Source organism: Drosophila arizonae, chromosome 4 (assembly GCF_054131065.1).
Source record: "Drosophila arizonae isolate 15081-1271.41 chromosome 4, UAZ_ARI_1.0, whole genome shotgun sequence".
In the NCBI taxonomy this organism is placed as follows: Eukaryota; Metazoa; Arthropoda; class Insecta; order Diptera; family Drosophilidae; genus Drosophila; species Drosophila arizonae.
In genome coordinates, this window is record NC_142924.1 from 26,252,412 (window position 1) to 26,458,902 (window position 206,491).

Below are 206,491 nucleotides of genomic sequence, written 5' to 3' on the forward strand. Positions count from 1 at the left end.
AGGGCAATCCTGTGCGCCAGACGGCCGAAACTCTGGCACACAAAACCGCGTGGTCTGGAGTGAACGCCGGCGTCAACGCTGGGCGTTCCTCGATCTGCGGTCCACCATTTGTAGTAGAATAGCCCCACTAACATCCCGCGATACGCCTTTGTAGCCCCGACCCCAGCAATCTGGAGTGCGTTTAGCTGCGCCACTCGATCGCTGCAGCCATCCCACGTGCAAGCGTGTGCGGGCGTGGTCGGCGAGTTCGGGCTGCGTGGCCATTTAATACGTAATAACTCCCCCATCCTCTCCCATTTCTCTAACTCGTAGTCCCGTAGTAATTTACAAATGTCTTGTAAGTTGTGGCCCTGGGCAGACTGAAGCTCTGACCCCGGCTGGAAAATTCTAACTTTACAGCCTAAAAAGGCACAGACGTGCCACTGAAAATAAATGTTTTATAAAATAACAAATGAAATCGACTATTTAATATCCAACGACAATTCATACCAACAAACTCTCAACTTGTGTTCAATAAGATTCAACACTATAAGTGTCCGTCCGTAGGGTACCGCGTAATCGGAGTGCGTCGCAGAATCTTCAGTAACGGATAAACCACTAGCACTGGAATCTGAGGAAAGAGAGAAATCCGGACCACCATCGCGGGAGTCAACAATGCTGAAAATTATTTTGTAAGCATAGTGAATAAGATTTGAAAACAAAAGTAAAGAAACTAGAAAAGAAAAGAATTAAAACAAAACAAGAAATATTAGTAATTAAGAAAAGAAAACAAGAATTAAACAACAAATATTAACACCTAGTAATTAAGAAAAACAAGAAATAACAAGAAATATTAAACATTAACACTTAATAATTAAGAAAAACTCTGAAATTTTACTACTGAGCGATAATTGCGTTGCCCGGTATAGCGTATAGCCCGTAAAGCTATACAATAATAGCCAGGATGATCATTGCGTTGATCGCTTAGGAATTTACCATTTACTAACACAAAATCAAAATCCTGAGAACATTTTCTGAAAACAAACCACCATCATTTTCCGCTTCGATAAAAATTCTTTAAATCTGTCCGTGACCATTGACGAACTAACGACCGCATTCTCTAAGATAAACATGCCACCACCAGAAAATACACTCCCGTCCACCAGCACAGGTGCCACAAGGCAAACCTTTCTGACTGAACCAATTGAGAATACGATAGAGAGATACCTTAGGAAGATATTGTCCGAGAAAGGCGATGAGTTACTTAAAACAGGTACAACCGTTTCAGTTGAGCAAGATCAGACGATTCTACCAGAACATATGGGACGAATCAACGAGTTAGACAAGTTGCCAGACGTTGTAAGGGTTTTAAAAGACTTTTCCGGGAATAGAGCAGAATTCGCTTCATGGCGCAAAAGCGTAGACAGGATATTCGAGGCATACTCTACAGGGAACACCAAAGCACTATGGTATCTTAATGGTAGTAAGAAGCAAAGTAGTTGGCGAAGCCGATGCTGTATTAGAAGCATATAACACACCACTAAATTGGAAGGCCATATCTCAATGTCTCACTGATCATTTTGCAGACCGTAGAGATCTTAAGACATTAGAGTACCAACTCTATACTCTTAAGCAAAATGGACGATCAATAGACGAATTTTATCAAGCCGTTTATTATCATCTGTCTTTAATCTTGAATCAGATAAACAACCATGATTCATCTGCAGAAACAGTAAGGGCCATTACCGAGATATATAGAGACAAAGCTTTAGATACATTTATCAGAGGTCTCAACGGAGACTTATCAAGGTTATTAGCCATCAAAGAGCCAACCGATCTTAAACATGCCCTTCACTTGTGCCGACTGATTGAGAACCAGTCGATTAGAAATTCTGTTAGTCCCATTAGAGCCCCTAAGCTTCCTCCGAAGAACAGTTATCAAAACAAAACTACTCAATCCCCGTTTCGATACAACAATCCACATGTCTTAAATCAAACCAACTTCAATCCGAACCTGTACTATCCACCAAAGCCTAAGTTTAACCCCCAGAATTCAGTTTTTCCACCAACACCCATATACCAACAACAATTCCTTAACGCACCGCCAAGACCAATAGCCCCAAAGCCACAACCGGCTCCACAACCAATGGAAGTCGACTCTTCTATCAGAACTAGGAACGTGAATTATATGAATAGGCCAAATTATAACCAATTTGCTGGGAAAAGACCCTTATCTTCTAGGGCAGAAAACCCATCCAAACAACAGCGACAATTTCACATAAATACTGGGGAAACCCAAGTGCAGAACGTAGATGATGAGGCTAACGCTTACGCAAATGCATATGCAAACGCATACGCCGTCGAAGCTTATGCCGAGGCATACGAGCAGTGTATGAGTGAACAGGCCTACTATGCTGCTGCAGAGGAGCAAGGTATCGTCGAAACACCATACGAGAACGAAGCAACCACAGACAACCAGATTCAAGTAGAAATTTCTGACATGTCTGACGTCAATTTTTTAGCTTAAATCGTTCCTCGTTACCTTACTTCCAATGCAAAACGAGGGACGGACAGGTTTTAAACTTCCTCATTGATACTGGTTCCAACCAGAATTACATACAGTCTTCCCTAGTAAACAACGCAAAACAGAACAAAGAAGCTTTTTTCGCTAATTCTATAGGTGGAACAAGTAAGAAAGCTCCAGTCGAGACTGCTCGACTAGGAGATACCCTGAACCCTCTAATCTGATATTCTAATCATTCTACACTTCTTTTATGCACACATACATACATATGTATCCACACGCACGCATAAGCCTGCGCTCTGCTAACTGCGCAGTAAGCAGCGACTGCGCTTGGGCTGCGCTGCAGTGTGGGCAATATTATGAGAATTTATTTTTTTAATAATTTCTTTTGTAGACATACGATGTTAATGAAACTTTCAGAGCGTAATCATATGGTGAATATGTGTGTAAGTTAACTGTGAGCGCCCAGCGACCCCAAAATGGAAAGAGCATTCTCACGGTGTTGGGGTCGCAGCGACTGAATCAGCAGTTACGCCAGTCAGCAAGAATGTCCAAAACTCGGGTGTCAAGTGCGGCTACGCCAGCGATCAGCGCAGTAAAGTCAGTGCCCCGCAACATTCTTGCATAACATCCGCCGAGTAACATAACACTCTGCACGAGGCGCTAACGCTGCACCTTGCCGGTGCGGCTGCCAACAACAGCGGCGGCAGCGACACCGCGGCCAGCGACAATGTGGCTAACGACAGCGACAGCGCTGCCGACGGCAGCGGCGGCGTCGCCAATGACCATAGCTTAGTTATTAAGAATTTATGCTTGGTAGATTTAGTTTGTAATCAGTCATATTGAACGGCGGACGCCTTTAATAAATGTACTTGGCAAATCTCACCGGTACTCGTGGTTTTAATCAATTCGAAACGAGTGACTACATCTAAGATAATTGGCGCCCAACTACGGATGTCCGATCACCCAAGTGGCAAACGGTTCTCGCGTCGCGAAACCGGGAGTTATAAAAAATAAAACGAACAAAACTAAAAGAAATTGCAAGTGAAGTGCAAAGAAACAGCGGCTGGCTGTCCAAAACTACCAAAAGATAACAAATCCAAGTTCACCAGATCCGCAGGAGCTCTCTGGGCAGCGGTGACGAAAAACATAAGGAGGATCCCAAGGAAAGCAACAAATCCGAGGACAACTACCAGGACGGACAAAAATAGTATCATGTAAGTGAGTTTCTTCTAGGGAAAGACCAAAAGATCAGATTAAAACAAAAAAAAAGAGAGAAAAATAGATAAAATTAAACGAATTGCGTGTGTAAAGTTTGTTTTGTTGTCTCCGCTCGCGTTGCATGTTTAATTGTGTCTCTACTCGCGCTATGCCCCGTGGCGACTAACAGTGTGTCAACCTATGAGTTATAGAAGAAATAGTAACGACAGTGACGACAGTGTACTTTCCGCTCTGATCCAAAAATTCGGTCGAGCGCAGGCTATTAGTACAGAAATGGACGAGGACCAGTTACACGCAATTATCCAGACTGCTTTGTCAGTCCAGGCAGCAGAATATGTTAGGAGAGAGGCGGACCTTAAAGCCGAATTCAAACGGCAAATTGACGAACTGTCAGGGCGTATAAGTAGAGCAACTATTTCTGTACCAGTGATAAAGGTGTACGAGGACGCACAAATCATTCCGGGTATTCGCTGTGATGAGCCTTTAGACGCGATGAAAAGTTTGCCGGAATTCACCGGCTCCCTAGACGCCTATGTCGCTTGGCGACAAGCAGCGCACAATTCATACAAGATATTCAAAAACTATGACGGGAGCTCACGACACTACCAAGCCATGGTCATTCTAAAGAATAAGATAAGGGGCTCGGCCGATGCCGTTCTCGCGTCATTCAATACAGCACTCAATTTCGAGGCTATCATCGCACGACTTGATTTTACCTACGCTGATAAGAAACCCATCCACATTATAGAGCAGGAAATGGGTACCCTTAGACAGGGCAGCATGTCCACTCTAGAGTACTATGATGAGGTAGAGAAAAAACTCACCTTACTAACTAACAAAACGAACATGACGTACGACCATAATCTGGCCAAGGGGATGTGCGAGAAGTTTAGAGGCGATGCCTTAAGAGTCTTTATCTCCGGACTAAGACGCAACTTGACGGACGTGTTGTTTGCAGCGCACCCGCCTGATTTGCCATCCGCTTTAGCTTTGGCTCAGGAGGTGGAGGCAAACCACGATCGGTACAACTTTGCCACAAACTTCGCCAGAGGATTAGAAGAAAGGTCTAATAGAGGCGAAATGAGGAATCAAAGTCGTCAGAATCCCAACCAGCAAGAGCAGAGACCTAACGCTCAAGCTGGACAAGGGAGGAGCCCCGCCTTTAAGAAGCAAAGGGGTCAGAGAAATGCTGAGGCTGCTCAGGTTGCGGCCACTACTAATAATAACAGATCAGAACCAATGGACGTTGATCCATCAATGTCAAAATATAGGCAGCAGACCGCCTATCAGAAATCTCAGGAGTCCGCAAGAGTTAACCCACAACAGGGACAGACGAACAAGCGATCGAATACGTCCGATCGTATGACGGGCCAGAGACGCCAGAGGATAGATCACATCTCTACCAATGGTGCAGACAAGGAAGGGTCATATAACGTGGTGGCTAGCAAAGAAGTCGAGGAAATAGATACTGACAGCGAGTGTGAGGGCGACAGCCTCAACTTTCTAGATAGCGGCCTGAATTTTTTAGGGCGAAGTCCCTGCTGCCGTACTTACGGCGACGAATAGCAGGGAGAAACGTTAGGTTGTTAATTGACACGGGTGCATCAAAAAATTACATCAAGCCGCTAACGCAGCTGGATGGTGTAGTCGAGACGAAGTTTGTCGTGCAGTCTATTCACGGCTCCAACAACATTTCCAAAAAGTGCGCGTTGCCAATGTTTGGACAGACAGCGACCTTTTTTATACTGGACAACCTTTCTACATTTGACGGGATAATAGGCCTTGACCTATTAAAGCAGGTCAACGCCGCCATAAGCCTGAAGGAAAACAAGCTTTTAATCCAGGGTGGATCGGAAACGATACATTACCAGGAATGCTTGAATGTAAACCACACCAAGGTTATCGACCTTGATGTACCCTTTGCAGTGAGGACCGAGTTCCTTCAAATGCTCAAAAGGAACGGTAAGGCATTTGCTGACCCTAACGAGTCACTGCCGTACAATACTTCCGTCGTTGCTAAAATACGAACAACTGACGAGAAGGAAATCTATTCAAAGCTATACCCATACCCGCGAGGTGTAGAAGATTTTGTTGCCACAGAAATAAATGAACTGTTGAAAAACGGTATCATAAGAAAGTCGCGGTCCCCATACAATAACCCGATTTGGGTGGTGGACAAAAAGGGCACCGACAGTAATGGCAACAAGAAAAAACGTTTAGTGATCGATTTTAGGAAACTAAACCAGAAAACTATTGCTGACAGATATCCGATGCCAAGCATAACAATGATTCTGGCAAATCTGGGTAAAGCAAAGTTTTTCACAACGCTCGACCTTAAGTCTGGATACCACCAAATAACTTTGGCGGAGGAGGACAGGGAGAAGACGGCGTTTTCGGTGAACGGGGGAAAATACGAGTTCTGTCGACTCCCCTTTGGCCTGAAGAATGCGGGCAGCATTTTTCAAAGAACCATTGACGATGTCCTCCGTGAACAGATTGGCAAAACTTGCTATGTTTATGTGGACGACGTCATCATATTCTCCGTAAGCGAAAAGGACCACGTCAAACACGTTGAGTGGGTCCTCAAGAGTCTGCGCGACGCAAACATGAAAGTGGCCAAAGAAAAGTCCCAGTTTTTTAAACACAGCGTAGAGTATCTGGGGTTTATTGTGACTAGCAACGGCGCAAGGACTGACCCTGAAAAGGTGAAAGCCATTCAGAACTACGTCGAGCCAGAGTCATTGTTTGCAGTAAGGTCGTTTCTGGGTTTAGCCAGCTACTACCGCTGCTTCATCAAAGATTTCGCCGCAATAGCGAAACCTCTCTCCGACATCCTGAAAGGGGAGAACGGTTCGGTGAGCAAGTACAGGTCAAAAAGAGTGCAAGTCAAACTGAATGAAAATCAGAGGCATGCATTCGAGAGGTTGAGGAACATTTTAGCATCAGAAAACGTCATGCTAATGTATCCAGACTACAAAAAGCCTTTTGATCTGACTACAGACGCATCGGCATATGGAATCGGGGCAGTTTTATCTCAGAACGGGAGACCAATTTCCATGATTTCTCGAACGCTGAAAGATAGTGAGGCGAATTACGCTACCAACGAGCGTGAGTTACTAGCTATCGTGTGGGCCTTGGCCAAGTTTCGGCACTATCTTTATGGGGTCAAAGACATAAAAATTTTCACAGATCACCAGCCACTTACGTTCGCGGTGTCTGAGGGAAACCCAAACGCAAAAATCAAACGTTGGAAAGCACGCATTGATGAGACAGGGGCGAACATGTTCTACAAACCCGGTAAGGAGAATCACGTAGCTGACGCCTTATCGCGGCAAAACGTGAACGCACTCGAGAGTGCTGAACCAGAATCAGATGCCGCTACAATGCATAGCGAGACTTCACTGACCTACACCATCGAGACTACTGAAAAGCCGGTGAATTGCTTCAGAAACCAGATCATATTGGAAGAGTCTCAGTTCCCTCTGAACAGAAATTACGTCATGTTTAGCGAAAAAACACGCCATGTGATAAATTTCACTGATAGGACCACCTTGATTGATGTAGTTAAACCGATAGTTAACCCAAATGTGGTGAACGCAATCCATTGCGAGCTTCCAATCCTAGCAAGATTGCAAGACGAACTTGTTAGAAGCTTCCCAACCACAAAATTTTGGCATTGCAAGCACCTCGTCACAGATGTTCTGGATAGCGGAGAGAGAAGGGAAATCCTCACCGCCGAACACAATCGTGCCCACAGGGCTGCACAAGAAAACATAAAACAGGTCATGACCGACTATTATTTTCCCAAAATGACAAAGTTAGCAAAAGAAATAGTCCTAAACTGCAAGGTTTGCTCAAAAGCAAAATATGACAGACACCCGAAGAAGCAGGAGCTCGGACGAACGCCGATCCCTTCACGAGCCGGAGAAATGCTTCACGTCGACATATTCTCCACAGACCGCAAACTGTTTCTGACTTGCATCGACAAATACTCTAAGTTTGCTATAGTTCACCATATAGTGTCACGTACTATAGAGGACGTGATACCCCCGTTACTATCGATATTGAACGTTTTTCCCCAGACCAAACAGATATACTGTGACAATGAGCCATCGCTTAAGTCGGAAACGATTACGTCCCTGCTGCTAAACAACTTTGGCGTGAACTTAGCAAATGCCCCGCCCCTACACAGCACGTCGAACGGGCAAGTCGAGCGTTTTCACAGTACACTTATAGAGATAGCAAGATGTCTGAAGCTACAAAGAGGGATAAACAGTACAGTCGAACTCATACTACAGGCCGCAATTGAGTATAACAGGTCAATACATTCCGTTACTCAGAAGAGACCAATAGACGCCTTGTACGATGCCTCGAAAGAGACCCAACATAAGGTTACGAAGAGGATAGAGGGAGCACAGCAAGTACAGAATGCCAGACTTAACCAAGACAGGCAGAATAGGGTATTTGACGTGGGCGAAGAGGTTCTGGTCAAAACAAACCGGAGACTAGGCAACAAACTCACGCCCTTATGTATCGAAGAAAAGATTGAAGCGGACTTGGGGACCACAGTCCTCATTAAGGGGAGGGTAGTCCACAAGGACAACCTCCGCTGAGTTAATAGGTTTAGCTCGTAGGATTAAGGAATATTTGACAAGTGAGAACTAACGATTTGCTTTACGTTTCAGGTTGTACGGGACGATATTAACATTACTAGTGACTGTGACGGCACGAATGACAGACTACTCACACTCTGACTACATTCCTATCTCGGACGGAACTGTACTAGTTTGGGACGGTAACGACTTTTTAAGACATACGACTAACCTTTCCGAATTCACGCGAATGATTGACGAGACCACTAAATTAACGGACATGTTTCCGCAATCCCACATGCGGAAGCTTTTGGAGGTAGACACCGAGCACGTACGAGACTTGTTGTCCGCTCTTGAGGTGCATCACCGCCATGCTAGAAGCCTTGACTTCCTGGGGACGGCGCTTAAAGTCGTTGCGGGCACCCCCGACGCAAATGACCTAGAGAACATTAGAATGACGGAGGCACAGCTGGTTAGTTCCAACAATAGGCAGATAGAAATTAATTCTAAAACGCAGATACAAATAAACATGCTAACCGACACAGTAAATAAAATTCTAAAGATTGCTAAAAATAAACAAACAGACACCTTGCATTTATACATGACTTTGCTCACAAGAAACAGAATTCTCATTAATGAAATCGGTAATCTCATGTTAACGATTACCCTAGCAAAATCCAATATCATTAATCCGAACATTTTAGACCACGCTGATCTTAAGTCTATTCTTATGAATGAACTCACAGGGACGACCATAACTGATTTGTTAGAAGTATCTAGTATTAAGGTTTTTCAATCAACGAATGTACTTAAGATTATTATAAAATACCCTAGAATAAGTCAGCTATGCAAAAAAATCACTATATTCCCCGTCGTACACAATAACACGATCCTTCAGCTGTCAGATAACGTAGTAGCGGAATGCGGAAAGCAGATTCTGGCACTCACAAACTGCAAGCCAACGACCACGACAGTATTCTGCGAGCGGGCACTCAGCGAAACTTGCGCCCAAGGTTTGCACTCTGGAGGCACGGCGCATTGTGTGACTCAGCCCAGCCATCTGGACCCCATCACCGTGGTCGACGATGGAGTCATCATCATAAACAACCGTCCAGCTATTGTGGCGTTCGATGATAAAGCCGAGATCATCTCATCTGGAACTCAACTTGTTACGTTCGACACCTACGCGCTGATCAACGGAACCCGATACGTGAACCGCAACAACGTCCAAGAAAGATTCCCGGGAGTTGCAGCGTCACCCTTATTGAATATCACAGGTCATAGTGACATACTAAGCCTTCCATACCTCCACCGTCTAAATGAGGAAAATCTAGGCTACATCAGAGAGATGAGAGACGATGCTATGTCCGGCACTAGGTCCATGTTGGTGTTTGGCATGGGCGTCATAACCTGCTCTATGATTTGCGGGAGCATTGCCCTCTATCAGTACGTCAAGAAAAGGCGATCTTCCCGACGCTTTGGACAAATGATCGAGCAGGTGCAGAAGGCTTACAACGTGACCAGGGACGGTCAGTCTTTGGAGGGGGGAGTAGTTAACTGTGAGCGCCCAGCGACCCCAAAATGGAAAGAGCATTCTCACGGTGTTGGGGTCGCAGCGACTGAATCAGCAGTTACGCCAGTCAGCAAGAATGTCCAAAACTCGGGTGTCAAGTGCGGCTACGCCAGCGATCAGCGCAGTAAAGTCAGTGCCCCGCAACATTCTTGCATAACATCCGCCGAGTAACATAACACTCTGCACGAGGCGCTAACGCTGCACCTTGCCGGTGCGGCTGCCAACAACAGCGGCGGCAGCGACACCGCGGCCAGCGACAATGTGGCTAACGACAGCGACAGCGCTGCCGACGGCAGCGGCGGCGTCGCCAATGACCATAGCTTAGTTATTAAGAATTTATGCTTGGTAGATTTAGTTTGTAATCAGTCATATTGAACGGCGGACGCCTTTAATAAATGTACTTGGCAAATCTCACCGGTACTCGTGGTTTTAATCAATTCGAAACGAGTGACTACATCTAAGATAATTCGTACATTCCAAAGCCCAAGTCTCTAGTACTTGAAATGCGTTTTTTCAAATTGGGGGAGAAGGGGGCATGGTATCCAAAATCTGTAAATTACAAAATCTTTGTATCGATTAACTTTATATACAACACAAATTTGAAGACTCCAGGTCTAAAAATGTTCAAATTAGGCTGAAAAAACAAAATCAATTTTTCGATTATTCTCGATAAAAAAGTTATCGGACAATTTATCGAAAAAATAAAACAACCTCGTACTGCGTATGGTACTCACGAGTATGCATGCTAAATTTCAGCTCTCTAGCTCTTATAACTTCTGATATCGACGCACTCATACGGACGGACGGACGGACGGACAGACGGACAGGGCTATATCGACTCAGCTCGTCGCGCTGATCAAGAATATATATACTTTGTGGGGTCTGCCACGCCTCCTTCTGCCCGTTACATACTTTTTCACAAAACCATTATACCCTGATTTCCCATTTTCAATGGGTTCAGGGTATAAAAATAGCCATAACCCATCATATCCTTTTGAATCTATTTAACCTCAAAACCCCAATCAGATTTTTCGTATTGCCCACTCTAAAAACTTTTCATGGCATTCTAGGCAACGATACAATGAAACAACTCAATGTTGTTATTAATGTCAGGAATGATATCCTGATAGTAAATGGCAGTAATAAATTCCGTATTAAGCAATTACCCGCACAAGCAATTAACAATATAAAGGTCCGAACAAGTCATATGTCCGATAACCAGAAGAAGATAATAGATCGACTTATTTATGAAACTAAACCGTTATTTGCAGACCCAGAGCACTGACCAAAGAACACATAGATGAGACATGTAGAACAAACTTTTTCACCACCGAAAAAATGTGCATTAGGGACTACTCACCTTCGTAGTTGCTCGGCCCCGTCTCTTACGGCTCGAGCAGTGAAAATACAACACTACAAAGTCAGTTCGTTGCGAGCGCTGAAACGAAATGGTCTCATTCTTATATGATGCAAGGCTATGCGCTATTTGTCCTACTCTCTCTCTCACTCTATCTCTCTCTTTGGTCTCTCAAATCACCGAACTCAGCAGCGCACAAAAATTGAATGTTGTTCGCGACGATCCCAGCTCTTTCCTCTTGAGTGAAGGGTATACCGAAATCATAAAAGCATTTGTCACGCTCATGCAAACAAAATGTAAGCGTTTCGATGGTTATTCGTGGCAAGGGTATGAAAGCGTTGATACGCATAAAGAATATGATTTCGCGACGGGCAAGTACACACACACTTGTAGTCCCTTGCTACATGTATGAGCATTTGTGACCTGCGTGCGTTACTCTTGCTGCTTGTAGCAATTTTAAAGTCCAGCATTTGCATTTGGTCGGTCTTACGGACTGTCATAACCACTTTAAACAGATGTACTATGTATGAACATACATACATATGTACATAAGTACATTTATATATTATTATTGCTAATCATGTTTATAAATGTGTTTATATCCGTAAATAATTATATATAATTAAAATTATTTTATACACATTTTTAACCGAAAAAATTATCGTAAAACACTACTAACTTTATTAAATGCTTTGCAATATATGAAATACACATGTCATATTATACTCAAGCTTTACTCATTATTGTCAAAAATTTCTAATTAAGTCATAATGGCCCATTTGATAGTTACCCTACGATTCAAATCATACAAAATTTACAAACTACTAAATCCAGAGACAATTAGCTTGCCATCCCATACAAGCATACACATACACAAATGTATGTATGCATGTGCTCACTTCACAAGGCAGACCAACGGCAAATTTTGGGCTGATGATAGACGAAAATACTGAGAAAGAATTGAGTTTCGCGACGCACGCACACAAAAGAACATACACGTAGCAAGGATGTAAGTGTGTGTGTGCATGCTCGTCGCGAAAATGTATTCTTTCTGTGCACAACAGCCTGTGCAAATTGTAAAGCAAGGGACTACAAGTGTGTGTGTACTTGCCCGTCGCGAAATCATATTCTTTATGCGTATCAACGCTTTCATACCCTTGCCACGAATAACCATCGAAACGCTTACATTTTGTTTGCATGAGCGTGACAAATGCTTTTATGATTTCGGTATACCCTTCACTCAAGAGGAAAGAGCTGGGATCGTCGCGAACAACATTCAATTTTTGTGCGCTGCTGAGTTCGGTGATTTGAGAGACCAAAGAGAGAGATAGAGTGAGAGAGAGAGTAGGACAAATAGCGCATAGCCTTGCATCATATAAGAATGAGACCATTTCGTTTCAGCGCTCGCAACGAACTGACTTTGTAGTGTTGTATTTTCACTGCTCGAGCCGTAAGAGACGGGGCCGAGCAACTACGAAGGTGAGTAGTCCCTAATGCACATTTTTTCGGTGGTGAAAAAGTTTGTTCTACATGTCTCATCTATGTGTTCTTTGGTCAGTGCCCAGAGCAAAAATTAACTTACACGACTAAAGTAGTAGGAGAGATCCGAACCAATACCGACACCCCAGCTTATAGCAGGCATTACCCATATTCTATTGCTCTAAAGCAAGAAGTCGAAAAGCAGATATCAGAAATGCTTGACGACGGAGTCATTAGACCGTCTAGATCACCGTATAACGCTCCACTATGGATCGTACCAAAGAAATCCGATGCCTCAGGGGAAAAGAAATACCGACTAGTAATCGATTATCGCAATCTAAATTTGGTCACAATCTCCGACCGATACCCTATGCCAGAAATAGGGGACATCATAGCCCACTTAGGGGACAATAAATTCTTCACAGTCCTCGACCTCAAAAGTGGTTTCCACCAAATTCCTTTGAAGGAGACAGACATAGAAAAGACAGCATTTTCTGTCAACGGAGGGAAGTACGAATTTACAAGACTACCTTTTGGTCTCAAGAATTCCCCTTCAATATTCCAAAGAGCTTTAGATGATATTCTAAGGGATCATGTTAAAAAAATATGCTATGTCTACATTGATGACATCATTGTTTTCAGCAAAACTGAAATCGAACATGCTCATCACCTTAAACAAGTCTTCACGACTTTACTTAACGCTAATATGAAAGTCCAAATGGACAAATGTGAATTTTTCAAAAAGGAAGTGAATTTCCTAGGATTCACCATTTCAGACAGTGGCGTTAAGACAAGCTTCTCTAAAGAATTCCATCTAGCAACCGATGCTTCAAACTAGGCGATCGGTGCAGTCCTTGAACAGGAAGGTAGACCCATTACTTTTATATCACGAACATTGTCAAAAACAGAGGAGAACTATGCAACTAATGAAAAGGAAATGCTAGCCATAGTTTGGGCATTGCAAAACCTTCGAATTTACTTGTATGGAACTGCAAAAGTTATTATATTCACAGACCACCAACCAATAACCTTTGCTCTGAGTAATAAAAATCACAACAGAAAATTAAAACGTTGGAAGAGTTACTTAAAAGAGTTCAATTACGAGTTAAAGTACAAGCCAGGAACCACTAACATAGTAGCAGACGCTTTATCAAGAAACCCAATGAACGAAATCAATAGTACAGAAACCACAGTTATGAGTGATGAAAGTTCGTCACACAATCTCATCCCTACAATAGAAACACCTATTAACGTTTTCAAGAATCAGTTATTTATAATAATCGGCGAAAAGCATGATTATAAATTCGAAATTCCCTTTCCTACATACCATAGGCATACAGTAACACAACCCCACTTTACCGAAGACGAATTAATCGATATTTTCAAGAAACGATTTGACCCAAGACTTATTAACGGCTTATTTACTCCAGAACATATTATGGACAAAATACAGGAATTCTATCCACTTCACTTTTCAAATTATAAAATACGATATACCCAAAGAAAGGTAGAAGACATTACAAGCGTCGATGAACAGAATAAAATTATAACGCAAGAACATAGACGAGCACACAGAAATGCATCCGAAAATAAAGCCCAAATTCTAGAAAAATTTTTCTTCCCACAACTACACAAAAAAGTTAAGGAAATTACAAAAGCATGCTTAACATGCAGAGAGTCAAAATATGATAGACACCCTCCACATCCCGCAATTCAAGCAACACCAATTCCCAAATTTCCAGGTGAAATCATTCATATAGATATTTATATAACAGAAAATAAAACTATTTTAACTAGCATTGATAAATTCTCAAAATACGTTCAAGTCAAGATTCTAAACTCAAGAGCAGCAGAAGATATAAAAATCCCGTTAAGAGAAATACTAATTGCATTCGGTATGCCCAAAACTGTAGTAATCGATAACGACCGAGCTTTAAATTCAGCCTCCATAAAGTTTTTGCTGCAAGACCAGCTAGGTATCGAAGTTTATACAACCCCTCCATATAACTCAACAAGTAACGGACAAATAGAGAGATTCCACTCCACTCTTTCAGAAATAATGACTTGCCTAAGAAAAGACAATAAAGATATGAGTTTCACAGATACACTCTTTAAAGCAGTACAAGAATATAACGCCTCCTACCATTCAGTTACTAAAAGAAAACCAATAGAGGTATTTTTCGGCACAACAGTTCAGGATAACCCAGAAAAAACAGAAGAGAAAAGGAAAATAATATCCAACAAACTACTAGACAAACAAAAATATGACTTAAATTACCACAATAAAGAGAGACAGGAAACCAAAACTTACGAACCAGGGGAGATAGTCTATGTAAAAATAAACAAGCGCCTATGTTCAAAACTCACACCCAAATACAAACAAGTAAGAAAGCTCTAGTCGAGACTGCTCGACTACAAGATCCCCTGAACCCTTGGAGTAATAGCTGTTTCAATAATTTTTCGCGTCTTTCAGCTTACACAAGAAACACGCACACACACACACACGCACGCACGCACACACACACACACACAGGCATACATACACACACATACATACACACACACACATACACACATACACACACACACACACACACATACACACATACACACACACACACACACACATACACAAACATTTACATACATATATGTAAACACGGCAGTGAGCGCTTACTATGAGAACTTAATTGCTTAATAACTTTTTTTGTGGACGTACGATCTTCATGAAACATTCAGATTATGAACATGGATATGCAAGTAATTGCTAAAGCACGTAAGCAGTAATTGCTAAGTCTCTAGTATTTGAAATACGCTTTTTACAAAAGTGAGGGTGAGGGGGTGAATTTAAGGGTGGGGGGTAAATTTTAACAAAAACCGAAATTGTATAAATTTCATATAAGCATACACTACAAATTTGGAGACTCTAGCAATAAAGGTGTAGAAGATATAGTTTTATAACTGGTTTTCGATAATGTTTTTATCGATAAAAAAGATCGGGATGAGTTATCGATTTTTAATGATAAACATTTTTAAAAAAATTTGAAGTCTCTAGCTCTCATATCTTCTGAAATCGACGCGTTCATACATACGGACAGACGGACAGACGGACGGACGGACAGACGGACAGACAGACGGACAGGGCTCAACTCAGCTCGTCGCCCTGATCAAGCATATATATACTTTGTGGGGTCTGCCACGCCTCCTTCTGCCTGTTACATACATTTCAACAAAACCATTATACCCTGATTTCCCATTGAAAATGGGTTCAGGGTATAAAAAGAAACTGTAGCAGAAAACAGAAATTCAACCATTAGAACAGCTTCAGGGAAAATTATCCACAAAAATAACATTCGAACGTAACTTACAGGATATTCGCACCGCTATGTCTGGGTATAACCACAATCCTCGACTACTCACACTCTCAGTTAATTCCGATAAAGACAGGAACTTCGGCAATGCAGAACGGAACTTTCAAAATTATCCACGTATTTGATATTTCAGAATATGAAAAAATCTTCGGAACTTTCGAAGAAACTCTTAATAATACAAGCACCTCACACCAGATGTACCCACTGCTAAATTACGAACTAAATAGCGTCAGAAATGACTTGCGCAGACTCAAACCCTCCATAAGAGTGGCAAGAGCAATTAATGCATTGGGAACAGCATGGAAATGGCTGGCCGGTACACCGGACCATAGTGACCACGAAGTTTTAATTACAAAAATTAATGAGCAATTAGAAAATAATAATAAACAAGTAGTTATCAATAGAGTATTGCAAGATAGAATCAATGAAATAACACAAACCTCAAATAACATAATGAAAATTGTAAAAGATCATTCTAATATTCAAGAGGAAAAAATCACGTTTTTTAAATACAAGCTCCAAATCTTTAAAGACGATTTAACTAATTTAATTCATGCCATAGACTGGGCAAAAACAAATACAATAAACTCAATAATATTGTCAGAATCCGAAGTCAAAATAATAGAGCAGATACTAGAAAGAGAAAAAATCATGTTCTTAAATGCAGAAGAATTGTTAGAATTTAGCCAAAAAAAATTTGAAGTAATGGAAAAAACATACTCTATATAATAAACATACCTTTAATCTCGAAAGAAGTTTGTACAACCATGTTAATTAAGCCAATTAAAAAAAAAAAATTATATCAATGAAATAAAATTTGAAAATATTGTAAAATGTAAAAATTCAATCTATGCTATAAGAGACTCATGTGAGTCACATAATGAAAAAACAATTTGTAATAAGAATAAGTTAATCGATTTAAGAAATTATACTTGTACTCTACCATTATTGAAAAGCGAACCTCCAAACTGCCGTGCTATCAACAATCAACACGTACCCAATCACGAACAGCTGTTTGTCGGAACAATATTGCTCAATGACTTCAATGGATCGATCAAGATCGTCGAAGAAGTAAAACTCCATGGTACCTTCCTGGTACAATTCGAAAACTCTACGATACGCATCGAAGATGACATATACGAATCAAAAGTGATGTCCTTCGCAGAAGCCATCCCACCGTTATTCCAAATCATGGCGGAAACAAACAAAATCGATTAAGTCCTCTCACTGCAAATGCTCAAGGAAATAAATGTAAACAACACAAGAAAATTAGGAACCTTGAAGAGCAGCAACAATATAAGAGCAACAATCAGCATAACACTCTCTGGAACTCTACTGATAATTATGGTAGTAGTTGGATACTTACTAAAACGAAAAACACCAGCCACCACAGGCCAAGTCACTACATCCGAAGCAGAAAAGAGAGAAAATGCTCAAGTTTTCTATATTGCGACCGAGGACGTCCGCATCTAAGAGGGGAAGAGTTAACGACAGACCCTACAAAAGGGCATTGCACCGGCCCAATTATATCACGGCTCCAGTGCATGCACTTTTGACACGTGCGCTTTGTCAGCAGAATACAACAGCAACGCAACCGCAACCGTGGGAGCCTATCGTCAGCAATATTAATAAGATCAATGCACTTGGCCAAAACGTGGTCAACGTGCGCATTTCCGCCACGAGCGCCGAGTCAGCGCACCGATCAGCAACCACCGTGAGAGCCATCGTGTCACAAGACACCTATCAGCAGCAACAGCAGTGACCACGGCGGCAGCGACGCCAATAGCAGCAGCGGCAGCTTTCATATCAATATTACTTGTATAATTATTCTTAAGTTAGATCTAATCCAACTCCGAAAGTGAATAAATGTTTTTTTTAATTTAAAAACCGCTTTCGAATATTTAATTTACATAATAACAAACAAACTAAGTCTAGAAAATAGTGTAGCCAGTACACTTTTATACACAAACGCAATGAAAAATACCATCAAAGAAGTAATAACTAGAAAGTTACCAGATAGGCTTTTCATGACACTAGCTAGACATAACAACTTAAATCTTAAGCAAGTAGCTCAAAGAGAGGGTCTATACGAAAATAATACAGAAATAAAGAAATCAAATCAAAGCCAACAAAGTGGAAAATATTTCCCCCAATCTATAGGTTCATCACCAAGTACTTCCCAAACTAATCAAGCTGGTCAACAGCCAAAATCGGATAATAATCCGTACCTTTTATTTTAAATACGAAGATGAAACAGATCACGAAAAAGGAATCGAACAAAAACAATTTGACCCAATAATAACTAATGACTCAGATATCAATTTTGCAATTAATAATGAAATAAGCGAAAAAAAATGAATATCGATTAGATCACTTAAACCCAGAAAAAACCGAAAAATTAAAAAAGGTGTTATTTGAGTTCAGTGATATCCAGTACCAGTACTCGATCCATACAAAACATGAAGGCGTTATTTATAGAAAACCTTATAAATACCCTCAAACCTTCGACCGAGAGGTCAATAAACAAATCCAAGAAATGATAGAACAAGGTATTATTCGAAAATCGAAATCACCTTATTGTTCTCCAATCTGGATCGTGCCGAAGAAACCGGACGCTTCCAATAAACAAAAATATCGTTTAGTCATTGACTACAGGGATCTAAATGAGATCACCATCGACGATAAATTTCCCATCCCACTCATGGATGAAATACTTGACAAATTAGGAAAATGTCAGTATTTCACAACAATTGAGTTAGCAAAAGGATTTCATCAAATCCAGATGGATCCCGAATCAATACCAAAAACAGCTTTTTCAACAAAACATGGTCATTACGAATACACACGTATGCCATTCGGTTTGAAAAACGCACCAGCAACGTTTCAAAGATGTATGAATAATCTCCTTGAAGATTTGATATACAAAGATTGCCTAATATACCTTGATGACATTATAGTTTATTCCACTTCATTGGATGAGCATATGATGTCACTCAAAAAAGTATTCACTAAGTTAAGAGAAGCAAATCTAAAACTGCAGCTCGACAAGTGCGAGTTCATGAAAAAAGAAACAGAGTTTTTTGGACATATAATAACAAAAAAAGGTATTAAACCTAACCCTAATAAAGTAAAAGCCATAATTCAGTTTCCAATTCCAAAATCGCAAAAGGAAATAAAATCATTCTTGGGTTTGTGTGGATTTTACAGAAAGTTCATACCAAACTTTGCCAAAATTGTCAAACCAATGACACTCAACCTTAAAAAAGGTGCAACAATTAATATTAACGATCAAAATTACATCTCAGCTTTCGAAAAACTTAAGCTCTTAATCACATCAGATCCTATACTGATCTACCCGAATTTTGATAAACAGTTCTCCCTCACAACAGACGCAAGTAACATAGCCATAGGAGCAGCTCTATCACAAGAACATAAACCAATTTGCTACGCAAGTAGAACACTTAACGAACACGAAGTTAATTACTCCACAATTGAAAAAGAATTACTAGCTATCGTCTGGGCAACAAAATATTTCCGATCATACCTTTTCGGTAGAAGATTTGAAATCCTAAGCGATCATAAACCTTTAGTATGGTTAAATAATATAAAAGAACCTAACATGAAACTCCAAAGATGGAAAATAAAATTAAACGAATTTGATTATAAAATAAAATATTTACTTGGCAAAGAAAATCACATAGCCGATGCACTTTCAAGAGTAAAATTAAATGAGAACTTTTTAGGAAAAACAAATAGTAATAACGCAGCAACAATACACAGTGCACATGAAGATAATGAGAACTACATATCTATAACAGAAAGACCATTAAACTATTATAATAGACAATTAGAATTTATAAAAGGAATAGAAGAGAAAGTAGATATAACAAAATATTTTCACAAAACAAACATTAAAATCACTTACAAAGAAATGTCAAACGCATATGCCAAAGATATAATAAAACAATATCTTTGTAGCAAAAATAACGTAATTTACTTTCATAACGAACAAGATTTCCCCATTTTCCAACAAGCATACATGGAATTAATACATCCCAATAATATCACTAAAACTATGAAAAGTAATATCATATTATCAAACTTATTAACTTACGCAGAATTTAAAGAAATAATTTTAAAAAATCATAAAGAACTTCTACACCCAGGAATAGAGAAAACAATTAATTGGTTCACAGAAAAATTCTATTTCCCCGACTATCAACACTTAATACAAAACATAATAAATGAATGTGTAACTTGTAGCTTAGCCAAAACCGAAAATAGAAATACTAAATTAACATTTGAAATCACTCTAGAAATATATAACACTAGCTGGCCCGGCAAACGTTGCATTGCCCTCTATATTATTTCTAGGTAAAAAATTGTTGAAAGCTATGTTGTTCAGGCTGGGATACTGATAAATTTATTAATCGGATTTTCATTCAAGCACCTTGTTGTAAACGACATTCTTCGTTTTTTGGTCGGGTGCAAGAACAAATAATGCGGATCGTTTGCCAACACGTGAGCATGCCACGTACAATTGACCATGAGAAAAACACGCATTTTCTAGATTGAGGCCACAAATAGTCAAAGATTGGCCCTGTGACTTGTTGATCGTCATGGCGAAGGCAAGACGAAGCGGGAATTGAATTCGTTTAAATTCAAAGGGCATATCTGTTGAGCTCATCGGAATCCTAGGAATAAGAACTTCCTCATCTTTAAATTTTCCTTTGAGTATCAACGCGTGAATCACATTGCTCATCAGTTTTCTTATCACCAAACGCGTTCCATTGCACAGTTTTGGTTGGTTTAAATTTCTAAGCATGCAAATCATGGAGAATTGCTCTTTTCATAGCTGTGTTCATTTCTTGACGCCGGTCAAGTTGTTCTTCCATATTGCCCATGAAGTATATTTGCAAGAATTTTTGCTGTGCATCTTCAATAGGTTGCAATGATCCAATGCGATGGCAAATCTGGCCTTGAATCTTTAAATTCAAAGCCATAGTTATAGTTATATTTACAAACACTATTTACAGAAATCTAACAAACTACATTATTCAAAATTTTTTTTTGGCAGTCATAGAAAATAAAATTTTTAACGTAAATTACCTTAAATATCCGTCTCCAATATTTTCCGCCCCAAATTATGTCATTTGGAAACAGGCATTGTATTTTTGAGTGTTCGCTAGAAAATGTCGTGATTCTAGTGTTTCGCCATAAAGCAGGGAACGCAATGGCTATGGTGACCGCTAATGGCAATGTCACTTTACCACTAAGGCAGCACAAACCGGGCGTTTCACCAGCAAACTTCAATGCGCCACAATGCTAGCAAACAACGTCCATTGGACCAATGCAAACTAAACGATTCAAGCTGTAATCAATGGTGCAATCATATCGAAACGCTGCTCGATTCAAATCAATCCTTGAACCATTTCTTATTGCCATTTCACGGGCTGCCTCTCTTTGAGAAGCACGAATTAAGGCCCTTCTTCCCTGGGTACTAACGCGGAGCCTTTCTCGGGCGATTTCTCGCTCTTCGTCAGATAATTGACTCGCGCTATTCCGTTGCCTAATTGCATTATGGGTCCGCCGGGAAAGATTAGATCTTCTAGGACGCGGCATTTTTATACCCTGAACCCATTGAAAATGGGAAATCAGGGTATAATGGTTTTGTTGAAATGTATGTAACAGGCAGAAGGAGGCGTGGCAGACCCCACAAAGTATATATATTCTTGATCAGGGCGACGAGCTGAGTCGATTTGGCCCTGTCCGTCTGTCTGTCTGTCCGTCTGTCCGTCTGTCCGTCTGTCCGTCCGTCCGTCTGTCCGTCTGTCCGTCTGTCCGTCTGTCCGTATGTTTGAACGCGTCGATTTCCGAAGATATAAGAGCTAGAGACTTGAATTTTTTTTTAAATAACCGTATATACAGCGCGGACGTCGAGTTTGCTTTTAAAATTCGATAAATCATCCCGTTATATTTTTATCGAGTAAAAACATTCAAGTTCAAATCAGATGCCTCTATAGCTAATTTTGAATGATTTTTCTTTTTTTCAAATTTCTCAAATATTCAATATAATATGTAGATCAAATGCTGAAAGTTTCATTAAATTCCGTTCAGTCAAAAATTAATAAAAAATAATCAAATATTTGGCCAATTAACAAACGCACGTGCAGCAGCTACAACAAAAACATCAGCTGTTAGTTTCGTTTAGTTTTGGTAGATGGCGCAGCAGCAGTGAATCTATTTGAGTTTTGCCAGCGCCACCAGCAGGAGTGGGGTGGCCTAGTGTGTTAGCTGCATGACGCTCGATCAAGAAGTCGCGGTTCGAATCCCGATCGGTGCAGCACTGATGTTAATTTTTTTTAATTGTTTCAAAATATTTTTATATTTTCATAAATGCGTTTTCTATTTAATTTATATTTTTAAATACACCGAAATTGAAATTTTAACTATACTTTATGTGCGTTTTTAATAGTTTGGTTATTCTAGCAGATTCTTAGAATCACATCAGCAGTTAGTTTCGTTTAGTTTTGGTAGATGGCGCTGCAGCAGTGAATCTATTTGAGTTTTGCCAGCGCCACTAGCAGGAGTGAGGTGGCCTAGTGTGTTAGCAGCATGACGCCCGATCGAGGAGTCGCGGTTCGAATCCCGATCGATGCAACTGATTTTAAATTTTTTTTTAATTGTTTCAAAATATTTTTATATTTTATTAAATAAGTTTGGTATTTTATTTATATTTTTAAATACATCGAAATTGAAATTTCAGCCATACTAAATGAGCATTTTTATTTGTTGGGTTCAGGGTAGTATCTAGTCGAGCACTCTCGACTAGAATTTTCTTACTTGTTATTAATAGTAATACTGCCCTCGCACAAAACCATATAAAACAATCGAGAAATATAAATATAAATAATTTACACAAATTTATGTTTGAGACAAACAAATACCTGAACTTTCGAGATATTTAGCTTTTGTAAAAGTCCAAAAATACAATTTTTAATAATTAACTTTTTTTTTTTTTTAATTTCGAATTTTGAATTTTGAATTTTTTATTTATTTTTGATTGTTAGGTTTTAATCTTTTGATTTTTTTTTTAATTTTTGCAGATTTTTGATTTGAAATATTTATAAAGTTTAAAAGTCCGAAAATATAAAAAGCCAAAAATACACTTTTTAATAATTACCTTTTTTTTTTTTAATTTCGAATTTTTAATTTTTTATTTATTTTTTGAACAGTCAGGTTTTAATCTTTTGATTTTTTGCAGATTTTTGATTTGAAATATTTTTCCTTTTGATTTGAAAAATTATTTTTTTTTTTTTTTTTTTTTTTTTTTTTTTTTTTTTTTTTTTTTTTTTGAATAGTCAGGTCTGCTCGAGGTCAGGAGACCGTAGACTGACTGACTACATTTGTTTATTTACTTCTACACTATTGTCAAAACTGTCACTGTTACCAAGCCTACTGGGTATAAAAAAAATTTGAACATTTGGGGAAAAAACCGCGTTTTTCAAGTATTCGGCAAATTTTTTCAGTATTTTTAAGACCCTATACTAAACTCGTTGCGGAGACAAATCCAACAAATCAAAAACCATGAAAATTGGTTCAGCCCAAATCAAGTTATAAGCAGTCTTCACTTTTACACAACTTTCTTTTATATATATAGATTAGAGAAAAATACATAATGGACTTTTATATGATCGACAATTTACAATTCCTTTCATGCATTGACATATATTCAAAATTTGCAGCATTAATTAAAGTAAAATCTAGAGATTGGTTGGAAGCAAAGCGAGCTATAATGAGAATATTTAACGATCTAGGCAAGCCAATAGAAATCAAAGCAGATAAAGCTTCAGCATTCATATGCGCAGCATTAAAGAACTGGTTAAAAGAAGAGAATGTTAAAATTGATATAACAACAAGTAAAAATGGAATTGCAGACGTGGAAAGATTTCATAGAACAGTAAATGAGAAACTTAGAATCATTAACAACGAAAATAATATTGAAGATAAATTAACTAAATTCGAAAAAATACTTTATACATACAACCATAAAACTAAACATAAAACAACGAATAGAACGCCGGCAGACATTTTCATATATGCAGGAACACCCGAATATAATACCCAGTTAAATAAAATCAGCCAGATAGCAGATCTTAATAAAAACAGACACGAGTACGAAATAAACACTAAATATAGACAAGCACCGTTAGTTAAATCAAAAACAACAAATCCCTTTAAAAAGACAGGTATAAAAAATCAACTTGATGAAAAACACTATGAAGAAATAAATAGAGGACGTAAAGTCACTTGCCATAAATCCAAATATAACAAGTAAGAAAGCTCTAGTCGAGACTGCTCGACTACGAGATCCCCTGAACCCTTGGAGTGTTAGCTATTTCAATCATTTTTCGCGTCTTTCAGCTTACACAAGAAACACGCACACACACACACACGCACGTACGCACACACAGGCATACATACACACACACGCATACAGACACAAACGCATACACACACTCACATACACACACACATACACAAACACATACACACACATACACAAACACATACCCACACAAGCACCCACGCATAAACACGCATGGGCTGCAGTGTGCGCTTCCTATGAGAAATTAATTGATTAATAACTTTTTTTGTGGACGTACAATCTTCATGAAACTTTCAGATTATGATTATAACATGGATATGCATGTAATTGCCAAAGCACAAGTCTCTAGTATTTGAAATACGCTTTTTACAAAAGTGAGGGTGAGGCGGTGAATTTAGAGGTGGGGGGTAAATTTTAACAAAAACCGAAATAGTATAAATTGCATATAAGCATATATAAACAAGTAAGAAAATTCTAGTCAAGAGTGCTCGACTAGATACTACCCTGAACCCAACAAATAAAAATGCTCATTTAGTATGGCTGAAATTTCAATTTCGGTGTATTTAAAAATATAAATTAAATAGAAAACGCATTTATGAAAATATAAAAATATTTTGAAACAATTAAAAAAAATTAACATCAGTGTTGCACCGATCGGGATTCGAACCGCGACTTCTTGATCGAGCGTCATGCAGCTAACACACTAGGCCACCCCACTTCTGCTGGTGGCGCTGGCAAAACTCAAATAGATTCACTGCTGCTGCGCCATCTACCAAAACTAAACGAAACTAACAGCTGATGCGATGTTTTTGTTGTAGCTGCTGCACGTGCGTTTGTTAATTGGCCAAATATTTGATTATTTTTTATTAATTTTTGACTGAACGGAATTTAATGAAACTTTCAGCATATGATATACATATTATATTGAATATTTGAGAAATTAAAAAAAAAAAGAAAAATCATTCACAATTAGCTATAGAGGCATCTGATTTGAACTTGAATGTTTTTACTCGATAAAAACATAACGGAATGATTTATCGAATTTTAAAAGCAAACTCGACGTCCGCGCTGTATATACGGTCATTTAAAAAAAAAATTCAAGTCTCTAGCTCTTATATCTTCGGAAATCGACGCGTTCAAACATACGGACAGACGGACAGACGGACGGACGGACAGACGGACAGACGGACAGACGGACAGGGCCAAATCGACTCAGCTCGTCGCCCTGATCAAGAATATATATACTTTGTGGGGTCTGCCACGCCTCCTTCTGCCTGCTACATACATTTCAACAAAACCATTATACCCTGATTTCCCATTTTCAATGGGTTCAGGGTATAAAAATTTGGAGACTCTAGCAACAAAGGTGTAGAAGATATAATTTTATAACTGGTTTTCGATAAGGTGTTTTATCGATTAAAAAAGATCGGGAGGAGTTATCGATTTTTAATGATAAACTCGATATCCGCGCTGTAATTACGAACATTTTACAAAAAATTTGAAGTCTCTAGTTCTTATATCTTCGGAAATCGACGCGTTCAAACATACGGACAGACGGACAGACAGACAGACGGACAGGGCCAAATCAACTCAGCTCGTCACCCTGATCAAGAATATATATACTTTGTGGGGTCTGCCACGCCTCCCTCTGCCTGTTACATACATTTCAACAAAACCATTATACCCTGATTTCCCATTTTCAATGGGTTCAGGGTATAAAAATTAAAAAAAAAACAAGTAAGAAAACTCTAGTCGAGAGTGCTCGACTAGATACTACCCTGAACCCAACAAATAAAAATGCTCATTTAGTATGGCTGAAATTTCAATTTCGATGTATTTAAAAATATAAATCAAATACCAAACTCATTTAATAAAATATAAAAATATTTTGAAACAATTAAAAAAAATTAACGTCAGTTGCATCGATCGGGATTCGAACCGCGACTCCTCGATCGAGCGTCATGCTGCTAACACACTAGGCCACCTCACTCCTGCTAGTGGCGCTGGCAAAACTCAAATAGATTCACTGCTGCAGCGCCATCTACCAAAACTAAACGAAACTAACTGCTGATGTTATTCTAAGAATCTGCTAGAATAACCAAACTATTAAAAACGCACATAAAGTATAGTTAAAATTTCAATTTCGGTGTATTTAAAAATATAAATTAAATAGAAAACGCATTTATGAAAATATAAAAATATTTTGAAACAATTAAAAAAAATTAACATCAGTGTTGCACCGATCGGGATTCGAACCGCGACTTCTTGATCGAGCGTCATGCATCTAACACACTAGGCCACCCCACTCCTTCTGGTGGCGGTGGCAAAACTCAAATAGATTCACTGTTGCTGCGCCATCTACCAAAACTAAACAAAACTAACAGCTGATGTGATTCAACGAATGTTTTTGTTGTAGCTGCTGCACGTGCGTTTGTTAATTGGCCAAATATTTGATTATTTTTTATTAATTTTTGACTGAACGGAATTTAATGAAACTTTCAGCATATGATCCACATATTATATTGAATATTTGAGAAATTTAAAAAAAAGAAAAATCATTCACAATTAGCTATAGAGGCATCTGATTTGAACTTGAATGTTTTTACTCGATAAAAACATAACGGGATGATTTATCGAATTTTAAAAGCAAACTCGACGTCCGCGCTGTATATACGGTCATTTAAAAAAAAAATTCAAGTCTCTAGCTCTTATATCTTCGGAAATCGACGCGTTCAAACATACGGACAGACGGACAGACGGACAGACGGACAGACGGACGGACGGACAGACGGACAGACGGACAGACAGACAGACGGACAGGGCCAAATCGACTCAGCTCGTCGCCCTGATCAAGAATATATATACTTTGTGGGGTCTGCCACGCCTCCTTCTGCCTGTTACATACATTTCAACAAAACCATTATACCCTGATTTCCCATTTTCAATGGGTTCAGGGTATAATTAACAAAAGTAAATACGATAACTAATTACAGATCAACTAATAAAGACGACTCTCATACTCATCATTATAATGTCTAATATCAACTCAACATTCTGCCAAAGCATCGAGATAAACCCTGTAAAAGCACCCAATGGTTACCTAATATTCAAAACAGGCACAATGGATTTACCCACTAACTTCGAGTACCATTATCTTACAGTAAATTTAACGAAAATCGACATAACATATAACAATCTATTAAAACAGGCTCAAGAATTCAATGATGTCGTTCATATCCAATATTTAGCAGAAAAACTAAGTAGAGAAATAAATGGAATTCAAATCGTAAGACGTAGTAAGCGAGGTCTAGTAAATGCAATGGGAACAGTTTACAAATACCTTTTCGGAACCCTAGATAACGATGACAAAGAAGAATTAGAAGATAAAATAAAAAACTTAGCAGAAAACAGCATTCAAGCAAATTAACTTAATTATATAATAGACGCTATTAATAAAGGATTAGAAGCAGTAAATTCAATCGTCTCCGAAAAAGAAAAATCTATCAAATTAGAACTATTAATTTTTAATCTTGAACATTTCACAGAATATATCGAAGATATAGAAATGGGAATGCAACTCACCAGATTAGGTATATTCAATCCAAAATTACTCAAACACAATTATTTAAAACATGTAGATTCGGAAAAATTATTGAACACTAAAACTTCTACTTGGCTTAAAACAGATACAAATGAAATTTTAATAATATCACATATCCCAAGAGAAATTATCAAAACCCCAATCTTTGAGATACTTCCGTATCCAGATCCCGAAAAGAACATCTTAACAGAGAACTCACATGATAAATATTATTTTGAAAACGAAAATGTATACAATAAAAATACCAAGCAATTAGAAACAAATGAATGCATAATAGGCATTTTAAAACAAGTAACGACCTCATGCAAATACACAAAAACTTTCAAAAATTATCAAATCACATACATAGAACCAAATATTATTGTAACTTGGAATTTACCAAAAACTAAACTAAATCAAGATTGCGTAAACAATGAATTAACAATAGAAGGAAATAATATAATAAAAATTTACGATTGTTCATTACAGTTAAATGAAATATCTATTAAGAATTCATACTTTGAAGATTTCATGCTTTGTGAAAAGCATCTATGTAACAAACAATATTACAAAATTAGAACCCATATCTTACCTACAAACAAAAGAAATTATTAACCAACATACAAAATATAACAGTGTATTCCAAACTATTACTATAATTACTTTTGTCATTATTATTTTAAGCATAACATTGTACTTAATCTATAAGCTTAAAATTGTACCACAAAAATTAATTATTAATGTTAATAACCCAAAAAATCCCGATTTAGAAATCCCAAATCCAGTGATCGAGCAAAGCCCTTCACTATACCCAAAAATATCCGCCTGAGGACAGGCTATTTTCTTAAGGATGGGGGAGTAATATATCGGCCTCCTCACATAACGTAATAAATAAGCGACAAGCGCTTCACTTAGTAACAAACACTTGCCCCCTTTCTCATAAACTCATATTTCACATTCTCATTCACTCTCATGCTCATTCACCCTATATCCGCAAGTAACATAACACCTGCATAAGCACTGCACGTGTAACCAACAGCCACTAGCCCCAAGCGTGAGAACGCCTGATCAGCAATTTTATCCTTAGCTGCCGAAAAGCGTGAGATCGCCTATTCAGCATATTGTCAATAACCAATCAGATTTACTTATACATATCGTCCGATCAAAAGCTCACCACTAAAAGCTCAAAAGCTCTCCAACGCCCCACATATAATAAGCCAACAAACAATTGTAATTTTAGTTCTAATCGAGTTATAAGCCACGGCTCTAACATTGCCGTAATACTTTTAATAAGATAAACTCCAACTGTTCGAATAAAAATAAAGTTATATTATTATTTTTTTTTAAATAGTTGTCAAACTCATTATTATATACATTTATCGGCCGACGGAAAATCATTTTTTTTTTAAATCAGTGCAGTGCAAACCCAACTACAAATGAGTGGGCAAGTGTTACTGTGAATAACTCCAAATCAGTGCCAACCCAACTACAAATAAATGGGCAAGTGTTACTGTGAACTAAAAATCAGTGCAGCTACACAAAAATCCAACTACAAATAAGTTGGCAGTGCCATTATAAACAATTTCCAACCTGGCATTGAGGAAACTACAGAGGGCTCAGAGATACGACGAGGCAAGAATGGCAACGAACAACGCCCAAACTCCTCAGGCAGAGTTATTGGAACAACTGGCCATCAGGGAACGCCAACTGGAGCAGTTACAACAGGCATATGTACAGCTCCAGGTTAACAATGGAAACACAGCGCAGAAAGAAAGGCTGTTCAAAAGCATCAACCATCTTGCGACGTCTACCGGCACTGGGGAAATAACTATTAACTTCCCTTGCTAGGGAGTATAGTTGACCCTGAACTTAAAAAAGAAGCGACCAGATCGATATATTACAAGACAATACAAGGACAAGCGAAGGATGTCGTCATCAACATACCAGCCCCGGACGATTGGGAAATGATAAAATCAACGCTAAAGCTACGCTACAGACCAGACCAGATCTACCAACGGATCTGTCATTTGAAAGTGAATACGGTGAGCGAGCTGGTCGAGCTACAAAATATTAAATATAAGACAGATGAATTAATTGTATATCATAAGCATGATAATTTTATAGATTTGAGCAATGCACTATGGTCAGAAAGTCGGATTTTTTGGCATAAAGTCCAATTTTAAAGTTAGAGCCTTGAAATTTGGTACATATTTTTGCTAAATTTTTATAGAATTTCGGATTTTGTTTTTTTTTTTTAATACATTTTTTTATTCTTCCTTGTTGTCTAAAATAATGTTATATTGCTCTTCACAGTCAGATTCGTGATATAAATCAGAGTCCGAATCTGAATTTTCCGGATCGAAATTAATAGTTTTCTGGGTCGGCGGAGATACTGCCTTTAGAAGATATATGACATCTTGTGGAAGATTTTTCTTTTTGATTTGATTTTGTCTTTTATTCAGACATATGCTTTATATAAGCGGATCTGATGAATCCATTGCACTATAAAACACACTAGGCATGGTGTTTAGTCGGCTATTTTTTCTTGCTTGTGATTTTCTGTCACTTTTGTAATATTTGTTTCGAGCTTCTCAAGCATTTTCGCCTAAACATCCAACCGGAACTAAGGATGAGTTCATAATTTGCCAGCCGTGAACTAATATTTTGTGGACGCGCTCAGAACAAGTAATACACCACGAAACACGGCTCTATTTGTTAAATTTCACCTGTAAAAAGACACCAACAACAATTGCACATACACAGCTAAACATTCACAATCTTAACAAACTAACACTGAACATTAATTTTAAATACCTGTGCTTTTACTTTCCATGATTACAATATTCTTTTTCTTTAAACAATCACGCTCAAAACAATGACAAAGCTTAATAAATTTTAAGGTTGCATACCAATAATTTAAGCTTGCATTGAAACCGCTGACTTTAGTTGCGCGCCAAATTTAAATGACTAATTTGAAAATTTTGTTAAAAACGTTTTTTTCTTATCTAATGTGTCTATAATCAAAAAATAAGTTACATTTTCAGTTATGAATACATAAAAAAAATGACTTTATGCCAAAATATCAGGCTTTTTGACCATAGTGCAATGGGTGAAATTTTCAAGAAATATATAGGCAAAGGGAAAATTGGCATTTACTCAGAGCTACCGTACCATGACTACAACATAGTACAAGAAAAATTAATAGAAATGTTTTCAAACGACGAACAAATAGAATTCATAAGATGCACACTTAGGGCTCAGGACATTGAATACGAGACAGAAGCAGTTAAACAAATAGCACTCTACCACGTAAGAGAAAGCATGCATTCAGGTATTCAGGAGACTTACAATCAATTAAAAAACATAATTTACTATCCAAAACTATTAGAATTAGTGCAAATGGTGGTTAACCAATGTGACTTATGCAAAGAAGTTAAATATGATAGGAAAACCATAAAAAATAAATTCATGAAAACAGAAACCCCATCTGAAAAGAATCAAGTTGTCCACATTGACACATATGTAATTTTTTATTTTTATACACATTTTTTAACAACAGTAGACAAATTTTCCAAGTTCGCAGCAGCATACACATTAACTGACAGAAATCATTTGACATTAGTAGAACAACTGGAAGAACATTTCACAAAAATAGGAAAGCCTAACAAAATCATAGCGGATAATGAGTTTAATTCATTCAGAATCAAAGAATTATTAATTCAGGAAGGAATAGAATTACATCTAACTAAACCAAACAGTCACACAGGAAATTCAGACATAGAAAGACTACATAACTCACTAGCTGAAAAATTTAGGGTAGTTTTTAAAACAGAAAGATCAAGTAGGACAATAAATCAAATAATGCAGCAAGCTATTAGAAACTATAATGACAGATACCACTCAACAATTAAATGTACCCCTAGCGAAGCCCAAAACAGTAAGGTAGACCCGAAGAAAATCAAAGAAAATATAGAAAACGCCAAGAAAAAAATGTTAGAGAAAAACAACAGCAACAGGGAAAACTATGAGGAAAAACGAGAAGAAGGATTTATAAAGAACTATAGGGCAGTCAGGCACAAAGAAGCCCCAATGTTTAAGAAAGCTAAACTAAAAAACGTCGATCCAAAAGTATTAAAAGAGCATACAAATTTACAGAGGATGTTACTAATGACAATACTAATACTGACGACGATGACAACAATTACAGGAACACTGATAACGTAACAAATACTTGACCAGGACGGTTATGCACTCATAGATACAAGAACAGAAAAAATAGGGACAACGACAGATATAGTAGTACACATAATAAACCTAAAAGACATCGAAGACATACTAAATGACTTAGAGAGCAACATAAAATTATTAAACAACAACAACAAGCACATATTACAGACACAGCTAGCAGAGACAAAACATAAACTATACACACTTTACACAAACCATAGACGTGACAAAAGAGGACTTATTAACGTAGTAGGTAGCGGTGCCAAATGGTTGTTCGGCACAATGGACAAAGAAGACAGAAAAGCAATAGAGGACCATTTAGAAAAATTTTAAGACGACATGAGAAACACGGACGAATTATTAAGTAAACAGATTTACATAAACACGTATTTTAATAACACAATCAATTATATAAAACATCTAATCAGAGAAGATAGAAAAGTAATAGAAAACCAAGTAAATAAAATGAATCAAGATAAAAATCAAGAGAGCTGGTACTATGACCAACAAATCAAAATTCAACTCATAAAAAATAAAATAGAGCATTTGCAAGACAATATTGCATCCGCCAGGTATAACATAATACACCCTAGCATTTTGACAAGTAATGAAATTCAAAAATATAACATAGACTTCAGCAAGCTCAACCATCTCAAATTAGCAGCAGCAGTATGTAGAGACAACTATTTAATATTCACAATTGAAATTCCTACGAATTTTATTTCAGTTAAGATCAGGCAAATAATTCCCATTCCCAATCCAGAAAAGTTCGAAATAGATCAGAAAACTGAGGTAGTATTTAAGTAATATTTAATACACTTTTCGAATTGTACAATAGGCATCGATAATAATTATTTCACTAATACTTATGAGACAAATAACGAAAAAATATTATACGAAAAAAGACAAATACAAAATTTTACAAAGCAAATAACCTTCGAAAGTATATTAGAAACTAACAAAATAAACTGGATGAGCATAAAAAACTTAAAGACACATAAAGATATAATCTATGTATCCAATGCAGTTATAATTATACTAATACTTTTATAAATAATCTTGATTACGCTAAAACACAAAAAAATTAAAATCCAACTCAATAATAGAATTCAGGAGAATTCTTGTCCAAAGGAGGGAGAAGTTACGTACAAACCCACTCCACTTCCAGAACAGAACGCAAACTCAATCATTCAACTAAATTCAATAAGTCAGCAGGTACAAGAGTTATTAAACTCTATAAATGTTAAAGTAAACTATGTTGCGACAGAGTTTATTAATCTCTTTATTTTGCACACTAGGTATCCGGTGTCGCAACCAAAACTGCAATGCCCCAATTTCATGTAATGCCGACACAACATATATTGTAAGACACATTTATGTAGACTAAGCACTTTATGTAACATTTATTGTTGTAGTGTGGAGTCGTGATAAGTGAGGACACGTGGGTTTGATTTTAAAAATTATTTATTTTGTGCCTTGAAAGATGGCGATGTAATTTGTACTTGTACACATGTCAAAAGGGCGTTGAAAAAGTCAGAGATAAAAGCCAGGAGAGGCAAGTGACGAGAGCCAACGGTTGTACCATTAACAGAACGCTGTTAATTTACATCAACAGAGTGCTGTTAATAACACAGCCGGGCTATGTGGGGGAGGAGCAATCCTGTTAATGGGATCTGGCATTAACATACTCCCCCCCTTGCAAGGGTTGCAAACATGGCTGGTGGACCTCACGAGTAGGAACCCGAAAGGACCCGCCAGTATTCTGGGCCATTGGATGACCGTCAGTGCTGAGGACGACTCCCGGAAAGATGACGTGAGGATACACGTCAGCCCCCAACACAACGAACACCAGACTGGGTCGAGCCCAATTGCTGTCGGCGAACGTGATCCCAGCCGGATTGGCTGCGTGCTCGATCGGCTGAATTGGGGTCCGGCAATTGACCTGAGGGTCCATCTGGAGGAGGGCATCGTGAGAGAGCTCCGATGTTTTGGAGCGGAAGATTGCCGTGCACACTTTTCCCGGACCCACGCTGGTGACGGATAGACCCATGGTCCTTGCCAATGAAGCGTGGATTATTCTGCACGCGCGGCACCCGAAAGAATTGGTGCCGGCTGGTTTCACAGATTGAGCGGACAGCGTCGGTGGCTGGAAAAGAGAGATGTGCAGGGCGGTGAATGAATGAACAAACTAAACAAAAATTTAATTAACCTAATTAGGATAAATTAAGTTTGAATTAAATTTGCTTGGATAAGCAGACACAGTAAAGGAATAATTTAATTAACTTAATTAGGATAAATTAAGTTTGAATTAAATTTGCTTGGATAAGCAGACACAGTAAAGGAATAATTTAATTAACTTAATTAGGATAAATTAAGTTTAAATTAAATTTGTTTATTTTAAATAAATACCCAAAGAAAGGAAAGCAAACGAAAACAGTAGTAATAATGACGTCACAAAGTAGGTCACCGAATATTCGTGCAATATATTGATCAAGAACTATCGGCTCGAAAGTGTGGCGGTCGGCGATAGTGATCGGGGAGGCTGTGATTGTTATCGGTGACAACCACAGCTGTTTGAATTCCACGCGGAAGAAGTGCACATATTTTGTTTATAAAATATAAAATTTTTGTGATTGCGGAAAGAAAACAATAAATTTGTGAACAAGAAAAACAACAAGTGTTTTTTTTAATATTATTTTTTTTTTATTTTATTTTATAAATTTTATCATATTGCATATGCGCACATACAAAAAAAATTATAGCAATAAATGTGCATAATAAAAAACCCAAAGGATATTGTTGGTTATTTTATTGTTCTTTATTGAAATCTGCCAAGTGTTGTCTTTATGTGAAGGTGAAGTCGGACGAACGAAGATCTTTTTTATGTACATACATACATGCAAATGCAAGTAAATCACCGGGGAAGTAACGTACATATGTAATTATGAATACAAAGGATATTGTACGGATGTTATGTACATATGTAGTTAAGAACACAAAGAATATTGTGTTATATATTAGTGACTTGCAAATGAATGAAGGAAATGTGTCGCCACAGGGAACTTGAAATTTAATAAGCTTTAAGTAATGGTACATGTGGGACCAATAGTGGACTATATGTATGTATGTATGAATGTGCGTACATATGGATTTAAACACGAAGGTGATAGTGTAAATATATATAATAAAAAACTCTAAAGGATATTGTTGGTTATTTTACTGTTCTTTATTTAAATATACCAAGTGTTGACTTTATGTGAAGGTGGTCTGTATGTATGTGAGTAGAAATTGCAGTGGAATAGCAATTAAATTTGCATAATCGGATTACAATAAAAGCGGACGTGAGTTTACTACAAAACACAAAGGATATTGTGTATTATATTTTAGTAAAACGTAAAAGAGTTGCTCGTGCAAGGAAAGTAATTGAACAGCTTATTAAGTGTCTAAATATATAAGGATATATATATATGTATAGGCATGTAATCGGTGAATAAGTCGCAAAATTAGTACATACATATATATGTATGTATATACAAGGGAATATGGCGGATCAGAAGTGCCAGTGAGATATTAATGTACTATTTTACGGAAGTATGGGATACTTATCTCGACGGCCGTTGGAATGCTGATTTGATGGATGTGGATGAATATCCGGCTCGAAGGACCAAATGTTGTAGTGTGGAGTCGTGATAAGTGAGGACACGTGGGTTTGATTTTAAAAATTATTTATTTTGTGCCTTGAAAGATGGCGATGTAATTTGTACTTGTACACATGTCAAAAGGGCGTTGAAAAAGTCAGAGATAAAAGCCAGGAGAGGCAAGTGACGAGAGCCAACGGTTGTACCATTAACAGAACGCTGTTAATTTACATCAACAGAGTGCTGTTAATAACACAGCCGGGCTATGTGGGGGAGGAGCAATCCTGTTAATGGGATCTGGCATTAACATTTATATTGAGTACATTTCGAATAAACGAGTGAGTTGATTCTGACCACTGAAGAATACACGTCGTGCCGTGAAGTTATTATTTTTTTTAGCAAACCACTTTGCAGTTTACTTAATTGGCGCAACAATAATTTTAGTTTTTTATACACTAATAACAATGCACTGCGATGCATAACACACACAAATAACTTTGTAAAATTGAGCGAAATTAAAGATGCCCGATTAGAGTAGGCCCGTAAAGCCATACGCAAATAATAGGTAGGAAATATGTAAAAACACATACACTCATGTACAGTGGCTCCAACGCCAAATCGGACAAGACTATTTATTTATTTCAATAAGTATTTTCTTTAGCAGTAAGTTAAATTTTTACCGTTTTCACATTTTTTCTCAACTCTATTATGTATTAGCCCCCTAAAACAAAAAAAAAAATTTTTAATTTCAAATGGCAACATTTTTTTTATTTTAAAAAACTAACAACAAGTCCGATTTTGAGCTTCAACGCCAAATCGGACAAAAGAAAACTTTAATAAAAAATAAGAGAAAAACTTAATATTTAATATTTTGTTGCAAAACCTTTGTTTGCGACAACAGCCTGCAAGCGATTGGGAACTGATTTGACCAACTTTTTGCAGATCTCTGGCTCTATGGAGTCCCAAGCTGCAAGTAATCCCATTTTCAATTGGTCCAGATTGTTATACCGGTTTTGGTAAACTTTCCTCGCCAAAATTTCCCACAGATTTTCTATTACGTTTATATCCGGGCTCTGGGCAGGCGTTTGGATCAATTTGGGACAATTATGGATTAGCCAGAGCCTAGCTAGCATTGAAGTGTGCTTGGGGTCGTTGTCTTGATAGAAAGCAAAGTCTTCAAGTATCCCCAATTTCTCCGCACTCTGCTTAACATTTTTTTTCAAAATATCAAGGTAGCCAAATTTATCGAGTATGCCATCGATAAAGTGCAAATGGCCAACTCCCGCACTCGACATACAGCCCCAAACCATGACTGAACCTCCTCCATGCTTAACAGTGCCTATTGTGTTCTTGGGCTCAAACTCAGTATTTGGTTTACGCCACACATACACCTTACCATCGGACCCATGCAAATTAAATTTACTTTCATCAGTAAACAACACCTTTAAATAAGATAATTAGCAAAAAAAGAAAGGTATTTAATATGATATACAACCAACTAACATGATTCCAAAAGTCATCCGTTTTTAGCAAGTACTCTTTCGCGAATTTTACCCTAAACGCTTTGTTCTTAGGGCTAATATAAGGCTTTTTTTGGGCAACTCGGCCATGCAAATCATACCGATGCAAAGTATTGCGCACTGTGTTATCACACACATCCTTTCCAAAGTTTGTTTTTAATGACATCCTTAGTTCCTTTGCGGTTTTAAAGGGATCAACCTTAATTTCCCTTATAATCGACCGCTCCTCCCTTGAGTTTAATCGCTTTCTTTTTCCCTCCTGGCTTTTGTTAATCAATCTTCCATCTTCCCGAAACCTTTTTATGATATCATGGACGGTAGATTTGCTTCTTCCGACCAGCTCTGCTATTTCTCTAACAGTTTTGCCATCAAAATGCAGTTTTAATATTATTTGGCGTGCCTCAACACCAGTTTGCTTCCCACGTGGAGCCATTTCGCAAAAATAATTTGTGTTACTGTACGCCTATGAGCTTGAGAACATAACGAAACGCAATAAGCAAAACAAAAACGAAAATCTCCGCCAAATAACGGATATTTTTCTTGCAGTTTTCTTTTGTCCGATTTGGCGTTGAAGCTCAAAATCGGACTTGTTGTTAGTTTTTTAAAATAAAAAAAATGTTGCCATTTGAAATTAAAAAATTTTTTTTTTGTTTTAGGGGGCTAATACATAATAGATTTGAGAAAAAATGTGAAAACGGTAAAAAGTTAACTTACTGCTAAAGAAAATACTTATTGAAATAAATAAATAGTCTTGTCCGATTTGGCGTTGGAACCACTGTACGAATGTATACAATATAATAACATCAACAAATCAGTAGAAACGAATTTAGAATCATTTAAAACCACAAAAATTACGAAATATAAAACTCCAATGATGGGTTTAATAGATACAAAGACAGTGGACTCCACTGCGAATGTTATTAATAAAGTTGAAGTAGAGACTCAAGATCAGTTTTACGATAACTGTACTGTTAAGCATAATTGTTGCAATAATGACAGCTACTTTGCTATTTAAAGTTTATAAAATACACAGTAAATGTTTAAAAAAGAGATATTTAAGTAAGGCAAATGATCTTGATAAGGTCTAAATAGAACAAATAATTATAATCATAACAAAAAAAATGTTTCAATAAAGATGTAGATAAAAGCTATTTTTAATAAATTTTCAAATTTTTGGTATCAACTTAAAATAACTGAAGCATAATGAAAACAGAATTGAAAATTACAGAATTAGATAACAGATATGAAATGGCAACAAATATATGCCACATTACAAGAAATTAAGACGAAATTTTCTAGATCATATAAATGTATCACCCAAAATAGAAGTACGCAAGTTGAAATAATCAACAAACATGCAAAGATATTAGTAGATTCTTATATCTTCTGAAATCGACGCGTTCATACATACGGACAGACGGACAGACAGACGGACAGGGCCAAATCAACTCAGCTCGTCGCCCTGATCAAGAATATATATACTTTGTGGGGTCTGCCACGCCTCCTTCTGCCTGTTACATACATTTCAACAAAACCATTATACCCTGATTTCCCATTGAAAATGGGTTCAGGGTATAAAAATTATACTTTTTCAGTGTGCCATATACTTTATGGGGTCTGCCACGCCTCCTTCTGCCTGTTACATACTTTTAACAAAACCATTATACCCTGATTTCCCATTTTAAATGGGTTCAGGGTATAAAAATAGACTACTCGCAGTATAACTCTATGGACAGCTCGCACGACTACAAAGTTTCAGTTTGCATATGCTGTCTGGCGGGGGCAACGGCCAGCAGTTTGATCGTGCCACAAGAGTTAAGCTAGAATAAGGAATATAATGAATAGGCTCGCCGACCCTGGTCTCTTGCATGTCTCTAATTAAATTCATTTATATGCTTCATATTCGATATTTTGCTTTAGATTCATATTCCTTATATTCATCAAATCAGTTTTGTGTGAAACATTGAAAGTAATAGCTTAAGAATTAAATTCGTTGATCCGGTTAAGCCGTTAATCAAACTGTATTTCAGAAGGTGCGCGACATTTTGTCGTGGATGTAGGATGTAATGCTCAGGTACCCCGATTTTAAGAAGCCATTCGATCTAACGACCGATGCTTCGGCTTACGGCATAGGTGCACTCTTGTCTCAAGAGGGTCGTCCTATAACAATGATTTCAAGACTATTGAAGGACAGCGAGGTGAACTATGCGACAAATAAGAGAGAGTTATTGGCCATCGTATGGTCACTTGCCAAGTTAAGGCATTATTTGTATGGGATGAAAGACATTAATATCTTCACTGACAATCAACCCTTGACCTTCGCAGTTTCGGAATCCAATCCAAATGCGAAGATCAAAAGGTGGAAAGCGCTCATTGACGAGTCTAATGCACGTATCTTCTATAAACCCGGTAAGGACAATCTGGTTGCGGATGCCTTGTCAAGACAGCAGCTCAACGCTGTGAATGAACAAGAAATTGAGTCCTGCGCAGCAACGATCCACAGTGAGGTATCTCTCACCAACACCATTGAGACAACAGACAAACCCTTGAATTGTTTTCAAAACCAAATAGTGCTAGAAGAGGCGCGTTTACCCTTAAAACGAAGTTTTATTCTTTGTGGAAATAAGAAACGCTACTTGATCAGCTATACTTCCATCGAATCGCTGCTAGACGAGCTCGAATATGTAATTTCACCCAAATGCGTAAATGTAATTTACACACGCTTGCAATGATACAAGATTTATTGGTTCGTAGATACCCGGCCACAAAGTTCTGGCATTGCAAAAATCGCGTAGTGGATGTAATTGCGGTGGGAGATAGAAAGGGAAATCCCCACAGCCGAGCATAATAGGGCCCATAGGTCTGCACAGGAAAATATTAAGCAGGTACTCTCGGAGTACTACTTTCCAAAGATGGCAAGAATGGCCAATGAAATAGTAAAAAATTGCAAAAAATGTGCTAGGGCTAAATATGATAGACACCCCAAAAAACAAGAGCTTGGAGAGACATCGATCCCCTCTTATGTAGGAGAGATATTACACATAGACATTTTCTCCACTGACAGGAAATACTTTCTAACTTGCATCGACAAGTTCTCTAAGTTTGCTATTATCCAACCGATCCCCTCAAGGACCATTGTGGATCTGCACCACCATTGCATAGCATCTCGAATGGACAGGTTGAGCGCATTCACAGCACTCTGTTAGAGCTAGCCAGATGCCTAAAGATCGATAAAGGCGTAAATGACACTGCAGAAGTCATTTTACTGGCTACAACTGAGTACAATAAGTCGATCCATTCGGTCACCGACCAGAGACCAGTTGATGTGGTTCAGGCACACCCAGATGAGCCACAAGGAAAAATACAAGAAAAGAAACGCTCAGACGCAGGGAGAACGCAAATCGGCAGAATAGGGTCTTCGAGGTTGGTGACAAAGTTTTGGTCAAGTCCAACCGACGGCTCGGAAACAAACTCACACCTTTATGTGATGAGAAGGCAGTGGAAGCAGACCTGGGGACCGAGGTCCTCATAAGAGGGAGGGTGGTCCATAAGGACAACCTAAGGTGACTCCCTTGTTTTTTTTGTACACCTTTTTTTAAGCCACTAGGCAAACTCGTATAAGTTAGATATAGTTGTTCAACTTACTTTTAGCCACTTGGCATAATTTTTATAAACTTCATAGTGCGATTGCTTGACAACGTCATAGCCGAATGCGATGGAGAAACCCACACACTGCAGAGTTGCGCAGCTTCACCTGGAGCCACATTTTGTCGTCTGGCTTTGGAAGGTTCATGTGCCAAAGAGCTCCATGCAGGTGTCACGGCACACTGCGAGATCCAGCCGAGCAACCTGGAAATAATCACCCATGTAGATGACGGAATCATCATCCTCGACAGGTCCGCAAGGACAACGGCACTGAGATCCAGGTACAAGGCACGCATCTCATCACGTTCGGAGACCGAGTCGCAATCAACGAGACTTTGTTTTACAATCACAACAACGTGCGCAATAGAGTCCCAGGTATTGCCAATTCATCCTTGATGAAAATCACTGCCACCCAAGATGTCCTCAGCCTTCCTTACCTTCATCGTTTGAATGAACGTAATCTGGAGGTGATACAGCGCGCTATAGCTGCAATGGTCAGCGACGGTAACCGGACACTTTTGTTTTGCTGCAAGAGTTTCCGTAATCGCCAAAGATTTGCTGAGTCGGCTTGCCGACCATGACATTGTGGCGTGATGCGAGTTTTGGCTTAGTTTAAGTGAAATATTCTGTGTTTTAAGAAATCAGTTTTGAATACAGCGCTCTTCCAATAAGTCGCTTAAATAAATATTCACTCCGGCACTTAGCCGTTAAATAATTTGTTTTATTGTCTGAGCCCGAGGCCAGCAATAAGAGGTACAGTCGCCTCTCAGCTTAATCTTCACCTACAACAGGAACGAAGGATCATAATTGGCGCCCAACTAGTGGTCGGACTCCACAACCAATATCAACTAAAACAGCAGCACAGGAGCTGCAACAACCAACAGCAATTAAGACAACAGCGCGGGAGCTGCGTGTGACCAAGCTTATAAAGACATTTTTTTTTTGTGTTAGTTGAATCATGTAAGTGGATAAGTTAACGAGTGCCCCTCGCACGTAGCAACTTAAGACTTTATATATCATTGGGTAAACAGTTGCGCGCATGGTGCTGACGCGGCGAATGCCTCAGTTCAGTGCCCTGATCGCAGCGGCCAGCGACGGTAACCTGATCCCTTGCGCATGTCGTAAGAGCAGCGTTATCGCTTATGCTGAAGTCGGCTCGCCGACTATGACGTTGTAGCTTATGCTGTGTCAGCTATAATGGGTAGCTTAAGCTTGACAATTGTATGTTTAGAATAGCCTCATTCCGACTCGCTTTGGAGCGGAAAATCAGTTCTGTTTGAGAATCCAAAGCTAACGCCAGCTTTCAATAAATATCAATCCGAATAAACTATTTGTATTTCAATTGTGTCGGAGACATTGTATCAGCTGAGCCAAGGAACATAGAGCCCTTATCGAGTTAGAAGTACCGATGACGCCTCATATCAGCCACCTAGCAGCATAAAGCATCGTGGGACTGACTATCATCTCAACAACTCATCGTTGGACAGACTCATCAAATTAATTGGCGCCCAACAGCGGATGAAACCCGCGACCCCAAAACCAACAGTAGTTAGGATAAGCCCTGCAAATAACATGTAAGTGGTTTATTCAACTAAACGATTTTAAGTGATAATAAAAATATAAATAAAAGTGAAAGGAATTGAGCTAAGCAAGTTGTTGAAATCATCTCGAAAAATCCCAGCTTATCACATTCTACCCATACCGATTAACATCGACCATAGGAAACTCTGTGAATAAAGTGTCAATTACATAGGTTAAGGGTACAAGCTGATGAGCTTCCCAGGACCCTATAGGGAAATTAAGAGAGAATATTTCAGCGACGAAGACTGGGACTCAAATTCAGAGGCCAGTTTAGAAAACACAGCAGATATGAACCCAGAACAGATTCAAACGCTCATAAGTCAGGCGTTGGCACAGCAGGAGGTTAGGTTGAGGGAAGAATTTGACGCTAGGCTAAATTCTGTAAACCAAAGGGTGAATAGCTTACGCCTTGAAGCACCTCAGGTTGAAGCATACCAAAGAATCTCGATCGACCCCGATGTGGGATGTAGTATATCCCTGGACTGTGTAAAATCTATTCCCGAGTTCAATGGTACGCAGGACGAATATGTCCACTGGAGACAGTCCGCCATAGATGCGTACGAGCTTTTCAGACCCTACATAGGCAGCAACGCTCACTACCAAGCAGTTAATATAATAAGAAACAGAATTAAGGGTACTGCAAGAGCTTTGCTTTCTTCATACAACACAGTTCTAAATTTTGATGCTATAATACCAAGATTAGACTGTACGTATGCTGATAGAACATCGCTTAGAATCCTACGTCAACAGCTAGAGATGGTCCGACAGGGCGACTCTACCTTAATGCAATATTATGACGAGGTCGAGCGCAAGCTAACTCTGGTCACGAACAAGGTAGTAATGACCCATGATCAGGAGAGAGCAGTAATGCTAAATGAGGAGGTTAGGAACGATGCGCTGCACTCATTCATCTCAGGCCTGAAGAAGACCTTGAGATCAGTCGTGTTCCCCGCGCAGCCGAAAGACCTGCCCTCTGCTCTGGCTTTGGCCAGAGAGGCAGAGGCTAGCATCGAGCGAAGCAATTTCGCAGCCACATATGCAAAAGCGTTGGAAGATAAAACCCACGCAACTGAGGGTAATAGAAATCAAAGACGCTCATATGAGAAGCAGATAAAAAATAACGATGCCGAACGTGGCCAAGGAAGAAACCCCCACTATACCAAAAAACAGGGCAAGCAACAGCAGCAGAAAAGCTATGCGAATAGTAGCAACAAAGTAGACCAGGGTCAACAACAACAAGAACCTATGGACGTCGATGCGTCAACAGCAAAATTTAGACAACAAACGCAATACAGTAAGGATCATGCCGAAAATTCGCAAGTAGAAAGTGCACGAGGCCAAAAAAGACCAAATCCATCTGAACGCGTGTCAGGCCAAAGGCGTCAGCGGGTGCACACTTCTGTGCAACATAACCACGACAATGACGACCATAGCTATAATAAAACAGCCTCCAGAGAGGTTGCTGAGGTCGACAACGACTCCGATTCGGCGACAGGGGACGACTCGATTAATTTTTTAGGGAACGCTCCAGGCTACCGTTCGTCGAACGGCAGCTGGCAGGGAAAAATGTAAGAATTTTAATCGACACGGGGGCGGCCAAAAACTATATTAGACCCTTAACAGGGCTAAAAAATATAAGGCCAGTTAAAACCCCATTCAATGTTAGTTCCATTCATAGTTCTAACAAGGTTCACCAGAAATGTTTAATTAACATTTTCGGCGTAACAACATCATTCTTTCTATTAGACTCCCTGGCTCCATTCGACGGCATCATAGGCTTCGACTTGCTAACGCAGATAGGAGCAACTTTGAATGCCGAAGATGGCACAATCAACTATGGGACTGAGTCCGAAAAACTGCAGCACATGCGACAATGTAAACTTTACAAATGCCGATGATATTGCCGTACCAGAAGCCATAAGGGCCGAGTTTAACAACATGATCCTAAACAAAGTAAAGGCATTTTCAGCTTCTAACGAAGCATTGCCGTTTAATAATTCTGTAGTGGCCACAATACGCACAATAGACAATGAGCCAGTCTATTCTAAACTTTACCCACACCCTATGGGTGTCGCTGATTTCGTAAAAAACGAAATCAAAGAATTAATGCGAAATGGCATTATCAGACCATCAAAGTCACCCTACAACAACCCGACATGGGTTGTCGATAAAAAAGGTCGTGACGAAAATGGTAACAAAAATAAACGCCTAGTTATCGACTTTAGGAAACTAAACGAACGTACTATTGCCGACAAATACCCAATGCCAAGCATTCCCATGATTTTGGCCAATCTAGGAAGGGCTAGATACTTTAGAACTCTGGACCTTAAATCCTGCTATCACCAGATTTTTCTCGCGGAACAAGACCGTGAAAAAACATCTTTCTCTGTAAATGGAGGAAAGTATGAATTTTGTCGATTGCCGTTCGGGTTGAAGAATGCTGGAAGCATCTTCCAAAGAGCGATTGATGACGTACTGCGTGAACAAATCGGCAAAACATGCTATGTGTACGTAGACGACGTCATAATCTTTTCAGAAAACGAAAGAGACCATGTCAAACACATCGACTGGGTCTTAACAAGGCTATGTGAAGCTAACATGAAAGTTTCTAGGGAAAAAACCCATTTCTTTAAAAAGGAAGTAGAGTACCTAGGGTTTATAGTAACTGAAGGCGGGGCGAAAACCGACCCGGAAAAGGTTAAGGCTATTCAGGAATATCCGGAACCAAAGAACTTATTTGAGCTTAGATCATTTCTGGGCATGGCCAGTTACTATAGGTGTTTTGTTAAAGACTTTGCTGCAATCGCGAAGCCATTAACAAGCATGCTGAAAGGCGAAAATGGTTCCATTAGCAAGCACATGTCAAAGAAAACGATTATCAGCTTCGACATCAACCAGAGGGATGCCTTCGAGAGACTAAGAAATATCCTAGCTTCAGAAGACGTTATTCTTAGATATCCAGACTTCAAGAAGCCATTCGATCTAACGACGGATGCTTCTGCATATGGTATTGGTGCGGTACTATCACAAGATGGTAGGCCCATTACCATGATATCAAGAACTCTGAAAGACAGGGAGACCCATTACGCCACCAATGAAAGAGAGCTATTAGCTATCGTATGGGCGTTAGGCAAGCTACAGCAATACCTGTATGGTACGAGAGACATTAATATCTACACAGATCATCAACCTCTCACCTTTGCTGTGTCAGATAGAAACCCTAACGCAAAAATTAAAAGATGGAAAGCGTATATAGATGAACATAACGCAAAAATCCATTACAAACCTGGAAAAGAGAACCACGTCTCCCAATGTTGGCATTCATCCAACACGAATTAGTAAAAAGCTTCCCCTCCACTAAATTTCGTTATTGCAAAAATGTAGTAACTGACATAACAAGCAAGGACGAACAAAGAGAGATAGTCATGACAGAACATAATCGTGCGCATAGAGCCGCACAAGAAAACGTCAAACAAGTCTTGGAGGAGTACTACTTCCCGAAAATGACTAAACTAGCGACAGAAATAGTGGCAAACTGCAAAACTTGCACTAGGGCGAAGTATGACAGACATCCAAAAAAACATGTTCTGGGAGAAACACCAATCCCATCATACCCTGGCGAGATATTACACATTGACATTTTTTCAACTGACAAAAAGCTGTTTTTAACATGTATTGACAAATTTTCAAAGTTTGCAATGGTACAACCAATAATGTCACGAACGATAACAGATGTAAAAAATCCTATCGTCCAAGCCATCAATTTCTTCCCAAAAACGAAAGTAATATACTGCGATAATGAGGCGTCTTTTAATTCAGAGACAATAACCTCATTATTAAAGGACAGATATGGAATAGACATTGTGAATGCACCACCACTTCACAGTACCTCCAACGGCCAGGTAGAGCGCTTTCACAGTACTCTGTTGGAAATAGCGAGGTGCCTAAAAATCGAGAGGAAAATAGACGACACAGTCGAGCTAATCATACATGCCACATTGGAGTATAATCGATCGCTACATTCTGTAACAGGCAAAAAACCGATTGAGGTGATACATGCGTCTACCAATGAGTTTAAAAAAGCAATTAAAAGCAAAGTGGAAAAAACGCAACAGGTGCAGCTAGATAGAAACAATCCAAACAGGCAGAATAAAGTGTTTGAGGTGGGAGAAAAGGTATTCGTTAAGACCAACAGAAGGTTAGGTAACAAGCTCACCCCCTTATGTGAGGAAAAAACTGTTCAGGCAGACCTAGGAACGTCTGTTCTTATCAAGGGGAGGGTGGTCCACAAGGACAATTTAAAATAGGAATTTAATAGATTAGTGATAAAACTAAGGAATTCATAGATTTAAATTTCTTTACTCTCACAGGATCATTACGCCAGTCTTAATCTTGCTGGCGACGGTAAATGCTCGGATCACCGATTATTCGCATTCCAGGTACTTTCCTGTTGTAGACGGGGACGTACTGGTATGGAAACAGCGTGACTATGTTAGGCACACTAGCAACCTGACAGAGTTCTCCGTAATGTTAAAAGAAACAGAAAAGTTGTCCGAGTTGTATCCTCAGTCTCATATGAGGAAACCTTTTGTCCGTATTGAAAGTACACCACAGGATTGCCAGAAGCTTAGATTTTTTAGGGACAGTGCTAAAAGTTGTGGCTGGCACACCCGACGCATCAGATTTGGAAAGAATTAAGATAACAGAGTCAAAGTTAATCGAATCAAACAACAGACAGGTAGAGATAAATACAGAAACCCAAAAACAAATAAACCAGTTAACCGATACAGTAAATCAACTAATCAAGACAAAAAAGAAAGAGCAAATCGACACTTCGCATTTATATGAGATACTTTTGGCTAGGAATAGAATGTTGATAACTGAAGTTCAAAATTTAATGCTTACAATCCCACTTGCTAAACCAAATACAATTAATCCTACAATATTTGATCACGACGACTTAAAATCCGTATTAGTTGAGCATCCCACAGATGTCCCTATAGTAAGTCTATTGGAAGCATCCAATATTAAAGTCCTTCAGTCCGAGAACATAATCCATGTACTAATAGATTACCCTAGAATTAAATTTGTATGTAAAAAGGTCATCATTCTTCCGGTCTCACATGAGCACACCGTTCTTCAACTCCAAGACGATACCGTAGCGGAATGCGAAAACGACGTCCTGGCGGTCTCCAGCTGCACTACAACAACACACACATCGTTTTGCAAGATAGCATCTCGAGATACCTGCGCACAGGCTCTGCATGCGGGTGGCAAAGCGCAATGCTATACGCAACCCAGCCACCTGGCACCCATCACCTATGTGGACGACGGCATCATGGTAATAAACGAAAGCCCAGCACGAGTTAGCACCGATGACGGTCCAGAGATACAGGTCAATGGCACTTATCTCATCACTTATGAACACATGGCCATCATAAACGGTACCAAGTTTGCAAATCGTCGCGAAGCTCTGGACAAGTTACCGGGCATAGCGGCTTCCCCATTAATCAACATCATCAGCCATGAGCCGGTACTCAGCATGCCATTGCTCCATAGAATGAACAACAACAATCTTCACGTCATTCAGGAGTTAGAAGAAAAAGTAAGATCTGCAGGGTCGCCAAAGGTGTGGTTCAGCATTGGAGTAGTGATCAGCCTCGTATGCTGCGGTTCCATTCTACTCTACCTAGGACTGAGAAGAAGGCAGACTTCAAGGAAAATGCAAAGGATTGTCAACAGCTTCAAGATGAACGAGGACGCCCATAGTTTTAAGGGGGGAGTAGTTAACGAGTGCCCCTCGCACGTAGCAACTTAAGACTTTATATATCATTGGGTAAACAGTTGCGCGCATGGTGCTGACGCGGCGAATGCCTCAGTTCAGTGCCCTGATCGCAGCGGCCAGCGACGGTAACCTGATCCCTTGCGCATGTCGTAAGAGCAGCGTTATCGCTTATGCTGAAGTCGGCTCGCCGACTATGACGTTGTAGCTTATGCTGTGTCAGCTATAATGGGTAGCTTAAGCTTGACAATTGTATGTTTAGAATAGCCTCATTCCGACTCGCTTTGGAGCGGAAAATCAGTTCTGTTTGAGAATCCAAAGCTAACGCCAGCTTTCAATAAATATCAATCCGAATAAACTATTTGTATTTCAATTGTGTCGGAGACATTGTATCAGCTGAGCCAAGGAACATAGAGCCCTTATCGAGTTAGAAGTACCGATGACGCCTCATATCAGCCACCTAGCAGCATAAAGCATCGTGGGACTGACTATCATCTCAACAACTCATCGTTGGACAGACTCATCAAATTAATTGATACTCTAGCCAAAATTTTGTCTTCAAATACAAAAGTTTTAATTTTTTATAAAAATTAGTTAGTACTTGTGAGTATTTTATATTGCAACAGATCATAATTAATAACAATAATCTGAACCAGGTTTCTGAAACACGTGAGAGTGACTGCCTTGAGGATTCTAGTTAAAACAATTTATCATCCAGATCGTAAATAAAATTACCTTGTGTTACTCTCTATGTGTCTAAAATTGTGCTATATCAATACATACAATCTCGTGGCTCAGAGCTACGACGTAATTTGACCCCGTTTTGCTTTTCGCGGCCACTGGCCTGCGCATGTTTCAGTTCAGCCAATATAAAACACCTCGCAAGCAGCTTAGCGACTCAGATTCCGACTGTGACATTCGCATCGGAGCCTCGGCTACAAGACCTCTCCCTGCAGTTTCCCCCCATTAGGTAAAATGGATCCAGATCAGCTTAGGGAAATAATAAGGTCGGCTGTCAGCAATGCTTTACCTGAACAGGCTTTATCATTATAAGAAGCAAGATCAGGGGGCCCGCCGACGCGGTGCTGGCCTCATTTGGTACTGTATTGAATTTTGATGCGATAATAAATCGCCTAGATTTCACATACAGTGACAAGAGACCAATTCATGTCATTGAACAGGAATTAGGTACCTTGAGGCAAGGTGGCCTGTCCCTGCTCCAGTATTACGACGAGGTAGAGAAGAAACTCACTCTTCTCACTAACAAAGTTAACATGTCATATGAGCTGGCTTTAGCAAAGGGCCTATGTGAATAATTCCGTGACGATGCGTTGCGTGTGTTCATATCGGGTCTCAAGCGCAGTCTTACAGATGTGCTCTTTGCAGCAAAGCCCAGAGACTTGCCTTCAGCGCTAGCTCTCGCGCAAGAAGTTGAGTCAAATCATGAAAGGTACACATTCGCGGTTAATTTCGCAAGAAGTCTAGAGGACAAAGAGCGCAGGCCGCATGCAAAAGCGCGGGGTCACCAACAGGAGAGGCATTTGCAACAAGCCGAAACACAAGCTAGCGGTACCAATAATCCACACTTCAGCAAGCAGAGCAAGGCCCCAGTGCAGACTGACCAACGAAGCAGCAGGCAGCACAATAGTAATGGCGCACCGGTGCCCATGGAGGTCGATCCTTCCTTCTCAAGGGTATTGCAGCCCAGGAAGAACCCCGCATCCAACTCTGATGCCCCCAATTTTTTAGGAGTAAATCCCTGCTACCCGTCATCAGACGAAGAATAGCAGGGACTCACATGCGATTCCTCATAGACACGGGCGCGGCCAAGAATTTCATTCGGCCACATGAAGGGTTAAAAGGCGTTCACTCTGTAGAGTCCCCCTTCAAAATTCATTCAATTCACGGCGAGACACAAATTACACACAAATGCTTCGTTGCAATGTTTGAGTTAAAGGCAACCTTTTTTATTCTGTCGGACTTGTCAACTTTTGATGGGATTATAGGCCTTGACCTGCTAAAGCAGGCAGCTGCTTCGCTTTGTCTAGCTTCAGGACAGCTTAAATGGGGCACGGAGGTCGAACAAATCACCTTCCACACCTGCAAAAATGTAAATTTCACAAATGTAGACTGTGCAGAGGCATCCCCATTAGCCAGAAGTTCCTTTTTGAATATGCTAAAGACCAGACAAAAGGCCTTTGCAGACCCAGACGAAGCGTTGTCAATCAAAGAGCTGCTAAAAAATGATATAATTCAAAAGTCAGTCTCTCCCTACAATAACCCAATATGGGTAGTAGACAAGAAGGGCACTGATGAAGCGGGCAATAGAAAAATGAGGTTGGTAATGGACTTTTGTAAACTTAACGAAAGACCGTGCATGACAAATACCTATGCCAAATATATCAATGATATTGGGGAATTTGGGAAGAGCCAAATTCTTTTCAACATTAGACCTCAAGTCCGGTTATCACCAGATCATACTCGCTGAACGCGACCGCGAAAAAACCTCTTTCTCTGTAAACGGGGGGAAATACGAGTTCCCCTTTGGATTAAAGAATGCAGCAAGCATCTTCCAAAGAACCATCGACGACATACTGCGAGAGCAGATTGGCAAATTTTGCTATGTTTATGTCGATGACGTAATCATCTTTTCAGAAGATGTGGACTCCCACATTAAACACGTGGATTGGGTCCTAAAAAGCTTACACGAAGCAAACATGAGGGTCTCCATCGAAAAGTCACGATTTTTTAAGAAAAGCGTAAACTTTCTTGGTTTCATAGTCACCAGCACTGGCACCACGATGGACCCTGAAAATGTTAAAGCAATACAGGAGTATCCAGAACCTAAAACACTGTTCGAGGTCAGATCATTTCTAGGCCTCGCAAGTTGTTTCAGATGTTTCATAAGGAACTTCGCCGCAATAGCAAGACCCATCTCCGATATTTTGAAGGGTGAAAATGGAACAGTCAGTAAGCATAGATCCAGAAATATAAAGGTTCAATTCTCTGAAGTGCAGCAAAGGGCATTTCAGAAGTTGCGCGACATTTTGTCGTGGATGTAGGATGTAATGCTCAGGTACCCCGATTTTAAGAAGCCATTCGATCTAACGACCGATGCTTCGGCTTACGGCATAGGTGCACTCTTGTCTCAAGAGGGTCGTCCTATTACAATGATTTCAAGACTATTGAAGGACAGCGAGGTGAACTATGCGACAAATAAGAGAGAGTTATTGGCCATCGTATGGTCACTTGCCAAGTTAAGGCATTATTTGTATGGGATGAAAGACATTAATATCTTCACTGACAATCAACCCTTGACCTTCGCAGTTTCGGAATCCAATCCAAATGCGAAGATCAAAAGGTGGAAAGCGCTCATTGACGAGTCTAATGCACGTATCTTCTATAAACCCGGTAAGGACAATCTGGTTGCGGATGCCTTGTCAAGACAGCAGCTCAACGCTGTGAATGAACAAGAAATTGAGTCCTGCGCAGCAACGATCCACAGTGAGGTATCTCTCACCAACACCATTGAGACAACAGACAAACCCTTGAATTGTTTTCAAAACCAAATAGTGCTAGAAGAGGCGCATTTACCCTTAAAACTATCTTACCCTTAAAACTTTTTTATTCTTTGTGGAAATAAGAAACACTACTTGATCAGCTATACTTCCATCGAATCGCTGCTAGACGAGCTCGAATATGTAATTTCACCCAAATGCGTAAATGTAATTTACACACGCTTGCAATGATACAAGATTTATTGGTTCGTAGATACCCGGCCACAAAGTTCTGGCATTGCAAAAATCGCGTAGTGGATGTAATTGCGGTGGGAGATAGAAAGGGAAATCCCCACAGCCGAGCATAATAGGGCCCATAGGTCTGCACAGGAAAATATTAAGCAGGTACTCTCGGAGTACTACTTTCCAAAGATGGCAAGAATGGCCAATGAAATAGTAAAAAATTGCAAAAAATGTGCTAGGGCTAAATATGATAGACACCCCAAAAAACAAGAGCTTGGAGAGACATCGATCCCCTCTTACGTAGGAGAGATATTACACATAGACATTTTCTCCACTGACAGGAAATACTTTCTAACTTGCATCGACAAGTTCTCTAAGTTTGCTATTATCCAACCGATCCCCTCAAGGACCATTGTGGATCTGCACCACCATTGCATAGCATCTCGAATGGACAGGTTGAGCGCATTCACAGCACTCTGTTAGAGCTAGCCAGATGCCTAAAGATCGATAAAGGCGTAAATGACACTGCAGAAGTCATTTTACTGGCTACAACTGAGTACAATAAGTCGATCCATTCGGTCACCGACCAGAAACCAGTTGATGTGGTTCAGGCACACCCAGATGAGCCACAAGGAAAAATACAAGAAAAGAAACGCTCAGACGCAGGGAGAACGCAAATCGGCAGAATAGGGTCTTCGAGGTTGGTGACAAAGTTTTGGTCAAGTCCAACCGACGGCTCGGAAACAAACTCACACCTTTATGTGATGAGAAGGCAGTGGAAACAGACCTGGGGACCGAGGTCCTCATTAGAGGGAGGGTGGTCCATAAGGACAACCTAAGGTGACTCCCTTGTTTTTATACTCATTCACGAAAGTGAATCAGTATATTGGTTTTGTGCAATGTCCGTCTTGCTGTCCGTCCGTCTGTCCGTCTGTCCGTCCGTCCGTCTGTCCGTCTGTCCGTCTGTCCGTCTGTCCGTATGAACGCAATCTATTTCGGCGCTATTGAAGCTAGAGACTTGAAATTTGGAACACATACTCGTGTATATCTCCGATTTATAAAGTGTTAAAATTTTCCCGATCCGCCTACTAGGGGCGTGGCAAATCGGAAAATGCATTTTCCGATATACCAGAAATCATGTTTGTTGAAGAGCTAGAAAGCTGAAACTTGGTATGTACGTCCGCGTTGACCACCCAAGATCACGAGCTATGGCGGATATATCTACGCCCATTGGGGGCGTGGCAAATCGGATAAAACTGTATCTCCTAAAGTTGTAAACCTAGAATGCTGAAATTTTGCACGTCAGCTAATGGTATGATTCTATAAAGTCTGAAGATAAATTATAAGTCTACGCCCGTTGGGGGCGTGGCAAATCGGACCTGAAGATATAGTGATTTTTTAAATTCTCCTATATTTTGGACACTATTGATGGCAGACCTCAAATTTTGTATATATACTCGGACTGATCACCCAAGACCAAAAAGTTTTGTCGGATATATGTCCGCCCACAGGGGGCGTGGCAAACCGCAAAAGTTTATATCTCCTAAAGTATAATAGCTAGAAGCTTCAAATTTGGATAGTTGAGTTACTGGTAGCCTCCTCTATCGATTCCCCAAAAATAATTTTTACGCCTCTTTAGGGGCGTGGCATATCGAAAAATACCCTGTAATTTTCACATTTTTTTAGGGTAAGCATTCAAACTTTGCAGTTAGGGTAACGTTATCTCTTTCTAAAAACTGACCAAAAATGAGGTGTCTACGCCCAGTTGGGGCGTGGCAAATCGGAAAAACCTGTATATTCTACAGTATTAGAACGAAACTTAACTACTAAATTGTTGATGGGATGTGAAGGAGTATTCCGCAGTCGGTAACGCCCGACTGCAACGTTCTTACTTGTTTTTGTACACCTTTTTTTAAGCCACTAGGCAAACTCGTATAAGTTAGATATAGTTGTTCAACTTACTTTTAGCCACTTGGCATAATTTTTATAAACTTCATAGTGCGATTGCTTGACAACGTCATAGCCGAATGCGATGGAGAAACCCACACACTGCAGAGTTGCGCAGCTTCACCTGGAGCCACATTTTGTCGTCTGGCTTTGGAAGGTTCATGTGCCAAAGAGCTCCATGCAGGTGTCACGGCACACTGCGAGATCCAGCCGAGCAACCTGGAAATAATCACCCATGTAGATGACGGAATCATCATCCTCAACGACAGGTCCGCAAGGACAACGGCACTGAGATCCAGGTGCAAGGCACGCATCTCATCACGTTCGGAGACCGAGTCGCAATTAACGAGACTTTGTTTTACAATCACAACAACGTGCGCAATAGAGTCCCAGGTATTGCCAATTCTCCCTTGATGAAAATCACTGCCACCCAAGATGTCCTCAGCCTCCCTTACCTTCATCGTTTGAATGAACGTAATCTGGAGGTGATACAGCGCGCTATAGCTGCAATGGTCAGCGACGGTAACCGGACACTTTTGTTTTGCTGCAAGAGTTTCCGTAATCGCCAAAGATTTGCTGAGTCGGCTTGCCGACCATGACATTGTGGCGTGATGCGAGTTTTGGCTTAGTTTAAGTGAAATATTCTGTGTTTTAAGAAATCAGTTTTGAATACAGCGCTCTTCCAATAAGTCGCTTAAATAAATATTCACTCCGGCACTTAGCCGTTAAATAATTTGTTTTATTGTCTGAGCCCGAGGCCAGCAATAAGAGGTACAGTTCGCCTCTCAACATAATCTTCACCTACAACAGGAACGAAGGATCATAATTTACACATACGAGACGCGATCAAGTAAGCATAAATATTATCGGCCACACAAGTGGACCGCTTATATATAAGACGCGTGGGCATAGCCGCGTCAACATTTGACCGCTTGGCAAGCCAACGGTTCATATAGAAAACTAATGTACATGCCCTTTGCATATACAGTCGAATATCGATAATTCGTAATGGCAAGGGAACTGAATTTTTTGCCAATTATAGAGGTTTTCGATTTACCGAGGTTTCCATTTAACGGGGTGTAAGGAATCAAAATACGTATTGAAGGGGTTTTTACACAGTCGACTCTTGTTATTTCAAACCTGCGTTATTTCGAACCTCTCATTAATTCAAAGTTATCACCCAGTAATTCGAACTAAAAATCATTGCTCAGACGCGGTAATTCGTACTCATATGGTTTAACACTCGACAGTTCGAAATATTTTAAGAGTCCCTTGAATTTCGAAATAACGAGAGTCGACTGTATTTAACTTTATTTCACCAATTTTAACTTATTAAAAACTAGCTGGCCCGGCAAACGTTGCATTGCCCTCTATATTATTTCTAGGTAAAAAATTGTTGAAAGCTATGTTGTTCAGGTTGGGATACACTCTGATTAATTTATTAATCGGATTTTCATTCAAGCGCCTTGTAAAGGACATTCTTCGTTTTTTGGTCAGGTGCAAGAACAAATAATGCGGATGGTTTGCCAACACGTGAGCTTGCCACGTTCAATTGACCATGAGAAAAACACACATTTTCTAGATTGAGGCCACAAATAGTCAAAGATTGGCCCTGTGACTTGTTGATCGTCATGGCGAAGGCAAGACGAAGCGAGAATTCAAATAAATTCAAAGGGCATATCTTTTGAGATCATCGGAATCCTAGGAATAAGAACTTCCTCATCTTTAAATTTTCCTTTGAGTATCGACGCGTGAATCACATTGCTCATCAGTTTTCTTATCACCAAACGCGTTCCATTGCACAGTTTTGGTTGGTTTAAATTTCTAAGCATGCAAATCTTGGAGAATTGCTCTTTTCATAGCTGTGTTCATTTCTTGACGCCGGTCAAGTTGTTCTTCCATATTCCCCATGAAGTATATTTGCAAGAATTTTTGCTGTGCATCTTCAATAGGTTGCAATGACCCAATGCGATGGCAAATCTGGCCTTGAATCTTTAAATTCAAAGCCATAGTTATAGTTAGATTTACAAACACTTTTTACATAAATCTAACAAACTACATTATTCCAAAATTTTTTTTTTTTATTTTTTTATTTTGACAGTCATAGAAAATAACATTTTTAACGTAAATTACCTTAAATGTCGGATTATATCCGTTACCAATAATTTCCGCCCCAAATGAAGTCATTTGAAAACAGGCATTGTATTTTTGAGTGCTCGTTAGAAAATGTCGTGATTCTAGTGTTTCGCCGTAAAGCAGGGAACGCAATGCTCTGGTGGCGAGACCACTAATGGCAATCTCACTTTACCACTAAGGCAGCACAAACCGGGCGTTTCACCAGCAAACTTCAATGCGCCACAATGCTGGCAAACAACGTCCATTGGACCAATGCAAACTAAACGATTCAAGCTGTAATCAATGGTGCAATCATATCGAAACGCTGCTCGATTCAAATCAATCCTTGAACCATTTCTTATTGCCATTTCACGGGCTGCCTCTCTTTGAGAAGCACGAATTAAGGCCCTTCTTTGCTGGGTACTAACGCGGAGCCTTTCTCGGGCGATTTCTCGCTCTTCGTCAGATAATTGACTCGCGATATTCCGATGCCTAATTGCATTATGGGTCCGCCGGGAAAGATTAGATCTTCTAGGACGCGGCATTTTTATTAATAGTAATACTGCCCTCGCACAAAACCATATAAATCAATCGAGAAATATAAATATAAATAATTTACACAAATTTATGTTTGAGACAAACAAATACCTGAACTTTCGAGATATTTAGCTTTTGTAAAAGTCCAAAAATATAAAAAGCCAAAAATACACTTTTTAATAATTAACTTTTTTTTTTTTAATTTCGAATTTTTAATTTTTTATTTATTTTTGATTAGTCAGGTTTTAATCTTTTGATTTTTTTTTTTTAATTTTTTCAGATTTTTGATTTGAAATATTTAGAATGTTTAAAAGTCCAAAAATATAAAAAGCCAAAAATACACTTTTTAATAATTAACTTTTTTTTTTTTTTTGAATTTCGAATTTTAAATTTTTTATTTATTTTTTGAACAGTCAGGTTTTAATCTTTTGATTTTTTTTTTTTGAATTTTTGCAGATTTTTGATTTGAAATATTTTTCTTTTTGATTAGGAAAAAAATTTTTTTTTGTTGAATAGTCTTTTTTTTTTTTGTTGAATAGTCTGGCCTGCTCGAGGCTGTGCAGTAGACTGACTGACTACATTTGTTTATTTACTTCTACACTATTGTCAAAACTGTCACTGTTACCAAGCCTACTGGGTATAAAAAAATTTTGAACATTTGGGGAAAAAACCGCGTTTTTCAAGTATTCGGCAAATTTTTTCAGTATTTTTAAGACCCTATACTAAACTCGTTGCGGAGACAAATCCAACAAATCAAAAACCATGAAAATTGGTCCAGCAGATCTCGAGTTATAAGTGCTTGGACACTTTTACACAACTCTCTTTTATATATATAGATAAAAATAAATAAAATACACATTCATTTCAATAAACAAAATTATATTAACGAAAAATTTATAAAGATTTAAAAAAGCTTGTAATTTTTGATTGTTTCATAATCGTCATACATATTTTTATACCCTGAACTCATTTTCAATGGGAAATCAGGGTATAATGGTTTTTTTACATGTATGTAACAGGCAGAAGGAGGCGTGGCAAACCCCATAAAGTATATACATTCTTGATCAGGGCGACGAGCTGAGTTGATTTGGCCCTGTACGTCTGTCTGTCCGTCTGTCCGTATGTATGAACGCGTCGATTTCAGAAGATATAAGAGCTAGAGACTTCAATTTTTTTGTCAAATGTCCGTAATTACAGCGCGCATATCAAGTTTATCATTAAAAATCGATAACTCATCCCGATCTTTTTTTATCGATAAAACCCTTATCTAAAAACAGTTATAAAATTATATCTTCTACACCTTTATTGCTAGAGTCTCCAAATTTTTATTATAAAATTATATCTTCTACACCTTTATTGCTAGAGTCTCCAAATTTTTAATGTATGCTTATATGCAATTTATACAATTTCGGTTTTTGTCAAAATTAACCCCCCACCCTTAAATTCACCCCCTCACCCTCACTTTTGTAAAAAGCGTATTTCAAATACTAGAGACTTGTGCTTTGGCAATTACATGCATATCCATGTTATTATCATAATCTAAAAGTTTCATGAAGATCGTACGTCCACAAAAAAAGGTTTTAAACAATTAAGTTCTCATAGTAAGCGCACACCGCAGCCCATGCGTGTTTATGCGTGGGTGCTTGTGTGTGTATGTGTTTGTGTATGTGTGTGTGTATGTGTGTGTGTGTGTGTATGCGTTTGTGTGTGTATGCGTGTGTGTGTGTATATGTGTCTGTATGCGTGTGTGTATGTGTGCCTGTGTGTGCGTACGTGCCTGTGTGTGTGTGTGTGTGCGTGTTTCTTCTGGAAGCTGAAAGACGCGAAAAATTATTGAAATATCTATTGCTCCAAGGGTTCAGGGGATCTCGTAGTCGAGCAGTCTCGACTAGAGCTTTCTTACTTGTTTTAACATAACAATTGTACCCTGATCCCCATTCTCAATAGGAGCTTAAAAATAAAATACAATAGAAATTCACGTTCTCACGGATCCGCCTCATTACTCAAGGACGTTTATCTCAAGCTCAATGCAAAATGTATTTCAACAGTGTACGTGAGTGTTAATTTGGGCATGTGTAGATTTTTCTTGCAAATTAAGACTACTTGCAAACGAGTTTTGATTGTTCTTGCACACAGCTCGTAAGCAAAGTGAAAATGAAAGGAATTAATTGATATTTACATGCTGTGGTTTTAAATATTAGTAATTTTCTGTTTATAAATATAGTTCGTACTAAAGAAAACTTACTTCATTTTCAATCTATAATTACCGATAGTACATAGAATCTTACTTACCCCTTCAATTAATGGTGGACAGCATGCGGGGTCCTTTAGCAATAAAAGCAACATCACATAATTCATTTTTGTACTGCTAAAAATATCCAAATTTTTATAGCTTTGTCAGATACTCCCATTTTAATAATCCACTTGTATTATTAAATCTTTCAGCTGCAACGGTGATGTATTTAGCTCAAAGGCGATGATTTGGAACCGTCTTAATTTGACAAGTATTGGCTATTTTTACTGTCGAGTTTGCATTAGCAATATTATAAATATTTTGTAAACAAATTTGTAAATGGAGTAATGACGAATGAAGATAGATACCAATTGCTTTATCACAACGGTTCGGTGGAAGCTGTCGCAGATGGGCCCACTGGCCGTCTTTACTGCGAAATTCAGCTTAACATAGATGCCAATGGCTTAATAAATGGTTCTCTTGAAGAAAACTTTGCAAATGGGCCCAGCCGCCGTCTGTACTGCTAAATTTAATTTGAAACAGTGGGCGATTTCCTTATAAATGTTGCTTCGATGAAAGCTTTTTGTAGATGGACATAATCACCGTTTTTAAAATCGGCTCGACCTCTTAAAGACTCCAATCAAAAATCAAATGAAATTCAATAGGATATTTTGCATTATGGGATAGGGTAAAACAAAGTAATTATGGGCAGCTGGTATTATCTCTGACCTCTAGAATGTAGGAGTAGATGGGCCCAGTTGCCGTTTTACCTATCGACTTAACCTTTTAAAAAATTAAGCGTGATAGGGGAAAACCAAGTTTTCATTTATAGATAGGTCTATCGCGCATCATCTATGACTTTTTGAATGTCAGAGTAGATGGACCCAGTAGCCGTCATTCCTACTGACTCGTGCAAGCATCAAATAAATTAAATTTTTCAGGAGATTCTGCGAATGAAAAACTAATTTGCATTCGATCTTGAAAGGCGGAGGAGTTTTCTTAAAGATCTTTGCACAACTTAAGTAAATCCAAATTTTGAAGATAATAGTTACCAGTCTTGAGGACAATTTGACCGAAATTTATGATGAATAGGTAGCTTGTTGGAGGAATACAATGTAATAACAAATTATGCTTATTACAATCAGTTAAGTTTAAAATTTAATATTCATACATTACACATGTATCGAACTTTATTAAATTATAATATGAAGCCCTTATCTTGTTGAAATCTATATATTAGGCTCCTTTGTTCATTTGTAAGTATTATTCTAAGTCATCAACGGTTGCAGATCCGGAAGTTTCTAAAATATTTGAAGAGCTCTCATTTTGGCTAGAGCGAGTTCCAGCAACCAATCCTTCGCTGGATTCTGCAGGCCTATTACCGAATTCTTGCATTTTGATAATTAACATAGCAAACACTTGAGCCGGTAGAGAGGATTGAAGCACTTGTAGTAATCGAGCGGGCTGACCACACACCACGATTGCATTAGCTAAATGCTCGACACCGCTTTCGAAATCACCACGAGCTATCAAGGTTTCACCTAGCTGAATTTCTTGAAGGAAATATCTGAAAATTATAATAATATTTTAGTCTTACAGTTTAATATGTGTAAAATGTATATAGTTTATATTAAAACCAAATTAACAGGCATTAAAGTAATATAATAAATATCTAAATATTTTAATATCCAAATAATAAATCAATATTAACAGATATGACTCGACAGATATGACAAAAAGAATATAATATGATTTAGCCCTTATACATTTTCTGATGGATATAGATCTAATATTGATCTCGATAGGCTCAGCCCGGCACCTTGTTTAATTCATTGTCTGGGGTATGCGACGGATCCTTTTGCCTGATAAACACACTATATTTTTATTATAAATAGATTATTTTTCAAAAAGTTACGCAAACAGCAAATTTTTTACAGCCCGACACAAACAATTTTAAATTTGTTAGAATCCTAAAATACTTTTAATTTTAAAAGTTTCAGCCTTTTTTCCCATACTTGATTCTTTGCAATTATTTTAAGTTATGAGAATTTGATTTATACAGTGCCGCTCAACTCTCTCTCCCTATAATTTATATTTAATCAATTATCATAGCTCTAGTTGAGGCTGCTCGAGTACGAGAGCTTCACAACCCATCGAGAAACTGATATTTTAAAAGTACTTTGCTGCTTTTCTGCATACACAAGAAAATCATCATGGGTTTATTGATATGTTTACTTTATATTAACATAAAATCACTAAAGACACCTCCAGCTACATTCTCAGCTAGGTTCAATTGGAAAAGTTTTTGGAATACCCGAAATTTGATTAAATTAAACAGTTGTACGATTTTCTGTGACACTAGATTTTCGTACAGTTTGAGGTGTTGCCCTATTTTAAGAAAAATGGTAGTTTTATGAACATTATATTAAACCTTTTTGTACAACCTAACTTTTAAAAAATATTTTGTACAAAAATGTTGCTTACTTCAGAAGTTAAGAGCTAAATTTTAAATTAATATTAGCTGTACGATTTTCAATGACGCACACAAATAATGTATACACAACAAAATGTATATTCCTAATTTGGCTAAGGATATAGGATAGAAATTTTTATAATTGAACCCATTTTCAATGGGAAATCAGGGTATAATGGTTTTGTTAAATGTATGTAACAGGCAGAAGGAGGCGTGGCAGACCCCACAAAATATATATATTCTTGATCAGGGCGACGAGCTGAGTTGATTTGGCCCTGTCCGTCTGTCTGTCCGACCGTCCGTCTGACCATATGTTTGAACGCGTCAATCTCAAAAGAGCTGGAGACTTGACTTTTTTTTCCTAGGTCCGTGTATAGCACGCGCATATCGAGCTTTGCTTTAAATATCGATAACTTGCCCCGTTACTTTGTTATCGATTAAAAACATTATTGAAAACCAGTAATAAATTTATATCTCCTACACCTTTAAAGTTAGATTCTCCAAATTTATGTATTTTATATTTTTAGGTATACTTATATTGCATTTTATACAATTTCGGTTTTTGTTAAAATTTACTCCCCACCCCTAATTCACCACCACACCCACAAATTTGTACTTGTGCTTTGGCAAATACATGCATATCTATGTTATATTCATAATTTGAAAGTTTCATGAAGATAGTCCATCCACAAGAAAAGTTATTAAACAATAGTAGTAAACCATAGTAAACCAACACTGCCGTTAATGCATGTTTATGCGTGCGTACGTATGTCTTATTGAAATATTAGTTGTTCGAAGGGTTGAGGGGATCTCGTAGTCGGACAGTCTCGACTAGAGCTTTCTTACTTGTTATCTTATCAATTCTGTTAATAATTTTTCCATTATTTATTTCACGAAGATGTAACAATACAGACTTAAATATGTAAATAATAGTTTGTTTATTAACATATTTTAAGTCTGTTCCAAAAAACAAATTCGAGTGCGGCCACGAAAACATCCATATGGGAAAAGCTTAAAAATGTAGTTTTGCGTAGACTGCACTTTTAGGTGGGAAATGATGAGTAATCAAAACAATTTTTCTAAAGTTGCATATGAAAACAAGTAAGAACGTTGCAGTCGGGCGATAGCGATTGCAGAAGACTCATTCACAGCCCGAACGCTGCCAACCAGAGAGTATATAGTGCAATTGTCAAGTCTAGTGCGCAACAAAAAACAGGGCATGATCCCATTAAAATTGAAAAATCATCGATAGCTATTGCTATGATCATTGCATCATTGCATTCAAATTACATACATATATAATTTATACAATTTTGACTTTTAATAATATATTTATATCCATATATTGGATACCGGCTTCAAGCTAGCAGCAGATCAGCGCGATTTTCCTATACATGTGCACACACTCATCGTCTGTTCTATGCGTACAGAAGCGCGCCTTTTCTCACATTCTTAGAATTTCGATTGATTTCTGGACTTTCTAGCCGTTACTGTAGTTTTGTCTGATGACGCTGTCTTATTAAGCTCTTCTATTTTAGCAACTAGCTGGTCAAGCAAAGCAGTAGCGAGGATGCTAAAGGCGACGCAAGTAATGTTAGGGTAGGAGGTTCGAAACTTTTCGGTGTTTTTTTTTTTTTTTTCATACATATTTCGTTTTTTATAAAATAGATATTTTATTGGCAAGGTGCGAGCTTGAATGAATGGCACTTAATACTTTTCTTAGTCGAATAATTTTATAAGTTTAAATTTGTTTCTTCTTAAATAGCCCTCAAATATATATACGCAAATACATACATATGTATATGTGTAAGTCTGCACGCATATCATCAAGCATTCCAGCCTTATACACGCGCTCATTTGTATGTGTGTATGTATGCACACATGAATGCGTGCTCTAGCATATTCTAAGAATCTCGCTGCGATTGATTTGTCTTTGCATTGTTTTTGAATTTTCAGCCTATGTGGCGTCATAACAATAATGTGATTTCGTTTTAACTACTGTTGTTCTTGTGCTGCTGTAGGCAGAAGCGCCGGCAATCTTTATTTTAGATATTTTGACATGAACATGCTTTTCGGCTTGGGTGCGAGTTCAAATCCCGCGGAAAACACTTTTTTGTAAATTGCAAATTTTTGTTTTTTATATTTTATTAATTTTATAAAAATGTTTCCTTCCGTGCTATCAATTCCGATTAAGCCTATTTATGTGTAAAAATACATAAATAGATAGCTGACGCATATAAATGCCGCGATTCGGTCACTATAAATGACGATTGCCACGCCCCTAGTGGCCGTAGACTCGTCACTTTTGGCCAGTTCTTAGAACGAGCAACCGGTAACCTAAATGCATAATTTGAATTCTTACGCTCAAAAAATGTGAAAATTACAGGGTATTTTTCGATATGCCACGCCCCTAAAGTGGCGTAAAAATTTATTTTGGCGCATCGATAGAGGAGGCTACCAGTAACTCAACTATCCAAATTTGAAGCTTCTAGCTCTTAAACTGTAGGATATATAAACTTTTGCGGTTTGCCACGCCCCCTATGGGCGGACATACATACATATATCTACCATAGCTCGTTGGCCTTGGGTGGTCAACCCGCGTATATATACCAAATTTCAGGTCTCTGGCGTCAATAGTGTCCAAAATATAGCCGAATTCGATAAATCACTATATCTTTAGGTCCGATTTGCCACGCCCCTAGTGGGCGTAGATATATAATTTTTTCACCCATCTTTATAGAATTAAAGCATCAGCTTACGTGCAAAATTTCAGCATTCTAGGTTTATAACTTTAGAAAATATAGTTTTATTCGATTTGCCACGCCTCCAATGGGCGGAGATATATCCGCCATAGCTCGTGATCTTGGGTGGTCGACGCGGACCTACATACCAAATTTCAGCTTTCTAGCTCTTCAACAAACATGATTTCTGGTATATCGGAAAATGCATTTTCCGATTTGCCACGCCCCTAGAGGGCGGATCGGGAAAATTTTAACACTTTATAAATCGGAGATATACACGAGTATGTGTTCCGAATTTCAAGTCTCTAGCTTCAATAGCGCCAAAATAGATTGCGTTCATACGGACAGACAGACGGACAGCAAGACGGACATTGCACAAAACCAATATACTCTTTTAGTCTAAAAATTAGTTTAAGCGTAAGACCAAATTTTATGCTCTGAAGAACTTTACAGAGCCATACAAATACCTTAATATACATGACTAATCCTTTTGAACTTGCCGTTATAGGAATTGTATGTGTATACGAAGCGTACACACGTGCATCCTGTATTATGTAATATAGAAATTCAATAGTTCATTACCTTTCTATAGATTCATGGTCATTCAAATTTGGCATTCCCTGCTTTGCAGATCCCACCTTACGGTTACGCCGGCGACCTGTTTTAATGTTATTCATATATATGTATGTATATAATATATATTATACATAAGACATTGCGTGTTTCAGAATTTACTTACGATCGCGCACTTTTTTTTTGTAGTCTGGTTCACTACGGCGTTTGTTGTCAAAATAAATGCAATATCCAATGAACAACGTTCCAGCCAAACCTGCTGCAATTCCAATTGCAGTTTTGTTTATTTCAATCATAATTCCGTAGCTTTTTTACTCCATGAACCACACTATAGCTGCCAAGTAATCGATGTACGAGTCGATAGTATCGATTGCTTTAAAAATCGATGAGACGTTTAAGGTGAAATGTGACTCACGATATTTTCCAATAAATTTAGCGTTGTGTTAATAACAATTCAAAATGCAAACAAATCAAATTAATGGAATTGGAACAAATTTTTGTTATATACACTATGACAAGATTTTCTCAACACAAATGTGGGAGATGTAATGATAAACAAAAAATAGTAACTTTATATATTAAATTTTTAATCTATCTATATATATAAAAGAAAGTTGTGTAAAAGTGAAGACTGCTTATAACTTGATTTGGGCTGAACCAATTTTCATGGTTTTTGATTTGTTGGATTTGTCTCCGCAACGAGCTTAGTATAGGGTCTTAAAAATACTGAAAAAATTTGCCGAATACTTGAAAAACGCGGTTTTTTCCCCAAATGTTCAAATTTTTTTTATACCCAGTAGGCTTGGTAACAGTTTTGACAATAGTGTAGAAGTAAATAAACAAATGTAGTCAGTCAGTCTACGGTCTCCTGACCTCGAGCAGACCTGACTCAAAAAAAAAAAAAAAAAAAAAAAAAAAAAAAAAAAAAATTTCAAATCAAAAGGAAAAATATTTCAAATCAAAAATCTGCAAAAAATCAAAAGATTAAAACCTGACTGTTCAAAAAATAAATAAAAAATTAAAAATTCGAAATTAAAAAAAAAAAAAGGTAATTATTAAAAAGTGTATTTTTGGCTTTTTATATTTTCGGACTTTTAAACTTTATAAATATTTCAAATCAAAAATCTGCAAAAATTAAAAAAAAAATCAAAAGATTAAAACCTAACAATCAAAAATAAATAAAAAATTCAAAATTCAAAATTCGAAATTAAAAAAAAAAAAGTTAATTATTAAAAATTGTATTTTTGGACTTTTACAAAAGCTAAATATCTCGAAAGTTCAGGTATTTGTTTGTCTCAAACATAAATTTGTGTAAATTATTTATATTTATATTTCTCGATTGTTTTATATGGTTTTGTGCGAGGGCAGTATTACTATTAATAAAAATGCCGCGTCCTAGAAGATCTAATCTTTCCCGGCGGACCCATAATGCAATTAGGCAACGGAATAGCGCGAGTCAATTATCTGACGAAGAGCGAGAAATCGCCCGAGAAAGGCTCCGCGTTAGTACCCAGGGAAGAAGGGCCTTAATTCGTGCTTCTCAAAGAGAGGCAGCCCGTGAAATGGCAATAAGAAATGGTTCAAGGATTGATTTGAATCGAGCAGCGTTTCGATATGATTGCACCATTGATTACAGCTTGAATCGTTTAGTTTGCATTGGTCCAATGGACGTTGTTTGCTAGCATTGTGGCGCATTGAAGTTTGCTGGTGAAACGCCCGGTTTGTGCTGCCTTAGTGGTAAAGTGACATTGCCATTAGCGGTCACCATAGCCATTGCGTTCCCTGCTTTATGGCGAAACACTAGAATCACGACATTTTCTAGCGAGCACTCAAAAATACAATGCCTGTTTCCAAATGACATAATTTGGGGCGGAAAATATTGGAGACGGATATTTAAGGTAATTTACGTTAAAAATTTTATTTTCTATGACTGCCAAAAAAAAATTTTGAATAATGTAGTTTGTTAGATTTCTGTAAATAGTGTTTGTAAATATAACTATAACTATGGCTTTGAATTTAAAGATTCAAGGCCAGATTTGCCATCGCATTGGATCATTGCAACCTATTGAAGATGCACAGCAAAAATTCTTGCAAATATACTTCATGGGCAATATGGAAGAACAACTTGACCGGCGTCAAGAAATGAACACAGCTATGAAAAGAGCAATTCTCCATGATTTGCATGCTTAGAAATTTAAACCAACCAAAACTGTGCAATGGAACGCGTTTGGTGATAAGAAAACTGATGAGCAATGTGATTCACGCGTTGATACTCAAAGGAAAATTTAAAGATGAGGAAGTTCTTATTCCTAGGATTCCGATGAGCTCAACAGATATGCCCTTTGAATTTAAACGAATTCAATTCCCGCTTCGTCTTGCCTTCGCCATGACGATCAACAAGTCACAGGGCCAATCTTTGACTATTTGTGGCCTCAATCTAGAAAATGCGTGTTTTTCTCATGGTCAATTGTACGTGGCATGCTCACGTGTTGGCAAACGATCCGCATTATTTGTTCTTGCACCCGACCAAAAAACGAAGAATGTCGTTTACAACAAGGTGCTTGAATGAAAATCCGATTAATAAATTTATCAGTGTATCCCAGCCTGAACAACATAGCTTTCAACAATTTTTTACCTAGAAATAATATAGAGGGCAATGCAACGTTTGCCGGGCCAGCTAGTCTATATATATAAAAGAAAGTTGTGTAAAAGTGAAGACTGCTTATAACTTGATTTGGGCTGAACCAATTTTCATGGTTTTTGATTTGTTGGATTTGTCTCCGCAACGAGTTTAGTATAGGGTCTTAAAAATACTGAAAAAATTTGCCGAATACTTGAAAAACGCGGTTTTTTCCCCAAATGTTCAAATTTTTTTTATACCCAGTAGGCTTGGTAGCAGTGACAGTTTTGACAATAGTGTAGAAGTAAACAAGTAAGAAAACTCTAGTCGAGAGTGCTCGACTAGATACTACCCTGAACCCAACAAATAAAAATGCTCATTTAGTATGGCTGAAATTTCAATTTCGATGTATTTAAAAATATAAATAAAATACCAAACTCATTTAATAAAATATAAAAATATTTTGAAATAATTAAAAAAAAATTAACATCAGTTGCATCGACCGGGATTCGAACCGCGACTCTTCGGTCGAGCGTCATGCTGCTAACACACTAGGCCACCTCACTCCTGCTAGTGGCGCTGGCAAAACTCAAATAGATTTACTGCTGCAGCGCCATCTACCAAAACTAAATGAAACTAACTGCTGATGTGATTCTAAGAATCTGCTAGAATAACCAAACTATTAAAAACGCACATAAAGTATAGTTAAAATTTCAATTTCGGTGTATTTAAAAATATAAATTAAATAGAAAACGTATTTATGAAAATATAAAAATATTTTGAAACAATTAAAAAAAAAAAACATCAGTGTTGCACCGATCGGGATTCGAACCGCGACTTCTTGATCGAGCGTCATGCACCTAACACACTAGGCCACCCCACTCCTGCTGGTGGCGCTGGCAAAACTCAAATAGATTCACTGCTGCAGCGCCATCTACCAAAACTAAACGAAACTAACAGCTGATGTGATTCAACGAATGTTTTTGTTGTAGCTGCTGCACGTGCGTTTGTTAATTGGCCAAATATTTGATTATTTTTTATAAATTTTTGACTGAACGGAATTTAATGAAACTTTCAGCATATGATCTACATATTATATTGAATATTTGAGAAATTTGAAAAAAGAAAAATCATTCACAATTAGCTATAGAGGCACCTGATTTGAACTTGAATGTTTTTACTCGATAAAAACATAACGGGATGATTTATCGAATTTTAAAAGCAAACTCGACGTCCGCGCTGTATATACGGTCATTTAAAAAAAAAATTCAAGTCTCTAGCTCTTATATCTTCGGAAATCGACGCGTTCAAACATACGGACAGACGGACAGACGGACAGACGGACAGACGGACGGACGGACAGACGGACAGACGGACAGACAGACAGACGGACAGGGCTAAATCGACTCAGCTCGTCGCCCTGATCAAGAATATATATACTTTGTGGGGTCTGCCACGCCTCCTTCTGCCTGTTACATACATTTCAACAAAACCATTATACCCTGATTTCCCATTTTCAATGGGTTCAGGGTATAAAAAACAAATGTAGTCAGTCAGTCTACGGTCTCCTGACCTCGAGCAGACCTGACTATTCAAAAAAAAAAAAAAAAAAAAAAAAAAAAAAATTTTCAAATCAAAAGGAAAAATATTTCAAATCAAAAATCTGCAAAAAATCAAAAGATTAAAACCTGACTGTTCAAAAAATAAATAAAAAATTAAAAATTCGAAATTAAAAAAAAAAAAGGTAATTATTAAAAAGTGTATTTTTGGCTTTTTATATTTTCGGACTTTTAAACTTTATAAATATTTCAAATCAAAAATCTGCAAAAATTAAAAAAAAAAATCAAAAGATTAAAACCTAACAATCAAAAATAAATAAAAAATTCAAAATTCAAAATTCGAAATTAAAAAAAAAAAAAAGTTAATTATTAAAAATTGTATTTTTGGACTTTTACAAAAGCTAAATATCTCGAAAGTTCAGGTATTTGTTTGTCTCAAACATAAATTTGTGTAAATTATTTATATTTATATTTCTCGATTGTTTTATATGGTTTTGTGTGAGGGCAGTATTACTATTAATAAAAATGCCGCGTCCTAGAAGATCTAATCTTTCCCGGCGGACCCATAATGCAATTAGGCAACGGAATAGCGCGAGTCAATTATCTGACGAAGAGCGAGAAATCGCCCGAGAAAGGCTCCGCGTTAGTACCCAGGGAAGAAGGGCCTTAATTCGTGCTTCTCAAAGAGAGGCAGCCCGTGAAATGGCAATAAGAAATGGTTCAAGGATTGATTTGAATCGAGCAGCGTTTCGATATGATTGCACCATTGATTACAGCTTGAATCGTTTAGTTTGCATTGGTCCAATGGACGTTGTTTGCTAGCATTGTGGCGCATTGAAGTTTGCTGGTGAAACGCCCGGTTTGTGCTGCCTTAGTGGTAAAGTGACATTGCCATTAGCGGTCACCATAGCCATTGCGTTCCCTGCTTTATGGCGAAACACTAGAATCACGACATTTTCTAGCGAACACTCAAAAATACAATGCCTGTTTCCAAATGACATAATTTGGGGCGGAAAATATTGGAGACGGATATTTAAGGTAATTTACGTTAAAAATTTTATTTTCTATGACTGCCAAAAAAAAATTTTGAATAATGTAGTTTGTTAGATTTCTGTAAATAGTGTTTGTAAATATAACTATAATAACTATGGCTTTGAATTTAAAGATTCAAGGCCAGATTTGCCATCGCATTGGATCATTGCAACCTATTGAAGATGCACAGCAAAAATTCTTGCAAATATACTTCATGGGCAATATGGAAGAACAACTTGACCGGCGTCAAGAAATGAACACAGCTATGAAAAGAGCAATTCTCCATGATTTGCATGCTTAGAAATTTAAACCAACCAAAACTGTGCAATGGAACGCGTTTGGTGATAAGAAAACTGATGAGCAATGTGATTCACGCGTTGATACTCAAAGGAAAATTTAAAGATGAGGAAGTTCTTATTCCTAGGATTCCGATGAGCTCAACAGATATGCCCTTTGAATTTAAACGAATTCAATTCCCGCTTCGTCTTGCCTTCGCCATGACGATCAACAAGTCACAGGGCCAATCTTTGACTATTTGTGGCCTCAATCTAGAAAATGCGTGTTTTTCTCATGGTCAATTGTACGTGGCATGCTCACGTGTTGGCAAACGATCCGCATTATTTGTTCTTGCACCCGACCAAAAAACGAAGAATGTCGTTTACAACAAGGTGCTTGAATGAAAATCCGATTAATAAATTTATCAGTGTATCCCAGCCTGAACAACATAGCTTTCAACAATTTTTTACCTAGAAATAATATAGAGGGCAATGCAACGTTTGCCGGGCCAGCTAGTATAAAAATAAAGTAAAAATGTGCCTTCAACAAAATTATAAAATAAAACGAGAATGTTACCGATACTCATGTCCCAAATATTGCTGATCCATTTTCCGATTTGCCATACCTTTAATACATACATATATATAAAAATTAAAATATACTTATTAAATTTTGAGATTCTATACAGTACAACATTTTACAGTAGACTTAAACATGTCTCTTTTTGGGTCATGACGCCCAGTGCTATAAGGCCCATGGGCATTAAGACTCATATTTTTGCGTCATAAAGCCCACGGGCGTAATGACACTTTTAAAGTAAAAATCAATAAAAATAAAGATCTTCTCAAAGATTTAGAGAGCAAAAACATTTCCGTACTATCATTTTTTAGTTATTTCCTAAATGAAAATTATGACTTAAAGACCAGCTTTGAATATAAAGAGTTATCTTCAGATTCTGAAGAGGCGGAAATTGACAGCAATTTCCACCTCAGTTAAATGACTGACTTTCAGAGTGTCATGCGTTATGTCACATTTAAAAGGGTCATTACACCCGTGGTCTTTATGACGCAATGCTTATCTATATAAATCGAATCCGAATACAAAATGTAGCAACTAAATTGCTGTTGCATTACTAATATACAGATATACATTTATATATATAACAATTGGAGCGTTGAAAATTGTAAAATAGGCCGTGAATAAGTATTCTTCAGTCGGTAATGACCGGTAATGGCCGGTTGAAAATGTGAATTTGTGAATATATACACATGTGCACATATATCAGCTAGAAGAAGGAGAAGAGTCCATATCTGTATTCTTGAGTGGAGGATCTTAGTTCATCTAGGATTTAGTCAAAAAGAATAAAGCATAAAAGAAATGTAAAGTTAAACAGCATAAATTCACAAAAAAATTAAGTATTCATTTGAATTATTAAAGCGCAAAATGGCATTGAAACTATGTACATAAGTCGAAAACGGTTTGAGTGAAAGAGTATGCTTGTAAATATATGATCGGAAAATTCAGCCGGCGAAAGGAGAATTGAGGGAGTTAATAAATTGAGTTGCTAAGTTTAAAAAAGCCACAAAAGTCTTCATACATGCAGCAAATAAAAAAAAAATGAAAAGGCTCTGGTCAAGACCGCTCGACTAGGAGATACCCTGAACCCTCTAAGCTGATATTCTAACCATTCTGCACTTCTTTTATTTAGACATACATACACATGCACCGCTTGGGATGCGCTGCAGTTTGGGCAATATTATGACAATTTACAGTGCTTATCATAATTATAGCCCACTGTTAATCCACTTTTACGAATCGGCTGAAAATTTTTCCCAAATGGCATATTTCCTCAAAATCTTCAAAAATGAGTAATTCAATATTTCAATTATGAATGGCAAAAAACTTTTTCTTTTAAAATTACCGATTTAATAACAATTTAATTAATAATAAAAATAAGAAATCTTAAAAAGGAGTAAAAAACAAAGAAAAACAGCACCATTTGCTGTATCAAAATTTTAGCCCATATTCATATTTTGGTAAAAAAAATCCGAATTCGTTGGGGATTGATGGAAAAACTAATGTCAATACTTAGTCCGGCCTCCATTTGTCTTAGTTAACTCAAAAATTCTCTTACTCATTGAAACCACTAAATTTAACAAAAGGTCCTTTTCGAAACTTTGCGTTTTAAGATATCCAACAGTCTCCAATTGGCGATTTTTGGCATACACACGTCTTGTTAGATTACCCCAGACATTTTCTATCGGGTTGAGATCTGAAAAACATGCTGGCCAGTTAAGGACATCAACATATCATTCCTCCAAACAATCCTTTGTACGTTTGCTCACACGGATTCTGGCATTATCCTATTGGAAAACCATTGGTTTCTCACGTAATTCCCTTAAATATGGAATGAGACTACTATCCAGAGTCTGAATATACTCTTCACGGTTCATTCGGCTCGATACAAACTTATTTTCCAAGGTACCAAATGAACAAAATGTACCCCAAATCATGACGGAGCCACCTCCAAAGTCTGTCCTTGAAAAAACATAGAATCCTTCCTCAAATCATGCTAATAAGTATCAAACCCATCAGGACCATCCAGGTTAAACTTCTTCCCATCAGAAAATATGACCTGTTAGGGTAAAAATAAATAAATATACTGTAAGCCAAGAGACGATGACTCAAACGCGCGTATGTCAAATCGGTCGCAGTAATCGCTGTTTTTAAAATATCCGCGTGGTATACGCGGACCTAGAAAAAAATTTTTAAGTCTCTAGCTCTTATATCTATGGTTTCTAAAATCACCGACCCAGCAGCGCACAAAAATTGAAATTTGTTTGCGACGGGAGTGTTTTCTTTTGAGTGAAGGGCGTACCTAAATCATAAAAGCGTTTGTCAGGCTCATGCAAATAACCTCCAACGACCGAGCCGAGCAAATACGAAGTACAGAGGTCAACCAACTTAACCCTTTCTGCTGTAGTAAAGTTTGTCCTACATGTACAGTGACGAACTAAATTATTGGCTTTAAAGGCTTTAAACTTTTATAGCAATTTTTCAAATATTTTGAAACGTTTTTTAATGAAACAAAAAATTAACCAAATAGAATAGAGGATCTTTCAAGTTACACAACAAAAATATTCCGAAAAACTTCATCGTACATTTTTTTAAAATTAAATAACCAAAAAAAAAACCTAAATTTTGCTGAACAAAATTATTGGAACACTTAGTATTTTTTGGGTTTTTTTTTTTTTTAACAATTTGACCGCAAATTTGAATTTAAATATAAAAAGTTTGGTAAGAATTTAGCATATTTTTTTACTTTTCTTAATAATGGCACCTAAGCTAAAAGAGACATCGATAGCTCAGAGAAAAATGATCCTGCATTTGGATGATCAAGGCAAATTTTATGCATAAACCAGAGAGATAATAGAAAGAAACCGATTTTCTATTCGAAGCTACGTGCAGCGCTCCAAGGAAGCCCGCAATCTGCAAAATTCATAAACATACAGGTCGCCTTTAGTTGTTGAACAGCCATGAATGCAGGAAAATCGTTCGAAAGGTGCATGTGAATCCCAAAATAACATCTGCACAGATTTCTGCTGAAGTTACAAAAGAAACGGGGAACGATATGCACCCGATTACGATACGAAGAGTACTGCACATGGCCAAATACAAAGTGCGTATGGCTAGACGAAAACCGTGCATCAAAGGTGCTTATAAAAAAGCGTTTGGAGTACGCTAAGGAAAATTTTAGCAAGCCATCTGATTATTGAAGTCAAGGCTTCTTCTGTGATGAGTGGAAATTCAATATATTTCGATCGGATGGGCGTTAAACTGCTTAGAAAATGCCGAATACTTCGTTTCACAAAATCAAAATTACGCCAAGCCTTAAGCATAGTGGTTGTGGGGCGATGGTCTGGGGTTACATATCTGCTGCAGGTGTGCCCGAATTGGTATTTGTAGACGGTATAATAGACAAACATTTGTATCTAAATATTTTGAGTGATAACTTTAAAAAAAAAATTCTGAAAAGCTACAACTACCAAGCTCGTTCACATTTCAACATGACAATGACAACAAGCATTCTGCCCATATCGTCAAAATATGGCTACCACCCATGTGTTACCGCACTCACCACAATCTCCAGACCTAAATAGAATTGAACGCTTGTGGAAAGAATTGGATAGGCGCATCTCAAATCGGGTAATAACAAAACAAGTCGACCTAAAACAAGCTCTTATTGAGGAATGGCAAAAAATTAGTGGAGACGTCACTCAAAAATAATTTTTTTCGATGCCAAACCTATTATTAGCCATTATTAAGGTTTAAAAGATACATACCCAATGTTAATTATAGTTATTATCAAATTTTTTCATAACATTTTTATGTTTTTTTATTTTTTGTTTTTAGTGTGCCAATAATTTTGTTCAGCAAAATCGAGGTTTATTTTTGGTTATTGAATTTTTTAAAAAAGTGCGTTAAAGTTTTTCGCAATAATTTTACTGTATAATTTAATAAATACCCAATTCTATTTAGTAAATTTTTTGTTTCACTAAAAAAACGTTAAATAAAAACAATTACAAAATTGCTTTAAAATTTAAAAACCTTGCTGTGCCAATAATTTAGTTTGTCACTGTATAGTGTATGTGTTCTCTGATTAGTGTTACCATTTTCCTGCTATTTGCAGTTGAAAAAGGTCAGATCTGGCCAGTAAAAAGCTAAGTTGGCAGCCCTGTTATTTCGCCGTCTGTCTCACTTTGGGAAAATTAATTTTAATAGTGTGAACATTTTTTTCGCCTTTGTGCAAAAAATAAATAAAAATTATAAAACTCAGACGAAGTATGAGTGTCAATAATTTCTGCAATTGGTTGTTGCCTTTTGTCAAGGACTTTGAAAATAAAAATCTATTTGCAGTTTTTAATAACTTTGAAAATATGGGGAATGTAACTTAGTTGGTTTTGGTTTGATTTTTCTTCTGGTATTATTTTATGAACTTTTGCTTTATTTCAGCTATTGGTACTTTTTCAAGGAAATCTATTGGGGTTCATGTCAAAATAACATCGAAAACATGTACAATATAAGACTTTATCGGCCGTGTTTAGCTCGTATACAAATAACTTCGAAAATCCGGGCAGTATAAGACTTTACTGGATGTGTCTCCTTATTTATACCCCTGCTTCACCAGGCATTGGGAATTGAAATTCATTTTTCATATCTGGAGTGTTCTAGGGAAATTTAAATAAAAGAAAAGATTTGTATTTATATTTTAGCAACCATCTACATTCAGTTTGGCACTTGGAAATTTGCATTTTTTATTAGACTCATTCACGAAAGTGAAATGAGTATACTGGTTTTGTGCAATGTCCGTCTTGCTGTCCGTCCGTCTGTTCGTATGAACGCAATCTATTTTGGCGCCATTGAAGCTAGAGACTTGAAATTCGGAACATATACTCGTGTATATCTCCGATTTATAAAGTGTTAAAATTTTCCCGATCCACCCACTAGGGGCGTGGCAAATCGGAAAATGCATTTTCCGATATACCAGAAATCATGTTTGTTGAAGAGCTAGAAAGCTGAAATTTGGTATGTAGGTCCGCGTCGACCACCCAAGATCACGAGCTATGGCGGATATATCTCCGCCCATTGGAGGCGTGGCAAATCGGATAAAACTATATTTTCTAAAGTTATAAACCTAGAATGCTGAAATTTTGCACGTAAGCTGATGCTTCAATTCTATAAAGATGGGTGAGAAAATTATATATCTACGCCCACTAGGGGCGTGGCAAATCGGACCTAAAGATATAGTGATTTATCGAATTCGGCTATATTTTGGACACTATTGACGCCAGAGACCTGAAATTTGGTATATATACACGGGTTCACCACCCAAGGCCAACGAGCTATGGTAGATATATGTATGTCCGCCCATAGGGGGCGTGGCAAACCGCAAAAGTTTATATATCCTACAGTTTAAGAGCTAGAAGCTTCAAATTTGGATAGTTGAGTTACTGGTAGCCTCCTCTATCGATGCCCCAAAATAAATTTTTACGCCACTTTAGGGGCGTGGCATATCGAAAAATACCCTGTAATTTTCACATTTTTTGAGCGTAAGAATTCAAATTATGCATTTAGGTTGCCGGTTGCTCGTTCTAAGAACTGGCCAAAAGTGACGAGTCTACGGCCACTAGGGGCGTGGCAATCGTCATTTATAGTGACCGAATCGCGGCATTTATATGCGTCAGCTATCTATTTATGTATTTTTACACATAAATAGGCTTAATCGGAATTGATAGCACGGAAGGAAACATTTTTATAAAATTAATAAAATATAAAAAACAAAAATTTGCAATTTACAAAAAAATGTTTTCCGCGGGATTTGAACTCGCACCCAAGCCGAAAAGCATGTTCATGTCAAAATATCAAAAATAAAGATTGCCGGCGCTTCTGCCTACAGCAGCACAAGAACAACAGTAGTTAAAACGAAATCACATTATTGTTATGACGCCACATAGGCTGAAAATTCAAAAACAATGCAAAGACAAATCAATCGCAGCGAGATTCTTAGAATATGCTAGAGTACGCATTTATGTGTACATACATACACACATACAAATGAGCGCGTGTATAAGGCTGGAATGCTTGATGCTATGCGTGCAGACTTACATATATACATATGTATCTATTTGAGGGCTATTTAAGAAGAAACAAATTTAAACTTATAAAATTATTCGACTAAGAAAAGTATTAAGTGCAAAATATGTTTGAAAAAAAAAAAAAAAAAAAAAAAATTTCGATGAGGTTCGAGCCTCCTACTCTAACAATACTTGCGTCGCCCTTAGCACCCTCGCCACTGCTTTGCTTGACCAGCTAGTTGCTAAAATAGAATAGCTTAATAAGAGAGCGTCATCAGAAAAATCTACAGTAACGGCTAGGAAGTCCAGAAATCAATCGAAATTCAAAGGATGTGAGAAAAGGCGCGCTTCTGTCTGTACGCATAGAATAGACGATGAGTCGCGCTGATCTGCTGCTAGCTCGAAGCCGGTATTCAAGATATGGATATATATATATATATATATGTAACAGGCAACACTCATTCAACAAATGCAATATTATTTTAATTAAAACTTATAAAATAAAACCTTTCACATCAAGTAAGAAAGCTCTAGCCGAGATTGCTTGACTACGAGATCCCCTGATACGATAATTTCTGTTGAGTTTTTTAGTCTTTTGCTGAGAGTCTTTGTGTGACCGAAAATCGTATTAGTCTTTACTCGACTGTTATTTGAGAGCGTCACACTAATGAGTCATTGCAATGCGTTTACCGAAACCGATTCTAAACAAAACAAAGAGTGCCGCTCAGAGCGAGATCGTGTCTGCACAATTTTTTCGGTTATGATACGAAGCAGAGCATATACATACAAAGAAACGATCAACTCTTATTTGCGAGCTCTGTAAAATTGATATTCATGCATTTGCCAAAGCACAAGTCTCTAGTATTTGAAATACGCCTTTTAAAAATATGTGGGTTAGGTGTTGAATAATGGGGTTGGGGGTAAAATTTGACAAAAACCGAAACATATACATATAAATCTACATTAAATTTGGCGACTCTAGCCATCCAGATGTAGCAGATAAAAATTTATTACTGGTTTTCGATAATGTTTTTAATCGATAACAAATTAACGGGACAATTTATCGATATTTAAAACAGAACTCGATATGTGCGTGCTATACACGGACCTAGGAAAAAAAATTTCAAGTCTCTAGCTCTTATATCTTCTGAGATCGACGGACAAAAAAGCTGATGGTTTTTGCTTGGATTTGATTGATATATTAATATATTTTTAGTAACTAGATGAATTTCTTCAACCGTGGCAAGCCGTATCTGTAAAGTTTTACGCTATATAGGTTTTACCTGACGCTCGAAATTGAGTAAGCATATCAATATTAATTTTATTGCGTAGTTATGTGTTTACAGTATTGACCTGAATTAAACTTCTTACCACTTGCGCGTTCGACCATGGCAGGGAAAGCAATGCCATTGCAAAAGTGGCCAAGCCCTACATTTTTTATTTCCTCCCGAATACAACAATTTTCACTATTTGAAAATTTACCGGCAACCTATTAATTAAAACATGAATTTAGTTAACATATAAATTTTTGTACTAAATGCTATCAAATGAGTTTCATACATTCTATCTTGTTTTATCGAAACACTAGAAAACCGGGACAATTTCGTGTCAGGTCGGGACACCGGAACATTACCTCCAAAAGCGGGACATATCCCGGAATTCCAGGACGGATGGTCACCTTAATGGCCCATATCCCTTGGAATGAGAATGCACTATATTTTATTTTCGGCATTATTGACTATTATGTTACTTGTATTCTTGGAAATATAAACTTACATCTAAAGAAGTACACCAAACAAACGGAGAAACAAGTAATATTGCCTTTTAAAAGAAGCTCGAGTACAGATGTTCGATGTTACACGCTGTAATGTTAGCTTGCAGACAAATGTTAATGCACCCGTTTTGTTAACATTGAGAACCACACACACAGATGCTATCATCACTGTTAAAAGACAATCCTGGCTAACATGTTATAAACTGCTCTCTTTGGTATGGTCTGTTAATGTTGGCTTGGTGGGCAAACGAGATTGATAGTGTTCGTTTATGTATGAGCATCGAGTGAGAAACCCACAGTTAGTTACATACTCTGACGCGGCTCGTACGTGTGATTTTCTGCGGCGGACGATATTTAATAAACGGTGTCTACGTTACATATAGATATACAATAGTTTTGGTTTTAATAATCACAAATGCAATATGTTTGATGTGGTTTCTGTGACCTAGTGAATATTTGAAAAGTATGAAAGTGATTTTAAAAAATACGCATGTGACATATCTTATCACCAATGCTTACACGCAAAGCAAATACATAGGTACAAAGCCATGTTCTTATGCATATAAATACATGTACATGTATGCATTTATATGTATGTATGTATATTTAGAATTTGTGAATTTGTAAAACCATTTTGAATGGGCTCAGCTTGTTTAAATGTTTTGAATTCAATTAATAGGCTAATAAATTATTGGGTTTTTTTTTGTTTAGAAATAAACAGAAAGTAAATGTTTAAGATTTTGTAAGCTACTTTCAAATCTTAAGTCATTGAAAATACTTAAATTTGTTTGTTTTATTTTCTTTACTTTACATGTGTATGTATGCTTGATTTTTTTGTACATTGTATACATATACATCCATACAGACTTCGATTATGTGAACCTAGTTAAGCTTGTGAAATTATGGTAACACGGCTAAGCATTCGTATATATGTATGTATATATGTACATATGTATTACTTAGTCTTTTCGTCCCGTTTTCTTGATTTATTACTTGAATTGAAGTTATGTTATTTCAATTACATGTACATGTAATGTGAACTCAGAAAATCTGGCAACGCTGTGATCGTCAAGTTAGTGGAAAATACTCGATAACTACCGATCTACCTCCGTTAACTCCATTGACGATAACAGTAATATGTTTGCTATACGTCGCGTACGGGAGAGAGAATATGCCTTTAAACCATTTTGGATCATAACAAATAAATAATAATAATGCATTACATTTCAATGTATACAAGAAATAGAAAATTTGTTTAATTTTTAAAAAGTCTAATATATGTATGTATATAAATTGTATTAAAACTATGTCCTGTTCATTTGACCCTACCATAACTTATTTTATGAAATATATCATTTTATGCATTCAAACACGCCAATACTAATTCAAGTAAAATAAATGTACTGTGGTTACCTGTCGAAACGTAACGCAACAGAAAACTTAGCTCTCAAACTTAACTCTCAAGAATCGACGTCACACAGTTTAATTCGTTTCTACATATGTACATATGTATATGTACATATTTATGAATGTATGTACATGTCAAAAGTGAGCCCAAAAGCGAATCCATATAAATATGAATGATATGTATGTACATATGTGTGAGTGTTCAATATTTGTACACACTTATGATATAAAATGAAAAAATATTAGGGTCAATAAGGTGAAGTACAGAACGTCTTAGTAATTAGGTGCAATATATACATATTATAATACCTATGGGACAAATAAAAGTGACGTTACTTTGAATGCTATTGTGATTTATGCCAATATACAGTTATAAATCATATGTATATAAAAAAAAAAAAAAAAAAAAAAAAAAAAAAAAAAATTATTAAAATTTCCAATACAAAAGTATATAAATTAATTAAAAATAGTGGATTTATTAACAATTAAATAAAGAAATGATCAAATAAAACAAAATATATACATAATACAATCTTTTTATTAATAAAACGACTAAAGTAAAATATAGTGAATTCAAAATATAAATACTGTTGTGCGATTATATCTTTAGTACAGGCACATACATATATGAAGTGTTTGGACTTTAAAACTTAAAATATGAAGTTTGTTAAAATATAAATAATATTGGAAGTGAATCAAAAACAAATGACCAAGAAATGTACTATTTTTTGTTTGTTTTAAGTGTATTGCTAAATCAGAATCTAAAATGTTTGCCATTTTAGTCAGAAAATATTCGTTTATTTATCCTAGATATATTACAATATATACATATAATTATGCCTTTCTGACAGATTGGGTTAACCAATTTCTTCGTAATTGTCGCAATTTGGAATTATGTTATAAAAATTTTATGTGTTTTAGAAGTCCATTCATATACACTTTTACGTATGTTAATGTATATGTATAGGTATGAATAGGTTTTAGACCTAATTAAGCAACTTGTTGCATCGCGGAATTTCATACTTTCAACAATTTGTTTGTTTTCCATTAATATGAGAAAGTTTTATTAATATTAAAGTAATGTTAATGTACTGTGAGAAATAAAAGTAAAATATTTTTGTGAAATACTAAATGGAACTCGAATATACCATTTGTATTGTACTCGTTCACGAAAGTGAAATAAGAATATTGGTTTGCAATGTCCTTCTTTCTATTCGTCCGTCCGTATGAACAATTTTTCAGCAGTATTGAAGCAAGACACTTGAGATTTGGAACACATACTCGTGTATATCTCCGATTTAAAGTGTTAAAATTCTCCCGATCCGATCATTTTCCGATATGCCAGAAATCATATTAGTTTAAGAGCTAGAATGTAGATTCGCGTCAACTACCCAAGATCAAAAGTATTTCCGCCTACAGAGGGTGTGGCAAACCGCAAAAGTTTATATCGCCTACAGTTTAAGAGCTAGAAGCTTCAAATTTGAGTTGAGTTAGTTGTAGTCTCCTCTATCGATGACCCAAAAATAGGGTCGTGGCATATTGAAAGAAACCCTGTAATTTTCACATTTTTGGAGCGTTAATATCCAATTTTTTTTGCAGTAGCAAAGACTAATCCGTAAAATCAGCTCATTGAGGTGAATTGGCTGGCTCACTCGCTCTTTTTTGTGAAGTGAGCCACTCATTTGGCTCACTAGCTCACTTGCTGATAGCTCATGAGCTGATAGTGATAAAAAGAGCGAGTGAGCAAAAACGAGCTAGTGAACCAAAACGAGCTAATGAGCCATATTGAACACGATTGAGTGATACTGTGTCTTTTAACAGTGATATTGAAGGAACAAGCTCAGTGGCTCAGTTTAGTGAGCCATTCATTTTGGCTCACCAAAGTCTAATCCGTAGTGCACACAGGGTTAATGAAGCAGACGATAGTGTCTAGGTGTTCGGGACCAAACTGAAAAATTAAGACGCATCAACAAAGAGGACGAATCAATATTACCTTCGGTGCTCCCAAATAGGCAGAATTAATAGCTAAAAATCTCACAAATGGGTTATTAGGTTACCCCGTACGGCTTTAAAAATAAAATTTAAAGAAAAAAAAAGAAAAAAAAAAAAAAAACAAGTAAGAACGTTGCAGTCGGGCGTTACCGACTGCGGAATACTCATTCACATCCCATCAACAATTTAGTAGTTAAGTTTCGTTTTAATACTGTAGAATATACAGGGTTTTCCGATTTGCCACGCCCCAACTGGGCGTAGACACCTCATTTTTGGTCAGTTTTTAGAAAGAGATAACGTTACCCTAACTGCAAAGTTTGAATGCTTACCCTAAAAAAATGTGAAAATTACAGGGTATTTTTCTATATGCCACGCCCCTAAAGAGGCGTAAAAATTATTTTTGGGGAATCGATAGAGGAGGCTACCAGTAACTCAACTATCCAAATTTGAAGCTTCTAGCTATTATACTTTAGGAGATATAAACTTTTGCGGTTTGCCACGCCCCCTGTGGGCGGACATATATCCGACAAAACTTTTTGGTCTTGGGTGATCAGTCCGAGTATATATACAAAATTTGAGGTCTCTGCCATCAAGTGTCCAAAATATAGGAGAATTTTAAAAATCACTATATCTTCAGGTCCGATTTGCCACGCCCCTAACGGGCGTAGACTTATAATTTATCTTTAGACTTTATAGAATCATACCATTAGCTGACGTGCAAAATTTCAGCATTCTAGGTTTACAACTTTAGGAGATATAGTTTTATCCGATTTGCCACGCCCCCAATGGGCGTAGATATATCCGCCATAGCTCGTGATCTTGGGTGGTCAACGCGGACCTACATACCAAGTTTCAGCTTTCTAGCTCTTCAACAAACATGATTTCTGGTATATGGGAAAATGCATTTTCCGATTTGCCACGCCCCTAGTGGGCGGATCGGGAAAATTTTAACACTTTATAAATCGGAGATATACACGAGTATGTGTTCCAAATTTCAAGTCTCTAGCTTCAATAGCGCCGAAATAGATTGCGTTCATACGGACACACGGACAGACGGACAGACGGACGGACGGACAGACGGACAGACGGACGGACAGCAAGACGGACATTGCACAAAACCAATATACTGATTCACTTTCGTGAATGAGTATAAAAATTACCCATAATCATTTTATGCAGAAAAACAAACACGATGAAAGATCAATGAGCTGAAAGCTACTATGGTAAAACGACAAAAGGCAAAAAGAAGAACAAGTTTTTGGACCTATTCAGTACGATCCTGGTACAGTTTATGTTGCGGGGACCATACAACTGAGTAATACTCTAAGATAGGATGCACAATCAAAATAAATAATTGCTTGGTAATAAAATGATCTGTAAATTCCTTAGACCAAAGTTCAATAAAGCCAAGCAAACTTTTGGCCTCCTTGATGGTGGTAGAAATATGAAGATTAAAATTAAGTTTACAGTCAAAGAGAACACTAAGATCATTGACTGTAAAGATGTGGTTTAGGGAAATGTTATTAATTTCATAGTCATTTCATACGAGGAATGGTACGACTGAAGGTCATGCTATCGACTTTGAGCAAATTAGGTGCAGCTGGTTTATCACACACCACAGTTGAAATGCATTAAGGTCCTCTTCATGGTGTAGATTCCCATTTGCACTGGAGTATGAAAGGCAAAGTTTTACATCATCTGCATTCATAAATATCGTAGAATGAGATATAAAGATAGGAAGGTCACAGTAATGGAAAAGAGTAATGAACCCAAATGGCTACTCTGAGGTACACCAGACGACACAATAATAAGTTTCGAAATAGCTATTCTCAGCAGGACTCTTTGGGGTCTACGCTTCAAATAGGATGAAATCCAGAACACATGTTTGGGGGAAAACCCAAAGCGTTCAAGTTTTAGAATGCCTTACTGAAGTCAGTATAAATAACATCAGTTTGAATTTTTTTAAGAAACGCTGTCATTGACAAGGGAAGTGAATTCAAGTAAATTAGAGGAAGATTTTCACAAAACCATGTTGAGATGGTTGGAATTCGATTTTGCAAAAAATTTGCAAGGCCGATGTATAACTTCGGAATAACAGATAATTTCGCAATACTTCTATAAATAGAAATATCAGGCCCTCCACCTTTTTATACTAATTCAGGAAAGTGAAATGAGTATATTGGATATGTGCAATGTCCGTCTTGTCCGTCCGTATGAACGCAATTTATTTCGGCGCCATTGAAACTAGAGACTTGAAATTTGGAACACATACTCGTGTATATTTCCGATCTATAGTGTTAAAATTTTCCCAATCCGCCCACTATGGGCGTGGCAAATCGGAGAAGGCATTTTCCGATATGCCAGAAATCATCAGTTGAAGAGCTGGAAAGCTGAAATTTGGTATGTAAATTCGTGTTGACCACCCAAGACCAACAATCTATGGTGGATATATCTACGTCCATTGGGGGCGTGGCAAAACAGTTAAAACTGTAGCTTGTTGAGTTGAAAGCTAGAATGTGGAAATAAGGATAAGAAATAATTTACCATTATTAATTCGGACGCTACGTAAACTTACATTAATCTTAAAAAAAAAGGCAACCAATGTAACAGACTCACTATCTAGTTATAGTCTGTGAATAATATAGCAATACAGTATGCAAAAATTTTAAAATTGCTGAAGATCAATTTCAACGAAATCAGAGTATTGATTAGAGATTATTAATCTGGGAAGACTTACGGAAATCAGCAAGTAATCAAATGTGTCTAGATCGTCTGTGCATGAGGTGATACAAATAAAAAAAAAAAATTGAAACTTTAGTCGAGACTGCTCGATTACGAAATCCCCTGAACCCTTCTAAGAATTGATATTTCAATTATTTCAATTATTCGCGTCATCATGCATACACAAGAAACACACACTCAGGCACACTTAGTCATGCACGAATAAACACGCAAGGACTGCAAATACTACTACTAGTATTATCATTATACCCTGATGATGTCCTATTTTCAATGGGTTCCGGGTATAAAAATGGGAATATTGAAAATAACATTGCAAATAGGGAGCGACCATCAGCAATAGCACCCCGCGACGAAAGATTGGAAAAACTGTCCAGCGAAAATGGACGCGAATTCATTTTAAAAATACTGGATATGGTTTTTATAAAGTATGTTTGCTTATTACCAATGCATCTTACTCGTAGGCTAAGGAAAAGGAAAAACCTTTGCCTAAACTTCTTGGACTCAAAAGCAATATGATACCATTATATTTAGCGATGAGCCTAAATTTGATGTTAGTGTCGGTGATACGAGAAAACGTGTCATTCGTAAGAGTGCAGAAAAATTCCATAACTACTGCCTTAAAACAGTTAAGTTTAAGGATGTATGCCTGCCAAAGGATTAGGAAAACAGCGTTTAATTGAAGGGACGGTTAATGCTGAAAAATACATTAAAATTTTAGAAGGTTGTTGCTGGCATGAATACCAGAACTGAAACTTTTCAGCAGGACGGAGCATCATCGCCCACAGCCAAACGAACAAAAATTTGGCTGGAATTAAATGGAGGCTTTAGATTGGCTATCAAATAGTCTAGATTAGGTCCAATTACAAATATTTGGTGGAATTAGCCACCATTAAAAAGTAAGCTTCGAAATGAGCCACAAAGGAACATATATGTACGTATAAGCATGTGCTCTGAGAACTGCGCAGTAAGCAGTGCTTGAACTGCGCTGCAGTGTGGGCAATATTATGAGAATTTATTTGTTGAATAATTTCTTTTGTAGACATACAATCTTAATAAAATTTTCAGAGCGTGATCATATAGTAACAATATGTGTACATTCCAAAGCACAAGTCTCTAGTACTTGAAATTTGTTTACAAATTGTGGGCGAGGGGGGTGTGGTATCCAAAATCTGTAAACGACAAGATCAATTGTATATACATAGTAAATCTGAAGTCCTCGATAAAAAGTTATTGGATGAGTAATCGAAAAAATATGATAAACTTGGACTGCGTATGGTACACACGAGTATGCATGCCAAATTTCAGCTCTCTAGCTCTTCTAACTTCTGAAATCGACGCACTCATACGGGCGGACGGACAGACGGACTCAGCTCGTCACGCTGATCAAGAATATATATACTTTATGGGGTCTGCGATGATTCCTTCTGCCCGTTACATACTTTTTCACAAAACCATTATACCCTGATTTCCCATTTTTAATGGGTTCAGGGTATAAAAAGTGGTATGCGTTATCTTTAGTAGTATTGACAATATAATGTGTCGAACATTGCGCTCTATTAAGTCCAGACTTCCATACAATCTACAGCTATTGGTTGTATTATCTTAGAGCTCAGCTTTTTATAGACATAGACAAAGTAATCATAAGTCTGAAGAATTTAGGATACTCCACACTGCACGTAGATCTACAGCTTAAAATGTTTTATGTAAAAAAGAGCTGTATTATGGGACATAGATTTCTGAATTACTTTTATATTATATAAAGTAAATGGAAGATTTTCATAATGTAATGAGATTGAATTAATTTTAGGCCGCAGGCTTCTAACATCATTTTTGTTAAAGTCATGCGTAAAAATTAAAAAATAATGGATAAATTTAGGTCGTAGTGCTAAACAAGAATATATGTATTTAATCATTCTCCATCTAGCTCTGCGTGAATACGCACTGAGGTCAGCAAAGTCATGAAAACTTTGAATATTCTCAAGCGTAGGTAGGTCATAATATATTTTCTAAAATATTTCGGTCACAAGGGGAACGAGTATATGTAACCAAATATATTAAAAATATTGTTTTAATTATTTTTATTTTATCCTTGTTTATTTGTAGGACTGAATACCATGCGGAGGACAATAGCTAATGTCTAATATGCATTTAAAAAATTATGCCCACACTGCTACGAAAAAAAAAAGATTTTTACTTCAGTGGATATCATTAATTAGTTTCGTTTTACTACTTCAACCTGCATTTTCATCAGACAATGCGGTCCGAGCTAACCTCTCTCATGGAAAATCACTTTTGGCTACAAAACCAGACTTTAGCCACCAAACATATAATGTTACAATACCAGAAAACAGTATTGGCAAAACCTACGCTAAAGGAGTATTGCATGAGGACTTGGCCGGAATAACAATCGATTCAAAATACGATATAAAGTATAGGATAATAAGTGGCGATAAGGAGAAGCTGTTTAAGGCCGAAGAAAGACTTGTTGGGAACTTTGCCTTCTTAAGTATTCGAACGCGGACGAGTAATGTCGTTTTAAATAGAGAAAAAACTGAGGAATACAATCTAAAGGTTCGGGCGCATATTACGTATGCCAATGGTAAAAACAACTCTATCTATGAAACTGACACGACGATTCATGTAAAAGTACTAGATCGAAATGACTTAAGTCCATTATTTTATCCAACTGAGTATGCGGTAACCGTTCCTGAGGACACTCCAAAACACGATAGTATTTTAAAAGTTATTGCTGACGATGCTGATCTAGGGATCAATGGTGAAATCTATTATAGCTTTTTAATAGAGAGCGAGAGTTTCGCTATTCACCCAACTACTGGGGATATAACCATCCTGAAACAGCTCAACTACGCTGAGAATTCACACTACGAGCTTATTGTTTTAGCCAACGACAGGGGTGCTGCTATTAACCAACAGTCTTATCAATCCAGCAAAGCGAAGGTGTCAATAACTGTAAAGCAGGTAAGTAAAACGACGCTATTTAAGTTTAATTTTTATATTCTGAACCCATTGAAAATGGGAAGTAAGGCTATAATGGTTTTCTTGAAATGTATGTAACAGGCAGAAGGAGGCGAGGCAGACCTCATAAAGTATATATATTCTTGATCAGGGTGACGAGCTGAGTCGATTTAGCCCGTCTGTCCGTTTGAGCGTTGATCTCAGGAGATATAAGAGCTAGACACTTCAAATTTTTTAAATGCCCGTATTATAGCGCGCATATCGAGTTTATCTTCCACAATCGATAACTCATCCCGTTATTTTTATCGATTAAAAACCTTATCGAAAATTAATTAAATTATATCTCTTTTAAAACTAGAGTCTCCAAATTAAATATATATTCAGATGCATTTTATAAAATTTCAATTTTCGTTACATTTTGGATATCGGCTCCAAATTCACCAGAAAAGCGGAAAGCTTCAATAAATTCCGTTAAGTCAATCGACGTTAATAAAAATAACAAAATATTTGGCCAATCAACAAACGCACGTGCAGCCGCTACAATAGTTTGCCTATATATGCACACATACACTCAAATTTTTTTAAAAACATATTCTTAGAATCACATTGCGATTGAAGTGCTACAATTCTCAGCAGTTAGATTAGTTTAGATTTGTTAGATTGCGCTGCATCAGAGAACTTATTAGACTCATTCACGAAAGTGAAATGAGTATATTTGTTTTGTGTAATGTCCGTCTTGCTGTCCGTCCGTCTGTCCGTCTGTCCGTATGAACGCAATCTATTTCGGCGCTATTGAAGCTAGAGACTTGAAATTTGGAACACATACTCGTGTATATCTCTGATTTATAAAGTGTTAAAATCCCGATCCGCCCACTAGGGGCGTGGCAAATCGGAAAATGCATTTTCCGATATACCAGAAATCATGTTTGTTGAAGAGCTAGAAAGCTGAAATTTGGTATGTAGGTCCGCGCCGATCACCCAAGATCACAAGCTATGGCGGATATATCTCCGCCCATTAGGGGCGTGGCAAATCGGATAAAACTGTATCTCCTAAAGTTATAAACCTAGAATGCTGAAATTTTGCATGTTTTAATTCTATGAAAATATGTGAAAAAATTATATATCTACGCCCACTAGGGGCGTGGCAAATCGGACCTGAAGATATAGTGATTTTTCGAATTCTGCTATATTTTAGGCACTATTGATGCTAGAGACCTGATATTTTGTATATATACGCGGGTTGACCACCCACGTCCAACGAGCTATGGTAGATATATGTCCGCCTATAGGGGGCGTGGCAAACCGCAAAAGTTTATATCTCCTACAGTTTAAGAGCTAGAAGCTTCAAATTTGGATAGTTAAGTTACTGGCGGCCTCCTCTATAGATGCCCCAAAAATAATGTTTAAGCCTCTTTAGGGGCGTGGCATATCGAAAAATACCCTGTAATTTTCACATTTTTTGAGCGTAAGAATTCAAAATGCATTTAGGTAACCGGTTGCTCGTTCTAAAAACTGGCTAAAATTGAGGAGTCTACGGCCACTAGGGGCGTGCCAATCGGCATTTACAGTGCCCGAATTGCGACATTTATATGCGTCAGCCATCTATTTATGTATATGTACACATAAGTAGGCTTAATAGGCATTGATAGCACGGAAGGAAACATTTTTATAAAATTAATAAAATATAAAAAAGCTAAAATAACAAAAATTTGCAATTTTCAAAAAAAGTGTTTTCAGCGGGATTTGAACTCGCACCCAACCCAAACAGCATGTTTGTCAAAATAGCTAAAATAAAGATCGTCGGCGCTTCAGCCTACAGCACCACCGCGTCGTTTCGTTTAAGAGTAGTTAAAACGAAATCACATTATTGTTATGACGCCGCATAGCAAAGAAAAGCCAGTGTAGCTGGAAATTCAAAAACAATGCAAAGACAAATCAATCGCAACGGGATTCTTAGAATATGCTAGAGCACGCATTCATGTGTGCATACATACACACATACAAATGAGCGCGTGTATAAGGCTGGAATGCTTGATGCTATGCGTGCAGGCTTACATATATAATTATATATACATATGTATGTATTTGCGTATATGTATTTGAGGGCTATTTAAGAAGAAATAAATTTAAACTTATAAAATTATTCGACTAAGAAAATGAAAAGTATTAAGTGCCATTCAGTCAAGCTCGCACTTTCCCAATAAAATATCTATTTTATAAAAAACGAAATATGTATGAAAAAATAAAAAAAATAACACAGTAAAGGTTCGAACCTCCCCTACTCTAACATTACTTGCGTCGCCCTTAGCACCCGCGCCACTGCTTTGCTCGAGCTATCAGTTGCTAAAATAGAATAGCTTAATAAGAGAGCGTCATCAGACAAAACTACAGTAACGGCTAGAAAGTCCAGAAATCAATCGAAATTCTAAGAATGTGAGAAAAGTCGCGCTTCTGTCTGTACGCATAGAATAGACGATGAGTGTGTGCACAAGCATAGGAAAATCGCGCTGATCTGCTGTTAGCTTGAAGCCGGTATCCAATGTATGGATATAAATATATGTATAATAAAAATCAAAATTGTATAAATTATATATGTATGTAATTTGAATGCAATAGCTATCGATGATTTTCCAATTTTAATGGCATCATGCCGTGTTTTTTGCTGCGCACTAGACTTGAAAATTGCACTATATACTCTGGTTGACAGCGTTTGGGCTGTGAATGAGTCTTCTGCTATCGGTATCGCCCTATTGCAACGTTCTTACTTGTTTTTTATTTGAGGGTGATGGCGTTTGACTGTGTAATGCGCTGCAGAGCCTAGGCGTCTGGCCAAGTTATTTGGATGGCAGTCCAGCTTTTTGAGAGACTTTTGGCTACCTCTTAAATTTTGTCATCAATTTTGGTAACTTTGAGATCGCGTTCAATATTTCTGGTTCTTATGTACCACGGAGCCCCAGTAATCTTCCTCAAAGTTTTAGTTTGTAGTACGCGCAAATTATTCAAGTGTGTTTTGGCTGCGATACCATATTTTTGAATAGCGTAGAAAAAGCTAAGGGCTAATATGGTTTTGTAAATTTTGACTTTGTTGTCCAGCAACAGTTTATTTCGTGCTGTTGGTAACCAAGACAGCTTACCCAGTTTAGTTTCGAACGTGTGTTGCACCGATGTAACATGTCTTTTGAATCAGCCGTCTGTCAAGGATCACCCCGAAATATTTGTGTGCTGGTTTGTGATTCAGCGTTATTCTATTTAACGTGACTCCAGGGCAGCTATCGTAACATTTGCGCATTCGGCAGCATTGATGCACACGTTCCATTTTTGTGCCCATTCCTAGAATGCATCGAGATACTACTGAAGTGCATTCGTGGCCTGTACGATGCAGTATCCTTTTGTGAGCACCGCAGAGAGGTAACGGTACCCATTCAATTTTTTATATAGATCAAACATAATAGGCTTTAAGTGACCAAAATAAAAAATACATAACTCATTATTTTTCTATAATTCTTTGCATGGCAGACTATCATTATTTGGTTGGACAAAAGTATTTTGACATTCCATTTGATATTCATTTTTGGTATTTCGCTTGCGTTACAAAATATGTATTTTAATTTTACTAGTTATTCTTCGTGCCTTCGCAATTTACTACCAAATTATCAAAAAATAGAAAAGGTTCATATTATAACTGAATTTTCGGGGAATATTGAATTCAATACATTAAATTGGCCACCTAGAGTCCAGGCCAATATTATAGACAATGTGTGGGCTTATGCAAAAGTAAAACGTAGCTTAGACTTATTAAGAACGCCCAAGGATTGCTGAGGTTTGAGGACTTTAGCTTTAGCTTTAGATGTTTCAATAGAAACATTACAAAATTTTGTTAGATCGATCTCTAGCCGCTTGCAGATGTTAAAGGAGGGTTTAATTCTAAATATTTTTGTTACTATCGCCATTGGATGAAAGTCAGGCGCTCCGTTTCGATTTTCACGTACATGTCAACGCAGTATTGTTGAAACAGTCGACGAAATCGCAATACATAATTGTCAGAATTTTCACGAATCATCAAACGATATGCGTAATAATTCATCTAACTAACCTTCTTGGCAGTTTCCTCACCTGAAACAAATACACTAAAAATTGTATTTTAGAACCCCTAATAGGTTTACGACTCTTACAGCTACTCTCTCTACTAAATTAAGAGTGACAACTTTTTTTGTGTACCAAAAGCAAACAGAATGAAATGTATATAAAGTTAAAATGAAAACAATGATTTTACCATTCAATGGATTAATCATTTTGATATTAAAGTGATATCCATCGTCTCCTTGCCAAAACATCAGCGGGTATTGTAAAGCGTCATATGAACGGTGCATTTCAGATATTCTTTGTAGTTGCCCAGTACTGCGTCGTGTAAGCACAATATCGCGTGCTTCCAAGCTTTCAGCATCTGCCACTTCATCGATTGTTGGAGCATTAAATGTGCATTCATGTGTTCCAGCTGGTCTTGTATCTGGCCTTGAGTCTTTAAATTCAAAGCCATAGTTATAGTTAGATTTACAAACACTTTTTACAGAAATCTAACTAACTACATTATTCAAAAAAATTTGAAATTTGAAATGTATTTTTGAGTGTTCGCTAGAAAATGTCGTGATTCTAGTGTTTCGCCATAAAGCAGGGGACGCAATGGCTTTGGTGGCGGGACCACTAATGGCAATGTCACTTTACCACTAAGGCAGCACAAACCGGGCGTTTCACCAGCAAACTTCAATGCGCCACAATGCTGGCAAACAACGTCTATTGGACCAATGCAAACTAAACGATTCAAGCTGTAGTCAATGCAATCATATCGAAACGCTGCTCGATTGAAATCAATCCTTGAACCATTTCTTATTGCCGTTTCACGGGCTGCCTGACTTTGAGAAGCACGAATTAGGGCCCTTCTTTGCTGGGTACTAGCGCGGCGCCTTTCTCGGGCGATTTCTCGCTCTTCGTCAGATAATTGACTCGCGATATTTCGTTGCCTAATTGCATCATGGGTCCGCCGGGAAAGATTAGATCTTCTAGGACGCGACATTTTTATCAATAATAACACTAAATATTCCCTCGCACAAAATCACATAAAACAATCGAGAAATATAAATATAAATATTTTACGCACGCGTATTATTTTTATCAAATTTTCTTTTTTTATGAATAGTCAGGTTCGCCTGAGGCTGTGCCGTAGACTGACTGACTACATTTGTTTATTTACTTCTATACTATTGTATAATATGAGAGCAGGACCGAAAACTGTCACTGTTATCAAGCATACTGAGTATCAATGGAAATTTGAATCTGTAGGGAAAAAACCGCGTTTTTCGTCAAATTTTTTCAGTATTTTTAAGATCTACTATTCTATTCGTAGCGGAGACAAATCCAACAAATCAAAAACCATGAAAATTGGTCCAGCAGATCTCGAGTTATAAGTAGAGGAGCACTTTTACACATCTCTTTTGTATATATATAGATATCTCAAGAGTTAACATAAGAATACTTTGCATATGCAAGTCATTGCTAAACAAGTAACTACGAAATCCCCTGAACCCTTCAAAGAATGGGTATTCCAATCATTCTCCCCGTCATTCTGCTTACACAAAAAGCAGACATATACGCACGCAGTGTAGGCTAACTACAGGAACTTAATTGTTTAATAAATTTTCTTGTGGATGGACTATCTTCATGAAACTTGCAGATCGTGATTATTACATTAATTTGCATGCATTAGCCGTAGGTCAAGTTGCTTGTAATTGAAATTTAAGGGTGGGGTGAATTATAACAAAAATAAAAATTCTATAAAGTACATTTGAACATACATTTTAAATTGGCGACTCTAGCTGCAAAGATGTAGTAGGCATAAATATATTACTGATTTTGGAAAAGGTTCTTAATCGACAAAAAATAACGGGATAAGTTATAGATTTTTGGAGGTAAATGATATGCGCGTTATATATACGGATTTTTTTTAAAATTTCATTTCAAGTCTAGTCATATCTTCTGAGATCGACTCGTACAAGCATACGGACAGACGGACAGACAGACATACGGGCAGGGCTAAATCGATTCAGCTCGTCACCCTAATCAGGAATATATATACCTTGTGGGATCTACCACGCCTCCTTCTGCCTGTTACGTACATTTCAACAAAATCATTATGACCTGATTTCCCATTTCATGGTATAAACATAAAAATAAAACATAACAATAAAATAAAAACAAATAAAATTAAACAAAAAAAGGTAAACTTAATAAATAAGATCCCAAAACGATTTTCTATATATACATGTACATTCGTACATGTAATTCGAAAAAGTAATAGTAAAAATAAAAGAAATAAATAAAAAGATTAGAATAATATATCGTTTTTTAAAGGTCAATCTAAACGCTCCCGAAATTTATGCAAAAACGTTTTCGAGTGTGATACCTAACTCGGATTCTCTTATTTATGGGATAATAAAAGTAAATGATAAGGATATTGGAAAAAATGGAGAAATAAAAAAGTTGGAAATACTAGATGGAAATCCAGATGGCATATTTAAATTAATTCCCGCAGAGACCAGAGACGAATATTATATAGAACTAAATAAATTCGCAAAGTTACATGATGAAATTTTCACCTATAACTTGACATTTCGAGCGGAAGATTGTGGAAGACCATCTAAATTTACTTTTAAAACAGTTACGATACAAATCATTCCGCAGATAAAAAATGTTCCGATATTTACACAAGAAATTTATGAAGTGTCCATTCCAGAAACGGCTCCGATTAACATGCCAGTTATTAGACTAAAAGTTAGCGACCCCAATTTAGGGAAATTTGCGTTGGTGTACTTGGAAGTGGTTGGTGGAAACGAAGGTGGAGAGTTCAGAATAAATCCGGATTCGGGAATGTTATATACACAAAAGCACCTTGATGCCGAGAAAAAATCGAGTTACACATTAACCGTATCTGCCATTGATCAAGCGGATGTTGGGTCTCGAAAACAATCATCTGCTAAAGTAAAAATTACTATTGATGATATGAATGATAATGATCCAATATTTGAAAACATTAATAGCACCATTGAAATAAGTGAAAATGAATTAGCCGGCCTTTTTGTGGTAAAGCTCATAGCGAAAGACAAGGATTCTGGTGAAAATGCATACATATCTTATAGTATAGCAAATCTAAATGAAGTTCCATTTGAAATTGACCACTTTTCTGGAGTTATCAAGACAACAAATCTAATTGATTATGAAACAATGCAAAGAAACTATACACTGCTTGTGCGTGCGTCAGATTGGGGACTACCGTACAGAAGGCAAACCGAAATTGCCTTAGATATTATTGTAAGAAATATCAATGATAATAGGCCCCAATTCGAGCGTGTTAATTGTCACGGAAAAGTATTTAAATCGGCACCGATTGGCTCTGAAGTATTTACCATTTCTGCAGTTGATCTCGATGTGGGCGATGTAATATCATATCGGTCCATATCTGGAAATGAAGATGGTTGCTTTAACTTAGATTCAAATACTGGAACAATATCTATTGGTTGCAATTTGATGGATGTTGCTGTAAATGAAAGAGTGCTTAAAGTATCTGCCACAGATGGCACTCATTTTTCCGATGAGCTGACTATCAATGTAAATCTTGATGATGATTTCGCCAGAGATCTTAGCAATAGTTTACATGGCTACGGAACGTTTGAGTGTCGAGAAACTGGTGTAGCTAGAAGACTGGCAGAAACATTAGCATTGGCCGAGAAAAACAATGTTAAGAATGTATCATCTTTTGAAGTTAACGATTTGGCACTAACGCCTAGTCGGTATGGTCAAAACATCCATAGACCTGAATTTGTAAATTTTCCTCAAGAGCTCACCTTAAATGAAAGTATACAATTGGGGACAACGGTAGCTGTAATCGAGGCAAGAGACCGAGACTTGGGCTATAATGGAAAGCTCGTATTTGCAATTGCAGATGGTGACTACGATTCAGTGTTTCGCATCGATCCTGATAGTGGAGAACTACAAATTATTGGATATCTGGATAGGGAAAGGTTAAGTGAATATATTTTAAACCTGACAGTCTATGATTTGGGTCAGCCGACGAAATCAGATTCAAAAATTCTTCCTATAACAATAACAGATGCAAACGATAATCCTCCGATTTTACAAAAATCGTTAGCTACACTTCGTCTTGCGGAAAATGCGCCAATAGGTACTATAGTATATTGTCTACATGCAACAGACGCAGACTTGGGTATCAATGCAGAAATCATTTATACCCTATTTATCGAGTTCAAAGAATTTATTATTAACAAAACAAGTGGATGCATTGTTCTTAATGAATTCTTAGATAGAGAGCAGAACGATAAATATGAGTTACATATTATTGCAAAAGATTTAGGATATCCTACATTATCATCAGAAGCCGTGGTATATGTCTTAGTTGATGATGTTAATGACAATGCACCAATTTTCGGAGTACAAGATTATATTTTCAAAGTTCGCGAAGATGTACCCAGAGGAACTGTCGTTGCTGTTATTGAAGCCTTTGACAAAGATATGGGAAAAAGTGCAGAAATTCTTTTCTCACTTAAAGATGATGCACAAGAGCAAAATCTTTTTAAAATTGATAAACACACTGGCGCTATACGCACAGAAGGTTATTTAAATTATGAAAATCGTCAGGTACACAACCTTGTTGTAAGCGCAATAGACTGTGGAGTCCCATCATTAACAGTTGATATGCCCGTCATATTTGAAATAATTGATGTAAATGAAAATCGATATGCCCCGGAATTTGACGATTTCATTTATGAGGGAAAAATACAAGAGAATATGCCAAAGGGCACTTTAGTCATGAATGTTACCGCGCGGGACATGGACTCAATGGATATTAATTCTAAAATATCATATTCTATCACTGGTGGTGACGGGCTAGGTATTTTTTCTGTTAATAAACAAGGTAAGAAGTAACAAATCTTATTATTATCAATTAATTAAATTAATTTCTGCCTTAGGATCTATTCAGTCTCTAACCCAACTGGATGCAGAAACCAAGAGTTTTTACTGGTTGACACTATGCGCTCAGGATAATGCTATCGTGCCTTTAACAAATTGTGTTATGGTAAGCATTGGCACGTAATGTAAAATATGTATATGTTGCTAATAACAAATACCCTACAGGTTTATATCGATGTTAAAAATGAAAATGATAACATTCCATTGACAACCAAACCAGTCTATTACGTAAATGTCACAGAAGGTAGCTCTGGAAAACATGAAATTATTCATCTCAAAGCAACAGATCCCGACATTGATCCTTCACAAACAATTACCTACAGTATTACATCTGGAAATCTGATTGGGTATTTCTCCATAGAACCACACACAGGTAAGTAAAATAGGCAATGATATACTTAATATAATTATAAGTAATATTAAATTTAAAAATATTTAGGAATTCTAAGAACTACAGAACGTAAACTTGACAGAGAGAATCAAGCAGAACATATTTTAGAGGTAAGTTAACCCGTGAATCAATGAGAACAGAAAATCCGAGATGGATTGTTCCCATGAGTATACATTCTTGATCAGGGAGTACGTCGATGTAGCCAAAAGCATATATGCCACCGTATACATCGGCTTCACAATCTTTATATAGTAGACTAACAAACATATGTATGTAAAGTGGTTCACAGCTTATTTCAACCAACACCACAAAAGAAGTTTGTTGGTCTATAAAATCTAAACTATTGAAAATATCCAAAAAATTTAAACGCATTATGGGCAAAAATACCGATAGTCTGGCATAAACCTAATCTTGTTTTGTTTTCGAATCCACTAATTTTTTCGGTTATCGCCATAGCTCGCAAATAACTGTTAACACTTTTTCGTTGTCTGCAAAAAAGTGTCTTTCACTGACAGTCAAAAAAACTCAGACAGAAACTGTTTTTGTCGCGTCTGGCTTAGCTCGCTCGCGCTCTGAGGGAGACAGTTATTTCTGTTTTCGTTTCCTCAAGTCAAACACTGCTCATTTGCTTGAGTTAAATGAAGCAAACGGTAAGTTGCGTTTGTATGGGTAATCATGCGCGATTGCTGCGTTCTTTTTGTATGTATGTATGCGTGTATTTACATGCACACGAAGGCAAAAACAATTTCTGCTGAGTTTTTTAGTCAAAGTGTTTTTTGCTGAGAGTCTTTGTGTGAGAGAAAATCGTGTTAGTTTTACGCGACACTCATGTGAGAGCGTCACACGAATGAGTCATTGCATTGCGTCTGAGCGAAACAGATGCTAAAGAAAACAGAGAGTCACGCTCAGAGCGAGACGTGTCTGCACAATTTTTTTGGTTATGATGCGAAGAAGAGCATAAACGAAAAAACGATCAACTCTCATTTTTATGCTCTGGTTATCGCATTAAGGAGATTCCAATAGGGGTAAAAACAATTCTTATAAAATTTTGGGGACTGCCTGTAATGTTTTCAGCTTTGTCGAAGTCATCTGATTCAGGATTGCATTGTGAATTGTAAAAAGTGTGAGAAATAATTCCCATCATTTGGCGTAAAAAAAGACCATTGCAATTGAAATGTACGAAAAAGTTGAATTACGGAAAGTTTGTCCAAAGGTATGCTAAATAATATGTTTCAAAATATTTACTGTGCCTAGTGATTTAGTGTGAAAGATCACTTATAATGTTAGAGTCCATTGTGAAATGTTTAAGTGGCAAGGTATTCATTAAACGTTCCTTAATCAAATGCTATAAAGGGTTTTTGCTCCTTTTTGCTCCATTTGGCCAAATATCGTATGTTGCAGATACATACGTGATTTTGCTAGAAGTTTGGAACAGCAACAATAGGTAAGAAAGCCTTGTCAGAAATTGTATATTTGAAAATAGAAACAGCGAAAATATATCTTATGTGCAACTGGACATTATTATGCAGAAAGTCTAAAATTTTAGATCATTTATTAAATATAATTTGCGCTAATGTAATCATAATCTGAATTGATTCAAGCAAAAACATACGCCTTGGCTAGCGTCTAGTGTTAAGCTTACGATACACTGCCACGGCAACAATGTGAATATGGGGGGTCGGAAGACCTTAAGCTATAACGAATTAGGATCCAAACGGTCTTCACATTATTTTTCCTTGTAGATTAAAAGAAATACAATTTTTTCAAGCAACAATTTAGGTTTATTTGCAAATATTTTTGCAGTTTTATTTTTATGTAGTATTATTCACATTATATATATAAATACATTATATATAAAATAAGGAAGAAAGTTCTAGTTGAGACTTGTTTAATAACTTTTCTTGTGGATGGACGACTATATTCATGAAAGTTTCAGATGAATATAACATAAATATGCAGGCATAATACGTTTACTCTCATACATACACAAAACACTTTTATTTTTATTTCACTCAATCAAACGGTCGGGGAACAACATGAGCAAAATGGAAAAAATGTAAACGGTTGTTCTCCGAACGAGAACGAGCTCGACGAGCAATCATTTAATCGGTTGCTCTCTGAGTTTTTTTCAAAGTGTTAAACGGTTAACAGTTATTTGCAAGCTATGCTCAGTACCCATAACTGTTGAAGGTGCCATTAGTGTTTTTAATTGAAAACGGGCTATCTAAGCAACAATATCTCATCATAAAAGCATTAAATAAAAAGCATGGATGTGACATTTATGCTCCATACTCAGAAATAAGCCAACTAAAATGCAAATGTAATAAATCACATGTATGGGGACAAGGGTGAGAGCGTGGCCCAAATAATAAAAAAAAAAAAATTCGAAATTGTATGAATATTACTAACGTGTGCGCGAAATTTCAATGCTCTATCTTTAAATTTACAGTTAATACCGCACTATCGGTAACTTTTAAATTAATTTATTTATTTTATATTTAAAATATTTTTTCAATTAAAAAAAAAAAACTAATTTTTATTTCAACCACAAACAAAATTTTTTTTTGTAATAAATAAATTAATTTTGTATTAGTTATAGCATCACACTAAGAACATACGTTTAAATTTTATATATCTCCCATATTTTAGATTTTATAGACCAACAGACTTTTTTCTGTGGTGCGGGTTGAAATATGTTGTGAAATATGTTGTGAACACTGTATATATATTTATTGTGCCAAGCAATCCATTATTTCCCCATATCCATGACACCGATTAAAAGAGTATATCTCGCACCATATTGTAAAAACTTAGAAAATCCTTCAAATGCAACTATAAGTTGTCTTCTATAAAAAAAAACGAGGTAGTATGATTATTTAATAAATGACGATAATATAGGAAAGTTTTTCAGAAAAATATAGGAGAGGAATTGTTTTGAAATTGAAAATATAGACCTGAGAGCTTAAATCATTTTACAGCTTTAATTGTTTTGCATATGTTGTGTGTATGAACAGGTGGGTAATAAAAATAAATATAAACTAGTAAGAAAGCTCTAGTCGAGACTGCTCGACTACGAGATCCCCTGAACCCTTGCAGCAATAGCTATTTCAATAATTTTTCGCGTCTTTCAGCTTACACAAGAAACACGCACACACGCACACACGCACGCACACACGCACACACGCACACACGCACGCACGCACGCAAACACACGCATACATACACGCACACGCATACACACACATACACACACACACATACACACACACACATACACACACACATACACACATACACACACAAGCACCCACGCATAAACACGCATGGGCTGCAGTGTCCGCTTACTATGAGCACTTAATTGTTTAACAACTGGACATTCGATCTTCATGAAACTTTCAGATTATGATTATAACATGGATATGCATGTATTTGCCAAAACAAAGTCTCTAGTATTTGAAATACGCCTTTTACAAATATCTGGGTGAGGGGGTGGATATAGGGGTGGGGGTAAATTTGAGCGAAAACCGGCCTTGTATAAATTGCATTTAAGCATACATTAAAAATTTGGAGACTCTAGCAATAAAGGTGTAGAAGATATAATTTTATAACTGGTTTTCGATAATGTTTTTTATCGATAAAAAAGATCAGGATGAGTTATCGATTTTTAATGATAAACTTGATATTCGCGCTGTAAATACGGACATCTAAAAAAAATTGAAGTCTACTGAAATCGACACGTTCATACTTACGGACAGACGGACGGACAAGGCCAAATCGACTCAGCTCGTCGCCCTGATACAGAAAATATATACTTTATGGGGTCTGCCCCGCCTCCTTCTGCCTGTTTCATACTAGTGCTGCAAAAGAATCGATATTCCGTAATATCGATATTCACGATATTTTCAGAGAAAAAGATCGATAAAAACGATATATCGAACACTTCTTTTAAATGTTAATTTTCTTGCTTAGAATCTATTATAATATTTATATTAATTATGACTTCTTAATGGATAAAATGGCAACCATTTCAAGATTAAAATAAAAGCAACAGCATCAAACAAAAACAAATTTATTCAACCGAACAAAGTCGTATAACAAATTATTTTTCATTAACTTAAACCTAAAACAGCAATTCATTAAAGCTCAAATTCACTATGCTCCTTAAAATTATATTATAATAATAACAAAAACAATTGCCTCCATGGCAGTTTGAAAAAGAAAAGAAATTAAGACAAAACCCATTGGTTTTTATTTAAAAGAAAAATAGTTTGTTTACTGTTTCCGGTTTTAATGACGCCCTTCTGGAATTAGCAATCATTCCAGCTTTGTTAAACATCCTCTCGCTCTCAGAGGACGTTGCCTCATATTTTTTATTTACGAAGTGCAAAATGCTACCGGACTTGGGTGCCAATTCACTCTCTTGCAGCGATGGATGCATGCGTGTTAAGTGATTTTTAAGGCTTGTGGTATTTCCATTTGTTTTGCAGACCTTAAAGCAATTTCTGCACACCGCACAACCATCCTTTCCTTTTTCAAAATATTTCCACACTTCGGATTTTTTGGGGCTCCCACGGTCTTATTTTCTTCATCGGAGTCCACCCTCGCCGCGCCTAAAACACACAAGCTATGATTCCAAGCTTTTCCAATAGGATATATCAATTGTACTTACGTTTTCTTCCCAAAAACTGATCAATTTTTTTTTCTTTCTATTGCAATTAAATTAAATCAATCAATTTGTATACAATTTAGCAAAATTAAATAAATGCGCTTCTTACACAGTTAAAAACAACGCCAAGAATAACCATTTTTCGATATATCGATACTAAGAAAACCATATCGATCTTTTGCCAAAATTCGAAAATATCGATTATAACGATTCCGATCCGATATTTTTGCAGCACTATTTCATACACCATTATACACTGATTTCCCATTGAAAATGGGTTCAGGGTATAAAAATAGCTTTAAATTATGAATATATATTTTGTGATATATTAGTTGGAAATAGTTAATTATTACTTAATATATATCAATGTATTTTAGATCTCTATATCAGACAATGGTTCACCTATATTGACATCAACTACTCGTGTGGTAGTATCGGTTTTAGATATTAACGATAATAGCCCAGTGTTTGATCAACGTGTGTATAAAGTACAAGTTCCTTCGACGACACATATAAATGAATCTATATTTCAAGTACGTATAAATTACTAAATGGTATTAATAGTTTGCCTACGGAATAATTTGTTTCTCTACTACCTTACATATATCTATATCTGTATCGGATCTCAATTATATGATTTAGGTTCACGCAATTGACAACGATGACGGGGAAAACAGTCGAATAACGTATTCAATCAAATCTGGAAAGAAGAAAAATAAGTTCCGTATTGATAGTTTTAGTGGGCATATATTTTTTACAAAGAGCTTCGAGGCTGACTCAGAATATGAAATTAATGTTAAAGCTGAAGACAATGGAATCCCTAAAAAAAGTCAAACTGCATTAGTGAATATACTGGTTCTTCCTATATCGCCAAATTCACCGAATTCTCCTTCAATCGCTAAAAAGTCAATAAATAATATTGTAGATCTGACGGAAAATGATAAGCCTGGTTTCTTAGTGACGCAAATTCAGGCAATCGACGAGGATAACGATCAGCTTTGGTATAATATCAGTGGTATGCTCTATAAATTATACATATCTATATAGAATATAGATTTTATAATAATAATTTGAATATTATTTTTAATAGGAGGAAATGAAGGAAATTGCTTCTACATTGGAAGAGATACTGGAAATGTACTGTTGTCAAAGTACTTGGATTACGAAACACAAACCTCTTACAATCTATCAATTAGTGTAACTGATGGCTCAAATATAGCACACACTTGGCTATATATACAAGTTGTTGATACAAACGACAATGCACCTCAATTTACTAAAGAGATATATCATGTTAATATATCTGAAAATATTGAGGAAGAATCTGTCATTATGCAGCTCCATGCAACTGATAGAGATGAGGATAAAAAATTATTTTACCAACTACATGCTACACAAGATCCATCATCCCTAACATTATTTCGAATAGATTCCATAAGCGGCAATGTAATAGTCACCCAGAAACTTGACTTTGAAAAGACATCGCAACACATATTAATTGCGTTTGTTAAGGACCAAGGGACACCAGGGAAGAGGAATTACGCGAAATTAATAATAAATGTACATGATCATAATGATCATCCTCCTGAGTTCACAGCTAAAATTATTCAAAGTAAAGTTCCGGAGAGTGCCGCAATAGGCTCAAAAATTGTTCAAGTTATGGCTATCGATCGAGATAGTGGAAAAAATGCTGAAATTCGTTACTCAATAATTTCCGGCAACGTGGGAAGTATGTTTGAAATTGATTCAACGTTTGGTATTATATATTTGACCGCATCCTTGGACATCAATAAAATGCAGGAATATATGCTGCAGGTTAAGGCTGTAGACCTTGGGCAGCCTCCATTATCCTCTCAAGTCCCCGTGCATATAATTGTTACCATGTCTGATAACGATCCCCCAAAGTTTTTCACCGATATGATTTCATTGGAAATGTTTGAAAACTTAAATGTGGGGTCATTTGTAACACAAGTTGAAGCTCGATCGTCTTCATCTGTTTTCTTTAATATAATATCTGGAAACGTCAATGACAGCTTTCGAATTAACCCCTCCACAGGTGTTATTGTTATCAACACTAATGTCGATTATGAAATAATCAAGTAAATATTCAGTACAGTTATAATAATTTTAAAATCATTTATATATTCTCACATTCTTTGGACCGTTTTTATTTCCAGGATTTATAATCTAACTGTAAAAGCGACGAATATGGCCTCCCAGTCTTCTTGTCAAAATGTAATAATTCATGTTTTAGATATGAACGATAATATTCCGAAATTTTTGCAAAGTGAATATATAGGAAGCGTTTCGGAATCCGCTGCTTTGGGTTCATATGTATATATAATTGACGATAAGAAAAAACGGTAAGCAAATTTTTTTAGCTTTAATTCTGTTTACGTCTATAAAGTATAGAAAACTAGAAAAACACATATTCCTTACAAATTTTTTGTGTATTTTTTTTTACGTTTACGTTAACATTCAATTGAAAGGGTTTCTTAAAGTTTTATCTAATAAACCCAAAAGCGTATATTTCAAAAATACATATGATTCGGAGTTACTTGTCGGCCACCCCGACTAGATCTTTTCTATCCTTATACTCATGCTCAAACAAATATTATTGACCATACATACTATCAGTCATTTAAAACTAAATGTATCTGATGCTGATGTTGGACCTAACGCAATGTTGCAATACAATATACTTGACGACTTGGCAAGCCAAATGTTTAAGATTGATTCCACTACCGGAGCTATCGAAATTTTACATAGTCTGGATTATGAAACGAAGACAAATTATTCTTTTTTTGTAACGGTAAGTTTCCTTTAATAACTCAGTAATTACCTTTTTTGTAGATATTATTACAAGCAAGCTGAATGCAAACTATGTTAAATTTAAAAATTGTTAATTTGCAGGTCAGTGACAGTGGTAAACCAAAATTACATTCCATTACAACAGCTCACGTAATGATAATTGTGAGTAATGTTAATGATTGTCCTCCAGTATTCAAAGATCGAGACCTGAATGTTACATTGTTTGTACCAACTTTTGAAAATGTATTTGTGGATCGAGTTTGTGCATTTGACGCCGATAACGATATCATTCGTTATGACATTGTTGATGGAAACAACCAAGAATGTTTTCAAATACATCCCGTTACAGGATTAATAACAACAAGGTAAATGATTATATATATTACTATATTTTATTAAATTAAAAATCAACAATTGTTAAATCTTAATTGTATCGGGAGAAAATATATAAACATTAGAATATAAATTCCTGAACCCATCTCAGTCCGTCTGTCCGTATGTTTGAACACATCGATCTTAGAAGATATAATAGGCAAGAGGTTGCAATTAATGTCCGTACTTTATCCAAAACAAAAAAGTATATATATAGAAGATATACTTTTTTGTTTTATATAGAAGATATACTATAGAAGATATACTTTTTTGTTTTAGATGAAAGTCAGTATCTGTATGTACGGACATTAATTGCAACCTCTTGCCTATATATATGTATTTGAGAAATATATTTTATAAGTATTCATCATTAATTGTTTCTTTGTTTGTCGTAAAAAAATATAGTTCGCAATTGAGATTTAGCTCACAGAATTAAGTAACTTAAGCCTGTAATAAATTCATAATTTACATATATGTTTTTGGTGTAGAAAACTTGAAATTTTTATATTTTTAATTTTCTTCCTCTTAGAAATGACGAATTTAAAAGTCAAGAATACATTTTACACGTCCGTGCCTCTGATGGATTGTATTCCACTATTCTGCTCGTAAATATTAAAATTGAGACAATAGCTGATTCCAACTTCGTGTTTAAAAAAAATATATACGAGTTTTCAACATTTGAAAATACAACGAAAGTTGCGACAATAGGAATAATTAATGTCATTGGAAATACATTGTCCGAAAATGTTGAATACATTATACTTAATCCAACTGAAATGTTCGAAATCGGAATTACTTCTGGAGCTATAAAGACAACCGGAGTAATGTTCGACCGAGAAGTGCAGGACATGTATAAGATATTTGTTGAAGCAAAATCATCGATCTCTGATAAGGACAATACGAATATTCGCAGAGCAATCACTTCAGTTCATATCTCTGTATTAGATATAAACGATAATTGTCCCATGTTTGTTAACATGCCATATTATGCTTCAGTATCTGTTGGCTTTACAAAAGGAACGATCATAATGAAAGTAAAAGCTATCGATCTAGACAGTGCTGAAAATGGAGAAGTTCGGTATGAATTGAAAAAAGGAAACGGGGAACTTTTTAAAATGGATCGAAAAACAGGAGAATTGTCAATTAAACAAATTATTGAAGGACATAATCAAAAATATGACTTGATAGTCGCAGCGTGCGATGGGGCTGTAATTTCATGCTGCACAGAAGTACCAGTTCAAATAAAGGTACACTTAATCATATGCTGTATATTAAATATTGTAAGCTAATACCAAATTTATTATTAAATTATTTTGTCTTTTAAAAAGGTTATTGACCGTTCTATGCCAATATTTGAAAAACAATTTTATTCTGTGAGCGTGAAAGAAGATGTTGAAATGTACACTACGCTATTTGTATCTATCCAAGCTGAGAGTCCTTTAAAACGGAAACTGATTTACACAATATCAGCCGATAATTCAGAACAATTCTTTGAAATCGATTATAGAACAGGTAAATTAACAAACATTTTTGTAGCGGTACATATAAACTCTTGATTTGTGAACTTTAAATATTTCAAATTTTTCTTAGGGTCTTTGTATGTGGTTAACGAGCTTGATTATGAGAAGAAAAATATACATGAGATATCTATTCGAGCTACTGATAGTATTTCCGGAATTTATGCAGATGTCTTAGTATCGATAACAGTAATTGATGTAAATGATTGTTATCCCGATATTAAAAATGACTACTATAATATTACATTACCGGAAAATATTCCATTTGGATCACAAATATTAAAAATAAACGCAACTGATAGGGATTCTGGCGTTAATGGAAAACTATCATATTTCATCGAATCAATCGATGGTCGAAATAATTCCGATACTTTTTACATTGACGTTAATGAAGGATATTTATATTTAAAAGCATCTTTGGATTTTGAACTAAAAGATCACCATCACGTGGTTGTGCACGTTAAAGATCACGGCTCTCCTCAATTATCATCAAAATGCAATGTTTTTATTGCAGGTAAAGCAATATTTATATTCTACCCACTAAGAACAGAATAATATATAAACATCCCAAAATTGTACCTAAATCAAGTATTAATATATATATATATATTTTGTTGATTTCAGTTAAAGATCTTAATGATAACTCTCCGAAATTTATCGAGCCCTCTTTTAATACGAAGCTGTCAGTAGCTGCGACACGCGGTCAATTTGTTGCATTGCCAAGAGCGTTTGATAATGACATGTCTGACATTAATTTTCTGCAATACAAAATCGTTGATGGAAATGAATTACAAACATATAACATAGATAAGCGAAGCGGAATTATTTACCTTCAAAATATGTTAAATTTTACAGATAAACCAGTCACGATTTTAAATATTTCTATTTCCGATGGAGTTCACACAAGTTTTGCTAGATTAAAAATTACTTTAGTCCCTGAAAATGTCCACAGTCCAGTGTTTGATGAAGTGACATATGAAGCAAAAATTTCGGAAAACCTTCCGAATGGACATAAAATAATCACGGTTTGTATATTTTTATGCCAGTTTGTTTTCCGTATTACTCTTGATTTAATTTTGATTTTAGGTAAAAGCTGTTGATAATGATTTTGGCCAATACGCCAATGTTTATTATGAAATCACGTCGGAAGAAATGAAAAAGTATTTTAATATAGACCGAAATAGTGGTATAATAACATCGAAAGTTTCATTTGACCGAGAAATTAAAGATGAGTACGTCGTCCAGTTAAAAGCAATTGATGGTGGATGTAAATTTGGGTTTGCTACACTAAGAGTATACATTAAGGACGTTAATGACAATGCCCCACAATTCTCTTTGAAGGAATATAAGCTTGTAATAAGTTCTTTAATAAATCCAATTGATACCATATTGGCAGTAAGTATAAATAATGCAAATATTTAAATGTAATCAAATGAAAGTAAAAAAATCTTGAGTACATCACTACAGTTTAATTTCTCCAGATCTCTAAGTTTCTAATATTAAATTTCTATGTTTCAGGTAAAGGCTATGGATAAAGATATAGGCGTCAATGGCGTTGTTAAATATACAATTTTCCCCAACTCAATAAAAACCATGTTGGAAAAGAAAATTCATTTGAATGAAAGTACTGGAAACATAGTTATTATTAGGAAACCAGAAAAGCTTGAAAAGGGCGTTTTACAATTTTTTATTCGAGCTTTTGACTGTGGTGAGCCATCATTGCATAGCGACATTCCGGTTTCTCTTGAAATAGTTGATTCGGACGTAAAGGTTCCAGCGTTTGAAAAATCTCAATACAATCTTAAAATAATCGAATCTACATCACCGGGAACTGTCTTGACTAAATTTAATGTTTATGGAAATTATTCATTAAAATTTTCTACTTCAGACAAGAGCTCAATTTTTACAGTATCTGAAAATGGGGAATTAATTTTAATGCAAACATTGGATCGGGAGCAACAGGAAACACATTATATTGTAATAGTTGCCGAAACAGCAACGTTACCTGTTCTATATGCATATGCAGATGTTAATATTCATGTTAATGATGAAAACGACAATTATCCTAAATTTGACAATATAATTTATAGTGCTGATGTTGCGGAAAATACTGATAAAGTAGCGTCAATACTAAAAATAACGGCAACTGATGCAGATAGTGGATCGAATGGTGATGTTCGTTACTATATTGACGATGAATCAAATGGTATTCGAAACGTTTTTGATATCGACATTTATACCGGAATGATCACTCTCTTGTCTTCTTTGGATAGAGAAGTACAATCAGAGTTTAACTTTAAAGTGATTGCCACAGATAACGGTCACCCAAAACATGATTCAAAGATACCAGTGTCTATTAAAGTTATTGATTATAATGACAACGGACCCCAATTCAAGATGTCCAAGGACCAGATATTTGTTTTAGAAAGCGCCCTTCCAGGAACAGTTCTCAAAAATTTGCTGCTTATAGATCCAGATAGCGAAAAGCAAGTAATGGAGTATTATATTATTTCTGGAGATAATCAAGCGCAATTTCAAATTGGAAAAACAGGAGAGTTGTTTATATCAAGACCTCTTGATAGAGAACAAATATCATTCTACAACTTAAGCATATTAGCCACAGACGGCAAGTTTACCGCCAAGTCTAATGTTCAAGTGCACATAAAAGATGTTAACGATAATATGCCATACTGCTTGAAACCTCGTTACCACATTACAATAAATGAATCGATAGCGGTCGGATCAACCATTGGTGAAGTGAACGCATTAGATTTAGACTCAAGTAATGATTTTAAGTTACGTTATTACTTATCTGGGAGGAGTTCCGACGATTTTGCTATATCCAAAGATAGTGGAATTTTAAGAGTAGCAAAACTTCTTGACCGCGAGCGAATTTCAAAATATAACATTTTTACGCACGTTCAGGATGGGAAAGAATTCTTAAGAGAATGTGTGTCTGAAATAATAATTACTGTGAATGACATCAACGATAATGCCCCCATTTTCACTATGCCAAATTATAGAGTAAGCATACATGAAGATGCTCAATTACAAACGTTGATTACAAAAGTACATGCTACTGATAAGGACTTTGGTATAAACCGCAAGATAAGCTATTCATTAATAGGAACAAATAGTGATTATTTTACAATTTCAAAGTCAACAGGAATAATAAAATTAGAAAAAAGCTTGGACCGTGAAACTATATCATTGTATAATTTAACACTTATCGCCGAGGATTTCGGGAGACCAAAGCTGTCTTCAACTGCAAAAATTGTTATAAATATTTTGGATATAAACGACAATCCTCCAGAATTTACATTGCGACACTATTCATATCATTTATATGAAAATGTCACCCATGGGCATGAAGTTTGCACAGTGTTTGCTACATCAAAAGATATTGGTGTTAATGCTGAAATATCATATTTTATAATAAGTGGCAATGAACAGCGCAAATTTAACATTAATTCAAGAACAGGTGTGCTATTGGTCAATGGATCATTGGATTTTGAAAAAACCAAATTTTATTTTCTTACTGTTCAAGCAATTGATGGAGGCAGCCCGCCGCTTAGCAGCATCGCATATGTTAATATCTCCATAGATGATGTTAATGATAACATGCCAACGTTTACGCAAAACATATTTCGAAGCAGTGTGAAGGAGGATAGTTTACTGCATACTCCTATAATAGATATTAAAGCCACTGATGAGGATTCCAACTTGAATGGCATCATAAAATATGATATTGTGAAAGGCGATAGCTTAAGACAATTTCAAATAAACAATAGCAACGGAACAATAAATCTGGCAAGGACACTCGATCGAGAAACTATTTCAGATTATTTACTGGATGTGCAAGCCTGTGATTTAGGGACTCCGGTGCAATGCAATACTGTACAAGTCAATATAATTGTTTTGGACGCAAACGACAATGCCCCAGTATTTTCGAAAGCGAATTATAGCATAGTTTTACAAGAAAATAGACCGCTGGGATATGTTTTACTTACCTTTGAAGTATCTGATGCTGACGAGCCACCTAATTCTATACCTTATACATACGATATACGCTCTGGAAATGAAGGTGGACTCTTTCGATTGGAGCAAGATGGATCGTTGAGTACAGCTTCACGGTTTAATCACAAGTTGCGAGATACATTTACTATACAAATTCGCGTTTTTGATAATGGCACGCCTCCACTCTATGCGGACACTTGGGTGACAATAAAAATAATTGAGGAGAGCCAATATCCTCCAATTTTAACTCCTTTAGAGATTAATGTAAATTCCTTTGAAGATGAATTTACAACTGCATTTTTAGGCAAAGTTTATGCCACTGATCAAGATCAATATGATGAACTAACCTTTTCTATTGCTTCAACAATTGACGAAACATATCAATCTTCTCATCTCTTTAGAGTTACTGAAAAAACTGGTGAAATATTTTCAGCATTAAACTTGGATATTGGTCTTTATAAACTAAATGTATCTGTCACTGATGGAAAATTTACGGTATACACCACTGTTAAAATTAACGTTGAGCTGATAACGATGGAAATGATTAAAGAAGCCACAGTGATTAGATTTAGGAAGATTTCTGCATCAGATTTCCTATTAAGTCATAGAAAAGGCTTTATACGATCCATACGGAACGTGATGAGATGTCGCCCAAAAGACGTGATTTTAATATCAGTTCAGGAGCAAGCTCGAAATTCTTTGGGTAACAGTGAACAATATTTTACAGATTTAAACGTTGTTTTTGCAGTTCACAAACAACAAATTAATCCAAATTCTGACCCATTCTTCAGCAGTGATGAAATTCGCTTATCTGTAATCAGCAAACAAATTGAAATTGAGCACGACTCAAACTTAATCATTGAGGAAATATTACCAAGCTATTGCAAAAGTAAAGAAAACAGTTGTATTAATGGAATCTGTAAACAATTGATCAATATGGAAACCAACAATATTACAACTGTTTACACTGATGTTATTAGTTTTGCAGCGCCTTCCTATAATTTAATAAATAAATGTGTTTGCAAACCTGGATTTGATGGAAAGTACTGTAATGAGACAGTAAATGCATGCTCTTCAGAACCGTGCCCTCCGCAGAGGAACTGTTTGCCATCAGAATCTTTAACTAAGTATCAATGCGTATGTCCAAAAGGATACTCAGGTTCATTCTGTGAAATCAAATCTTCTAGATGCAACAATGGTACATGCGATGATTTTTCATCAACAGCAGTATCATTTGGCGGTAAAAGCTATGCTCAGTACAAAATTAATAAAGCGAAGGCCAAAAACATATTGGAAAATCAATTTGCCTACTCGCTACAAATCAGAACGGTGCAACAAAGTGGAACTCTCTTATATGCCAGCGGAAAAGTTGATTATAATGTATTAGAACTTGTAAATGGAGCTGTAAGATACAAATTCGATTTAGGATCAGGAGAAGGTGTTGTTAGTGTATCAAGCATTTATATTTCCGATGGCGCATGGCACACAATAACATTGGAGCGTACTCTCAGCAGTGCCAAACTAATTGTTGATAATAAACATGTTTCCCAGGGTAGTGCTCCTGGAGTAAATGGCATATTAAATATTCAGTCAAATGATATATTCGTTGGAGCTGAAGTTCGGCCACATCCATCAATTATTGGCTATGAAGATATTCAACGGGGTTTTATCGGATGTATGGCAAATATAAAAATTGCTATGGAGCCTTTACCTTTATACATTTCAGGAGGTAGTACGATTGCTGCTCTTAAGAGATTCACAAATGTTGAGTTTAAGTGTGATCCTGCAAACGTTCTGGTCAGTTTAGGAGTGTGTGGTACCCAACCATGTCTAAATAGTGGAGTTTGCAAGGATGTTGGGAATGACAATTTCAAATGTATTTGTCATGCGCGATTTTCCGGAGAATTATGTGAAATTGATTTGGATCCTTGCTCTTCAGCACCGTGTTTATTTGGAGGGCGCTGTGAAAACCAAGCAGCTAATAATTTCACATGTATTTGTCCAATTCACTTATCTGGAAGAAGATGTGAATATGGAAAGTTTTGTACTCCAAATCCTTGCAAAAATGGCGGAATATGTGAAGAAGGTGATGGTGTGTCACATTGCATGTGCCGTGGATTTACGGGGCCAAATTGTGAAATGGATGTTAATGAGTGTGAAAATCAACCATGCGGGAATGGAGCTACTTGTATTAATGAAGCTGGTAGCTTTCGTTGCATATGCCCGTCATTTCTTACTGGTGCAAGCTGCGGAGATCCCCTTTATTCTAATTCTATTTCTACAAAATTAAAGAACTTTTCAATGGAGCATATAAGTGGAATAATATCGGGCATAACTATTGTATTTGTTATCATCATCATATTACTGGTCTGTCTAGCTTTTAAGAAAAACACATCTACAAAAATCAGAAATCGAAACGAAAAAAATAAAAATAAACACTCTATGAAGCAACCGAATCTTAACTCACTACTCGACAAGGAAAATCTGTGCAAGTCGAATGCTAAAATAAGCAATTTAGAAATCAGTCAACGCCCAATAAGCTATTCGCCTCCCATAAATGATAGCCTATTTGTTAGTAACACAACATTTGTGAATAATTTAGATATTTTACGAAGCTATGGCTCCGCTGGTGATGAACTTGAAAATATACCTTTCGAATATCAAAAAGTTAATCGAACTAATCAACATGTTAATATAAATCCAAGCAATTTAATCGACGGAGACACCAGTCATAAGCAAGAGTGGTGTGAACAAATACATCTAAAAACTTTTAACGAGAATAAGCTGAATAACGGTAAGTATACATGCATAGATTATTGAAAATGACTTTTATACAAATCAAATCAATTTACAGAACGGAGATTAGACTATGGCTTTCCAGTAAACCGCCTTTCAACCGGAAAGCTAATTCAGGTTGCAATGCCCAAAGTGTGTCATTCTACATCAAATGGAAACTTCCTTGATTCCTCTGGAAACGGTCAATATCACTGGGATTGTTCCGATTGGGTTCGGAAAAGCCATAATCCTTTACCGGACATAACTGAAGTTCCTGGCGCAGAAGTCGCGGACTCCTCAAGTTTCCACAGTAATGACAGTAACGAGTCTAAATCAAAACGGAAATATTTAGTTCATGGTAAGTTGGCAAAATAAACTGAATAGGTAATAACTAGTAAAAAATAAAATATACAATAAATGTTTGACATTTCCAGTAGAAGGCATCGATCCAATTAGAGATATAGATGCTCTAAATGAAGATATGGTGTTTGAATATGTGGGTTCAGAAATGGAAAGCTGTGTTCAACCATTTTTATTGCCGAATTTAAATAATGAATCCCGTTCAAGGCTCAGTTCATTTAATAAAAGCGAGAATGAAGACTACAAACTAAATACAGGTATGAATAATATTAGATAATTGAAATCGATTTTTAATAATTATGGAGCAATTTTATTTCCATGCATTCAGTGCCTTTCCAATCTAAATCAAATCATTTGCGTAAGTTAAATTGCGTACACATGTTACAAAATACATAGTTTCCTGTTATGTGATTCTTTATTAGTTTCATGACTTTTTCGTTGTTTATTTATTTAAATAAGCTTTGATAAGAAATAATTAAATAGCTTTAGTCGAGAATTATTGCCTAGGAGATTCCCTGAACCTTCTAAAGAGCTGATATTCCATAAGTTCTAAGCTTTTTTTTATGCATTTTAGTATAAATTTTCCTGTAGGGGCACTATTTCCATGAAACTTTCAGATTTTGATAATAACGTTATTTGAAATACATATATTACATTGGCGAACTACTGAATCCGTAAGGCACTCCACAACTTTGAGCATAGCCTTTTATACACATGTATGTGAGCACTTCACAAAATCGGCCAACTTCCCCATAACAAGAGTTTTGTATCCATTCTCTTCCCACAAATATTTATGAAAAGCAAGGCAAAGACGAACCTCTGGGAACTAGAGTTGTCAAAATATATCTTTGCAGATTTGCAGATCGCTGCGACAATTATCGCTTATAACATCGCGTCGCTTATAGCACTATCCAGAGAACACATAGACCGGACAAGTAGTGTAAAGCGTTTTGCACACTTTTTTTCGGGAGTTATCTCCCAGACACTTCGTATTTGCTCGGCTCCTCACTTTTTGGGTTCGGGCTACGAAAAAATACGAAAGCACAATCATTTCGCTTCATGCGCTCGACCGAGATGGTCGACTGTTGAACAAAAGATCCTTCTGCGCTGAATGTTTCCCTTGCTATCTCTCTCTCTCACGATTCTCTTTGCTCTCTCAAATATGTATATGTATGTATGCATGTGAGCACAAGCAGCAGCTCACGAAAATTGAAATTTCTTCGCTGCGAGAACCCATGCCTTCCCTTCTGTGTGAAGAGTATACCGAAATTTTCAAACCGTTTGTCATGCGTTTTCCTTATTATTTGTGGGAAGGGTATGAAAGCGTTGGTGCGCATAATGAAAATGTTTTTGCGACGAGCATGCACACACACACTTACAGTATGCTACATGTACTATGAGCATTTGTATGCCTGTGTGTGAAGCTCTGGCTGCCTGTAGCAATTTTGAAGCCCCGCATTTGCATTTGTCGATCTTGTGAAGTGCTCACATACATATGTATGTATGTATATACATTTGATTGTGTGTACGCATGGGAGGCGCTGCTCACAATTCTGGGATATAACTTGTAGAAGCACTCTCCAAAACCATTGTATGGCCAGACATTACTTTCCACCTCCAAATCAGATAAGAGGCTTCACTGCATTTTTCCTTTTTTTTTTTGGCACTAATGCAGGAAGATGTTTCCAAATGAGCCGTGAAACTGAAATTCAGCCTCATCTGTCCTCAAAACGTTGTGCAAAAGATCTAAAGGCTTTTCAATGTACTCTTAAGCAAAACGCTTTACTTTGGTGCCAATAGAAGGCACTGTAAATCAATCAGGATATCAGCCAATATTAAGTCACAATGATTTTACATCGGGAACAGACTATCTCTAGCCATTGACTGGCTGCTGCAGCAAAATAATGCTCCTTGCCATAAAGGATCAATACCCACAAAGCTTTTGAGGGACTTAAACTAAGCCATTCTGCCCTGGTTTTCGCAAAGTCCGGGCCTTATCAAATGAAAATGTTTGAGTAATGATGAAATCTAACAGATTATTCAACAAGGACCGAAACTGGACGATATCATCAAGGAAATTACTGAAATTTGGTCGAAATTAACAATTGACTTTGCCCGATCCTTGGTGGCATCAATTCCAGCAGGGCATCGGGCTGTAATTGAAGTAAAAGCAGGAATAACTAGACACAAACTTAAATAAATAAGCGCTTTGTTATATAAAACAAAAATCCAAAAGAAATAACATTAAACAATAGCAATAAACATTGATTAAGTTTTGTGTAAATACTTAAGACGCAAAAAAAATGTGTGTAAATACTTTTGACAACCTCTAAGTAATTCTTCTTTTCGCTCTATTTATTAGCATGTAACGTTATTTTAGCAATTTCTTTAGCCGATCGCTTCTACATAGAATAGGCTTTATGTCACAAAAGATTTTTTTCAAAAACGGCGAACGAAAACAACAAAAAACAAGTAAGAAAGCTCTAGTCGAGACTGCTCGACTACGAGATCCCCTGAACCCTTGGAGCAATAGATATTTCAATAATTTTTCGCGTCTTTCAGCTTACACAAGAAACACGCACACTCACACGCACGTACGCACACACAGGCATAATTACACACACACGCATACAGACACACATACACACACACACACGCATACACACACACACATACACACACACATACACAGACATTTACATACATATACACACACAAGCATAAACACGCATGGGCGGCAGTGAGCGCTTACTATGAGAACTTAATTGCTTAACTTTTTTTGTGGACGTACGATCTTCATGAAACTTTCAGATTATGATTATAACATGCATATGCATGTAATTTCCAAAGCCCAAGTCTCTAGTATTTGAAATACGCTTTTTACAAAAGTGAGGGTGAGGGGGTGAATTTAAGGGTGGGGGGTAAATTTTCACAAAAACCGAAATTGTATAAATTGCATGTAAGCATACATTAAAAATTTGGAGACTCTAGCAATAAAGGTGTAAAAGATATAATTTTATAACTGGTTTTCGATAAGGTTTTTTATCGATAAGAAAAGATCGGGATGAGTTATCGATTTTTAATGATAAACTTGATATGCGCGCTGTAATTACAGACATTTAAAAAAAAATTTGAAGTCTCTAGCTCTTATATCTTCTGAAATCGACGCGTTCATACATACGGACAGACAGACGGACAGGGCCAAATCAACTCAGCTCGTCACCCTGATCAAGAATATATATACTTTGTGGGGTCTGCCACGCCTCCTTCTCCCTGTTACATACATTTCAACAAAACCATTATACCCTGATTTCCCATTGAAAATGGGTTCAGGGTATAAAAACTCTTTAAGCAGAGCATGTAGAAAAATGCTCGCTGTGTAAATACTTTTGACCCCCTCTGTATATATATATAAGTATGTGTTACGAGTCAAATATATGACGCGACATACATACATTAACAGCAGCCAGAGTTCGATTATGACAACTTGCTTTATTGAATGATAGCTTAAGAAAATTTTTGTTAAAGGTTATTTTATAGGCTGCTGAAATTACGCAGCAGATAAAGAATGTCGGTGTCAGTTAGACGCGTCGTTCTCACAACGTGCAATGGAATTTTGTCAATCCGGCGGCAGTATTTATGATCTGTTAGACGCGTCGTTCTAAGGATATCGGCTCGCAACATTATTGCTATGCAATAGTAAGAATGCAACGGCATTCTGTCAGGCCGGCGCCAATATTTATGATTTGGCTATTTTTGAATCGCTTTATTTTGGATTTTCGTGATCTAAGAAAATCCAGTATGAACTAGTTTTGAATATTCTGTGTGTTGGGGACATTGTCAGTATGCATATGTTACTTCCCTCTCCTTAAGAGGTAAGCCTGCGACTCAAGAAGACACTTAAGGTAGTTTTGGTAATTTTGATATGATTTTGTTTCTAACTACTTATTAATTGTGAATGTTTTATACACTGCGCGTCATCAGGTTAGCGCCCCCCTTTACACTCAACCTCAAAGCTAAATAAAATCTAAACTATCAGAGCTCCATCTTTGAAATTTTTTTACATTATACTCCATTTATTTATCTTTAAAATACAAAAAGAATGGCTATTGTAACAATAAGGATTATTTTTAAATAATTCTTTTTGTAAAATGTACAAAAAAACATGTAACAAAAATTTGGTCATCAGATTAGCGCCCCCTGCGCTAAATTCAATTTATTTAAGTTAATGACCAAAAATAACACCTGTATTTTAAGCTATTATTATTTTTAAGTAATATTAGTAGTGCGTAGTGCCGTTTTTTGTTTGAAATTACTTCAAAAATTCGATTAGGAATGGAATTATAAAGTTGTTCAATATTATTCAAGGATATGGTTGACCAAGCGTGTTCAGCACCTTCGATTAACTCTGTCTTTATACTATAATGCTTTCCGGACTCATATACTTTCCTGACCAACCATCCCCAGACGTTTCCAATGATATTAAGGTCGAGTGAGTATGGTGGCCACTCCATGAGATCAATTTTTTGGCCCTGAATCTAGGACTTCAGGCATCGGGCGGTCTGAATTGGGGCATTATCATGCTGGAAAATCTAATGCCGGTTTTCAGACAGGTTATAGAAATGCGGAACAGCAGTTTTAAACACGATATTATGGTCCTATGCGTTCATGCGCGATGTCAAAAATTGAAGCTTACAAGCGCTGTATTAAGATATTGCACCTTACATCAATGCCTCACCACCCCCCCGCCGCAACGGCTTGGAAACCGTTCCAAATAATGTTCTTCTATGAGTAGGTCATGGATATAATAATTATAGCCATCAGTTCCTTCCAAATTCAATTTTTCTCATCAGAAAAGACAACATGCTGCCATTGGGTAGACCACGTCATGTTCGCCCGGACAAAATTAATGCGTATTTCTTTTCTCAGCATATCGACTGGTGTCTTTTTTTTTACATTCTGTTTCTTTAAGTAATTAACTTTCTTAATTGCTCTTTGGACCGTTGATAAGCTCGTCTTAACACCGATTTTATCCCTAATCTTGGTGGTCGATTCATGGGAATTCGAAGCTTCCCGAACTAATGCTCTTCTATTTCCTTTTGAAATCGCTTGATTATTGCCGCTTATATAGTTTTTTCCATAGTTTTCCCTATTTGTAAGAAAATTGCCACTTAGTTTTCTGTTTTTTCCTGTTTTTTCAGCAATTTTATGGTTGCATAGTCTAGATTCAAAGTATGCCTCAATCTTTGATTTTCAACCAAAGATAAAACTGTTTCTTTACCCATACTATAAATATATTGAATGCTTTGAGCTTCACAAAAAATTTGGTGAGTGTAATTGCCAAAATAGGCAAGATAATTACAATTGCATTTGCGGGCGCTAATCTGATGACGCAAAATAAGTGCACACATTTTTTGCGAAAATAGAAAAGAATAAAAAATAAAACATAACGGGTTTTCACTCGCGCTTTTTTTTGGTATGAGTTACATCTCATATGATGATAATGAAATATAAAAAAAACCAAGAAGTTTCGTGCAATAGGCAAAGAGAAAAACGTAAAAGAAAATGAGTGTAAGGGGGGGCGCTAACCTGATGACGCGAAGTGTATATGAGCTTATTAACATTTTTAAGACAATATTGTTCAATTCATTCATTGTTCAATTCCGTTTATGTGTTTGTAGCCATTATTATCGAGGGTACGTCATAGTTTAAATAATATTAGTGGCTTAAAATCGATTGGGATATAGGATGTTAATGTCATTATTATTATGTAATTATTTGGACTTGATTTATTTTCTTTCGTTTTTAAAATTGTGTTTTATAGTAACGTGTAATTCTATTTTTGTTATTAATTTGGTAATGATCTGGAACTAATTTTTTAACATTTTTATTGACTTTAAAGGGATTTTCTAGTTTGCCATTTTGTAACGGTCCTTTTCGATATCTGATATCGACTTCGTATTCTTGTCGGTTACTGTTTTATTTATTACTTTTTCTTTTTTTTTCTTGAATGTCTAATTTAGGTTGTCCAGCATATAGAAATATGTGTGCAGGAGTTTGTCCAGTTGTGTCATGATTTGTTTTGTGATTGTAGGATGTAGAGAATAGTTTCTATTTTACTGAGTTTATTTTCTTCGTCATTTAAAGTATTGATTATTCTAATTTTTTCGTTTGTTGTTTTATGTAGTCGTTTTTGTTGTATTTTATTGTAATTTTACTCCTTCATTTTCGAGCCATTTTTTTTAGTAATATTGGCTTTCCCAACTGATTAAATATACGCATTAATGCATTCTTGCATTCTATCCAATCTTTTGTTTTGAATTTGAATAAGTATCTATGCAACTAAGATAATGCTTGCCTTCAGAGGAATAAATGTCTACTACAAACTTATCGCGACAATGTTCGGGTTTGGGAATAATTTGCATTGGCATATTTGTGTTTTTGTGTTCGGTTTTTACTAAGTTGCAAAGGTTGCTTTCGTTTATTATATTTTGTATTAGTAATTGGCTGTTAGGGAAATAGTAAGTTTCACAAACGAGTTTGTTTATTTTGATACCAGGGTGTAAGAGTTTTTCATGGGTTTTTGAAATAAGTTCTTTAAAATCGGCTATATATCTATAAACATTACGCTAGTTTTTGAACAAAAGAAGTCAATTAAATATTTTTCAACTTTGTCTTTAGTCATGTTATCGTATGTAATGTGAATTGTTGATTTTTGAAATAATTCTGTATTTAATATTTGGAATGCCTTTAGAAAATATAATTTGTCTTTTAAATGTGTTTACAGGTTTTTCTGTGACGCCAATTAAATTACTCTTGTCTTCGTCAGCGCTATGTTGTGTTTCTTCTCCGAAATAAGTTAGTTCTATTTTTAATCGCGATAAAGCGTCAGCTATGTCGTATTCTGATAATTTTACTCTCCATCGGGTTAGTTTTTAATTTGGTTCTTTCATTTTATACAACCAACATAATGGTTGGTGATCACTATTGATTTCGAAATGTCGACCTAGAAGGTAATGTCGAAAAGTTTTTGTTGCCCGTACAATAGCTAAATGTTCTTTTTCTATGGCGCTATAGTTGGTTGCGTGGTCATTAAGGGTTCTGCTTATAAAACTGATGGGATGTCCGTCTTGAGAAAGTACAGCTCCAAGAGCTACATTACTTGCGTCAGTTGTTAAAACGAATTTTTTTTTCGAAATCTGGAATTTTTTAAATTGTCCGTTGGCAATAAGTTGTTTTAGTTTTTCAAAAGCGTTAATATATTCTGGATTGTACTGTTGTCATTGGTTTGGCTATGTCTGCAAAATTTTGAATAAATTTTCTATAGTAACCAGTTAATCCCAAAAAACCTTTTACTTTTTTAGTTTTTGTTAAAATTGGATATTTCAGAATTGCTTTGATTTTATCAGGATTCAGTTCTATTCCATCCTTTCTTGTTTTAGAAAGTCGCATTTGTCAAGTTGTAATTTGAGATTGGCTTCAGAAAGCTTCTCGAAAATGAATTGTAATGAGTGTAGGTGTTTTTTAAGGATGTTGAATACAGGTGCATTCTATAACCCAAATGGCATACCATGTTTAGTGGAGAAAGCTGTTTTTTATGGAATCTGGATGCATTTCAAGTTGATAAAATCCTTTTGCAAGTTCTATTGTTGTGAAATAATTGCATCTACCTAGTTTTCCTAAAATCTCGTCCATATTTGGTATTGGGTGTCTGTCATTTATGGTAACGTCATTTAATTTTCTGTTAATAACATGTTTTTCTTGATTACTGAAACTAAGTTGAATTGAATCTGTTGATATTGTTTCAACAACCTTATTAAATTAAATTTTTCTTCTTCATTTAAATGGTCTAGTCGGTAAGGGTTTGAATTCTTAGGTTCTTGTTTTTTAGAATTGTCTCTGAATGAATTGTTGATGTGTTGATTAGTTTCCAAAATTGGTTGAGTTACGAAATGATTTTGAATTGTAATCAGAATATCGTTGATTAATTTATACTTTCTATTGTATAAATTTACAGATTGGGATTTATAATCTATAACGGCTTGTACTTCTGACAGCAGTCTTCTACCAATTAGTAGATCATAATCTGGTGAAAATTGATGTAAAAGAAATTCGTTATTGTATTTGAACAAGTTGTTGGAAAGGACATTAATTTTGATTGTGATAGTTAAATTAACCATTCATTACTAGTTTGAAGACAATCGGTATCATGAATTGGTAAATTAAAAACATTGTATGTCATCATATTGACAGTAGATCTTGTCTCTATTAAACATTAAAAATTTTTGCCTTTATAAGTGTTGATTATGTATTGTTGGTCTCCGAGGCTGACAGATGAAAATTTTCGGCTTGCTCGATTTTTATTTCATTTGGTTGTTCTGTCTCTTGTTCGGCTGTGGCTGTTTGTGTGTATGTGTAGTCTGAGTCTGGGTGACTTTGTTCTAATATTGAGGATAGTATTCGTAGTAAGAAGCTAATTGATTATAATATTCTTTCTGCATATAATCGCGATAATTTATTTCTTCTTGATTTCTAGTTTCTTCATTTATGCTCATTTTACTTTGTCCACTTTCTGCAGGTCTAAAACGCTTTGTTGTTGGCTACGCCAGAACTATTAAAAGGGGTCTGTTGTGGAGTTACTTGCATCGTTGTCTGAAACGATTATCAAATTGGGTTTGTCTAAAATTTGGTCTGGGTGTAGCTGGGTGTAGCGCAGCTTCCAAAAGTGAGGTAGCGTAGTGTGTTAACGGCATGACGCTCAATCGAGAAGTCGCGGTTCGAATCCCGATCGGTGCAACTGATGTTATATTTTGATAAATGATGTTTCTATTTAATTTATATTTTTAAATACACCGAAATTGAAATTTTAACCATACTAAATGTGCGTTATTCTAGCAGATTCTTAGAATCACATCAGCAGTTAGTTTGGTTTAATTTTGCTAGATGGCGCTGCAGCAGTGAATCTATTTCAGTTTTGCCAAAGCGGCTTCCGAAAGTGAAGTAGCGTAGTGAGTAGCTGCGTGACACTCGATCGAGAAGTCGCGGGTTCGAATCCCGAGCGGTGCAGCCTATGCCAATTTTTTTAATTGGCTCAAAATATTTTTATATTTTATTAAGTGAGTTTTGTATTTCATTTATATTTTTAAATACATCGAAATTTAAATTTTAGCCATACTAAATGGGCATTTTTATTAGTTGGGTTCAGGGTAGTAACTAGTCGAGCACTCTCGACTAGAGATTTTGCTTACCTTGATTCGTCTAAATTATGTTTTAATTCTAGTTTACTCATTAATTCCTACAGAAAGGCTCGTACGTTGCCCTTAAATGGTGTGTTCCTGAATTCCTCCAGTAATATGGGGTTCTTTGTTTGCGTATTGTAGTTTAGGATGAGTTGTATACGAAGATCCGTCCATGTAGTTATGTTGGTCATACCAAGAGATAGCATGACTTCACTGCTGATGCAGCTTTCTATAACTCCAAAAAGTATTGACCTCTGCCTCGCATCATTAGTGGTATAGAGGGCCAATATATAGTCGACCCGGTTGATGAACGTATATAAAGCGTTCTTAATTTCAGTGAACTTTTCAACGTTTTTAAGTTGATTGTCACTTGCGTCATGCTGGCATCCATTCACCTTCCATTTTGATTATAAAAATTTTATTTATTATTAAAAGTTTTTTTAATTTTATTTATTTACTTTTTATTCATTTTTTTTTTATTTTAATTTTTATTTTAATTCACTTAATTTTAAGTTCACTTTCTTTTTATTCTTTAATCCAATTATGGTTTTAATGGGTTTCACTTAGCTGATTTACTTTAATACTTTATTTAACTTTTTTTTTAGTTCACTTAATTGTAATAACTTATTATTTAGTTTGTTTTGTTTGTTTGCACAAATAGCACTTTCGAATTATCTTGAGATAACCAGGTATTTCTGAAATTATGTTCTCTCCGAATTCTATCGCGTCTTCTTGAATTATTTTCAAGTTTTTTTTTTATACCCTGAACCCATTGAAAATGGGAAATCAGGGTATAATGGTTTTGTTGAAATGTATGTAACAGGCAGAAGGAGGCGTGGCAGACCCCAAAAAGTATATATATTCTTGATCAGGGCGACGAGCTGAGTCGATTTGGCACTGTCCGTCTGTCTGTCCGTCCGTCCGTACGTACGTATGTATGAACGCGCATATTAAGTTTTTCTCTAAATATCGATAAATACTCTCGATATTTTATTATCGATTAAAACCCTTATCGAAAGCTAGCTATTTAATCATATCTCCTACACCTTCAGAGTTAGAGCTTCCAAATTTTAAATGTAGACTCATATATATTTTATACAATTTCGATTTTTGTTAAAATTTACCCCCCACTCCTATTTCTACCCCCTCACCCTCACCTTTATAAAAAGCGTATTTCAAATACTAGAGACTTGTGCTTTGGAGTTTACATTTTCACCATATGATTATGTTCTGAAAGTTTCATTAAGATTGTTCATCTAGAAATTAAATTATTCAACAAATAAATTCTTATAATGTTGCTCACACTGCAGCGCAGCCCAAGCGCAGTCGCTGCTTATTGCACAGTTAGCACAGCGCGTTCTAATACGTGCGTGTGTATGTAAGAGTGCCGAAAAAAGGGCACAGTGATTAGAATATCAGATTGGAGGGCTCAGGGTATCTCCTAGTCGAGCAGTCTCGACTAGAGTCTTTTTACTTGTTTCTTTTATTTCTTGCATAATCTGCGGCCTTGGCAATTTTGGTTTACGCGTCACTGTCGATGTTTTATTTAAAAACTTGAAGCGATATTGACCCGTCGCGTGAGTCGCCTTCGCGTTAGTTGTTTAGCGGATAGCAGTAAACGAGGCAGAAGAATTAATAACTTAGTTATTGCATCAAGATCCACAATTTATTGCTATCCTACCGGCTGCGCCAATTAAGTATGTGTTACGAGTCGAATAAATGCCGCGACACACGCTAACAGCAACGCTAATTTAAAAGACGAAGTCAGAGATCGATTATGACAACTTGCTTTATGCATTGCCGTCTGTCAAACCGGCGCCAGTATTTATGATCTGTTAGACGCGTCGTTCTAAGGATATCGGCTTGCAACATTATTGCTATGCAATAGCAAGAATGCAACGGCATTCTGTCAGGCCATTTTTGAATCGCTTTATACTGGATTTTCGTGATCTAAGAAAATCCAGTATGAACTAGTTTTGAATATTCTGTGTGTTGTGGTCATTGTCAGTATGAATATGTCACTATGTATATGTCATATACCCTACAGAAAACAAACTTTTCAATAATAACCATCAGCCCGGAGGGGCTATGCCGCAATTCATAGCCTTGTGTGGTCAGTGGTATCATTGAATCTAAGAATATAGAGATTTTTAAGGAAACTTATAAATAATTATAGAATATTAAAAAATAAATTGAAAAGGGAAATCACTACACAATGTGGGAGCTATGGCCGAATATCCAGTTTATGCAGCAGCTCACCTTTGGGAACTGTGTGTGATTTTCCTAAGATGATCTGAAAGCAAAGCTTCAATTACTGGGGGAGTGAGTTCAAGAAGAAAAACATGATCAAATTTTATTATATGTAATTATTGCATAAAACTTGTAACGGTAAAAAAACGGACGAAAGATTCTGGCGATTATTCTGGTTAGCGCGATTGTATTATTAATAAGAAATATTGCCCACTACTTGTACTAGTTTATATTTTAAATGATTTTTTTAGAATATCTATTGTTTTTCATCATTACCAGGCAAAGTATATTTGCGACACCCTGATTCGTATTTACCTACATTACATACTCCAAGTGACACTGAGGCGGAAAGCTCCAATAATGAGACAGCTATGCTAAAAAAGGAGTTACCAAGAAGAGCAATCAGTGGTAATGTATATTATATTTATTTACAATTCGTATGCATTTGATGCAAAAACTGGCGACATGTATATTATATATTATAAAAACGAAATAAACTATTATTATGAACTTATTAGAATAACCAATCTGAACCCATTGAAAATGGGAAATCAGGGTATAATGGTTTTCTTGAAACGTAACAGACAGAAGGAGGCATGGCAGATCCCACAAAGTATTTATATTCTTGATCAGGGCGACGAGCTGAGTTGATTTAGCCCTGTCTGTCTGTCCTTCTGTCCGTATGTTTGAATTTTTTCCTAGGTTCGAGTGGTATACGCGCACATCGAGTTTTGCTTCGAGAATCGAGAACTTGCCCCGTTATTTTATTATCGATTAAAAGCGTTATCGAAAACTAGTAATAAATTTATATCTGCTATATCTTTAAGGCTAGAGTCGCAAAATTTTAAATGTAAATTTATATGTACTTTATAGAATTTCGATTTTTGTCAAAATTTACGATCATTTTTATTTTCAAATTTTATAATAAAAGTTAAGCCATAACTCTTATTTTTAATTTTTATTATAAAAATTGAAAAATTGTGATTTGATTTTTATATAAACATTTATCTGAAATTATTTGATTTTTATAAAATTTATAATAGTTAAAAATATTTTTTTTTTTTTTTTTTTTTCAAAAAATTGCAAATAAAAGTTTTTTTTTTTTTAATTTACCGTAAAAATTATCTTATATGTAATTTACTCTTTTTTTTGGGGCTTCTTTTGAGCCTTTATTTTTTAAAATTCATAACTCTTATTTGCGGTCCCTGATTAATAGTTTTCATCTTCTCAAGTATAAAGTTTAACAATTGGCACCTTTATTTTCGTTTTCAGGTAATTCAGAAGAAATATATCTTTTTCCAAATGCGACTGGAAAGTCTGGGTCAGACAGCAATCTCTCCGTTCGACTTTGCGAAATTGAAGACTCGGAATTAGAAGACTTTCAACCGCTACAAGGAAGATATAGTAGTGAATGACATATTAAATGTATAAAACAATAGATTTTAACTTCGGCCATGACTCCGTTTCTTTTTCTACTGATTTTATATAAAATTAAACTATACAACTATAATTATATTTTTAGCTATACTGCGTTTTTTTAGTAATATATTTAAATAGTTGAAGAGTGAGTATAAAATTATATATGTATATATAGAAATCAACATTTTCATAGCCTAAACCAATTAAAAAAAAGTAAGGATATAATGATTCCATTTAAATATAGGCAGAAAAAGGGTTATGACGGTACTCGTCGATCTCAGAATAGTAGACTTAATATTTGGTTCTAATTCCCTACATATCGCCTATATTGCATAAAATTCAATCATAAAATCATATATTGCATAGCTTTTGCGCTAAAATATCTAAATCTTGCATTTACATTCCAGTATATTTTATACAATTTCATCTAACTCATTTTGAGTTTCAGTTCGAAATATAGCCAATAAGTGAGCGAGTGTGTATTTTTCGTTAATTGACAAATATTCATCAAAGTCGAACGTTTGGGCAATTCACAGAAGGACGAGCATGTAGTCTCGAGTCCACTTTGAATGGGATCTCAGGGTATAATTGTAATGTGAAGTGTATGTAACAGGCAGGAGTATATATAGTTGCATTCCCGTTGCATGATCGTATGTTGATTTATTATTATTTTTATACCGTTATTCCTTAAGATTCTTTGACTAAGAAGCGATGCTGCGAAAGCTCGAATTAGGGTTATGTTGAGTTTTAGTGAGTAAGTGAGTAAGGAAGCATAATTGCGAAATTATCTTTTTGCCAAAAATGTATTTAATAATCAAATTGACTTACATTATGAATATATCGAAAACACGAAAAAAAAAATTAATTAAATATCAAACTTGAATCAAAATATTAAAAGTTTATATAGGAGCAAGTTAGGTATTTCAAAAAAGAAGTTTTTAGATTTAAAAAGTCTATTCAATGAAAATAGTATACTCCTAAATATCATAGTGAATATATAAATCTTCCAAATTGTATAACAGCCTCAGATTGCTCAGATGAAACCGATTAAGAAACTGAAAACTGAAGATGTTTGTCTCATCATTAACCATTGAACACATAGACCGGACACGTAGTGTAGTAAGCATTTTGCACTCTTTTTCGAGCGTTGCGTTCCACACAACTTCGTATTTGCTCGGCTCCTCACTTTTAGGTTCGGGCTGCGAAAATATACGAAAGCACAATCATTTCGCTTCATACGCTCGACCGAGATAGTCGGCTGTTGAACAAAAGATCTGTTTATGCGCAATGTTCCCTGCTCTCTCTCTCTCTCTCGGCTCTCAGCTCTCTCAAATGTGTATATGTATGCATGAATGTGAGCACAACAAAATTGAAATTTCTTCGCAGCAAGAACCCATGTCTTCCCTTCTGAGTGAAGAGTATTCCGAACTTTTCAAACTGTTTGCCATTATTTGTGGGCGTATACGAAGCTCTTGCTGCCTATAGCATTTTTAAAGCCCAGCATTTGGTAGATCTTGTGAACTGCACACAGTTTACATACATAGATACGTTTGATTGTTTGTACGCAGGGGACGCGATGCCTACAATTATGGGATATCACTTGTCGAAGCATTTATATGCCTATATGCATGTGTGTATGTGCGTGTTTGTATGCATGGGACATGAACGTTGGCGTGTGCCTACCACAACTTAGAATTGTGTGAAGGATTTTGGGCTCGAATTGCGAAATCGCGAATTATAGGTAAGTAGCGAATTATAGGTAAGTAGTAATTCAATGATCGCTTGACTATCAGAATGAATTAAAAAATAATATAGTACCTGATTGGGCCCGTGTGGAAATTGGAATGCGATCGTTGATCTTTTGCACCTGTGCATACACAGGTGTAATTTAACATTACTTTTATAGGTATTTTTATACTCTGAACCCATTGAAAATAGGAAATCAGGGTATAATGGTTTTGTTGAAATGTATGTAACAGGGAGAAGGAGGCGTGGCAGACCCCACAAAGTATATATATTCTTGATCAGGGTGACGAGCTGAGTTGATTTGGCCCTGTCCGTCTGTCTGTCTGTACGTATGTTTGAACGCGTCGATTTCAGAAGATATAAGAGTTAGAGACTTGAAATTGTTTTCCTAGGTCCGTGTATACCACGCGGATATCGAGTTTTGCCTCAAAAATCGATAGCTTGCCACGTTATTTTGCTAACGATTAAACACAATATCGAAAACCAGTAATAAAATATTTGCTGCATCTTTAAGGCTAAAGTCGAAAATTTTTAATTTAGATTCATATGTACTTGATAGAATTCCGATTTTTTTTAATTTACCAGAAAAGTTATTAAACAATTAATTTCCAATACCAAGACACCACTGCACTATAGGAAAAGAGTCCGAAATTTTGGCATCAATTCTAAAAATAGAGCTAAGAGGTTGAAATACATACAGCTAAATAGAATAATTGAGAATTTCGATTTTTTTTCTCTACGATTAAACCACGCCTTCTTGTCACCACTAACTCTGGTTAGTTTTTATATCTTTTACATCTTTAAAGCTAGAGTGCAAATTTTATATGTATACTTATGTATATGCACTTTATACAATTCCCCTAATTTACTCCCTCACCATCACATTTGTAAAAGGCTTATTTCAAATACTAGAGACTTGTGCTTTGACAAATACACGCATATCTATGTTATATTCCTAATCTGAAAGTTTCATGAAGATAGTCTATCGAATCGAAAAGTTATTAGGCAATTAAGTTCCCATAGTAAGCCACAACTGCAGCCAATGCGTGTTTATGCGTGCGTGCGTATGGCTTTATGTGTGTATATGCGAATAATTATTGAAATATCAGTTGCACGAAGGGTTCAGGGGATCTCGTAGAGTCGAGCCACTAACCAGAGAACACATAGACCGGACAAGTAGTGTAAAGCGTTTTGCACACTTTTTTCGGGAGTTATCTCCCAGACACTTCGTATTTGCTCGGCTCCTTACTTTTAGGTTTGAGCTACAAAAAAATACGAACGCACAATCATTTCGCTTCATGCGCTCGACCGAGATGGTCGACTGTTGAACAAAAGATCCTTCTGCGCTGAATGTTTCCCTTGCTATCTCTCTCTCTCACGATTCTCTTTGCTCTCTCAAATATGTATATGTATGTATGCATGTGAGCACAAGCAGCAGCTCACGAAAATTGAAATTTCTTCGCTGCGAGAACCCATGCCTTCCCTTCTGTGTGAAGAGTATACCGAAATTTTCAAACCGTTTGCCATGCGTTTTCCTTATTATTTGTGGAAAGGGTATGAAAGCGTTGGTGCGCATAATGAAAATGTTTTTGCGACGAGCATGCACACACACACTTATTTATTACTAGCTGGCCCGGCAAACGTTGCATTGCCCTCTATATTATTTCTAGGTAAAAAATTGTTGAAAGCTATATTGTTCAGGTCGGGATACACTCTGATTAATTTATTAATCGGATTTTCATTCAAGCACCTTGTGGTAAACGACATTCTTCGTTTTTTGGTCAGGTGCAAGAACAAATAATGCGGATGGTTTTTCCAATACGTGAGCTTGCCACGTTCAATTGACCATGAGAAAAACACACATTTTCTAGATTGAGGCCACAAATAGTCAAAGATTGGCCCTGTGACTTGTTGATCGTCATGGCGAAGGCAAGACGAAGCGGGAATTGAATTCGTTTAAATTCAAAGGGCATATCTGTTGAGATCATCGGAATCCTAGGAATAAGAACTCATCTTTAAATTTTCCTTTGAGTATCGACACGTGAATCACATTGCTCATCAGTTTTCTTATCACCAAACGCGTTCCATTGCACAGTTTTGGTTGGTTTAAATTTCTAAGCATGCCAATCTTGGAGAATTGCTCTTTTCATAGCTGTGTTCATTTCTTGACGCCGGTCAAGTTGTTCTTCCATATTGCCCATGAAGTATATTTGCAAGAATTTGTGGTGTGCATCTTCAATAGGTTGCAATGATCCAATGCGATGGCAAATCTGGCCTTGAATCTTTAAATTCAAAGCCATAGTTATAGTTAGATTTACAAACACTATTTACAGAAATCTAACAAACTACATTATTCCAAATTTTTTTTTTTTTTTTTTTTTTTTTGACAGTCATAGAAAATAAAATTTTTAACGTAAATTACCTTAAATGTCGGATTATATCCGTCTCCAATAATTTCCGCCCCAAATGAAGTCATTTGGAAACAGGCATTGTATTTTTGAGTGCTCGCTAGAAAATGTCGTGATTCTAGTGTTTCGCCATAAAGCAGGGAACGCAATGGCTCTGGTGGCGGGACCACTAATGGCAATGTCACTTTACCACTAAGGCAGCACAAACCGGGCGTTTCACCAGCAAACTTCAATGCGCCACAATGCTGGCAAACAACGTCCATTGGACCAATGCAAACTAAACGATTCAAGCTGTAGTCAATGCAATCATATCGAAACGCTGCTCGATTGAAATCAATCCTTGAACCATTTCTTATTGCCATTTCACGGGCTGCCTCTCTTTAAGAAGCACGAATTAAGGCCCTTCTTTGCTGGGTACTAACGCGGAGCCTTTCTCGGGCGATTTCTCGCTCTTCGTCAGATAATTGACTCGCGCTATTCCGTTGCCTAATTGCATCATGGGTCCGCCGGGAAAGATTAGATCTTCTAGGACGCGGCATTTTTATCAATAGTAACACTGAATATGCCCTCGCACAAAATCTCATAAAACAATCGAGAAATATAAATATAAATAATTTACACAAATTTATGTTTGAGACAAACAAATATCTGAACTTTCGAGATATTTAGCTTTTGTAAAAGTCCAAAAATATAAAAAGCCAAAAACTTTTTTTTTTTTAATTTCGAATTTTGAATTTTTTATTTATTTTTTGAACAGTCAGGCTTTAATCTTTTGATTTTTTTGAATTTTTGCAGATTTTTGATTTGAAATATTTTTCTTTTTGATTTGGAAAAATTTTTTTTTTCGTTGATTTTTTTTTTTTTTTTTTTTTGAATTCTCTTTTGTTTTTTTTTTTTTGTTGAATAGTCTTTTTTTTTTTTTTTGTTGAATAGTCAGGTCTGCTCGAGGCTGTGCCGTAGACTGACTGACTACATTTGTTTATTTACTTCTATACAGGACCGAAACTGTCACTGTTGTCAAGGCTACTGAGTATAAATGGAAATTTGAATCTTTAGGGAAAAAACCGCGTTTTTCAAGTATTCGTCAAAATTTTTCAGTATTTTAAAGATCTACTGACCTACTCGTGGAGGAGACAAATCCAACAAATCAAAAACCATGAAAATTGGTCCAGCAGATCTCGAGTTATAAGTGCTTGGACACTTTTACACAACTCTCTTTTATATATAGATTATCGATACAAATGCTGATCGAAAATCAGATATAAAATTACTAGTTGTCCCGGCGAACTTCGTACCGCCACTAACCAGTGGTTAGTGGTACCGCCTAACAGTCACTATATATATAAAACAAAGTCGAGTTTCTTACAAAACTTATAATTCGAGATCTGCTGCACCAATTTTCATGGTTTTTGATTTGTTGGATTTGTCTCCGCCCCGAATAGCAGAATATATCTTAAAAATACTGAAGTTAGGAATACTTGAAAAATCCGTTATTTTCACTAAAAGTTCTTTAATTTCGGAGCTGTCACATTTTTGTATCAAAATTAGTAAGTAATGTCGCGATACCTTTTAGCTGAATATAATACAATAATACAAAAAAAAACAAGTAAGAAAGCTCTAGTCGAGACTGCTCGACTACGAGATCCCCTGAACCCTTGGAGTGTTAGCTATTTCAATAATTTTTCGCGTCTTTCAGCTTACACAAGAAGCACGCACACACACACACACGCACGCGCGCACACACACACACACACACACACACACACACACACACACACGCACAAGCATAAACATGCATGGGCGGCAGTGAGCGCTTACTATGAGAACTTAATTGTTTAATAACTTTTTTTGTGGACGTACGATCTTCATGAAACTTTCAGATTATGATTATAACATGGATATGCATGTGATTGCCAAAGCACTCTAGTATTTGAAATACGCTTTTTACAAAAGTGAGGGTGAGGGGGTGAATTTAAGGGAGGGGGGTAAATTTTAACAAAAACCGAAATTGTATAAATTGCATATAAGCATACATAAAAAATTTGGAGAATCTAGCAATAAAGGTGTAGAAGATATAATTTTATAACTGGTTTTCGATAAGGTTTTTTATCGATAAAAAAGATCGGGATGAGTTATCGGTTTTTAATGATAAACTCGATATCCGCGCTGTAATTACAAACATTTTACTTTTAAAAAATTTGAAGTCTCTAGCTCTTATATCTTCGGAAATCGACGCGTTCAAACATACGGACAGACGGACAGACAGACGGACAGGGCCAAATCAACTCAGCTCGTCGCCCTGATCAAGAATATATATACTTTGTGGGGTCTGCCACGCCTCCTTCTGCCTGTTACCTACATTTCAACAAGACCATTATACCCTGACTTCCCATTTTCAATGGGTTCAGGGTATAAAAAATATTAATATAGATAAATGTCAGAATTTTCACGAATCATCAAGCAATATGCGTAATAATTCATCGAACTAACCTTCTTGGTAGTTTCCCCACCTGAAACAAATACAGTAAAAATTGTATTTTAGAACCCCTAATAAGCTGCTCTCTACTAACTTAAGAGTGACAACTTTTTTTGTGTTCCAAAAGCAAACAGAATGAAATTTATATCAAGTTAAAATGAAAACAATGATATTGATCTTACCATTTAATGGATTAATCATTTTGATATTAAAGTGCTATCCATCGTCTCCTTGCCAGCTTGTATTGTAAAGCGTCATATGAACGGTGCGTTTCAAATATTCTTTGTAGTTGCCCAGTACTGCGTCGTGTAAGCACAATATCGCGTGCTTCCAAGCTTTCAGCATCTGCCACTTCATCGATTGTTGGAGCATTAAGTGTGCATTCATGTGTTCCAGCTGGTCTTGTATCTGCTCTGATTACTACTTTATAGTCATCTCTTGGCATGCGCTCTAAAGCAGTCTTGAACAGCTTGACCATCTTGGAGAATTGCTCTTTTCATAGCTGTGTTCATTTCTTGACGCCGGTCAAGTTGTTCTTCCATATTGCCCATGAAGTATATTTGCAAAAATTCGTGCTGTGCATCTTCAATAGGTTGCAATGATCCAATGCGATGGCCACTCTGGCCTTGAATCTTTAAATTCAAAGCCATAGTTATAGTTAGATTTACAAACACTTTTTACAGAAATCTAACTAACTACATTATTCCAATTTTTTTAATTTTTTTTTTCTACAATCAGAAAATAAAATTTTTAACGTAAATTAACTTAAATGTCGGATTATATTCGTCTCCAATAATTTCCGCCCCAAATGAAGTCATTTGGAAACAGGCATTATATTTTTAGTGTTTGCTAGAAAATGTCGTGATCCTAGTGTTTCGCCATAAAGCAGGGAACGCAATGACTCTGGTGGCGGGACCACTAATGGCAATGTCACTTTACCACTAAGGCAGCACAAACCGGGCGTTTCACCAGCAAACTTCAATGCGCCACAATGCTGGCAAACAACGTCTATTGGACCAATGCAAACTAAACGATTCAAGCTGTAGTCAATGCAATCATATCGAAATGCTGCTCGATTGAAATCAATCCTTGAACCATTTCTTATTGCCGTTTCACGGGCTGCCTGACTTTGAGAAGCACGAATTAGGGCCCTTCTTTGCTGGGTACTAGCGCGGCGCCTTTCTCGGGCGATTTCTCGCTCTTCGTCAGATAATTGACTCGCGATATTTCGTTGCCTAATTGCATCATGGGTCCGCCGGGAAAGATTAGATCTTCTAGGACGCGGCATTTTTATCAATAGTAACACTGAATATGCCCTCGCACAAAATCTCATAAAACAATCGAGAAATATAAATATAAATAATTTACACAAATTTATATTTGAGACAAACAAATACCTGAACTTTCGAGATATTTAGCTTCTGTACGCACGCGTATCATTTTTATCAAATGTGCTTTTTTTTATGAATAGTCAGGTTCGCTTGAGGCTGTGCCGTAGACTGACTGACTGAGTTTGTTTATTTACTTCTATACTATTGTATAATATGAGAGCAGGACCGAAAACTGTCTTGTTATCAAGCCTACTGAGTATCAATGGAAATTTTAATCTGTAGGGAAAAAACCGCGTTTTTCGTCAAATTTTTCAGTGTTTTTAAGATCCTACTCGTGGCGGAGACAAATCCAACAAATCAAAAACCATCAAAATTGGTCCAGCACATATCAAGTTATAAGTCTCGGAACACTTTTACACAACTCTATTTTATATATATAGATATCTCTTACATCGTTAGAGCTAGAGTCTCCAAATATTAAATGTAGATTTATATGTACTTTATATAATTCCGATTTTTGTTATAATTCACCCCCAACCCTTATATCCTCCCCCTCACAACTAAATTTGTAAAAAGCGTATTTCAGGTACTAGAGACTTGTGCCTTGCACGCATTTCCTTATTATAATCGTGATTATCTTCATTTCATGAAGATAGTATATTCACAAGAATATTTAAATATTATTTTATAAGAATTTCAAACACGAAATAAATAATGTACTTGTACTCACAGTACTCCTTCAAGAAGTATAAAGAGTATATTCATATTTTATTAATATATTTTATTTAAAAGAACTAAATCCTATTTTTCCTTTTAAGAATAATATAAAAACAATAATAACAGTTAAGCTGAGTGTTATCATAAATAAAACGGATATCTTAATATTATTGTCGATTTGGTCCGAAACGTATTTATCATTATTCCAAGTTATTTTGGCAAGCTCAGTATTCAAGTTAGCAATAATATTATTATTTTGATTTCCTGAAATGGAGTAAATTGTTAGTTTTATATGATGAAATAATTCAATAGCTTATCAGATACCTTCGATTCTATCGACATCCAGTTCTAACGTTGGGCTAATGGCTAACGTTGTTGCCACTATCCAATCCAGTTTTTCGCATTGCAATATAAACTTCTTCTTATGTCTGACCACCAATGAAAACTTTTTTAAATTACTACCTGGCATTCTGATAGGTAAAGCCGTTTCCTTCATTTCCCTAAACTCTGAAATTCGATTCAAATTGTCTAATAACATTGATTTATGAGAATTCATCGCAAAATCCAATATGGTTGTCAAAAGCCAGAAGCATGCTTTCTCCATGTGCGAGGAATCTAAGCAATTGGAATCGCCAAAGACTGCAATACGACCTGTGACGGTCGCACTGAACAAATTTCGATTTTCTAAAATTGAATGATTAAATGGAACATCCCAGTCCTTAATGCTTTCGTTAGCTGGAGGGTCCCTTCGATTCTTCGTTTTATTAAGGAACCGACCATTGGAATTAGTTTGAAATAATCCCATTATAGGTAAAAATTGTTTCGCATAAATATTTTGCGATTTTCCGTTTGTAATAATCTTAAATAGAGGTGGAAATGTTAAAATTAATATTTATGTTTATTAAAATTAAAGCTATTACCGATGCGCCTTGATCATTTAAATTGGTTCCAATAACTACATCATCTCGATTATTTGGAAATGTTTTAAGCGTTGCTCCACTTGCATAATACATTGAATGGTCTCCCAATTTGAAGTGCCCTTCACCAACAAAGTCACCGAAAGATATATCAAAAGGTCTCAAAAGATCGTTTAGGGCTGGAATATTAGCCCCACCAGTATCAGGTATCCACCATTGTCTACTGTTCTCATCAAAAAATTTAATGTGTCTCATTACCGTTGTATTATACCAATCCGCAAATATAATAACACTTAAGCCATTTTCGTAAACATAATTTTCGAGACAGGATATCTCTTCGTCATAGAATTCTTCTTCAGGGTCTACGATTAATAAAACTCCATATTCATTGGGGTTAAAGCAAGTATACGGTTCTCTTAACACGTCGATATAATAACCAGAGTTTCTCAAATGAATATATGTGTCACGGAAATTTGTATGAATGTGATCTGCCCTCCAATCGAGCGGATCAGTTTTAATCTTTAAATTGTCTCTTGGTATATAGCCTGGTGGATATCTTAGACTATGAAATTGATCCCACAGAATTCTTTTGTGCCGGGGTGGCTTTGGTGTAATTTTTATTGTCAGTTGCAACTCTACTTCCCTTCGTAGAGTCGTATTTGTGCCAATTGGGAAACTATCTATCAATAATATTATACGTCCCTTGGCTATACCTTCATAGTTCTGTGCTTCACTATTAACAACTGAAATTAGAAAATACTTCATTTTATAAAACACACCATTGGCTACGATAATAACTAATTATTGATTACAAGCAAGTAAGAAAGCTCTAGTCGAGACTGCTCGACTTCGAAATCCCCTGAACCCTTCGAAGAATTGAACTTTCACAAGAAAAACACACTCAGAAAAACATAGGGATGCAAGCATAAATACGCATTGGATGCAGTGTAGGCTTACTATGGAAACTTACTTGCTTAATAACTTTTTGATGGACTATGTTCATAAAACTTTCAGATCGTAATTATAACATTAAAGTGTGTGCCAAAGCAAATACGCCTTTCCAAATATATGGGTTAGGGTATATATATATGGGTTATATAAGGGTAGGGGTAAATTACAACAAAAATCTAAATGGCATAAAATACATACATACGTGAATACATTTAAAATTTGCAGACTCTACCTCAAAAGGAAAAAAATTTCATACATACGGACGGACAGGACTTCCGTCCAGGACATCCGTCCTGGAATTCCGGGACATGTCCCGCTTCTGGACGTAATGTCCCGGTGTCCCGACCTAACAAAAAAATCGTCATTTTGACAAAATGCGACCCAAATTGTAAACTTGAAGAACTCTTTGTCGAGACAAATGAAGATTTTTTTGAGAAAAGCAGCGCAGATAAGGTAGTACAGTTTTTGCAACAAACGTGACTCAGAAGTATTAAAGATAGCTCAAATCCTGAATCCGATTCGTGAGCACAATACAAATACAAATTTTTTGCCTTATTAAATATGCAGTGGTCAGACGAAAGAGAATGTTAAGCACATACATATTGTTTAATATAATTTGGTATTGATGGATGAAAGAAATGTCTGTACAGTGTGGAGGAGTATAAGTCAGGCTATCATGAATATAACAAAAATTATATATGTATAAGGATATATTCACATGTATGATGCTAAATATAAAAACAGAAAAACTTAATTTACGTTTCATTTATTTATAGTGAGTGTGGGCCTCTGGCCCAGATGGTAACCCTAGTCCATGGTATAAAAATAATATGATGAGGGCAATGTTACTTGTCTTACGCAATGGAAATGTGTGGGAATGTGTGTGTGTGCATGTAAATGTGTTGTTCAGGGTATATCTGGGTATATCCAGGAGTTTCGACTAAAGAAGTCTTTTTACTCTCTTACCAATGTAAACTGACATCCATCCAGTCCAAGGCCAAAGCGTCATTGAAAAAGATGTAGAAATGTTAAGGTACCGACCAAAATTATGAGGATCTGGTACCCATCTCGGTTGACCAATAATTTTACCAGTTACAGATATGCCATTAAGAATTGTAACGTTTACAATCGCAGCAGCGCTTCCATAAAACAGTGGTTGGCTACTATAAGGCCACATATAACTTGATGTGAAATCGATCGAAGATGGGATAAGACTAATTTTTGGCTTGTAGGATAGTAACAACTGCATACTTTTTAACAAATTTAGTTTCCCTTGACCTTGCTCAAAAATATTATAATTCGCCAGCCTTTCAGCACCTTCAACAAGCACTTGTTTCAAGGATGACGGATTGACTAATTCTATTTTATGTGAAACGCCACTCCTGAGCAAAGCTGCGACTCCTGCAACAACTGGCGATGAGACTGAAGTTCCTGATAACCTTCTGCATCCCTTGAGTACGTCACTTCCCTCAACTTGACTGCCATAGGTGACAATGTCTAAACCTATTCTACCATAACCAACAGGAAGTTCCCAGGTTGTCATTCCTCGAGAACTAAATCTGGCGATTTGATTGTCAAAATTAATACTTCCAACGCCGATAACATCGCTTTGGTCACCCGGGTTATTCAGAGTTCCGTATATGGGACCATCATTTCCAGCGGCCGATATCATTATTATATTATTTGCTGATAGTTCTAGAACTTTATCGACGAATGGGGAGTCCATAAAATCTGGCCCTCCAATGCTTAAATTGATAATATTCACTTTTTTGTAAATGGCATAATTGAAAGCATCTAAAAACCACGAAGTATAAGATACCTTTAATTAAAAAAAAAATGGATATTATGGTATAAATAGGTAGGGAAACTGAATTAGGTAACTAAGAATCAGATTATAATTTTTCAATATTTTTTGGCGTTCTAAATCCAATGGTAAATTCTTTAGATTCCAATCTTAGTCTGATTTCAAGTAATAGCTTCTGCCAAATTTTCGGCTTGTGTAATTCGATGTTTACCTGAGAATTCGTGAAAACTTTATATATATGCAACTCTGCATCTGGAGCTAATCCAAGGCACTCCTTTGAAGAAGCTATTACACCTGCAACGAACGTCCCATGGCTCACGCCATCTTCAGAAGATTTCTCATTTGTCCAATTCGTTCGCTCCTTGACGTTTCGAAAGTGTGGATGATTTTGAGTTAAGCCGGTATCAAAAATTGCAACTTTAACACCCTTCCCCGTAATTCCAAGTTTCCAAAGAACGTCCGCATATAAGGAGGCAGCCACATGCTGCTGCTGCCCGGACTTCGCGTACTTATCCCGCGCAACTCCTTGCGGATGGCGAATATTGTATGCGGTGCTGTCTGTGTTATTGTATGATAAAAGTCTTTGAACATAATGATGACGAGAAACTCGTTTAACAGCGGGATGGGCTCTGATAAAGCTGAGTGTTTGTTCAATTAAAGTGTAATTTGTATCCGATATATGCAAAATGTCGAAATCACTTGGGTAATGACTAGCTAAGTTATAGCGGGATATAATTGACCAATTTAACACCTAAAAATATATAGTGTCATTTATTTGTAAGCCATTGATTTATAAATGCATATTACACACATTTCCTCTTAGCCTCTTTGAAATAAATGAATTTCTAACTTGCGTATAGTATTTTGAATGATAGGTCACAATATATTCGTTGGGAACGTTCTTCTCCTGAAATTGTGATAATTTAGAGAGATTCTTTTCTTGTATGTTGGATTCAGCTATAAAAGAGGCAAGAACCGCATTTATGACAAATACATATGTTAATGCACTCATTTATGAGAAATACTACAGCCAATCCAAACAATATTTTTGTAACCCCACCGTTTGACATATGGTCGTCAAGGTAGCGCCCAAAATTTTAATGTTGCGCGCCGAATGGCAATGGAGCACATTTTAATAAAATTATTAGTAATAGCACTGACCAGAGAACACATAGACTAGACATGTAGAACAAACTTTTTCAACACCGAAAAAATGCGCTGAACGGACCGGACAACTTCGTATTTGGTCGGCTCGGTCTTCTGAGGCTCAAGCAGTGAAAATAAGGCAAGACAAAATCAGTGTGCTGCGACTGCTGCCACGAAATGCACGCATTACTAAATGAAGCACGGCTATGCGCTCTTTTTCCCTTACTCACTCTCTCCCTCTCTTTATGCTCTCTCTCTCTCTCTCTTTCTCTCTATATGGTCTCTCAAATAGCAGCAGCGCACAGAAATTGAATATTGTTCGCGACGATCCCAGCTCTTTCCTCTTGAGTGAAGGGTATACCGAAATCATAAAAGCATTTGTCATGCTCATGCAAACAAAATGTAAGCGTTTCGATGGTTATTCGTGGGAAGGGTATGAAGGCGTTGATACGCATAAACAATATTATTTTGCGACGGGCAAGTACACACACACTTGTAGTCCCTTGCTACATGTATGAGCATTTGTGACCTGCGTGCGTTACTCTTGCTGCTTGTAGCAATTTTAAAGCCCAGCATTTGCATTTGGTCGGTCTTACGGGCTGTCATAACCACTTTAAACAGATGTACTATGTATGAACATACATACATATTTACATAAGTACATTTATATATTATTATTGCTAATCATGTTTATAAATGTGTTTATATCCGTAAATAATTATATATAATTAAAATTATTTTATATACATTTTTAACCAAAAAATTATCGTAAAACACTACTAACTTTATTAAATGCTTTGCAATATATGAAATACACATGTCATATTATATTCAAGCTTTACTCATTATTGTCAAAAATTTCTAATCAAGTCATCATTTATGATTTCGGTATACCCTTCACTCAAGAGGAAAGAGCTGGGATCGTCGCGAACAATATTCAATTTCTGTGCGCTGCTGCTATTTGAGAGACCATATAGAGAGAAAGAGAGAGAGAGAGAGAGCATAAAGAGAGGGAGAGAGTGAGTAAGGGAAAAAGAGCGCATAGCCGTGCTTCATTTAGTAATGCGTGCATTTCGTGGCAGCAGTCGCAGCACACTGATTTTGTCTTGCCTTATTTTTACTGCTTGAGCCTCAGAAGACCGAGCCGACCAAATACGAAGTTGTCCGGTCCGTTCAGCGCATTTTTTCGGTGTTGAAAAAGTTTGTTCTACATGTCTAGTCTATGTGTTCTCTGGTCAGTGGCTCGACCGAGATAGTCGGCTGTTGAACAATAGATCCGTTTATGCTCAATGTACCCTGCTCTCTCAAATGTGTATATGTATGTATGCATGTGAGCACAAGCAGCAGCTCACGAAAATTGAAATTTCGTCGCGTTAGACTCCCGTTTCCTCCCTTCTGTGTGAAGAGTATACCTAACTTTTCAAACTGTTTGCCATGCTCGTGCAAAAAGTTTGCGTTTTTGTCATTATTTGTGGACGTATACGAAGCTCTTGCTACCTATAGCATTTTTAAAGCCCAGCATTTGGTAGATCTTGTGAACTGTACACAGTTTACATACATAGATACGTTTGATTGTTTGTACGCAGGGGACGCGATGCCTACAATTATGGGATATCACTTGTCGAAGCATTTATATGCCTATATGCATGTGTGTATGTGCGTGTTTGTATGCATGGGACATGAACGTTGGCGTGTGCCTACCACAACTTAGAATTGTGTGAAGGATTTTGGGCTCGAATTACAGAATCGCGAATTATAGGTAAGTAGCTGCTTTTAATTCAATGATCGCTTGACTATCAGAATGAATTAAAAAATAATGTAGTACCTGATTGGGCCCGTGTGGAAATTGGAATGCGATCGTTGATCTTTTGCACCTGTGCATATACAGGTGTAATTTAACATTACTTTTATAGGTATTTTTATACCCTGAACCCATTGAAAATGGAAAATAAGGTATAATGGTTTTGTTCAAATGTATGTAACAGACAGAAGAAGGCGGGGCAGACCCCATAAAGTATATATATTCTTGATCAGGGCGACGAGCTGAGTTGATTTAGCCCTGTCCGTCTGTCTGTCTGTACGTATGTTTGAACGCGTCGATTTCAGAAGATATAAGAGTTAGAGACTTGAAATTGTTTTCCTAGGTCCGTGTATACCACGCGGATATCGAGTTTTGCCTCAAAAATCGATAGCTTGCCACGTTATTTTGCTAACGATTAAACACATCGAAAACCAGTAATAAAATATTTGCTGCATCTTTAAGGCTAAAGTCGAAAATTTTTAATTTAGATTCATATGTACTTGATAGAATTCCGATTTTTTTTAATTTACCAGAAAAGTTATTAAACAATTAATTTCCAATACCAAGACACCACTGCACTATAGGAAAAGAGTCCGAAATTTTGGCATCAATTCTAAAAATAGAGCTAAGAGGTTGAAATACATACAGCTAAATAGAATAATTGAGAATTTCGATTTTTTTTCTCTACGATTAAACCACGCCTTCTTGTCACCACTAACTCTGGTTAGTGTTTATATCTTTTACATCTTTAAAGCTAGAGTGCAAATTTTATATGTATACTTATGTATATGCATTTTATACAATTCCCCTAATTTACTCCCTCACCATCACATTTGTAAAAGGCTTATTTCAAATACTAGAGACTTGTGCTTTGACAAATACACGCATATCTATGTTATATTCCTAATCTGAAAGTTTCATGAAGATAGTCTATCGAATCGAAAAGTTATTAGGCAATTAAGTTCCCATAGTAAGCCACAACTGCAGCCAATGCGTGTTTATTAGTGCTGCAAAAATATCGGATCGGAATCGTTATAATCGATATTTTCGAATTTTGGCAAAAGATCGATATGGTTTTCTTAGTATCGATATATCGAAAAATGGTTATTCTTGGCGTTGGTTTTAACTGTGTAAGAAGCGCATTTATTTAATTTTGCTAAATTGTATACAAATTGATTGATTTAATTTAATTGCAATAGAAAGAAAAAAAATTGATCAGTTTTTGGGAAGAAAACGTAAGTACAATTGATATATCCTATTGGAAAAGCTTGGAATCATAGCTTGTGTGTTTTAGGCGCGGCGAGGGTGGACTCCGATGAAGAAAATAAGACCGTGGGAGCCCCAAAAAATCCGAAGTGTGGAAATATTTTGAAAAAGGAAAGGATGGTTGTGCGGTGTGCAGAAATTGCTTTAAGGTCTGCAAAACAAATGGAAATACCACAAGCCTTAAAAATCACTTAACACGCATGCATCCATCGCTGCAAGAGAGTGAATTGGCACCCAAGTCCGGTAGCATTTTGCACTTCGTAAATAAAAAATATGAGGCAACGTCCTCTGAGAGCGAGAGGATGTTTAGCAAAGCTGGAATGATTGCTAATTCCAGAAGGGCGTCATTAAAACCGGAAACAGTAAACAAACTATTTTTTTTAAATAAAAACCAATGGGTTTTGTCTTAATTTCTTTTCTTTTTCAAACTGCCATGGAGGCAATTGTTTTTGTTATTATTATAATATAATTTTAAGGAGCATAGTGAATTTGAGCTTTAATGAATTGCTGTTTTAGGTTTAAGTTAATGAAAAATAATTTGTTATACGACTTTGTTCGGTTGAATAAATTTGTTTTTGTTTGATGCTGTTGCTTTTATTTTAATCTTGAAATGGTTGCCATTTTATCCATTAAGAAGTCATAATTAATATAAATATTATAATAGATTCTAAGCAAGAAAATTAACATTTAAAAGAAGTGTTCGATATATCGTTTTTATCGATCTTTTTCTCTGAAAATATCGTGAATATCGATATTACGGAATATCGATTCTTTTGCAGCACTAGTGTTTATGCGTGCGTGCGTATGGCTGTATGTGTGTATATGCGAATAATTATTGAAATATCAGTTGCTGGAAGGGTTCAGGGTAGACGTCTGCATGAATACATCCAAAACAAAGCCACATTGAGTACATTCGAATTGAGTAGAATATGAGCACTGACCAAAGAACAGTGTTCTTTGTAGAGCTAGAAAATACATCGATTGTACTATCGATACATCGATGTTTTTGTATTTTTGAAATACATCGATGTTCGCTTGCTACTATCGATATTTTTCATTCACACATTAAGGATCAGCCAGAGGCTAAAAGTGCTATACAGTTTTTGAAAGAACGTTTCCCTGCACGCCTTTTCTCGTATGAGTCTCGCACCATACCGAGAATTGCAACAATGATAGATCCTCGTTTCCAAAAAGAAGGGTTTTTGTCTGTCTCAAATGCTGAACAGGCTTCAAAAGCCCTTGAAGATGAGCTGTCGCTGGAAATGTCCAAAGCAACGCGAATTTCTCAACCAACTCCAACAACACCAGAGCCGGTACGGTTTTCGTTTATGAAGAATAAGCTACAAAGCAAAGTGTCGACCTCAAAGAGTATTGCCATAATCATCTTGGAAGGTAAGATGAAATTTGTTGATAAACTACTAAAATTCAAAATTAAAAAAAATAATTTTAAGGGCTGTCCCACCGATTCAAACGCCATGAAAAATATGGCTAGGAAATTTTTGTGTGTTCCGGCGTCATCGTGCGAGTCGGAACGGACTTTTAGTAAAGCTGGGCAAATTATATCCGATCGCCGCTGTTCTTTGAAGTCCAGCATAGTAAATAAATTATTGTTCCTTAATAAAAACATGAAACTTATGGATCTCAAATAGACTTAATTATTATGTATTATCACTAACCAGAGAACACATAGACCGGACAAGTAGTGTAAAGCGTTTTGCACACTTTTTTTCGGGAGTTATCTCCCAGACACTTCGTATTTGCTCGGCTCTTCACTTTTTGGGTTCGAGCTACGAAAACATACGAAAGCACAATCATTTCGCTTCATGCGCTCGACCGAGATGGTCGACTGTTGAACAAAGGATCCATCTGCGCTGAATGTTTCCCTTGCTCTCTCTCTCTCACGATGCTCTCTGCTCTCTGCTCTCTCAAATATGTATATGTATGTATGCATGTGAGCACAAGCAGCGCTCACAAATTGAAATTTCTTCGCAGCGAGAGCCCATGCCTACCCTTATGTGTGAAGAGTATACCAAACTTTTCAAACCGTTTGCCATGCGTTTTCGTTATTATTTGTGGGAAGGGTATGAAGGCGTTGGTGCGCATAATGAAAATGTTTTCGCGACGAGCATGCACACACACACTGTCCCTTGCTACATGTACTATGTACTGCATGTGAGCACAAGTAGGCTAACGAAAATTGAAATTTCTTCGCAGCGAGAACCCATGCCTTCCCTTCTGTGTGAAGAGTATACCGAACTTTTCAAACCGTTTGCCATGCGTTTTCGATATTATTTGTGGGAAGGGTATGAAAGCGTTGGTGCGCATAATGAAAATGTTTTCGCGACGAGCATGCACACACACACTTACAGTATGCTACATGTACTATGAGCATTTGTATGCCTGTGTGCGAAGCTCTTGCTGCTGTAGCAATTTTAAATCCCAGCATTTGCATTTGGTCGATTTTGTGAAGTGCTCACATACATATGTATGTATGTATGTATATACATTTGATTGTGTGTACGCATGGGAGGCGCTGCTCACAATTTTGGGATATAACTTGTAGAAGCACTTGTATGCCTGTGTGCCTTTACATGTGCGTGTGTGTATGTGTTTGTATGTATGCATGGGAGATGAACATTGGCGTGTGCCTCCCTCAACTTAGAATGGTGTGAACGATTTTGGGCTTTGATTGAAGAGGCGCGCTTATGTTTAAGTACCTGTTTTGATTCAATGATCGTGGGTTTACCTATCAGAATGAATGTTTTTTAAAAATGTGGTACCTGATTAATCCAAATTTTTGTAAAAATTATCAATTTGACCTATTTACGTATTCATCTTTTTAAAAAGGTGTCAAATTGACCTACATATGTATGCACAAGTGCAAGGGTTAAAAAAACACATCCCATTTTGCCCATTGGAATTAATCAGGTACCACATTTTTAAAAAACATTCATTCTGATAGGTAAACCCACGATCATTGAATCAAAACAGGTACTTAAACATAAGCGCGCCTCTTCAATCAAAGCCCAAAATCGTTCACACCATTCTAAGTTGAGGGAGGCACACGCCAATGTTCATCTCCCATGCATACATACAAACACATACACACACGCACATGTAAAGGCACACAGGCATACAAGTGCTTCTACAAGTTATATCCCAAAATTGTGAGCAGCGCCTCCCATGCGTACACACAATCAAATGTATATACATACATACATACATATGTATGTGAGCACTTCACAAAATCGACCAAATGCAAATGCTGGGATTTAAAATTGCTACAGCAGCAAGAGCTTCGCACACAGGCATACAAATGCTCATAGTACATGTAGCATACTGTAAGTGTGTGTGTGCATGCTCGTCGCGAAAACATTTTCATTATGCGCACCAACGCTTTCATACCCTTCCCACAAATAATATCGAAAACGCATGGCAAACGGTTTGAAAAGTTCGGTATACTCTTCACACAGAAGGGAAGGCATGGGTTCTCGCTGCGAAGAAATTTCAATTTTCGTTAGCCTACTTGTGCTCACATGCAGTACATAGTACATGTAGCAAGGGACAGTGTGTGTGTGCATGCTCGTCGCGAAAACATTTTCATTATGCGCACCAACGCCTTCATACCCTTCCCACAAATAATAACGAAAACGCATGGCAAACGGTTTGAAAAGTTTGGTATACTCTTCACACATAAGGGTAGGCATGGGCTCTCGCTGCGAAGAAATTTCAATTTGTGAGCGCTGCTTGTGCTCACATGCATACATACATATACATATTTGAGAGAGCAGAGAGCAGAGAGCATCGTGAGAGAGAGAGAGCAAGGGAAACATTCAGCGCAGATGGATCCTTTGTTCAACAGTCGACCATCTCGGTCGAGCGCATGAAGCGAAATGATTGTGCTTTCGTATGTTTTCGTAGCTCGAACCCAAAAAGTGAAGAGCCGAGCAAATACGAAGTGTCTGGGAGATAACTCCCGAAAAAAAGTGTGCAAAACGCTTTACACTACTTGTCCGGTCTATGTGTTCTCTGGTTAGTGGTATTATGTATCCTAAATGCTTTAACATCGATGTTTTATTCAAAAAACATCGGAAACATCGATGGCGACAAACATCGATGATTTTCCAGCTCTAGTTCTTTGGTCAGTGATATGAGTGAGTGAAAAGGACAGAATGAGACGAATGTGTATACTACTGTTTCGCAAGACGAACATGTTGTGTCTCATGCTAGTGATGTGAAAAAATATCGATGCATCGACAATCGATGTTCTTTTGGCTATGTTTTCCGATGTTTTTATTGATACAGATGTTAAGCGATGCATCGATGTTTTCCAAAACATCGCTAGTTTGATTTTATATTTTGCGTATATTGTCGTTTGTTGCCTGAAAGTGCACTTATACAAACTTAAGCAGCAAATATTGCAATGCCTAAGTAAGTAAATATATTAACATTGCTTAAATGTATTTATTTATGTATGTACATATGTACATATATTTATACTACAAAATCAAAAACTTCGAAAACATTCGAACTACTCAAGTAGTTCGAAGAATACTTTTTGTATTCATTTTGTGCTTTGAGAAATTGTGAGCAGACGTGCGAAATGGAAGCCAACAAATAAGCTAAAACAATTTTCCCAAAATGAAAAGGAAACAGCAATAAATGACTGTAAAACTATTATGAAGCATTTTTTAGTAGACTCAAGTTGTGAAACTTTTGAAACTCAAACAGCTAGCGATGAATTTGATGAGTTCATAGATGCTGTTGACTCCAATAAAGATCAGATTGAACCATTTCAAAATAGCAGGCTATACAAATATAAATGTTCCATACTCAACCAATTTTGACGTTTTGGCATGGTAGAAAATGCACAAACATTTTTTCCCAATACTGCATAAAACAAGTTGCCAAATATTTTGTATTCCCGCCAGCAGCTCAGCTTCAGAGAGAACGTTTTCAATTGCAAGAAATTTAATTACAGAAAAGCGATGTTCAATAGCATCCAACCCTGACAGCATTAATAAAATTATGTTTTTAAATTCTAATATTATTAATTAATTATTTGTAAAAAATATATAAGTTAAAAATTCCACAACAAAAAATACATTGCACACATATTTTTTTATTTTTTCCTCTTTCTTTTAACAGATAACACACACAGCAGAAAACAGGTGTCAATATTCGAATGTATTCAATATACAACATTTAATAGCGTCTGCTGCTCACTCACTCACTTCGTTTCTTTTCGGGTATATTTTTGTGCAGCCGAGAGAAACACGACTTCAGTCACTTGTCTTTGTGTAATTTAATAAATACCCTTTTCTATGTGGTTAGCTTTTCGTTTCATTAAAAAAACGTTTCAAAATACTTTAAAAATTGCTATAAATTTTAAAAACCTTGCCGTGTCAATAATTTAGTTTGTCACTGTATATATACGTGCTGAGTCGATTTAGCCCTGCCCGTCCGTCTGTCCGTATGTATGAACGCGTCGATCTCAGAAGAGACTAGAGACTTGACATTCTTTTATCTAGGTCCGTGTGTACCACGCCACGATTGAGTGATAGTGTACTGTGTCTTTTAACAGTGTACCACGCGCATATCAAGTCTTGCTTTAAAAATCGATACCTTGTTCCGATTAAAAACATTATCGAAAACCAGTAATAATTTTATATCTGCTACATCTTTAAAGCTAGAGTCGCAATGTATATGTACTTTATAGAATTTCGATTTTGTTTTTTACCTCCCCCGCCGCTATATTCACGCCCTCAACCATATATTTGTAAAAGACGTATTTAAAATAGTAGAGACTAGTGATTTGGCAAATACAAGCGTGTGTATGATATATTTATAATCTATAAGTTTCATGAAGATAGTCCATCCAAAAGAAAAGTTAGTAGACGCTATATGCACGAAATATATATTCGGAATTTAATGTTATAAACGAAATATTTTTCTTTGCTGCTAAAAGAAAATAAGACCTATTTCAATATAGTTCTAAATCATTAGGAAATATCAATGTCGAGAAAACATTAAATGTGACGAAATAACTATTTTTTTTTTTAAATATGTAGATTTGAATATTACTTTTAATTTCTCTTATTGAAAGAGAATTGCTTTCTTACTTTATTTGTTGCGTGCTGGGCTTAAATACCCGCTGGTTAGTATGTAAAATGTGTTCTTTTTCGCAATTCAAGCTTAAATAACAGTTTGTTTTAAAACGATTTTTATACCCTGAACCCTGAATTGAAAATGGGAAATCAGGGTAAAATGGTTTTGTGAAAAGTATGTAACAGGCCGAAGGAATCATCGCAGACCGCATAAAGTATATATATTCTTGATCAGGACGACGAGCTGAGTCGATATAGCCCTGTCCGTCTGTCCGTCCGTCCGTCCGTCCGTATGTGCAAAAGGATCTCAGAAGATATAAGAGCTAGAGAGCTGAAATTTGGCATGCATACTCGTGTATACCATAGGCAGTACGAGTTTGCTTTTTTTTCGATAACTCATCCGATAACTTTTTTATCGAGAATAATCGAAAAATCGACTTGGTTTTTTCAGCCTAGTTTGAACACTTTTAAACCTGAAGACTTCAAATTTGCGTTGTATATAAAGTTAATTGATACAAAGATTTTGTAATTTACAGATTTTGGATACCATGCCCCCTTCGCCCCCAATTTGTAAAAAACGCATTTCAAGTACTAGAGTTTTGGAATGTACACACATATTCACCATATGAATATGATCTAAAAGTTTCATTAAGATCGTATGTCTACAAAAGAAATTATTCAACAAATAAATTCTCATAGTATTGCTCACACTGCAGCGCAGCCCAAGCGCAGTCGCTGCTTACTGCGCAGTTAGCAGAGCGCAGGCTTATGCGTGCGTGTGGATGCATGTGTATGTATGTGTGCATAAAAGAAGTGCAGAATGATTAGAATATCAGCTTGGAGGGTTCAGGGTATCTGTCAGTCGAGCAGTCTCGACTACTTGTTATTATACCCTGAACCCATTTTCAATGGGAAATCAGGGTATAATGGTTTTGTTGAAATGTATGTAACAGGCAGAAGGAGGCTTGGCAGACCCCACAAAGTATATATATTCTTGATCAGGGCGACGAGCTGAGTCGATTTGGCCCTGTCCGTCTGTCTGTCTGTCCGTCTGTCCGTCTGTCCGTCTGTCCGTCCGTCCGTCTGTCCGTATGTTTGAACGCGTCGATTTCCGAAGATATAAGAGCTAGAGACTTGAATTTTTTTTTTAAATGACCGTTTATACAGCGCGGACGTCGAGTTTGCTTTTAAAATTCGATAAATCATCCCGTTATGTTTTTATCGAGTAAAAACATTCAAGTTCAAATCAGATGCCACTATAGCTAATTGTGAATGATTTTTCTTTTTTTTTAATTTCTCAAATATTCAATATAATAAGTAGATCATATGCTGAAAGTTTCATTAAATTCCGTTCAGTCAAAAATTAATAAAAAAAAAAAATCAAATATTTGGCCAATTAACACACGCACGTGCAGCAGCTACAACAAAAACATTCGTTGAATCACATCAGCTGTTAGTTTCATTTAGTTTTGGTAGATGGCGCAGCAGCAGTGAATCTATTTGAGTTTTGCCAGCGCAACTAGCAGGAGTGGGGTGGTCTAGTGTGTTAGCTGCATGACGCTCGATCGAGAAGTCTCGGTTCGAATCCCGATCGATGCAACTGATGTTAATTTTTTTTTAATTGTTTCAAAATATTTTTATATTTTCATAAATGAGTTTTCTATTTAATTTATATTTTTAAATACACTGAAATTGAAATTTTAACTATACTTTATGTGCGTTTTTAATAGTTTGGTTATTCTGGCAGATTCTTAGAATCACATCAGCAGCTAGTTTCGTTTAGTTTTGGTAGATGGCGCTGCAGCAGTGAATCTATTTGAGTTTTGCCAGCGCCACTAGCAGGAGTGGGGTGGCCTAGTGTGTTAGCTGCATGACGCTCGATCGAGAGGTCGCGGTTCGAATCCCGATCGATGCAACTGATGTTAATTTTTTTTAATTGTTTCAAAATATTTTTATATTTTATTAAATGAGTTTGGTATTTTATTTATATTTTTAAATACATCGAAATTGAAATTTCAGCCATACTAAATGAGCATTTTTATTTGTTGGGTTCAGGGTAGTATCTAGTCGAGCACTCTCGACTAGAATTTTCTTACTTGTTATGTATGTATTTAATCTCAATTACTCTTGATTTTTCAATACTGAAAAGTATTGATGGACATTCGTGAATAGCTAAAACATTTGTCAGATTACAGTTTTAAATTTGGATATAAGCAATTAAACTCGCTTTTTGCTTGTTGCTTTTTTTATGAAAACATTGCGACTGACACTAACATTTGAGCACTCGCAATAAGTAATATTTTAATACTCGCAATCTTTCTTTCTATGCGGATAGCTTGCACTCTGAAATCAGCTTTAATATACATACATAGGTACATAAATAGGTATTAAGGATAGCTCGCCATTTAAAATTTCACATTTCACCTAAGAAACTAATCGTATCTATAAAAGTGATTTAGTTATAGTGAGCCCAGGATATTTCTATAGTCGTGTATTCTCACATAAAATTTACAGCTTTTATTTTATTTTAGCCATGGAGTCAACAATACAGTCATTCGCCAAAAGTTCTCTCAGAGCTTTTGAAGTAAAAGCATCTAAAAGTTGGGCGTGCGCAGATCGAAATGAAAATGTTAAGGATAAATACAATTATACTTGTCAGCCAGAAACATTGGTCTATTTTGTAACTGATAAAGATTGTTGTTTTTTTAATTAAGGATACCTAAAAAGTTGTACAACATCTAGAGGAAAAGGTTATTAAATGGAATAAAAATCAATTTGACGCTAAAATAACAATATGGTAAGTCAAAACCTAACTGTTACATATTTAGCCAGTTTTTATAAGTATGTATGTAGATATTTATGTGGGGCTTTTTAAAGGCTCTATGCAATTATGTACATATGTATATGTATATACGTACATACATAGATACATACATAATCTACTACTACTACTATGATTGCCACTGTGTTAAGCTTAAATTGCATTTAGACTATTTTATTATAAATGTATGTATGTATGAATGTTTATGTACATATGTGCATAAATTTAAAGTTATACACATGTACACCATATTTAAATGATTAACTTAGGAAGAATATAACTTTATTCGATAAATTGGCATGTACATATGCATTTAGGTTTTCGGCTAAAAGAGAACTTAACTTCTTAAGCTCCAAAGAAGTCATTTTTTTTTGTATAAATAAGTCTGAATAATTCCGAGAAAGCATCATTATAAAAAGTGGTATACATTAGAGAGCAAACCACTACAATGATAGATATGCATGTATGTATGTATATTTATATGAAAATATACATACGAAAAGAATACATTCCGTGCTACGGAATCTCTCGTTATATAAGTACATATATGCATATACATATGTGCGGTATGTGTATATACTTTGCCACATTTACAATATAAATATGTATGTACATATATTCGCCTCATAAGCTTGATTACATTTGTATGTACATATTTAGGAATATGTACATATATATATGAGGAAATATACATACATAAGTATCTGTATCTACACATAATTATACCCTGAATCCATTTTCAATGGGAAATCAGGGTATAATGGTTTAGTTGAAATGTATGTAACAGACAGAAGGAGGCGGGGCAGACCCCACAAAGTACATATATATATTCTTGATCAGGGCGACGAGCTGAGTTGATTTAGCCCTGTCCGTCTGTCAGTATGTTTGAACGCGTCGATTTCAGAAGATACAAGAGCTAGAGACCTTAATGTTTTTGTAAAATGTCCGTGTATGCCACGCGGATATCGACTTTTGCTTTAAAAATCGATAACTTGCCTCGTTATCTTTTATCGATAAAAATTTATCGAAAATCTGTTATAAAATTATATTTCCTACAACTTTAAAGCTAACGTCTCCAAATTTTTAATGTAGATTTATATGCATTTTATACAATTTCTGTTGTTGTTAAAATTTACCCCCACCCCCAAATCCACCCTCCCATCCACATATTTGTAAAAGGCGTATTTCAAAAACTATACTTATGCTTTGGCAGATGCATGCATATAATCATAATCTGAAAGTTTCATGAAAATCGTATGTTCACTTTTTTTTATATTCGTTTATTAACAACTTTACTTATATAATACAATATGTGTTCAGGTGGCTAAGGGTAGCGCACGATGCTTGCGGGATGCTTGCATTGCTTCCCTTAGCCTGGGACAGCTCGTCTTTGCTCGATTCTACGAAGCTCCATCATAATTGTAGCCGCGAGGGTGTTTATAAGTTTCCAAGCTGCCTCCAATTCCAACATAACGTTAAACATGTTGTCTGCTATAAGGGAGCGGCCCACTGCTTCTTTCAGACAACTCCATGAAGCGTCCACATTCGAATAAGACGTGGTTGGCGTCCTCCACCAGACCTCGTCAGCACCAAGAGCATTCGTCGTTTTCTTCGTGGCCAAAGCGCTTTAAGTAGCTTCGAAAGCACCCATGTCCCGAAAGAATCTGTGAAAGATAAAAATTAACCTTGCCGTGTTTGTGTGTGAGCGTGTGTGTGTATGCGTGTGAGTGTGTGTGTGTGCCAAAAATGATTGAAATAGCTATTGCTTGAAGGGTTCAGGGGATCTGGTAGTCGAGCAGTCTCGACTTAGATGATGATTTTGTGGATAATTTTAAATAAAATTTTAAAGCTATTTCATACTCTGCTCAAAATTCATATCTAATGCTTATATTATCCGGTATATATACGGTATATATATACAATGTGCCGAAAAAAAAAGTGAAATAATGACAACATATTCGATTCAGAGGTTTATTAGAGACTAAAAATACAAATGAATATATGCTGCAGCGCAGGCAGCCGAAAATGAACTTAAAGCATACACGAAAGAATCTCCGTTACAATTAACAGAACTTAACATGAGAATAATGTTAGACAAAGAAATAGACATCCAGCGGTGCTTACATACATAATTTTAACACTCCTTCTCAACGCGATGTCTATTTTACAATATTGTTTCATTTTAAACCTAACATTTCAGTAAATTTCTCATGTTTGACTTTACATAAATTCTTCGTCAATACATCTGCTTTCATTTCATCTGTGGGAACGTACTTTATATCAATAACTTTATTTTTGTACATTTACATGGTATTTTATTTCAATATGCTTGCTACGTGAATGATATTTTGCATCTTTAGCAAGGCATTGCGCGCTCTGATTATCACTGTAAATCAGAACCTTTGTCATCGGCCCGAGCCCCATTTCGTTGACCAGTTTTCTAACGTATACCGCCTCCTTGGCTGCTGTAGAAAGTGCCACGTACTCGGCCTCTGTGCTACTGAGGGCGACCAAATTCTGCTTCTTGGACTCCCAAGAGACTGCTGCTCCAGCAAGGTAGAATGACCAACCCGTAAACGACTTCCGATCGTTACTGTCGCCAGCCCAGTCCGCATCAACAAAACAGTGTATAGGCACACCCGTTTTGTTATAGTGTAGTCTCAACTCTGAGGTACCTTTTAGATATCTCAACACCCGCTTGGCAGCAACCTCATGCTCCTTGTGCGGATCTGCATTTCTCTGCGCCAGCTTAGCCACAGAGTGTATTATATCTGGCCGTGTAGTCAACGCCAAATACAATAACGAACCAATGAGCGATTGATAGCGTGTTTTATCCACCTGGCCGCAGTCAACATCATCGCACTTCGTCTGGAACCCAATTTCCAACGGAGTCGCGCTTGGCTTGCAGTCTTGCATGCCGTAATCCTTCAGCAGATCTTCAATGTACTGCCTATGGCCTATGGAGAGACTACCAGTCTTGCCATCTCGCTCAATCTCCATCCCCAGAAAGTAGTGTAGCTCACCACCATCGACCACGTCGAATTTGCTTGATATGAGCTGCTTAATGTGGGCCACATCTTCTTCTCTGGTACATGCAAGTATAAAATCGTCAACATATACAACAATAATATTCAAATACCCTTTGATCTTGCTTGTATAAATGCACGGTTCACTTGCACATGGGACGAAACCAATCTCCACTCCCGACCGCTCTGTTTCAAGCCGTACAACGACTTCTTCAGCTTCAGTACGCGCTTGGGATGAGTAGCGTCGACAAAGCCCTCTAGTTGTCGCATATACACGTCATCGTGTAGCTCGCTGTTCAGGTATGCTGCAGAAACATCCATCTGATGCAGATGCATCTCGTGCTCGACAGCCAACGCAACCACCAATCTGATTGAGGAGTAACGTGCCACTGGAGAGAACGTTTCCATGTAGTTAACTCCGTATTGCTGTCCGCACCCTTTTGCGACCAATCTAGCTTTAAATCGCTGAACGTTGCCATACTCATCACGCTTGGTGGTAAAAACCCATTTACAACCAATAGCCTTTTCGCCTGCTGGAAGATCGACCAGACTCCATGTCTCAGTGTTCTTCAGGCTATCATACTCCTTCTGCATCGCCGATCTCCAGTTTTCAGATTGCTCTGACTGAAATGCATCCCTAACACATGTGGGAACAACAACATCTCGAGCATCCAGTACATTCAGAACATTGTACTCTTTTCGTAGACGACCTGTACGCCCAGTGCGAACAATTCGTGGTCTCCCTGGACCTCTTTTACCTGTCACCTGCTCATCCTCAGCATCTTCTTCGTCACCACTTTGACACTGCCTATCAACTGTTGGACTTTGCTGCTGCTCATCAGGATCGTGACTTTCTTCATCTTGCTCGCAATCAACTTTTTCATCTGGCTCAAGGATTAGCACATCTGACTTACGTGATGATCCTTGATCGTGCTCCAATCCCGTCCTGAACTTGTGCTCTAAAAACACAACGTCTCGGGATAACACAACGCTTCTTTTGACAGGGTTGTACAGACGATAAGCTTTGGCAGTCTCAGAATAACCTACCAGCATATGCTGCTCGCCTTTTGCTGAAAACTTGTTTTTATGCTTTTTATTTAATACAATAGCCTCCATACCAAATACTTTTAAATGGGATACGCTCGGTTTTTTCCCATACCAATCCTCATATGGAGTTTTGCCAATCAAAGCTGCAGTTTCAGCCCTATTGCGAAGATACGCAGCCGTCATTATCGCCTCGCCCCAAAAAGATTCACTAACTCCAGCATGCACCATCATACTTCGCGCCATTTCCACCAGTGTTCAGTTGGCGCGCTCCGCCACACCATTTTGTTGTGGAGTGTGGGGAACAGTTAGTTGTCTTTTTATACCATGGCTCGATAAGAACTTTTCAAATGTACCGCTCAGGTACTCACGCCCGTTGTCGCTTCTTATAGCCTTTATGCGTTTGCCAGTCTGATTTTCAGCCAACTTCTTAAAGTCTTTGAATTTCTCAAATACATCACTTTTATTCTTTAACATGTACACCGACATATAGCGCGATTTATCGTCAATAAACCTTGCAAAATAGCGCGCTCCACCTTGTGATGCCGTACGCATGGGTCCACATATGTCTGTATGAACTAAAGCTAGTAATACTTTTGAGCGGTTTTCTGACACTTTGGGAAACCTTTTCACGCAAATCTTACTTTTTGCACACGTTTCGCACACAAAGTCATTTGTATTACACACACTAGCCGGAAGTCCATGAACCATGCCCTGTTTGATCATTTTATTTAGGCTATCAAAATTCAGATGCCCGAACCGATCATGCCATTTCACCAATTGATTCACATTTGCATTTACATTAGCTGCAACTACTGTGTTCATGCTACTTTCAAACAAAAACAAATCATTATGTTTTTCTGCAACTAGCCAGTTTTCATTGTTACTGTCTTTAACAAACACTTTGTTTTTCACAAAAATTACTTTTAACCCTTTTTCAGTTGCCTTTGACACAGATATAAAATTGCATTGTAAGTCTCTCGCATATAAAACGTCGCGCAATTCGATCGTATTATTTCTCCACTTAAGCAACACTGTCCCGCAACACTCGGTTTCTATGTAATTATCGCCTGCTAGTTTTATTTTCTCTTTGTGCTCACGCATATGTATAAACATTGATTTGTCCGCGCACAAATGAGCTGTAGCACCACTGTCCACGCACCAGACAGTTTTTGTCAACTGGATTTTTCCAGAAAATAGAACACCGAAAAAGCCTTTTTACCGCTCTTTTCGATCGCTTTTTCGCTCTCGTTGTATTTAACACCCTTTTTCTCTTTTAATCTGCACTTCGCCGCGAAATGCCCGTTTTGCCCGCAAAGCCAACACTTCATGTCTTTCGGGTCTTTCTTTGTCTTGTTTCGTTTACCGTTTGTTGGACGCGACGAAAAAATTGTATTCTCGCTTTTTTCACCCTCGTCGCCTACGTTGCGCCTCTCTCCTTCTTCCATCAATTTGATTTTTAGAGCGTTAAATGAAGGCAATGCGTCTCGTGTCTCGATAGCGACTACGAAATTGTCCAACCCTTCATGTAAACTTGCTAGTAATATTATTACAAGCATTTCATCAGCCACTTGCACTTGTATTTCTCTTAATTTTTCTACGACATTAGAAAAATTAGCCAAATGCTCACGAACACTGTCTGTAGCTGACATTTTCATATACAACAGTTGCTTGAACAACTGTACTTTACGCGCGGGTCCCGACGGCATATAAACCTCGGATAACTTTGTCCACGCTTCTCTCGCGGTTCCACAGTGCTTTATATAGTTTATCTCCGACGCTTTTACAGATAACAAAATGCTAGCTAGAGCCTTCTCATCTTTGCTATCAAACGACGCTTTCTGTTCCACGGTATCGTTCTCATTTTTCAATAACCGTCCACATGTCACCGACCACAAGTCAGAATGAATTAACAGACTTTTCATCTGCACTGACCACGAACTATAGTTTTCACTATCTAGTTTCTCAATTGCAAACATTGAACTCATTTTGCACACATTAGTTTGACACACGCTTTAACTAATAAATCGAGTCTCGTATGTGAATTTTTTCAATCACCAGCACAGCTTTCACTTTCCGCTGCCTGGGCCCATAACCTATTCGATTCAGAGGTTTATTAGAGACCAAAAATACAAATGAATATATGCTGCAGCGCAGGCAGCCGAAAATGAACTTAAAGCATACACGAAAGAATCTCCGTTACAATTAACAGAACTTAACATGAGAATAATGTTAGACAAAGAAATAGACATCCAGCGGTGCTTACATACATAATTTTAACACAACAAATTTAAGCATTAAAAGACGCTGTTAAAAATGTATATATATATAAGTTATAAGACTATCGACAATCTAAGGAGGCTGGAAAGTCAAGTCAGACATTCAAGAGTAGAAACCAACCAGTGGAACAGATTTAGTTCAGTTTATATTCAGACTAGAGAGAGTTTAAACCTATTGTTCCAAATTATATCAAATATATTATTTCTTTGAACACCAAGTTGTTATATATTCACAAGAACCCAACACAGCGTCCCCAATCACTAGTACTCTAGTGTGGGAGCTCCTAACAAATTATATATATACAGTAGAATCCTGTTATAGCGACACTCAAGGGACCGTTGATTTTACGTCGCTATACCCGGAGGACGTTTTAACCAGAAAGAGTAACAAATATTTTTTTTTCATTTTTTTACGGTTGCCCTGTTCGTAATAGCTTTTACTATAAGCAAAATTTAAATTTTTAATCAAAAAACAACCATTTTTTATATAACTATTTCAATAACATGGTTTAGAAACATTTTTGTGACGTCGGCATTGTTCTTTGTCTCTCTCCCTCTCTATGTCTTAGCAGCCTTTGTGGCGTTGCTACGCACATAAGCCAGGGTACTGATCACTGATCAATACATACATGTATACATTTCTAACAGCGTCTTTTAATGCTTAAATTTGTTGTCATTATTTCGGATTTTTTTTCGGCACGTCGTGAGTCCGGTGACTCAAAAATATGAAAAAAATCGTCGGCATAAGCGGATTGTCGTTAAAATCGGAGACGTACTAAGCGGAGGCTCTTTCATATAAGTTTTTATGGGGACCAACCAAGCCATCAACATATATATACAGTGACGAACTAAATTATTGGCACAGCAAGGCTTTATAACTTTATAGAAATTTTTCAAATATTTTGAAACGTTTTTTTAATGAAACAAAAAATTAACCAAATAGAATAGGAGATCTTTTAAGTTACACAAAAAAAATATTCCGAAAAACTTCATCGTACATTTAAAAAAAATTAAATAACCAAAAAAAAAGCTAAATTTTGCTGAACAAAATTATTGGCACACTTAGTATTTTTTGGGTTTTTTTTTAACAATTTGAACGATTGTGCAAAACCATTTTGCATTTCACTATATGTTATGTTTCTTTATTTAAAGCTTCGCAAATTTCAATTTTAATATAAAAAATTTTGTAAGAATTTAGCATATTTTATTACTTTTTTTAATAATGGCACCTAAGCTAAAAGAGACATCGATAGATCAGAGGAAAATGATCTTGCATTTGGATGATCAAGGCAAATTTTATGCTTAAACCAGAGAGATAATAGAAAAACCCGATTTTCTATTCGCAGCTAATTCATAAACATACAGGTCGCCTTTAGTTGTTGAACAGCCATGAATGCAGGAAAATCGTTCGAAAGGTGAATGTTAATCCCAAAATAACATCTACACAGATTTCTGCTGAAGTTACAAAAGAAACGGGTAACGATATGCACCCGATTACGATACGAAGAGTACTGCACATGGCCAAATACAAAGTGCGTATGGCTAGACGAAAACCGTGCATCAAAGGTGCTGATAAAAAGCGTTTGGAGTACGCTAAGGAAAATTTTAGCAAGCCATCTGATTATTGAAGTCAAGTCTTCTTCTGTGATGAGTGGAAATTCAATATATTTTGATCGGATGGGCGTTAAACTGCTTAGAAAATGCCGAATACTTCGTTTCACAAAATCAAAATTACGCCAAGCCTTAAGCATAGTGGTTGTGGGGCGATGGTCTGGGGTTACATATCTGCAGCAGGTGTGCCCGAATTGGTATTTGTAGATGGTATAATAGACAAACATTTGTATCTAAATATTTTGAGTGATAGCCTTAAAAAAAATTCTGAAAAGCTACAACTACCAAGCTCGTTCACATTTCAACATGACAATGACCCCAAGCATTCTGCCCATATCGTCAAAATATGGCTACCGCCCATGTGTTACCGCACTCACCACTATCTCCAGACCTAAATAGAATTGAACGCTTGTGGAAAGAATTGGATAGGCGCATCTCAAATCGGGTAATAAAACAAGTCGACCTAAAACAAGCTCTTATTGAGGAATGGCAAAAGTTAGTGAAGACGTCACTCAAAAATTTTTTTCGAGGCCAAACCTATTATTAGCCATTATTAAAGTTTAAAAGATACATACTCAATGTTAATTATAGTTATTATCAAATTTTTTCATAACATTTTTATGTTTTTTAATTTTTTGTTTTTAGTGTGCTAATAATTTTGTTCAGCAAAATCGAGGTTTATTTTTGGTTATTGAATTTTTTTTAAAAGTTGAAGTTTTTCGCAATATTTTTACTGTATAATTTAATAAATACCCAATTCTAGTTAGTAAATTTTTTGTTTCGCCAAAAAACGTTAAAAAACAATTACAAAATTGCTTTAAAATTTAAAAAGCTTGCTGTGCCAATATATATAAAGTTGAATTTTATTTATGATTATGAGATGCCCTGAATCACAGCCGATCTGTTTTTTTTTAAACATATTTTTAACCAATTTTAACTAATTGAATTTTTTTCACCCAAAAATAATTAATCTACATTACCGCGGCCACGTGCCCTACCCCTACTATAGTTGTTTTGGGTGGACCTCATCAAGCGAATGTGATGGTGGTAAATAATACAGTGGAATCTTGGTTGGTCCCCATACAAACTTATATGAAAAAGTCTCCCCTTAGTACGTCTCCGCTTTTAACGACAATCCGCTTATCCCGACGATTTTTTTTTTCATATTTTTGAGTCACCGGACTCACGACGTGCCGAAAAAAAATCCGAAATAATGACAACAAATTTAAGCATTAAAAGACGCTGTTAGAAATGTATATATGTTTCTATTTATCAGTGATCAGCGTGTACGTAGCAGCGACACAAATGCTGCTAAGACACAGGGAGAGTTTTCGAATGTTTCGATACCATGTTATTGAAATCTATATATATAAAAGAGAGTTGTGTAAAAGTGCTCCAACACTTATAACTTGATATGTGCTGGACCAATTTTGATGGTTTTTGATTTGTTGGATTTGTCTCCGCCACGAGTAGGTCAGTAGATCTTTAAAATACTGAAAAAATTTGACGAATACTTGAAAAACGCGGGTTTTTCCCTAAAGATTCAAATTTCCATTTATACTCAGTAGCCTTGACAACAGTGACAGTTTCGGTGCTGTATAGAAGTAAATAAACAAATGTAGGCAGTCAGTCTACGGCACAGCCTCGAGCAAACCTGAAGACTATTCAACAAAAAAAAAAAAAAAAAAAAAAAAAAAATTCCAATTCAAAAAGAAAAATATTTCAAATCAAAAATCTTCAAAAATTAAAAAAAAAAACAAAAGATTAAAACCTGACTGTTCAAAAAATAAATAAAAAATTCAAAATTCGAAATTAAAAAAAAAAAGGTAATTATTAAAAAGTGTATTTTTGGCTTTTTATATTTTTGGACTTTTAAACTTTATAAATATTTCAAATCAAAAATCTGCAAACATTTAAAAAAAATCAAAAGATTAAAACCTGACTAATCAAAAGTAAATAAAAAATTAAAAATACGAAATTAAAAAAAAAGTTAATTATTAAAAAGTGTATTTTTGGCTTTTTATATTTTTGGACTTTTAAACTTTATAAATAATAATTGTGCGCGTGCGTACAAAAGCTAAATCTCGAAAGTTCAGGTATTTGTTTGTCTCAAACATAAATTTGTGTAAATTATTTATATTTATATTTCTCGATTGTTTTATGAGATTTTGTGCGAGGGCATATTCAGTGTTACTATTGATAAAAATGCCGCGTCCTAGAAGATCTAATCTTTCCCGGCGGACCCATAATGCAATTAGGCATCGGAATATCGTGAGTCAATTATCTGACGAAGATCGAGAAATCGCCCGAGAAAGGCGCCGCGTTAGTACCAAGCAAAGAAGGGCCTTAATTCGTGCTTCTCAAAGAGAGGCAGCCCGTGAAACGGCAATAAGAAATGGGTCAAGGATTGATTTGAATCGAGCAGTGTTTCGATATGATTGCACCATTGACTACAGCTTGAATCGTTTAGTTTGCATTGGTCCAATGGACGTTGTTTGCCAGCATTGTGGCGCATTGAAGTTTGCTGGTGAAACGCCCGGTTTGTGCTGCCTTAGTGGTAAAGTGACATTGCCATTAGTGGTCCCGCCACCAGAGCCATTGCGTTCCCTGCTTTATGGCGAAACACTACAATCACAACATTTTCTAGCGAACACTCAAAGATACAATGCCTGTTTCCAAATGACATTTGGGGTGGAAATTATTGGATACGGATATAATCCGACATTTAAGGTAATTTACGTTAAAAATTTTATTTTCTATGACTGTCAAAAAAAAAAAAAAAAAAAAAAAAAAAAAATGTTTGGAATAATGTAGTTTGTTAGATTTCTGTAAAAAGTGTTTGTAAATCTAACTATAACTATGGCTTTGAATTTAAAGATTCAAGGCCAGAGTGGCCATCGCATTGGATCATTGCAACCTATTGAAGATGCACAGCACAAATTCTTGCAAATATACTTCATGGGCAATATGGAAGAACAACTTGACCGGCGTCAAGAAATGAACACAGCTATGAAAAGAGCAATTCTCCAAGATTGGCATGCTTAGAAATTTAAACCAACCGAAACTGTGCAATGGAACGCGTTTGGTGATAAGAAAACTGATGAGCAATGTGATTCACGTGTCGATACTCAAAGGAAAATTTAAAGATGAAGTTCTTATTACTAGGATTCCGATGATCCCAACAGATATGCCCTTTGAGTTTAAACGAATTCAATTCCCGATTCGTCTTGCCTTCGCCATGGCGATCAACAAATCACAGGGCCAATCTTTGACTATTTGTGGCCTTAATCTAGAAAATGCGTGTTTGTCGTTTACCACAAGGTGCTTAAATGAATAATATATATAAATGATTGTTGTTTTGATTACAAAATTAATTTATTTTTATGTTAAACCCATTTATAAAATATTTTTTTTGTTGAATGATTATACCAAATGAACATAATAAATGTTTTATTACCCACTACGGGAGTCTTAAACAGGTGAAATTTCATATTGTATATTTCTATACTATACATTCGCACTTATACGCTTTGCCATATTTTGTTATTTTCAAAGTTTTAACCAAAACAAACAGTCGATATTATTTTTCTGAAAGCACTAAGCTAAAAAAACAAATTACAAATGTATAGCCGAGACAGCGGGATCCCCTAAATCCTTCGCTAAAGTGATATTCCAACTGACATTCGCTCGACAAATAAGTTACCATAATATTGGCCACATTGCAGCTCAAGCGCAGTCGCTGCTAAACGCGCAGTTAGCAGAGCTCGTACTTATGCGTGTGCGTTTGTACATAAAAGATTCATAGAATGATAGGAATATTAGCTCTTTGCAGTGTTAAGGCGATCTCCTATTCGGGCAGATACTTGTTTCCTTTTTATACCCTGAACCCATTTTCAATGGGAAATCAGGGTATAATGGTTTTGTTGAAATGTATGTAACAGGGAGAAGGAGGCGTGGCAGACCCCACAAAGTATATATATTCTTGATCAGGATGACGAGCTGAGTTGATTTGGCCCTGTCCGTCTGTCTGTCCGTCTGTCCGTCTGTCCGTATGTATGAACGCGTCGATTTCAGAAGATATAAGAGCTAGAGACTTCAAATTTTTTTTAAAATGTCCGTAATTACAGCGCGCATATCAAGTTTATCATTAAAATTCGATAACTCATCCCGATCTTTTTTTATCGATAAAAAACCTTATCGAAAACCAGTTATAAAATTATATCTTCTACACCTTTATTGCTAGAGTCTCCAAATTTTTAATGTATGCTTATATGCAATTTATACAATTTCGGTTTTTGTTAAAATTTACCCCCCACCCTGAAATTCACCCCCTCACCCTCACTTTTGTAAAAAGCGTATTTCAAATACTAGAGACTTGTGCTTTGGCAATTACATGCAAATCTTAGTTATAATTATAATCTGAAAGTTTCATGAAGATCGTACGTCCATAAAAAAAGTTAATAAACAATTAAGTTCTCATAGTAAGCGCTCACTGCCGCCCATGCGTGTTTATGCTTGTGTGTGTATATGAATGTAAATGTTTGTGTATGTGTGTGTATGTGTTTGTGTATGTGTGTATGTATGTGTGTGTGTGTATGCGTTTGTGTGTGTATGCGTGTGTGTGTGTATGTGTGTCTGTATGCGTGTGTGTATGCCTGTGTGTGCGTACGTGCGTGTGTGTGTGCGTGTTTCTTGTGTAAGCTGAAAGACGCGAAAAGTTATTGAAATATCTATTGCTCCAAGGGTTCAGGGGATCTCGTAGTCGAGCAGTCTCGACTAGAGCTTTCTTACTTGTTATACCCTGAACCTGTTGAAAATGGGAAATCAGGGTATAATGGTTTTGCGAAAAAGTATGTAACGGGCAGAAGAAATCATCGCGAACCCCATAATGTATTTAGTATAAGTATAAAGTATATTTTTGATCAGCACGACGAGCTGAATCGATACAGTCCTGTCCGTCTGTATGAGTGCGTCGATCTCAGAAGATACAAAAGATAGAGAGATATTTGGCATGCATACTCGTGTATACCATACGCAGTACAAGTTTATCATATTTTTTCCGAAAACTCAGCCGATTACTTTTTTTATCGAGAATAATCGAAAAATTGATTTCGTTTTTTCAGTCTAATTTGAACACTTGTAGACCTAGAGACTTCAAAGTTACTGCGTATAAACAGTTGATCGATGTAAATGTTTTGAAATTTACGGATTTTGTATACCACGCCCCCTTCGCCCACAACTTGTAAAAAACGCATTTCAAGTACTAGAGGCTTGTGCTTTGGAATGTACACGCATTTTAACCATATGATCACGCTCTGAAAGTAATAAAGATAGTCCATCTAGAAAAGAAACTATTCAACAATTAAATTTTCATAATATTGCCCACACCGCAGCGCAGCCCAAGCGCTGTCACTGCTAACTGCGCAGTTATCAGAGCGCATGATTATACGTGCATGGAGATGCATTTGTATGCATGTGTGCATGAAAGAATTGCAGGATGAGTAGAATTTCAGCTTATAGGGTTCAGGGTATGTTCTAGTCGAGCAGTCTCGACTGGAGCCTTCTTGCTTGTTGTTTTTGACAAACATGCTAATTGTGGTGTCTGAATTTATAAATAACAATATAACATCAACAACAACATAATACAGTCGAGTCTCGATAATTCGAAATGGCAAAGGAACACAATTTGTTACGGAATTACCGAGGTTTTCGATTTACCGAGTTTAAAAAATCAACATACGAATTTAAGGTGCTTTTATATTTATGGCGTTTCAACAATTTTAACTTATTTAAAATAAATTTAAAAAATTATCATTTCAATATTATTTATTTAAAAAACAAAATTAAAACTAGTAAGAAAACTCTAGTCGAGAGTGCTCGACTAGATACTCCATGAACCCAACTAATATGTAAAAGTATGGCTAAAATTTTAATTTCGATGTATTTAAAAATATAAATGAAATACAAAAATCACTTAATGAAACAATTAAAACAAGTATGAAAGCTGTAGTCGAGACTGCCCGACTACGAGATCCCCTGAACCCTTCGAGCAATAGCTGTTTCAATCATTTTTCGTGTCTTTCTGCGTACACAAGACACACACACGCATACACACACACACACACACACACACACATACACACACATATACACACACATACACGCACACACACAGAGATACGCACGCACGTATAAACACGCATTGGCTGCAGTGGTGGCTACTATAGGAACCTAATTGTTCAATTACTTTTCTTGTGGATGTACTTTCTTCATGAAACATGGATATACTTGTATTTGCCAAAGCGCAAGTCGTTAGTATTGGAAATACGCCTTTTACAAATGTGAGGGTGAGGGGAGACTCTAGCTTTAAAGATGTAGGAGATATAAATTTATTACTGGTTTTCGATAATGTTTTTAGTCGATAACAAAATAACGGGGCAATTTATCGATATTTAAAGCAAAACTCGATATGCGCGTGCTATACACGGACCTAGAAAACAAAATTTTAAGTCTTTAGCTCTCATATCTTTTGAGATCGACGCGTTCAAACATACGGACGGACAGACGGACAGGGCAAAAAAGACTCAGCTCGTCGCCCTGATCAAGAATATATGTACTTTGTGGGGTCTGCCTCCTTCTGTCTGTTACATACTTTTAACCAAACCATTATACACTGGTTTTCTATTTTTAATGGGCTCAGGGTATAAAAATGAAGAGGAAATTTGATTCTCGCCTAAAGAACATCATTAGGACAAGAATTTAAGAAGTCATTAGCGAAAGCTTTGCAAATTCTACTAACTATACCTGTTTCAGTTGCTTTCGCTGAAAGACCATTCAGCAAACTTAAATCTGTCTGTCGTGAAGAATTTTTAATTTTGTTTTAAATTTTGAATGCAATGATATTTAATGTTTCTTTTGAGTAAAAAAAAATTTTGGGTAATCAAATTATTCTAGTATCGTTTTTTAAACTCACGCAACAGCAAAGATCGTTTAGCCGCCCTCAAATCATTGCGCCCGGGGCGTCCTACTCCCCCCACCTAGTTACATCACTATGAATTAAAAAATACATATACAGTCGACTCTCGTTATTTCGAAATTCAAGGGACTCTTAAAATATTTCGAATTGTCAAGTGTTTAACCATATGAGTACGTATTACTGCGTCTTAGCAATGATTTTTAGTTCGAATTACTGAGTGATAACTTTGAATTAATGAGAGGTTCGAAATAACGCAGGTTTGAAATAACAAGAGTCGACTGTATTACATTTTCTATGTAAATTTGCTACTAATTTATATTAAGCAATATGTATTATGTATTTCTCTTCCAGATACTTTGCAATCAGTGGGCAACTATGCAATTCTTCATTTATTTTTTGGCTATATCGATTTCATTTACAGGTAAGTGCATTTCAAGTATGTATGTTGGTCAAACAACTTAAATATTTAATAATATTTAAGGACCGAAAATAATTAAAATTTACTGCGTTCAGAAATATAGCAGGGCGACACGCCAAGCACACAATACAACAAATATAATCTACATATGTATTTAAATAATTGATATGAAGAGGAGTGAAACAATAAGGTGATCTGTTTAGCAGCAGGTAATACAAATATTGAATTCTTTTCTGATATGTTAAATAGATTTCAGATAGAATATGAGATTCCCCAAACCCCTCGAGGAACTGATATATATTTCAATAATTCTTCGCTTTTTTCTGCTTTTACAAGAAACATACTCACAGACACACATAGGCACGCACGCACAAGCACGCATGGCCTGCAGCCTGCAGTGCAAGCTTACTATGGGAACTTAATTGTTTAATAACTTTTCTTGGGGATGGACTTTGCCATCGAAATTATCTAAAATACATTTGAGTCTACATTTAAAATTTGGAGACAAGCTTTGTTGGAGATATAATAAAATAATTTATTTTCGATAAGGCTTTTAATCGATAAAAAACCCGGATGAGTTCTCGACTTTTAGAAATAAACATCGCGTTATATGCACATATATACGGACATTTAAAAAAATTAAAAAATTAAATTTAAAATTCATTAGTATCATGAGGCTTGACTAATCTGCTTCTATCGCAATTGCCATTCTGTTAATAGTATTCTAAAATTAATACAGACGTTTGTATAGAGTAGATGCGTTAATTTACTTAACTCTACAGCTTAACCGATGAGATAAAATTTTCAAATGATTTATGAAACAATTGAAACATCAATTTCAAGTATTTTGCAGATATTAAAATATAAGAAGTAGTCATGTTATGTTTAACGTCAATTAAAATTAAAACTAATATTTTTTTATATCAGTTAAAAAAAAAAAAGTCCTCTAAATTTTATCTAGCTTTTAAAGCCATTTATGTTCCTTTTTTAGTTTCCATTTCAGAGGGATCATTCATACTACCAGAAAATGAAGCTCCTACAACAGCACCAAAATTTTTGTCTAGGGGCCACCTTTACAAAGTAATAGTAGGCGAAACAATTGAATTACCATGTAAAGTTCAAAATCTTGGTTCATACGTATTACTATGGAGAAAAGGCTCTTCCGTGCTCACTGCTGGCCATTTAAAAATTACAAGAGATCAGAGATTTAAGATTGGTGCAGACTACAACCTTCAGATAAATGGAGTTAAGACTCAAGATGCCGGCGACTACATATGTCAGCTTGGAGACCAGGAAAATCGAGATCAGGTCCACACGGTGGAAATCTTAGGTATTTTCAAAATATTAATCATCTCCCTATAAATTATTAATATAATTATTTTACAGTTCCGCCAACGTTGAGGGCCCTTCCACATAATGGTCAAGTAACTGCGCGAAAGGGAAGCACAGTTACACTTGAGTGTAAAGCATCAGGCAATCCTGTTCCAACAATATACTGGTTTAAGAAAGACGTTTACTCTGGGCCAACTCATTTATCAGACAGTTCAACATTGATTTTAGAAAATGTCGATAGACATCACGCAGGGACATATCAATGTTCCGCCGATAATGGTGTTAAAGAAAGAGTATCAATGGATATACAGCTAACTATATTATGTAAGTAGATCTACATACATTTTTGCAAAATACAACTTTATATTGGTAGGTAATATGTAAGTTTCAACACAGATCAATTATGAACCATCCCGATATCAGGAAATCTATATTAGATTCTATTAATATTTCATTCCAATTGGTGGCTGTGTACTGAGGAATTTCTAAGATAAGAAGAAATCACAAAAAAGATTTCAAATACAAGTAGTAATATTTACTAATTATTTTATGAACTTTTTTCATTAAAGCACCTCCTGAAATTACGGTAGAGAAAGCTTGGGTTCACGCTGCAGAAGGATATGATATAGAGCTAGTGTGTGTGGTTCATGGGGATGTAAATTCTGAAGTAAGTTATAAACGGAGAAGGTAGAAAAATATTAATGTGAAATTACTTCAATAGATGCTGTGGTACCAGAACTCGTTCCTACTGGATCCAACTGATCGACGTTCCATGTATCCTCATGATGATAGATACAGTCTCATTATTCGAAATTTCCAACAAACTGATTTTGGAAACTATAGTTGTGTTGCCGACAATGCGCTGGGACGTACAAAGAAATACATTGAGGTTTCTGGAAGACCAGGTCCAGCTGATTTTATCTCGCCAGCCTTAAGTGGCTTTTTAGATCATTATAACTTGACTTGGACTATAGAGTCGATACCCCCTCTAGAAGAAATTAAGTTATTGTACCGGAGGCTGCTGGTAAGTACTAAAAGAAAAAAATAAATATTGACAAATATATGTTCCTAATCAAACCAACAATTTTTAGATGAACGAAACCTACCAGCATCCCGGTAAATGGCACGAATATCATATAAAACCTATTCCGATTCGGACAGACGGTACACATTATTTAATGTCATACGTCATACGGAACCTGGAACATAATGCTGTCTATGAGGCAATAGTGCAAGCTAAAAACAAATATGGATGGAATGAGGTTTGGATATACATTTTAGCTATAGCTAAAATAGCTTAATAGCTAAAAAATTATTTATATATTGTAGATCAGTGATATTCATCAGTTCTATACACGCAATCATGATCTTCTCCTGGACATAGATATGGAATATAAAATGGGCATTTCAAGTTGCAATCGATTAGCAATCACCATGGATGTTATAATTTTACTATATAGTATTTTTATTTTATCGGTCAAGATTATTATTTAAAAATATTTAATCATTTGCAAATCTAAGTTCAAAGGTGCCTTACTATGTATTTAGAATATGTACATATTTATAATATTTAGTAGATATTGAAAGTTATGTTGAGGTAAGAGAATCATACAGTAACACACTCAATTCGCTAGTGTATTAAAGATTTTAGTTTAGTTATTTTATCAAGTCAAAAATATATTAAAAAATCAAGATTGAGTTTAAACTTATGTAAATACATATAGGAATATAAATATATATAATTTTTGTTATTTATACTAGTTATATTGAATCATCATTATTTTTGGTTGATATATATTTCCTGTATGTTTCAAATAAGCAAGCATAGTATTACAATGTTATTGAATTTTCTAAATGGAATAACATATGTTTATTAAATAAATGTAGTAGTATAATTCATATGTAATAAATGACAACAAAGTAAAAATAAGTAAGAATATTGAAGTCGGTCTCTGCCGACTTTGTCATATTCTCTCAAAAAAAGCGGCAAAGATTAGTAAAAATTCGAGTAAAAGAAAATGAATAATTTTTAGTTTGTGAGCGAGTATTTTCATCCCACTGGTATATAAGTAGTTATGTAGATTCAAATAACGAAGACAGGCATACCATACCAAAAATTTTAAATGCTTATTTTGATTATGTTGTACATCTACAAATATTAAAAGTTCATATATAATTTTACTTAGCGAATGGTTGATTTGCTCAGTTTAATAATATCTCCATTTAAAGATTTTTATTTCGAAGATGTGAAGATTAAAATATTTACAAATTCATTGTTCTGCCGATATACTGCCGACAAAAAAATTTTAAATAATAATACAAAATTTGCTATTCCCATAAATTGGCAAAATCTTAGGCGTACGAGATGTATATATATAATTAAAAGTGTGTATTGAATTATAAATTATTGCATTTCGAGATATCTTAACTAAATTATTCCTTAGCCACGTGAATATGATTTTATATTAAGGTATTTTTTTTTTCATTTTTGCCTCTATTGGGTTTACTGAAATGTATCATTACCAAAAGATTATATTTGTATATTGGAAATAATAACATACATGTATATACAATATAATTTAAATGTAAGCTATAAAGAGTTCTAGTACTGTTAGATCATGATTAAATACTTGACGATATCAAATATAAAAAAAATATAAAAACCAATACGATATAAGAACTAAATAATCAAATTAACTTAAGTAATAATTTACAGATAATCTAAAATATTTATGGGATAAATCCTAATGAGTCTTGAGATATTAAGTAAAAATATTGCAAATACTAAATACTAAAGTATTTACTGTTTTTAATATGTAATAATATATATATATAAGCGATCGCCCTTGAGATGAGCAAAGAAAATCCCAATCAAAGCGTCAGCAATTTAAATCATTTAATACATTCAGCTCACATTAAATAAGAAAATTAAAATAAGAAAGACTTTCGTGTCATTACAATTTTAAGCTGTCTCATTCACACATGTGAACTGATACCTTGAACTTTACCTATTGGTATTAAATATGCTGGTATTGTGGACAACGAATTTCTGGAATAATCATTAATTTTTCTTATTTTGTACAAAGTATCAAACCGAATTTTTTTTCAACCTATAGCTTAGGTACCATCCTAGTCGTTACGTGTCGGCTACTGTACTTATTGGTGAATTAAATTCGAATTGGAAAGTTAATGCTATCTATGAACATTTTAGATTTTCTTTTTTATTATGTTGTGGAGAATTTCATTTGTATACCATAAACCCTGCTATAGTTGGAATTCAGGTTTATAATGTATGTAACATGAGAAGGTTGCGTAGCATACCCATATATAATATATATTTTCTGATCAGGATGGCGATATGAGTCAAGCCGGCTGTCCATCCGTCCGTCTGAGTGTCTGTCGGTCCGTGTCAACCACAAAAGCTGGAGGCTGGATATCGTGTATGCCAAACTCATTACAAATTTGGTTTTTAAGCATTGCTTGAATATCGTATGAGCTGCTGATCAATAAATAATTAATACTTGTGTAATGTCAAATACATAAAAATATATGTCATCATAAAATATCACGGTCACCTAACCAATACTCTAATGTATATGTATATATATATATATATATATATATATATATATATATATATATATATATATATATATATATATATATATATATATATATATATATATATATATATCGTTGTCACCTGCATTATGTGTGTATAATATAATATAAATAATAGAGCTATACAAACAACATGTATCCCATAAAGAAAACGGAGCGGAGCTAGATTTGTAAATCTGGTTTAAATTTTCAAGAATGATTTATAATTAGGCTTTTTATTAATAATATTTTTACAACAAATAAATATCAGTAATACAGTAGTTATTATTTATTGGCTAAAAAGAGTGGCAACAAAAATCAAATAAGCATTTTTATACGTACATAGTTTTGGGCTGGTCTGTCGTCTAGAATCGGATCGACTTGATTAATTTAGAGTCTATGGATGTGTAGTTATGGTTTAAATTAATTTTGTATCTTCATTTTTATAAAAAAGCAGCAGAAAATAGAGTTCTTTTGAATATCATTTAGGAACCAATTTGAGCTAAATATACTTTTTTAGAATTTGGATACTTAACAGGACTTCAATACTGTTTTAGGACTTTCTGTTAACCCAATATGTTCAGATCTATTCGAAGGATAACTCTAAGTAATACCGGCACTTCAAATATTTTTTTTTCCATTCTTTAACGCTCAACTCATATATACATATTTGGTAAGCGCTATCAAAACAATTGAAAAAGTTAAGAAAATGAAAAAGTAAAATAAAATAAACACAAACAGTATTCCTGTTTTTAACCTACAATTCAGTGATCGATAAATATTTGATAAATGAACGATCAAATTTGAAGCCTATGGGCAATATGTATAGAAGAAAGGCTACTTGCAAAAACTTTCTTAATACCATATTTAAATAACATTTTAATAATCTATAAGAATAGTTGGGTAAATAAAGAGAGTACATATATAGATAAAGCATAGCTCATTGGTCTAGAAAAAAGAAACAGATGCTATCAAATGATCTAAGCACAGACTCGATATTGATAATTTCCATGGTATTTGTTACTTCTGTTTAACTATAGTCTGAGTGTAAACTAAGAAGTAAATAAAATTTAAAAATTGTAATGAGATATATTATATAAGTGAGCCATTAGCTTGATAGCTTTTAAATGTCCGTCTGTTCATAAAATTTTGATAATATTAGTTTGATTAGAATTCACCGAATAAAACAAACGATCAATACCAATACAAAAATATTTTAAGCACCGTCTTATTAGCATTTAAGTAATTAGGTTTTAATTTTAATTTATATAACTAGCTAATTAAGGCACATAAAATTAATAAATTTACTAACCTTAGCTAATAAATAGCCAAAACACATTAAAAGGGAAAAATACATTAAATATAACTGCTAGAATAATATCGATGTAAATGTTTGATAAATAAAAGTCATATCATTTTAATAAGAAACTATAATATTCTATTGTGCGGTTAAGGATGTTCTGTAGATGGTCCATCTTCATTAGAACGTAATAATATCATTAAAATTACATATGGGCATCTCTCTCAACCACAGAAAAAAGTGCAAATTCAATGAATGCATGTGCTGATAACATTTTTTTATAACTAATCGATGTAAAGTAATTAAATTTCATTTAAATTTAACTAATATAAACTAATTTTGCATTTATTCATAACCATAGCTCGCAAATAACTGTTAACACTTTTTCGTTGTCTGCAAATAAGTGTCTTTCACTGACACAGTCAAAAAAACTCAGACAGAAACTGTTTTTGTCGCGTCTGGCTGGGATACAGTTATTTCTGTTTTCGTTTCCTCAAGTCAAACACTGATCGTTTGCTTGAGTCAAATGAAGCAAACTGTCAGTTGCGTTTGTATGGGTAATCACGCGCGATTGCTACGTTCTTTTTGTATGTATGTATGCGAAGGCAAAAACAATTTGTGCTGAGTGTTTTAGTCAAACTGTTTTTTGCTGAGAGTCTTTGTGTGAGGGAAAATCGTGTTAGTCTTTACGCAACACTCATGTGAGAGCGTCATTGCATTGCGTCTGAGCGAAACAGATTCTAAACAAAACAAGTAAGAAGGCTCCAGTCGAGACTGCTCGACTAGGAGATACCCTGAACCCTCTGATATTCTAATCATTCTGCACTTCTTTTATGCACACATACATACACATGCATCCATACGTACGCATAAGCCTGCGCTCTGCTAACTGCGCAGTAAGCAGAGTGTAATCATATGGTGAATATGCGTTTTTTACAAATTGGGGGAGAAGGGGGCGTGGTATCCAAAATCTGTAAATTACAAAATCTTTGTATCGATTAACTTTATATACAACGCAAATTTGAAGACTCCAGGTCTAAAAATGTTCAAATTAGGCTAAAACAACAAAATAAATTTTTCGATTATTCTCGATAAAAAAGTTATCGGACGATTTATCGAAAAAATAAAGCAAACTCGTACTGCGTATGGTACTCACGAGTATGCATGCCAAATTTCAGCTCTCTAGCTCTTCTGAGATCGACGCACTCATACGGACGGACGGACGGACGGACAGGGCTATATCGACTCAGCTCGTCGCGCTGATCAAGAATATATATACTTTGTGGGGTCTGCCACGCCTCCTTCTGCCCGTTACATAATTTTTCACAAAACCATTATACCCTGATTTCCCATTTTCAATGGGTTCAGGGTATAACAAAGAGTGACGCTCAGAGCGAGTCGTGTCTGCACAATTTTGTTGGTTATGATGCGAAGCAGAGGATTAACAAGTGCCAAAGTTCTGTTTTGAGCGTTTATGTTGCACATTTTGTTTTTATACCCTGAACCCATTGAAAATGGGAAATCAGGGTATAATGGTTTTGTTGAAATGTATGTAACAGGCAGAAGGAGGCGTGGCAGACCCCACAAAGTATATATATTCTTGATCAGGGTGACGAGCTGAGTTGATTTGGCCCTGTCCGTCTGTCTGTCTGTCCGTCTATCCGTCTGTCCGTATGTTTGAACGCGTCGATTTCCGAAGATATAAGAGCTAGAGACTTCAAATTTTTTTTAAAAATGTTCGTAATTACAGCGCGGATATCGAGTTTATCATTAAAAATCGATAACTCATCCCGATCTTTTTTATCGATAAAAAACCTTATCGAAAACCAGTTATAAAATTATATCTTCTACACCTTTATTGCTAGTCTCCAAATTTTTTATATATGCTTATATGCAATTTATACAATTTCGGTTTTTGTTAAAATTTACCCCCCACCTCTAAATTCACCCCCTCACCCTCACTTTTGTAAAAAGCGTATTTCAAATACTAGAGACTTGTGCTTTGGCAATTACATGCAAATCTTAGTTATAATTATAATCTGAAAGTTTCATGAAGATCGTACGTCCATAAAAAAAGTTATTAAACAATTAAGTTCTCATACTAAGCGCACACTGCAGCCCATGCGTGTTTATGCGTGGGTGCTTGTGTGTATGTGTTTGTGTATGTGTGTGTGTATGTGAGTGTGTGTATGCGTTTGTGTCTGTATGCGTGTGTGTGTATGTATGCCTGTGTGTGCGTACGTGCGTGTGTGTGTGTGTGTGTGTGCGTGTTTCTTGTGTAAGCTGAAAGACGCGAAAAGTTATTGAAATAGCTATTGCTCCAAGGGTTCAGGGGATCTCGTAGTCGAACAGTCTCGACTAGAGCTTTCTTACTTGTTATTACTGTTCTTAAAGAGAGACACTATGCAATGAAATATTATTTTTCTAATCTTCGTTTATGCTTAAAGAGTAAAAGAAAAATATAAAAGGTACGATGCAATTACTAAAAAATTTAAAAAAAATAATAAATGTATGGTGTAAAAAATGTCTTATTCGACACGTCACCTTGACGTGACTAAAACTAAAAAATAAAAAAAAAAACTACTCAATATTTTTGAATCAAAAAAAAAAAAAAAAAAAAAAAAAAAGAAAAAAACAATTTTAAAGATGCGCCAATTTCTAATAATTTAAAGTTATTTGTAATAAATTGTCACCTAAAGTTGCGAAAATCTCAGGTTGAACTGTTCATTTTTGTAGTCTGCGAACCTCTTGGTTTTTTGTGATTATCTTGAAAACTAACATTCGCCTAAAATCAGACTTAGCAATAATTATAGAGCTAATCAAGAGCTAAAAGATTCACTAATCGTCAAATTTAAAAAAATATTTTGACATTACAAATGTCACATTCGCCACTAGAGAATTGCCCATATGACTTCATACAAAAATCCATAACATAACTTACACAGTATGGTATACACGACTCTACATGTAACATGATTTATTTACTATATAATCAAAGGAGATTTATAATAATGGCTTCATTTAATAATCGATTATTTCTTTTTTTGCTTTGCCAATTTGGCAGCCATGGCTGCGTTTCTCATTTTTTCAAATTTGTTTGAGGCACCAAACCATTTGTTGAATTTATCCATTAGCTAAAAAAGGAATAAATTAAAAGTCAATCAATCGAATAATACAAATATCGATTAAAAAAGTGTATATTCAAATTAATAAATATTTATACACTCTTTAAATACATTTGGTACCTTATTATTAGGCCCGAATATAGATTGTATTCATTTAAGCTTTTATATTTAGTATTTTTATAGAAATGTTTTAGTTGATGAGTTTAATTAGTTCAAGGAATTGTATGTGTAATATTATCGAAAACAAAACCGCAATCCTAATCTTAGCTTTCTTTTATTTTTATTTAAATGGAATGATGCTAATCATTTTTGAATAGGTACTGTTTACTGCTTAGTCTAGGTTTTTTAGAAGATTTTTATGCATACCTTATCCTCCGGTGGGAACAGTGGAGGATCCATTTCTGTCAAGAAGTATTCCAGGAACTCCATTGGATTCAATGCTTCAGCCTTAAGGCGCATTTTTCGGGACACACTCAATGTATTAGATACGCTGTTCGCTATATCCCCAGAGTTATAAGCTTTCATAATTTTTGCCAATGCAGAATATGCGTAATTCTCTAAAGCTTCTGGAGCATTTTCGGTCATTAAATCCAGCCAAAGTAAAAAGCAAGTACCATAGTCGCATTTCGGAATTAGTAAGATTTTTTGGAAATTTCTCTTAAGGAGCGGTTTGGCCATCCAAGGTAAGCTTGTTGTACCGAGAAGTACAATTTTATCTGACTTTTTAATTGGCTTTAAAATTTTCTTCTGGATATACGGAGCCAGTAGTGTTGGCAATATATCTTTTTCCTCAGGTGGAATCTTTTTATGAAATACGCGATGAGCTTCTTCAATATATAATATTGTTGGCTGAAATTCCCGCGCTACTTTCATGACAATATGTAAAAACATGTCCATGTCTTGAGAGAAATTGCAAACCTTTTCCGGACTGAGATTTATAAAAACAGCATCTGTAGAATATATATATATATATATATATATATATATATATTATTTAAGATAATATTGTCTATAATCAAGTGCTCATACCCAACTCAGATGCAATTATATTGCAGAGCAGTTTTTTGCCGCTGTTGACTGGTCCAACGAGCAAAATTGACTTGGGTTTAGCAATATCAAATTCGCTCATTCCAAGCATACTTTCCTGAACAACCATTTTAATGTCTCCTTTGGCAGGGCCGACAGTTCTAGAATTACACAAGAAATGATCGAAGTTAAAATAGCGATTTTAGGGAGTCACAAAGTCAAAAATGATGCCAATAAGTCTATAAACAAACAACAATCGACAAATTGAAGTAAGATGGAAGAGTCTGAATACTAACTAGCACAAACAATACGGTCTCAGTTAAAGAAAAAAAAAACAAAAACTAGAACTATATTATCTATGATTGCATTGGAATAAATTCTTACGTTAAATAGTCGTCATCTCTAGTATCATCAGCAATAAAATTAAAGTCAGCAATGAATTCATTGAAGTCTCTATGAGAAACTTCTTCAATTACAGATGCGTCCTTCAGTTCGTGATACAATGAACTGAGAGTTCTATCTCCTGTCGGATCTATAGCTCTTTTCTTCTTTTTGCCCTTCTTCTTCTTCTTGTTTTTCACCTTCCCAGGTTTATAGGGCTCATCTTGATCTGCAGCTAAAGCACTTTTTAGCAGTTCATATTCAACGCTGAAATTATTATAAAACATATTTTATAAATTGTCTTAATTTTGACAATCTAACTGTTCTAACTTATTACTTTTTTTTTAAACGAAAATTTCCAATGAATGGATTTTTAAGCTGAGGAAATATTGTTAATATTTACCGCATATACTCGTCTACCAATTCTCGCAGTTCGTGATGTATTACATCTAATTGTTCTTCAGTCACCCATGCTTTAATTGGATCATGATTCTTATTTAGATATTCATCAACATTTCGCCAATCGATTGAAAATTGCTTCATTGTCTCTTCAATATTAACTGTTAAAATTCAATAGATTAAAAGATAATTTAGTTAATATTTACCTTACTCAAATGATATGATATCTCATAAATCTGATATTTTCAGTAACTTAGTTCTAATAGCATACCTATTGGCTTGCTTGATGCTATTGAATAGGCGACATCAATTATTCCGGCATCTTTTAATTTCTTCCTTCGCTTCGCATCCTTTATTTTTTGGTTCTTAATTTTCTCTTTCATTTTCCTCTTTTCCGCTTTTTTCTTATCTTTTATTTTTTTCTTTTCCTCGTTTGTCAAGGGTTTTTTGGTTAGACTCTCCTGAAACGCTCCTACGTCCATAGTTTCGTCAATAACAACCAACACAGTTCCGTTCTTGACTGGATCAGGATATGGGTGGAAATTCCCAGTTGCTGTATAACTGTAGGTAAAAAAAATTTATAGTTTATTTGTATTAGTTCAAATGTCAATTTGTTGTTCAATATCAAAAAATACTTACAATTCTGCAAACCAACCGCGAATATGATCAGAAATATCTTCCATCATCCAGGGGCTTCGTAATTGAAGCAAGCGGGTTCGTTCATCCATAATAAGTTGCTCAAATTCCTCATCAAGTTTTCTTCTCTTCTGCTCATTTCTATACATATCAAGAACAGAATTAGAAAACTGGTTGGGTCTTTTTAGTTGTCGTATTTTTCGAATGCCCAATAATTCTCTTTTAAATTGTTTTTTGATTTTATAAATTTTTTTTGTTTTATACGCTCTCCACCAAGATTGAATAAGGCTCGCTGCGCGATTTCGAATTTCTTTTAAATCTTCTATATTATCATCTAAAATTTTAATTTATGGTCTTATTATTTACAGGAAAAAAATAAAACTATATGAATGGTAGAGAAATAAAAAAAAACTCTACGTCTTCAATAAAATGTTAATTCACATTTTTTTTTACTTCTATCTATACCCATTGAAAATGGAAACAAATGTACATTTACAAATATAGTGTGGTTGGAGAATATTTTTAAAATATCGTATCTTGATATTTTTTAAGTATTGAAAAAATCAATATGATATTTGATGTGTAACTTTGAAATATTGATATATCAATATTTTAAGATTAAAAAATAAAAGATATATTTCCCACAATTTTTTTCACAAATGTCAATATGTATTCTTTATTGCCAAAAATACTGAGGTAAGTCATAAAGGCCCAAAAAACTCATCAAAATTGACAAACTACTGAAATTTCAATTTTTTTTGCGCTGCTGCTATTTGAGAAACTATAAAGAGAGGGAGAGAGAGAGGAAAGGAAAAAGAGTGCATAACCGTACTTCATATGGAAATGTGTTCATTTCGTGCCAGTGCTCGCAGCGCAATAATTTTGTCGTGTCCTATTTTTACTGCTCGAGCCTCAAAATGCCGAGCCGAACAAACATTTAGTTGTCTGGTCTCTTCAATGCATTTTTTTGTCGTTGGAAAAAATTGTACTACATGTCTAGTCTATATGTTGTTTATGTAGAGTGGCTTCCACTGAAGCCTGAGTCGCACTGAAATGTTGAGTTCGGCGAGGTAAGGGTGGTTGCAATCAAGCTTTAAGTAACCAATGGGAACGCTATCTTGGAACGCTGTCTGCTGCTGCAAGCATTCTTGCTTTGTTTCATATAAATATAAATACCAAATGAATAATGTTGCGTACATATATACAACTTCAACTTCAATTATCTTCTGAAGTGATTCTTCACTCCTTGCTCTTCTTAGGAAGACAGTCAGACTGTGAGACAGAGAGACAGATATATAGACAGACACATGAACAGACATACATATACATATGCCGCTCAAGAATATATGCACATACATATGTATAAAACGGTGTTCGAATTAATAATGCTCAAAATGCGCTGAGTGACGTTTAAACTAAGTCGAAAACGGATTAAGTGAATGAGTGCGATAATATCAGAAAATTCAGCCGAGTTAATAAGAATTGGGTAAATGAGTTGCTAAGTTCACACACAAACACAAAATTGTTCATATATGTCGCCGCGACTCGCCAGCATGTAAGGCGGTTTTTACATGTTCATAGAAGTATAAGTTTTTAATTGAATAAGGTAAAATTAATAGTATGTAAGCGGTAGTGGGAAAATTGTAGAACCGTAAGTTGTAGCTGTGTAAGATATGGATAGTAGTTATAAGATAAATTAGTAGAGTGTAAGTTGTAAGTGTAAGCTATTGAAAAGGAATTATTAGGTTTAAGCTGTGAATATTAATTTTAATTTAAATTTGAAGAGCGAATGAGCGCGCCGTCGGCGATCAGCAGTGCAACCCTGCCTCAGCGTGGTGAGTGCCCACGAAAGCGGAGAACCCGCGCGAAAAGAGAACGCGAAAAAAATACCGACGTCTTAGAATTGAATTGAGAGCATTGAACGTGAGCAGGCGCACGAGTAGTATGTAAGTGGCAGTATGAACAATAAATATACACATCGAAGCGCAAAATAAACTGAGTGCATTTAATTCACGCCATTTATATATATATATATATGTATATATATATATATATATATATATATACTAAGATAGTCTGCCCCAATTTCTGGATTTTCCATCCAATACTCATTTTTAATGCATTTATTGCCACACTATTTAGGGCAATATCGAAGGCAGGACTCCTAAATGGAAATTCTTGTGTATGTATTGTTATTCTTAAGTCATCAACCGAAGAGTTCAGTCTAATATTTTTCATACAATATAGCAGGCAGAAGAAAACATGCAGATATTGATTAAACATACATAAGATTACCTGACATACAACCTCCCAAGTGATCGATTTTATCACGTAATTCTTTACAAGACTCATCAGTCTTAATAAAGTCCGCCGTGAATATAGTTCTTTTAACAGGAATACTCATTGCTTGATTTGGCTTGAAGGTAAATCTGTAATTAACCTTTTTCCTTTGTTTGACCTCTAAGAATTTCTTCTTATCATAATTGATATTAGCTTTGTAGACACGAGCACTTCGGGCCCGCTCATGGGCTTGTATAAGCGCCACTGCATCGCTTATTTTAGTCCAATCCTTTGCATCGCTTTGCTCTTTTTCTTGATCATTCATGTAGAGCTTATTATCTACCAAAATGTTTGCAATATCTAGTGGACGACGATACAGAAATTGCGGAGATCTCCAAATCATCAAATCCACTGGAGTCAACTTTCTTACAATTAGCGCTTTGTCCATATAAGTATATTCACTTAGTTCCATTTCTTTCAGCTCTTCTTTGAGCAACATGAGTTGCTGAGTAGCATTTTCAACGAGCGCTCGGACCACCTTTCTTTTTTGCACTTGAAAGGTATTATAGTAAATAAAAGTTAATTTATTGACAAGTTCAACATATAGGATATATAGCTCGGAGAATATTTTAAATGACACGGATTTTTCCTCTGGTGGGTCAATTTTTTTTAATCGGTTTTGCTTTTTTATCAATTGACTGATTTCTTTCGAAGTAGAAATCCAGTACTTATGGTTTAAATTGAAGGACATCTTCAAACTCTTTTCAAATTTTACAAATTACTGCTAAACTTAAAATTTATGTTCGATAAATTTTTTTGAACTGATATATGTGTTACAGCCAAGTGAATTGACACATCATATGTCTTCAGTTCATGAAGTAGGCGGATGTATAACTGGGGCATATTTCATGAATCAAAACTGTTCGATATAAACGTACATCTTTAGAGTTACATTACATTTAATATGGAGATCAAAATTTGGAAGCTGCATTGAAATTCAATAGAAACCGCACGTGGCAGGAGAGCTAAAAATTTTTCCTCTACGCGTGAACGCATAAATTTTTACATTAATTTTTGGTTATCTTCTATTTGTGTAATTTCTTTCAATTTTTTTTTCTTGACAAGCATCCTACTCGTGATAATGTTTTTAAATAATTTAAATAACTATTTGTCAATAGAAATTTTTTACTAAATTGTTTTAATTTTTATTGAAGAGCAATCCATATTTGAGTTTTCGTTCTTTCTGGTCTCAGTTCAGCTCAACATCAGGGATTTTTTCTTTTTTTATTATTAACATATTCAACATGAGCTGGTGGTTTTAAAATTCCCCATATCCAAAAATATTGTATTATAATCGACAACATTATAAGTTGAATACTTATTAACACCACAAAAAGTGTTATTATTGATTTTAAGGGATTTCAAACGGAACTACAACCGCTTCTCTATGATCAACTTGTATACCTAATACACCGGCAACGGATTTTTGTATAAATATTCGCATCTGAAAGCATTATAAAAAAATTAGTGTTATTACATTAAGACTTAGTGTTAGTTGAGGCTTAGATTAGTGTTTTTGTATTATAAGTTTAGTATTATCCTAAATAAATAAACACAGAGTGAACATATAAATGATAATTAATTAAAATGAGCCAAGCTTGATTTTTATACCCTGAACCCATTTTCATTGAGAAATCGGGGTATAATGGTTTTCTTGAAATATGTGTAACAGGCAGAAGGAGGCATGGCAGACCCCACAAAGTACATATGTATATTCTTGATCAGGACGATGAGCTGAGTTGATTTAGTCCTGTCCGTCTGTGTGTCTGTCCTTCTGTCCGTATGTTTGAACGCGTCGATTTCAGAAGATATAAGAGCTAGAGACCTCAATTTTTTTTAAATGTACGTATATACAGTGCGGATATCGAGTTTATCACCAAAAATCGATAAATCATCCTGGGTTTCGTTTATCGATAAAAACCTTATCGAAAATTAGTTATAAAATTATATCTCCTATATCTTTAAAGAGACTCTATCTCCAACTTCTAAAAGTATACTTATATGCATCTCATACAATTTCGGCTTTTATTAAAATTTACCCCTCTACACCTCTATATCCACCCCCTCACCCAGATATTTGTAGAAGGCGTATTTCAAATACTAGAGACTTTGTTTTGGCAAATACAAGTATATCCATGTTATGATCAGAATCTGAAAGTCTCATGAAGATCGTACGTCCACAAAAAAAGTTATTAAGCAATTAAGTTCTCATAGTAAGCGCTCACTGCCGCCCATGCGTATGTATATGTATGTAAATGTTTGTGTATGTGTGTGTGTGTGTGTGTATGTGTGTCTGTATGCGTGTTTGTGTATGTATGCCTGTGTGTGCGTACGTGAGTGTGTGTGTGCGTGTTTCTTGTGTAAGCTGAAAGACGCGAAAAATTATTGAAATATCTATTGCTCCAACGGTTCAGGGAATCTCGTAGTCGAGCAGTCTCGTCTAGAGCTTTCTTACTTGTTTTTTTTTTTTTTTTTTTTTTTTTTAATTTTTGTTTACTGTTCTAAAAAAGTGTAGAGATTTGAAATTTAAACACTACATTACAGTAGATGCAGTACGAGTTGATAATTTTTATACCCTGAACCCATTGAAAATGGAAAATCAGGGTATAATGGTTTCGTGAAAAAGTACGAAACGGGCAGAAGGAATCATTGCAGACCCCATAAAGTATATATATTCTTGACCCTGTCCGTTCGTCCGACCTTATGAGTGCGTCGATCTCAGAAGTTATTAGAGCTAGAGAGCTGAAATTTGGCATGCATACTCATGTGTACCATACGCAGTACGAGTTTGCTTTATTTTTTCGATAAATCGTCCGATAACTTTGTTATCGCGAATAATCGAAAAATTGATTTTGTTTTTTTAGCCTCACATACTTTTTCACAAAACCATTATACCCTGATTTCCCATTTTCAATGGGTTCAGGGTATAATAAAACCAGTTATTGAAATTACAAAAATCATAATATTATATTCAATGCCAAAATTAAAATTAAATCTTAGTAATGTATTAAGTAAATAGGAAAACAAAACTTATGCATGCAGAATTGTATGCATATATGTATATTAATTGTCGAATTCAGTTATGACTTTATATGAAATTTAAGTATCCAAAAAGTAAATAGTATAAAAAACTTAAAGCCTAACTTAAACTTATTTTATTTTATATATGTACATATGTATATTATATATGTATGTACAAATGCATACAAATGATGTACAAATGCATACATATAATACGCTTTACTAACCAGCAAAAACAAACGCTGTTTGTTGCTATTCCGAGCATCGTCTTATTTGGTTCAACTGCCAATACGGACTGAAGAGGAGGTGCTATGCATTGACTGGTGTTAACTTGCATTTGTGATTCGACCTGGGTTTCTTTAGTGAAAACACGAAATATTATTTTATATCATACAATATTTATTATTTTATTATTAACATATTCAACATGAGCTGGTGGTTTTAAAATTCCCCATATCCAAAAATATTGTATTATAATCGACAACATTATAAGTTGCATCTAGTTATCTTTATATGTTTAACATAAGAATACATATTAATACCACACAAAGTGTTATTATTGACTTTAAGGGATTTCAAACGGAACTACAACCGCTTCTCTATGATCAACTTGTATACCTAATACACCGGCGACGGATTTTTGTATAAATATTCGCATCTGAAAGCATTATAAAAAAATTAGTGTTATTACATTAAGACTTAGTGTTAGTTGAGGCTTAGATTAGTGTTTTTGTATTATAAGTTTAGTATTATCCTAAATAAATAAACACAGAGTGAACATATAAATGATAATTAATTAAAATGAGCCAAGCTTGATTTTTCAGCTTTTATTAAAATTTACGCCCCATTTCTATATCCACCCCCTCACCCAGATATTTGTAGAAGGCATATTTCAAATACTAGAGACTTTGTTTTGGCAAATACAAGTATATCCATGTTATGATCAGAATCTGAAAGTCTCATGAAGATCGTATGTCCACAAAAAAAAGTTATTAAACAATTAAGTTCTCATAGTAAGCGCAAACTGCAGCCCATGCTTGTTTAGGCGTGGGTGCTTGCGTGCGTGTATGTATGCGTGTTTGTGCAAAAAGACGCGAAAATTATTGAAATAGCTTTTGCTTGAAGGGTTCAGGGGATCTCGTAGTCGAGCAGTCTCGAGTAGAGCCTTCTTACTTGTTTTGTTTACTGTTGATTTGTAATGAACTCTAAACACGTGGCGTAAATTTATTGAGTGAAGTGAAATAAAAAAGTAGAGTGTGACTTCAAAGGTTGACTAGTAATTATTAAAGCCTTTGCGAGAGGGTACGGTTGTTGGAGACTTTTTATGAGACATGGAGAAGCAGTTCACCAAACAAAGCACCTGTATCTTGTTACCGCATATTGTGTTTATAGTACCTATGAGAGATGCAGGAGATGTGTTTTTGCCGGGTGAGTTCGGGACCTAGAATCCTAGGAACTTTTGTGAAGTCAGAGTTCTTCTTATCCATTAAGTAAAATAGTGGCTCATGTAAGGCTTGATTTTTTGTTAGTGAATATTTTAAATAGTGTTGTGGAACCCCCAGGGAATACCTTATCTGATTTGTATACTTGTGGAGAAGTGTCCTTTAATATGTATAGAAAAGTGTATGTTTGATAGACCACAATTGGATTGTATAGATATGGTGTGTCAGAGTGTTTGAGTTTGTTGAGGACACTTTCCTGCTAATCACAATCGAAAGAAGTGGCATATCGTGCGTGGACTAAGGAGTAAGTAGCGAGCGTGCGTGGGTATGTGAATAATAAGAAAAGCAGCTCTACGTAGGGATCAGGATGCCACCTCGTGGAACACTACCGTATTGAGAGAATAGAAAAAAAAAAAATTCACTAACCTGAGCAGTATCATCTAAATGAATACCTTTTGATAAATAAGATTGATGGTTGGGTACGTCCTTTAATAGGCCTAAAAAAAAAAAAGAGAAAAAATATTTGATGGATTAATTATATCCCTGTTCTTGACACATGCAACAGAGTTTGAAGACAAATTAAAATATGTATATTTTCTAAGCGTTTCGAAATTGTGAATTGTTACTAAGAATAGAATTACAATGCTTAGCAGCAATATGTTGTTTCGAGCATCATCTGTGTGGACTTCTAAGATAACATTATTTTAAACAGTTAATATAATATAAAGCTTATATAATATGAGCTGATAACTCTGATCCAATTATTTAAATTTAATAACTTGACATTGTATATAAAATTTGTATCATCTTTTAATTTCCTATCATCTACATATAAATTATTGCGATATCAAACCTTTTTGTACAAAGCCTGGGTGTTGAATGTTGTTCCATTGCTGTTGAAGACGCTGTGAATATAATTTAATCCTATCTGTATACTCTTGATGTTCCAAGGTGTGAGAATCCAGGGCTCCCACATTGATCATGTTGCTAAAGTACAACAAAAATAAAAGTAATAATAAAATATATATGATTTCTTTGTACGTACATTGCAGTATTCTGCACCAATCTTGATAACGCATTTTGGTCATCCTTCTTTGGTAGTGATTGAGAATAATCATTGCTTAAATCAGCTGAGTTACTTCGCCGCAAAGCTGGACTTTGATTAACAGAATCCGCAAGAAGATGCGTCCTTTCGTTGGGTTCAATGCCCTATTCAAAATGATTTTAATTATAATAATCATAGAACACATATTCATGACCTTACTTGACTGCCTAGGTCATCTGTACAATGCCAACAATTACAAATGGATGCTAAGCATTCCCATATAGAACGAATGTAGTCCATATCTACGCTGTTATTGTTAATCATATTTAGTGATGGAAAAAGCATCTACAACAACGGCATTCCCGAAATCTAAAACAAAATGAGAGTGTTGTAAAACATCATTTTTAACTTTATCTTACGATAAATATGCAAAAGTTCTAGCTCTTCAAGCTATGATTAGCTTTGATTAATTACGATAAATTACGTAGTAGAAATATGTTTTACATTTTTTTTGTAAATTTATTTGAGTCAATTCTTGAAGATATCATGACTTGATAGCTCCTGTGCGATATATATTAATGTCAAATATCGATATATACCAAATTAATGGCAAACAAAAGTAATAATACTACTAATAACAATATAAGAATAATACTACACACGGAGACATCGAAAATCTTAAAGCTTGAAGGCTCAAAATGAGGACAGATTATTCTACAGGCTGCAGTCGGCAGCGGTGCTCTGCAATGTGTTTAAATTTTTTCAAATTACAGCTAACATCGATGTATGTGAGGGAGAGTGCCTAATAGCACTGACCAGAGAACACATAGACTAGACATGTAGTACACTAAACAGTGAAGAGCCGAGCAAATATGAAATTGATAGGCCCTAGGAGGCAGATTTTTCGGTGTTGAAAAACTTTGTACTACATGTCTAGTCTATGTGTTCTCTGGTCAGTGCTAATAGTATGGCAAAAACTAACGTATCGTATTTATTATTAAAGCATCGGAACGTATCGAATATTTCAGATCAAATAAGCGATTATTTAAAAGAAATCGATGTTTTTTGTAACCTTAAAGTAGTGATGTAAATTTGAATGAAAACATCGATGTCGATGTCCATCAATATTTTCAAAATCAAGCATCAATGTTGGATTATTATTTGTAATTCTTATTTATTTTTATTTTTTTTTTTTACTGTTTTGCTGGTGCTCTCATGGCGTTATTATTATTGAAAATAAATAAATAAAAAAAAAAAAAAATTAAAAGTATTCAACATTATTTAACAAACATATAAATAAAAATAAATAAATAAAAATTACCTTTCATAGTAGAATTTGCTTAAGGCCCAATTTTTAAATTTTTAACATAGGAGAGATATCTTATACATTTCACTAAAATGAAACGGAATTACATATTATTTTAGAGGGGATAGAAGATACCATCAACGGAAAAAATTTGATTGCAATTTCAAATAAATTAAGATAGGTACTTTTCATACCTTCCCAAAAAAGAAAAAGGGTTGCTTTCAAATGGGGTTTGTTTGCAAAACAACGATGCATCGTTCAACATCGGTATCAGCGAAAACATCGGTAAAAATTGGTAATAAAACATCGATGATTTCTTACATCACTACTTTAAAGAACATAAACCAACACAATCAAAATAAGAACACTATGAGTGCGACAAATTCTTTATAATTTTAGGAATGTAAAATTTCTACTACTACTTCGAGAAACTTTAAAATATATATTGTAATAAATATTAAAACTATAACATGGTGATAATAATGTTGTATGATTTTATAAATAATATGAAAAAAATGGGTTTTCATTAAATAATTTTCTGCAACAGATGCTGGTGCTTTCTATTGTTGCTGGGTATCGCGTCTACATTTCTGTTTTGTCTACGTCAATGGATTCGAAATAAGAAGAAAAAGCTACAGTCCCAGTCAGATAATAAATGGAATGTCGGTCTGTTTCACCCATATTGCAACGCTGGCGGTGGCGGCGAGCGTGTCTTGTGGTGTGCTGTGAGAGCGTTGCAGGTATATACATATTTAGGAACATTATATGTTTATATAAAAATAATTTCGTTTCGCTTTAGAACAAGTATGAAAAAATAAAGATAGTCATTTACACAGGAGATATTGATGCGACGCCCAGTTCGATTCTGCAGAAGGCGAAAAACGTATTTAACATAGCGTTGGAAGCTGAACAAATTACATTTGTATACCTTAAGCAGCGACAATGGGTTGAGGCGAGAAAGTATCCTCACTTTACATTGTTGGGGCAAAGTTTGGGCTCCATTGTATTAGGTTTGGAAGCAATATGCAAATTTCCACCAGATATCTTTATTGACACCATGGGATATGCTTACACGTTTCCTATCTTTCGCTACTTGGCTGGTAGTAGAATTGGATGTTATGTTCACTACCCTTTAATAAGTACCGATATGCTAAGGAAAGTGCAATATCGGCAATCATCTTTCAACAATAAAGCGTATGTTGCTCGGAATCCTTTTCTTACCTGGATAAAGCTCACCTATTATCGCTTGCTTTCTAGGGTAAGTAATTTATGATGACGTGTGAATTTAAATGTAACGAATGAATATAACAATATTTATTTATTTATAGACATATAAGTGGGTAAGCTGCTGCTCCGAAACTATTATGGTGAATTCCACGTGGACTGAAAACCATCTTGTTGAACTGCTGAACGTTCCATTAAAAACGCATCGAGTATATCCGCCATGTGAGATTGAGCACCTGAAAAAAATAGAACATATCGAAAACAATGACGAAATCATAATAGTGTCTGTGGGGCAGTTTCGACCCGAGAAAAATCACCCATTACAATTACAAGTTTTGTACGAGCTAAGGACTTTGCTGGTTAAAGATGAAGCGCTCTGGAATCGTATTAAACTGGTTATAGTAGGATCTTGCCGGCATGAAGAAGATTACGAAAGGCTTCATAACATGGAAGACCTCGCAAAGCATTTATCTCTTGAAAATTCGGTCGAGTTTAAAGTAAATGTTTCTTATGATGACCTCTTAAATATATATAAACGAGCTATAATTGGCTTACATACTATGTGGAATGAGCACTTCGGAATCGGAATCGTTGAATGCATGGCAGCTGGTATAATAATGATTGCTCATAAGTCAGGTGGTCCATTATTTGATATTATTGAGACATCTGAAGGTTCGCAAAATGGATTTCTTGCAACCGATGCGGTTGAATATGCAACTAGCATATTAAATATTATATTTAATCCTGCTGAAACGAATAGGAACATAAGAAATGCAGCACGGTGCGTACTTTTTTATTTATTAGCGCTGACTATATTTTTAATTATGCTTACATTTCAGATCATCTGTTGAAAGATTTTCAGAAAAAGAGTTCAACAACCAGTTTTTACGTGCTATTTCGACCCTTTTCGTATGAATGACTAGATAACCAATTATGAAATTCTATACATATGTGCTTCAGGACAATATATTTTACAAAATGTCAAATATGTCAGAAAGTCAACTATTTATTTGATAAGTCGAAAATTATATGTAGACGCTAGATTTGTGCCAAAGTACGTCTTTTAATTGTTTTAGCTCTTGGTGTTGTTTTTCATTTAACTACTAATATTTCAATAATTTTTCGCTTCTTTTCTGCTTACAAAAGAAACTTACACACACATTCCCAGACACACATAGGCTCGCACGCATGGCAATAGGCTATCTCCATGAAATGTAGTCTCTAGTATTTGAAGTACGCCTTTTATTGGTAAAGGGGCGGATTATAACAAAAACCGAAATTCTATAAAATACATATGAACTAACATTTTAAATTTTGCCCCTATAGCTCCAAAGATGTAACATTTATACATAATTTTATTACTAATTTTCGATAACAAAATAACGAGACAAGCTATCGATTTTTGGAGATAAACGCGATATACGCGGTATATATACGGACTTTTAAAAAAATTTCAAGTTCTAGCTCTTATACTTTCTTTCTTCATACAGATAGACGCATAGACGACTCAGCTCGTTGCCCTGATCAATAATATATGTATATACTTTGTAGGTCCGCCACGCTTCCTTCTGCCTGCTAATTACATTTTAACAAAACGATTATCCTCCGATTTCCCATTTTCAGGGTATAAAGAGTAAGAAAGCTCTAGTCGATACTACTCGACTATAAGATCCCCTGATGTACATGCACACATGCACGCATAAACACGCATTGGTTGAAGTGTTGGTTTACTAATTGTTTAATAACTTTTCTTGTCGATAGACAATCTTCATGAAACTTTGAGATAATGATTATAACATGGATATGCATGCAGTTGCTAAAACACAAGTCTTTATTACTCGAAATACGCCTTTTACAAAGGTGATGGTGGGCGGGTGAATATAGGTGTGGGGGGTAAATTTTAACTCTAGCTCCAATAATGTAGGAGATATAATTTTATAACTGATTTTAATAAGGTTTTTAGACTCATTCACGAAAGTGAAATGAGTATATTGGATTTGTGCAATGTCCGTCATGCTGTCTGTCCGTCTGTCCGTATGAACGCAATCTATTTCGGCGCTATTGAAGCTAGAGACTTGAAATTTGGAAAACATACTCGTGTATATCTCCGATTTATAGTGCTAAAATTTTCCCGATCCGCTTACTAGGGGCGTGGCAAATCGGAAAATGCATTTTCCGATATACCAGAAATCATGGTTGTTGAAGAGCTAGAAAGCTGAAATTTGGTATGTAGGACCGCGGCGGCCACCCAAGATCACGAGCTATGTCGGATATATCCGCCAATTGGGGACGTGAGAAATCGGATAAAACTGTATCTCCTAAAGTTATAAACCTAAAATGCTGAAGTTTTGCACGTAAGCTAATGTTTTAGTTCTATAAAGATGGGTGAAAAAAATTATATATCTACGCCTAGGGGCGTGGCAAATCGGACCTGAAGATATAGTGATTTATCGAATTCGGCTATGTTTTGGACACTATTGATGCTAGAAACCTGAAATTTTGTATATATACGCGGGTTCACCACCCAAGGCCAACGAGCTATGGTAGATATATGTCCGCGCGAGTTATAGTTTTGTACTATACTTTATATATCTTTAGATGCACAAGCACAATAAAACTGTTAATCATTAATATCTTTAGATATTATAATTCTTGCTTTATTGACAATAAGAACTTCTGTTCTGTTCGGAATGAATCTTAAGACTAACTGTAAAGTATTTCTTGGCATATGCAAATGCCTGTTTATATATATATATATATATGTTGTTTTGTTTTATATATACGTTGCTTACATTTGTTGTTGCTAGCTGGGCATTTACAACGGAAGCGGCGAAGACGCTTACGTTATTTATGCTTTGGTAATTTGATCTCTTTTTAAATATTTCTGCATGATTATGCTGAGCTGGTCATTATTGTCATTCCCATGCACAAGTGCAATTGGTTGTGCAATTTGAATGAGCGTATTTGGTTGCATTGGCTGCATAACTCCTCCCCCTTTTGATGAGGGATTCTCCTGGATTCCTCTTTTACATTTTGTATAGATATATATTCCTATGAAGAGGAGTACAAGAGCAATTGATGTTATGCCAAAGCTATTGGAAATTATTGTTTGTGCTCTGATTTCTTTTATGGCTTTAGTATTTTTTATTTCTTCTAATATGATTTCTTTGAATGTTTGTTTTTCTGTAAAGTTAAATGAATTTTCTTCTTCTCCATCATCAGAGAACGATTGTATGTATATTTCCTGATTATTTTTATAGTAAGTTTGGTCAATGAAGATTGTACAATTTGTAAATTCTACAAGGAAGTTACCTTTTAATATTTCATTATTGGTGGATTCATTACAATTATATTGAATTATCTTATTTTCTGCGTTGCTTATTAGTAATGTGCCTTCATTTATTAATTGCATCTTAAACTCTATGTCTTCTATCATTCTACAATTATTCTTAATGGTACAGTTAGAACTTAATTTTAGTTCATTTATTGTTTTGTGTTCATCGTATGTGTAAGTTTTGTTTTCTATTTTTACCACTCTTTCGGGACTCATGTCGATTCTTTTATTTATTTGTTAGTGGGGTTATCAGAAATATTGTGGTTGTTATGATGTTAGTTGGTATTTTAATTGCAATGATTATGTTATTTTCGTGAGTCATGACACCCATGCGGATTAATTTAATTTTGTAGAAGTCTATGTTGTAGAGTGTGAATTCTTCGTTTGTTAGTATAGAAGGATGAAAGAGGTTGTATTTAGCTGACGCTATTATGTCTAAGATGGTGTCGACTTTATCGTGCAAAAATTTAAGGTTTAGTAATTGGTCGTGATACATAATGTCAGTTTTAATTATATTATTGAATGTTTTTATGCTGTTAAGAGTGTTGGTTATTTTTTCCCTATCGTCTAGTATTACTCCTTTTAAGGTGTTAATGGATTTCTGAAGGTCATTGTTTATTTTTACTTGTTCGTTAATGTTTTTTATTATATTGTGTTCGTTTTCTTGATTGTTAAGGAGATGATTCATAATAATTTCCCTATCGTCATCGTCCATGAGGCCGGTGAGCCACTTCTGAGTTTTCCCTATAACGTTAAGGAGACCGCGTTTTTGTCTTGTTAGTGGGTTTGGGGTTATTGATCTTATTTTAATTCTTATGGTTTCTATTTCTGCGTCCAACCTATGTCTGTTTTGCTTAACTAAGATTTTTGTATTGTTCTGTATTATGTTTGTTAATTCTAATATTTCTTGCGTATTTATTATATGTAGAACCATTCTAGAATTGTTCACCAGTTCCACTGTGCTCTCCCCTAGTGATACAAAACCGTTTTCAGCCAGGATTGGGGTTATATTGATCATTGCTGTCGACAGTGCTGGCAACAGGAACATGATGACGATTGTTATTATTACCTGGAAATTTGGTAGGTCTTTTAACATTTGTTGTATGGATATTTTGTAAATTAGCTTTTCTGAATTTGGGTTCTTCTTTATGTCTTAGGTTTTTATAATTCTTAATAAATCTCTCTGTTCTATTCTCCATATAGGTTTCCCTTTTATCATTTAGTTTTGCTATTTTTCTAGATTTTTCTGCTGACATTTTTTCGTACAATTTCAAGTGATCTACTTTGTGATTCTGTACTTCAAATGGTGTGGGTTTCGTGGTGGTGTGGTATGTGTTATTGTAAAAGTATACAGCTCTAGCCATTTGTTCGATTATTGGTCTTTTCGCTTCTATGTTTAGTGTGCGAATTTTTTCTGTTAGTGTGTTATTAAGTCTTTCGACGTCGCTATTGCCAGTGTGACTGTTTGGTTTAGTTGTATGGTATTCTATAACTTCCTTTTCTAGAAATTCTGTGACATTAAGACTATTAAATTCGTTGTCGAAGACAAATTTATGGACCACTCCTTTTATTGACAAGAATTGTTGAATGTGTTTTACGATTGTGACGCTATTTCTGTCGTTAAGTGGGAAGCAAGTGGCGTGTTTTGAGAATTTGTCGATGAATAATATAAAGGATTGTTTTGAGTTAACGTATGTATCTACTGTACTGACTCATTGCAAGTTCTTGGTGTTTCTGTAAAAGTAAAAGTTGTTCTTTATAGGATTTATATCGTATTTCCCACCACTACAAACGTCACAGTTATTGATTATTCTATTGATATGGGTCTTAAGGTTAGGGTGGTATATTTCGAGTTTAAGCTTCTGATAAGTGGCAACTATCCCGCAATGGCCACTCTCATTTTTGTGAAATAAGGCTATTTGGGTATGCAGTTCATCTTCCGACTCGATATCCCTAACGAACCTAGTGCACTTTACAAATTTTACTTTTGGTTTGGAAGTGTATTCCTTCGCTACTATTTTTTGTAATTGGTAGAACTCATGGTCACTTAGGTGTGAATAAACTCCTATTTTTCCTGTTGTTATTTCTCGTCGGAGGATGTTTATTGCTTGGTTGTCTTCTATGTCTTTCTTGCTAATGTAAATTCTCTTTTTGTCGAACACCTGTACGGTGGTTTCGAGTTTCCTTTCTGTGAAAATTAGCTGTACATTGAATCTGTTAACTGCTGTTTCTAGTATAGACATGTCGAAACCCTGATCCTCTTCTTTAGAATGAATCGATTGAGCTGCTAGGGATCTGTTGTCTTCATCGTTCGTGGACTCAACTTCTATTAGGTTTATTTCGTCCTCTCTAATTCTACTCAAAAAGTCAGCGATGTTATTACATTTCCCTTTTATATATTCTATGTGGAAGTTGTACTCTCCCAGACTGATGAGCCATCTCTGCAATCTTGGGCTTATGTCTTTGCCTGTATATTTAGCCATCAGCCATTTTAATGGTTGGTGATCTCTCTCGAGGTTGAATTCTCTACCATAAACATATGGTCGAAAGTATTTTACGGCCCACACTATGGCTAAGAGCTCTTTCTCTATGGTTGAATAGTTAAATTCGTGCTGATTTAACGTTCGGGATGCGTATGCAATTGGGCGACTTTCTTGAGAAAGGACTGCTCCCACCGCGAAATTGCTTGCATTACAGATAGTGAACTTTTTTGAAAAGTTTGGGTATCGTAGGACTGGACTATTTGTAACTAATGTTTTCAACTTTTCAAATGCTGCTATGTAGCTTGGGTCGTCGGTGTTGGTTGTCATGTTTTTCTTCAGATATCTTGACATAGGGAATGCTATTTTTGCATAATCTTTAACGAATTTTCTATAAAACCCTGTCATTCCTAGGAACGACTTAATCTACTTTGCAGTTCGGGGTAATTTTAAGTTCTGAATAATGTTTACTTTATCTGGGTTCGGTTTGATGCCGTGAGTGGTCAAGATATGACCAAGGAATTGCGTTTCTTTCTTTAGAAAGTCACATTTATCTACTTGAATTTTTAAATTGGCATCTTTTAAAGTTTTGAATATTTTTCTTAATGTGGTCATATGTTCTTGAAGGGATGTGCTGAAGATTAGTATGTCGTCCATGTAGACGACACAATTTTCGCCAATATAGTCTTTCAAGACTTCGTTCATAAGTCTCTGGAATGTCGATGGAGCATTTTTGAGACCGAACGGCATTCTGATGAACTCGTAGTGACCTGACGGTGTTGAAAATGCTGTCTTTGGTCTGTCCTCTTCTTTAACGAGAATTTGATGAAAGCCTTTCGCTAAGTCGAGGGTTGTAAAATATTTTGATCTACCCAGTTTATCTAGCAAAGAATTAAGATTAGGAATTGGGAATCTGTCGTCGACCGTAAATTCATTCAATTTGCGGTAATCGATGCCAATTCTGAACTTTTTTGACCCTGAATTATCGAGTTTTTTCTCAACAATCCATAAGGGGCTGTTATAGGGGGAGTTACTTTCTTTTATAATATGCTTAAGCATTTCTTTTATCTGTCTATTTATGTCCTTTTCGTGGATTTGGGGATATCTATATATTTTAGAATATAAGGGCCTATCCACTGTAGTAATAATTTCGTGGGAGATTTGGTTTGTTGCTGACAAAACGTCCCCCTCCCGAAAAATAGATCATCGGATTCCGCAAGTAGAGCTTCGACCGCTTGGCGTTCCTCGTCATTTAAATGTTCGATGTTGAGACGGTCTCGTATATCATCTATGTTTATAGGTTGCAGAGCACAAGCGTTGTGCATTGATTCTGGATATTCGTAGTCTAAAAAATAGAATTTCTTGTCTAGTAATAGTACGTATCGTTCAGTATTATTTATTTGAGCTTTGAATGCTTTTAGAAAGTTTTGCCCTATTATTGCTGAGAAATTTTCGTTTAGGAAATCTATAAGTTTCCACTGAAGTGTTCCTAAGTAGGGAATTTCTTTGGGGAAAGGTGTGGTTACGGCGTATTTTACAATATTAACACCGTTAAGAGTTTTGTAAGAGCAAGGTCTGGTGAGTTCAATTTTTGGGTACTGGTGTTCAAGAACTTTTGATTTTAAGATGATTGTCGTTGCACCAGTGTCGACTAAGCATCTGATTTCCTCCTTTCCTATTGTCCACGTTATTATGGGTAGGTTTGCCCTAGGTATCAAAAAATTTACTTCTTCTGCCTGATTTTCTTCCAAAGTTCCGATTTCCATAGGAGTGGAATCGTTCCTTTGGGTATCAACGCTTATATGAGACATTCTTGTTTGCCATTGTTTCTGTTGTTATAATTTGGTCTAAGCTTTTGGTTGAGTTGTGGTCTGTTATCTGGCTGTTGATTTGTTTGACCAGTGTTCTTGTTGTTATTAGGGGGCTGGCCGTTTTGACTTGGTCTGTTGTATGTGGTGTTGGTATTAGTGTTAGTGTTAGTGTTAGTTCTTGTGTTAATAATAGTGTTAGCGTTATTTTGCTTCTGGTGAGTGTTGTTAATTGTTAATTTTCTATATCTCTGTGATATAGCCCTGGGATGATCTAGTGCTTTAATGCTTGAATATTTTGTTTGTAGAGCATGCATAGAAATTCCTTGATCGACATGAATTCTGAATGGGGTGTCTATTTTGTTTATTAATATATTCAATAAATCTCTATCTACTTTATCGTTTTCATATATTTCAAACATGTATATTTTATTTATTTCACATTTTGCTTTTTCGAATTCTAAGAACAGCTCTCTTAAACTACTTACTTTAATGAATCTGCATCTGTCGAACACATCCTCGTAAATCGTCTTCGGCCGCATTTGCTCCATTAGTTTCGTCTTCATCTGCTCCCAAGTTGGTTCCATCCCCAACTGTCAGATGTAGTCTGCTGCTGCTCCCGAGACCTTTTCGTTGGCGACGATGCTGGTGCCGAATTGAATCAACAGCTCGTTTCCCTGGCATAGCGTCATAAGGAATTCAACGGATCTGATGAAGGCCAACACATCATGTTGATCATCCAGTTGTCGTAGTTGGCGAAATTGCTGAATAATATCTTTGTTCGACAACCACTGGTTTGGTTGTTGTTGTTGTTGTCGGAGTTGATTTAGCGCTGCTTCTTGCTGGAGTATGACTCCTCTTAGATTTTGAAATTCTTCTTCCATAATTGACTTTTCGTCGAATTTGTGGATAATGTTTTTGTTCTTTGAGTACCTTGGGTACATAAAGTTTTCACTTTGTTGAGTTGATTGTTAACTCACGAATCAGTTTACTGTTGCGGTTTTATTTTGATTAAACAGAACGCACTTTTTGTTTATGCGGATTAACTTCGGTTAAACAGAACGCACTTGTTCGGATTCGGCTGCGCCAGTTATAGTTTTGCACTATACTTTATATATCTTTAGATCCACAAGCAGAATAAAACTGTTAATCATTAATATCTTTAGATATTATAATTCTTGCTTTATTGATAATAAGAACTTCTGTTCTGTTCGGAATGAATCTTAAGACTAACTGTAAAGTATTTCTTGGCATATGCAAATGCCTGTTTATATATATATATATATATGTTGTTTTGTTTTATATATACGTTGCTTACATTTGTTGTTGCTAGCTGGGCATTTACAACGGAAGCGGCGAAGACGCTTACGTTGTTTATGCTTTGGTAATTTGATCTCTTTTTAAATATTTCTGCATGATTATGCTGAGCTGGTCATTATTGTCATTCCCATGCACAAGTGCAATTGGTTGTGCAATTTGCATGAGCGAATTTGGTTGCATTGGTTGCATAACTCGCGTAGGGGGCGTGGCAAATTGCAAAAGTTTATATCTCCTACAGTTTAACTTGGATAGTTGAGTTACTGTCAGCCTCTTCTATCGACGCATCAAAAATCATTTTTAAGCCTCTTTAGGGGCGTGGCATATCGAAAAATACCCTGTAATTTTCACATGTTGTGAGCATAAGAATTCAAATTTTGCATTTAGGTTACCGGTTGCTGGCTCTAAGAACTGGAGGAGTCTACGGCCACTAGGTGCGTGGCAATCAAAATTATAGTGCCCATATTGCGGCATTTATATGAGTCAGCCATCTATTTTTGTATTTGTACACATAAGTAGGCTTAAAAGACATTGATATCACGGAAGGAAACATTTTTATAAAATTAAAAAATAACTAAAATTTACAAAATGTGTGTGTGTGTGCGTGTGTGAGCTTGTGTGTGTGTGCGTGTGTCTTGTGTGAGTAGAAAGACGCGAAAAATGATTGAAATAGCTATTGCTCGAAGGGTTCAAGAATCTCACAGTCGAGCAGTCTCGACTAGAGCTTTTTTACTTGTTATTTATTTTTTACCTTTTTTATAATTTTACAAATTTTTATCACCGTCTCCTTCCACATAACAATAACATAACATAACAATAATCTTAAAAAATCTTGCAGACATATTTATGTGCTGTATTTTGATATTTTAATATTTATATTTTAAAAAGCTATATTAACTTAACTATATCTGAAGAGTAAAAAAAAAAAAAAACACGTAATCAACAGACCTAGGTAAATACCATATATACATTAATGATTATTATTATGTATCCTATTAAAATTTATAACATAACGTTATAAATATATTTATTTTTGGAAGATTATGAAGATACTTAGCAACTTGTTCATCCCGCATGACGAGTTATAAAATATATACATTATCTTATGTCTTTAGTCTTAAGTCTTAAGCTTAATGCTGTAATTATCTTATGTATATTTTTTGTTTTATTTGGAATATACGAAAGAGAGCAAATAAGCGATAGCGAAGAAGTTCGATGATCCCTATATGTTTACAGTAGTACAAATTGATGGCATGCTGGCGTTAGCATTGCACAGTTGTTGCGCCCATAGGTCAAAAAATGCATTCATTGCTCAATAGATCAAGGCCACCTAACTACAAATATGTCATAAAAATAAAAAGAAAGCTTAAAGATCTAAGCCTAGTTTTCTTGTTTTATGCCGAAACATCCACGTGTTGTCCACAGTAGCACAGTGTAGTGCCTTCCGGTATCACAGCTCAATATCAGGTTTTTGCAGCATTCAGTGAAAGTGATTATTAAACGTAGTGAGTATGACCAACACAAACAAATAATATTTTTTAACATTGGCCAGTCGAATCGGATATACTGTACTTTTATTTTATAATGTAACTAATATGCAAATAATTAAATGAACGAATATCTCAATACTTATCGCATAGTTTGTAATTTTTGTAGTCAATTTTTGTTTTTAATTATTAAACAAATTTTTATAATATTTTATACACAAATTTATAATAATTTATGATGCTTCTAGGTACGCAATTTTTACATCGTCCAATATTCATATATTTAATATGAGATCTGTCTCAATTTTAAGATTGAAAAAAAAAAAAAAAATTAAAAGCATTTTAAAATGTTGATTTTAAGAGTATGGGAAAATGGTTGTGAACAATGCCACTCACACTTGCTAGTTAAACATGCGAAGCGGCTGAGGATTGAAAACACAGCAAGAGAGTTGCAACACTTGCTTAGAGGCGGTTGGTTTCTTTTTTAATTCCAATTATTGAGTATGTTGGATAATATATTAAATATAATCTGAGTCCCCTTAAGATACAAATATAACAATCAACAAATACTTAATAAAATTTATAGCCTAATTCATCAGTTTTGTGAGTTCTTACAACTGTAGTACTAGGAAAATGTATCAATCGAACACAGTTTCAATATTAAATGAGGAATACTCAAATATACGAAAGTTTTTTAACAAATCGAATATATTTATAACGGGTGGAACCGGATTTTTGGGAAAGAGTAAGTAAAATTGATGAATGAAGAAGATACACTTGAATGTTTTTTCTTTAGTCTTAATAAACAAACTACTTGCATCGTGCCCTGCTTTAAATACAATATATTTGCTGGTACGTACTAAAAATAACGAAAGTGTAGATGCTCGATTGGATGAAATGTTTGCGGATCCGGTAAATATTATGTTTCTACTTAGAATTTATATTATTGATTAAACCAAACTAATTTCAGGTGTTTGAAAGCCTTAAACAAGTTTCTACAAAGTATACTTTGCACTTAAAAGCGATTGCAGGCGATTGGTAAATTGAAAATTAGTTTTATAAAACCTATTTATATATATTATATTTTTCATTTTAACCTACAGTCTGAAGCCTGGCTTGGGATTAAACAGTAATGATCGTCAATTATTAATAGACCACGTTGACGTTGTGTTTCACATGGCTGCGACTGTTCGATTTGATGAGAAACTGAAAAGCGCTGTTAAAATAAATGTTCACGGTACATATGATATAATGCAACTCTGCAAGGAAATGAAAAAGCTGAAAAGTGTTGTCCACGTATCCACGGCGTACACACATTGCCCTCGAAGAACGATTGAAGAAAAGTTATATTCGACCCAGAATAATCCCAAAAGTCTAATGCTAATGGCTGAGTATATACCCGATAAGCTCTTGGATTATGTAACATCCATGTAATTATATTATAAATTGAATAACGATACTAGTTTTATATTAATTCATATTTAAACTGATTCATACTTAGTCAATTTAATTTTGCTAAAATGACAATTGCCATTCGATAATTATATTTTTAAGTATCCTAACTAATCAATAAGGTAATAAAGTAATTTAAAAAATATTGTTCGATTGCAGTCTCCTGGGAAAATGGCCGAATACGTACACCTTTACAAAAGCCGTTGCTGAGGACGTCATTCGAGTTTACACTGGTATACTTCCTGTTGGCGTATTTCGTCCTGGTATTGGTATGCTTCTTCATTTATTTTTTTTTAAAACTGTGATCATTTCCAACTAAATACTGTTCATGATTTGATTTTTTCCTAGTAATATCGACTTATCAAGAACCAGTGAGTGGCTGGATAGATAACTTTTATGGGCCAACTGGAGCAATAGCCGGAGCAGGCACTGGGGTATGCTTTATGTTGTGTTATTATTCATTTTTAGCAATAAGAAATTAATGTACAAATATTCCCTTATAGTTGATACGCACATTACAGTGCAATCCAAAAGCCCTAGCGAACATGGTTCCAGTGGACTTCTGCGTAAACAGCATGATAGCTGCTTCATGGGATATATATGAAAGGCACAAGTAATGTTTTGTGAAACTAAATCGATCTTCATTGATTTATGTATCTATGATATTTTTACATTCAACAACTATCATCGTAGTGCTAAAAAATTTTTGGCAGATATACCGGTGTATAACTTTTGCACACCCAACGAGAATCAGTTAACTTGGGGCGAATTCACAACAAAGAATACAAAATATGGTCTAATGTACCCAACATCAAAAGCAATTTGGTATCTGTGCTATTCGAATGCCACTAACAAAGTATCCCATATGCTTTCAATATGTTTTCTCCATTATTTACCTGCGCTTTTCATTGACTTTCTTTGTTTGTGCATTGGAAAAGAGCCACGGTAAGTACAGATATGTGTATGTATGTCAATGTATAACTTTTTAATTGCGTGATATTTATTACATAAATTGCAGATTACTTAATACTTATAAGAAGATACATAAATTCATAAATGTGATTTCCCATTTCTCCACTCGTGATTGGGACTTTCATATTGATAATGTTCAGAGCCTTTGGAGTCGAATGTCGAGCATTGATAAGACCGAATTCTTCTTTGATATGCGCCAATTGGATTGGGATTTTTATCTTCAGCAATATTTTCGTGGCATACGCAAGTACTTGTTAAAAGATCCATTGGAAACCATACCAAAAGCATTAGTTAAATGGAATCGGTAAAAATGTTTCTAGTCACTTTTATTAGCTACCATGAAATATTAATATTTTTGCTTCACAGTTTGTATTGGCAGCATCAAATCCTTAAAGCTATCATTTACTTAATTCTAATGATTATAGTCTGGACGTTCTTGAAGAACTAAAAAAAGAGCATGAAGCATTAAAACCTATTTCTCAGCTGTTTTCACAGGAAGAAATTATGAAATTATTATGCAATTCGACAATAACCTTTGTTCGAAAACAATTAATATGATAGATGTATTGGATTTTATAAAGTATATATCTGGAATATGGGGGATCCAATAAAATATTTTATTATTAGCTACAATCTTGTTTGTAAATAACCCTGTGAATGAATACACTTGACTTTAATGGGGTTTAGTTGCGTATTGATCTTTATTCTTCTGAGCCTGGGTTTATATACCCAGACTCATGCATAATTTCAACCCTTAAATCAGCGTCTATTGCTGAGTGTGTAAGGCTCAGCAATGGTCTATTACATATTCTTATCTTATCGCTGAGGTTGTAAGGCTCAGCATTCGTCTCTTACATATCTGACTCTGGGGTTGCAAGGGTTGGTGTCCATTTGTCTATTTATAGAGTCTGTACAAGTGACCCTTATCTTTTCCCAGCGCACTACCTGCTAGTCGTAGAGTGCGTCGGAGGCATGTATTCGATCTTCGTATATTCATATGTTCATGCGTGAACACCTGTGTAATTTTTCTCATAAAAATGTAAATTCTCTAAAATGCTCTTTTCAATATGTGAAACATGCTCCTCCACTGATTTTGATATGCGAATTGTTAATGACGTCATCCATCTGACCGCGGAAAGGAATTAGCTGCTGAAACGAATCAACCGCTGCACGGCAACTTCGATCATCAATCAATGGACATATGATAAGTTTAGACCAGTCCATTATGGGCGATTTGTCGATTTTGGCGGCATAAAGTCTAAAAATTAAGCTAGAAGCGTAATTTTTTTAGACTCATTCTCGAAAGTGAAATGAGTATATTGGTTTTGTGCAATGTCCGTCTTGCTGTCCGTCCGTCTCTCCGTATGAACGTAATCTATTTCGGCGCTATTGAAGCTAGAGACTTAAAACACATACTCGTGTATATCTCCGATTTATAGTGCTAAAATTTTCCCGTTCCACCCACTAGGGGCGTGGCAATCGAAATTTATAGTGCCCATATTGCGCCATTTATATACGTCAGCCATCTATTTATGTATTTGTAGAGGCTTAACAGGCATTGTTAACACGGAAGGAAACATTTTTATAAAATTAATAAAATATAAAAAAGCTAAAATAACAAAAATTTGCAATTTACAAAAAAGAGTTTTCCGCGGGATTTGAACTCGCACCCAAGCCGAATAGCATGTTCATGTCAAAATATCTAAAATAAAGATCGCCGGCGTTTCTGCCTACATCACCACTGCATCGTTTCAATTAAAAGTAGCTAAAACGAAATCACATTATTATTATAACGCCGTATAGCAAAGAAAAGCCAGTGTAGCGGCTGGAAATTTAAATACAACGCAAAGACAAATCAATAGCAACGGGATTCTTAGAATATCATATAGTACGCATTTATGTGTGCATACATACACGCATACAAATGAGCGCGTGTATAAGGCTGGAATGCTTGATGCTATGCGTGCAGACTTACATACATATATACATTGTATGTATTTACATATTTACGTATATGTATTTTAGGGCTATTTAAGAAAAAAACTTTAAACTTATAAACTTATTCGACTAAGAAAAATAAAAGTACTAAGTGCCGTTCATTCAAGCTCGCACCTTCCCAATAAAATATCTATTTAATTTGCGTCTGCTTTAGCAACCGCGCCACTGCTTTGCTTGATCAGACAGTTGCTAAAATAGAATACATAAGAGAGCGTCATCAGACAAAACTACAGTACCGGCTAGAAAGTCCGGAAATCAATCGAAATTCTAAGTATGTATGTACGAAAAGGCGCGCTTCTGTCTGTACGCATAGAATAGACGATGAGTGTGTGCACATGTATAGGAAAATCGCGCTGATCTGCAGCTAGCTTGAAGCCGGTATAAAATATATGGATATAAAAATATTATAAAAATCAAAATTGTATTAATTATATATGTATGCAATTTGAATGCAATGATGCAATGATCATAGGAATAGCTATCGATGATTTCCCAATTTGAATGGTCCTGTTTTTTGTTGCGCACTAGACTTGACAAGTAAGAAAGCTCTTGTCGAGACTGCTCGACTACAAGGTCCCCTGACCCTTGGAGCAGTAGCTATTGCAATAATTTTTCGCGTCTTTCAGCTTACACAAGAAACACGCACACACATACGCATACACAATCGAATACATACGGAAATGCGGACAGACGGACCGACAGACAGACGGGCAGGACCAAATCGACTCAGCTCGTCGTCCTGATCAAGAATATATATACTTTGTGGGTTCTGCCACGCCTCCTTCTGCCTGCTACATTTTAACAAAACCATTATACCCTGATTTCCCATTGCTACACTGCTAGTCTTAGGTTAGACGCACCCATAATTATTGTAAAAAAACGGGTTTATTTAATTATTAGGCATGTCTTGGCTGCCAACACTTTTTTATTATTAAAGTCTAGTTCGAAAAACATCTGTCCATAGTTTGTTGATATTCGAAAAGATAACTGTGAATTCGAAGACTAGAAATTTTTATGCAATCACATGGCTTTTTGGTTGGTCAATGAATTACGCACACATTCACTTTCTTAGTTTTGTGTGAAAAACTGCAGCGTTTTTGGTTGGGCAAAAGCTAAAAATTAACAAATCAATCATTTTGAAGTGATATTAAAAAAGAAATGGGAAAAGCTACTTTATTAACCTAATTGGAACGTCAAAAAGTAGACTTCTTCCACTCATAGGGACTGTCTAACAGAAATATTGCCAAAAAGATAAAACGCAGCTCCAGAACTGTTGACAGATACTTCAAAGATCCAGCGTACAAGATCAGCGTACAACTGGAAATGCAAAACATCTAAAGCGTCTAAAAATTAAGAAAAAACCACCTCTAAATGCTATACATAAAGAAAAGCGGCTCCAGTATGCGAGAGAATACATGACATGGACAGTTCAATCTGACACTCGACTTAATGATTGGCGTTCAGTTGTTTTTACTGATGAAAACGTTTTAATTTGGATGGCCCTGATGGTTTTCAATATTACTACCATGATTTACGAAAAGATGAGCTGTATTTAAGTCGCCATCACAGCCGTGAAGGTGGAGTCATAGTGTGGGGTGCCATTACATTTTATGGAACAATAGATTTAATTTTCATAGATCAGAAGATGACCGGTGAGCGCTTCAAAGCTTTGTTGCAGTCCGTATTTCCTAAGATTAGGGATCTTTTCGGACCATTGCACTATGGTCAAAAAGTCTGATATTTTGGCATAAAGTCATTTTTTTTATGTATTCATAACTGAAAATTAAACTTATTTTTTGATTATGGACACATTAGATAAGAAAAAATTGTTTAAAAAAAATTTTTCAAATTAGTCATTTAAATTTGGCGCGCAACTAAAGTCAGCGGTTTCAATGCAAGCTTAAATTATTGGTATGCAACCTTAAAATTTATTAA

At 35.9% G+C, this 206,491-nt stretch overlaps 9 protein-coding genes and 5 long non-coding RNA genes across 29 annotated transcripts; 7 read left to right on the forward strand and 7 right to left on the reverse strand.

Annotated features, from left to right (window-relative positions):
- Positions 1–60,162: 60,162 nt before the first annotated feature.
- Tom20 (translocase of outer membrane 20) lies at positions 60,163–65,293 on the reverse strand. Its single transcript, XM_089466677.1, has 3 exons — positions 64,984–65,293; positions 64,827–64,902; positions 60,163–60,597 (listed from the first exon to the last, which is right to left on the reverse strand). The coding sequence occupies exons 1-3, from the start codon at positions 65,111–65,113 to the stop codon at positions 60,294–60,296; spliced, it is 510 nt and encodes a 169-aa protein (XP_089322803.1). The 5' UTR covers positions 65,114–65,293; the 3' UTR covers positions 60,163–60,293.
- A 94-nt stretch (positions 65,294–65,387) lies between these two features.
- Positions 65,388–70,755, forward strand: LOC149269498 (uncharacterized). 2 transcript variants are annotated; one of them, XR_016269664.1, is made up of 5 exons: positions 65,389–66,099; positions 66,186–66,715; positions 66,840–69,418; positions 69,505–70,034; positions 70,162–70,755. It is a non-coding gene; the product is annotated as an uncharacterized LOC149269498 (long non-coding RNA). The 2 variants fall into 2 exon arrangements; XR_016269663.1 differs by having other exon boundaries at positions 65,388–66,099; positions 69,505–70,755.
- LOC149269499 (uncharacterized) lies at positions 69,502–78,802 on the reverse strand. Its single transcript, XR_016269668.1, has 6 exons — positions 78,716–78,802; positions 78,500–78,651; positions 78,311–78,428; positions 72,650–72,939; positions 71,454–72,576; positions 69,502–70,929 (listed from the first exon to the last, which is right to left on the reverse strand). It is a non-coding gene; the product is annotated as an uncharacterized LOC149269499 (long non-coding RNA).
- A 309-nt stretch (positions 78,803–79,111) lies between these two features.
- kug (FAT atypical cadherin kugelei) lies at positions 79,112–126,782 on the forward strand. 6 transcript variants are annotated; one of them, XM_089466636.1, is made up of 23 exons: positions 79,112–79,251; positions 86,958–87,833; positions 94,236–96,813; positions 96,869–96,975; positions 97,035–97,242; positions 97,309–97,370; positions 102,304–102,459; positions 102,569–102,941; positions 103,017–104,025; positions 104,104–104,289; positions 104,564–104,738; positions 104,840–105,102; positions 105,639–106,356; positions 106,438–106,621; positions 106,700–107,140; positions 107,251–107,651; positions 107,713–108,021; positions 108,145–113,437; positions 113,498–113,776; positions 113,853–114,035; positions 114,107–114,136; positions 125,547–125,675; positions 126,540–126,782. In XM_089466636.1, exons 2-23 carry the CDS (start codon positions 86,988–86,990, stop codon positions 126,680–126,682), a joined length of 14,073 nt encoding a protein of 4,690 aa, XP_089322762.1. In that variant the 5' UTR covers positions 79,112–79,251; positions 86,958–86,987; the 3' UTR covers positions 126,683–126,782. The 6 variants fall into 6 exon arrangements, 5 of the variants coding, with proteins under 5 accessions (XP_089322762.1, XP_089322765.1, XP_089322766.1 ...); XM_089466639.1 differs by having other exon boundaries at positions 113,856–114,035; XM_089466638.1 differs by lacking the exon at positions 79,112–79,251 and adding an exon at positions 79,287–79,305.
- LOC149269500 (uncharacterized) lies at positions 101,314–102,304 on the reverse strand. The gene is made up of 2 exons (XR_016269669.1): positions 101,930–102,304; positions 101,314–101,870 (listed from the first exon to the last, which is right to left on the reverse strand). It is a non-coding gene; the product is annotated as an uncharacterized LOC149269500 (long non-coding RNA).
- Positions 126,783–130,121: 3,339 nt separating the features above from the next.
- LOC149269501 (uncharacterized) lies at positions 130,122–135,220 on the reverse strand. Its single transcript, XR_016269666.1, has 2 exons — positions 130,855–135,220; positions 130,122–130,714 (listed from the first exon to the last, which is right to left on the reverse strand). It is a non-coding gene; the product is annotated as an uncharacterized LOC149269501 (long non-coding RNA).
- Positions 135,221–135,407: 187 nt separating this feature from the next.
- S1P (membrane-bound transcription factor site-1 protease) lies at positions 135,408–140,106 on the reverse strand. The gene is made up of 6 exons (XM_018005331.2): positions 139,848–140,106; positions 139,248–139,787; positions 138,199–139,051; positions 136,285–137,024; positions 135,689–136,223; positions 135,408–135,628 (listed from the first exon to the last, which is right to left on the reverse strand). The coding sequence occupies exons 1-6, from the start codon at positions 140,046–140,048 to the stop codon at positions 135,429–135,431; spliced, it is 3,069 nt and encodes a 1,022-aa protein (XP_017860820.2). The 5' UTR covers positions 140,049–140,106; the 3' UTR covers positions 135,408–135,428.
- A 1,311-nt stretch (positions 140,107–141,417) lies between these two features.
- On the forward strand, positions 141,418–143,829 carry LOC149269502 (uncharacterized). The gene is made up of 2 exons (XR_016270041.1): positions 141,418–143,218; positions 143,278–143,829. It is a non-coding gene; the product is annotated as an uncharacterized LOC149269502 (long non-coding RNA).
- A 349-nt stretch (positions 143,830–144,178) lies between these two features.
- On the forward strand, positions 144,179–144,898 carry LOC149269503 (uncharacterized). The gene has a single exon (XM_089467103.1). It carries the CDS (start codon positions 144,179–144,181, stop codon positions 144,896–144,898), a length of 720 nt encoding a protein of 239 aa, XP_089323229.1.
- A 7,034-nt stretch (positions 144,899–151,932) lies between these two features.
- Positions 151,933–173,197, forward strand: LOC108612884 (limbic system-associated membrane protein). Of its 5 annotated transcripts, none has more exons than XM_089468628.1 (10): positions 151,933–152,153; positions 162,785–162,867; positions 163,015–163,458; positions 167,465–167,534; positions 168,523–168,861; positions 168,918–169,187; positions 169,433–169,530; positions 169,585–169,887; positions 169,955–170,125; positions 170,193–173,197. In XM_089468628.1, exons 4-10 carry the CDS (start codon positions 167,489–167,491, stop codon positions 170,355–170,357), a joined length of 1,392 nt encoding a protein of 463 aa, XP_089324754.1. In that variant the 5' UTR covers positions 151,933–152,153; positions 162,785–162,867; positions 163,015–163,458; positions 167,465–167,488; the 3' UTR covers positions 170,358–173,197. The 5 variants fall into 5 exon arrangements, with proteins under 5 accessions (XP_089324754.1, XP_089324755.1, XP_089324751.1 ...); XM_089468627.1 differs by lacking the exon at positions 151,933–152,153 and adding an exon at positions 159,568–162,233 and having other exon boundaries at positions 162,303–162,867; XM_089468629.1 differs by lacking the exon at positions 162,785–162,867.
- A 3,503-nt stretch (positions 173,198–176,700) lies between these two features.
- On the reverse strand, positions 176,701–185,037 carry LOC108612449 (dynein regulatory complex subunit 11-like). 2 transcript variants are annotated; one of them, XM_089468619.1, is made up of 9 exons: positions 184,919–185,037; positions 181,626–183,114; positions 179,334–179,664; positions 178,966–179,255; positions 178,699–178,855; positions 178,299–178,562; positions 177,918–178,075; positions 177,255–177,838; positions 176,701–176,897 (listed from the first exon to the last, which is right to left on the reverse strand). In XM_089468619.1, the coding sequence occupies exons 2-9, from the start codon at positions 182,359–182,361 to the stop codon at positions 176,796–176,798; spliced, it is 2,622 nt and encodes an 873-aa protein (XP_089324745.1). In that variant the 5' UTR covers positions 182,362–183,114; positions 184,919–185,037; the 3' UTR covers positions 176,701–176,795. The 2 variants fall into 2 exon arrangements, with proteins under 2 accessions (XP_089324745.1, XP_089324747.1); XM_089468621.1 differs by lacking the exons at positions 178,299–178,562; positions 184,919–185,037 and having other exon boundaries at positions 181,626–184,849.
- A 32-nt stretch (positions 185,038–185,069) lies between these two features.
- Positions 185,070–187,547, reverse strand: Lamtor1 (Late endosomal/lysosomal adaptor, MAPK and MTOR activator 1). Of its 2 annotated transcripts, none has more exons than XM_089468631.1 (5): positions 187,398–187,547; positions 187,179–187,342; positions 186,987–187,120; positions 186,586–186,630; positions 185,070–185,349 (listed from the first exon to the last, which is right to left on the reverse strand). In XM_089468631.1, exons 1-5 carry the CDS (start codon positions 187,521–187,523, stop codon positions 185,297–185,299), a joined length of 522 nt encoding a protein of 173 aa, XP_089324757.1. In that variant the 5' UTR covers positions 187,524–187,547; the 3' UTR covers positions 185,070–185,296. The 2 variants fall into 2 exon arrangements, with proteins under 2 accessions (XP_089324757.1, XP_089324756.1); XM_089468630.1 differs by having other exon boundaries at positions 186,560–186,630.
- Positions 187,548–188,803: 1,256 nt separating this feature from the next.
- Positions 188,804–190,765, forward strand: Alg11 (ALG11 alpha-1,2-mannosyltransferase). 2 transcript variants are annotated; one of them, XM_018005939.2, is made up of 5 exons: positions 188,804–188,968; positions 189,032–189,224; positions 189,284–189,742; positions 189,813–190,489; positions 190,548–190,765. In XM_018005939.2, exons 1-5 carry the CDS (start codon positions 188,955–188,957, stop codon positions 190,621–190,623), a joined length of 1,419 nt encoding a protein of 472 aa, XP_017861428.1. In that variant the 5' UTR covers positions 188,804–188,954; the 3' UTR covers positions 190,624–190,765. The 2 variants fall into 2 exon arrangements, with proteins under 2 accessions (XP_017861428.1, XP_017861427.1); XM_018005938.2 differs by having other exon boundaries at positions 188,805–188,971.
- Positions 190,766–190,920: 155 nt separating this feature from the next.
- Positions 190,921–203,191, forward strand: LOC108612450 (fatty acyl-CoA reductase wat-like). Of its 3 annotated transcripts, none has more exons than XM_089468622.1 (11): positions 190,921–200,635; positions 200,721–200,879; positions 200,931–201,046; positions 201,105–201,172; positions 201,238–201,564; positions 201,746–201,855; positions 201,935–202,020; positions 202,090–202,199; positions 202,280–202,531; positions 202,605–202,862; positions 202,925–203,191. In XM_089468622.1, exons 2-11 carry the CDS (start codon positions 200,768–200,770, stop codon positions 203,004–203,006), a joined length of 1,521 nt encoding a protein of 506 aa, XP_089324748.1. In that variant the 5' UTR covers positions 190,921–200,635; positions 200,721–200,767; the 3' UTR covers positions 203,007–203,191. The 3 variants fall into 3 exon arrangements, with proteins under 3 accessions (XP_089324748.1, XP_089324749.1, XP_089324750.1); XM_089468623.1 differs by having other exon boundaries at positions 190,921–200,605; XM_089468624.1 differs by having other exon boundaries at positions 190,921–200,879; positions 201,015–201,046.
- The last annotated feature ends 3,300 nt before the right edge of the window (positions 203,192–206,491 follow it).

Bases quoted from the DNA above. Each gene is read 5' to 3' on its own strand.
- Tom20 (XM_089466677.1), bottom strand. From the start codon at position 65,113: ATGATTGAAATAAACAAAACTGCAATTGGAATTGCAGCAGGTTTGGCT. The intron at 64,903-64,983 runs GTAAGTAAATTC...ACATTAAAACAG, and splicing joins CAAAAAAAAAGTGCGCGATC to GTCGCCGGCGTAACCGTAAG. The intron at 60,598-64,826 runs GTAATGAACTAT...TATAATTTTCAG, and splicing joins GACCATGAATCTATAGAAAG to ATATTTCCTTCAAGAAATTC.
- LOC108612884 (XM_089468625.1), top strand. The intron at 169,188-169,432 runs GTAAGTAGATCT...TTTTCATTAAAG, and splicing joins TATACAGCTAACTATATTAT to CACCTCCTGAAATTACGGTA. The intron at 169,531-169,584 runs GTAAGTTATAAA...TTACTTCAATAG, and splicing joins ATGGGGATGTAAATTCTGAA to ATGCTGTGGTACCAGAACTC.
- Alg11 (XM_018005938.2), top strand. The intron at 189,225-189,283 runs GTATATACATAT...GTTTCGCTTTAG, and splicing joins GTGCTGTGAGAGCGTTGCAG to AACAAGTATGAAAAAATAAA. The intron at 190,490-190,547 runs GTGCGTACTTTT...CTTACATTTCAG, and splicing joins AACATAAGAAATGCAGCACG to ATCATCTGTTGAAAGATTTT.
- LOC108612449 (XM_089468619.1), bottom strand. From the start codon at position 182,361: ATGTCCTTCAATTTAAACCATAAGTACTGGATTTCTACTTCGAAAGAA. The intron at 179,256-179,333 runs GTAAGTATTTTT...TTTTACCTACAG, and splicing joins CGCGGTTGGTTTGCAGAATT to TTATACAGCAACTGGGAATT. The intron at 178,856-178,965 runs GTATGCTATTAG...GAATTTTAACAG, and splicing joins AGCATCAAGCAAGCCAATAG to TTAATATTGAAGAGACAATG.
- LOC149269503 (XM_089467103.1), top strand. From the start codon at position 144,179: ATGAGCACTGACCAAAGAACAGTGTTCTTTGTAGAGCTAGAAAATACA.
- Lamtor1 (XM_089468630.1), bottom strand. From the start codon at position 187,523: ATGCTTTTTCCATCACTAAATATGATTAACAATAACAGCGTAGATATG. The intron at 187,343-187,397 runs GTAAGGTCATGA...CATTTTGAATAG, and splicing joins CAGATGACCTAGGCAGTCAA to GGCATTGAACCCAACGAAAG. The intron at 185,350-186,559 runs GTTAGTGAATTT...TAATGCTTTCAG, and splicing joins ATTTAGATGATACTGCTCAG to ATGCGAATATTTATACAAAA.
- S1P (XM_018005331.2), bottom strand. From the start codon at position 140,048: ATGAGTGCATTAACATATGTATTTGTCATAAATGCGGTTCTTGCCTCT. The intron at 139,788-139,847 runs GTGTGTAATATG...ATATATTTTTAG, and splicing joins CAAAGAGGCTAAGAGGAAAT to GTGTTAAATTGGTCAATTAT. The intron at 139,052-139,247 runs GTAAACATCGAA...TTTTAATTAAAG, and splicing joins AAGTTTTCACGAATTCTCAG to GTATCTTATACTTCGTGGTT.
- kug (XM_089466636.1), top strand. From the start codon at position 86,988: ATGTCTAATATGCATTTAAAAAATTATGCCCACACTGCTACGAAAAAA. The intron at 104,739-104,839 runs GTAAGTTTCCTT...GTTAATTTGCAG, and splicing joins ATTATTCTTTTTTTGTAACG to GTCAGTGACAGTGGTAAACC. The intron at 106,622-106,699 runs GTAAATTAACAA...AATTTTTCTTAG, and splicing joins TGAAATCGATTATAGAACAG to GGTCTTTGTATGTGGTTAAC.
- LOC108612450 (XM_089468622.1), top strand. From the start codon at position 200,768: ATGTATCAATCGAACACAGTTTCAATATTAAATGAGGAATACTCAAAT. The intron at 201,856-201,934 runs GTATGCTTCTTC...ATTTTTTCCTAG, and splicing joins CGTATTTCGTCCTGGTATTG to TAATATCGACTTATCAAGAA. The intron at 202,863-202,924 runs GTAAAAATGTTT...TTTGCTTCACAG, and splicing joins GCATTAGTTAAATGGAATCG to TTTGTATTGGCAGCATCAAA.